This window comes from Corvus hawaiiensis, chromosome 7 (assembly GCF_020740725.1).
Source record: "Corvus hawaiiensis isolate bCorHaw1 chromosome 7, bCorHaw1.pri.cur, whole genome shotgun sequence".
In the NCBI taxonomy this organism is placed as follows: domain Eukaryota; kingdom Metazoa; phylum Chordata; class Aves; order Passeriformes; family Corvidae; genus Corvus; species Corvus hawaiiensis.
In genome coordinates, this window is record NC_063219.1 from 822,964 (window position 1) to 1,104,131 (window position 281,168).

Sequence of the window (281,168 nt, forward strand, 5' to 3'; positions counted from 1 at the left end):
GAGATGGATTCGTAGACAGTCAGTAACTGAGGCACCCCAAACTGATGGATGCTCTAGGAATTCAGCTTGGGAATATGTAAGAGATCTGCAGAGAACTTTCATGTTGGCACAGGAGTCCACCTTCCAAAATCCTCAGTCCTGTGGCAAGATCCCTGTGGCCAAGCATGGGGGAATGTATCACTGCAGATCCCTGCCACATCCAAACTAGATTCTGGTACCTGTGTTGGACACAGCTCCTTCCTCTGGTCTGGTAATTGGCAGTTCCATGAGTTTTCCAACCTTGGGAATCCTTCTTCTGTCATGTGAAGGCTACCCAGCTCCATTTTATTTTTGGCTGGCTGCAGAGCACCAGCATCCGAGCCAAAACTCGATGGTAAATCTGTGACAGTCTCTATCAGGAAAAAGGATAATGATGGCACCCAGGAGTTTTATCAGCCACAGCTGTTGCACTGTTTGCTGGAGAAACTGTTCTTTGAAATATATGACCAAAATAAAGAGCTGAGCATCTGTAGCACTGTGGATAATTTAACAAGTAAACTCCCATGAAAGAGCTGTCTGGGTTTACCGAAAGCAAGGTGATAAAAAGTGTTCTTGTGCCAGAGATGAGACAGGAGACAAGCTGGGAGTGTTCACCTTGGAGAAGGAAGAAGGCTCTGGAGAGAGCTTAGAGCCCATTTTAGTGTCTAAAGGGGCTCCAAGAGAGCGGGAGAGGGACTTTGGACAAAAGATGGAGGGACAGAACACAGGGAATGGCTTTCACTGAAGTAGGATAGGTTTGGATTAGACATGAGGAAGGAATCGTTCCCTGGGAGGGTGGGCAGGCCCTGGCACAGGGTGCCCAGAGCAGCTGGGGCTGCCCCTGGATCCCTGGCAGTGTCCCAGGCCAGGCTGGACATTGGGGTTTGGAGCAGCCTGGGATAGTGGAAAGTGTCCCTGCCCGTGGCAGGGGGTGGCACTGGATGGGCTTTAAGGTCTCTTCCAATCCAAACCATTTTGGGATTTACGATTCCCTTGACCAGAGAAGCAGGGGAAAAAAGCCCCAACACCTTCTGTCTCCCCAGTTCCACAGAAGCACATCCCAGTTTTGGAGCACTACACTTCCCACCACATGATCGCTGCTCCTTGGGCTCTGGGTATGAGCAGAACACCTCCTGCCCCTCGTCCCGATCCAAGACAAAGGCTCTGCTGATAACCGAGTCTTTAATGTGCAGCAGGCCACCCGATAAGAAGCTCCTGATAAGGATGAATCAAGGTCCATGTGCCTCATCTCCTCGGATCATAGTGTGAACATCCTAAACCAATCCCAGTGCAATGATGCACACACATCCCCTTGGATCTAGTCCAGGCTTCCATGGGTTTTCTGTGATCTGCTGTGTTTCAGAATGGGAAGTCTGCCTTTTTTCTTCCTTTTTTCCCTTGTGGAACCTCCTGGTCTTTCGCAGACCCGATCTTGCCTAGTGATCCTGGAGGAGGGAAGTAGCTCTCCTTTCTGCCCGTGTTTTACAGTCACACACACAGACATTTCCAGGGCTGCAGAGGTTTTGACTCCCCTGACCTCTCATCCCAATACATTCTAAACTTTATTTTTGTCAGTAGTGGGCCAGCACTCACTTCTTACATTTCTATTAAACAACGTATCTGCAAATGAGGGCCGGATTCCAGAGTCCCACCCAGCTCCTTGACAGGGTCTGAGTGCAACCCTTCAATGGCTTTTGAGACATTCCTCTCATGATTTCGATGCCACTGCTGCTATTCCGGACACTTCTGCTGGCACGTCCTGCTCTACTGTGATGCTTTTTAAGAACTCGGTGAAGGTGCTCGTAAGGAACGTGAGTTTTCAAGATACCACATTTAAGGAGCTTGCATTAGGAAAAAACTCCTTGCTCCTTGATGAGCAGACAGCGAAAATTTGAGGTATTTTAGTGCTTTCTAGTGGATTCCAGTCCAAAGCTGGCTAATTTTGGTTTTGCCATAGGAAAGGGAAAACAGGTCGGCTGAGGTTTTGCCAAATGCAAAGCACAGGTGCCTTTTAATAGATATTGGTATTCAGGAAATGCTGTGACCCACATGAAATGAGATTAAACAGCCCTTAGAGCAACAGAACAGAGGGGAGAAAAACTGGGAAATTGAAAGGTCTGTGCAATTCTGTCCCCACACATCATCTATCAGTGCAATTTCAGTCTCAAGTGCTCAAAACCGTGAGGTCATCTTGGTACCTTATCACGAAGGCAGCAATTCAGTGCTCTCCAGAGCTTGGCTTCTGGAGTGCCGAGCTCTAAACCACCTTGGTGCTCTGCTGCTGGCCCCCTCGAAACCTAAGCTCAGATCATGGGAAGATGATTTAGAAGGAAATTCTTTAGTATAAGGGTGGGCAGGCCCTGGCACAGGGTGCCCAGAGCAGCTGTGGCTGCCCTGGATCCCTGGCAGTGCCCAAGGCCAGGTTGGACAGGGCTCGGAGCAGCCTGGGACAGTGGAAGGTGTCCCCATGGCAGGGGGGTGGGACTGGCTGAGCTTTAGGGTCCCTTCCAACCCAAACCATTCCATGATTCTATGCTGATATTCCAGAACCCAAACATTCCTCAACCCTCTGTGTATCAGCTAAGCACGTTAACATCCTGCCTGCTCTGTCCTCTCGTGCACCCTGCCCACCCCGCTGCTCAGTGCTCCGTCTCTGCAGCAGGAGGGACACTGTCCTGCTCCACCATGGCCACGGTCCCTCGGGAGGAGGAACCTGTCAGGCAGAAGAGGGATCTTGGCGGGCTTGGGTCCCCCGTTCCGTGGTTGCGTGCTCTGAGCTTGAACGCGCTGCAAGGCCTGGGCATCTCCACAAACAGTGCAGGGACTCTAATTCGGCTCCTGAATAGGAGAGTGGGTGGTGGGTCCCTGGTGGAGGGCAGAACCTCCCCACCCGCAGGCCTTGGTGACAAGCTGTACTGAAGGCTTGCTCCCGTGCCCAGCGCTCCCTGCCTCCGGAACACCCCGAATCCAGGCTGCTCCCTGTGCTGGCCATTGTGGAGCCCATCCTGCCACATCCTGACCGTGCTTGCACGCTCTCCCAGAGAGCCCTGGGCTCCCTTCCGGGGGCTGCCATTGTCGGCTCGGCTTTTTATTCCAGCTTTGGCCCAAAGTAGATTGGACCCGAGACAGGAAAGACTCCAAGCACAAGCTCTGCCAGCTGCTCCTCGTCTGTAAAATCTAAAAGTTGCTGCTCCTTGAAACCAGGCATTTTTATTTGCATGAGAAAGCTGGAGCTGCGTGTAAGATAGTCTGTGATCTGATTTTAAAAGAAAAGGATAAAAATAAGTCTAATTGTGTTCTCGTTCTGCCTCAATTTAGCTGCTGGCCGTTCTCCTTTGTGCTCCCCGCATTTCTGGAGAGCTGGTTGACACTTATTTAGGTTGGCACAAACTAAATATAACCAAGTGTGTGTGAAAGAGCACGGACTGGGTCACAGCTTCCAGAGCAGCAGAAAGAAGCATTTTGCCTTAAAATACGAAAATCCAGCTCTTCCGAGACAGCTCAATGAAACACACACAACCTGAACAAAAAGTAAGCGTTCCATTCAACTCCTGTATGCTGCTGAAATTTTTTTTTTGAATTTTTTTTTTTTTTTGCCAGCTTTTACAGTCCACAGCCTTCTCATTCAGTCTTGAATAATAGCTTTGAATCGAGCTGTAAAAGCTTCCGAAGTTTGAAGTCTTTTGACAAGTTAATTTAGCTGTATGGTAAAAAGTTTTTCCCCCAGATAGAATAAAGCCATCATCTCATGAATGTAGTAGTCAGCCAAGGGAAAGAAAACACCATTAGGATTAGAAATGATGGGCTTTCTGGAGATAGTTTGTGGTTTAGTGTAATCTACTATCAATATTTCAGTAGAAAAATATCCTACTCGTCATTCAGCTGCAAGTCAGTATCTTCATGTAAAACCAACACCCAGGGGCCAGGCTGCAAATATTTTCATTTCTAGCTTGTTTTTTTTTTTTGGTCACGTTTTTCTTACACTTATTTAGATTTTAATTGGTTTTCACCCTGGATGATGTCTTTTTTGGTTGCTTTTTTTTTTTTCCTGGGTGAAAGAGACAGAATAGAAAAATGGATCAATATTTCCTCTAAGGTTCCCACTACAGAGAGACACACCCCACATTATTCTCCCAGCAGCTGCCATGGATGAAAATAAATATAATAAATTGATACCCATTTCCCTTGTTTTTACCATTAAGAATAAGAAAATGAGCACTGATAAACAAAGTGTATCCAACAGTTACCCTAGCCTTGACTTCACAAAGATTCCGTATTTATTTTAGACTTACTTCTGCTTTTTATCTAAATTTAAGCCTTAAGCGTGCTACTAAAATTGACTGAACCAAAAAAACAGTTGAGGGGGGAAAAGAGATTTCTGTCATACTCTTAATTCTTCAGTGTAATTTAGAGGGATGATGACACGGTAAGAACTTTTGGGCAGTGGTTTGTAATGGCCCCAGAATAATTTTTCTCTCTGCAGTAGGAATCCTTGTGGATCCCTTCCAAGTCAGGATGTTCCATAACACAGTCGAGAGCATAGCTGCTAAACAAATAGGAAGTTTATACAAATCCAGAAAAATATTAAAAACAAACTTCAGCAAGGAGTTTTATTTTAAAAGCGCATTGCAAAATGACCGCCGTAACAACCCAGTGTATCTCCATCAGCAAAAGTAAAGTGTAAATATGGAGAAGAAAGCAAACTTTACATTGTGACCTTCATTTTGAACTTCACTTGCTCTTTTTTTCCCCCCAAGTGGGGGACAGGGACTTGCTTTTGCCCAAAACAACAGCAAGAACTTGTTTCTGAGAGTCTGGCTCGTAGTGCTTCAGGATTCCAGCTCTTCAGGCCCTGAGTGCTGCAGACTTGATGAAGTGTCGGGTGTGCAGCCAAGCTGGGGAACGGCTCCTGCAGCCAAACACAGGCGTGGGGGGCTCGGGAGTGGAGGAGAACCCCCTCGTTCTGCCTCACAGCTCGCTCTGAGCCACACAGGGCTGCAGCAGGGTAAGGAAGAGGTGTGTATCTCTGAAAGAGTTGTGCAAGGAGAGGAGGAGGAGATCCAGCTGAAGCAAAATTCACCAGGATTAAAAAAAAACCCCAGTAACAACAGAACAAAACTCCACAACAAAAGGTATGTTGGGGCAGAACACAGGAGAGGGGCGATGTAAATGTAACACTGCTTGTCCCATCAGAGCTGCGTTGTGAGTTCGGGGGGCTTGATGGGGTTTTTACTCCAAAAAGGAGTAAAACAGTGTGCTGTGGGAAAGATGGAGAACAGGGAATGGGAGGTTAAGCACAGAAGGGTGATGGGCGGGGCAGGAAAACCAAGGGAGGTCAGTGATGGCATTTGAATGATCAGGAGGAAGAAGAGGAAGCCATCACCAGGCTGGAAATTGTGTCTAGGCTTGACTTTCTCCACAGAACCAAGTGGCACCGGCACTTCTTTGGTGTCTAGGCTCCAGAGGAAGTTCCTGCTGGCTCTCTTCTTAACTTTATCCTCCTTTTTTTTTAGGCTGTGGAGTGGCAGGATTGGAGTGGAAAGCTGAAGCACCCTATTTTACTTTCACCAGCTCCCTGTGACTAGCGAGGGAAATTAGCTGGAGTGTTGTGATGGCTGTTTCCTGCTTGAGAACAGAAAAAATGGAATCATTCCTGACAAACAAGGAGTTCAGCTAAAGATGAGGTGGAGGTAGGCGGGAAGTTCTGTAATTGCTTTTTATTTAAATCTTTATGAATTAGCTCTGCCAGGGTTGGATTTTTTTTTAGATTTTTATTTTCTGCTTCAACTGGCTTCTGAGTAAGTTCTTCAGCTACAATTACAGTAAAAACAGACTATATACAGCTATAGCCAATATGTTGGGTTTAACTTGTAGCAAGGAGCCTTTCCCTCGTGAATCTCTGAGGTCTAATTCACACGAGCAACGACAAAGGTTTAGTTTTCTGCCATTACGCACAGGTTAGCCTAGACTGGGTATTAACAGAGACATGTACTCACACCCACAGCCACAGGTACGGCATCAATCAAAACCTGAAGGTAAAACTCACACTCCATGGCAACTTTCAGGGCACAGCTTGCTCCTCTCGTTTCCTGTTTCCAAACTGCTCCAGCAGAGCAGAGAGGGAAGGCAGCTGGTGTGGCCAGGAGAGTGCTCTGCACCACAGCCCCCAGCTCGGCTGGGGACACAGGTGGGGCACACTTACAACCTGCAGTGACCACCGGGGCAAAAATACTGGTTGTAAGCCATGTTTAAAGGGTTTGGGACCAAATCACCCCCCAGCTGCAGCAGAAATGGGGACCACAAGGGAGGGCAGATGCTCACCTGGCTGCTGCAGGCGTGTCCTATGCCAACTTCCAGCAGCAGAGCTGTTGCTGTGGCAAATATTACCCTGCCTTGGTAACCTTCTAACCCCGAAGCCCTTCCACCCACAGGTCTCCTGACACTCAAAAATAATTTGGGAGGTTATTTATACATATATTCCCCCATCCCTCGGAGCACACAAGCTGGCCCCGAATAAAGAGGGCAGAACAACCATGCGAGGAAACCCAAAACCTCACCAGCCAAAGAACAACAAACAAGCCCACGAGCCCAAAGAAGCTGAAAATGAAACAGAAAGGGCTTCAGCTTTAGGCAGAAGTGGCGTTCTTAGTGCCAGTGGTGCTCTCAGGTGTGTATTCCAGGGAAAATAGCCCCAAACTCCTGGCCTGCTCCAGGGCAAGCCATGCTACGCGTGTGCTCAAGCCTAGACCTGTCAAAGTGTAATGGTGGGAAACTGGCGGGAATAAATTGTTATCTTAAAATTAAAGTAAGATGGAAAGCTGAAGTTAACGGGATGTTTTTGCTGACGGGACTGTCAGAGTCCACCCCCTGCCACGGGCAGGGACACCTTCCACTATTCCAGGTTGCTCCAAGCCCCAGCATCCAACCTGGCCTTGGACACTGCCAGGGATGGAGAAATTATTGATGGATCATCCTTGTCCAACCCCTGTCCCTGCACAGACAGCCCACCAATCCCACCCTGGGCATCCCTGAGAGCGGTGTCCAAGCGCTCCTGGAGCTCTGGCAGCCTCGGGGCTGTGCCCATTCCCTGGGGAGCCTGTTCACTGCATGAAAAAAAAAGCAATTTTAAGGGTTGGCTCAATATGCCAGGGATTTTTATAAGGGCAGCCCTTTCAAATGAAAATTTAAATGCTAAATATCTCAAAAAAGGTAAAAGAGAAGAGGAGCGGTGTATATACACTACCACATATATGCAGATTTTGAGAGAGGGACAAAGTTGTTAGCAATTCCCATCAGGTCCCGGAATTTATGTAAATCCAGATGGCTGAACGACACGAGTTCATTTTTTTTTTTTTTTCTTTAAGGAAAATCTGGAAGTTTTAAAAACAATTTAGCCAGAGCCAATTAATCAAGCCCACCAGAAGCGTGCTGGGATGGCTGCCTGCGAATAAGGAATGTCATGTTTCAGCTTGTCTTAGGCAAGGATGGGAAGAAACTCCTTGGAAGCTTAGCAGGAAAGTCTCCTTGCCATCATCCCAGGGTGCTCCAAGCCCCAGTGTCCAGCCTGGCCTCGGACGCTCCCAGGGATGCAGCTCTGGGGATAATGGGATAATGGGATAATGCATCCCAGGCGGGATGTTCCCATCGGATTGTGTCCCACAGGTCTCCCCAGATACACTTGGGCTTCCCCTCATCGGGAATGCTCGGAGCAGGACCCGGGGAGCTCTGGGCAGCGGGCGAATGGAAGGTGAAACAACGAAATATGAGTTTTATGAGACGAGGTGTGTCAGTTCGATGGGGTAATTCCACGTACGGCTGAAAAATCAATTCAATGTTCGATGGTCGCCGTGAAAACACGGCTAGTGGGAAGCGCGCCGGACAACTCCTTTTTGTTTTTATCTGTCTTTATTTATTCCCTCTCGGCAATTCAGGCAAAGACGTTGAGCCGTGCCCTGCCCTTTCTGTCCTTTATCCCTCGCTTCAGCTGTTTGCCGTTGCGGACGACACCTGAGGGATAAAACAAAACAGCCCACTCGGGAGCGGCATCGCGGCTGCGGAAAACCGGAGGGGGGGAAAAAAAAAAACCCGAAGTTTCACGTTTGGCTGCAATACCGTCGACACGGTATGGATCGCATTTGCTGTGGGCTCGCAGCCCGCCTCGGTGGGGCCGGGACCCCGCTCCTGCCACCCCGATCCTCAAGCCCGACCCCGGCGAGGCCGCGGGCTCGGCGCCAACATGGCGGCCCCCGGCCCGCCCCCCGGTCGCCATGGCGACGGGCCGCGCGCCACGGGGCGTGGCCGTGGGCGCGCGGGGCGGGGCCCGATTGGCTCCCTTCCCCCCGCGCGGCTATAAATAGCCCGCGCCCGCTGATTGGCCGCGGGGAAAAAATGGTTGCACCACGTGACTCCCCATCTAAAAAAATTTCCAAGATGGCGGAACCCGTCACGGGCTGAGTCCGTCGGTGGCGCGCTCCGCGCCGGGGGGGCCATCGCCGCGCAGCTTCCCCGCCTCGCCCGCCGCTCAGGTCAGTACGCGGCGCTCCGCTGCCCCCGAGCCGCGCCGTCCCCGCCGCCGTGCCCGGGCGGCCCGCGGCGCGGGCCCTTTAAGGCCGCTTGCCTCCCCGCCCGCCGGGCTCGCGGCGCGACGGGGCCGCTCCCGGGGGCCGCTGGTCCGCGCTGCGCCCCGGCCGTGGGAGGGGGCGGTGACGGGCAGCTCCCGCCGCCAATCGGAGGCGCCCGCGCGGCGGTGGCGGGCGGATTTGAGCCGCGCGGCGCCCCAGCCCGCGCGCTGATTGGGCGGCGCGCCGGGCGGGGCGGGGCCGCCGCGCGCCATCAGCCCGGCCCGGGCGTGGCGGGCGGGGTGGGCGGGGCGCGGGGGGCGTGACGGGCAGCGCCGCCGCCCACTCAGCGCGCGGGGCCCGGTTTTTGTGAATGGGGCGGGCGGGGCCGGCGCTGCTTCCAGCCCCGCCCCCTGCGCGCCCGCCCCGCCCCTCCCGGGCGGCCGCGGCTCCGCCTCGTCCCCCCCGGCGGCGGCGGCGGCGCTCGGTCCGTGCGGGGCTCGGCGGGGCGATGCGGGCAGCGGTGAGTGACCGGCGGAGCGAGCGAGCGCCCGGCCGCGGGCAGCGCCGCGCGGGGGCCCGGCCCCGCGGCTCGGCGGGGCGGGCGCGGCCCTGCGGCGGGGGCGACGCCCGCGGCGGGGCCCTGCGGCGCCGGGCGGGCCGCGGCCCGGGGTCGGTTCTTCCATCCTCTCTCCCCCCGTGCCTCCTTCCCTTGTCCTTATCCTGAGAATAACGCGGGACTTGGGGAAAGTTTGTGTCCTCTCGCCCCGCTCCCCGGGGCTGCCGGGCTCGGCCGAGGGCCCCGCGGGACCCATCGCCTCTTAAAAAAAAAAAAAAGCCCCAAAACGGCTTTTTTTTTTTTGTGCCTGGGAGGAGAAAACGGGGGGTGCTGCCCTCGGCAGCGCGGCGCTCTCGGGGAGCCCGGAGGTGGCGGTGACAGGTCCGAGGCCCAGGGCTGCAGCCTCGCCGCCAGAAGTCCGGTTTTGGGGGGCCGAGGGGGGACAAACCTCGTGTGCCGCCGCGAAACCTCAAGGCTTGGCTCGCACGGGGCGAAACGAAGCAGAAAAAGCTGAGGTTTGGGGCTGGCGGAGGAGCGCGGAGGGAGGTGTTGCCCGGCAGCCGCGTGTGGGTTTTGCTGCAGGGATTTATCAGGGAAGATGCTGCGCGATCCCGGCGCTGCCCCCAAAATGTTGCCCGCGCCCCAGATGTGGTGTGCGGGGTGTTGGCCGGCGCCCTGACAGCCCCGCGGAGCAGATGGATTTACATAACAATAATTTGGCGCTGTCAGAGCTCGGCGCTGGGCAGCGTCTGGAGGGGAAGGGAACCTGCCCTTCGCTCAAAGCACTTGCGTAATTGTGTTGTGCGCCCACTCCGCGGTAGTGGAAGGTGCTGCCTTCGCTGGGGTTTTTGCCTGTCAATAGGCTGTTTTGGCAGATTTGCATAAATTAGGCTCGTCACCGCTAACGCCCGTACGAGCGGATTTCATCTTCCAGCCTTGCCTCATATTCCAGGCTGGATTACAGCTCTGAAAACGCTCCCAAGGAGTGGGGATCTGTGTCGGGAAGGTGTGGGTGGATTCAGGGTGTGAAAATGCCTTGTAAAACCCTGGGATGGGGCGTGCGGCGAGGCATTGGCTCTCTCCCGTCTTCCCCACTTCTTTCCCACCAGGCAGCTCGGTGCCGTGCTCGTTTCCCACAGCTGCATCCCGTTGTCCTCATAGCGCTGATTTGAGGCCGGGGAGACGGAGCAAGCATTATTTTGGCCCTGGGAGCCACAGCGAGTGGATAATCCGCTGGCCAACGCGTTTTGATTTACTGGCATTATGCCCTGTCAATAAATGGGACTCGTGCTGCATTATTCCCTGCCCTCAAAGTGCTTCGCTCGGTGCCAAAGCTACCTGGAGTTAATTATCTGAATTGTGCTATTTTTTTTCTTGTTGTTGTTGTAACGGCAATATTTTTTAAAAGCTGAGGAGCTCTGAAGTTTATATAATAATCTGGTTCTTGGCAGGGTTTCGTGGTGGGGTTTTTTCTCTGTGTGTGTGTGTGTGTAATGCGGTCGGTCGCGGCACTGAGTTTTAATCGTTTCTGATGTTTCCAGCACCACTGTTCGGAGTTCTCAGCCTAAAAAGCTGCCGTCGCTGCTCCGCAGCCTCGCTGGAAGAGTTGAGGGCATTGAATTAAAGAAAGCTCAGCTGCTTGTATACAAATATACAGCAATTACAAGGCAACAAAGTTATTGCAGAACCCTGCTGTCGCCATGGCAACACGCTCACTCAATTACATTTGGAAATGTAAAATGCCACCCAGTTAGAAAGAGTAAGTTTTAGCGACTGCAGATTTTCTGGATAAAGTGAAATGTGGAAGATGCAGCTTTCCAGGATTCTCTGCTTTTTCCCTTCGTCCTTGGATGGCATGTTTTAGCATGTGCATCTGACAGATTCCTGGTGTTGATACTAAGCTGTGCTCTTGCTGGTCTAAACTTAGGGAAAAAATACATTTAAATTTTCAAAATTTTAACTTTGCCACCCTGGGGTTTTTTTTTTTGTTTGTTTGTTTGTTTGTTTTGCTTCAGGACTTAGCTTTAGAAAGGATTAGAAAAAGCATTTTGAAAATCAGCTCAGAAGGCCAGAAGAATTGGTCATTTGCTCAGCGGGATGGAGGCTTGTATTCCCTTGGGAGGAGATGTTTGTTGGGCAGTCTGTGTCTGTGTGCTGCCATCTCCTAAAATCTCCTAAACAGACTATCCTAAAGTAGAGGAACACTACCAGGTGTGAATTATCAAGTTCTTGAGAAGCCCAGGGAGTGTCCAGGGTAGGAGATAACAGTGGAGGATACCAAGATTCTGCTGTGGGATGCAGGTGAGCTCCTTAGTGTGGAAATTAGTTTCACTTTCTTGCTTGCCTTTTGATGGTGAATCACTAGGAAAATAGAAAAGGGCCAGGTTGGACAAGGCTTGGAGCAACCTGGGATAGGGGAAGGTGTCCCTGCCCATGGCAGGGGGGTGGAACAAGATGGGTTTTAAGGTCCCTTTTCACCCAAACCATTCTATGAGTAGATAAAACCAGTAAAAGTAGTTTCTTGCATAATCTTTGTGCTGGTGAAGATGCAACTCTCTGCTGTGCTTACGTTTCACAGGTAACGTCCTATTAATGCAGGAAAGATAAAAACCAACAGTGCAGTAACAGCAGGAAAAGGTAAATACAAGAAAAGGTAAATACAAGAATGAGGGACTTTTTAAACTAGCAAGGTGTTTGCCCAAATCTTCAGGGGCTTGAACTCCAGCCTGCCTCCTGAGCCTTGGAGCACCTGGCTGGGGAGGTTTGCAGGTCCCATGGACCTGTGTTAGCTGAGGGATGGTTTTGGGTGGAGGCTTTGCCCAACTGGTCAGGTTGTTCTGCTTGCAGCACCGGCCCGTGATGTGCCAGCCTTGTGGTTTGCCCCCTCCTCAAGAGCAGCAGCTTGAGCACGAGTAACTTCAGCCCCCATGGTCAGTGCCTGTTTTTCTCCCAGCCTTCTGCCATAAAATCATGGAATAGTTGGGGTTGGGAGGGACCTTAAAGCCCATCCAGTGCCACCCCCTGCCATGGGCAGGGACACCTCCCACTGTCCCAGGCTGCTCCCAGCCCCAATGTCCAGCCTGGCCTTGGGCACTGCCAGGGATCCAGAGGCAGCCCCAGCTGCTCTGGGCACCCTGTGCCAGGGCCTGCCCACCCTCCCAGGGAACGATTCCTTCCTCCCAGGGGCAGAGGTGGAAGCACAGGAGCTGCCTGTTTATAGCTTGCTGAAAAGCTGGAGTTGAGTCTTCAGCCTTAAGTCCCCTGTGGCACTGCAGGGGTGAGGAGTAGGGCTTGTTCAAGATAAAGGTTAAAACTGCCTGTGGGTTTAGCTGAGTTTGCCCTCTTTATCTCTCTTTCAAATGCTTTGTGCTTTCCAGGGAATAGACCTTTTAAAGCCAGCTTAAGGTGTATCTGTGATCCAGAAACTTGGTGCAGGGACTGAAACTTATCCTCAGGGTTCATTTGCAGGTTTGGAATCAGGGAAGCTGCAGACCAAACACATTGCAGATGAAGTGTTGAGATTAAAACTTGCCCTTAAATACGTAAGATGGGATAGAAGCAAATATTTCAGGACAGTTTTCCTTCATCTTCCAGCGTTCCTCCCATGCTGGTGTGCCACGCTGTACCTCTGTAAGGTCACTGGAACCCGTTGTCCCCACGTTTTGTCGAGGTCACCCTGGGTCTGTGTGGGTTAAGTGATGCTCCCTTCAAGGTTTGAGAACCTGAGTGCTCACTGCCCAGCTGTGCCAGCTTCATCTTGGGGTTAAAGCACTTCTTTGGTGTCCTCCTCCAGCTAAAGAAGTGTTTGTGCGCTCCTTGGCACTGTGTACGTTGTATTTATATATAAAAAATGCAAACCCCAGCCCTCGGGACTGTATTTCCCTCGTCTTGTACCCATGGTTGAGTACACACAGAGGAGTTCATTTGCTCAGTGGGATCTGTTGCTTGCCTGTTCCAAATGGCAGAGCTTGTCCCAAACCACAAGGAAATATTAATTGAAGATGTTATTGGGCCACTGGTAATGACATTTGTTAAATATTTGCCAAGTATTCTTGCTGGCTTCTTTAGCGGTGTCATATTCTACTTTCTTGCTCTGCCAGTTCACCTTTAGCTTGTTTCCAGTTACCCCATCGCTTTTCCGTCATCCTTTTCAGTCCTGCTACCTAGTGTACGTGGGTTTAGATTTTATCAGAGTCCTGCTGGAATCCCTTGAGTTTGTGCTTTTGTAAGGCTGTGTTTCACTGGGCAGAGAAGCTGATGGGATGTGTCTTGCCGCTGAATGGACAATTGCTTTTCAGTTTTGAGCCCCCTTCCCTCATGGATAGCTTCTGTCTTGCATGTACCTTTGCTTCCAGGTTCCCCAGCATGCCAATGCTCCAGAGCAGTGGAAGGAAACAGAGCAGTGCAAGGTTCCCCTCACTTGCTGAGCTTAGAGGTCTGGCTTGGGGGGGAAAAAAAACCCCATGAAAATATGTGTGTTTGCCACAAATAGCTGAAGCTGACAAACAGCAGAAACACGAAAGCTGTCTGCTTTAATAATTAGAAATGTGACAATATTGGAAACCAGTAAAAGGGGTAAATAGTCCTTTAAAATATTAAAGTAAAAGCTGTGTGTGGTGGGGGAGGAAATGGCTGTTAGCATTTTGGTTCGATTTACGTTGCCTCATATATATATATATATATATATATATATATATATATATATATATATATATAAAACTATATATGTATATATAGCCTATATTGAATCCTTGGATGAGGGAACTCCTCAGAGCCCTCCTGTAATTAATGCCACTTGCATTTTGATTGTGTTATGCACAGCCCCAAAGTGGGCCAGGTTTACTTTCTCCTGCAGTGGACCGTGTTGATAAGGCAATATATAACAGATGATTCATGAAGTGCTGCTTGTCATTGCCAGGGCTGCTTGAATAGCGAGCAGATTTTGGGCAATGCTTCTTCACCGGAAAGATTTGGGCAGTTTAAACTGAGAGGAGGAGGAGGAGGAGAGAAAAATCTGCACTGTATTTCTGGCTGTCTTAAAGGAGCTGCCTCACAGCATTTAGAAGAAGTTTGGGGGGGGGAGAATGGGTGAAATAAAGGGGGGTAGAGAAGCAGGAAAGCACACGGAGGTTGCATAATGATGTTGAAAAAGGGAACAATTAGAAAAAGACTGTAAAAATCTCTTGGAAAGCTTCCGTGGTTTTCCCTTTGCAAGGAATTACAGCTTGGCCTTCCCCTCTGAAAATTCAGGCCTTTTTCATGGCATTCAGTACTGGGCATGTCTTGATCAGCTTCATTTTTTGTAGTTCATTTTCATATTGGATATTACCTCAGAGAAGTTTGATTAAAATGTGCTTCAAAGAGCCATCTCCCAGTGCAGAGGAATGTGTGTTGGCTCATGGGCCTGGGCACACGCGGCCCTCTGCCCCTCTCCCCAATGGCTGAACCTTTGTTCCTCACATCAGAAGCATTTAAACCCCAAAAAGTTGCAGTTTGAAAACTGGATCTTTGGGTCACGAGAATCTTCTTTTTAGTTTGGCCAAGATTAGGTTGTCTTAATTTAGTTTGGTTTTCTAATAACAAGCCAGTTATATTATCTATCTATTTATCTATCTATCTGTCTGTATCTGCTGGGTGCAGAATTGTATTTTAAGGGTTTTATTTTCTGCCATCACAGGATAAAATAACGTGCAGAGGCTGAGCATCTCAGCCTGGCTTTTGGCAGCACAGCAGTGTGTTGTTTTAAATGTCTTTTTAAGCGTGTCACTCCTTCATTCCGGGGAGCACCGACATCCAGTTGAACTGAACTCCATGTATCTTTCATGAAGAGTGAAAAACCCCGATATTTCACACGTAGGAAATAATTCACTTTATTAATTTTTCTGGAGAAGTGGCGCTTTAATGAGGTGTCTGTCAGCGAGACTTAATTACAGTTAAATTCTGTGAACATTAGCACACTGTGTCTTGTTCCGTGTAAAATGAGCTTCCATTTGTCACGTGAGAGTGTTGGTTTGCTGGTAGAATTGGTGCTGCCTTCACTTTGAGGAATAGTGGTTACTCATAACTGGGCTCTCACCAGTCACTTCACCTCCTTCTCCTGCCTGGAGTTTCCTGATGTGCTGCAACAGCTTATGCTGCCTTTGCTCAGGGAAAATGATGCTCAGGTTAGTTCTGGGGTTCTGCTGGACAAAACTTTATCTCCAAGGGAAGGGTCCTCCTCAATGTGAGCCTGAAGCAAGGAATTCATCCTGGTGTGTGCTGTTCCCAGGAAGTTACATTTTTTTCCCCCGTGGGAGCTACAGTTATCTAGTTCTTGTTACTGTCCGTTGTGGATTCTGGTGAAATCCTCAACGCAGGTGGTTCTTCTGGAGAGCAAAAGTAATTGGGCTGCCTTTTGCTGCAGATTCATGTGCATGTGGAGTGGTGAGATTGGCTTCTCTGCTCAACTAACGTGCACAGAAGTGAAGAAGAATGGCATTATTCACAGCTTTATGGCAACGAGGATTCTGCAAACTGGAACAGTGTGTGAGTTTTAGCCTTGGGAGCTCAGGGCAGGGAGAAGGGAGAAGGAACACGGCGGCAGCGGGCAGGTGTTTGAGAACACTGGTTTGGAAGGGGGTGGGATGAGATGGGCTGTTGGTCCCACTTTGGATGCAGTGGGTCCAACTGCAGACAGATAGGGATGCAAAGATCATGGAGTTCCCAGGGAGCACTGGAAGGGGCAGAGCTGTATGCAGACTATCCCTCAGGAGGGGTCCTGAAGGAAGAATTTGGGAGTAAAACTGAGCTTTCCTGCAGGCTGGGTTATATTCTACAGCTCTGCGTATGTGCAACTCATTTGTTCAAATGAAGAGAGTCGTTTCTCCAGGCAGCAGAGACTTGCAATAAAATAAAATCACTGCCCCTAGTGCTGTGGGTGAGTCAGGAGAGGAGACCTCTCCAAGTCACGGCGTGACCAAGGTCACCAGGACGGTGACACGGAGCTCGGCCTCGTGTGGCACAGCGGGGTGTGCGTCCTGCTGGCAGGCCTGGCTCATTTCTTCAGGCTGCTTGGGGAAAAGGCAGCGCAGAATGCTTTGGAATAACTCAGAGGATACTGGATCATGTTTCTTGGGGAGGTCTTGCTGGAGGGGATGAAGGCTGGCAGCTTTTCTAAAGCTGGAGAGGGTGAGAACACAGTGAAGTGCAGTTTCCTGCTGCCTTCCCGGGGAGATGGCGCAGTCTGAGTGTGGGTTGTGCTGCTGGGGCATCTTCAGGGGCAGGGAAAGAAACAGCTCTGGCTGAGGTAATGGTTGGACTCGATGGTCCTAGAGGGCTTTTCCAACCTTAATGATTCCGTGAATGTGAGCAGGATCTCTGTTGGATTGTTGCAAAGCTCAGCCCTTCTTTGCTCCCCGTGCAAAGCAGAAAGCCTGGTCCGACCCTGCTCTTCCTGCTGTTGGTCAGCAAACCAGCCCCTGGATCCTGTGCTCCTGAGCCCTGCTGTGGGTGGGAATTGCTGCATGGATCATCCAAGTTCTCCAGTTTTAGGGCTGCTGCTGCTCCTACTCAGCAGGGCAACGAGGGCCCGGGTGTGTTGGGTGGTGAGAACGCTCAAACTTGGTGTCTTGTCCTTGCTGTGTGCTGAAGAGGAAGGCAAGGCAAGGGAAAGAGGCCACACAGAGTCAGGTGTGTTGGGATGTGGTGTTGGATGTCCTGCTGAGTGACCAGCCCTTCCAGTGGGCTGGGACAGGCACTGGCTACCGTGATCTGCGTTTGCCTCCCCGTTCTTCCTCACCACTTGATGCATGTGAACCTCCCAGAATAAATGACTCTGCATATGGATTCTGTTGTGCATTTCTCCTACCCAAGACAGATTTCCTATTTGAATCAAACAGCAGTGCTTTGGTTGGGAGGAAATGTTCTTTACTTATTTATTTCCACAACTGATACCTGCTGTCAGATCTTGGTGGGGGCTGAAGGGATACGTTTGAGTCAGGACTGCCTCTCACAAGATATTGACCTGGAAGCATGATCAAAGGAGGAGGGAGAGGACTAGAAAGGAGTATTTATTCTGATTGTACATGGTAGGTATCTAATGCTTCCTTGGGGGCTGTGTTTGCCTCTCGTTGTCAGGCTTTTCTTCATCCCCTTGTTCATCCCTGCTGCCTCATCTGCTCCCTGTGCCTCGGATGGAGCCTTCGAGGATGGGATTAATCATAACAGTGAATGAAATATTCAACATTAGGAAAAACACTTCCTGCTTGAAGCTTTGCAAAAACCACCAGCTCGTGACAGGGAAAAGTAATCTGAGTTTTTATGTTATAAATTATCCAACCTGCAGGAAAGCTGGAGACTTCTGGGTCAGTGGACAAAAAGGCTTGATGTGATTTCAGGGCAAAGTGTGGCTCTGTCCCTGGCTGCTTTATACCTCGGAGAAGATGGCCTTGTCACTGCAGTCTTGTTCACAAGGACATTCCGTGAGCTGTTGAGAGTAGAAAAAACTTTTACTGTGCAATTTTCTGAGCCATGCCTGCAGATTTTGGGTGGATTTGCACAGATTGCACGATCTTGTTCATCTCACTTGCTGTGTCTGGGTGTCTCTGCTGCTGTTGCCTCTACTAGGTTGTGTTGTGTCAACAGGAAAAGGTGGTGGTGGTACCTGGTGGAGCTGATTCTGTTATTCTATAATTGCACCGAAAACAACAAGCTGTAGTAAAAAGAAGGCAAATATTGGTATTTAGAACTTGAAAACCACCTCTGACCCCAGAAAGCTGACGATAAAGCTGGGCAGGAGCCTCGCTTTGTATATTGGGGCACTTCTCCTTGTCTGTGTTGGTGGTTAAGGGCTTGTTCCAGCACCTGGTAAAGCCAGCAGGGATCTCCCATTTGCCCTGAGGTGGCTGTGAGTGGTGACCCCAAATTATAAATTCACGTGGAGCCAAGGGGGAAGCTCTGGGCTCTCCTGGGCCAGCACAGTTCTCTGTCTGGACTTTCAGGGTGGACATCAGGAGGAATTTCTTCCTTGAAGCAGTTGTCAGGTGTTGGAAGGAGCTGCCCAGGGAGTGGCAGAGTCACCATCCCTGGTGGTGTTCAAGAAACACCTGGATGTGGCACTCGGTGCTCTGAGGTTGGAGTTGATGACCTTGGAGGTCTTTTCCAGCCTCAGTGGTTCTGTAATCTTGCCTGGTTTGTGGCACTGCCGGTGTGAAGAGAGGGGGGATCAGATCCTTCTCTGTGTAGAGGGCTGCACGCACACACAGGCAAAAACAGTTCCTTTGCTGGAGAGGGGACTGGTGTGGCAATACTGGGCTGAGCCTTGTGGCCACCCAGGGCCCGTGGTGCGTGCAGCTGGGAGAGCACTGCAGGAAAAGCCCAGGGGTCAGCAGTGGCCCTGGGTGGCAGCCACGGAGCCGCACCAATATTCTGTGGCCACCAAACCCGAGTGTCCTCCTGTCAGCTGACAGCATTAGAATCACAGCTGAATTCTGTTTGGCACCGAAAGTGTGCTGCTTCTGGGCTTTGCTCTAAAAATGCTGGTCTAAAAATAAACTGCTGTGCAGGGATGCTGGAAGCAGGGGAGCAAACGGAGAACTTGTGCACGGAACATAAGGCTTGGCTGACTGCAGGGATGGGATCATGGAGCAACACCAGCCCTGGCAGCAGCCAGGCCGAGGCAGGAAAGTTCTGCACGGGGTAGTCATTCCCTGGGAAGGGGAGGAGGAAGTAAGGGAACTGAGAGTGGCAGGTAGACATTGAACTCTTCCATCGGCCCGCCGGCGGCCGGGCTGCCCCACTTCAAAGGGAGCGGGCCATAAAAGCCCAAACAGCAGTTGGGTGAGGAAAATTGCACCTCAGATATGAGATCCTGGAGTGTAACAGCTCAGCCAGGCCGGCCTCGTGCTGGTCCTGGTAGAAATGGGAGTTTGGACTGCGCAGGCAGTGCAGCAGGAAAAAGCACTCATGCTGAATGAGGTGGCTACCTGGTCTGGAATGGCAGCAAACCCCAGCAGCCTGAGCCATGGTGGCTACCTGGTCTGGAATGGCAGCAAACCCAGCAGCCTGAGCCGTGCAGGAATGAGAGCATCTCCTTACCACCCTCCTCGGGACAGGGATATCCAGTCACTGTGCACTCTCCATTCCTCGATCTTCCCAAGTGCCAGTATGAATGACATTCTCCACATTCTTTCCTTAGCTGGAAGGAGCTGCTCAGGCCTGGAGGTTGGGAGTGCTGCTGGAAGCTCTGAGATAGCTCAGGCTTTAGCTGCTGGGCTTCCTCTTCCCTCTGCCGAGGGTATTCCCGGTGTGGGATGCCCCAGTCCAAGGAGTTGGATATGGACATCTGAGCCTCCTTGCTGCCTTTTTGCTCCAGTAAGAAAAATCTTCAGTGTCTGCTTTTGCTAGAGGAATGTCTAAGAGGAGCAACTTAGACTATATTTAAATAAATAAAAAAAAGCAGCATATTCTTGGCAATAATTTAGACTTTTGCTATAAACTGTCTACATTCCCTGGGGGATGAGGTCTCCTTTTGAGAAAATCTGTTCTGGATTCAGCATGTTTGACAATTTCTCTGTGTGACTACCTTCAGGTTTTTGTTTTGGTGGGGTAAATGAGCACAATAACGTGTGTGTGCTTCTAAGTGCTCAGCTTGGGGGTTTCTGTCTAATTTTTTTCTTTTAAATATCAAAACCCTCTCTTTAGGATACCAGGACTGACAAGGTTTGCGTTCCAGTATTGCAACACAAGGTGTTCTCTGTTTCAGACTGTAAATATTTATCTCTTGTCAAAGCAGAGCAGTTACTATTGGGAACTGATCTGGCATGTGAAAAGGTTTTCCTTAAGGAATTTGTTTCCTTTTATTTACAGTGTTATCGTATATTTAAATTCCAGGGCCTCAGCATATAGCTCTGAGGCTCCTTCCTAGCACTGGCAACAAAAATGGGAATTATCGCAGCCTCGGAACAGGGATAAGGGAATTCTGAGCATATGCTGGAGCCAGCCAGCGAGTGTGGCTGTGGATCTGAGGCACACACAGGGACAGCTCCTGGTGTTCTCCTGCCAGGGCGGTGCTGGGGCTGGCTGGGATGGAAGGAGCAGGGATTGAGCTCAGGTGAGCGCAGGTGTTTCCTGGGCTGGGTTATTCCCTCTTCCCGAGGCTCTTCTCTCCTGGAGCAGGCCCTCACAGCCCCTGTCCATGTCTGTGTCTCTCCTCCCTGCTGGCAAACCTGCTTTGTCAGAACCTTCCTGCAGCACTGGGAGCCTTCCCCAGCCATCTCCCATTGGATTGCTCTCTGCTGTGTTTGCCACAGGTTTGGGGATGGGTTCCTGCTCCTGGGAATCCCGGAGGCCTCCCTGCTCCTGGAGAGCTGGAGCCTGCTTTCATGTCCCTGCAGCGCCTGGCATTGCTGGGGAGATCGCTCCTGTTGTAGTGTGCTGCACGTGGGAGGCTTATTCAGCTCCCAGAGGTCTGGTTTTTGTTTTTTACATCTCCCTACCTTCGCTACATGCTTATTTTTTGATGCTGGTGGTTGCTTGAAGTCCTCGATGCTCTTCCCTGTGTGCTGGAATCTCAGAGGAGCGGCCAGGGGCTGTCGAGGAGGGTGCAGGTTGTACTGTTTTCCCTCTGCTAGGGAACAGCCTTGCTGAATGGAGTCAGTTGTGGAGGCCGAGTTCAGTCCCTGCCGTGGCAGGGGGAGAGCTGCTTTTGCTCTTGCTTAGCAGTGTGCAAAGTGTGTGTCTCAGACTGTAGCCAGCACTGGCCTTTGAGCTCATCTCGCTGATTCAGAGGTGGTAGGCAGATAAAATGGAGTGAAAATAAGAAATGCTTTCTTTGCCTCCGGTGCTTGAATATACATCTGTTTATTTCACACGTATATACTTCATATGTATGAAAACATGTCTATATTTAATATTTTCATCTCTCTCTCTCTCTCTCTCTATATATATATATATATATATATGTATATATATGTATTTCTGCCCAGTGCGTCTGTCCAAACCCCAGGGGCAACAGATGGATGTCCAGGGAATGCCTTTATCATCTCCTGAGTTTATCATCTGCTATCAGGTCACATCAACTTCAGTTCTTGCTCTGTAATCTCTGTCTCCGGGGATGCACATTCAATCCACCCTTTATTTTCTCCTCTCTGACATCTCGAGTGAAATTTGCTGCTTGTGGCTTCAGGGCAACAAGCCCTTTCCTGGTTTGGGGAAGGATTTGCGGCTGGTACTGGATGCAGCTTTTCCAGGGCGGTTTATGGCTTTGTGGAGAGTTTTTAGTAGTACTTGCAAATCAGACTACGAAAAGGTAAATGGCCAAAGTTATTCATAAACACTGTGATAGTCAGCGTGGAGACTCTTAGAATAGAAAGCTTTGTTCAGGATTCCCTGGAGTGAAAAGTAAAGCTGTCTTGGTCAAAGGGAGCTGCTCTGTGTGGATTCGGTGCTGGGCTTATCTCCCTTGTTTAATGCGATATATTTTAGCAGAATCAAAGTTGGTTCTGAGTGTTACTGGCAGAAATGGCAGCCCATTTGCATATTTACTGGCTTCTGGGAGTCTAGATATGTCAGCAGCCTCTGCTCCTTTTCACTCGATCTTATCTCTCCATTCCATTTCAGGAAAAAATTCCTGCAATCTCCTTCCCCCCCACCCCCCGCCCCAGCCTTGGAGTGTGCTTGGCATGCCGAGTGCTCTGAGGTAATGGGAGTCGCGTTTGCTTTGCAGTGGCCCCGCACTTTGCTTGAATGTAGAACGGGTGCTGAAATGTCAATTTTCAGCCGCCTGACATCCAGAGGAGGTGTCTGTCTGTCGGAGCGTGCCGTGGCTGTGCGTGGTTTCCTTCAGGAAGGGGCTGCACTGGCTGGAGGTGGCTGCAGGCATCGGCTGTCAGGCCATGTTTTTCCCCCTCTGCCATAATGTAACTCGTTCATCATTATGTTCGCAGAAACACAGGATCGTTTAGGTTGGAGAAGTTCTTTAAGATCATCAAATCCAACCGTTCCCCCAGCACTGCCACTGTCCCATGTCCCCAGGTGCCACCTCCACACGGCTTTGGAATCCCTCCATGGACGGGGTCTCCAGCACTGCCCAGGGACTCACAGCTCTCTCCATGCAGAACTTTTTCTAAATATCCGAAGTTAACCTCCCCTGGCACAGCCTGAGGCTGTTTCCTCCTGTCCCGTCACTTGTTACCAGGGGGAAAAGACCAACCCCCACCTCAGTACAGGCTCCTGTCAGGTACAAGATGTATCCAGATTAACGCTTACATGCAAAGCCTTTGGATTTGTTTTGTTTTCACCTTGTATCCTTTCCTGTTCGTTTATTTCAGAGTATCCCAAGCAGCAGGGGATCAGGTGAGAGGGGATTCTGCAGAGCAGAGCTTTGGTGGCTAATGGCAGCTTCTCTTGAAAGCCCAGCAATTCCTCCTGGAAGCTGGAGCTGTTAGCGAGAAGTTAAGGGAGGAGATTTAGGAGCATGCAAAGGTGCAAAATCCCAAGCGCCAGGAAAGTGAAAAAAAGACCCCCAAGATTGGGCTTTGATGTTTTAAAAGGCTGAAGAGGGACAAAAGCAGGTGTAAATTACTTTGCTTCATTCCCACCCTGAAAGGGGAGGGAGTTGCAGGGAGGACTATTCTGTCTGTGCTGTGTAGTGTGAAAAGCCATTAAGGGCTTGGAGGTGTTGGTGGATGAGAAGCTCAACATGACCCCAAAGAGCAAAGTGCTCTGCAGCCCAGAAATCCCAAACCCCGTATCCTGAGCTGCATCAAAACAAGTGTGACCAGCAAGGGAGAGGGGATTCTGCCCCTCTGTCCTGCTCAGGTGACATCCCCCTGCAGAGCTGCCCCAGCCCTGGGGCCAAAGCAGAAGGACCTGGAGCTGCTGGAGGGAGTCCAGAGGAGGCACACAGATGCTCCAAGGGCTGGAGCCCCTCTGGATCCAGGCTGGGAGAGCTGGGGAAGAGAAGAGAAGGCTCCAGGGAGAGCTCAGAGCCCCTTCCAGGGCCTAAAGGGGCTCCAGGAGAGCTGCAGAGGGACTTGGGGACAAGGGCTGGAGGGACAGGACACAGGGAATGGCTTCCCAGTGCCAGAGGGCAGGGCTGGATGGGATATTGGGAAGGAATTGTTCCCTGTGGCTGCCCCTGGATCCCTGGCAGTGCCCAAGGCCAGGCTGGACACTGGGGCTTGGTGCAGCCTGGGACAGTGGAAGGTGTCCCTGCCTGTGGCAGGGCTGGGATGGGATGGGCTTTGAGGTCCCTCCCAACTCAAACCCTAAGTTAGGGCTCTAAGGCTTCCTTGGGGACACAGAGCTGCAGTCCCTTTCCAGCTGGCGATGAACAGTACTGTAAAACACACCTTAAAAAGCCCCCGTGGCAGGTACTGCGTCAGTCCTTGAAATGTGTCCAGTGTTTTGTGTGGCTTTGCAGTCCAGTTTTCTTATTTCAAAGGACAGTTCCAGTTTGCCTTGCTGTGTTCACGTTGTGCAAACAGGCAGAATGGGCCACATAAAATATGGTGTAAATCCTAAAGTAAATGGAGCCCTTCCTTCTCACTGAGTTAAGGAACCACTGTGGTGTTGGGAGCAGCACCTGGAAAGGAAATTCCCAGAAGTTTGCTGGCATTGTCTATCAGGGTAACCTGCAATTACTTCTTTAAAGGGTTTTGTTCCTTTTTGGCTTTGGTGGTGTTATAAAACATAAATATGTAATAAACAACCTGAAACCCCCTGGAGTCTGAGTAGTTCCTTCCTCGCTTTTCTTGCTTGTCAGCTTTTAAGACTGAAATATTTGCCTGAAGATTCTAGATTTTATTAAAGGGTGATGCTGGTCATGAAAAATGTAACCCTGTTCAGAGGGGTACAACAGAGGGACTTAGAGGTTTGTGGTGACTGACTTGGTTTTCTATTCTTGCTGTGGATGTGGCTCAAAAGTGTTACTTGTGATTTAGAACTGGAAGTCGTGGAACTCCTGTGAATATACAGCCATCTCTTTTATTTCAGCTTCCCGGGGGAATTCCTGCCTGTTCAGTTTTCAGCAGTCTGGGGCTTGGAGTCCCAGCAGCTTTGGCAGAGGAGCTGGGACTGAGCAGGGTGCCTCGACTGCCGTGTGTGCTGAGGGATGATCCTGTGAGTGGGTACAGGTCAGCATGACTTTTTCACATGATGCTGGTGAGAGGAGAACAGGTTTTCCCAACAAATAAAAGCAAATTACGTTGCACTTTAAAGGTGAAGTTGTGATTTCTTGCTTTCTGCTTGGTGCATTATTTATGGTCATATGTAAAATTTGGATTTAGGCGGAGTTCCTTTGAGTAAGGTACACATGCACAATGCACCCACTGGCTGTAAGATATTTTTACTGGCTGTAGACCCTTTAAAAGGAGAAGTGGCAGAGTGGCACCACGCGTTGGGGCTGGAATGAGGTGCTCTTTCGGGTCCCTTCCAACCCAAACCATTGTGGTCCATCAGGGCCGGGGTCTGGCCGATGGGGTGGCTGTGGGAAGTGCAGTGTTTTGGTATCGTGACTCGCATGCAGCGCCAGACAGGAGAAATGAAACACACAGAAATGTAAACTTGGGAACCCATGATGGGATCCCAGAGCTTTTGTGGGTGAGGGTGTGCTGTGCCTGAGGAGCTGGGCAGCAGCCAAGGTCGAGGGCGCTCGAGTGAACCGCACATGTTCCTGCAGGGTGGGTTGGGAAGCAGGGCCTGGGTTTGGGGGCAGAGTTAGGGGATACTGGGGGACAGGAGTGACAGGGGATGCCCTCAAGCAAAATAGCTTCTTGGAGGTGGACAGTGAGTGAGCCAGTAAGCTCAGTGAGCATGAAGAAATGTAATAAATATCGAGTTCAAGTGGCTCCTCCAGGGAGAGTGGCTGGACCAGGCTCTGTGAGCAGGTGCAGAGAGGGACCCCTCTGCCTGGCAGGAAGGAGAGCTCATGCTGGGGCCAGGAGGTGATCTCAGTGAACCTCTGAAGCAGGGGGACAGTCCAGGGGCAAGTTGGCATTGCGCTGTGTGGCTCCTGAGTGGTTTTATGTGCTGGCAGCAGATCTGCTGCAGATGAGAACGCACAGACAGCTGTGATCTCTCTGTGTCACTGTTTTGCAGCCGGCAGCAGAGGGCTAAATGTCCACTCCACAGTGATGCAACGTGTTTGTGGAGACCTTGGGGCACGTTTCTTTCCCAGAGCATGGCAAAGGTCAGGACTTCCAGAGCCACGGGGGCAGTAGGTGGGAACGGCATCGTGGTGAGCACGGGGCTCTGGAGAGCAGCACGAAGCTTCTGGATCAAACCGGCCCTTCCAGAAAGGGATTTGGGGAAATGTCTCCTGCACCAGTTATGTGGCAGGGTTGCTTGAGTGTTCAGACTAAGTCATTTTCTCTTGGTAATCAGATAGCATTCAATTAAAAGGAAAAAAAAAAAAAAAAAGAACTAGACTGACCTTAAACAATGTTTGTTCTTTAAGAAAAAGTCAATATTCGTTTTCCAAGTTAATGAAGTAATTAACAGTGATTGATGACACATGTACTGAGCTATTTTATGCTGGGAGACCAGATGGGTTAGGCACAGCTAGTGACCAGTAATTCTGATTCTTTGTCAGAAGGAACAAGAAGTTCAGATGTGGCTGGAACAGCTCAAGTACATGAAGAGAAAAGGTAAATGTTTTTCTCTCTGCCTTTGCCTACCTGAGGAGCTGAAAAACAAGAATTGCTTTCAGCCAGTGAGGTGAGCTCCCCGTCTGCTGGCCACACAACCTCTTCCTGGCACTGGAAATGTCGTTGGGGGGATTCTGGATAAAAAGAATACGGAATTACAGGAGGGTTTGGGTCGGAAGGGACCTGAGAGACCATCTAGTCCCACCCCCCTGCCATGGGCAGGGCTGCCCCTCACTGGTTCAGGTTCCAACCCGGCCTCCAGTATTCCATTTTTAATGACTTCTCAGTCAAGCATTTAAAAGGAGTTTTGATTTTTGTGCTCCTGAGTGTGTGTAGCGAGGGTGATCCGCAAGGCAGGAATGAAGAATCGGGATAAACTCCCAGTCTGCATTCGCCTTCTGTCAGGCACTACTTTCAGCTATCTGATTTGGACTCCTTCGAATGTGGAAATAGTAGGATGGAGGAAAAACATGGAATCGGGAAAGAAGAGGGCTTCAGAAGAAGCCAAGGCAGTAGATTTTTATAGGTAGCTCTGCCCAATTTGTGCCGACTCCTGCAAGGCTCTGGTAGCAGCTGGAACAGGCTCCCGAGGCAGACTTTTATCCTTTCTCCCTCCCACGCGGATCCATCTGTGAGACTGCTTGTTCTTGCTGCTCTTGCTGAGAAACTGGATCGAGCTCAGAAGCATCTTGCTCTTTCAGACCCTCTGCCAGAGTCTTGCTAGTCAAGGAGGGCTCTGTATTCCTGCAGATTTGCACAGTCCCAGGTTTCAAACAGTCGCCCGTGTTTCTGAATCTGCAGCTCTTCCTGCTTGACTCTGAAAAAAATAATTTCCAAGCTGTTGGCCACTCTAAATCGGAGCTCCCACAGAGTGAGCACGAGGTGGTATTTCCAGATTTGCTTGGGATCTTTTGTTCAGAGTCTTGGGTGATGCACGGGAGGATTTGGGTTCACTCCTCATGCACTCGGTTGTTCCCAAAGTGTTTTTGCTTCTCTGTGTGTCTGGGATACCTGCAGTGGTTTCGACATCAGTACTTGTCGAGGTCTAAAAATGGATGAGAGATCTACCAGTGGTACTGCTGGGAAATCTGTGGAAGAAGAAATCGTGTGGATGCTCTCCTGTACTCCTAGCAAGGAAGGAGAAGGGGCACAAAACTTTCGGGGTTTTTGGTGTCCACCAGAAGATTTTTCTTTTTAGGCTGCGGAGGCATCTTCGGTTTTCAGAGCAGCTCTTGAGTGCTGGTCAGGGTGGTGATTTGCAAAAGTACAAGGTACCATGAGGGATTTCCTCGGTTTCAGACTTAGTGAGGAAAATACTGCCAGGGGCAAGCTCAATAATGTCAGTTTTGTGTTAATTTAACATGGAAATGGGCGTGGGGTGTCTTCACTTCTGCTGAGATACCACATCTTCAGTTTGGGCTGGTGTCTCAGTGCTTGGATTTCCAGAAGTACAGGACTGCCACCAGAGATCAGTGTGAGCACCTGGCTTTGAGACACAGCTGACAAGAGCCTGGGAAAAGCAGCTTTACTCAGGGAACCTGTGTGCCCTGGAAATCAGTTGCGGAGCGTTACTTGACAGTGAGAAGCAAAAGGATGGGAACCTGTAGAAGACGTTTGCCTTGAATTGTTTTTATGGAGGATTTCTGTTGCACGTAGTGAGATTAATAATTTCCATCTAGGTTTGCTGCCTTTAGACAGCTGCGGGTTAGTTCTGCGCTGATGAAGCAGCTCACAGTCAGCTAACAGCGTCCTGCCCTTTGTGGCTCTTGCTCGTTTGGGTTCCTCTGCGAGCCTGACGGTGCCTTCAGCGCAGGGGAAGCACTGCCTGCCCGGGGTACCAGCGGGATCGCTCCAGAGCAGCTCCCGGCGACGGCCCAGGAAGGCACCGCGGCTCCTGGGGGAGCTGTGCAAGTTCACAGCAGGTGCTGGTTACTCCTTGGTTTGGCACAGAGGACGGACATGGCTGGAGGTGCAGTTTGTGTGTGACTGTTCCACCACACAGAGCCTGGCACGGGGTCACAAGAGTGACACAAGCAGTCACTCTTCACCGTGTGTGTGTGCTGGAAGGTTCAGGGGGAGGCGGAAGCACCGTGTTTGCTCGGCTCTGGGCTGTCATGTGAGAGTCTCTTGTGATGGCTGGCAGGGAAATGTCAGCATTTGCTAAACAAATGCACCGGGGGCTGATTCCTTGAAGTGCTGGCTGAACCTTGCTGTGTTTCTGAGGTGCTTCGTGCGTTTGAATCACCGTGCTGAGCTTTTGATGTTGAAGGCAGGCACCCCTGGTTCTGGTGCTGCAGGGTTTGGCAAAGATGGGATGTCCTGGCAGAGAGGGCTGGACTGGTCAGTCTGGATCCTCCTCACCCGGGCATGTTTGTACCTGGTATTCCCCTGGAGAGGAGCTGTTGGTAACAGCTGGATTAGGGTGGGTTTCCTGTTTAGTTGTTACTTACACAGTTCTAACTGTGGTGAAGGCTTCGGTGCTCACACTGCTTGTGCTCCCTGCCCCTCTTCTGTGAGGATTCCTGAGTTTTGTGTCAGCACTTCCATCTGCCAGTATTTTCCTTTACTTCCTGAGTGCAGGTGTAGAAACTGTAAAGAATCTGATACGTGATTTCAGTGCAATATAGAAAGCTTTGCAGAGCAAACTTTGTGTTTGGTGAGATGGGGCTGTCACTTCTGTGTGGGACAAAGCAGAGCTGGGTTGGTTTGGTGACTGTAGGTTGGTGTCCAGGTGAGACTTGAAGGTTTTTCAAGGTCTTTAAAAGTACTTGATTGCCACGTTCTCCAGCAGCATCCAAGAGGGAGGCATTTCACAACAGGATATGCGCTGTCACTGAAGGTGACACTTCTCAAACATGCCTGAGAGCCAGTGACTTGTCCCATGGATTTCCTGGCCTTCCCTGCTGTGTCCACCCAGCTTCTCACCCAGCAAAAGCAGGGGAAAAACTTCTAGCTCTGAAAGAAATAGATGGAAAACAGAGCGATGAGTGATTTGTCTGTATTAATCATGACTCTGCATCACTGTGATATCTCTAAGTCACCTCCGTCTGGGCCGCAGGTTTATCATCACCTGCATGAGGAATTTGTGCCACACCTCTGGTGGTGTTTTTCTTGCCCTTTTGAAGCTCTTATACAGTGTACTTGGCAAAGGAGGGGGAATGTCCAGGTCTGCACAAAATCCGCGTGGGTTTGGAGGAACTGGGCTAACGCAGCAGCAAATTCGCTGCTCTATTTTTGTTTTCCATTATTCTGTGATATTCTGGTGGCTCTTCTGGCCCCAGCTGAGTGTGAAGCTGATAGTAGATTTTACAGTGTCTCCTGTTACTCTCACAGTGTGTGTTTAGAGACAGAAAACTGCTTAGAGACTCCGAACTCTTTGAGGGTCTGATGATATTTGAGGTTTGCAAACGTATTTCCTGGAAGAGGTCTGGTTATTGCTGAAACTGCAGGAAAAGCAGCATGTGTGGAAGTGGGCAGTGCTTGTGAAACCTGCTCTCCTGGGACAGATCCAGTAAAGCTGTATTCTGCTGCAGAGACAGGAGCTATGGGGATGTTGTCAGAGGGCTGTGGGGGTCCTGGGGATGGCTGCCACTCTTTTTGTCACCTTGCGAGGTGGTGGCTGGGAGATGTGGTCCCCGGAGGGGAGATCAGCTCGGGAGGCTGTTCCACCCTGGCTCTGCTCTAAACAAAGCGGCCTGGCCTAGTGGAAGGTGTCCCTGCCTGGGTTTGGAATGAGATGGGCTTTGAGGTCCCTTCCAGCCCAAGCCGTTTCATCATTCTAAATAAAGACGCAGTAAATCTTCCTGTGGTCACAGTGAATTGTTTTCAGGCACCTCTAAGCCTCTTCCTTCCCTCTTCTTTTCATGTATGGATCCTGTGCTGGCAGTATTTTATAAACGAACCCTGGAAAGCAAAGGCAGCTTTCCCCTGCTCCGGTTGAAGTGCAGGATCTGTTGTCAGAGAGAGAGTTAATCAATAAAGCTCTGAGAGAGGCTGTGCCCCCCTTCAGGCCGGCGAGTGCTGAGCACGTGTGTGCTGCAGCGCTGGGCTGTCTGCAGGCTGCCTGCTACGAGCAGGAATCCAAGGAAACATCAGGGTGATGCTGGCATCTTACGTGGAGCACGTGGGATCGAGCTTGGGGCTGTTTGCTTGTGAGTGCAGCGAGGAAGGTAATTTCGGGGGAAAAAATAATGATCTCGCCGTAATCAATCCGTGGCAGGCAGGAGGAGCGGCGCTGACGCCGTCTGGAAGGTGGTGGTGGTGTTTCCATGGCTTTTGGAGAGCAAGCGCCACGGTGCTGGAGTGCTGCTAAAGGAGTGCCAGGATGGGAAGCATCCCTTCTAGCATCGCTTCGTGTCACCCAGGGCTCCGAGGGATCCTGGCTGCTGTGTCTGAGAGAGCCGGGGCATCAGGGCTCCTGGTCCTGGAGCAGCCCGGCTGACTCAGCCCCGAAACCTCAGCCCCAGGCCAAGATTCTTATCTGGGCTGGAGAGCAATTAAAGCTCTGAAAAATGCAGCTCTGTGTAAATAAAGTTCTGTGGTAAGTGTCATTAGTGGTTCTGCACATCTGGGCTTGTGACTAGCACTGCCAAAGAATCACAGAACCGTGAGGGGGGTTGGAAGGGACCTTAAAGATCATCTTGTTCCACCCCTCTTCCCCTATAGCCAGGTTGCTCCAAGCCCCATCCAGCCTGGCCTTGGACACTTCCAGGGATGGGGCAGCCACAGCTTCTTGGGCAACCTGTGCCAGTGTCTCACCACCCTCACAGTAAAACATTTGTTCCTAATATATAACCTAAACTTCCACTCTTTTCAGTTTGAACCCATTATTCCTTGTCCCCTCACTGCAGTTCCTGGTGCAGAGTCCCTCTCCAGCTTCCTCATAGCCCCTTCAGGCAGTGGAATGTTGCTTTGAGGTCTCCACACAGCCTTCTCTTCTCCAGGCTGAACAGCCCCAGCTTTCTCAGCCTGTCTTTGTAGGAGAGCTGCTCCAGGCCTCCTGTCAACACACCATCCTTGTGGCAGAACTGTATGATTCTTATGTAAAAGAGAAAAAACCCAAGCTTTCTGTGGGGGTAAGAGGAGAGCTGAAATTACTTTTCATCCAGGGAAGGTGCCTGACAGGAGCTGGTGGTTTGCTGAGACACCAAACCAGTAAGAAACGAGGCGCTTTGGCAGAGGCTGCAGCCCCTCGGTCCTGCTCTGTGCTGGCTGCAGGTAGAGGCTCGCTTGGGGCGGGGACAGGGAGGTGCCAGCGTGCTCAGAGCACGGCCACCCTCTGCTCCAGGGATGTGGTGAGGATGCAGCTGCTGATGCACCAGCCCAGTGGTTTCAGGGAGCCTGCGCTCTCAGGTGTGCCCTGCCAGAAGCAGGCTGAAATAAACAGGTGGTTCCTTGTGCTCCTGTTGCTGAGTTTGTTAAAAATCCAGCAGTGACCAGACTCTGAAAATTCTCCTGCAAGGCAGGAGGCTTGATGATCCCAGTCCTGATCCAATAATGTTTTACACACCTGCTTGTTCGAGCCTGCAGTTGTGCTCGGCAGTGCCCCATGTCCGTGGATGCTCCCCCGAGCCCTCCCTTTGCCCTGTGCCCAGGCAAGTGCCAGCCCTGGCACGGCCACCGTGGCCCCGCGTGCCAGGACAATTCCCGTAGCCAGCAGTAATCCCGGGGCTCGCGGCGCGCTCCGGTGGCAGCGGCCGTCCGTGCCCGGCTCTGCTCCCAGCAAAGCCTGATGTGCCCCCGACCCCCCAAAACCCAGGGCTGAGCCTTGCTGAGACCCATCTGGCCAAGGCAGTGGGGTCTGAGGTTCCTCCTGCACGCTGGGATGGCAGCGGGCAGGCGGCCCTGAGCCGGTGCCGGAGGGGAACGTGCCTCTGGAATGATGCTTGGGGTGCACTCGCTGTTCCTCAGGCCAGAGGTGATCGTCCTTGTCCTGGGAGGCACTGGAGTAGAAGTTAAACAAACTCGGGTTTGTTTTTCTTTTTAATCTTTTTTTTTTTTTTTTTTTCCCTACGAGATAATTGGCTTGGAAAACCCTCCAGACCTCCAGAGAGCCGAGGCATAGGGACAGGCAGCGTTTCACTCCTTTCAGTTTAAGGAGTGTGTTCCTTGAGACAGTGGCAAAAGGACACATGTACACGGGAATTGTTGCAGGTGGAGGCCTGGCAGCGGCTCTTTGGTCTGCATTGAGGTCAGTGCAAGGGCTACCTGAAAATTAGAGTTTGGGAGGAGGTCACTTGGGACGTGACTGCTGTGTCCTGGAGAGAATTGTGGAATCACAGAGTGATTGGAAGGGACCTTAAAACCCATCTCATTCCATCTCCTGCCATGGGCAGGGGCATTTCCCACTATCCCAGGGTGCTCCAAGCCCCCGGCCTTGAACACTTCCAGGGATGGGGCAGCAGTGGGAATAGATGAAACCATTAAATGGTGCTGTTGAATGGATTTGGTGCTACTGATTGAGTCCATTTCCTTTGGGAAACTTCCCACTGTTCATGCTCACATTTTCATTCTTGTGCTGGGAAAATGAGGACATGGGGATCTGGTAACTCCACTCCAAATCCTTCTTGTCTGCAGCTGAGATGGCTTATGCTACAACAGTACCTGCTGGTTCTAATGGAAATAAATTATGTTAGTGTCTTGCTAATGCCTGGTCTAAGCTGACCCAGCTCTGTTTAGCAGGATGTGCTCATTAATGGGACTGGAACATCTTGAACATTTGGGATGGCAGAGACCTGCAGGGGTTAGAAATGACATTTAAGTGATTTCCTCTTGAATTTGACGCGTACCGTGGAACGCGTTCCAGGTCTCTAAGAATGCAAGATGGGCAGAGAGGAACTTGGAGAGTGGTGATGCTGAGACACTTGGGCTGCAGAGAAACAGCCAATTAAAGAGGGCTTTTAATGAAGCACAGCGAGGAAGGGACTGTGTTCAGCACTGCCTGCTGGGGCGCTTTCCTGCCCTGACCTCAGAAAGCCCATCCTGAGTGACTGTGCTGGTGCTGGAAGGCTCAGACCTGGTTTTGCTTCCTGGAAAGGAGCACACAAACCCGAGCGTGCTAAGAGCTCTTCCAGGAACAGCCAGCACTGCCTGAAACACTGTGGCACAGCCCTGCTGTGGACAGATGCTCCTTGTGCAAGGCAGGAGCAGCTCCCATCGCAGTTCCCATCGCAGTTCCCATCGCAGCCGTCCCCCGCCCCAGCGCTGCTGGAGGGCACCACTCCTTTTGGGATCTGCTGCCAGAGCAGTTTGGGGTGAGCAGAGTCAGCTGGATCCGTGGGGATGGGTTGGAGCTGGCTGCTGACAGCAGGGTGACCTCATCCCAGCGCTGGGTGATGCCTGGCCAGGCAGGAGGAGCTCACCCCGTGCCCCTGGTGCCCAGGAGGGCTGAGCTGCTGGTTCGATGGTGTTTTATGGTGCAAAGAAGGGAAATCACCTGTGGCTGTGGGGTGCTCTGCATGAAGGACACAGCTGGGTTTAAGCTAGGTCAGCTGGCTGGGAGCAGAATCCCTGAGATACTCTGCCTGTGAAACAGGGATGTCCAGGAATCCCAGAATGGTTTGGGTGGAAAGGGATCTCAAAGCCCATCCCACTCCACCCCCTGCCACGGGCAGGGACGCCTTCCACTCGACCAGGTTGCTCCCAGGCCCCTCCAGCCTGGCCTGGAACACTTCCTAGGATGGGGAATACTGGATGTAACTTGGTACAGTGCCAAAAAGCCCCTGACCCCACCCAAAACAGAGCTTGAGCAGGTTGTTTCGGTGCAAGGGTGGCTGGCTGGGTCAGCGTGGGTGCCTCAGGTGGGCTTTCTCCAAGCCAGGGTACCTACTGCTTCTACACTTCCAGTTTTTGGGGGGCAGGGGTCAGGGCTTGCTGACTCTGGGGGTTACTTCGCCTCTGTTCTCTCTCCCTCCCTTTAATATAGAGCTTCAAAATAATTGGGAATGGTGGATTTTTTTTCCCCTGGGGCAGTATGGAGCTGCTCCTCAGTAATCTGCTGGAGGCTTGGGTAGAGTGGGAGTGGAATTGATTGTGTGGGTTTTTTCCTTCCTGCTCCAAGACCACTTCTTGGCACTGAGGAATTTTTCTTTAGACTTCTTCGGGGAACAGATGCGTGAAGTACAGTTACCACTCATACATATGGCTTTTAAAATATGGAAGCTGTTGGACTGAAGTGGCTTCATATGGTGCTGTTGGAGGATGAGAATTAACATGGAATTTTGGGTTTCTGAGACTTGAATGTGTCGTTGGAAAGTGTTGGTTTTTTTTTAATTGTTTTTTTTTCCTAAATAATGTTAAGTATTAATCTGCATCTTTATGCTTATTAATCAAAATAACATTTACAACTCTGAAAATTACTCTCTCTGCAACCCTTAATGCCTAAAATAGCATTGTAGTTTAATCTAGGGGATAAACAGGTTACATAATGTACAATTTAAATGGTTGTTAATCTTAATTTGCTAACGCAGACATCTTTTTCTTTAATTGCAGGTTCCCATTTTAAAAGCCATTGGAAGATACTCTGCCACCCTCTTGGATTACTTCCCATACAACTCAGCATGTCACTGTGCCCTGGATTTTACAAGGTGGCCATGATTTAACCCCCCCCTTCCCATTCCTATGTATTGGTGAAGCACTGGAGCTCTTTCGAGCTGCTGTTACTCCCGCGGAAACTGATCCGTCTCGAATCCCTTCTCCCAAGGACTAGACATTGCCAGCAATGAGCTCCCAAAGCCATCCAGGTAAGGGCAGGGCCGCTTGGGATCCCAGCAGCGACCCCAAGGCACAGTTGGCTGCATGGACACGCCTTTTACCGTGCTGAGAGCATCATCCAGCCCCGCTGCCTTCGCTGCTTTTGGTGTGAGGCTGGAAAGCGCTGTTGCTGTTACCAGGAGTTAACAGGGAAGCTTTACCATGTCAGGTTTCTATAATCGTGCTAAAATTCGGCTCTCTAATTGTTGCATCAGTGCAACTTGTTGGTATTTTCTGAGTCATTAGCCAGATGTTTAATTTGTTAAATCAGCGTTAACGATGTGCAGTGTACCTCCCAGGAATGGGCATGGTTCTGCTGCTGCCTTTAGTGATACTTAAGAAAACCCTTTGACTTTTAAAGTACTTTTTAATAGGAAGGAATAGTTTTGCTGGAACAAAAGTCAATTGATCCACCTCAGTGCTGGCTGGGGGATTACCCCTAATGTGTCTTGCAATTGGAGGCGTGATTCATCACTACCAAATGGTGCATTGCTGTCTGTCAGCAGGCTCTGTAGCTACTCGGTTACCTGCTTTTGAGCTTAAAGGTGCCTCATACATTTGTTTTTGGGGAGTTTGGGGCAACTTTTGTGACAGGCAGAGCTTTGTAAGAGGAATTTTAATGGTGCTTGGGCTGTTTGAGTTTATGGTACAGAACTGGCTGCTGGGAAGCAAATAATCCAACAACAACGGGGCACGTGGAAGGACTTACTTAACTCTGCCTCTGAGAGATTACTCTGTGACTTCAGTTTAATCAGGGTTGGGTTAACAAGTAAAGCTGAAGTGCTAAAAGCCGGAGAACAGCTCCTAAGATTTAAGGAACTGCTTATTTGTGGGGGAAGAAATCCTGCAATAAATAGGGGTGCTGGAGTTCACCGGCAGCAGGGGTAGATCCGACCCTCTCCTCACGGCTGAAAGGAGTTTGTAAGTCTCTAAAATCATCACAATTATCAAAAAGAAAAAAAAGGTGGTCTCTGCTTCCATAATGTAGCAGCCTTAGGTTTTGCAACTTGTTGGCACTATGAGGAATTGGGAAACTGAAGTGTGTTTGCGTGAGTTCACCTGGGCCACAAATGCAGAGCGGTGTTTTTCAGGAGCTCTGCTCTTCAGATAGCAGATAATTGTTGTTTCAGTGTTTTCCTGCCTCTGCAGTGAGGCTGGGCAGCTGGGGCCGCCTGCTTTTCTCTCGCCGTGGCGGTGGGACGCCTGAAACATCCACCTGCAGTCCAAACCCAACCATGGCTATTGCTTGGCTCCTTGAGGAGCAGCTCTCCAGAGGTTTGGGAAGTGCTGATGTCCTTCCTGGCTGGGCTGTTACTCAGTGGAAGCCTGCTGCTGGTTTTTCTGGCTTTCCTTTATAATTCATTGCCGAACCCTTGTTTCTCCTGCCTCTTTCTGCTGGGTCTGCTGCTTCGGCTCAGCTCTAAAAACCAGTTTGAGCTTCGTTTTCCCAACAACCCTGTCTAGAATGGTGCTGAGAAGGGCGGTCTGACCATAACCCAGGGGTGCAGCAGCTGGGCAGGATGGTGTTGGACATCCGTGTGCCCTTCCTGAGTGCTGGGTTCTGACTCTGGTTGTATTTCCAAGGGCTGGGCTGGAGCTCCGCCGTGTTCCGTGGTGGCTTTTCACCCCTGGTGTTCCTGTCGCTCGTTTCTCTTTCAAGAGTCAGTTGCATAATGAGGAGCAGAAACATTTCCCAACCCTTGCCAAAGATGACATCTGGACTTCTCATGTCAGTTATCGTAGCCACGGTGATTATACAGCTACAGGTAATTATCCCTAATGATGGGCATTGTTTAAGGGAAGGCTCTGGCTTAACTCGAGAGCCTATTAAGCCTTGCTTCAGTGGGTTCAAGCTTTCTTCTCTAATCTTCTCCAAGCCCAGCACTAATGGGATGTTTTAGGAGCTGTGCCATAAAGTTGTTGCGGCGTAGATGAATGGAAGTGGTTTGGGTTGGGTTTCTTTCTGTGCTTTTTTGATTTTTCATTTCACTCTGCAAAGCTTGTGTGAGAAGTGTCGGGCACTGAGGGCTTCTCGCCCTCAGGTGAAAGAATTCGGAGGAGATTTAAGTTGGCTAAGAAAAGTGTGGCTTCTTCCCCCCTCACTGCCTCCTCTCTCGTTGTGGTTTGGAGTAAGATTCCTCAGGGAACAAGAAACAGCTTTTGGAGAAGAAGAATACCCAGGTGGGAGAAAACTTCCAGTGGCTAAATCAGTGTGAGCCCTGGACACAGGGTAAAGACCTCGAGCTTTGTTTTCTGGGCTCTCCCCACGGCCTCCTTCTTGAGTCTGGGCTTGGGACCAGCAGCTCTTGTGCACACGCGGAGCAGGAGAAGCCGGTGGGCTGCCCGTGCCCCTCGTGCCACGGGCACCGTGCTGGTGTGGTCCAGAGGAACAAGCAGCTCCCTGCAGCTGGCTGGAGGTGGGGAAAGGGGCTGGATCTGGCTTCTGCCCGCGGTGATGGGAGCAGGAGGCTGTGCAGATCCAGTCAGGACCGAGCTGGGAGGCGTCACGCGCCCTTTGGCTCCTGGCAGAGGAGTCGCCGCCTCTTCCAGCGCTGGAGCAAAGCTGGAGAAAAGCGCTGGGATTGTGCTGCGAAGGCTCAAGTTGCTGTGAAGTATAATTAAGAAAATTAGGCTAATTAAGATAACATTTAGGATTATGACAAAGCTTGGGGGGGCGGGGGAAAGCGTGTATAGTTTCACTCCTTAGCCTGGTAACGTTGGCCACAATTTAAACTTGCCTCACGTAACCCGTGGTGCTCACCTTACCCAGGCTGACTGCGTTGTGAGTAGTGTGGGGTTTTTTATAGGCGTTTTTTTGTGTTTTGGGTTTTTTCCCCTCTCTTATTGACCTTAAATGATTCCTTGCAGTCTCCTTCTACCTCCCTCCTTAATATTCAGTGGCTTGAGTTTCACTGTCGTTCGCTTCTTTAATCAGTAAAGATTGTTCTGCTGATACTAGTTATACATAAAGATTAGTTTTAAAAAACCAAAACACTTAAAGTTAATCACTCAACTGATTTGTATTTGTTTAAAGTTCACTTTCCTTTGTAAAAGCTGAAAACCTCCATGTTCAATGAAGCATTTTGTTTATGAAATGTTATCTTGCAGGAATTAACCAGTCTGAATGCAAATGCTCCATCCTTTCTTCAGAGCCACTCTTGCAGAGATGCAAATTTCAGCTACATTTTGCAGGGCTGAATGTTTGATAATTAGGAATATTGAAGTTTTAAGAATGAGCTGCCTGGCTGATAGGGGAAAATCTGCAGCAGGGATCATTAAGGCTGAGAGGAGCTCCTGGAGGAAGCAGAAAGCTCCAGGATCACATGGCACCGGGAGAACGAGTTAGGGAGTCACGTACTGTGATTTGCTGGGCAGATAAGGACTTTTGTACGGGGCTTTATCTGCACCCAGCCACTCTCCTCCCCTACTCCAGGGCTCGGTGAGGCATGGAAAGCCATTTCATGCAGCACACTGAAGAGCTCTCCCCGTGAGCGTCTCCCAGCGTTTTGCACCGCCCAATAAATATTTGATGCGTTCTCTTTTTAAAGATTAAGAAGTTTCTGTGGAGATGCATTTCAAGCCGGCTTTAAATGACACTGACCTACTTTCTGGCAGTAATGAGGCTGTCTGGGGAAGTTATCTGGGGGCAAGAGCATCATTTCAAATAAACACAGGGGCTGTGGGGGTAGATTCCAGCCCGCCTGCAGCAGGGCCAGGGTGGGTATTGGCTGTGGAAGAGCATCCGGACGTGGTGTATCACAGAGTCGTGGAGTGGTGTGGGTGGGAAGGGGCCTTAAAGCCCATCCCATCCCACCCCCTGCCATGGGCAGGGACACCTCCCACTATCCCAGGTTGGCCTGGAACATTTCCAAGGAGCCCTGCTTCCCCTTACCAGTCTGGTGCTCTGCTTTTACTGGATTATTCTAGACTGGGAATTCAGAGGCTGTTCCCCTGGGCAGTCTGGTCCCCCAGTTTTGGGGAGGCCTTCGGGGTTGTCTGTGGAGTAAACTCAGTTAGAAGAGCTGAGAACTCCAGCAGATGGGAACTGGCCATGCCTCCATTCCCTTTTCTTTCCCCAGCCCACAACAGAACACCTATTCCAGCTGCTTTCCTGTTCGTACCTACGTGGGAGCTGAGCCTGTCCTGGATTTCCTCTAGGAACAGTGTCATTCTGAGGTCCTTGAAAGTTTTCAGTCTGCTCACACTAAACCTGTGAAGTTTTTCCTTTCTGGAGCATCAAATAGCTGGGACTTTCTGTGCAAGGGTTTTACTGTACCCTCAAAAGAGAAGAATTGTTTTGTGCTTCAACTTGGGGTTCAAGTTGAAGTTCCTGCTAGGTCAGTGTCCCTGCCAAGTGCATTCCTCTCATTTCTGCTTTTTCTTTAAATGCAGTTCTCACACTTAGGAATTCTTTAAAAGCCTGTTTCTAAAGTAAGTTTTTTAGCCTGTGATGTTTCCTGCAGTGCGAAGATGAGAAGCAGGTACTTGTGATGAGAGGCAGAGAACTCTGGATTATTTTGAATGAAGTACAGGGTAGGAAAAGGATATATAAAAAGGTCGTACTTTTAAAGTCAGGAGATTCTGTAATAATGGTTGAGATAGTCCTTGGGATCTTGTGTCTCACTTGGAAAGGAGACAAACCTTTTTCTACGAGGTGTTACTACATTTTTGTTACTCACTTTTGGTCAACTCCTGTTTGCCCATACTTCCCCAAATTAAGTTAACAAGGAGTGTTTTCTCAGGGTTTGTTTTAAATTATTCAGCTTATCACCTTTGGGGCCAGGCTCTCACAGCAGTGAGGCTTGTTAGGGTGTCCTGGATGTGCATAACTGGGACAGAGCTGATGGCAAAGGACTGTCTCAGTCACCCCGCTGATTCTGAAAGTGATTTGAGAGCAGGGGCAGAAAATCCACTTATTCCCAGAGGGATGTCAGCCAGACAGGGCACTCTGCGTCCTTTAAGTCTAGGACTGGCTACCTGTGCTTGGCAGGTGCTGCTCACCCTTGCTGCAAAAGGGAAAACAGGGCTTTATTTTTGAGAGCTCTTGGTCAAACTCTTTTGGAGATTTATTTTTATTTGAAGATGTTTCCATATAGGACCCGAGGGAGTGGCTGGAGCTGGGCCAGGGCAGGCTCAGGCTGGAGAGCAGGGAAAGGCTCTTCCCCCCGAGGGTGCTGGGCACTGCCCAGGCTCCCCAGGGAATGGGCACGGCCCCGAGGCTGCCAGAGCTCCAGGAGCATTTGGACAGCGCTGCCAGGGATGCCCAGGCTGGGGTTGGTGGGGTGCAGGGCCTGGAGCTGGATCAGTGATCCCCGTGGGTCCCTTCCAGCTCTGGAGATTCTGTGGTTCTCTGATTCTGTGCTGCTGGGTCAGGAAGAAGAGTGGAGAGACAATTGCAATGACGTTTCTTATTTTAGTGTAGTTTTTAGCATGTTTTTTTCATCCCCTAACAGCTGTAGAAACTGCCTTCACAGTCAGAGGATAGCCAGGAGTGAGGGAACGTGGAGTAGCAGGTGCCTGGCTGGAGAATGAACAATTGTGGAGTTGGTAACTCTCCCATCCTTCAGGAAAGGCTTTGCAAGTCCCTTTCTCCCCGTAGCTTGCCATATACCAGGAATTTCCTCCCTCCCCCTCCCTCCCCTTTATTTATTCATTTTATTATTTCTATTTAGGCCATTAAGCAAGAAAGGCCTTGACACCTGCAAGGTTCGAGGTGCCAGGTGGGGTGGTCAAACTACAGGGAAATGGGGCACACAATTTATTCTTCCCTTAAGAAAGCTAAAATTAATACATCAGCAGGTCTTCTAAAGCTTTTGTTTCCATAACCAAAACCAAAATCCTGTTGTTTCATCAGTTCCTGGGAAAATCACTGCTTTACCTGCAGTGCCCTGGTTTGCTTTGAGATGCTCAGCAGCTCTTGGGGTTGCCCCTGGGGATTGCTGTCACCCTTTGGCTTGATGGACTGATTTGCTCAGGTGTGGGAGCAGATTTTTAGCCTCTCAGAAGGATGAGGCTGATATTAAATTTCAGCCCTATTGAAAGCTGAATTCCATGCAGGAATAACCCCAGGGGGGCTTTTCTGAGATCCTCCTCTCTCAGCTCAGTTCTTGCGGGAGTTTTCGGGAGCCCTGGAGTGTGTTTGGGGTTCAGTGGGGCACTGCTGATCCTGCTTTGAACCCTGTTGACCCGGGCTTTTCCAGGGAATCCGCAGGCCAGGCTTAATCAGTGTTTGTAGCTGTCCTGCTGCACTTTGATGTAGCAACATCAGCTTTGTTTTGAAGGCTGGAATTGCCAGGCGTGAGGAGGTTCTGCCAGGATGGCTGGGCAAGGTCAGCCTGGGGAGACGGGAGCCTGACCACAGCCACCTGTGGATGCCTGGGGAAGGGGGGAAGGACAGGCAGGATTGTGCCAACAGCCATTAGCACACCCTCTCAACCTCTGGTCGCGTGTGGTGTGGATTTTTGTGGGGGGGCTGATAAAGTGAATTTTACTTTTGTTAGTTGTTTTGTTGTTTTTTGTTGTTTTTTTTTTCCCCGTCATTTTGGTTGTACCAAGAGCTGAATAATCTCAGCACTGAAAAACAACTTCCTTTGTTGACTTGCCCGTGAACAAGTGGCATTTTGCCAGTGCCACCCTCTCCTCCAGGAGAAACCTCCAGCCATGGAGGCATGGAGCCATGGGCAAGGCAGAGTTGCTTGCAGTGGAGGGGACTGCTGGAAACCCCCTGTGCTCTGTGGCAAGGCTGGCATCAGGGTGCTGGAGAAATTACAGTCGAATTCAAAGAAATCACTTGTTTGGGAAAAAAAAAAAAAAAATCAATCCTGACCCTTTCACTATCCCGGAATCTGTGGACTCACGTTGTTTGTAGCTGCTGTGCTGCCAAACGGCATAAATAGCTTTATGGGGCAGACTGTAATGGGAGCGAGGTCTGCTGTGGGAGCTCTGAGCTGCCAGCCTTGGCTTCAGGTACCCTTTGTGCCCTCCAAGGCGCTGCTGTGGCTGTGTGACCCCACCAGGATCAGAGGCGCGGGGCGAGGGCCGTGGGCCCTGTGCTCGCCGTGCTGGGCCTTGGGACTTCTCCTTCCCCAGCTGCTGCTGTCCCTGAGCTCCTGCGTGGTGCCTTTGTGCCGCCAGGCTTCAGCCCGTGATCAATAGCCCCAGATCAATGGGGCTGCGGGGCTGCAGCCAGCCGGCAAATTGGGGGCAGCTGGGAGATGGGGAGCGCTCCCTCGGCTGGGTTATTTGCTCCGAGATCTGAGGGCAGGTGGTTTTTTTGTCTGCTGCTGGAAAAGGTGGCTTCAGTAGTTCTGATCAACGGACAATTCTTCAGGCAGGAAACCCTTAAAGCCTGCTGATGTTAAAATAATCCATTGGGAATTATATTTTGCTCTTCTGTTTCAGCATTCAAAACTTGCACTTTCTACTCAAACAGACTTAACCCCCTCTGTTAACTGTGACCTTTATTTTATGCTGCCTATAAAGAGAAACAGTTTTAAACTTTTTTTTCCACTCCTGATCTACAAAATGCTTGAGCTGCTCCTGTGGGAAGACATAAAAGCCTGAACTAGACCAACCATCCCTTCTCTGGTCATAAAATCATCCAAAACAGTAAAAAGACCATACACCAAACTCCACAAGTCCATCCAAGTACTGAATCCTTCACGTCTGTCACTTCAGGAAAAACCTCTGAAACTTCCAAGAACTCGCTTTATTCTAACTAAGGTGCCACTGGTCTCACAGAACCTCTGCCAGGGGGAAGCATGTGATCCTCACAGCTTACCAAACCCAGGAGAAGGGCTCTGGCATCTCTTCCCTGCCAGCAGCAAGAATCTGATTGGCATTAGATGGCTTTTTCCCTTCCTTTTTTTTTTCCTTTCCAGCAGGTGCAAGGCCTGTTCTGCAGGCTCGTAACTCTTGACAGGTTTATCGTGATGTCTTCTTGGCAGGTAGGGCTGATGCTGTTCCTTCAGTCTGCATTAAGGATTCTTTTCCTTTTTATTTTTTGCCTTCAAAGTGGAGCTCTGTGCAGCAGCTCTTTCAAGGAGGTGATGGGACTGTTGCCTCTGCTTTCCTTCTTTTTGTCCGGAATTGCAGCAGGTAGAGCCAACTCACAGGGTCATCCCACCTCCACCACCACCTCCACCTCCCCCAAATATACTTGAGACCCGTTGATCTGGACAAACACAGCCCCAGGTTGTGTTGACAGAGGTTTGGGAAAGCTCTGATTTATTCCTCTCATGTATTTTCTTTCTCACAAGGAAAGTTACGCAGGACAGTTCTGCTCAGGCACTGCCTGATTCCTGAGTCTTTCTAAAGAAGCTGCTGGGTGAAAGTTGCCCTTTTAATTTTTTTTTTTTTCTTTCTCTCTCTTTTTGATGGTGTTTGCCATGGGAGACCTCAGCCTGTTGTTTTTAGCAGCTCACCAAAGCGCTTAAAGAGAATTCCTCCTCCTCCACTGATTAATTTCTGGCATGGAGCACAAAATAGCTCTTGCGTCAATAAATCGTCACAACCTTTGCTTGTCTCTGTCAGCGTAAATACAGTTGGACTCTAACATGCCCCAAAGTAGGCCAGAGGTTGCCAATTTTGCAGCTGCAGAGTGGTCAAGTCCAAGAGTGCCTGCTTGGGGTGTCAGAGCTGCTGCAGTTTGTGTTGCAAGCCCCTCTGGCCCCCTCCTTAACCCCTTCTTTGGGCTCTGCTCAGGGACTCCCAGCCCTCCTTTCACCGCTTCACCTCCCGGCACCTGAGGGGCTCCTTTTCGAGCTGCTTGCTCAGACTCCTTTTATTTTTATTTTTTATTTTTTACTGGTAGTCCCAGTGTTTGCTTTTGTCGGGGAGACCGCGGATGGCAGTTGCACAAAAGAACGTGATGTTTTGGGAAGGATTGCCCAAACCGTTGGGCAACAGGGACTTGATCTTTAGATGTTCCAGCCGCCAGATGAAAGAAACTTTCTGCAAAAGCCATTTGCTGGAACAACTGTTGTGCAAAGCGGGTGCTGAATGCTGCTGGAAATGGTGGGGGGTGAGAAAACCTGGGAAATGGGTGATCCTTCTGCACTAGGATTCTTGCAGGGAAGCTTGAGGGAGCTGCTGGCGAGGCTGGGATGATCCACTGGCAGCTTCTGAGTCAGAGAGTGGGATGGAACCTGCTGGTTCTCCCAGGCTCCAGAGGTTTCTCCCTGGAGAATGCCCTGATGAAACTGCTCGTCTGGGCTTTCCTGGAGCACGTTCCTCCTCCCACTGGCATCGCTGCCCCCACAGCTGCCCTGCCTCTAAATGGAGCAGTTGAGCAGACTTGAGAATAAGAATGATTTAGAAATGTTTCTAAAATTTAGATTTTTTGTTGTTGTTGTTTATTATTCTCTCAATCTATATCTAAATACAAACACAAAACTGCTGGTGGAGGGGTGGGGGCAAATTCCTCCATATCCCACCCGTGGATGAAAGTAGCAGTTATTTTAGCCAGTTTTGAGAGACTGGCTGTAGCTGCTCTGAACCAAACTGTTTGTTTCGTCACAAACTTCTGCACGTATTCCTTCTGTCCCTGGAAAAACAGCCAGCCTGTGGATGCCAATGGGTCAACTCTGGAGGCCCCTGGAAGGGCAGGCCTCGATGTGATTTGGGTCTGGAAGTACTTCCAGAGGTAGAACACCTATTTTGACGAGGAAACTGTCTGCTCAGAGTTGACTTGCCTTGCCAGAAAGGAGAGCATGGCTTGCTCTCGTCCTGATGCGGGGATTTGATAAACTCTCTACTTTCTAGGGTTTTTCATCTTGTTCCCTTGGCCTTCCCCCTCCTCCTCTCTGGAGCTGCGAGCTGATATTCACTAATAGATGTACGTGTTTTGGCCAAAACGCAGAATGTGTGCAAAGAATACCCCCCCTGCCCTTTGTCCCCTCTCGAGCTCGAGGCTTAGAGTGAAAATACAGGTTTGGAAATGTTTCCCTGTCGGTGTGTTCCCTGCCCGTCCGCGATGCGTGGGGCGGTGCCGGAGGAGCGCGAGGCTGCAGGAAAGGCAGTGCTGGTTGTGTCACCGGGCCTTTCTGGCAGCTGCCTGCCCGTGCCTGTGTCGGGGTGCAGGCTGCGTGGGCTTTTCCCTCTTTTCCCTGCCAGGCAGGCGTTGCTGCTGATGCCAGGGCGGTGTTTTGGCTCTGCAGCGGGCGCACAGCAGCTCCCGCTCCCCTGACATGGCTGCGCTGCCGCTCAGCCGTGCGTCTGTCCAGGCTCCTCCTGTCTGAACTGGCCAGAGGTTATTCCTTAGGGCCGTGCTTTTCCCCAGCCTGGTGTGGGCTCGGGGTGTTGGAGCCTGCTGATCACACTCACACGCTCATTTCCCCGTCTCTCGGGTGTCTGTTGTGCAGGGAGTGATGTGGGGGTGAAGACAGACCTGCAGCTGCCGAGTGAAGCTGTGCCAGCTCAGGGTGTGCTTGGCTTCTCCTTTCCCCAGGACCTGGGCGCTGCAGAGCTGGAGATCCCCTACCCCCACTGATCCGGCTGGGGCATGGGGTGCTGAGGGCTGGTTTGGGGAGCTCTCTGGGCTGCCTGTCACACACTGAGGAGTCTTTGACTTCCTTTGTGCCTGAGGTCAAATATTTTCCATGTAAAGCACTGGAACAGGCTGCTCAGTGGAGTCGCCGTCCCTGGAAGTGTTTGAAGAAACGTGTGGACTCTAAAATTCCTAACTTCCTTCCCGTTTTGGTTTGTACTTGACTGTTGGAGCTGCTTTCCTCAGGAGAGGCAGGCAGGAGAATCCCTTCAGGAGCCACCAGTCCCTAAAGCTGCGTTCTGTAGTGGCAGCAGCCACTACTGGCTCTGCTGTGGGATGAGCCCTCCCTCCCAGGGAAGGTGAGCTGGGATAAAGGAGCGTGGCTGTGGTGTCTCGTTTGGCTTTTCAGGCTGCTGAAGCCAGGGAGCTCTGCAGAAGGAATTTGTTTTTATTCAGAAATAGTGATGTAGTGGCTGGTTTAGGCACATCAACATTTGTGGCTTGAGCAGGCAGAGGTATGAGACACACTTGTGCTGGGAGATTAGTCCCATCACGCTAGAAACTCCTTTTCCTCTTGCAAGAAACACCTGGGGGACTCTTTCTTTTGGGCTGCAGCGGGTTTTTCACCCCCCCCCCCCCCCCCCCCCCCAAACCTTCAACTGGTTTTATTTTGCAGTAAGAAGCAGTAGGTAGTGTTTAGAAACCGTTGTTGGTGAGATTGTATCTGGCAAAGATACCATCTCACCGACAGCTTTCAGAGATTCTGAAAGAGGCAGAATGCTCCGTATTCGCTCCTCTAATATTTTTTCTTGCTGTTTCCCACCAAGCCGGTGTTTTCATCGTGTCTGCGAGCTTCACTGCTTTTGTCACATTTGCAAGTTGTTAATAACATCTCGGTTTGTTAATATATTCTCGGTATTGGCAAATTCTCCGTGATTTGTCTGCTTAGATCCGCGTTATTTACCGCTCTGCCTCTTCCAAGTTAATGATTCCCCTGACTAAGGATACCTTTGTGCACAGGGGAGATGCAGGGAGGAAAAATTTGCCCGGGATATTTCTCCTCCCAAACCGAAACTAGGGGAGACTGCTGGCCACTTCCACTGAGTCCTTTAATTGGAACATTTCTGACTCGGAGCTTCCACATCTCCTGGCTCAGGCCTTGCATGCAGTCAGAGGCATTTGAGCTGCGCTGTCTCTGGTCTCCAAATCGTAATTTCAGCTCAAGCCCCCTTTTTAGATGCTGGGAAAATGGAATTGAGCTGTGTGAGGTGTTTTACCCCTCTGTCCTGGGCTCAGAAATGCTGCTGTGGGTGCAGGGTGACAAACGCTGCGACGCCTAATGACGGATCACCCCGAGCATGCCATGCCTTGATTCACTGTGCAGCTTCTTGGAGCTGCTGACCTCGGCCGAGTGCCCTTGGCCATGCCAGCCCAGCCTCGTGCTGGCAGCTGGGTGATGTTTTGTCTGGCAGAAGGGAAAACTTGGTGCTGGTGGGAAGAGCTGAGAGGGCAGAACGAGGGCGTGCGCTGAGTTTGGGATGGCCGGCGGTGCCTGGCGCGGCCGTGGCGGCTCGTCCCTGGTGGCAGCTCGTCCCTGGTGGCCAGAGGTGCCATCAGTGCCAAAAGCTCAGGGGGTGCAGCACACATGGCACTGGGGCTCGCTGGCCACGCGTGGCTCTGGATTGATTGGCCCGTGCTCTGAATGAGTGGTTGTACACGGAGCGGGCACGTGGCACGGCTCCGCTCTCAGCAGGTGAAGGCACGGCAGGAAAACACCTCCGGCTCGGGAAGACACAATGGCAGAGCGCAGGGAGCTGGGGTGAGGCATGTGAAGGATGTGGGATTTGTGATACCGGAGGCTCAAAGGCAAAAATAGCACCATTTATAATAGTAAAAGAGAAGGCTCCTGCGCTACGCCTTTGCATTCTGCCAGTCTGTAGTGAATGGAGGAGTAGTTTGCTTACAGATGACAAGCAGGGATGAATAAGCACTTAAAATTTTTTGGTGCTGGAGGAACAGCTTTTCCATCTTGGCCTCTGAGCGAGTCGGAGTCTTGCAGTCCCTTTCCTCGCAGTGTCGCTTGCTGCTCCAAAGACAGGTGTTGGGAAGCATGGAACTAAAACTCCTCTCCGCATCCCTTGGCCTCGCTGTGGGGTTCCCTCTTCTGCTCTTGGCATGCTCTGGGACCTGTTCTGACTGGGCTGTGTGCTGATTTTGGAGAGGACCCCTGTGCCACCCGGGTTGCCCCCCAGCAGCTGGAGGAGGTATCCGAAGCACAGTCCACGAACTCCTTCACCAGCTGTAAACATCCCGTCAGCACGGACTAGATAGATCCTGATGTGTTTCAGTGGATGGCCGCCTGAGGATCTCCTGGAGGTGAAATGGCAGAGCAAACACGTTAATTTGGATGCTTGAAGAAGAGCAGCAAAGTGTGGGTAGCTGTAAGGTTACGTCCTGGAGTAAGGAACTGCCCTCCCTTGAGGTGTCAGTGCTGGGGCTGTTGGCTACAGCAACTCTGCCTCTGCTCCTTGCTCTTGTCCTCTGTGCTTAGTTTCCGTGGGATTTCCTTGGGACACCCGAAGTATTTTAGTTGTTGGAGTTTTGTAATGGGAGGTGGCATTGTTTGGTTGGAGTTTTTTCCTTTATTTTTTTGCTTTTCCCTTCTTTCTTCCCCATAGCTGCTCCTTTGTGGGCTTTCTGGGAACCTAGTCCAGGGTGGAAACAGAGGGAAAACCACCTCCTGGTAAGGAAGGGAATGCATGTAGTGCTGTGTGTTCCTTCTAAGTTAATACTGTTAATTGCTTTCTTGGTGCTTAATTGTTAAGACGTGTCCAGAAGGGGTTCTCTGACCAGGAAAATGTCCTTTTTTTGCTGTTGTGTTCGCCCGAGCTGGCAGCAGAGAGACACGTGTAGTATCTGAGGAGCAGGCCTCCTGAAAACTGGTGTTTTGGAGCGTTCTTCCACTTGCCTGCCCGTGACTACCACCTGCACCACTTCTGGTGCCGTCCTCACACCACGGCGCGTGGCTGCGTGCAGATTTGTGTGGGGATAATGTGAGGAGAAAAGCCAGCCACCGGCCTTTGGATATCGGCAGGCATTGCAGCAATGTCCATCAGGGCTTTTATTATTTTCATATTTGGCTCCAGCTGAAATGTCAGTGACCTCCTGCTCGGAGAGGTCCCGTCCGCAGAGAGCCTTGGCAGCCGTTTCCCAAACACAGCACGGGGATCTTGCCCCCTCTTACAGGACACATTTTACACCCTTGAGGTGTAGCTGGGAGAGGGTCCCCTGTTTGCTTCCTTCAAAAATAACCTGCAGTGGTGAGGTTGGCAAGTCCCCGTGGGAATTGGTCTCTCCTGAAGGTATAAATCCAGTCCTAGACTGGGCTGTACCTGAGGAAGCTGAATGTTGACCTGGACCAGTGTCCTGCCTGACAGTGACGAGCACGAGGTGTTTATGGCCTCTAAGAAGCAAAACAGGGAGCCCAAAATGAGTATAGAATATAGAGTAATATGTGAGATGAGTTTATAATTCTGGGAGTTTTGGTGCTTGATAATCCCATGCTTTTGCTGGCCCAAGAAGTGAAGGTAAAGAAGGCCAAGCTGGCAATTAAAGGTGCAAGGAGAAGCTTGGGGGTGACTTAAAGTTTGGGGACACTTGCTGTTTGTGTGAACCATAGAAAATCCTTTGTGAATGAAATTTCCCGTTAATACTGGACTCCAGAATAATTCAGGATTATTCCAGATCGAACTGGAGAGAGAAGCGCCGGAGCATCATGGGCTCCACGATTTTCCAGCTCTTGCTGCGATCATTGCTGCGTGCCGGTGTTTCGGGGAGGGAAGAGGGATTCTGTGGCACCTGTGCTCAGCTGAGTCAGCTTTATTAGCACTGCACGGCTTCCTGAATTGCTGCCGAGGAAGGATGTGCTGTTGACTCAGAAGAAAGCCTGCGATGTCTGGGGACAGGGTCAGTGGAGTGGATGCCTGAGTTCCAGAGCTGGCCACGCACTCTCGAGGCTGTGAATCACCGTGACAGCACAAGTGAGTGAAAGGTGCCATTTTCTTCAGAAAAAAACCAAACCCCCGATGAGAAGGTGGAGGAAGGCCCCGGAGGTTGCACTCGGTTAGATAACAGGGCAGGGTGGAATTTGTGTTTGCATCATTAAATTTGGCACTGGCTTCACCCAAGCGTTTCGCCCGGCTGTAAGCTCGGTGTGTTCCCTGTGGCTCGCTCCTATAAACTCCGTCTGCACAGCTGCAAGTGCAGACTCAATTCCCGAACTGGATTGGGACAGCGGAGGATTTTCTGCACAGAATCTGCTCTGAAAAACACGCCCACACTCCCCAATCAGCCTCACTTTTCCTCTGCAGGCGCTCGTTTGTCTCCGAGCGCTCTGTCTGCCTCGAACATGCCCGTGTGTGTGGCATAGCTTGAATTTTTATGCCGAGGAATGTAAACACCAAATCCGCACAAGACTTGCCGAAGAACTCCGGGGCTCTGGTGCATCATCTGTTTGTTATGTAACCTGATAGAATGGGAGCGAAATAGAAACCAGATGTCAAGGCAGAGCAATTACAATTTTTCATCCGCGAGTGTTACAGTAAATGCACTTTGTGTTCCTTCTCCCCCTCCCCGAATGGGGTGTTTTATTTGGGAAAGTGCTGCGGGGGACCTCGGAGCGCTCAGCATGGCTCTTGCTTAAAGACTTTGTTATTCTGTACTTGTGTTCTTTTATGTAATTAGAGCCTGTGTGCTACTCCAGATCCACGAGCCAGCGTGTTCCCAACTTGAAATGAGCTGGACACAAGTGCCGAGTCCCGGGAGAGCCCCTCCGCGTGTCCGGCTCTGTGGGTTACACGGTCAAGCTGCACTAAATTTAGCATTCCAAGGGAAGCTGCTTTGCTTGTCATGTTTAAATTTGGCAAGAGAATCCCGTCAGGACAGGTTTGGTGCGGGCTCTGCCGGGGATTCCGGAGCTGGAGGAACATCTGGGAGGGGAGCAGATGGGAGCTGCAGTTAGCTCGTTTGCTCCAATTCGCCGTGCGACGAGGAGGATAAAAGGGAAAATGGATAATCATTGATTCTCTCTGGTGGGGAAATGGATTCTTCCACCGCTGGTTTATCCCGGAGGTTTATCTCTGCTGTATCCCATTAAATAAGGCAAGCCCTGGGTTGAGAGAGGGATCGATGCACATCTATCTTGGTCTTCATGTGCATCTTCACGAGTCGAGGCGTGTGTGTGATCTCACCGAGTGGGAGCTGACGGGAATTTTCCTCTTCCCTTCCCTCGTGTTTTTCATCCTCCTGCGCTCGTGTTTGTGCTTTTGCTGCTGAAGATGAATTTCCTTCTGTCTGGTGAAGCTCGGAAGCCCAGCAGAACCTTGCTGGTGGAGTTTGGGCTTGGATAAGGCTGCAGGGGCTGGAGATCCAGTTTTTCTGTGGGAGCAGAACCTGTTTCAGGCACCCCCTTGTTAAGTACAGATAACTTCAAGAAACTCTTAAATCAGTTGCACGTTCCAGATGAAGGAAGAATTAAAGATTCTTACTCCTCCTAAACAGCAAGTTTCTTCCTCTAAAACCAGCAAACATGTGGAAGAAATCAGTGTGAGCCCTTGCTGTCAGCCATTCCCAACAGCATCCAACCCGTGCCACCTCTCCTTTCACGGACAGCATGGAAAGAGGACTTGGGCTCATTGTATGTGGTCACTGCTCAGCTCTGCTGACACCCAGGAGTGACTTCTGCAAGTTCCCTGTGGAGTCTGAGCTTAAACTGAGGATTTAACTGTTGGAGGCACTTTTCCCCCCACATGAAGCATTTGTAGAATGCTTTACAACTGCAAGGAAGGAGCGGAGCCTCTTGCACCTCTGAAGTCCAGAATCGGGTGTTCCCAGTTGGAATTGCTTCCTTTTCAACTCCCATTCTGGAGAAGAAGAGGCTCAAGGGGGGACCTCATCGCTGTCTACAAGTACCTGACAAGAGGTTGTAGTGAAGTGGAGGTCAGGCTCTTCTGCTGTGCCTCAAGTGAAAGGATGAGAGGAGGTGGCCTCAAGTTGCACCAGGGGAGGTTCAGGTTGGATATTAGAAAAGAAAAAAAAACCACTGAAAGAGTAGTTAGGCACTGCAATAAGTTGCCCAGGGACGTGGTGGAGTCTCTGGAAGCATTCTGGAAACACTTGGGGATATCACTGGGGGGGATTAGGGTGGTGCTGTGTGGGTGTTTGGACTGGGTGATCTTGAAGGCCTCTTCCAACCTTGAGGATTCTGTGGTTTCTTTCTAAATGGAGACTGTGGAGAGCCCAGACATGGTCACCATGGAGAACATCTCCTCAGGCTGGTCATGGTAGATGTTTGACCAGCTCTCCTGCAAAGGTGTGGGCGCTCCTCTCTCCTCACTGAGCTCTGCAAGGCCTGAAGGTTGGAGCTCTGTGCTGAGCTCTGTGGGAACACTGCCGTGTTACTGACACCGGGCCCTGCTGCAGTGGGCCTTAAAGCCATGGGAATGCAGGACGGGAATGTTGGCCAGCGGGCAGGAATGACTCCTTTCAGTGTCAGTCACAGAGGACTGGTTTTGAGGAGGAAAACAGGTCCATCGAGGAAGTGCTGGGCTCGGCCTGTGTGCCGTGGCACTGCTGCCTTGGTCCTGAGCAGCCTCCGTGAGCCAGGGGATCCCAGCATGTGCTGGGACACAAATCCTGGCAATGGCAGTCATGTGTCGCTGGCAGCTCCTACTACAAAAACAGCAGCTCCGCCGAGAGCGACCTTCAGCATGGCTCCCAACGTTCCCCGTGTTATTTTTAACCTGTCTGGGTAAATTTCCAATACAAAGGCCAGTGCCAATCTGATGTGTTCGCTTTCCCAAATCCTTATCTTCTGCTTTCTAGTGCACTGACGCATCAGATGGAACAGCGAGTTTCGGGCTCGGGTCAAGCTTCGCTTGTATGGCCACAGCACGGGAGAGAAAGAAATATTTCAGCTCTGTTTTAGTGCTAAATACATTTATTTTTCAAGGGGGTTTTTTGTTTCTTTTTTTTTTTTCTAAGATGGGTTTTAACAATATTTCTTTTTTTTTTTTTTCTCTTTTTAAAGAAAAATACTTTAACTGGGGTTTAAAAATAGCTGAAGGCTGTACTTTGATTAGGTTGCTGTGGCACTGACGTCAGCGGGTGACATTTATCTCTGTACGGATTTGTCGCCCTGTTGACTAAGGCTGTATTTACACAAATGGGGATATTTCTGTCCCCTGTGGGGGGAACCAGCAGCAGCTCTGCCCCAGCCATGTCCTTGCCCTCAGTATTCCTGAACTCTGCCTCTCTCCCATGCAGCAGCAGCAGCAGCAGGGGTTTTTTTGAAGTGTTGGAGAGGCCTTTTAGGTATTTACGTTGCCGTGATGGTCCAGGCATGATGATGATGGTGATGGCTCGGTGGAGAAGGACGCTGGCAGAGAGATGCTGAACTTGACTTGGACTTGGGAAAGCATCAGGTACGAGCCTGGGTGGGTCCTGGCTGGATGGCTTCGTGAATAGACAGGTAATGGATGTTCCCCAACCAGGAATTATAGAAAATAGGCCCTAAACAAGTGAAATAAATGGGAAAAAGGAAGGAAGAGCAGTGAGCAGTTTCAGACCAGCATGGCTTTGAGAGCAGTGTATTTCTCTGTCACTTATCTAATGTTTTCATCCAGCATAGCTGCTGTAATTCACTTTTTTTTTAAGCTTTAATTATTGCTCTTGGGGTTTCCCTGGCCCCAAATCCCACTGTTCCAACAGCAGCAGAGAGCAGTGATAGCTTCCTACAAGCACTCTTGTCTAAAATCCGATTCCTGGAGCATAAGGTTTCCCAAAAGGAGGTTTCCACAGATTCCCAGAATGGTTTGGGCTCCAAAGGACCTCAAAGCCCATCGAGTTCCATGGGCAGGGACACCTTCCGCTATCCCAGAGTGCTCCAGGCCCTGTCCAGCCTGGCCTTGGACACTGCCAGGGATCCAGGGGCAGCCCCAGCTGCTCTGGGCAAGTGCTCTCAAAGCTGTGCCTGTTATTAGGGGGATGCACTTGGAATAACTTTCAAGTTATCCTTGACACCGAGACAGCAAGAAAGGGAAACCTCCAGAAAGGAGCGTAATTAAAGGCTGATACAAATGAACTTGCAGACCTTTTCAATTTATCATACTATTCCAGTCTGCTTTGCAAGGAATCGTGGGTTTCAGTCCTGAGCCTTGTCAGCTCTGCGGGGAGGAGGCAGCTGATGCCGGCTGGCTTCAGGAAGGCATGAAATGTGTTTGTGTCTTCTGGAGCTGTGAATTAACTGTGTGACTCCTCTGTGATGGGCAGCCAATCACAGATTTGGCAGGTTAATCACAGTGACTTGTGCAGAGCTTTTAGCTGGCCCTCATCCCGTGGCAGGAGGGAAAGGAGCACTAATTAACATCCTGGACACAGAGCCTGCTGGCCCAGGAGGAAATTTTGGTGCTGGTTTCAGGCAGCAGGTAGTGTACGTGTGGAATATATTTTCCCCAGATTTCACAGTGGATGAGACCTGCGGAGTGAAATGCCATTATCTCCTCTGCTAAGCCGTCTGTATTTGGGGGCTTTTTTCCCAAACAGCAATTCTTTGGGCTGCACTCACCTGCAGGCTCGCTGCCACTGCTGCAAATGATGTTTTCTCTGCGAGCCGGAGCATGGCACGGAGTCAAGCTGGTTGTTTCACATCTCACCCCAAGGCAGCTGCTGCTTTCTAAACCTTCGTAATCTTCCCTTAAAAAGACAAGGGAGCTCGGGGGAGCTGCTGTCTGGTGGCATCCATGCTGGGAGGGAGGGCTTGCTTCCACCCCCTTGCCACCTTCCCCCCACATTCCAGCTTTTCCAGCGTCTTGCCTTGTAAGTGTCCGGATGCAGACTGCAAGGTCAGTGCAGCATTTTGTGGGCATGAGGAGAATTAGCACCGGGTAAATCTTTACCCTGTTGAAGAAGGGGTTGGGTCCACACATTCCAGACGGCTGTTAAGGATACCAGGCTTCCCATACTGTGGACGGGACCTTAGAGCTCATCCCATCCCACCCCTGCCATGGGCAGGGACACCTTCCACTGTCCCAGGCTGCTCCAAGGCCCAATGTCCAGCCTGGCCTTGGGCACTGCCAGGGATCCAGGGGCAGCCCCAGCTGCTCTGGGCACCCTGTGCCAGGGCCTGCCCACCCTCCCAGGGAACAATTCCTTCCCAAGAGCCCATCCATCCCTGCCCTCTGGCAGTGGGAAGCCTTTCCCCCTTATCCCAGCTCTCCAGGGAGCTGGGATAAGCACAGGGATCTGTCTGAGTGGAAGCAGCAGCGGTGGCTAATGGGGTTTCCATGATAAATGGGAATTTCTGCTGGGGTGAGATATGCTTGTACGTGCAAAGCACACTTTGGATATGGATACATGCACATCTGTAGCGATGCATATGAGCATCTCCCGTGCAGAAACCAGCATCTGGGTGACGTCCCTGTCCACGGCAGGAGGGTTGGAATGAGGTGATCCTAAAGGTCCCTTCCAACCCAAACCATTCTATGATTCCATGATCTTGTTTCCATCCCCAGAGAGGGGCAGCAGCCATCAGGGAGGACAACACTGGTTAAACACAACATTTTGCATTCGTTCGGCCAGGGCTGACTTGAGCTTGCCTTTTTAGTGTCTAAAGGAACGAAGAAAGGTCTTCTGGGCCCTTCTTGTTAAGGTGTGAGGAGGGAAATGCCTTCTCACCTGCTGAGGCTGCAGCAGAACGTGTGTGGGGTGTGTTAGCCTGGAGGCCAAAGGGTTTCTGACTCTTTGGGAAGGCTCTTCCAGGCTCGGAGGGTGTAGGAATGGGTGTTTAGGGATTTCTGTCGGGGTGGGTCTGCTGTTTTGGTGCTGGCTGGTCAGCTGAGCTCCTCTGGGTTTCAAAGCAGCTGCTCAGGTGCAACCTTGGGATCCCTAATGTGATGCACTGCTGCCTCAGCTGGAGGAGATGGATTTTCTCCAGCAGGGCTCAGAATTAACTTCTGCAGTTGCGACAGAGGTCGGAGAGCGTTGCTCAACAGCCCGGCAGCCCTTCAGGTGAGCGCTGCTTTTGCAATGCACAGCCAGCAGAGTTAACCTGGGCACATCACTGAGGGGAAAACGAAGGCTTGCTGGTGGTTTTTCGCCTCTTTTCCAGTGGCTTCTGCCGTAGATGAAAGCGAGTTTCAGGGCCCCGAGCTCTGAGTGTACAGTAACCAGGCTGCAGCCTTGGCTCTCTGCTCCAGTTTGTCATTAAATTTTAAAATGGAGAAGCGATAAGGAATCTCTGTGCAGGGAACATTCCTCATACCGTGGAGTTAAACTGCAGCTTTTGGGCCCTGCTCTGAAAATCTGATTAACCTGAAAGAGATGAGGTGTGTCCCGGATGATGCCAGATAAAGCAGAGCGCTCACACGGGTGGTCATTGCTTCTCTACCTGTTTATAGCAGCTCCCCAGCCTTTATTTGCTCTGATAGAATCATTGGAGAGTGCTGTGGGGCAGGAGCAAATAACTATTGAAGTAGAAGGAATAGCCTTCAAAGGAATTGGACTGGCTTTCCCCAAAACAGAAGCTGGATGCGGAGCTTCCCATCGACATCGTCCAAAAGACTTGTGCAGATAGGCTTAAATGAGGATTTATGGTGAGTGAAACGGAGAAAATTGGCTTTGGGGGTTTTTAAACAGCAGCAGAATCGCGTGGAAGGAGATGATGGCTCTCCTCTGCCTGCATCCAGCTTGTGACGTGACGGCTTCGCAGCTGTATTTTTGGAACATCTTTCCCGAACTCACCTAGAGCTCCCAGCTCGAGGCACCGCAGCTGCTGCCAGCTCTGCTGCCTGCGAGCAGCTGCTGTATTGACAGGCACGTTTTTACCCCGGGAGATGCCGGCGGTGTGGAAATGAGCAAGAAACAACTGTTTATATAATCCGCCCGTGCAGATCAATTCCTGGGAAAACAAGCTGCTCCCTGTCTGCAGCAGCGGCGGCAGCACACACCTTGAGCTGCTATAAATAGCTCCAGAGCCTCTTCCCAGGGCCAGCTCCGGGCCCTTTGTGTTCTTCCCGGGCTGGAAAACTGCTCAGCAAACCGGCAGTGATTCCCACCGCGGGCAAGGCAAAGCAGGGCCTGAGAGTCTCCCTGCTCCTCGGGGGATTCTTTGGGAAAGTGCTCCTTCCTCACCTGCATCTCTGCTCTACTGAATTTCAGGGAATTATGGAATAGCCTGGGTGGGAAGGGACATTGAACCCATCCCATTCCTCACCCTGCTGTGGGCAGGGACACCTCCCACTGTCCCAGGCTGCTCCCAGCCCCAGTGTCCAGCCCGGCCTTGGGCACTGCCAGGGATCCAGGGGCAGCCCCAGCTGCTCTGGGCACCCTGTGCCAGGGCCTGCCCACCCTCCCAGGGAACAATTCCTTCCCAATACCCCATCTAAACCTACCCTCTTTCAGCTTAAAGCCATTCCCTGTGTCCTGTCCCTCCATGCCTTGTCCCCAGTCCCTCTCCAGCTCTCCTGGAGCCCCTTTAGGCCCTGGAAGGGGCTCTGAGCTCTCCCTGGATTGTTCTCTTCTCCCTGTGAGCACCCCCAGCTCTCCCTCCTTCCCCTAAATGCCAAATTGGTACCCAAGTGATGTAAATGACTGATCAGCCAAAGCTCTTCAGGAATCATGTCCCTGACGTGTCTAGAAAATTCTTTGCAGTTTTACAGTAAATATTTGGAGTTGGTGGTTCTTTGAGTGGCAGTCAAAGCCCCACGTGTCAGGAACATCACTGGGGTCAGCTCTGCAGACAGTTCCTGCTCGCTGGTGGCAATATTTGCTTTATTTGGGTGACTGACACATTTTTAATCAGCCAGAGCAGGCACAAAACAAACAAACCAGTACCGAGGGTTTCAGCCACACGAAGCAGAGCAGAGTCGAGGAACCGCAGCCTTGAGCCACGGCACTTGTGGTGATCTCTGGCTTCTAATGGCTTCACCCCGTGTTCGCCTCGTGGGCTGGTCGCTCACTACACGGGCAGGGGAGTCCTGTTCCTCGATCGTGCCCTGAGCTGGACTTCCAGGAGAAGCTCCTTGGAGCCAGGGGAAAACGCTGCTGACCACGGCAGGGACTCTGCTCTTGCTGACCTCCTGTAAATTAGGATTTGGGTTTTTTACCATAATGGGGTTTTTTCTTTGAGTGTTTCAGCTGGAGGTGGACTGGGGAGTCCTGGGCGGGGTTTGCTGTGCTGCAGGATCACTTCCTTGGGTAACTTCTCTGTGCAGCAGGGCTCTGACAGCTTAGCAAAACCAAATTTTCTTTCCACAATTATAATTCCTTACCCTTTCTCTCTTCCCTCTCCTTTCTCTTCTCTAATGCTGGACAGAGGGGCTCAAGCAAAATCTTTTTGGTTTGTTTTTTTTCTTTTTTTCTGAAGCTTTTCAACCATTGCTCCTGCTTAAAATTTCTAAAAGAAAGCAAAATCCAACCCATATTTCTGCTGCAGATTGGATTATTATTGGAAATTACCCACGTGACAAGAATGATAAAAACCAGATATGGCAATCCCAGACTGGGTTGGGTGGGAAGGGATCCTAAAGCCCATCCCATTCCACCCTTTCTGTGGGCAGGGACACCTTCCACTATCCCAGGGTGCTCCAAATCCCATCCAGCCTGGCCTTGGATGCTTCCAGGGATGGAGCAGCCACGGTTTCCCTGGGAAGCCTCTGACAGTGCCTCACCACCCAATCCCATTGGGCAACACAGAGCCTGAATTGGCTCAGTATTTTTAGGATTTCACACAGTCCCAAGTCCTATCATTAGAAGAAGCTTCTGAATAGATGAAAGATTCTTGTAAGAACATTTTTTTAGGGAACATTGTGTGCAGGAAGATTTTAAAAGCCACACGAGGTTTAAGGGATGCCTGGCAGGATGAAGCCTTTGGGAGCTGCTGCTTCCACTTGGAAAATCGTGGAAGGATTATTGGGTACCAAACAGCAAACTGGTTCAGTGGCCTAAAACTGCTTAACTTTTAAAACCTTTGCTTTTTTAAAATTCTTTTTAAGTGACTTGATTCTTTTATAACAGAATGTAATTTGAGGTGATTCCTCACGGATTTGAAGTTTTTGAACGCTGTCATCACAAGGTTTAACACAGTAGAAGAATACAGGATACGTAAAATATTGATAGGAAAGGGGTAAGGATTTAAGCTAAAAGAGGATTGATTCAGATCAGATTTTAAAAAAGCAGGGTTTTTTACATTGAGGGTGGGCAGGCCCTGGCACAGGGTGCCCAGGGAAGCTGTGGCTGCCTCTGGATCCCTGGCAGTGTCCAAGGCCAGGCTGGACAGGGCTGGGAGCAGCCTGGGATAGTGGAAGGTGTCCCTGCCCATGGAACAAGAGGAACTTTGAGGTCCCTTCCAACCCAAACGGTTCTGGGATTCCATGAAAACCAGTTGGACAGTGGTTATTCTTGATGATGAAAAGTCTATGGTTGTGGTTGTGCAAAGTGCAAAACTTCTGATGTAAAGTACCAGGAAAAGCTGGAGTATAAAAAGGTGATGGAATTGCTTTGAAATAATTTTTTTGGTCTCTTTTCTTGAGGTGTCAGTGTGTGCATTAAGCATTCTGTGCAGCTGGGAAAAATGTTTTGTTTTTAATTTTAGCCCTGCTAACAAAGTCTTGTCATGTATGTCAATGAAGCAGAAAGAAAATTACTCCAGAGCTAACTGTAGGTTGTCATTAAAGCTGATTTCCTGCTTTAAGCCAAAAACAAGGCAAGATTTCATTTCTGGACTTCCTAAAGATGTTAGTCACGCTGACGGCTTCCTAAGCCCCAAACCCTGAGAGCTATAGAAATTTATCCTATAAATGAAAGTGTTTGCTCTTGTGTGTCACCTTGTCCTGTTCTTCACATGTTGATCTCCTGCTGCCCTCTCTATTTTTAAAATAATTTGCCTCAGCTTCCAGCTGTTGACTCTTGCAGGCAGCTGCTTGTAGGGTCCTGCCTGCAGAATCCCTTCCTCTCCCCGTTTGGCTGGTGGAACAAGAAGTGAACTGTTGTTGGGAGAGCACAGCTGAAGGCACATCCTGCCAGATTCCTGGGCAGCAGTGCCGGGGGAGAAACTCCTGCCATGACTGCCAGGGCACTGCTAAACTTCGGGAGGGTTTTGAGTCGTGTTTGGGTTTGTTTTCAACGATGACTAAGCCGGAACCTGAGGAGCGGTGACAACTGCAGTGCTGAGGGATTAAACTTCGTGTACTTCACTCTTCCATGGTAATATGTTTCTGAGAAATCTCTCCTGGTGTTCTGCTCCCTCTCTCTCTATTTTCACCCTCAGGAGTTAGTTCTGATATGCTGGAGCTGTTGGAATGACTTCTCCTTAGGCTGCTCCAGCTGCAGCAGTGCAGAGGTGCTGAAGCAATTTTTGACTTCTCTTTGGAAGCTCAGGTGCAAACATGAGCTTGTTCTGGCAAAGCCAGCTCAGGATCCAGAGGCTTTGGCATGGATTGCTGTGCTAGCAGAGCTGAAGGCTGAGGAGCAGAGGTTTGGTGCAGGCCACTGGGCAGATCCTGACACTTTTCTCCAGCCCCGATCCACTGAAAGCCACTTTTCCACCCCAAGGTGCTCCTTGGATTGATGAGTGACCTCAGAAGTCATGGCTGTTGGAATTTTCTTACCTACAGTCACGTTTGTCTTGAAATGGTTTATGAGAAAATTAGTATGAAACAATGTCTTCAGTTTATTTTGTGGTGTTGGCAGGATCTTTGTACATTCTCTTTTGTCTCCTAATTGTTTGCAGGAACATAATGGTGGCATTTTCATGAGTTAATTATGGTAGAAGTTTGTTTGCTCTCTTTGTGTGTGGTGGGAGAGCTGCAGCAGCACAGCACCAGCCTGCTGCTGGTGGCAGGGACCCTCCTGTGACCCAGCAGCTCTTTCCCTAATTCCCACTCCTTTCCAGCTAGGAGAACTAGGTATTTGTGATCTGTGCTGACAAATTCTGACAAATTTGCAGGTCTTTAATTAAGTTGGACTGAGATCCACGGGGAGCATGGAAGGATCCTTGTGCAGCATGCTCCAGGATGATCCTGCTTTCCAGCCTGACCCACTCTGTGATCCCAGCTTTATCTACATCCGTGACTACCCTGTGCAGAGCTTCCTGCAGTGCAAGGAAAGTGGGATCAGTTCAGGGTCAGCACAAGAGCCGCGGTTTGGGGCTCTTTCCGAAGGCTCCCCTCATGGAATGGGGGAAGACATTTGTGTCTCAGCCCCAAACCAGCCTGGCCCTGCTCTCGAGAAGCTCGTGGTATAGGAAAAGAGGAGGGAAAGCGTCTTTAGTGTGGAGAGAGAGGGAGTAGGCTGGGGTTGGGCACAGAAAGGTCAGAACACGTCCGTCAAACAGCAGGAATTCGGTGGGGTGCGGCCATGGGTTATCCCTCAGCTCCGCTGGGATTACGCCTTCACTTTATTTGACACACTGATCCTCCCTGCCAAGCTGCGGGGAGGTGCAGCAAGCTGCTAATTACACATTCGTGTCCCGAGACTTATTACAACCTGGGAAAATCCAGAATGTCTTTGGGAGGGGGGCAGAGAGGGGGGAACGAGCGCTCCCCTCCCGCTGAGGGGGCCCTGTGTTTGTGCCGGCCGCGCTGCCCATGGCGCCGGGTGTTGGAGCGCATCGGCAGCTCCGTCCCCGCGCTGGTTCTGCGCGAGTGCTGCGCTCTGACAGCGATGAATCACCCGCTCAGCTCTTGATTTGCGTCAATCAAACCACATTTAAGGGCGCCTTTGTTCGCAGCTTGGAACGCCAGGCCCGGGCGGGTGCGCGAGCGCTGCTCCCAGCGGCTCCTCTCCGAGCCGGGTCCGGCAGTCCGCGCTCCAGCTCTGGGGGGAGAGCCTGTGGTTTGAGGGAGAGGTGGGAAGTTGCTGCTCTGTTCCTTCCAGCCCTCTCCCGCTGGATGCTGGGTGTATAAATTCATCTCGGAATGCACAGCATTGGGCTTGTCTTCGAGGGACTGATCTGTGAGGTTTCGGCGTGGCAGCATGGGGTTTCTGCCCAGGGTTGCTGTGGATAAGTGTTCCTATGTGAAGGGACGCGGGCTTATCTTTGCATTTAATTATTTGTGAGTTTTAGTTTCTTGTTTTTTCTTAGTAAGAATTTCAGTCGAATTAAAATTTCTCCAGGAGCGTTCAGGGATGCACGGGGTGGGATTCTTGGGGTTGTCCTGTGCAGGGCCAGGTGCCGGACTGGATGATCCTTGTGGGTGTCTTCCAACTCGATAAATCCTGTGATTGTTACAGAAGCCTCTTTCTGACCTAGAAACTGTGACTGCCGTGGGATCACGAGCCAGGCAAAGGCAGTGCCGAAACGCAACTCCCAGCTCGAGGGGGATTGCAAGCCCAGAAATAAATCCTGTTGGCAAACCCAGCCCTGGGGCGGGACACAACTTGCTGCTCCTGCTGCTGTGCAGGAAGGCTTTTGGAGAGGTGTTAAAAAACCCAAAGAACAGCCAAACCCCACAAGTCTTGTCTGCTCTTCACTTCAAGTCTCTGGTGCCTTAGAGAGGTCTCCAAGCTGGATACAGAGCTGGTCCTGGGAGCTGGCTGAGGTTTGTGGGTTCCCTTTGAGCCGTCCTGGTAAGGGCTACCTTGGGCAGATGGTGCTTCTCGTGTTGTGTGCAAAGTCCACTGTAAATCCTTCTCCTTTCCTCCTCTAAGAACCCTCCTTTCACTTGTAGGTGAGAGCCACTACATTCCCTCCTCTCATCTTTCCTCCCAGCCTTCAGGGCTGGTGGCTGAGGTCCCACCAGCTCCCATGTCCCTGTCCAGGCATTCCCTGCTCTCCCTTGTCCTAAACGCACCCCTGACCTAATTCATTCCCAAACCACTTCCCTGCCTCTTTCTCTCTCCATGCTTTCAGCCCATTGAAGTCTCCTCTCCTGCTTCCCGTCCCCCTCTGGCACAAGTCCTTGTGCTCATCAAAACATTGATCTCATGGGCTGTAGCCTTGCCAGCTTAATAAGGCCGCTGCTCGTCCAAGCAGTTCTCCCCCCCTCCCCCCCTTTTACAAATGCAGAAACAATTTTTATTTTTATTTTCTTCGTTGGGCTTGCTCTCACTATTTTTCAGGCTGAAATGAGAGGATTAATTCCTGCTTTCCTGCTGACAGTTGTGAAAACGAGCTAATTTCCAAGTGTCAGGATGCTGTTCCTTCTCCCATTCAGTTCCCAAAGAAGGTAATAAAAGAACTATAAGAATAAATCTCTGTAGCAGATGCAGCATGTGGGCATGTGGTGGTCTATTAATTCCCTGTGTTCCACCCAGCTTTTAAAATAAATCAATAAATGTTGATAAAACACTAGAGAGCATGCAGGGTTTTCCCCCTCCACCCATCTTTTCCTGCTCTGGACTCTCCGATCGTTAATTTTGGCGGGTTTCGGACGACCTCAGAGTTTCCCCATGGAAATGAACACTCCCAGGTCTGCCTGCCTCCTTCTCCACACTTGGGGATTGTGTTTTCCTCCTCGGAGGCAGACTAGCCGGGAGGGAGCTGTTTCCATAGAGTATCCTGAGTTGGGAGGGACCCACAGGGATCATCCAGTCCAACCCCTGTCCCTGCCCAGGACACCCCAACAATCCCACCCTGGGCATCCCTGAGAGCGGTGTCCAGACTCTCCCTGGACTCTGGCAGCCTTGGGGCTGTGACCATTCCCTGGGGAGCCTCTTCCAGTGCCTGACCACCCTCAGGGGGAAGAACCTTTTCCTTTTTGTCAGTTCATTGCATCACCTGTTTGCAGGGTGGGAGTTCATGGCAGACCCGAAACAACTGGGAGCTGGAGAGCAACCAGCCTTCCTGAACGCTGCAGAGGACCCTCATGTGCCCAGCTGGCTTTTATTCCTCACACAGATCCCTTTTTCTGAGTTGTTCCAGCAGTTAATCCCCAGCTCTTCCACAGATGGGCTCCTCTTGGATTCAGGTTGCACAGGGTGGGTTTAGGTTGGGTATTAGGGAAAATTTCTTCATGGAAAAGGTGGTCAATCCCTGGCACAGCTGTCCAGGGCGGTGGTGGAATGCCCATCCCTGGAGGGATTTAAAAGACGAGTGGATGTGGCACCTGGGGACATGATTTAGTGGCAGCCTTGGCAGTGCTGGGGGAACAGTTGGATCTGATGATGGCAGAGGGCTGTTTTTGATTTTGTGGTTCTATCAAAAAGGTCTTTTCTTTGGAATCTTGTGCTGATCCCTTGTCCCCGTTTGCAGGTGTGTCAGAGGAGGTGTTTGGGGTGTGTGTAGAAACTGCACCTGCCCTTTCTTGGGGCTTGTAGGAGACAGCATCTTGTTCTCCCTGGCTTAAAGAAAGGACCTGTTCTCTCGTCGTGTTTTGTCACCCACACCCCCCTGCACACGTGGCTTTTGTGCGAGGCAAAAGAAGCTCTTTGCAAGCTGCAATGTTACTCCCACCTCCGTGTTCAGGAGCCCCTCAGGGAGCTGCCCTTCCTCAGCCTGGCTGGGGTGGGAGACAGGACAGAGGAGTCCTCTGGAATCAGGTGGATCCCTGTGGCACCTTTGTGGGTTATTTAACAAGTTCTAATTGCTTAATGAAGCACCCAAGTGGATTTCTAGCATCTTCTGGCTCACCTTGTCGTGCAGGACAAGTGGCTGCTTAATCCCCCAGTGCTTTCATGGATCCTTGGCCACCTAACCCTGCTTCTCCAGGCTACCCAACCCTCAGGAATACAGCCTGAAGCCAGAGAGGAGCTGAGGACCTGCTCAGACTGATGCTGCTGCTCCCCTGCCCAGAGTTCCAGAGCTGTAAAGCTCAATGGCCACAGCTACAGGGAGAGGATTGTTGTGGAGGCCCTGCTGACCTTTGGTTTGTGAACAAGTGCATTTCGAAATTGGGTATGGCTGCAGTTAAGGCTCAGGAGTGAGGAAAAGAGCAGCCTGTCACAAAAAGGCAGGGACACCTCCCACTGTCCCAGGCTGCTCCAAGCCCCAATGTCCAGCCTGGCCTTGGGCACTGCCCGGGATCCAGGGGCAGCCACAGCTGCTCTGGGCACCCTGTGCCAGGGCCTGCCCACGCTCACAGCCAGGAGTTCCTTCCTAATATCCCATCTGACCCTGCCCTCCTTCAGCTTAAGGCCATTCCTGTTGTCCTGTCGCTCCATGCCCTTGTGCAGATCTCCTTTCCTTGCTGTCTATCCTGAACAAGCTGAAAAAGCAGGAGGGAGAATGCTTTTTCCATCCTCAACTAAAGGAAAGCTTTTGGCAGTAATTCAGTGGAAATTAAAGTTCAATCTTTCTATTAGCTTGACTTAAGTGGAAATTGTTAAATGCTCCAGGATGCTGTCATTCTGGAACCTAAGACTGCACTTACAAGTTTTTTTGGGATTTTTCTGCTTTTTTCACCATTTTCTGACTCTTTGATTTACTCCTCAACTTTTTCGAGCTCTTCACAACAAAAAGTCTTCATGTTGGGTTTTTCTTTATTCTTTCACTCTTCTCAGTGATACTTCTGAGCTCCAGCCTGTCAATATTAACACAGAATCCATAGGCCAGGGCCTCCTGTTTTGTGCTGGTTTAGTGAGTGACGTTCCCTTTGATTGGAGAACTGCAGATGCTTCAAGAACCCTTTTACCCTTTGGCAGCAGAGCTGCTGGAGTGCTCTTGGAGTGCAGGCTGGAGCCTGGCTCCTTACACTTCCCAGGGTTAGGCAGACAGAAACTGGCGAAAAATTGAATCATGAAATCTCAGAATCTCCTGAGCTGGAAGGAACCCACAGGGATCATCCAGTCCAGCTCCTGGCCCTTCACAGGACTCCCCAACAACTCCACCCTGGGCATCCCTGAGAGTGTTTCCCAAATGCTCCTTGAACTCTGGGTAGTGTGTGTACAACCAGAATTTCTAGCTGGGACTTTGACTTGAAATGAAGATGGTTTATTTCTGAGAAGTTGTACAAAGGCTCTCTGTCCTTTGGAAATATAAACTTAGCTTTGATTGACTTTAAAGTGTGGGTCTTAATTTGTATTAAGAGGCTATTATGTGGAGGGGGGTTGTTTATTATTACTTTGTTTTAATTAATCCTCTTGCTGGTCTGCAAGCACAGTTGTTTTGCTTCAGTCAAAAAGTTATGGCAGAGGCAGAAATGAGATGCAGGAGCAAGATGGGGAAAGGAAGGATTCTCACAAGAAAGCTGGAGAGGGATTTTCACAAAGCCGTAGACTGATGGGATGAGGGGGATTGGCCTTAAGCTGGAGCAGGGCAGGTTTTGATGAGATACTGGGGAGCAATTGTTCCCTGGGAGGGTGGGGAGGCCCCTGGATCCCTGGCAGTGTCCAAGGCCAGGCTGGACATTGGGGCTTGGAGCAGCCTGGGACAGTGGAAGGTGTCCCTGCCCATGGCAGGGGGTGGAACACCAGCACCACACTGAGATCCCTAAACCGTGGGCAAACAAGAGCCCTGTGGGTCTGTGTGTTTCCAAACTGCACGTTCAAAGTCCTTTCTGGTGGTTTCCATACAGAGCATCTACTTGTGAGGACAGAAGATAATTCCGTGTGTGCAGAATAAAACCCACCAGCTTGTGTTTCCAGTGGAGCCCGTGAAGTAAAACCAGCTTTGCCTCAGGGGGTCTGTGCCCCCATCCTGGTGTGTTTTTGTTTTTCCTGGTGTGTTTTTCCCCTGTTAGCTGGGGCAAAGTGCAGGGCTGGTGTCTCCAGCACTCGTGGCTGTGGAGCTGCCTGTGTGGTCACAGCTTTGTATCCTGTGAAGCTGATCCTACCCGTGAACAGTTGGGGTTTGTTTGAGTGGAACTGAACTGAATCAAGGACAGACCAGGCTGGAGGACACCAAACAAACTCAAAAAAGCCACCCCAAACTCCCGTCTCTTCCACATCTCCTTCCAAGCGTGGAGGGAATAATTCCAACTGTCTGAACTAATCTCTGATCCCACATATCTCTTTGGAGCTCCACTTAGCCCCAGATGATGGAATTGGTGGTGGTAATCACGAGTTAAGAAGGAGTAAAACAACCTGGCAGCCTGTTGATAATTTGCTCTCTTCTTGGCGCACTACAGCTTTTAATTTCTTGGGGTGAAAAAATCAGCCACCCTTTGGAGACTTCGAGGAGCTGCTTCTGCCTACTGTGGTGTTTGTTGAGCACATGGCACTGGGATGGAGAGAACTGTGTGCCCAGCATAGCCCAAACTGCCAGAGAAACCCCCACCCAGGCCCTGCCCTGCTGCCTGGTTTTTGGAAGGGCAGGGGTGTGTAGGACCAGCAGGTCCCGGGGTGATCTCCCCTGCTTGGGACAAAGCTCTGTTGAGGCTCTCACTCCTTCGGCTGCTTTGCTCAAAAGCTTGTGGATGCTGTGAAGTCTCCCTTTCACAGGCAGAGCTTCCCAAGCAATGCTGAAATGCAGCTCTTAGCCCCAAGCAGGACTAGGTGTTGTTTTAACCACCTGTGTCCTATTTTCCTACTTCTTTTCCCCTTTCCTAGAGTTCGTGCTGCCCATCTCCCTTCTGACAGTAATCCTCTGCCCCGGGAGCTGCCTTCTTTGCAGTGAGCTCTCAATTCCTCATCCTCTCTTTACCTTTCTGCTGGGTTTTGGTGGCTGACACTGATCAATGGATCTTATTGATGGTGGACAAGATGGATAGAGTGTGCACAGCAGGAGTATTACAGGGAAAAAATTGCTGAAAGCAGAGGCAGATGCTCCTGGTCTGTAACAGTGTTGTACAAGCACACTGGTGTCTTGTGCTGGAAATACTCACAGGTGGTGAAATAGAAAATGTTCTGGGTCTCACCCATTCATTGTAAATGGCAGATGAATTTGTTCTGAGGTTATTGGAGACTCTGGGTGTGGCACTTGGGGACACAGTTTAGTGGTGGAGCTGGCAGTGCTGGGGGAATACTTGGGCGTGGTCTGAGAGGTCTTTTCCAGCTGTAAGGATTCCATGATTTGGTAGGAGACCAGTGACTGGCAGGGTGGTGGGTCTGGGGTAGGGCATCTGGAAAAGTGGCTTGGGGAATGCTGCCATTCCTTGAGCTTAGCCTTTCCTCTTCGTGCCCTTGATTTTCCCTGTTAAAAAATGAGACACATCAAAAGGCTTTATTGGGCACGGTGTTTTGTGGCACTGAAGGGCATTTAGGGCTGGGGAAGCCAAAGTTTGTGGTACCTTTACAAGCCAAGCCCAGGAATTGGTGTGTCTGAGGAGGACCGTGGTTATCCAGAGCTGATCGTCCTTATCCAAGAGCCTGTTTCTGCTCTCATGTGGTCTCATAGCATGGGAGTGCTGGAAAATCACAGAATCATGGAATAGTTTGGGTTGGAAGGGACCTTAAAGCCCATCCAGTGCCACCCCTGCCATGGGCAGGGACACCTCCCACTGTCCCAGGCTGCTCCAAGCCCCAATGTCCAGCCTGGCCTTGGGCACTGCCAGGGATCCAGGGGCAGCCCCAGCTGCTCTGGGCACCCTGTGCCAGGGCCTGCCCACGCTCACAATTTCCTCCCAACATCCCATCCAGCCCTGCCCTCTGTCAGAGGGAAGCCATTCCCTGTGTTCTGTCCCTCCAAGCCTTGTTAAAATCCAGAGCTTTGGGGTTTGTGTGTGTGTTGTGAGTGATGGATGCGTTAGGAAAAGCGTGCCTGCCTCCCTCTGGGGGCTGGATGGGAGAGGAAGCTCTGCTCCAGGCTGGGGGAACACACTGAGGCTCTGTGTGGTGCAGAGACAGCTGGGTGGAAGGGATCCACATAAATTAGGGACACCAGGAAAACAAGCATGGCATCTGCAGCACAAAGGGAAGGGAGAAGCGGGAGGCTGGGTGCGTGGTGGGACACTTTTGGAAGTGCCTGGCTTTCCTTCCTTCGGTTGGAAATCCAGCTGCTGGGCTGCATTTTTTTGTTCCTGCCGCATTCTTCATTTGGAGCATTGTTTGTGCTACCCTTGAACAGTGACTGCCGAAGCGTCTTCGCTTGTGTGGGCAGCCCTGGAAGTCTGTTTTCCATCTTTCAGAAGATTCCAGCTAGTTAGGGTTCCTTTGTCATTCAATTTTCTCTTGTTTACCAGGATATTAGGAAGCTGGAATCGAAGCAGTGTGTGTTTTGCCTTAGGAAACATCAGCAGTCCAGTCACCATTCCAGAAATTCCTCTCAATTCATTTTTTTTCCTGTCTGTAGCGAAGCTCACAAGGATTGTGAACGCTGTAAATGTAAATCTGAAAAGGTCAAACCTCATGTATGCCAGAGACAGGAGTACAGGATGACAGCAATGCAGGGCCACAGTGAATTTTAAACCGTGGCTCGAGAACAATATGTTCAAAAAAACCTGTCCAAGGACATGCCTTGGGTATTGAGGAGGAGTTTGAGGGAAAGCAGCGAGGATTTACTTGCATTACTCGATGGCTTAACGTGCAGCAGAGAGGGATCAAACCACAGGGTGAGGCTGGAGAGCAGGGAAAGGTGCTTCCCCCAGAGGCTGCTGGGCACTGCCCAGGCTCCCCAGGGAATGGGCACAGCCCCGAGGCTGCCAGAGCTCCAGGAGCATTTGGACAGCGCTGCCAGGGATGCCCAGGGTGGGATTGGTGGGGGGTCTGTGCAGGGCCAGGGGTTGGACTCCATGGTCCTGGTGGGTTCCTTTCAGGATATGCTCTGGTTTTGGGTTGGATGAGTCCTTGTGCAGAGCTGCAGTGATGCCGGGATCAGCTCTGCCCTGCTGCATTTCCAATTCCAGGAGCGAGCACCCCTACCCAGCGCCGAGGGAACCTCATCCAGATTGACACATGTCAAGTGTTTTCAGCTGCTCCTTTGCTCATGGTGCACAAAGGATCAACAATTCCTGCTGGCTGGGTGCTGGGGGGGATTGAAATGTGGGCCAGGATTGATTTTTTTGGGGAGGCCATTGATTGGCGCTGCTGGCTGGACGGGATTGTCAGCAGGGCCAGCAAAAGGCAGCACTGCAGTGTGTGATTCCACGGACAGCGATGGATTCTCCATCAGTGGCTGGGGCAAGGCAACCCCGAAGTAGCTGTTGGTGTAAAGCACTGGAGGATGCAGCCAAAACTGATGGAGGTGTTTGCTGTTTAGCAGATTTGTAGTCACTGTGGTTTGTTATTGTAAATAACATCCAGGTGGGATAATAGGTTCAGGCTCGCCGTGTGCACTGGTTCTGGGGAATGGGGAACTAAGCCTCCTGTTCTCCAGGCCCAGCACATTCTGATTTATTATGTGGGGCCCACTCCCCCATTTGCTGATCACCTTGTTTGCCATGTTTTCCCCCTCCCATGATAAGCAGGGACCTCTTGGCTGCAGAAGCTCTAAAGGAATTCTGATGGATTTCTGGGAGGTGGCAGCTGGTTTTCAGTTGGGGCACACAGAAGGCTAGGGGAGGAATGGCTTTAAGTGAGAAATGGGAGAGAAATAACTCCAGGTTAAGAAAAAACCCATAGAAACAATAAGAAAGCAAAACCTGAAATCATCCCTTTTTTGTCTGACTACTTCTGAGTAAATGGTGCCTTAAGGAGCAACTTAAGTAGTAAACCCAAGTGTCTTAATTTACGCTTTTCTACTTGCAGTGATGAAGCAAAAACCAACATAATGACACAGAAATGAGTTAAAATGAAAAATCAAGGCTTTTTCTTTGTTGTTTCCCATCTATTTTTTGCTTACCAAGAACAGTGGCACTTCTTGGCACTGCTGTTGGTACAGGTGCGCTGGTGGTGCTGCCTATAACTCTCAGCCTTCGCTGTGTTTACCTGTGGGGTTTAATTCCCTGCTTGTGCTGGGGTATGGGATTGTCAAGTGCTCCCAGGGCTGGAGCCCCCCTGCCCTGGAGCCAGGCTGGGAGAGCTGGGGGTGCTCACCTGGAGAAGGGAAGGCTCCAGGGAGAGCTCAGAGCCCCTTGCAGGGCCTAAAGGGGCTCCAGGAGAGCTGCAGAGGGACTGGGGACAAGGCATGGAGGGACAGGACACAGGGAATGGCTTCCCAGTGCCAGAGGGCAGGGCTGGATGGGATCTTGGGAAGGAATTGCTCCCTGTGAGGGTGGGAAAGGGCTGGGATGGATTTCCCAGCTGTGGCTGCCCCTGGATCCCTGGCAGTGTCCAAGGCCAGGTTGGACATTGGGGCTTGGAGTGATCTGGGATAGTGGAAGGTGTCCCTGCCCGTGGCAAGTGGTGGGATGGGATGAGCTCTAAGGTCCCTTCCCACCCAAATCACCTATTCACAATTCCATCGGGAGACCTCTGCCCAGTACTTTCTAGAACATTTGTTTCCTTTTGTAACACACAAAAAGTATTTCATCATGCTGATGGTTCACTCAGGGAGATCCTCAGGGACTCCGAGTTCCCCCGGGTGTTGCAGCTCCTGAGATTCCTGATTCCCTGTGAAGGCTGTCTCCAGACAGACCCGGAGCAATCCGGGCAGCCATGCCATTATCAAAGTGCAGCCCATGAGGTGTTGGGTGCTGCTTAGCCCGCTGTGAAGGCTGCACCTTGTGGATAAAAGTTCTGTGCCCTAAAGGAGCAGGCAATAATACTCATTAAAATGCTTTTCAGTTTCTTTTCTCCTCTTTGTCACATTATTTCGAACATACACAAAGTCCAGCGTTGGGGCTGCGCCTTGGATCCAGTGGGTTCAGTTTTGGTCCCTCACAAAAAGAGGGACCCTGAGGGGCTGGAGCGGGGCCAGGGCAGGGAACGGAGCTGGGGAGGGGCTGGAGCCCCAGGAGCGGCTGAGGGAGCTGGAAAGGGGCTCAGCCTGGAGCAAAGGAGGCTCAGGGGGAACCTTGTGGCTCTGCACAAGTCCCTGACAGGAGGGGGCAGCTGGGGGGGGAAATCGGGCTCTGCTGCCAGGAACAGGGACAGGAGGAGAGGGAACGGCCTCAGGCTGGGCCAGGGGAGGGGCAGGGTGGATATTGGGGAAAATGTCTTGCCTGAAATGAAGGCATCATGCCCAGGGCACCATCCCTGGAAGAGTGCAAACGCACGTGGGATGCAGCACTTGGGATGCAGCACTCGGGGACGAGGTTTAGCGGCGCTGCTGAGCTGATGGTGGGACTCTGTGATCTTGGAGGGCCTCTCCAGCCTTTTCTGTGATTCCATGATTTTGGATCAGCCTCGTGGTAAGACAGACTTGCTTCTCCTTGGCTTGGAAACAGGAGCGGCTCCTCTACACACCGGGAATTAGAAATATCCGTTTCAAAACGTGCCATTCTCGTGTTGCTGTGTTTAATGCAATTTCAAATGCTTTTACTAAAGCAAATCCATATTACTGGTATTATCTACTATTACTGTATTAGATTGCCATGCAATAATGATCCATTGTGGTAAGGAAAACCCATTATGCGTTGCATGAGCATTTCAGCTTGTGTTAACCCCTTATGTGCCACAGAACTGGAATAAAGGGGATTTTTGAGCGCGAGGGAGTTGTGGATTGTGCCTTTCCAGTGGCATTGGTGAGATTCTCTTCTCTTGGAGCTTTCTGCTGTCTTCCATCATCAGGATGAAACAGAGAAGGTGCTGAGGGTAGGTGTTGGGAGCTGTCCTTTGGGTTGGGATTTGGTGGTCTCCATCCAGAGTTCTCTGTAGGAAGTGTCCAACTTCTTCATGGCTTTAATTTAAGGGCAGTAATTCCCACAGAAATACTTAGTGTGAGTATTTTAAAGCAAAACAGTCTTTTTGATGAATGACTTCACGTTCTTATCTTCAGTTAAAAGTAACCTCTGGTGCTTGACACTTTTGGGGGGTTTGTTTCTTTTGAGGGTGAAGAGCCAGTGTTGGAAGTTTGGAATATGGGCACTCTGGACATGACTAGTTTTAATTGCGTGATTGGTTTAATTGCTGTTTGTTTGTGTGCTTCCAGGATTGTTGAACTGATGATTTTGGTTTTGACCAAGCACTATCTCCAGTTTTGTTTTGAGCACCCTGAATTAGCGTGTTGGGACAGGATCTGCATTTCTGGGTGCCAGCAATTTCTGGTCCAAGCTTTGTACACAAACTTACTCAATTTTTACCTGCGCCTGCTTGAAATCTGGGCAAAGCAAGGAGAAACCTTGTCCTCCTCCCTGTCTGAGGGTGAGGGTGGCACTCAAACATGTTGTTGTCACCTTCAACAGGCGTAGGGTGACTTGCAGTTCAGGCTGCTTGCAAGCACGGTCAGCTGGCCTGTGGTCCTTAAAATGTTAGACCAAAAGGCTTTTTCCCTGATGAGCCACAGATTTGCTGCTGTTACAGGCTTGGATGTGGTATTGCATGTGAGGATGAGTTTTCCACCCTGAGACATGGGGAGTGTAGCAGAAAGGATGATGGGGCACTGGGAAGGGTTGGGGCTGGAAGCCTTTGGAGCCTGGCAGGCACCTGGGACCCGCAGCCCCATCAAACCCAAGGCCTGATCTGTTTGCTGACCCTCCTGTCTCCATGTCTCCGTATTTATTTCCCTCGATGAAAAATTCCCCCTTTTTTCCCCTCTGCTCTTTCCAGTTCTGCCATGTGCTCAGGGAGCTCCTAAGGCCAGCAGGCATCTGCTTACTCGGCTCCAAGCCTCAGTTTCCTTTGCCTCTGTTCTCCCTGCCCTCTGCTGCATCCAGGAGTTTCTTCTGGGTTAGTGTGAGTGTAATGGGTTGCTGAGTAAGTGTCCTCGCTTCCCTTTCCTGCACTGGAAAGGATTGGAACCTTTGGATGCAGCCTGCATTGGAAATAGTTCATAGAATCATGGAATCTCCAGAGCTGGAAGGGACCCACAAGGATCGCAAAGTCCTGCTGCTGGCCCTGCACAGACACCCCACCAGTCCCACCCTGGGCATCCCTGGCAGCGCTGTCCAAACGCTCCTGGAGCTCTGGCAGCCTCGGGGCTGTGCCCATTCCCTGGGGAGCCTGGGCAGTGCCCAGCAGCCTCTGGGGGAAGAACCTTTCCCTGCTCTCCAGCCTGATACCCAACCTGACCCTGCCCAGAATCATCACTTGTGTGGATCAGTCTCATTTAGCACGTGTGCTAGCCGGCCACGGGGCTGGAAGGCAATCCATGCTCTTTGCTTCCCATCACAGACAGTTTGTTCCCTCCTGGAAGGAAGGAAGCCTCTTTTTCCCGTGGCATCTCGTTAGCTCGAACATCGCGTCCTGTGAGTGCGTGGGCAGGAGCTGGAGCCTCGTTCGAAGCTGTGGAAGAGCCAGGCTATCTTTCAGCTGGATTTCTTCCTGACAGTTTATTCATCCGGAGAGAAGGGAAAATTAAGCAGGTTATTGACCCTTCTCTCCTGCCTCGAAGATGTGCTTCGCCTCCCTCCTGCTGCTGACAATCGCAGATAATTTCAAGGTGCTTCTTTCCCCCCCCCCCCCCATTCCCTTGCTTCGTTCTTGTACCAGCAATCAGTTTTGAAGAACCTGCTGGAATATTGCTTTGGATCCAAGGGGCGCTCTGTCTGCGGATTCGTGGCGCTGCAGTGGGGATTCACGTGCTGTGAATAGCAGGTGATTGGGGAATGGCCGGCTGCCAGCAGCACCTCTCCCGCTCAACGCCCAGGCAGTCCTGGGGAGTTGGCTTTTTTTACTGTGCTCAAGTTCACGGGACCTGTCTCAGCAGATTGAACACCTCACTTTGATAACGCCGATCTCTGTTAAAAGGCTGCGTTAAAACTTAAAAAAACCCCCAAACCCAGCACCGTGCAGGGAGCAGGAACATTCTGCAGAATGGCTCTGGAAAGAGCCTGTTGGTTGAACATAATATTCCAGAGCGAAGTTAAATGCTTGGACTATGCTAATTTCTTGAGGACAGTCACCTTTTCAGATGGATTGCACCCTGCAGATGGTGGCAGATTGTGCCCTCCTCCACTCCTGCCAGGAGCGTGTGCTCACTGACAGAATCAAAGCAGCAAAAGGATGAAGCTCTCCAGAAGAGTTGATGAATCTCTTGCCTTTAAAATTGAAGTGCTTTGTGCCAGGGAAAATATCTATGAATATATTTATAGTCATGAGCAGCGGAGTCTCGGCTCCTTCGTCGCAAGTGGGGAAATTGCTGTTCCACCAAGTCTGTGAAAGTGGAATCTACTTTTAGATGCTTTGAAATGGGAGTCTGTTTTTTTTTTTATCTGAGATTTAAAAATATCTGAAGTCCAAATTTTAGAAATCTGTACATAATTGACACGAAGATGATGTATACAGACAGCCTAAAGCTGGCGGGTAGCGGCAGGTATTATGGAATCACAGACTCCCAGGGTGGGTTGGGTTGGGAGGGACCTTAAATCTCATCCCATTCCACCCCCTGCCATGGGCAGGGACACCTCCCACTATCCCAGGCTGCTCCAAGCCCTGTTTAACCTGGCCTTGGGCACTGCCAGGGATCCAGGGGCAGCCCCAGCTGCTCTGGGCACCCTGTGCCAGGGCCTGCCTACCCTCCCAGGGAACAATTCCTTCCCAATATCCCATCCATCCCTGCCCTCTGGCAGTGGGAAGCCATTCCTGTTGTCCTGTCCCTCCATGTCTTGTCCCCAGTCCCTCTGCAGCTCTCCTGGAGCCCCTTTAGGCCCTCCCTGGAGCTCTCCTTGGAGCCTTCCCTTCTCTTCCCCAGCTCTCCCAGCCTGGCTCCAGGGCAGAGGGGCTCCAGCCTTGTGATAAGGAAATTATGTCAGGAACAGGTAGACAGGGGTGCTTTTCCTGCTGCCTGGTGTTGATCCCGGCTGGCTCTCTATGGGATAAGGCTGGGATAGCGGGGAGGTGCTGTGCAGAGTGCCAGGCTGATCCTGCAGCATCTATCACCGGGGACCGATGGTGCATCCTGCAGATCCCACCCCGAGTCTCCCAGCGCCCTGGGAACACCGGGAATGCTGGCAGCAGAAGCCCTGAGCTGTGCGTTGGGGTTTGCTTTGCGCTGGCCAGCGGGAGGGGTGGGGTGGCCACCAGCAGAGGACTTCTGGCCTTGGCCACAGCAGAGACACTGCGGGACACGGCTCGGCCTGAAACAGAGCCGGGTCCGGGACAGGGCTCCGTGCCTGGGAATGTCACTCCGTGGGCGGCGCCTGCGAGGGGAAAGCAGAGCTCAGCCTTTCCTGACAGCGGAGAGGCCGGCCGGGCTGAGGCTGGCCGGCAGCAGAGCGCCCGGGGCCGGGATCCCGCTGCTGTGGGAATGGTCGGGACGCCGCTGCTCCCCGGGCCCGCGCAGCTCTGTGGGAGGCTGTGCCTGCCAGGTGCGTGTGAGGGCTGCGCGGGGACACGCGGCTGCCTGGGCCCTTCGTGTTTCCTGGGCCCTCCTCAGGGTCCGGGTGCCACGGGTGAGCAGGGTGGTGTTGCTTCAGGTGTGTGCTTGAGCTCAGCCCTAATATTACCCGACTCTCCGTGGTTGTTTCCGAATGAGCTGGTTTTGAAACCAGTTACAGAAAAATGGACTGAAAACCAGCATGAAATACGTGAGTTTTTTTCGCTTGGAAGGGAAAATAGACATGAAATGTGTAGTGCACATTCTCTCCCTTTAACGTGTTTTATTCCTCCTCCCCTGCGTGCTTTGTTGGGGGGCAGTGGGAAGGCTGGCTGGGGGGAGGTTTCTGGCTTTCCTTGTCCACAGGGGAAGGGAATCAAATATCCTGGAATGGGCAGCTCCTCCTTCTGGCTGTCTCCGATGGAGTGGATGGGTTACTCCCAGCCTCTGCTCACTCGCGTTTAGACGTAAAGGATTATTTTGTTCCCGTGGATCTCCAGAGTGACACATCTCCTCAGCTGTGTGCGGATGAAGTCATCGGAGTCTGCTGAGGAGGCTGAAGATTGTCATGTTTGGTGGGAGTTGCTTCGTCCTCCCACCGCAGGGAATTAAGGAAAATAATGGCATAGGAAGTGGAACACAATGCTTCCAGGGAAAAGTGGTGTCTTGTCATTTGGATATCAGCCTGTCAACACCTTGAGGACCGCAGCTTCCTGTTTAAATGCTTCTTAGGTATTTTGGCTTCTAGGATCACTTCCTAGTAATAAATTAAGTGTTGCTTTTTGTGTTAGCAGCTGCTGAGCATTAGAAGCCCAGGAGGGTTTGGGTTGGAAGGGACCTTGAAGACCATCCAGTTCCAAGCCCCTGCCGTGGCCAGGGGTGCCTCTCACTGGATTGGGTTGCTCAGAGCTCCATCCAACCCAGCCTCGAACTTTTTTATGTTTCCTTTAATGCTTTTACCTTGATGTTAACCAAACTGTGACCTGCAGGATTTACCTTTACAGGGTCCAGGGTAGGAGAGCAGTACCAAGCTCTTGTAAATGTTATACCTGAGTACCTTCAGATTCTTGTGAGGTATTTGTGTGGATTCTAATGCAAAAGAAAGCTTGGGCCCCATCCTGGTTCTCACTAGTGAGGTGCTGAGTGCTGGGGTGGGCTCCTGGCTTCAGTGGAACTGACATCTGGATATCTGGACTCTGGAATGTCTCTGGAGCAGTCAGGATTGTCAAGGGCACGAGGGGGTTTGCTATTCCAGGTGTGCCAGCCTCCTCCAGAGCTGAGGAAGCCACCAGCCTGACCTACTTTCTACTGCATCCACAGCAAGCAGTCAGAATGAAGGCAAATTAGATACATATATATATATATATATATATATATATACACCAGGCCATCCTGGTGATGGTGATCCGATGTCACTCCCGGCAAGGCGAGGTGGCTCACTTCAGTATTAGCTGTAGTTGTAGTTAAAAAATTCCCCCAAAGAACCCCACACGGACGGGGTTGGGTTAACTCTCCTCTAAACGGGCGTTCTGGTAACTCCAACAGACCCATCTCTTTTTCACTTGTCTCCCCTCCTCCCGTGCCCCGTTCTGCCCGTGCGTGGCTGCAGCGCTTTTATTTTTACCATCCACCTTTAAGGGATGAGTAAACAGTGCTTAAATCCCGGGTTTGTCTGCACGGAGTTCCGCGGGCCGGGGCGGCGCGCTGGGTTTTTATAGCAGTCGCAGTCGGTTCCAGCCGAAGCCATAATTGGTATTTGGGCTTGATGACTGCTGTAAATCTCCGAGAAGGGAAGGGAAAGGATGCTCTCATTTTGTTAGGCTGCTTCTCTTTCGGATGCAGAGTGCATCTTCCAGCTCTCTGGGCTAATTAAAATGCCATTACAGTACATGTGGTGCTACAATACAGTCTAGGGAGACTTCCAAAAATAGCTCCTTGAGTGCAGACAAATTAGAGAGGAAATATGCACTGAGCATTTTCTCATAGGTTTAAAGAGAAATAATCCATTTGCTGCCCTAATTGCTTTCTTGTAAACGTTGAAGGATTTTTTTCGTCTTTTTTTCTCCCCCCTCTGTAAATTTCGCATGAGCAGACAAATAAATAACGCGCCCATGGTAATTAGCGTTCTCATTGCTAATATTGTAACTTGTCACACACGCTTGATATGCAAGTCAGGGTGTTCCAGTGGCCTGTGCTTAACGGTCAGGGGTGGAGGCTTTTTAATTCCTCAGCCAGCCTGTTTTAGCTGCCTGGCATCCCAAGGCTCCAAGGGTAGTTAGTGCATGATCTGGTTTTTAAATTCAGCCAAATCGAGCAGAGCCACCCACGGACCCTCCCCAGATCCTGCCCGGAAGGAACGCAGAGAAACCTTCTGTGTGCACGTTGTGCCCCCCGGCCCGGCTCGGGGACAGAATGCAAGGTGCTTTTTATAGCCTGGCTCTGGTGCGTGGATACTGATAGCAGGGAGAAGGACACCCCACGTTCCTGTGCCTGGAGGAGATCCATGGAATTGCTGTGGGCTGACACGTGTAATGGAGACAGCACGGAGCTGCTGGGCACTGCCAGGGCTCTCGTGTGGCACAGCCTGGGCCTCTCTGTGAACAGCCTGGTGACAAGGGATGAGGCTTGTGCTGGCTTGTGGAGCACTGGGCAGCCTTGCTTAGGGGCAAGGAGCATGATCTGGGGCCTCAAAGCTCATCTGCTTCCCCCCCTGCCATGGGCAGGGACACTTCCCACTGTCCCAGGCTGCTCCAAGCCCCAGTGTCCAGCCTGGCCGTGGACACCGCCAGGGATCCAGGGGCAGCCCCAGCTGCTCTGGGCACCCTGTGCCAGGGCCTCAGCACCCTCACAGTGAATTCCCTGCCTGCTCAGAGGCCCCTGATTGCTGTTGTGCGGTGAGGTGCTGTCCAGAAGATTTATGAGCAAAGGAGACAGAAGTTGGTCAAGTGGTCTCAAACTCGCAGCGTTAGCAGAAAACTGCTCCTCCTGAAAATGCCTCTGGACCACTCTGTTGCCTTCCCTCAATGGAGAACCAGGCTGATGCTGGCAAAACTGAGTTCTGCAGCGCCTCTGTCCCATTTAATAAAAAATCTTCTCTCTGAGGTTTCTCTCTTGGTTGCCCATAATTCATCTTCAGGTGTTGAACCTGAAGCCGTGGCCGCCGAGGCTGCCGCGTCCCCGAGGGGTGACCTTGCACGTGCCCCTGTTCATGCGTCCAGGAGGGAGCTTGGATCCTCTGCATCACTGCTGAGTGGGGACTGCTTGGTTTGGGGAAATCCTTTGGCTTTTCCTTCTTCTGGCCTTGCTTGGCCAGCTATTTCCTGTTGGTAGTTGTACTTTTTTCTGTCGCCATCACCGTGGGAAGGTTTTACTCTTCTGTCACTGCATCTCCCATCCATCTGTTTTTCAGCTTGGATTCTGCATTTCAAGCTCCAAAGGGAGCAAATCCGAGTCACTAATGCTGATTTTCTCTACCCTTTGCTCCTGCCTTTCTCCCTGTCTTCCCTAAAGTTTTACTTTGGCACCTCTGTAGAATTTTTCCTCTACTGCAGGTATCCTTTAAAGATAATTTTTAGTTGCTCATCACTTCCCTCCAGGAATTCAGGTAGGCCAGGGTGATTTGCATCAGGTCGAAAGATCTGAATACATGGAAAACTATTTAAATAACCTCTTCGTTCCCAGTTCTGCCCTACATTTTGAAGCTCATCAGAGTTAATTATAGTCAGGCTGCTTGCAGTTTTCTTTAAGACCTCATTGAATGTTTCAGCCTTCTATTCCTCTTCATTTCTTGTCTTTTTTAAGCGGTGAAGTTGTATTTCCTTGTCCTCATCTGGTTTGGTTTTGCCCTGGATGGACTTGATGATCTCAGAGGTCTTTTCCAACCTTGACAATTCTCTGATTCTGTGAAATCGTTCATTTTGCTGCTTCATCTTTTCTGAGGGTTTTTATCTCTCATGTTTCTGGTTTGTTCTGGAGTGAACTCGTAAATATTTTGCCTTTGTTTTGCTATTTTCAACATCTTTAAATCCTGCAAGCTCAGCTACTTCCAAACCTGTCCTGGCTATATTTTCTGAATAACTTAAACAACTCTTTGGAACAGATTAAGATTAAAAACAACGTGTTCGAGTTTCCATCAATGAATTATGGCTTCATTTTGTTAATTAATGAGTAGAAATACCCATCTGGAAATTAAGCTCCACTAAATGTTCCCTGACTCGAGCCATGAATCAGACAGGCTGGTGTCTGCCTCCCTCCAGGCTCGGTGGACAGAGCACTTTGTTGCAGAGTTTTGGGGAAATCATCAGCCTGATTCACACAGAGCCAATTTGGGAGGATGTTTTCTGGCCAGTTCTTTTTAGTAGCTTAGGACCAATTTGGCCAGCAGAGAGCTGGGGAATATTTCGTAGCTTGTCTGGGTTGTCTCAGTATTCAAACCAGGGTCTGTGGCTTGTAAGAAGAGTCAAACCCTGATTATGTGGCTTGACCTCTCTGCACTGCTCCAGCAGCTCCACATCCTTGTGCTGAGGGAGGACTCCAGAGATTCAGAGCTTTATTTCTTATTTTATACTTAATATTTTATTTTATAGAGCATTATTTGGACGGCAAAGACAGAACCTCAGTCTCGCATCGCTCGGTTTTGCTTCGAGTCTTTCGGGTGTCAGTGCTTTAAAAGATGTTCCTAAATGTTCTGCTGTGATTAATCTAATCCTCGTTTTGAAACAAGGTGGCAAAGCGTTGGTTTTTGGGTTTGGGTTTTTATAAATGAGTGGAAAGGAATTCTTTTTTTTAATCAGTGGAAAAAAATCTTTATTTCTTAGAATTAAACAGGTCTTAAAAGTCCCTGAAATTGACCTGGATTTGTCTCACAGAGCACCTGGGTGCTGCTGCAGGGCTCTGCTTTGTCCATGGGTTCTTCTCCTCTGAAGGCTCGTCTTCGTCTGAAACTGCCCAGCAGAGAAGCTGAAAATACTCTGCTCCCCAGGAAAACTGGGAATTTTCCTGGGCTGTGCTCTCCACTGACTCTGATGGCTCAATTGTATTTGAAATAGTGATGTTTTGCTCTTCCCCTTCAATCCGTGGTCAGTGGAGGTGAACCCAGGCAAGACATGGAGAAATCCCCGACTGTGCCTTCTCTCCAGAAAAATGGAGAAAACAGGGAGAAGAAAACAAATCTTAACGTTTTTCTAGCACTGTCCTTTGCCTGAGAGAGATGGAGTGGCTTCTTTGATGTCTCCAGACAGGGTTTGGCTTGATCCTATCAGAGCTGCAGCACAGAAAGGGGTTGGAGGGGAAAAGTGAGACAGACTGGCAGAGGTGGAACAAATGGGTTTGAGATAAATTTTCTGTATCCCAGTGTTCATAATTGCACTGAAAACATAATTTAGCATTTTTTGCTTCAGCTTTCCTGGGAGGGGAATGGGTGACTAGAAACTCAGGTGTGGCAGTCTCCAACACTGGTTGTTCTGTTTAACTCTACCTGGATGCAAGATACGATCTTGGAAATATTTTAAATAGGGAACTGCTTCAGCAAGATGGATTTGTGCATCTCATTTACAAAGTATGTTTTTAATGCCTTTCTGAGATCCAAACTTATGCAAAATGGGGCTTGTTATGCATGTCTCTGCATTTTAATCTCCTGCAGTGATTTGTCAGTTTTCCTTAACATCTCCCTGGCATATTCCAGCCATTCCTCAACTTTGCTCTGTGGGGCTGCGTCTCTGTCTTAACTCAGTTCTCCCAGCAAGGAAGGAGTGGCAGTTTAGCTGTTCTCTGGTAAGGTTTGTGAGCTGACGTCCCCATTTCCTCAGGTTGGGTTCAGCACCAGCTGCGGGCTTAAAGACCAGGAAAACCTGGGCGTAATTCGGGGTAGAGCCTCCTTTATTTCCTGCTTTAGCCGTCCTGGGAATGTTCTTGTTTCCATTGATTCATGCTACTTGTGTTTCTGCTCTGCATCGATAATTGGTTGCTGATTATTTTTTCTGCTTGGAATGGCTAAAAATAGCTCAGCTACCCAAAGTGTTGATGTGATTTTACTTTTTTTTTTCCCTCCCCTCTTTCCAGATGGGCTTTCTGGCAGAGACCAGCCAGTGGAGCTGTTGAATCCACCTCGAGTGAACCACATGCCCAGCTCTGGTAAGGAAAAAGCTTCCTATTAAGCCTCGTTCCTGTGCTGGGGGTGCAGGAAAACGCTCTGCAGCTCTGCCTTGCGAGTGGGAGAGCAGAATGCAAATGCAGAGTGCTGGAACAAAGTCTGTTAGGACTTGCACACCTCTGCTTTCCCAGGCTGGGAGAGTGGGATTTGGGAATGGAGCACAGCAGCCCTGGGAGTCTTGCAGGGTGCTGAGGGGAGCCCAGCCTGGTGGGGGGTGCTTGGTTTGCCTTGGAAAGGAGAGGATGGGAGCACAAAGCAGCATCTGAACGAGTCCTTCCCCAGCCCAGAAGGAGCACTGGGGAGCCGAGGAGGTTTTGGAGCTGCTGCTCTCGTTAGGGAGAAGGGACAGGGAGCCAAGGCCGGGCTGATCAAAGTGTGTCACGCCGGGCTCCGGGCTGTTTGCTGTTCTCCCTCTCATAATGATCCTGCCACAGCATCTCCTGGGGCTTGTCCTCCTGCTCCTCGTCCTGGCTGCTCCTCACCGGGCTGGGGGAGCTCTTAAAGGCTCGTGGCTGCAGCTCTGTGAGTGATGGAGACCAAAGTTCTGCTCCCAGCACATGGAATTCTGTGGGAAACAATCTGCTGCTGGCTGTTGTGTTTCCCCCTTCTGTCTTCCAGGTACAAGCAGATATTTGTACTAGGGGTGATAGGATACAGGAGACTTTATCTGCTCTGCAGGGAGCAGCTCAGATCTTCCAAACCTCCAACTTTCCCTTCTCTGTTGCCTCCCAAAATTCCCTCAGGCCCTTTTCTCTTAAGGATGAGATCTCGCAGAAGATCTGAGCACTTCTGGTAGTGCCAGTTGGAAAGATGTAAACGAAGTTTATTCAAAACAACTTCGCTACATTGGGAGGGGGAGAAGAAAGTGGGCTGTAACCTAACCTAGATTTTTGTGGCCTCAAATGCATATCTGGGGAAGGAAACTTTCAAGGAGGTAGAGTTGTAGCATTGGGGGGAAAAAGGAAGAGATGGTTGTTCACTAGGCACGGGCGTTTGGCTTCGGACTGTGAGAAATCCCTGTCCCCTCCGCGTGCTCCCAGACGTGTCCGTCAGGTAAGGGAGGTTCTGTTGTCCTAACCCTCACAGGCATTCTCCTTTTAACATCCCTGTGGTAGCACAGGTCAACTTACAGGTTTTACTGCCCTCACCTCGCTCGTGAGCCGGGGTGGATTTTGTGGCTCTGTGGATCATCGGCCAGGATTGGGAAAGGGATGGGTTGGAATCTTCAATCCCCTTTATTTTGGTATTGGTTTTGATTGCTGGCTAAATTTAATGTTTCTTTCTGAGGTTGAGAGCTTGGGGAGCCTGATGGTAGAGTCTGTTCTGGCTGGTTTTGCCCAGGTGAAGTGAGGCTGTTTAATGGAGCCATGCAGGATTTGGGGAGTTCTTGCTGTTTGGACTCCATTTTGACAATTTCTAATAGCTCACCTCTGTGCTTTTGGAAGAACATCGATGCAGGGATCCCTGGGGAGCTGTGCTGGTGCGAAGTGGGTGGAGTGAGAGGTGGGAAGCCCCATCTCTTTGGCAGATGGTTCTCCCAGTATTTGGGCTGTGGGAATGGAACTTAGGCTGGGAGAGCTGGGGGTGCTCACCTGGAGAAGGGAAGGCTCCAGGGAGACCTCAGAGCCCCTGGCAGGGCCTAAAGGGGCTCCAGGAGAGCTGCAGAGGGACTGGGGACAAGGCATGGAGGGACAGGACACAGGGAATGGCTTCCCAGTGCCAGAGGGCAGGGCTGGATGGGATCTTGGGAAGGAATTGCTCCCTGGGAGGGTGGGCAGGCCCTGGCACAGGGTGCCCAGAGCAGCTGGGGCTGCCCCTGGATCCCTGGCAGTGCCCAAGGCCAGGCTGGACATTGGGGCTTGGAGCAACCTGGAACAGTGGGAGGTGTCCCTGCCTGTGGCAGGGGTGGGATGGGATGGGCTTTAAGGTCCTTCCCAACCCAAACCATCCTGGGATTGCCGTATCTGGTTTTTATCATTCTTGTCTTTAGGAGTTTGCTGCAGATCTTTGTGAGAGAAGAAAGGAGAAGCAACACCAAGCATTGCTCTGGAAAAACGAGTTGTGTGTGGGATTGTGGGGTGGTGTTCCAAGTCTCAGGCATGACTGAAATAATGGTGTTAAAAAACAGCTTAAGGAGGAAAAAAAAAGGCTTGATTGTGTCCTGGGATATTTTGATTAAAACATTCTCCTGCCCAGGTCAGGGTAAGGTTGAATGAACTTGAGTGGTCCTTGAGCTTTTATGCTGCATTTCTATTTCAGATAAAATCACTGTGGTGTGCTTGTAGGAAACCAAAATGTTTTTCTCTTCACCACGAACCAAGTGAAGGAGAGGTTTGACCCTTGTTAGTTGTTTTTCTCTGATGTGAAATGGTGAGAAAGTTCTAAAAATCCTCCATCCTGCAGGGCATTTCAGCTACAAACCGAGAAATATTTACAGCAATTTTATGAGATGGTTTTTAGGAGCGAATTTGGTTGAGTAGAACCGAGTTCAGTCATCAGCAGTGAAAATTATTTCTATCTTCTTTTCTGTATAAATTAAGGATTAATTGGAGGAAGGGAAACATTTTCCCTTTTCAAAGGCGCATCAGCCGTAATTGGTGCTTCTGAATTTCTGAGGTGCTCGCAGAAGTACAACAAGACAAAGCCCCCACAGCCCACATCCTGCTCAGGAGTGCAATCATCATCTGTCTGATAGCGCTGCCTCTCTGCCTCGGGCTCCGAGGATCGCTGCGCCTTTGGCCCGGGGGAGGAAAAGGAATAAATTAACTTTATTCAGCAACGTTGCTTCCCTTCATTCTTTTTTTTTTAAGTCAGAGGCTGGTGAGGCCCTGGTACATATTTCCCAGAGCAGCTGTGGCTGCCTCTGCATCCCTGGAAATGTCCAAGGCCAGGCTGGACATTGGGGCTTGGAGCAGCCTGGGATAGTGGGAGGTGTCCCTGCCTGTGGAAAGGGATGAGGTCCCTTCCAGTGCAGAGCATTAAGTGGGAGATTTCAGCTCCCTGCTGCTTTTTTCTCCTTGCTAGATCTAATTATCCACTCTCACTTCCACAGCCATTCGCAAAAATAATGTTGATGTATGTGGGAATAAATGGTTGCTACGAGCCTCTGGACTGATGTTGTCGCCTGGTTTTGCAGCCAGAGATGAATCCCTGTCTGTGAGGGGAAGGAGGGGTGTTCCAGCTGCTCCGGGCTGTTGTTAATTCCCCCTCTCAGAGGAACGGGATGCCCTCACAGCTCCCCACCTCCAGACTCTCCTTCAGCACCTCCTCCAGAAAGGCACCAAACAGCTCTGAAGCAGGTCCAGGGAGCTGCCCAGGCAGCAGGGACTTGGGCTCCTGGCAGGATCCCGTCCTGGTTCACACTGGGACGTGTCAGCTCGGGAGAAACATGAGCATTTGTTGTGCCCCAGAAGTAGCTCCCCCTCAGAAAGGCTTTCCTTCAGTGTTCAAAATATCCTGATGTATAGTATGGATATACACATGAAGCCCAGGATGGGGGACAAACCCATCCAAACCTCCCAAATTATCGTCAAAAGTGAGTTCTAGGAAGAATCATTTTAATGTCACGCCCGGACACTAAGCAGTTTCAACCCTGTCCTCTCGTTGGGTTATTGAAAAGCTGCAGTTCCTTTTGGCAGCAGCCTTGGTCTGGTAATTTTGCCACCACTTTAGATGCTCTGGTGTAAGATAAGATTCCCAGAGAGGCTGTGGCTGCCCCTGGATCCCTGGAAGTGTCCAAGGCCAGGCTTGGAGCAGCCTGGGACGGTGGAAGGTGTCCCTGCCCGTGGCAGGGGGTGGCACTGGATGGGCTTTAAGGTCCCTTCCCACCCAAACCATTCTGGGATTCCAAGGAAGCAGAGAAACTGCAGGTTAGTGCAGCTTAAAGCCTTGAGAGTTAAAATCAGCTCAGCACTACATTTCCTGCGATACTTACGATTTATTAATATTTGTCTTTCATTTCTAGCCCTAAGCCAAATGGACAAACCACAGCCCCTGCAATGAGAAAAGGAGTGTTCCACCTGCTAGAGGCTCTCCTGAAGTGTGCCCAGCTTCAGAGCCATTCCTCAGCAAGGAAGGCCCTGCACAGCCCTTCAGCCAGCTCCCAGGTTTCCACAGGGGATTTGCTGAACTGCTGTGCTTCTATTAAAAGCCCTTTGCATTCAGTGAATTTGGGGTTATTTGTGCAGGAGAGGGGAGGGAACTGCCACATCCAGAGGCCCTGGGCAGCTCCCTGCAGAGGAGCAGGGAAGTTCAAGCTTCAGAACCTCTTTTCTGGACTATTACTGTCCCCAAACTCATATTTTGTTGGTCACAGGATAATTTAAGGACCCTCTAACTCTGCCTCAGTGCTTTGTGCATGTGCAGGGCTGTATGGAAGAGGGATGAACTTTTTGGCCACCTCTGCCTCAACTTCAGTGTCCATGTTCCACATGGAATGAAACCACTCCTCTGGCCAGGCTGGAAATCGGAGAATCACAGACTGGTTTGGGTTGGGATGGACCTTGGAGCCCATCTTGTCCCGTGGGCAGGGACACCTTCCACTATCCCAGGCTGCTCCAAGCCCTGTCCAGCCTGGCCTTGGACACTGCCAGGGATGGGCAGTCCTGAACTGATCTTACTTCTGGAGCCCAGAAAGTGCATATCCTGATCCCCGTGGGTTGGGAAGAGCAGGAGCCCACAGCTCCTCAGCTCTGGTTTTGTTGTCTTTTGTCTCAGAAAACGTATTTATCTGTCATGATTTATCTGTCTCCTTTTCTTACCCACGAGGAAATGGTTATCAGTTGGAGGAGCTGGGATGAATTATTAATGATTATCCCTCTTTTAACAGCTGAAAGCAGCACTTAAATGTGAAGCTCGTGAATGCAGTGCTGCTTTCCTGGATGAAAGGCAGGAAAGTTTGCTCTGCTGCAAGCCCCAACTTGCTATTTTTCTTTCTTCTTCCCTCACCTTGCTTAGTTCATGAATTCACACTGAGCAGCTCCGGAATTCACTGGGTTCTCTCAGTCCTGACTCTCCACCAAGTGTAATTTTCAAAAATAAGAATTCTCACCGATTCCCTGCCACAGGAAAGGCTGTTTTGTGCTTTTGATTTATATAAAAGCAGGTGGTGAAGGGAAGAGCCTTTGAATGCTAAAACTTTGTGGCCTCTTCGGGAAGGAGGAGATGGCAGGATACGAGCAGGCAGGCGTGGAAAGGCTCCCTTGAATGGTTATTCAGGAATTTGTTCCCGTTGCCTCTGGCTTTGCTAAAAATAACAGCACTGTGAGGTGAAAGAGGAGTGATAAATGTTTCATGGAAATCGATCATGGGTTGAGGCGTTTCTTGGGGAAGAATTTCCGTGTCTCAGACGGGATCCTGGAGGCGACGCTGCCATGGCTTGTGTGCCGTGTGTGTTTGCACCCCGGCTGTTCCACCTGGATTTGCAAGCTCAAGGAGGTAATCGGGGTGAAACCTTTGTAGTGCTGGTTTTATTTCATTTTTAGTCCCTTCTGTTTTTCGAGGTAACGCTTGTCCTGGGGCTGTAGTGGTCCCACACAGCGGTGCTCGATTCCTCTTTTCCATCAGCTTCTCCTGACAGATGGATGCCAGCATTGGCTGGAGGATGAGGATGGGCTGTTCTTTATTTCCAGGGGTTGTGTTTCCTTTGTCTGCCTGCCCTTTTCGTGGCTGTGCCCTGTACTGCAGAGCTCCCCAGGGTGCTTTCTGCCAAAATTAACTGGGGGTACTTTATTGCAGGGGGGGGAAGTGCAGCCACCTGCGTTCCCAGGATTTTAGGAATTCCTCCTCTAGCATGACACGCATTTATCAAGATCCTGGAGGCTCTTCCCCAGCGTATATTGATTTTCAGGGCTATATTTGGCTCTGCTTTGTCTTCGGGCAGTGGAGGGAATATCAGGTGAATGCTTTGTGCAGCAATGCCTAAAATACAGCAGCAGTCTCCAGATGCTTCCCTGGGGAATTGCTGATGGTTCATTAAAGAGACCTTTCCTTGTTGCCCAGAGAAGCTGTGGATTCCCCATCCCTGGAAGTGCCCAGGGTCAGGTTGGATGGGGCTTGGAGCACCCTGGGATAGTGGGAGGTGTCCTTGCCCATGGCAGGGTTGGAATGGGATGAGCTGTAAGGTCCCTTCCAACCCAAACCATTCCATGATTCTGTGATTAAATATCTCCTCCTTTGGCTTAACTAATATCTTGTGATCTAAACCACTTAATCATCACTACTTTTCCATCTGTTTCTCATTCAAGGAATTGTGTCATATCAGATGATTCATTCATATTTGATTAGGGATTTCATTATAAGCTGGCCTGAAGTTTTTTATGATCTAATGAAAGGCTTTGGATCACTGATTTGGAACTGCAGTTGTAATATGCAGAATAAATGTACTGCACATTCTAATGATACTTTTCCTAGGTGTTTTTTAAAGCTCTGGCAGTTCTTGCCAGTGAATTGTGTACATTGAATTTTTTTAAAAGTTTCTGATGAAATGCAGTGATCTTTTCCATTGCAGAGAGGAACTCCCAAGCTACTACCGGACTTCTTCAGGTTGCACTGATTGACCAAACAGAGAAATTTAGATCAAAACTTGCTTTTTTTGACCCATTTGTAGTCCTACTCATAGACAGTCACACTGTAATGATACTAACGATCTTGAGGATCCTGAGTTGTCAGGGCACTGCTTAAGTGACACATGGGAGGATTTTTATTTTCACTGTGGAGTCATCTGCCACCTGTGTGCAAATTACTCCTCAGATTAAGGAAATTACTGCAATTTTTTTTCATTTTTTTTCTAAAGCCAGATGAAATGGTTGCAATAATGTGTTTTTTAAAATATTAATGGGGCAGAGTTGGAGGCGTTTGCCCAGGGGGTGCTGGGCCTCCAACGATACGGATCAGGCCAGGCTCAGCTGGGGTTTTGTCCCTGTGTCTCTGAAGCCCTTCTCTGACGAGCAGTGGGATTCTCTGTTTGTTTTCTGCTGGCAGAAGGGGCTGAGAAGATGAGCTCTGGGGCTCAGCAGCAGCTTTGGGAAGGTGTTTGTGACGCACTGAGAGGGGGCAGGGAGCGCAGCCAATTCCTGCCCTTCCGCAGGGATCCCGGGAGCTGCTGTGCCTGTCACTTAAATGGGGACTTTCTGAGGGTGCCATCAGACCTGCCCTGTGCCTCAGCCCGGCGTGGGTCGCAGGGGTTTTGCTGAACTGAGCAGCAGAGTTTCGCTGGTAGAGCTCAGCTCAGAGAGCAGCAGGAATTCCCTTCACGGAATGTGCTGAGCCCTCGGACAGGTTCCCCTCACAGACGTGGCTGGCTGAGTCCTGGGCTCCAGCAGCACATGGGCTGGATACCTCCAACTCCTCAGCAGTCATGGAATCCCAGCATGGCTTGGGTTGGGAGGGACCTCAAACCCATCCATCCCATCCCACCCTCTGCCATGGGCAGGGATACCTTCCACTGTCCCAGGCTGCTCCAAGCCCCAGTGTCCAGCCTGGCCTTGGGCACTGCCAGGGATCCAGGGGCAGCCCCAGCTGCTCTGGGCACCCTGTGCCAGGGCCTGCCCTCCCTCACTGGTAACAATTCCTTCCCAGTATCCCATCTAACCCTGCCCCTCCTTCTGCTTAATGGCTTTATAGTGGGAGCAGGATCTTGGGAGCAGCACCCAGCTCTGTCCCTGGAACTCAGCCAGACCATGGTGTCCAGGTTGCCTCTCCAGTGGAATTTTGTGTGTGTGTGAGGGCATTTAACCTCACAAATCATGTTTAGGGCTGTAAATCCAGTTCAGATGTTCCAGAGGGAACGGCTCCTTGTCTCCCTGTCCTGCCTTTGATAGTCCATAGGGTCTAAAAAGCTGCCAGCTTTTCCTGGTGGGAAACACCAGGCTCGACCTTCGACCAAATGTTGTGCTGGCACACTACAAGTGGAATATTATCAAAAAAATACCCCTAACCACGGTATCAAATGTCTGATACCGTGCTTGGAGGTGTCAAACGTTTTTATAGATGGAAAAAATGAAATTCCTTTCACGTTCTGTGTAAATCCCTGATCCAGGGATTTGTGTGTACTTGTATATGTACATATATGTGTATATATTTGTATTACGCCTGTATAATCCCTGTCCCAGGGATTTATCATGTCTTGAACTAGTGCTCAGCAGAACTCAGATCCCTCTCCTCCATCCCTGGCTGTGCCTGTAACAAAGTCTCTAAAGCCTCAGGAGTTCAAAGCCCATCGGAGCTGCTGGGTTAGGAGATAACACTGTGGAAAAGGCAGAAGGAAAGGCTGTTGCTAACAAATAAGTAAATAGATGTAAAAAAAAAAAAAAAAAAAAATCCCTTTGGGGACCTTGAGGACTTTACCTTGGTGTCCCCACGCTGGCATGGAATAATCCTTAAAACTGCAGAGAAGGAAACTCTAGAATTCTCTGGCGTTTTGTTTCCAGCGTGGCAACACAGGGGAAGGTTAAACTCCTGTGCAGAGCCTCGATACACGATCTGGCCGTGTCCCACCGCTGATGAGGGATGGGAATGACACGGCAGGGAAGGTGCTGGCTGTGTTGACACGAGTGTCAGGTGTCCTGGGTGAGCAGCCAAGAGACTTCATCTGCTTGCACGTGCAGCCACACGTGCAGCGTGTCCGTAAGGAGCCGCTGCACCTCCATCCGTACGCCGGCCATTAGGGGAACCACCCCCAAAACTGGCACTTTTTCTGGGTCTGGGAACACGTGGATGAATCCACCCTGCTTTTAACCATCCTCTGCTGTCCCAGGCTGCTCCAAGCCCCAGTGTCCAGCCTGGCCTTGGGCACTGCCAGGGATCCAGGGGCAGCCCCAGCTGCTCTGGGCACCCTGTGCCAGGGCCTGCCCACCCTCCCAGGGAACAATTCCTTCCCAATATCCCACCTAACCCTTCCCTTTATTTCAGGAAGGCACAGGCAGGTGAAGCTGCTCTTCTGCCCTAATCTGAAGGGGATTTTGGTCATTCAAGACACCATTCCCCCCTGCCTTTCCCAAATATTCCCTCGCAGGTGCCAGCCGTACACTGTCAGGGTCAGTGACATGGGGTTTACTCATATCCCGAGCCCCCCCATTTGTTGGATAATCTCTGTTTTCCCTTTAGTTTCAGCAGGAATTGTGTTCCTTGGTACAGAGGGGCAGCTTTGGAGTTGGGCTGCTGTTTGCTGGGTTGGAAAAGGCTCGTTGCAGCAGAGAAGAAGAAAATGCAGTTCCTTGGCAACTTCTCTGCACATCATTGAACCCCCAACAAGTTCCTGCAGCTTGTAAATACTCATATACTCAAATATTCATGGACTTTTGCCGAGCAAAAGGGTTTTTTTGCACTGTTTCTTCAAGCAATACATTCAAGCAATACATTCAAGCAGTACATTCAAGCAATGTATACTTTTCCTTGTTGCTTTGGTTTTTTTTTTTTCATTTTTAATTTTATTATTTCTTTATTATTATTTTGAAATCATTTGGGCTTCAATGTAGAGATCTGGCTATGTGTTCTAACAAAGTTACTGCTGCTGGGCAGGATGCTGGTGCAGGAACTGCACCACGGTTCTGTTCCACAAGAGAAAAATGACTTTTTAAGTGAGGTGCATGAGGTGACAAGTAAGTATTAACAGGTGATTTAAAAATCACCATAACATCAAGACAAATTCTAGTCCTTTCAAAGCAGCTTTAACAGGGGTTTCAGACAGTCCTGGAGCACGGTGGATATTAAGTTTCTGTGCAGTTTAGAATGTGCTTTACTCTTTATCCCACAAAAGAAGTTCTTGCACAGGATGGGAATTTCAGCCTCTGAGGAGCTGTTCCATAATGCAGGGTGCTGTTTACATCTTGGAATTAAGTACTAACTGCTGGTTGCTATCCAAATGCTGCTTTACACCCGAAATCCCCAGCTGTGCATCTCTGAGTGGATATGGCAGGTATTGAGGACAGGTTTCTGACTTGGAATGAGCAGGTTAAACCCAGCTTAAAGGTGTCAGCTGCTTCATGGATTCAGCACCATCAACACCAGCATGGGTTCCAAGTGCCCAAGGCCATTTTGGACACGGCTGGAGCAGCCTGGGATAGTGGGAGGTGTCCCTGGGGGTGGAATGGGATGGGCTTTAAGGTCCCTTCCAAGCCAAACCATTCCAGGATCCTTTGCAGTCCATCGCTCCAGGTTCTCCTTTAGCTGTAAACAGATTTAGCCTCCCTGGGCACAGCAGTCTGAAGGAGTGCAGCATTTTAGGGGAAGCTGAACTTGATTGTTCTTTGAGCCACTGCAAACGCTGATTTTTGAGACGCTGATCTCCACAAGCAGCAGATGCTTTGTCTTACACGCGCTGGCGTCGCTCGTGAGATTATGGTCAAGACAAGGACAAGTCCGCTACAAAATTCCAAGACCTTACTGAAGAATTTCGTGTTTGCCTTCCCAAGGATCAGCTAGTTGTCACAGTGCTTTCTTTTGTCGCTGTCAGGGTGGCTGGTAAAGCTTCTTCAGGCATCTGAGATGGGCTGGCAGTGAGGGGAGAAGCCTTGCAGTGAAGGATCTCTCCCAGCCCAGGTTTCATTTCCTAATAAACTTCACATTCTTTTTATATTTACTAAGGTCATTGTAGAATATTGCCAAACTTTTGGGCCTGCAGGAGAGCTGGAGAGGGACTTTTTACAAGGACACTGAGTGGCAGGACAAGGGGGAATGGCTTCTCACTGAGCACCCCCAAGATTTTGCTGCACCCTTTTTCATGATCCAGGAGTATCCCACGCTTCCACTGGGGTGATACAAACCCAAGCTGCTGCTGGTTCCGACGTCTTCCAGCGCGTGTAGGGCCCCGGGGATTTCAGAGACAGCACTTTCCTTAAGCAGAAATCAAGGCAGATGGTAGAACCGAGTGACCTACAAAATATAACCGGTTTTCTCACCACGAATGTACAGTACAAACAAGTGTACTGTCACCTAAAAATACCGAGATGGCGTTTCTGACAGAGTGATGATCGTACGGGGAAGTCAAAGTTTGGGTGAGGTCAGGAATGAATCCTGCATCCTCCAAGAACACACTGCTGATCAAACTGACTGCAGCGAGCTTCAGCCTTTTGTTTCTTCCTCCTTGGGGCTTGGTTTGCTCGGGTTTGTCTGGTTCTGTTGGATCTGTGAATTCAGTTATTGCCTAAAGCTGCCTGTGCTGATGTGAACACCTCACTGTCTTGTGGCCAACAGCACTGGCTGGGACAGTTTGTGTTCTTTTCCTCTGAAAATGTGGCCCAACTTCCTTTCTAAATAACGCTCTTCATCTGCCAGCCGTGGGCTTTTCTATCTGTCCCTCATGGATCCATCCTCATAAAGGACAGAATCATGGAATCAGCTAGACTGGGAAAGACCTCCTGAGTCCAGGAGGTCCAGCACTGCCACCACTAAGCCGTGGCCCCAAGTGCCACATCCACACAGCTCTGGAACGCTTCCAGGGGTGGTGGCTCCACCACTGCCCTGGGCAGCCCATTCCAAGGCCTGACCATCCTTTCAGGGAAGAAATTTCTCCTAATTCCTCCCCTGAAGGCCGTTCCCTCTCCTCCTGTCCCTGTTCCCTGGGAGCAGAGCCCGATTTCCCCCCCCAGCTGCCCCCTCCTGTCAGGGACTTGTGCAGAGCCACAAGGTCCCCCCTGAGCCTCCTTTGCTCCAGGCTGAGCCCCTTCCCAGCTCCCTCAGGAATTCTCCAGCCCCTTCCCAGCTCCGTTCCCTGCCCTGGCCATGCTCCAGCCCCTCATGGTCCAGCTCCTGCAGCTTCATCTCTCCCTCATTTTTCAAGCATCGCTTCTGGACCCTGAATCCTTATGAAATCTCCCAGGGCTTGGGATCAGTGGCCAGGAGCTGGTGCTGTCTCACGGTCCCCGCCAAAGCCGGGCTCTCTGCAGCTGAAGGCCACTGCCATGAGCGAAGCAAACTTGAGGCGAATGGGCTGTGAAGTGGAAACATGGGAACGAAACCAGGCGAAATCAGGGGAGGATTAGGCTGCGGTGGTTTAAGGCAGCTTTATTTCGGGATGGAAACACTGACGCAGGATTTAACGCACTTGGAGTTTGGCTCGTTATCTCCCTCGTTCAGAGGGCTGGTCTGACACAGGCGTGTGCAGGAATCCATCTCCCTGCAGACCTTTCTATATGCAAAAAAATGGTAATAATGGCATTTTGGAAATGCTGTTCCCCGTGTTGGCTCCTTGGGCTGACCAGCTGGGAGAGCAGGGGGGCTCTCGTAGGCGTCGCGTCCCGTGGGCTTCTGGAATGTTGGGAGATGCTCTGGCATTCATGTAACATGGATACAGCAATTTGGGCTAGTGCAAGGTGTCCCTGCCCACGGGACAAGCCCCATCCAACCCTGGACACTGCCAGTGATCCAGGGGCAGCCACAGCTGCTCTCTGGGCAGCATTGTCACTCATGGTGTTCTGTTCTACGTGTGTTTCAGCTGGTCTGGCTTTCCCTGCAAGGACTTGTTTCTGGAACCTTTAGGAGGAATGGGCTCCCAAACTTGAGGGATGAACCTGTAGAGCGCAGAGCTTCATTAAAGTGGCCTGAAAATCAAATGCAGTTAATGCTGTTAAGATGCAGTTAAGATGTGGTTTGCTCGGTGGAGGAGGGATTATCTGTGTGTTGGGATCAAGCAGGAGTTTTGTCTAAAGAAGGTTTTGGTAGTGATTATGTGTTTTCTTTGGCGCCTCTTTACACAGTGTCTTAGCCAGGAATGTTGAAGCGAATCTGAATGTCCCATTTCCATCACTTATTGCTAATACCCAGGGTGTGCGGTTGCTTCAGGGAGGCAGCAGATAAGCCACTGCCATCTCTGCTTGCCTCCAGATACCACTGAACCAGATTTAACCTCCTTAGACTTGCTTTCAGACGCCTTCCTCTCCAGCTTGCCTCCTGCAGTTGTCCCTCAGCTGCTGCCTGGATGTCCTTTTTATCTCTTCCTTCCAACCTTCCGAATGCCTTTTGTCCGGGGCATCCTCCTAAGCCTGGCTTGGCTGAGTCCCTGAACCCTCTTCAGCTCCTTCCCCGAGTCGTTTCTCTTTTTCCGAGTGCTCTGAAAAGTGAGTCACTGTTATTTTGGGTACGTATAGGAGCTCCGTCCTTATATAGATATTTTATGTCTCTCACCTTTGGGCTTCTCACAGCATCCTGTTTCTTTTTGTGGAAGGACCAGGCTGCAGTCAGCTCCTTGGCAGGGGAGTTTGGTGCCTGAACGTAGCTGGAGCAGAGTTGTAGCCTCCCACTGAAAGAGGCAGGCACCATTTAATTTGCCAGCATCCCTAAACCCTGTATTAGGTCCAAGTTTCACAGCTGAAATGGCATTTTTAAGCCAGATAATCCAGAATTTATCGGAATTTCTGAGGGAGGACTTGCTCCCCTCTTGCTGTGGTTGTAGTAGACGCAGTGTAGGTGTATTGTGGTTTGGGAAGCTGCTTGACACTCTCAGCAGGCGACCACCCAGCTCAGAGCTTTTAGTGAAAGAAACGAGAGCTTTGAGTCCAGAAGCTTCTGGGGACAAAAGGAAGCTTTTTGTCCATTCACAGAGGTGTTCATCGCTGCGCTGTTCCTTCCTTGGGAAGGCCAGTTTAAAATGAGTTGGAAAACAGCATTCAGAGAGGCATGGGATCATGGAATGGGCTGGGTTGGAACGGACCTTAAAGAGCATCTGGTGCCTCTCCCTTGCCACGGGCAGGGACACCTTCCACTGTCCCAGGCTGCTCCAAGCCCCAATGTCCAGCCTGGCCTTGGACACTGCCAGGGATCCAGGGACAGCCCCAGCTGCTCTGGGCACCCTGTGCCAGGGCCTGCCACCCTCCCAGGGGAGAATTCCTTCCCAATGTCCCATCCAGCCCTGCCCTCTGGCAGTGGGAAGCCATTCCCTGTGTCCTGTCCCTCCATGCCTTGTCCCCAGTCCCTCTGCAGCTCTCCTGGAGCCCCTTTAGGCCCTGCCAGGGGCTCTGAGGTCTCCCTGGAGCCTTCCCTTCTCCAGGTGAGCACCCCCAGCTCTCCCAGCCTGGCTCCAGGGCATCCTCTGCACTTGTTCCAGCAGCTTCACATCCTTCTTATGCTGGGGTTTCCAGGGCTGGAGGCAGCTCTGCAGGTGGGCTCTCGCCAGAGCAGGGTAGAGATGGAGAATCCCTGTGAGATTCCTTGTGAGAAACACCTAAATCTCTTTACAACCACACCTGGATTTAACCTGTTGTCATGTTAAAACTCACCTTAAAGCCGATCCCTGGGTGGCTCTGGCTCTGTTGGAGGAGCAGCACCTGGCTGGCTCTGCTGAAGGAAAATGCAGTTCCCTGGCCACAGGCTGGGCAGACACTCAGCAGAAGCAGCACTGGGGCTTTGTGCCGTGTCTAAAAGGCCACCTGATGTCAGTGGTTTGGGCACGAATGCCAAGGGAGAGCTCGGTTTGAGGAGAGCCGTGACGTGGGGAAGCCTTGTCACGCGTGGATCACTGCTGGCACGGGGAATGCAGGGAACATCTGCCCTGTCCTTCAGGATTTGGGTAGCAGGATTGTGGGTTTTCATGTGCTCAGTTCCTCTGGTGGGTCTTGGGAAAAAATAAAGGAAAATTTTTTAAGGAAAAAGGGAAGTTTTTAAAGAGAAGTCTTAACTCAGCTGTGTGTTTTGGTGTGTGCATCCAGGCACGGCAAGCCCTGCCTGTTCCTCCAGAATAAAAAGGTGCTTTAGTGCCATTTCTCTGTGCTGTCCTGGGGTTTGAGTGGCTGGAGGTTACTTGAATTTCTCTGGGAAGCTGCCTGTGTTTGACAGTCTCTTAAAAGACTTTTTTTTGTATTTTCATGTGTGTCTTCATTGCACTGAATGGACACCAAGTAGCATCCTGGTCCTAGCACAGCTGATACCTGAGAACACCCATTATCTGGAAGTAAAGCCCTTCCAGAGGGGGCTACAGGAAGCTGTGGGCTACTTGCCCATGTGGATGGGCTTCTCTTTCACCAGTCTGGATTTCTACTCAACACTGCAGCCTTTGAGCAATCTACGAGTTCTCAAGAGCTGTGGAATAGCTTTCCTGTTACAATTTGCTGTTTAGCTGCTCCTTTTGCTGCTTTTACTTTATTTCTGCCGTGATGGAGGATGTGGCATTGCACATTTTGGGGCTTCTTGGACAGCTGGGAGTCCCTTGGCTGGTGACAGAAGGTAGCTCACTGTCCTGGCAGTAATAACCATTTATTTGCTGTATTTGAAATACAGTGGGACAGGTAATTCCTCAGAATTTTGTTTCACCTTCTCTTTTGACAAAGGGGAATGGCCTTAACCTGAGGGAGGGCAGGGGTGGGTGGGATATTGGGCAGGAATTGTTCCCTGGGAGGGTGGGCAGGCCCTGGCACAGGGTGCCCAGAGCAGCTGGGGCTGCCCCTGGATCCCTGGCAGTGCCCAAGGCCAGGCTGGACATTGGGGCTGGGAGCAGCCTGGGATAGTGGAAGGTGTCCCGTGGCGGGGGGTTGGAATAGGATGAGCTTTAAGAACCCAAACCATGCTGTGCCACTGGCTCATCAGTGGCTTTATTCCTGCTATTGCAGGGGTCACCCCTTTGGAGGCTCCAGGGAAAACTCCTGAAGACTTGGTGAGAATGTCCAGGTGTTTGTCCAACCCCACCTTCCCTGGGCATCCCTCAACTCCCTCATGCTGATCCAACACGGTGGATTATTTGTTTTTCTCATGGGAGGTTTTTCATGTATAATCTTGGGATGAGACTTTCTGGCTCCTGCTGGATCTCTTCCATGTTTAATTCTCTTCTCCAAAGCGTCATTTTCCCTTGAAGGAAGCTCAGAGTGAGTTTAGAGAGAGGCATGTGGGAAGTCCACGTGGATTTGGCTCTACAGAAGTGCAGCTGAGCTTCCTTCAACTCTGCTTTTTGTCCTGGGGATGTGCTGAGGGGAGAAGTTTCCTGTTCTGAAACCAAGACAGATCCATCAAAGAGGTTCAGTTGCTGGGTAATGCCTGAGGCAAAGAGGCAGGTGAAATCACATTCCCAGGAATCACAGAATCCCGGGATGGTTGGGGTTGGAAGGAACTTTAAACATCATCCAGTGCCACCTGTGCCGTGGGCAGGGACACCTCCCACTGTCCCAGGCTGCTCCAAGCCCCAATGTCCCACCTGGCCTTGGACACTGCCAGGGATCCAGGGGCAGCCACAGCTTCCTGAGCCTTTTGAGAAGAGCTATACATTTATTTTTGTTGTTTTCTGGTTTATTATTTATTATTTATTTAGCACCTTTTTTTTTTTAATGGAAACTCAAGTGGGTTTTGCTTACTCACTCCGTGCAAGGAAACTGTGGCAGGAGAGGTTTCCCACAATTGTATGAAGTTTGAAATGAGAAATAGTCCGAGCCGACTCCTTCCATTCCATTATCTTTAATTTCACAGAAAGCTCTGGCTCCATCCAAGACACTCATTTGTTAGAGATGTCACTGATGAAACTAGCAAGGAGATGAAGTGGGATAATGGTTGAAAAGGAGGTGGAGAAGCTGGTGTGTCTCCTTTGGAGCTGCTCTGTCCTGCACAGGCTCATCTGCTGGAGACATCTCTGTTGGAGGCGTCTGTGCCATCAAGGGTTTGGAGCTGGCCTTGAACTCTCCACATTCTCATTAAGGAAATACCCCTGGATATTTGTCCATGGAAGTTTATAATTTTCCAAACTCTGATGTCCTGCTCTGAGGCGAGAGGGGCTGGAACGAGATCCCTTCCAGCCCAAACCGTTCTGGGATTCCTTGCAAACTCTGGAAAATGTGGTTTTCTGTCTGTTGTGTTTGTAGCTTGGTGGGTGTTCTTTTTCTTCAAGAGAAGAGACTTTTTTTTTAATGCTTCAGATCTAAGATGGAGACAGTAGGATAAGTGGTCTGCTCTTCAAGTTTTGGCTTCCTTGTCATCATGACCAAAATCTCCATGCAGGTTCCTGATAAACTCTAATGAGGTCCGTTCAGGGGAGGAATTGGGCTCGGAAAAGCCGGGGACGATGGAAATCCCGAATCTCTGCGCCCTTATTGTGTCTGCAGGTCTCGGTAGTAATCAGGGAGAAGTTTTCCTTGCGATGAATGAGAGAGTGACATTTAAAGCTCCATCTGTTGCCTGCGGAGCGCTGCCTCGCGACGTGTTTCCATGGCTGATGGGATGATTAATTTCGGTTCCCATTCACAGAGCAGGGAACACTCCCCGAGCAGGGAGTGACTCCAGCTCGCTGAACTTCAGCGTGCGTGGAGCTCGTAGGAAACCTCCGCTGCTGTTTACTCCCAGTCTGTGCTCCCAGACAGGATCCAGGCTGCCTTCGCAGCCACCCACCTGGGCTGTCCAAACATTCCTAGGGTGCTGACCTGCCTTTGGCTCTAGCTGGGCTGCGATGCTCAAGCTTGTTGGCTGATTCCAGCCCAGAATACCCTCCCCTGGTCCTTGGAAATGGCATAACAGAGGTAGGAATTCAGTGGGACAGAAGTAACCACTTCCTCCTGCTGTCCCACCTGGCAGGGGTTTGGAACCGGGTGATTTTAAGGTTCCTTCCAACCCAGGCCATCCCATAATTCTGTGACAGTCCTTTAGTTTGCCCTGGCGTGGTGTGGATCCGCGGAGGAGCAGGGCAGGAGTCTGCCCTCATCCTGGCCCTGCATGGTGCTCGGGATGTGCTCCAGAGGATGTTGGTGTCCTGCCGTGACCTGCTCCCACCACCTGCTCTGGGACAAGCCCAGCTTGGCACAATCTTGTCCGGAGAATAAATGGAGTGAAGCTGGTAATGCCTTGTTTCCCCCCTCCTGTATTAATTTCTCCCTGTGTGTGGGACATGCCCCGTGCTGGAGATGGAACCAGCTCCGGGGGTGCTGTGCCGCGGCTTCATTCTGCTTCCCCACCGAGGCTGCTGCTTTCATCCCGGCGCTGCAGTCACATACTGCAGTAGCTCCGTGCTATTTATAGCTCTGATCTCACCGTCTCACAGTGTTTTGGGGAGTTTTGACAATTTGGGAAAGGGGAGCCCCGCTGGAAAAGGATCCCTGGGTCGGCCGGGTGGCGGAGGGGATCCCGGTGTTCCGGCCACTGCCGGGGGGGATGGATTTAATTCACAGTAATCCAGTGATGCTCGACTGACACACATCTTCCTGCCAGAATAAACCACCTCAAGTGCTCCCTTGGCTGTGCTCGGAGTCAGCAGTAGCCGCTCGCCTCCCTTTCCAGGCTGATTCCGAGCAAAACTGGGGTGGTGGGTTATAGGAACGGTGTTCCGAGGATTCGGAGCCAGCGTCACTCTCCCCACATGCCCAAGTCACTCCTGCAGGTAGCAGCTTGGTGTTTAAATGTCTTTAAACTGTTGCTGGACACCAAGGACAGTCCTGAAGAATAAAGTCAGGGAATAAACACACGATTTTCTTGCTTTTCCCCGGGGATGGAAGAGCTGGGAATAATGCTGAGAGGGGGAGATCTGTGCACATGTTTCCCCAGCGTCCCGCTGGGTGGTTCAGTGGGATGGGCATGATCCGATGGCAGCAGCCAAGAGTTTGGGATACTGAGCACATCCTCTGGCTTTGTGTTTGCTTTCTGTGGGTGCCCAAAGGCTGACGTGCTGCTCCTGGCAGAGCCTGGCCTGAGGGCACGGCTGGCACAGCAGTAATTAAGCAGCAAACTCATTAGCTGGGAATAAAGCCCCGGCCTGGAAAGGATGGGAAAGGTGGAGAAACTGAGTCCACGGGCTCTGGAAAGCCCTGGCTGGGGAAGGTCAGCCACAGCCAGCCCCAGGAACATCTCATTCCTGGTGGGCAGCAATCTGGGAGGGCACCAGGCACTGGAGAGTCACCAGAGGAGCTGGAATGCTCTTTCCTTGGGATTTTGGGAATCTCCCAGGCTCGCTCTGTCATGGGCAGGTGGGATGTGTCCTGGAGAGGGAGCTGCTTTCTTCCTCCAGCCTTGCTCTAACTCTCATCCCCAGGGTTTTGCAGCAGATTTGGGGAGGTTGATGGGATTTTTTCCCTTCTCCAAAGGGAATTGCCAGAGGAAGAAGAGCTGGGAAGGAGCTGTTTGTGTTCAGCGGGACTCGCTCTGTGCCGGAGGGAGGGAGAGCTCAGGGAAAGCATTTCCTGCACTTTCCCTTTGAAGGTGATGTTGGGTTTCAAATGTGAGAGGCAGTTTTCTGTGCTGCTTAAATTTAAATTATTAAAAAAAAAAAATAGAAGAACAAGTTAAAAAAAAAAGGAAAGGAAAGAGTAATTTTGGCAACGGCATTTGGTTTAAAAAAACTCCAGTTTGATGTCTAGTGGAAAGTGTCCCTGCCCATGGCAGGGGGCTGGAATGTGATGGTCTCTAAGGTCCCTTCCAACAAAACCCCTCTGTGGTTCTGTGATTCTGTGAATATTTTTTGGATTAACCTTAAGTGAAAGTTATGCTGAAACAAGGTTTGAATTTAAACACTCGTTTGGTGCCTCTCATACTGAATTTTTGGTTTAACATTTTAGTGTATTCCAGGACTCAGTCCTGTATTTCCATCCTTTAAAGACCAGCATGAAAAGGCTGTATCAGAGAAGGGGAAGGAAATTCAATTATAGATGTTAGTTTTATTGAAAAGTCTATTCACAGGTTTAGTGTCACCTTCCCCTAATCCCTTCCAAAACACTCAAGATTTACGGAGAAGTTTATTTCCATTTTGGAGCGTGGAAGAATCTCAAGGTACAACTTCCCTGATAATGTCTTATCTACAGCCTTCGTGTGAAACGTTTTTGATTTTTCCAGTGGAGCCAGGCTGAGACAGCTGGGAATGTTCACCAGGAGAGGAGAAGGGAGAGCTCAGAGCCCCTTCCATGGCCTAAAGGGGCTCCAAGAGAGCTGCAGAGGGACTGGGGACAAGGCATGGAGGGACAGGACACAGGGAATGGCTTCCCAGTGCCAGAGGGCAGGGCTGGATGGGATATTGGGAATTGGGAATTGTTCCCTGGGAGGGTGGGCAGGCCCTGGCACAGGGTGCCCAGAGCAGCTGGGGCTGCCCCTGGATCCCTGGCAGTGCCCAAGGCCAGGCTGGACACTGGGGCTTGGAGCAGCCTGGGACAGTGGAACCCCCATGGCAGGGGTGGCACTGGAGGGGCTTTAAGATCCCTTCCAGCCCAGACCATTCTGATTCCATGATTAAATACTTTTGTGGGACGTGCACTTTGCTTGCAGGTCGGGGATTGTCGCTTCATTTCCCCATTTTGGGTTATTCCCCTCAGTGTGTCACAGACAAGCTGGGAGGTGTCGAATTTCCGAGGGGGACTGAAGTGCTTTAGGTCTTAATTAACGTGCAGCATGCAAGCAGGCTTTGATGTACAGCCATGTTTTATTTATTTGGGAAGGGAAACACCAGCAGAGTGGTTCCAACTCAGTATAAAAAATCATCGTAACATGACTGTGGAATCAAAATCAGGCTAACTTGACCACGGGGAAGAAATAATTCCCTATATGCCAAGGGTGGCGGGGGGAAAAAAAATTAAAAAATTAACGTTTCTCTGTTCCTGCAGGGAAGAAAAAGAAGCAGGGAGAGACCGTGAGATAGTTTATTATTCATAATCGGGATCTTGTCTCCTAATTCCTGGCTTTGGCATTTCTCGTCCCGGCCCTGAATGTCGTCTTTGTGCCCTGGCTCGCGTCACGGCTGTGATTGTGCTGGTGCAGAGCCTGGAGCAGCGATTCCGAGTGTCCCGGCAAGCGCTGCCCGCAGCCCAGGCCGTGTTTGTTGTGGGGCACGGAGGGCTGGCTGCTCCCGGCGGGCCAAAGAGGGGCTTGTTTGAGCCTGAAATAGTCGGGAATCAGGGATGACGCAGCTCTGCCGGAACCCTGAATGGGAATTGTGCTCCCCGTCCCTGCGGCTGTGGGGGGATGAGTCCCTTTGGATGGGAAATGGGAGGTTGGTCAAGTTCTCTCAGGAGTGTTTTCTGGCGGGGTACAGCAACTTCAGGCTCTTCTTAGGGAGTAAAGCAGGAGGAATGGATCTCAGGGCACGCTCACGAGCGGCAGGGTGTTCCTTCTGCCTGAAACTGGACTGATTTTTGCACGCTTGGGAGGGTTGGGGGTGTTCACTTGGAGAAGAGAAGGATTCGGGGACACCTTAGAGCCTCTTCCAGGGCCTAAAGGGGCTCCAGGAGAGCTGGAGAGGGACTGGGGACGAGGCATGGAGGGACAGGACAAGGGGAACACATGGGGTCCCAGAATGGTTTGGGTTGGAAGGGACCTTAAATCTCATCCCATCCCACCCCTGCCAAGGGCAGGGACACTTTCCACTATCCCAGGCTGCTCCAAGCCCCAGTGTCCAGCCTGGCCTTGGGCACTGCCAGGGATCCAGGGGCAGCCCCAGCTGCTCTGGGCACCCTGTGCCAGGGCCTGCCCACCCTCCCAGGGAACAATTCCTTCCCAATATCCCATCCATCCTTACCCTCTGGCAGTGGGAAGCCATTCCCTGTGTCCTGTCCCTCCATGCCTTGTCCCCAGTCCCTCTGCAGCTCTCCTGGAGCCCCTTTAGGCCCTGCCAGGGGCTCTGAGGTCTCCCTGGAGCCCTCAAACACACTGTTGAGGTGAGTTAGAGCAGTTATCTGTAGGTGAGAGTGTGCTGCTCTGCCCAGAATCCCTGGCTGTGGCTCGGGAATCCATGGCAAGGAATCCTTGCTCTGGTCCTGCGGGGGAGAGAGGGGAGCAGAGAAAAGGCCACAGGAAGGAAAACAATAGGGAAGTGGAGGGAAGAGCTTGTGAGTTGAAAAATAGCAACACTTCCAGTAATGTGACCTTTTGCTGAAAATGTTTCCATCAAAAAAAGAAAGTCTCCTCCTCCTCCTCCTCCTTGGCCGAGCCGGGTGCAGGGAGGGGTGAACACGCTCCTGGACCTCTGCTCCACGAGAGTGTTTGGGAAAAACCCTATGAAAACTCTTTCCCCTGGGATGGGTAAGATTAATGTCCTGACGGAGGATGTGGAGAAAAAAAACCCCCACCTTTATTTTCCAGTTGTGCTGAAGCCCAGCGTTTCTGAGGGATTAGCCTCTGTTACCCTGTAACTGGTGTTCATTCAGAGCTCTCAGCAGAGTTATTGAGGGATTGCCCCGGAGAGAGACAGCAAATGTTGCAAATACAGAATACCTGTGAAAGGCAGAACTGTGATGCAGGTGAAATTTAGAAGATTTTTAGTCATTCATGGGGTAGGAGTAATTTCATTTTTTAGGAGATACAAGCTGAGTTCAAGTTGTTGCAAAGGGGGAATGGCTTCCCACTGCCAGAGGGCAGGGTTACATTGGGTATTGGGATTGGGAGGGAATTCTTCCCTGTGAGGGAGGGCAGGCCCTGGCACAGGGTGCCCAGAGCAGCTGGGGCTGCCCCTGGATCCCTGGCAGTGCCCAAGGCCAGGCTGGACACTGGGGCTTGGAGCAGCCTGGGGCAGTGGGAGGTGTCCCTGCCCATGGCAGGAGTGGGATGGGATGGGCTTTAAGATCCTTCCCAAGCTAAACCAGTTTGGGATTTATCACCCAACACATCGTGGTTTTCTGCATAAATTTCTTGAAGTGAGAGCCTCATGTTCCTGACCAGGGAAGTCCATCAGCTCATCCATCATGAGTCAAGATGAATCCTTTCTGTGAAGTCTTGGAATAATCTTCATCCTCCTTATTTCCAGTGGTGCTGGACGGGTGGAACGGAGGTGTGTGTGTGTTTTGAAGGCACAGATGGGTCACACGCGATGCTCTTTGCTTGTAGCAAACACACGGGTTTGTGGGAGGTGGTGCCTGGAGGAAAACTCGTTGATCCCTGAATTCCTGTAGGCCTTGGCTACCAGTAAAGGAGCGGTGTGAGTTTCATGGTGCTGCCCTTGGTTCAGTCCATGGTTCCTCGGGGCTGGGTGAGGACCCCACTGAGCCGTGCCCTTGTTTCCCCCGTAGCTGACGTGAGCACAGCGCTGTCCTTGGTTCAGCCCATGGTTCCTCAAGGTTCCTTTGCTGGATGAGGACCCCACTGAGCCCTGCCCTTGTGTTCTCCCCGCAGTTGACGTGAGCACAGCGCTGCCCTTGCAAGTGGCGCCGAGCTCGGTGCCCATGGACCTGCGGCTGGACCACCAGTTCTCCATGCCGGTGACGGAGCCCACGCTGCGCGAGCAGCAGCTGCAGCAGGAGCTGCTGGCCCTCAAGCAGAAGCAGCAGATCCAGAGGCAGATCCTGATCGCCGAGTTCCAGCGGCAGCACGAGCAGCTCTCCCGGCAGCACGAGGCGCAGCTGCACGAGCACATCAAGGTAAGGGCGGCCGGGGACCAGGATGCTGTGGGATTGTTGAGGTTGGAAAAGTGCTCCAAGATCGTGGAGCCCAGCCACCACCCCAGCACCACCACCACGCTGCATCCCGCACACCTTCGGAGCAATTCCAGGTGGTGACTCCACCACTGCCCTGAGGAACCTGTTCCAATGCCTGGCCACCGTTTCAGGGAAGATGTTTTCCCTGATCTCCAACCTGAACTTTCCCCGGCACAGCTCGACGCCGTTTCCTCTTGTCCTGTCCCTTGCTCTCCACCCTCCTGTCAGGGAGTTGTGCAGAGCCACAAGGTCCCCCCTGAGCCTTCTTTTCTCCAGGCTGAGGCCCTTTCCCTGCTCAGCTGCTCCTGGTGCTCCAGACCCTTCCCCAGCTCCGTTCCCTTCCCTGGACACAAAAAAATGCCCCAAGCTGGGAAGTTCCAGCGGAACTGAGCCCTGCAGGAGGTTACCTGTTCCTGTGGCCACACATTTGGGAGTGGAGTGGCACGGGAACTCCTCGCTGCACATTTGCCATCAGCACAAGGTGCACAGCGAGCGTGTGGACCGTGGTGGGAGTGCGGGAGCAGGGAATGCAGAGGCAGTGCCTGAGGGTGGGTCTGCACGCACAGAGTTAGGCACCAAGCAGGTGCTGTGCCCAGCGTGGGACAGGGAGGGAACACCAGGCAGGGTCAGCAGGCAGTCCAGTTTGGAAGATGGCTGTGGCAGAGCGAAAACAGGAGACATTATATAAATATTTCCCAGTGCTGGACTATTGCTATGGCAACGTAAGCTTTCCGAATTGCTAATAGGCTCCTTTTTTCAAAGGGGGATTAGTGCTGCACATGGTAAATAGCCTTAATGTAATATTGAAAAGCAACCTCGATTCAACCTTATATAACTTTCATTTTAATACAAAAAGCATGTCAGAGTGGGGAAGATGGGATTAAAAGTTAATGGGGTGTTATTTACAGACTTCTCAGTACAGAGAGGAGCTGGGGTTTGTCAGAGGTGCCCCTGTTTGAGGCTGGATTAGCAGCAAACGCCCCTGTCCCTGGGTGAGTCCTCTGTGCTGTCACCAGGGCAGAGGTGAGGAGGTGCCTGGGTGTAGCTGTATTTATACATGGATGCATAATGTGGGCATCTCTGGGGGCATGTGTGGAATGTTGGTGTATCCCCACGTTCATCCACAGCTGGTGCAAGCACTCGGGGTGGGGGGGGGAAGGATGGGGAACTCCTGTGGCAAATATTTGCATTCTTCCCTTCTAATTGCCCGTGCCTGTAGTTATTTGTCTATGAAAAATCAGGCCGGCCCGTTCCCATTTAATGGCCAGGTTCAAAGCTGATAGGAACATATTTACCCTCATTTGTGGTAAAGCTCTGACTGCCTCTGCTCAAAATCTGTGTTAGGAGGAAGCTGGGCTCTAATTTTGAGAGGCCACAGTGTATCCAGCCCATTAGGTAATGAAGCTCTTCATCTCGTGTGTAAGCCTGGCTAAACGAGAGCCTTAAAATAGGGATGATATAATTCTGTGCAGAAGGGTGGCCTGCAAGGTGATCTCTGAGAGTAGGAAGTGTGTCCGTGGGACCCGAGTTGCTTTAAAAATCAAACAGCCCCTTGCTGAAATAAACACTGCGATGCCTCACAGAGGAAATAACCCCACGCCCTGCCCCAGCGTGTGGCTGTGGTGTGTTTTCTCTGGGGAAACGTCTTGCCTGTCTCCGTGTGAAGAAGCCAACCCACATTTAGGTGACTCTTACAACTGGCAGCTGTGTTAAGTCCAGTGGCTCTGAGTGCAGGGAAGCGATTATTGTGCCCAGAGAATTAAAATATATAACTTTAAATTTGGGCTCGGAGCTGCCAAGCTCCTTTATGGCTCATGAAGAAAGCAGGGTGGGGATGTTAAAGCAAATAAAACCCATTTATCTTCTTCAGAAGAAGCTCTTGAGCTGTGAAACCTGGTATAGAAATAGTCCTGAGTGAAGATGCAGAGCTCTTTTTGGAGAAATTTAGTCGGTTTTTTGGGGTTTTTTAATCGCATGTCCACACAGGCGTGAACACCCCCATGGCAGGGGTTGGGAATGGGATGAGCTTTAGGCTCCCTCCCAGTCCAAACCATTCTGTGATTCTATGGTAATGTTAAACCTGCAATTGCTTTGGAAACTGCTTCTGTGAAGGAGGAAGAATTTCTGCATTTTACTCTGTTCTGTGTATCTGCTGCTGTCTAGAATTGATTAATTTGGCTTTTTCCATTCCAGCCTAGCATCCACCATTTTACTCAACAAGTGCAAAGCTTTCATGAAATCCCCAAATGCTTTGGGTTGGAAAGGACCCTGAGGATCATCTAATTCCCACCCCTGCCATTGGCAGGGACACCTCCCACTGTCCCAGGCTGCTCCCAGCCCCAGTGTCCAGCCTGGCCTTGGACACTGCCAGGGATCCAGGGACAGCCCCAGCTGCTCTGGGCACCCTGTGCCAGGGCCTGCCCACCCTCCCAGGGAACAATTCCTTCCCAAGATCCCATCCAGCCCTGCCCTCTGGCACTGGGAAGCCATTCCCTGTGTCCTGTCCCTCCATGCCTTGTCCCCAGTCCCTCTGCAGCTCTCCTGGAGCCCCTTTAGGCCCTGCAAGGGGCTCTGAGGTCTCCCTGGAGCCTTCCCTTCTCCAGGTGAGCACCCCCAGCTCTCCCAGGTGGTGAAGCTTTCAAACAGCTCCTTTGTTTCCAGTGCTGATTCCTGTGCTGGTACAGGAGAAATCGTGGTTTGGGGTCTTTTTATTTCCTTTTATTGCTGTGGTGTTGGTGGGAACAGAGGAACTGGTCTGACTTGACAGGAAGTGAGAAGGGGGGAACATCCCTCCATCCCACCCCCCAAACAAAGCAGGAGTGTGAGGAACGCTTAAGTGAGCGAAGTTTGGCCTGGAAAATGCTGGCATGACTTGCCTGTTTTTCTATCCCAGTAGATAACTTTTTCCTATTGAGAGCTGAAGTTTTGGCTTTTTCCAGAGCTTGGAATCGCTTCCATCAGCTCAGTTTTAATCATCTGACCTAGTGCAGGAGGAGAAGACGATGACTGCCTGAGCATGTGATCAGGCAGTCCTGATCCTGGTGTGTCCCAGTGCTTGCTGTTAGAGATGCTGTGTTTTGGCCTTCACATGAAAGTGCCAAATTCTCCAAGGTGGTGCAATTTGGAGAGAGCCAGGAAACGAGTGAAAAAATATTTGTGGAAGGGCTCTATAATGGACACAGAGCTTGGCACAGGAGGGTTAGGAGAAAACAGGGTCGTGTAGAGAGAGATGGGAGAAGGGGGAATGGCTTTAAACTGAAAGAGAGGTAAGTTTAGATTGGATCTTCAGAAGAAATTAGTGAGGAGGGATGGGGCTTGGAGCAAACTGGTCTAGTGGGAGGTGTCCCTGCCACAGCAGGGGGTTGGAGTGGGATGAGCTTTAAGGTCCCTTCCAACCCAAACCGTTCTGTGGCGATTCTGTGAAAAGCCTGACGTGTTTAGGGAAAGTAAGCGGAGCCTTTTGAAGGCTTCACACCATACGGAGCAGGGCAGGCTGCTTCTTCCACAGCTCCAGAGCAGCTCTGCGGATTGCCCAGGCCTGACTCCAGAGAGCGCCGGGGGCTGGAGGCACCAGCAGTGGCTGCTCTCTCCTGTAGCCACTCACCTTCAGCCAGATGGATTTTCCACTCCTCTCTGCCTCGCCAGATGTGGGACAGACAATATTTATGGCCTTCAAATCTGCCTTCCTAAACAAAACCAAGGATGGAACAAGGAGCCTGGCTCTCGGGTGAGATGGTGGAAAGCCTCTCCGCAGGTCCCGCTGTGAGCTCTGCCTGACCTTTGGTTGTGGAGGAACCGGCGAGGAATTTTTTCCTTTGTGAGTCACTCATTCCCAGCCAAGATCAGCTGGAAGTTACCAAAAGCTTTTCCGTTCGCCCTTCTGGTCAAGGGCTGGAGCGGGGCGATGGAAGAGGGGCAGGATGGGCGCTTTGGCAGGGCCAGAGGCACCTCGGGCACTGTGAGCTCAGCGGGAAGGGAAGGACGTCGTGGGGAATGTGGTTCATCTCCTCTGTCCGAGCTTGGAGCAGGGCTCTTCCCAGCTCTGGCTGTTTTATAGCCACAGCCGGAAACTTCTGGGGGATGCTGACGCACGTCGGCGGGAGGGATAACAGCGCAGGGAAGCAGCTGAGCCTCCCAGCTCCTCGTGGGCCTGAAATCCTCACCCGCGGGTGTGCAACCCCATTCCCAGTTTCCCCACCATTGGAGAAAGGACTGTGTGCAGAGGGAGTGCTGGGCTGTGCATCCAGCATGGACGGGATGGGCAGGGAAGCAGCAGCAGGGAAAGGAGCTTTGAGAGGACGTTTGCTGTGCGGTGATCCTGAAATTGTTCTCTTTCCCTTGACAGAATGAATTCCTGCATTGAGTGAGGGGTGGTAACACCTCCGAGGGATCAGCCTCTTGTTCAGAGACACGGGTTGAAACTCTCGAGCCATTCCTTTGGTTACAGAGAGAGAAAATCTTGCAGGGAATCTTCCAGACGGATTTTGCTGTGCTGTAAAGAAATGTAATTCTTCCCCAAAGATGTCTAGACTTGATAGTTGTCATGCTGATGCTGAGGGGAGAAACTGCTCCTTGCTTTCATGTGGAGCCACCTGCCCGTGGAATGGCAGGTTTGCCTGCAGGATACCCCTGGAGCTGCTCAAGGCCAGGCTGGATGGGGTTGTGGTGGAAGGTGTCCCTGCCCCGGGCAGGGTGTGGAACTGGATCATCTCTAAGGTCCCTCCCAACCCACCCCAACGCATTCCATGATTCCGTGGTAGCTCACCGGGCCCAAATAACATTGTCCTTTAGTGGGGCTGCTCTCAGCGTAGCCCTGACGGTGCCCAGAGCTTCTCTTTGGTGGCCTCTCCATGTTGATTCCCGCTCAGCAGGGAAGGCTGGGCATGTTCCAGTTCTGCTGCTGGGACCGGTGTCACCTGCTGATCCCCTGTGGCACCTCCCCCGTGTCCCCAGCAGGGACGGTGCCAGCAGCACCGTGGCTCCCACAAAGCACCCGCTTCCCTCGGACTCCAGAAGGGCAGGCTCCCGTCTCACCCCCCGATATCCCAGCTCCCGATCCCGGGCCTGTCTGCTTCGTGCTCTCTTCCTGCAGCAGCCAGCGTGGAGGGGCTCCCTCTGCTCATTTTTGCGCGGCTCTTCCGCAGTGCGCCCGTTGCTCGCGGCCTGCGTCCTTTTCAAGAGGAACTTTAAAAGCCTGGAGATACCAGGTGTCTGCCTCTGTCTGGATTCCGGGATGATAGGATTATTCATCTTAGGAAGCTGCAGCTGGGTACAGTCGGTGGTAAAAGACCAGACTGAACATTTTGTGCCTCGTTACCACTCGAGCGCCTTGGAACTCACGCTATTTCCAGACGGCTTCCTGTTCTTTCTCAGTAACCTTGCCTCGCTTTTCTGGCACACCGAGCCGGCTCCAAAACTTACACCTTAGATCCTGCAAAACTTAACTTCTGATGGAAGCAACCCTGGGGAAGACCTTTGGAAGATCAGAGCGTTTGCTGCCTTTGAAGGGGGTGGGTGGTGACTTCTCCTCAGCCTCAAAGTCGGAATCTTTTCTGAGAGCGGTGAGGACAAAGCTGCACAGGGAGAGCTGGGTTCTGTCAACAAATCCATGGAGCAGCTTGGACACCTTTTACCCCATCTCTCGGCTGAAGGATTCCTGCGGCAGGCTGGGATAACTCAGGCATCTTGCTGCCATCCAGGCACTGTTGGTGGTGTCAGGAGTGAAGCTGGAGTGCTCATCCAGGGGAGTTTGTCTGCTCTGGTCCTTACAGAGCCACTGGAAATCGATGAAAGAAACGTTTCCTGGTGGTTTCTTCTGAGATGGGCCACGGTTGCTTGGCTGGAAGGAGCACAAGGAGAACTTCAGCCCTGCCTGGAGTAAAATACGTGAGGGGCACCTTGATTGTTTCTTTGCCAGCTTGGAATTCCAAAGTAAATGGCAGCAGAAGGGATATTCTGGCAGTTCCCACACCTGAATGTTGGACTCCAGTTTTATCTTATTTTTGAACTTACAAAACATTTGGAAGTAGTCAAAGACAACACAAAGAATCAGGGCAGGGATGAGGAAATATGCCACTGGATCCTGCTGTTATGCCAGGAATACTGACCTGTTAATGTAGACCACTGCTGATCCAGAAACGTGGAGTTCCTGTAATACCCAAAATACCCCAAAACAATTCACAGAGGATGTAACTGCTCCTCCAAGGACCCAGGTCTCATCTCTTATTTAGCATTAAACATCTGGGGCTCCTCCTTTACGTGGTTTTTTTATGTGGTCCTTTGGTTTGCAGGGCTTTGGTCTAAGTCGAATTTTCTGATTTACTTATTGCCATCCATGCTGGGATGGGCATTCCCTGCTCCTGATTGCCTCCCCTTCAACAATAACCACGTAAAGCCCAGCAGAGGCAGACTCAAAGGAGTTTTCCTCACCTTTCAAGGGGAAAGTTGGAGAAGGAGCTGAATGTGCTGGATACTACAAACGGAGCTTGCTGCTTTCTGAAAAGGCTGTTGGATATTCTGCTTCCGGAGAGAGGGAAAAGTTAGGCTGGAATGGGAATCAGGGAGCAAGAGGCTCATACAAAAGCATTCCCAGTGCTGAACCTTTGCAGGTATTCAGGACCCAGAGGGCTTCCGGCCTTTTAGGAGAGGTAATGGCACGGGAAGGAGTCTGGGATACAAGATTCCATATCCACATATGAGCTGCCAAAGTAAAAGCACGGGATCTTATCACCGTCATTCCTGGTCCTGGAGACGGTTTAGCCTCATAAACCTGAACACCAGACGTTCTCAGTAGGACGTGTCTGACCGAGATCAGCCTCTTGCCCAGGGAGCTGTCGGCCGGGAGGGATCGTTTCCCTGTGGAAAATTCCCTGCCCATGGGAATTTCTGGCACGGGACCGCCGGCTGTCAGCTGCCCGATGGCGGGAAGGGGGCACGCGGGATGCGTGTCCCGGAAAAGAGATGAGAGGTGCTCGCTCTCCCAGATCTTTGTGTCCTGGCTGCTGCTGGAAGCCACAATGATCCCCCCTCCCCGTGTCCCAGCACAGCTGATTTGTTCTGCCCGGCCTCTGGTGCTCCAGGAGATATCCCAAACACGCCGCCACGGAGCCAAGAGAGCGGATCCTGAAACCGGAGCCACAGCCCGAGGCTTCAGTAAACAGGATGGGGGAACACGAAGCAGAGAGTCCAGCCAGCGCTGGGATCGCTGTAAAACAACCCAGCAGAGCAGTGCTCCCAGAAATCCACCTCCCAGAAATCCCAGTGTCTGTGCTTTGCTTCCACCCGTAACCACGGATTTTTTGGGGGGTGGTTTGATGTGTACGTTCTTGGCCAGTTTTTCTTCATCCTCACCTACGACTTGACTTTATTTTTAAAGAACCTGAGCTCAAGATCCCTTTAAATACCCGATTTAAGCTCCCCAAACTGTAGAATTTGGCCAGAACCGGTGGCAGAAGATCCCTTCCCTGGTATCCCCCCGTGCTGGAGCTGATCTCAGGTGTGGGTTGAGGCGCACGTTGGGAGCTGGACACAGCAACTTTGGGTGCCAGGGAATATTTGTCAGCCAGAAGTGTTCCAGCTGCCGTTCACCCAGGCTCGTGCTTATCTCCACAAGCTGTCTGGGCACGGATTATTTTGCTCTCCCTTCCACTAATTGCTGCTATTCAAAATAATCTCTTATAAACACCCAGGAGCCAGTCTGAGCTCGGGGGGGGGCAGGAAGGATCTCTGTGCTTGGCTTCTTGTTTGGCAGCTGGAGGAGTGGTTGTGAAAGTCTCCATGAAATGCATCCCGGTTCTCTCTGGGAAATGGGATCTTGGTGTCAGCACCCCACTCTTCCTGGGAGGGCACTGCCTGGCTGCTGGAGGATTTTGGAACATGACCTTTTCACCTCTGATGACTGAAGGGAGCCATTTTAGCTGCGTTTCCCTTAAAAAGAGGTTTCTCTGTGACAGTTTCCCCACTGATAAGGTGTCGGTCCCCCTCCCAGGGTGACAAGCTGGAGCACTGAAGACAATTGAGGAGTGTGATGGCAAAATCCTCTGGATCGCTGAGTGCTCACGGCAGGCCGGCAGTTGATAAATACCTGGAAATGCTCTGCATTCTCCCTGTTACCTCTATTAATATTAATATATGCTAAAGGAGCACCAGCAGCACTAACTGCAGGTACAGTTGAACATTTGTGCAGTTTTCAGAAATAGTGGGAGCAGTGACATTAAACATATGCAGGAATCCCCATAGTTATGAATATTTACAAATATTGATTTTGGCAGGAGCACCTAATTCAGATGTTCTGAGCTCCCTGATGCAGCGTGTGCGTCTGTCACACGGTGCTCCTCAAACTCAGGGCTGAGTTAGTCTCAGATCCTGAGGGATTTCCCTCAGTGAATGAACTTTGTGATGACATTTCAGTGTTTGGGAAATACAGTTGGGGAATAAACCCCCTGCCCCAGCTGCCTGCGATGAACACACAGGGTCCGAGTGGGCAGTGCCTGTTCAAATTGGCCTCGGTTGCTTTAAATGAACCAGAAACTGATGTTTTTCTGATGCTTTTTTCTGACACCCTGTCACTCCTGGAGCTCTGGCAGCCTCGGGGCCGTGCCCATTCCCTGGGGAGCCTGGGCAGTGCCCAGCACCCTCTGGGGGAAGAACCTTTCCCTGATACCCAACCTAAATTTCTGTTTCCCCATAACATTCTTGGTAAGCGTGGAGAAATATTCATGCTCTGAGAAGACACCCGGATGGGTTTTCTTCTCTCGTTTTCCCAGGCTACAGCAGACACCAACAGTGATTTCTTCTCATTTTTCATGGATACAATCGGAGACATGGCTTCATTATTTTATTTTTTAAATTTTTTCTTTTTTCAACTTTGAAATGATTCGAAAAACTATATTAAGAATAGGCTTTGTGGAAACTGGGGTCAAAACGAGCAGAGACAATACATCCCTAATGAAACTTCCCTAAACCATCCAGCTACAAATTGGGCTTTTCATTCTCATTTCGCTCCAGATGTCAGTGAAAGCACAGCTCCTCCTAAAGCAGCCTAATGTATGTAAACCATCGCAGGAAGCAGAGCCTGCGGAGCCTAGGAGACTGCAGATGGAGAGAAAAGGCTCCTGATTCCATAAAAATAACAAAACCTGTTTTACCATATTGTGCATTAAATATTGTTCATTTGCATACTTTCCATGGCGAGGTTCTCAAAGCCCACCATGTGGTGGACTTGTTGGAAGTCGGAAAAGAGACTCTTTCCCCAAATGGAGACGTGTTAGTAGAAGCTGCTGCTTAATTAGAAAACAAAAATAGCTGGTTTCCTCTATTTTTTTCCTCCTTTTCTAGGTTTTTTTTTGAGTGTGGATTTTCGGTTGTTTACACATAATTCAATAGAATTAGGAGGGGAGGCATAGGTGCAGTGGCTGCAAATAACTGGATTTTCGGTGTTTTACAACAGCCTGCCTGCTTGGAACAGGCAGCAGCAGGGATTCCTCCATGGAGAGTTTCCAGCAGATAGCCAGGCAGATTGTAAATACTTCTTAGATTGTGGTTTTTTGCATCTTTATATAGAATGGTGTGATTTTATTTGTATCTGTGGTGCATCCGTGGCTCAAGCATTGAGTGGGGCAAGTGTGCAATGCCACAAGTTATTCAGAGGATCCTAGAATATCCACAGCTGGAAGGGACTCACAAGGGTCATCAAGTCCAGCTCCTGGCCCTGCACAGGATGCCCCAAGAATCACAATTAAAGGGATGAAAAGGAAGATGAGCTCAAGGAGAAGGAAAACCTGTGGGGTAGGAGTCTCGTGTCTGCAGGAGCTGGCAGGGTCTGGAGAAGGATGGATTGAGAGAGCTTGGAGAGAGCAGGTTCCCTGTCCCAGCAGCCGTGGCTTGGACCCTGCCCACAGCAGGGGCTTGGAACGAGGTGATCCTTCAGGCCCCTTCCAACCCAAACCATTCCACAATTCCGTGCTCCCGATCCCTCTCCGCCGCGGGGATTTCTCGGGAGCGGTGGGTGGTATCCGAGCACAGGCCCCCATTAAGTGCAGCCCTGGAGAGCTCGGGGCTCTGAGGCTGGAGGCTGCCAGCTCCCAGTCAATCCCTCGGTTTATAAGCTGCCAACGTAAAGAGTGCCGGGTGGGCGCCGTGCTCCGGAGGGCTCCGGAGGGCTCCGGCATTCCGGCCCTTGGCGGGAGGCCGAGGAGCGGCCCACACGCTTGGCTGCGGCCTGCGCCTTGCCAGGGAGGGTGCAAATCAAGCGGGCAGCTGCGGACTCCAACGGAGCAAAGCTCCAGCTCGGCTTTTGTAGGGAAAAGCAGTTTTAGATCCCCACGGAGATCCCTCCACAGCTCTGCAGGCCGCCGGGCCGCGCCGCTCGTCACCTGCCTTTCCACAGCCTCGCGCGCTCCCGGCCGGCGCTCGGGACACGGGGCGCTCCCTCACACACCCGGGACACGGGGCGCTCCCTCACGCCATCCCGGGGCACAGCACACCCTCACCCTCACCCACCCGGGACACGGGGCGCTCCCTCACACACCCGGGACACGGGGCGCTCCCTCACACACCTGGGACACGGGGTGCTCCCTCACACCATCCCGGGGCACAGCACACCCTCACCCTCACCCACCCGGGACACGGGGCGCTCCCTCACCCATCCGGGACACGGGGCGCTCCCTCACCCACCCGGGACACGGGGCGCTCCCTCACCCACCCGGGACACGGGGCGCTCCCTCACCCACCCGGGACACGGGGCGCTCCCTCACGCCATCCGGGGCACAGCACATCCACCTGCTGCCCTCCGTCCCGTGGGAATGGCCTCTGCGCCCAAACAGGGGGCATGCACCCCAAATTGCCCAGGAGCCTGGTGGGGACGCTGACGCCTTCCAGCTGCTGGGACTTGGGGACCCATGGCGGGACTTGCGCTAGGGTAGGAGCCTCTGGTGCTTCTAGCCTTGAAGGTCCCGTTTGATGGGAGCTTTGCAAATAATTACCTTAATTAGACATCATGTCTCCTGATTATTCCCATGGATGTGGGCGAATCAAGAGGCTCAGGGTAAATCCTTCCTGGAGAAGTTATTGGAGGACTTATTTTTTTTATATATTGAGGAAATCATTTTATAATTAATCACAGAATCTCAGCGTGGTTGGAGTTAGGTGGGACATTAAATTCCACCTTGTTCCACACCTTCCACTATCCCAGGTTGCTCCAAGCCCCATCCAGCCTGGCTTGAAACACTTCCAGGGATCCAGGGGCAGCCACAATTTCCACAACTTCCCCGTACAACAAATAATACTGAAGGTGCCCTAGTGGGTATTTATCTAAAACAGGTGATGGAGATAAAAGGAAGGCCCGTGCTTGTCCTTATTTCCATGAATTAAGCCCTGTCCTTGTCACCTGCCTGCAGCCTCTGCTTTGGCCCTGGGAAGGCTGATGGTGTTAATTTGGTCCTTTTCCCCGTTCCCTTCTCCGCAGCAGCAGCAGGAGATGCTGGCCATGAAGCATCAGCAGGAGCTGCTGGAGCACCAGAGGAAGCTGGAGCAGCACCGACAGGAGCAGGAGCTGGAGAAGCAGCACCGGGAGCAGAAACTGCAGCAGCTGAAAAACAAAGAGAAAGGGAAAGAGAGTAAGTGGCCAAAGCTCCCTCGTTTGGGTGGTGACAGGTGGATGGGAGCCATGGAGGAGCCTCAGAAAGCTGGAGGAACCTCCTTGAGGGCACGGGGAGCTTGTGAGGGGACTCATCAGGGGGATTGAGGGGAAGAGAGAAATGTATTTCTCTGCTTTATCTTCATTTTCGTCTCGCTAAATGCCATTTTAGCGTTTTTCAAAAGGAAGCGTATCCTCTCTTCCCTTGATTTTACATTTTTTGAAGTATTTTTGGCAGCATTCCTAATGGAGGCAGAATATTAAGCCCATGAAATACACCAGATGCACGCTGCACTCCTTTTCTCTTTCTGCTGCTCTGAATTCCACTCCTTTTAAGACGTAGCCTGAGTTCTCAGCTCTCCCCTTTTTGAAGCATTTCCATTCAGCAGGAGCTTTTTTTTCAGGAGGTGACAGCTTGTGGGTGCCTTCCCCACTATGTGTCATTATGCACTTGAGGAGATCATTGTGGCCTCACAATGTCCCTTATCAGAGACGATCGGGGCTGCTTGTTAGGGCTTCTTTTGCAAGTGAATGGGGGGAAAAAAATACCTCCCCGAGTTGTGCCATCAACTCCTCGGGTCTGGTTTCGTGATGGGAGGAGTGGTGGAAGGAGGATGGGATGCTGGCTGGAAACTGGGAATAAGATAAAGCTCCGAGAACTTTTTTAGTAGGGAAAGACTGGGGTCTGGGAGACCTTTCTAAATCCTAGAAAGACCAGAGGTCCAGAATCCCTAAGTGTTTCCCCTTCCCCCTGCTGCTCCCATCAGCTGTTGATGTTTGATCCATGTTTTGCTGGGCCTCTCCTCAGAATTGATACCTGCCCATCCTCATTAAAGTAATCTGGAAAGGAATTTAAATGCCCGAATCTCTGGAAAATAGGAGCAAAGCAGCTTTTGGGTGAAACACAGAGGTGTGGAGGAAAAAACCCCGAATTTGGGGATGTGAAGTTGAAGATTCTGTTCCCATGGCTACAGGTTTATTTTTAAATTACTTTTTGTTTAAGAAGTGCTGTGGTGTAGAATCATTATCGCACCTCGGCTCTTAAGGACACTTAAGTTATTTTTCTCACATCACAGAATTTGGTGAAGAGAAGCTAAAATTGTCCTGATCTGAAATATGAAGAGAGTGTGAGAGAGGTAGAGTTTGTTCTTCCTCCTTATTAACACCTCTGCTCTGGAGCCAGGCTGGGAGAGCTGGGGGTGTTCACCTGGAGAAGAGAGCAATCCAGGGAGAGCTCAGAGCCCCTGGCAGGGCCTAAAGGGGCTCCAGGAGAGCTGCAGAGGGACTGGGGACAAGGCATGGAGGGACAGGACACAGGGAATGGCTTCCCAGTGCCAGAGGGCAGGGCTGGATGGGATATTGGGAATTGGGAATTGTTCCCTGGGAGGGTGGGCAGGCCCTGAATGACCCCAGCTGCCCCTGGATCCCTGGCAGTGTCCCAGGCCAGGCTGGATGGGGCTTGGAGCAGCCTGGGATAGTGGAAGGTGTCCCTGCCCGTGGCAGGGAGTTGGAATTAGAGGATCCTCAGGGTCCCTCCCAACCCAAAGCACTCTGAGGTTCCATGGTATCTTTCAGCTTCCAGTAAAGGAGGAGGACCTTCCAGGGGAGCCTTCATAAACCTTCCAGTCCAAAAATGTTGTGCTTCAAGTCTTCGAAGCACCGGGTTTATCCCAAACTGCCAGAACACAGCCAGGTTTGGTTGTTGTGAGGATGCTAATGGATTAAGGGTGACACATTCTGCAGAGAGAAGGCTTTTAAGCATGCATTTGTCACCTCTTCTGCCCCTCAGGGGTTTATCTCCAGCTCTTTGCTTGAACTTTCCGCCAAGCCTGTGTTTGTAGAGCTGGTGAGAAATGCAGGGCTCCAAAAAAAGGGAATTTTCTCGCTTTGGTGTTGGAGCAATTTTACACCTTCAGGCAGTGCCTTGTGGGAATGCTGCAGCCCCCTGCTCCCGGGGAGAGCCCAGGGCTTGTTCCCCCAGCGTGTCAGATGTCACCACGTCGTCGTAGAGCATGGTGCGGGAGACGAGAACTCGGCGGGGTGATCTTTTAGTTCTCATTCCCAGCAGAGCAGGCAGCTTCCCTGCCCTTTTCTTTTCGTCCCAGCCCGGATATTTTCCGTTGGAGCTCCTGCCTTACGCCACGGTGTGGATGAACCATCATTTTCCACGTGTCCCCTGCCAAACTTCGGCTGCATCGCTCCGTCAGGAGCCCTGCCTGGGAGCCTGGGCTGTCAACCTGATGATCACTGGGATCCATCATGGCAGGGAAGCAGCCTGCTCTCCATTGTGCAGGGAATCATGAGCGGGGATTACGCAGTTGACATTTTAGCTCTGCAGAATCACTGACTCCCTTATTTTTTGTTTTATTTTTTGTTCAGCGTTAGGTTTTCCATTTGCAGCGAGAGATTTGCGCGCCCGTAAACGAAGCGAAATCCTGCGTCGGTCGGGGTGTACACAGAGACTTGGGAACAAAGAGGTCCCTGTTTACAGGAGTTTGCAAGACAAAACCTACATATGAGCCATTGGGCTCATTCCCCTCCTGCTTTCAGATGTGACATTTAACAACTTGAGGGTGCACAAGACCCCTTTTCTTAAATAACTGTGGTTCAAAGAGAGCTGGGATACCCCGGACAAGTGCTTTATTCTGAGCGTGCTTCTATGCAAGTGTAACATCCTCTTCTAGTGAAATAAACGCGATTTCATCTGTGTTTTCAAGCATAACTTGTGAATATATGCCAAGCTAAAGGGATGAAAAGGGAGAGCTCCTTTCTGGAGGCACTTTGTTCTTCTCTCTTTGAAAGCAAAGTTCCTTTTTTTCAGGCTGGCAATGAAAGATTTGATTCGGAATCTTTTTTAGAAATCTAAAATTCCTTCAAATGCGTGAGCTGGTTTAATAGCCTTTCTAATGCATTTCTTTTTTTTTAATCCCAGGTGCAGTGGCAAGCACAGAAGTGAAGATGAAGCTGCAGGAATTTGTGTTAAACAAGAAGAAGGCTCTGGCCCACCGGAATCTCAACCACTGCATATCCAGCGACCCTCGCTTCTGGTACGGGTAAGTGGTGCTGGGCTTCCTGCAGGGTTCAGCCAGTGCCACCTTTGTCCCCCATTCCCTGAGGGAACAGACCTGGTGTGCTTGTGGGATGAGCCAGAGCGGTGACAGGAGTGCTGTGCATTCCCAAAATGCATTTTCCAGAGGGTCCCAGTGCGAGTGGTTTTTGTGTCCGCTGTGATGGTCACGGTGCTCTGCGTGTACAGAGAGGTCTTTGCTGTCATCCTGAATCCACAATGATTCAAGCTCACAAGTTCTACAGTCAGAGATCAGTTTTTGTAAGTCCTCCAGCTTTTCACCCAGGATTTGATCCTGCCTGGTGTTACAAAACTCGAACTTGAGTCAAATGAGGAGTCATTTTTTCTGTTCAGGAGTTGGAATTCGATGATTCTTGTGAGTCCCTTCCAGCTCAGGATGTTCTGTGATTCAGTGAATTCCTGCAACTCAGGATGGTCAAGCTTTGCATTTTAAAGCCTTTAACACTCATTGCTCTTCAGAATCTCTCAAAGTTGGAAGTGTTGTTTTCTTGGCTCTTACTGGAAACATCCAGTGGGTCCAGTCTGCACTTCCAATCACAACTGTCCCAACATCTCTGTTTTCAACTGAAAATATTCAACTGCTGGTCTCCAGTTTCAATTTCAGAAATTAACTTCTTCATTGTACAAAAGACAGTCAGAAAATTTGATGTGCCTTGAAAGTTTCCGCTGCTATGGCTTTGTCACTGTCTACGTTAAATAAAAAACCAAAGTGCTTTGGATGTTGGCTTTAGTGACCTTAAAATTCGTGAGATTTTGAGCTGCAAAAGTCATTTCATTTTGCCATGAAACTTGTGTTCAAGCTGAGGCACTGACAGTGTTTTAAGTCTTAAGAAATGAACGTGTGTACAGGGAGGATGAGGTCATAGCCAGAAGATGTTTCCAAATTCCAGAAACTAAGCTGAAATGAAATTTGAAAGCTGTCCCAGCTCTGAGCCAGGACAGAAATGCTGAAGGGGAGTTGGCAGAAGAATTCAGATGTTACTGGAGGCAAAGTGAGATTGAGCAGTTTTAATACATCTCTGAAAATCTAATCTGAGGCTTGGGGATTTCATTAAAGGTGGTTGCAGGCTCTGAGGCCCCATTTCTTTAAAAGTTGGTTAAAATAGCAGTTAATGCAGGAGTGGTACAAGGTCAGTTAGAATTCAGGTTGCCCAGAGCAGCTGGGGCTGCCCCTGGATCCCTGGCAGTGCCCAAGGCCAGGCTGGACATTGGGGCTGGGAGCAACCTGGGACAGTGGAAGGTGTCCTGCCCTTGGCAGGGGTGGAATGGGATGGGATTTAAGGACCAAATCCCACCCAAACCATCTGGGATCCTGCGATGCAAGGCCAGGGGTGCTGCAGGTTTTTGGCCACGTTGTGTTTGGGGTTTCAGGATGGTCTGGGTTTGTTGTGGCACTTAATAATCCAAGCACCCCTTTCCTGTGATGCTGCGGGGTGCCAGCAGGCAGAGACAGCGCCCAAAGCATCACACAAGGGCTTAAGGTCATGCCATCCCTTCATTTTCCATCCGTTTTGGGGTGGGGTGAGGGTTGGTATTCTGGATTCCAACCTGAGATGGACAAAGCCTTGGGGCCTCACACAGATCTTTCTCGCTGCTGAGTTGTCCTGCTGAGCCCTCAAAGGAGGGCAGCAGTGCAGGATTTTTTAAATGCACCCTTCACTTGTTAAAGCAGAAGTTGAGGATTTTTCTCTTTCCATCCTATTATTAAAAAAAAAAAAAAATCTTTTTTCTTTTTTTTTTTCCCCTCAAGAAGAGAAACAACCTTAAAATTCCCGACATGTTAGTATTTATTTATATGGCATCTCATAGGTTACCAGCTGAGCTCTGGAGGCATTCCTGTCCCCACATAGCTGTGATGTGATGCAGTTGGGTGGTGGTTGGGTTGAGCACACGCGAGCGGGGCTTGCAGGAGATCCACTCCACGCTCCCACTGTGAGCAGGCGAGGCAATTAAGTGGGAACAGATGCTGGAAGAGCCTCTCGAAGCACCACGCCTGCTTTTAAGCACTTCCCTCGGTCTTAGTAAGGTTTGTGAATTCCTTTTTTTTAAAAAAAAAATGGAAAGCATTGCTTGGAAAAAAAAAAAACCCAAAAACGTCTCCTGAGGGTATTGAACACCATGATGGTCTGACGTCAGTGGCTGTGGCAGCAAAAATGTTGTGCTGACATGGAATCACAGAGGTGTTAGAGTTGGAAAAGACCTCTAGGATGGTGTCCCATCCCTGGAAATGCTCAAGGCCGGGTTGGACAGGGCTTGGAGCAACCTGGGAGAGTGGAAGGGGGTGAGCAAGGTGGTCTTTAATGTCCCTTCCAGCCCAAACCACTCTGGGATTTTGTGCTAGGCAACAGCAGAAGAGGTTCTCTGGAGCTGCATTGTCAGACTGTGCCTCCCATGGGTCCTGATCCCACTGGGCAGCGCAGCTCCCAGGAATTTCTGCTCCCTGTGATTTCCCTGGGCAGTTGTCAGCAGTGCTTGGGAAGCAGCCGCTCCGTGTGCAAACAGCCGTGAGTGGAGTTCCGCTGTTTGCGTGGTGAGGAGGTAGAGAGGTACAATTACACTTGGAATTACACATCCAGTTACCCACTGAACGGTCCCAGCATCCACAGGTGCGGGCACAGAGCATCCCAGCACGGGTACACGTGTCTGCGTGTGTGTCCAGTGCACCTTGGTGAACACGTTGGAGGGAGGGTCTAGCAAGTCATGGAATCATCAAGGTTGGAAGAGACCTCCAAGATCATCCCTCCAACCTTTCTGTCTGTGCACGTGGGTGTCTGAAGGAGCTCAGGGGACAGGGCATGCCTCGAATGAAGGGATGTGCTTTCAGGAATGCCTGCAAGCTCCGTGGAGTGTCCAATTTCCTCTTGTTCCAGAGCTCTGAAATTCCTGAAGGGGCACGCAGAGCAGTGCATGCTGCTGGGAGCAGCGTCAGCTCCCAGTCTTGGAGCCAGGGAATGTGTTCCTGTTTGCAGAGCTCAATATCTGTCATTCAGCAGTCCCGGAGCACATCTAAACAGGCCCTTTGAATTCCTGCACATTCCCTAACAAAGTGGTGAAAATAGCTTCAATGTACTTGATTGTGCTGCTTAGGTCATGGTTTGAAAAAAAAAAAAGAAAGAAAAAGGAAGGGGGGGGGGGGGGGGAAAAAAAAGGTCTGTTGCTCATAAAGAGCCAAAAATGTCATTGTGTGGCTCGATGGGGCTCAGGGCTCTTGGATCACAGCGTCCAGGATTCCTGGGAGTGAAACATCTCCGCGTGCTGCCTTCCCACAGAATGAGCGGATCCCGGCAGGAAAAGCCACGTCTCCCTCCAGGAGGGACTCAAACATTTTTCTGTTTGGGGCTGTTTTGATTGCAGGTGAAGATTGAAGTGCGAGTGGGGGCATTCAGGGGCGGGTGTGGGTGGCAGTGGGAAACACAGCCCTGCAAGAGCCCCAAAAGTCATTTATGTTCAGAGAAATCTGGGATATGAACGGGGAGCGTTGGGGAACCATGGTCATTCATACTTCCAGAGAATCCCAGAATGGTTTGGGTTGACGGGACCCTAAAGCCCATCCCCTTCCAAGCCCTGCCATGGGCAGGGACACCTCCCACAAGAAGGTCTGTGGGAGTAGAAAATGTTGAAGTAGGTGTTGGAATAAAGATTTCAGAGGTTTTTTTTCTTTTTGTAGTAAAATTATGTAGAAAATTCAATGCGTTTTCCTGGTATTTCATTAGCCCCTTATTTTTTGAAGGCTTTGACTTGCAGTGGAATTGATGCTCTGGATCTCAGCAAAGAGCCAACTTGTGAGCTGAGCTTGCACTCCAGGGGTTGGTACTGCTCGAGAAGTCGCAGGAACTTGTGCAATTTTCAGCTGCGAATGGCTCATTTTGGTTCCTTGAAGAGCCTTTTGTAGGAGAACATTTTCAGCTTGATTTTTACGCAATATAAAATTGCAAATATTCACCTTTATTTTCTTTTTTTTTTCTCCACAAAATGCTTGCTTTCTGTTTTCCCAAATCCTTCAGTTTTTAGAAGAAATACAGGGTTGAAATTCTGTTTATTTAAAGTTAAGTTGAGAGAGCCCAGTGAGTGCCACCTGCACGGCTAAATCAGTCATTCTGCTGATGGAGCTGCTCTGCTGACTGGAGACTTCTCCCAGGCTGGTGGAGCTCCTGAGAAACAGCAAAGCTGGGCACAAGTCATTAAGCAGGAAAGATGAAGCCAACAAACTGGTAGGAGGCTGAGAAAACTCATTCATTATTTAATATCCTCAGCAAACAGACTGTAATTTACTTCCAGCAGCCTGCTCAAACAAAGCCATAAATTATCAGCTCGGTGAAGTTCAGCTGGAAAGGTGCTGAGTGCTTTGGCCCCGTCTCTGCTGAGCTCCTGGGATGGGAGGACAGGCAGGAGGAGAGGCAGGAGCCACCTGTGTGGCCTTGGACTTTGTCTGCTAAGCCTGGAGTTTATTTTAGGGAGGGAAGTGGTTCACTCGCTCTGGAGTTGAGGGGGGTAACACCACCTGTGCTGAGATTCAGGGACATGACTTAGCAAAACCCAGCCCAGGTTACAGGCTTAGAATTTGTACTCGTGGTTCAGTACCTGCATGAGCTGAGCCAAGGTGGAGCCTTACACTGAAAACTAAGTTGATTCCTTCCCGTAGATTGGATTTTAGTGGGGTTTTTTGTAGGAGCACCAGGAGGAGAAAGCCTTTGCCTTTGCCTGTGCCCCGTTCCCCGCTCCCTGAGGCGGCAGGCACTGTGCTCATCCCCTCTGTGTGTCACCGGTGTAAAGCTTGTCCCTTCTCTTTCCTTCCGTGCAGGAAGACCCAGCACAGCTCTCTGGACCAGAGCTCCCCACCCCAAAGCGGCGTCTCCGGCACCTACAACCACCCAGTCCTGGGGATGTACGATTCCAAAGACGACTTCCCACTCAGAAAAACAGGTAGGGCTGCCCTTCCCTCGCCGTGCCGCTGCTCTCCCCGCCCTCACGCTCAGCCCGCTGATCTGATTTTCCTGAAAAACAAGGGCTGTTGCCAAAAACCCGGATTCCAGGCCACGCTTCATTTACCAAGCCCCCTCTCCATCTGCTCCCCCTTCACCTGCCCCTGCGCTCCCAGGGTTCCAGGGAGCCTGGGGCTGCTGCGGGCTGTGCAAGGAGCGCGGGAGACAGCGGAGCCGTGTGTCTAAGCTTGGGATGTTTTCCCAGCTCCAAAGCTCGCACAGAGATCCGCGTGTCTCCAGCCCAAGCGTGTTCTGCTGAGTGAGAAAAAGTGCATTTCTTGGGGGATTTGCGTTTTATGTACGAGTTTGTACCTGAGGTAAATAAAGAGGTTTGTGCCAGGGCGAGCGCCGGGGCTTCCTGCGAGGGTTTGGTTCACACCTAGACAGTTCTCTCTCAGTTTGGCTTCTCCCTGCACGGTGGCCGAGCAGGTCAGTCACTCCTTAAGCCTGCATTATGTAAACCAGGTTGTTTGGGTTGGCTGTGCTCCTCAGCTCCGTATCCATGCCTGAGCCAGCGCAGCCTGGGCTCCCGACCCGGCCAGCTCGGGGCTGCTGCCTTCGGGGAATGGCTCAGCTCGGAGAGCTCAGCCTCTCCCAGGGAGCAGTTCTGCTGGGAATCGCTTCAGGACAGCAAAAAAAGCTGCTCTGGAAAGATCACCCAATCATTAAGGTTGGAAAAGCCCTCTAAGATCATCCAGCCTTTAACCAGCACTGCCAAGGCCACTGCTAACCCATGGCCCCAAGTGCCACATCCACAGGTGTTTTAAACACTTCCGGTGATGGTGACTCCAGCACTGCCCTGGGCAGCCTGTTCCAGTGCCTGACCATCCCTTCTTGGGAGCTTCTCATTATGGACCATAGCACCTGGCCTGCTGGTTGGATTCCCTCAGTGCAGTTGTCTCTGTTCCCCCTTGGGCTGACGAGTAACAAACACTTCAGCTGCACCCAGGAACCCAGCCAAAAACTGGCTCCAAGATGTGGGTTTCCCCTGGGAAAGGTGCCCCTGTGGCTCTGGGGATGGTACTTCTGATTGTGCCCTTTCGGGAGGACTCCAAAAGCCTGGATTTGCTGAAGGACAGGGCATCCTCTCCTCTGTGCTTCCAGATAATGGAAGAGCTTCCAGGCTGCCCTGGGGAACCACAGCGTTTCCACGCAGGGAAGCATCCCTTGGCACCAAACCCATCGCTCAGGGCCTGTGGGCAGCCTGATTCCAAGAGATTTTTAGCTCTTTCCTATGCCTTGTGATGCCAGGTGATCCGTTCCTACCCTGTTAGTGTTCCCACAGTAGAAATGGGCTTTGCCATGCTCCCAAACCCGCCTGGCTCATCACCTCGAGGCACCTTGTCAGAGTGGCTTGGAGGAGCGGTCGCCCTTCCTGCTCCCAGTGTCCTGGAAGGGAATTTCTGCAGGGGAAGGAAGACATCTGCACATCTCACCCTGCGCCGCTTCCCAAACTGGGATCTCACCAAGGCTCCTGCTGAACAGGCTCCTGCTGTCAGACAGGGAGAATTAAGGATGATAAATGGAGATAATCACGTTATTAAAGAGTGGAAGCAACCAAAGGCATTGTTGTTTTCCAACAGGAGGACGTTCAGCTGATTTGGGTTTTCCAGAACGCTGGCGCTCGTTCTTTTTGGGCGCCAGCATTAATCTCCTGGGCGCTGCTGTGGGATACAAACGAGTTCACTTCTGTAAGGTTCAGGGGAGAAATTTTTTTTTTCTTTTTCTTTTCATTGTTTTCTTTTATTTTCCTTTCAACGCAACAGCATGTCAGGCTCTGGCACAGCAATATCCTGCAGAATTCCCAGTGCCAAGAATGTTAAGTTGCTTGGAGAGGAAAGGCTCCTGAACAGTCTGGTGTAAACAAAAGGCAGGGAAGGCTGGAGCCCATCCTAAATAAAGTTCTTTATTACGGGTGAGCTTTTCAGATTTTTGGCACCAGGCAGCGCTCTGGCTTTGTGCTGGTAATTTAAAACCGCCATATCGTGTAGTCCAATTTTATTAAATTTGATTAAATATTTGCAGCTCAAATAACAGAGCCCATCACAATACAGCTCTGATTACCAGGGCTGGAATCCAACCAGCACCGTTGCTGGGGAGAGGGCGGCTCAGGGGGCGGTGGGAAGGCAGTTGGAATGATCATCTCTCCCAGTTTGCAGAGCTGGGAGCATGTCCCACAGGTTGAGACATTTTTGGGAAGAATAAATATTCCCCTGGATCCCTGGAAGTGTTCCAGGCCAGGTTGAACAGGGCTTGGAGCAGCCTGGGCTAGTGGAAGGTGTCCCTGCCCATGGCAGGGGGTTGGAACAAGGTGAGCTCTAAGGTCCCTCCCAGCCCAAACCATTCTGGGATTCCACGGAATTTGTCATTTCACTGCATTTTACCAATACTCCGTGTTTTTACTCTGATTTCAAGCATCCTGCTGGTCACAGGTTGTGGTGGAGGGAGGATGTGCAGGAATGATCTCGTAGGAGTGCTTGAAAGCCTTCAGCAGGGGGAACAGTCAGCTCTGCAGCGTGCTCCTGATGCCTCCCGTGCCCCGAAATCCAACTCCCTCTGATTTGTTTTCCTAAATTATGTTCCAGTTTCTTGGCTGTTCGGTTTCAGCGTGAAATTGTTTTCCTGGTGCAGTTACTAATTGCTTGAATCCTGTTCTTAGCCTGGCTGGGGGATTAATTTCACTCTGTTCCCTCTCTCCAAGCACTTTGGGCTCTTCCTTTTTTTTTTTTCGCTGAACTAAGACTGGTTTGGTTGGTGCTGCTCCTGCCTTTGCTGTTAAATACCTGGATTAGCACAAGGATTTTTATTTCCCCTTTTGGGGAGTTTCCTTTGTTCTGTTTAGGATTTAGTGTCAGAGTTTTATTGACAGCTTTTGAGAGGGGAGATTCTAAGTGACCTTTTCTGCTCCCAGATCAGGGTTGGTGCCTCCCAAATTTAATAACATTTGTTAAGTGCTGCACCAGGGTCCTCTAAGGAGAATCTCTGGAGAATCCTTACGGAGTGATTTTAGACTCTGCATTGGGACAGCCTGTTTAGATAACCCCAAGAGTTGTTTGTCAACACCTTGCCTGGAGCTGCTGAAGTGGGTTTTAGCAGAGCTTGTCAGTTTTGCATTTCTAAGGAATCCTGTCCTGGTTTTCTCCCTGGGAACAAGGTTGTTGGTGGCATTCCCTGCTCTCTGAAGCTCGAGTGGTGGATGCATTAAAACATGCTGTTCCTTGGAAAGCTGACACTGCCACCATCATGTAGATCACTTCTTGACATGCTTTTCCTCTTGGGGTTTTTGGCTGTTTTGGGGTTGTTTTAAATCCAGTGGAGAGCTGGACCGTGTCGCAGAATCCTGGAATGGTTTGGGTTGGAAGGGACCTCAAAGCTCATCTGCTTCCACCCCCTGCCCTGGGCAGGGACACACACCTTCCACTGTCCCAGGCTGCTCAGGGCCCTGTTTTGTGAAGCATTACTGTGGCTCTGGATCCTGGCTTTTCCTTCCCTTCCAGTAGCACAGCTGGGTGGAACTGGATGAGCTTTAACGTTCCTTCCAGCCCAACTTGTTCTGGGATTCTCCACTAATGCCAGAGTGGGAGCTTACAGGGACACCTTCGGCCGGTGCATCTCTGGATTTCCTGCCTAGACAGTCACTGTGGATGTGCCTGTGGGATGTTTTTGGGGGAGAAATGGGTTCATGGTGAGTTTGGCAGTGCTGGGTTAATGACTGCACTCAATCTTAGAGGGCTTTTCCAACCTAAACGATTCTGTGACTCCATGATTATTTTTCCGTGCAAAAGAGAGGAGCCTGAGAGAGGAAAGCATCCTGTGATGATGTTGTTATTGCAGAAACCTGGAGCTGTTTGGGTATTGTTTGCAGCTAAGCAGGTGAAACTGGTGTGTTTAAAAAGAAATAAAAGGGAAAATGAAAGGATTTGTCAACAATTACAGCACTGCATTTGTCAAGGAAAGTGTAATATCCCTCTGAGCTGGTTCTGATTACTGGAGTGTTTGGAGCGGTTTGTTTTAGGACAAAAGGTTGTTTGGAGGAAAATAGACCAGTGAGAAACCCTGGTGTAACGTGGGAGTGTAATCCAGAGGAAACCTCGGAGCTCTGTGTGGCATGGAGTGTCACTGTGGTTCGAGGCAGCACGGTTGGAAGCCTGGCTTCCCACAGACCCACGCATGCAGAGGAGGCCCTGACCCGCCAGAGAAATCCCTGCTGGAAATACCCTGTCCTGCTCCAAGTGGAGGACGTCAGTCTGTCTGATCCAAAAATAACATTTCGCTTGGCTATTTGGGAAAATTTCTTCGCTGGAAGGGTGGTCAGGTGCTGGCACAGGCTGCCGGGGGCAGAGGTGGAGTCTCCATCCCTGGAAGTGATCAGAAAACGGGATGTGGCACTGGGGGACACGGTTTGTGGTGGTGCTGGACTGATGGTTGCACTCGGTCATCTCAGAGGTCTCCTCCAGCCTGAACAGTTGTGGGATCATGAAGACACTTCTTGAGGGGTGCTGTCAGTGGTGCTCCAAGAGAGAAACCCCTTCCAGTAGGAGACCAAACAAAATCTTGTGGTTTAGTGTCACCTCTGGGGGACCTCAGTCACTCAGGGAACCCCACCCTCCTCCTCCTCGGTCCTCCCAGCTCCATCTCTGCTTCCCAGGGGCCTGCACTGCTCATAGAGTCCCAGGACTGGGCTGGAGGGGACCTCAAAGCCCATCCCATCCCAGCCCTGCCATGGACAGGGACACCTCCCACTGTCCCAGGCTGCTCCAAGCCCCAGTGTCCAGCCTGGCCTTGGGCACTGCCAGGGATCCAGGGGCAGCCCCAGCTGCTCTGGGCACCCTGTGCCAGGGCCTGCCCACCCTCACAGGGAATATATCCCATTTCACCTTTCCCTCCTTCAGCTTAAGCTCCCTCTGCTCATGGGGTTTTCTCATGGATGTTAGAAGGGAGACAAGAGAATTCTGTTGGCTTTTGCCTGACTGGTAAAGCTTAGTCTGAAGCTTAATAATAACAACAACGACGATAATAATAATAAAAATAATAACATCCCTTAATAATAATAATAAATGAATGGAGTCCCCACCTGCCGAAATCAAGGTGTTCAAGGACTGGGGGCAGGGCTTTCATGCTGCATTGTTTGCTTTTATCCCCCAAATGTGGACAGGCAGTGGGAACAGGGCAAACTCTGCCCAGGACGTGGTGGGGTTTTGACTTGCACAGGCTTAATGTCCGATTAGTTCAGCAGCTCAGGGGCTGCAGTTCTAGGAAAAAAAACAATGGGAATGACAAAAATGTTGGAAGAATTGGATTACATGGGTCCTGCTGCACTCAGTGACGTATGAGAGGGGTAAGTTGGGCTGGAGCCTGTGAAAATGAGGGAAGCTTTTGGCTTATGTTCTGGTTATTAATTTACTTGGAGGAAAACAAAATATTCTTTGTATAAATCCTTGTTATAGGCCAAATTAAGTATGGCAGTGCTTAAGAAATCCCACTGGCTTTGTGGGAGCTGACTCACATTTGGACATGGGCTTCTTGTGTTTGCTGGAGGGGAATTTAGATAATTTCACGGCATTAGTTTTAAATGTTTCACCTGGAGACGTAGAGGAGCAGTAATTTTTTAACTTAGGTTTTGTAATTTAGTCTCCAGTTTTTAGATTTACTCTAGTTAGCAAGGCTTTGTTTGGGCATACTGCCTGGCAGGGTGAATTTGGGGAGATTTCCAGTGGAATCGGTGTTCCTAGAACAGCACTGAACCTGCACTGACTGCCAGGTATTGATGCTTCTGTGTTGTTTAAATTCCTGTTTTACACTTGTGAAAGACAGCTCTCCTCAGCATAAAAATATTTTCATTATATAATCGTTTAAAAACCATCTGAATAAGCCCAAATTCCTGGTCGGAGCTTTGGAAATGCCTCTGCTGGAAGCTCCCATCTTTTACTATAAAGTAGGTTTTATGTAAATTCTGTGAGTCTGAGGCTGTGCTGCGCTGCCCGTGCTGAATTTTAATTCCCCTGCTTTGGGCTCCGGAGCACCCAATTAAATCCGTGGAGGGATTATGCTCTCGGGGGTCCTGATGCCATGTTAGATTTGGGATTATATCTGAGGGATAAAGAGCAAAATCAGAGCGGGGCTTTAAATAGACCTTTTGGTGCTTCGAGACTCCACCCCCCAGCTGAGGGAGCAGAAGGGGAAAACACGGAGTGATTTTGCCTTAAAATAGTTTAATCTGACAAATTCCAATGCGTTGCTTTGGCAATCACTTGTGCTGGAGGTATTTTCTCTTTTAAGGCTGTCATTTTCTATGTTTGTTCACCTCTTGTTATATGGAAGGAGGTTTTTATTGTGGCTTTAAATATGGGATGTGTTGGGTGATCTGTGACCCCAAATCTTTCGTTTCCCTGCCCATTTTTAAGGTGTTTCAAACCCATTCCTTCTCTGTGTTTGAAAGCTACCTAATTATTTGTGTGTTCCCAACAGAAGCCATCCTTCAGCTGAACACCAAGAATGAAACTTGGGCTGAAGTACAGTTTTTATTGCCATGTTTTCCTCTGTCAGAGGACAGATCCTTCCAAGAGCTGTGGCACAGGCTTGGATTTCCTTGATTTAAAATGGATATATCAGCATCCAGCTGTGACACCTTCCCCTTCCACAGAATCCCAGAGTGGTTTTGTTGGAAGGGACCTTGAAGATCGTCTCGTTCCAGCCATGAGTGTGGCATCCAGGCAGCTACTAACGCTCAGAAATTGGGAGGAATGAAAGCTGTGAATGTAAGGATGTGGGAGGAGGTGTGTACCCAAAGACTGCTCTTAAAATCGTACGTCAGCTGCTGTTTCGAAGAGAACTTGGACAAGTTGCTGCTTGGAGCCTGGGCTTGTATTTGAACTGGTCCACTCTTCAGTACTGCCCTGGGAGCAGATTTGCATTCAGTCCCCTGCCATTTTATATGCAAATTCTCTCTCTCTAAGATAATTCTCCCCTTGCTAATGCACTTCATTCAGCATTTGAAGCATCATCTTGAGGAAGCACTTTTTTTTTTAAGTGCGCCCTTTATCTCTTGCTGGCGTTTTTCTGTCCAAAGCATTCATGAAAAAGCTCTTTCCTTTCTTTTTTTTTCCTCCTCCCAAAAATTCCATCAAAGCACTGTTTTGATGGCTTAACTTCAAGCATTTGATCTTGAATTCATCAGCCTTCTGATTTTTTGAGCACTGCAATTAACGTCGACAGGCTTGATCTTTGATGTGACCCGATGGTCAAAGCCAACTGTAGGGAAATACAGCTGCAGCCAGACTGAGTTAATTCAAATCAGTTTGTAAACCCTGCTGTAATTCTTCTGGAGAAGCGTAGATTATTGGCCCTGGAGTGTGTTGGTTGGTAACGGACTGAGCACTGCTGGTTCAGAGGGATGGAGCGGCGGAGTTGTTGGGAGGTTGGGGAAGGGAAAGGATGGGGCTGGTTTATGCATCTCGGCTCTGTTGGGAGCCCTCAAACCCCAGAGCAGCTGTTTCTCTCAGGACTCAGAAGGTCAGAAAGCATCCAGAGGAAGTCACCTCACAGGAGGAGTCTTGAATTAAAGCTTCATGACTCTATGGAGACTCGATAATGCGTGCGCTGTCACTGGCTGTCCTGGCCCCAGGGGCGCTGGGGCTTCCCAGGAGCTCTGCCTTGCTTTCTGGGATCTCAGGATTTGGGATCTGGAGGGAGTCTCTCGAAAGCGTGCTGTACACAAGGCTGTGGTCACAGGAGATGCATCCACACCTGCCCTGGGCAGCCCGGACCTTCCCAAGTGTCTGATGTGCTCTTCGATAGGGTTGAGCTGTGGGGCTGTGATGATGTAACCCAGGTTGCTTCCCAAATAAACAAACAAACCTCCTCCTCCTCCCTGGCCTTGGCTTTCCTTGGCCACGCTCTCATGCCCTTTCCCTTGAGTTGACACTGGCTCCAGCTGCAAGTTGGAGGTGACCCAGCAGGGAGACAATCACCTGCTTTGCTTGTGGGGTTTGATTTTGGCGTTTTCTTTCCCCCTGCCCTGGCGTCCCTCCCTCAGCCAGCTCTCCCTGGGGTTGGATGACTCCAAGGGTGTGGAGCTGCCCGTTCTGGCCGCACGTCAGAGATAACCAACAGCAGCCTCTCAGCTGGCTCACCCATTCCTCTGCTGATTCCCTGGATCCCATCGGTTGGGTTTGCCGCTGGCTTGGGAGCAGGTCGGGCAGAGGTGGGAAGCCCTGCACTAATCCTGGTGAGCTGTCAGCAGTTTGTGCCTCTGTGTCCTCGTTCAGGGCAGACTTTGCAGGATGATTATTACATTGTCAATTCAAATGCCTGCCGTTGTTGTTGAGTTCAGATGTTGCATGGGCTGGGACCTGGTTGTTACGTTAAAAAGTCTGCATTCCAAATATTTGTTAGCAAATGGCCTCACTTAATTTAGCCTCCTGCAAATGCTCGGCTGCAGCCAACTCAACTCAGCTCAGCTGCAGTCTGAGTAAAACACTGCTGAGACACTCTTAACCCAAACACTGTTTCCTTGTCCTGCCCAGCCTCTGAGCCCAACCTGAAGCTGCGCTCCAGACTAAAGCAGAAGGTTGCTGAGAGGAGGAGCAGCCCCCTCCTGCGCAGGAAGGACGGGCCCGTGGTGACGGCGCTCAAGAAGCGCCCGCTGGACGTCACAGGTACGGCGGGTAAGCGACATTTCCTCAGTTCCTCACCCCCTTCTCCTCTTCCAGAATGCATTCCTGGCTCCTTCGTGTGCCTCAGTGGAACCAAGCTGAGGGCACTGGGCTTGTCCAGCCTGGGGGAGGCTGAGGTCAGGCCTCGTCCGGATCCGCAGCTTCCTCACGAGGGGCAGCTCTGATCTCTGCCCCTGTGACTCGACACACACCTGGAGCTGTGTCAGCTAGGATGGAAAACAGGAAGAGGTTCTTGACACAAGGGGTCTAAACATGCAGCTGATACTTTGACTACTCACTTGGTAGTTTCTTGTTGAAAAGTCCTGTTCTTTCAGGAATAAAGTTTGTAAGTGAGATCAGAGTAGAGAACATGAGGAGATTACCATAAAGTTAATTCTTAGCACCATCTAGGGATGTCTCTGGGTAAGTACCACCCAGGGACAGCTTTGCCAGGCTTGTCTCGCTCCGAGGCACACGTTCATCACTTCATCAAACTCAAAGGGAGCTCCCTTTAGACAGCGGAGTGGGATTGGGAGACCCTGGGGTGGCTCAGCGCTTCTCTGTGTCAGAGCCTCTCTGTTTGCAGAGGGGAAGGATGATTTCAAGAGCTAAGAATGGTGGAATCATAGAACATCCTGAGTTGGAAGGCAGCCACAAGGATAATCCAGTCCAAACCCTAGCCCTGCACAGGACACCCCAACAATCCCAGCCTGTGCCTGAGAGCGTTGTCCAAACCCTCCATGAGTTCTGGCAGGCTTTCAGACCCGAAAATCCAATTTCCTTCACTCACACAATGCTATGTGGCACGTGGCTCCTGGGATAAGTCAGCCTCTGCTGGCTGACCATTTCTCTCAGCAATGCCTTCTGAAATGGCAGTGGAAGCTCCCATTTCTCACTTGGCATGGACATGGTTCAAGAAGCCAGCCTGGAGCCTGCTAGAAAAGTGTCTGAGTTCTCATGGTAAGAGGGGACTTCTAAATGGAAAATAGGTTTTTAAAACAGTCCCACTTGAGGGAGTAGAAATTATGTTTAATCCCTGAAGAATGCAGGGGGTTCTGGTGAGACACCTTCCACTTGACCAGGTTGTTCCAGCCTGGCCTTGGACACTGCCAGGGATCCAGGGGCAGCCCCAGCTGCTCTGGGCACCCTGTGCCAGGGCCTGCCCACCCTCCCAGGGAACAATTCCTTCCCAAGATCCCATCCAATCCTGCCCTCTGGCAGTGGGAAGCCATTCCCTGTGTCCTGTCCCTCCAGGCCCTTGTAATAATTAGCTTTTATTCCTCCTGGAGCAAGGAGGAGCCTGCTGCAGCCTGAGCCACTGCAGCTGCTGGGAGATTCTCCTGCTGCAAATGCTTGGGGACAGGGAAAGCTCAAAAGAAAAGGTTTTAATCTTATTAACCTTCCCAAAGAAAAGGAGGAGCACTGGCAGCTGTGCCATACAGCAGGTGAGAGACCTTCTGAGGGAAGTCTGATGCAAGGAGGTGTCTTTAGGATTAGAGGGAAAGAGGGTGAGAGAGGCACTTCTAGAAAAATGAAGCAGAACAGCTCCTGCGTCCTCCAGTCTGACCTCTTCAAACCTTCCATGTCTTATATCATCTTTCAATCATATTTCAAGTTATTAATACACTCTAAGAGAAATCCCCGTGGGGAGAAGACTTAAATAAGCTGAGTAGGTACTTGGATGAACCATCTGAAAGTGTTTGTTGGTATTTTAAGAGCCCTGGGAAGATTTAGGGGGAAGAAGGGGAGGAGGAGGAGGGCTGCTTTCATCCAAAACGAAACTTGAGGGGTTGTTATCTGTCTAAATCCCATCAGAGAGATGGTTTCTAATGTTCAGAGTTGGTTTTGGATGTGTTTTTCAGACTCGGCATGCAACAGTGCTCCTGGATCTGGTCCCAGCTCTCCGAACAACAGCTCCAACAACATCAGCACCGAGAACGGAATTGCAGGATCAGTCACGAGTATCCAAGCAGAGGTACAGAGCCCTCCTTCCCTCTGCTTTTTAACACTCATCAGCTTCGGGAGAGTTTCAGGGCTAAACCACACGAAAGGAAAACCCTGGCTTGTGACTTGGAGCAGACTTTGGGAATTACCTCTCAGCCTGGGCTGACAGGATGCCTTATCTGTTTATTAAATCTGGCTTGAACCAGCTCACAGGCAGCTTGTGGTAACTTGCAGTGGTTTTGTAGTGAGGAGAAAGTAAAAATACAGGGATCCAGCAAGGTCAGATGCAAGTATTTTAATGTTTGGGGAATTTTTTCTTGTATATGGGGTGGATTTATTGTGTGCAGTAGGCTGGTCTAAATATGACCAAACCAGAACTGGATTAAAGGGAATGGGTTTAAACTTTTCCTCCCCAGCTGGGGATCTGAAAGCTTGGTGCCATGTGCTGGTTTATAATCCCATAAACTTTCACCATCGCTCCAGGCATCGATGGATGTCCAGGGCAGGGTGTTGGACTGGGTGAGTGGGGTTGGATTGAGCACAGCAGCTCCTGTGTTCAGGAATCCTGGATCCCTGCTTTTCCAAGGGGTCTGGGCCATGTGAGCTGGCTCCCACTATGAACTGTGCCTGTAGAAAACCCGTGTGGTTGTCTGATGTTACTGGTGCATTTCTTGTTATCCAGTAGCTGTTCTCTCCATGAATATAGAGTCTGTCTGAACACCAGGGCTCCACAAACAGGCTTGGGCTTGTTCTCCACAAATATTCCTTTAGGGTTGAAAAGGCCTTCTGATGGTGGAAATGTCAGCCCTTATTGCTTTCTAGTTTTGTACAGATTCTCACTTTATTTTTATTTCTAATGTGGTGTAACAGTATTTAATATGGGGGACCATGCCTCCTTCTCCACCCTCTGCCCTGCCAAATTATCCAGCACACATTCCAGCCCCTCTAGTCCGTGGTAAACCTTACAGATTCGGGTAATTGGTGTGAAGATAAAGATGGTGTGAGGTGGAGGCTTCACTTGCCCCAGGAGGACGAGCACTGAGTTTTGGTTTTGCTGATCCAGGAGCTGTCAGTCTTGTCTGTCCTTAGCAAATTGCAAATCCCCATTTTCCATCATGCTGCTGATGGAAAAACTAGTGGATTTGACAGCTTTTTGTGACATAAACAGAGCAGGCAGCTTCCCACAAGTCCCTGTCCAGGGCAGGGGGGTGGAACCTGTTGGTCTTTAAGGTCCCTTCCAGCCCAAACCGTTCCATGAAGTCGGAGTGAGCTCCTGCAGGTGAATGTGAAGCTGGAGCATTCTCCTCCTCCATTTGACTTTTCAGCTAAATAACTGGAGCTGATCATCTGGGACTAGACCACCAACACCTAATCAAATGGACACTGACCACAAGAAAAAGCCTTTCCATCAACTGCTTGTAGTGCTGCAGTTTTGTGACTTAGGCTGAGGCACGAGCACCACAAATGATTTGGAAAAAAACACCCTGTCTTGCCCAAGCCTTTCCCTTTCCCAAAGAAAAATAACTCTGCATTTTATTTCAACATTCATGTCATGTGATCCCAGCTGATCCGTTGGTCTGCATTTGGGAAAAAATCAGTGGGGTTTGGTGTCTTTAAAACCTTCTTCTTCAGTAGGAGCTGTATGACCTGGGAGCTCAAGTGCTGGAGGTTTCTTTAATACCAGTTGACCAGGATTTCCCATGTTCCCACCATTAAATGTTTAGAAACGTTTGAATGTTCCTGAAAAGATGAAGCTGTGTTTCGTTCTTGGCTTCATGTTTTGTTTCAAGTGAGAAATATATCTCGCTGCTGCTCAGTTCGCTGCCTCAGCCCTTGGAGCAGGTATGTGGGGAGATGGTGTCCACGGTCCTCATCTGAGTGCCTTCAGTGGGGAAAGGCTGCAGCCCTGCCTCCTTCAAAACAGGCCCTTTCTGTTCAGAAATGCTGCTTTTAAAGGCTTTTCCCTCTCTGAAAGGCACACAGCATTCACTGCCAGTGCAGTTGGTACAAGCCTCTAGAAACTGCTTGAGTACAGCTGCAAATTGTGCATTCAGCAATGGCTGTGTGCAATTCAGGCCCATTTGTGCACAGCCCAGAGACGGGAGCTGGGTGTTTAAAGTGATGATAATGCTGCCAAATCCCATATGCTGAGAGCATCAAGCTGCTGTGTTCTTCTCTCCTCTGTTTTCTGTATCAAATCCCCAGGAGAGGCTTTGAGGCACAACTCCAGAGTATTGATTGTTCAAAGGGAAAATGGATGTAGTTTTGTTTCATTTATGGTATCAGTAAAATATTTCATTCCTCTGCTGACAATAAGTATCTTATTTTCAATGGCACACTGACATTGTGTAACTTAAATTAAAGCAAAATTGCCAGGAGTGCTCAAAAATCACTTGGAAGGAGAAGTGTGTGGGTACAAATAATCACATGGAGAGTCACTTTAGATTAGAGAGAAAAATGAAGATTTTTTTTTTTTACAACAAGGCTGTTAAAAAAAATGGCACAGGCTGCCCAGAGAAGCTGTGGCTGCCTCATCCCTGGAAGTGCCCGTGGTGAGGCTGGATTTTGGGTTTGGAGCACCCTGGGATAGTGGAAGGTGTCCCTGCCCATGGCAGGGGGTGGAACAACCTGGCCATGAACAATCCCAGGGATGGGACAGCCACGACTTAGGTACAGATTGCCCCATAATAGAATATTGAGTCAAACAAAATCCCCTTTTTCACAACAGCACCTGAGTTTAACAGACTTCTGCAGAAGTCTTCTTGAAGTCTAAATTCTATTTACGTTGGAAAATCACCCGCAGAGACTTCAGGATGATCAGAACGCTGCTTTCCTAACAGGAAAATCAGGCACTTTATTGTAATTTTTATAATGGGTTTTCTCGTGCGTATTTCAAATCAGTCTTGTTTGGAAATTAAAGGTATTTTTGCTAAAGTGTTCTTGCTTCAAATGCCCGTTAAGACAACTGAGCAAGTCTTGCATTTCACCCTGAAAATCAGGAAATAGCTCTGTAAATGCAACCTTAAGGGTTTTGGATGAGATCTTGAAGTCTGATTTGTGCTAACACACGCTAGTAAATAACATAAATTGTCTGTTATTTGCTGAAGAGAAAAACACCAATTGTAAAGCTTTTTTTTTTTAAGATAACCTGTTTTACCTTTAAAAAAGGGCAAGTGCTTGGAGGAGGACAAGTACCAAGGGAACAGCACGTAGCTGTTCCAGGGGAGGGTTAGATTGGATGCTAGGAGAAGATTCTTCCTCCAGAGGCTGCTGGGCACTGCCCAGGCTCCCCAGGGAATGGGCACGGCCCCGAGGCTGCCAGAGCTCCAGGAGCGTTTGGACAGCGCTGCCAGGGATGCCCAGGGTGGGATTGGTGGGGGGGTCTGTGCAGGGCCTGGGGCTGGATTTGATGATCCTCATGGGTCCTCTCCGGCTCTGGAGACTCTGTGTCTCCTCCTGTTGTGTTGTCCTGGTGATTGTGCCGTGTCCTGGTGGGCTCTGGGGATGGGGTCTCACCAGGGCCCCGTTCTCGCTCTCCTTTCCAGACCAGCCTGGCTCACAGACTCGTGAACCGCGAGGGCTCCGTGACGCAGCTCCCGCTCTACACCTCGCCCTCCCTGCCCAACATCACGCTAGGACTGCCTGCCACCGGCCCTTCCAGCGTAAGTGGAGTTGGGCCCAGCCTCTGGGATGTCAGTGGGGTTGGGATCAGCCTCTGGGATGTCAGTGGGGTGGGGACCAGCCTCTGGGATGTCCCTTAACCCCCTGTGCCGTGGTGCGTTTGCAGGCGGGACAAGCCCAGCAGGATGCGGAGAGGCTCGCAATCCCAGCCTTACAGCAGCGGATCTCCTTATTCCCTGGCACTCACCTCACTCCCTACCTGAGCACTACAACGTTGGAGAGGGATGGGGGAACTGCACATAACCCTCTCCTGCAGCACATGGTCTTACTGGAACAGCCAACTGCACAAACGCCCCTGGTCACAGGTGAGCGCTCTGGGGGCAGCACTCGGGCACCTGGGAAAGAGAGGGAACCAGCTGGGATCTGTTGGGTTGTTGTCAAGGCAGCCTCTAGGTCCTGCATCCCCTCTACCCCCTGCAGGTAGAACATAAAACCTTTGGGATGTGTTTGCTGATTCATTGATTAGTGGTGGTTTTTCCAAAACCAGATCTCCCACCTCATTTTGGTGAGATGAAAATAAATGCTGTTATTCCATCAGGACAGCAAAAGTTGGTAGGTAAAAGTTGAAAACTCTTGTTTTTTGGAGTTCTGACCAGTTCAGATCAAAGCGAGGGCAAAAACATTGCATCTTAACAATTCCTGTTTTCCATGGACACTTTCTATTCCATGAGGGTAGGAAAGGCACGCACTTAGAAAATGACGGATCAAAGCACTTCCTCTCCACCATTAATATAAATAGCAAAACCGTGGCAGAATCAGCTGCCTCCCAGCAGATTGGGTTTGTTTGTGTGCGTTCCCTCTCCAGGACATTAATTGCCGTGAGTCACTCCTGGTGCTGGAGTTTCAGAATGAGCTACCTGTGGGAAGGCCTGTGGCAATGAATAGGCTGGATTCAAAGCAATAATTCCCACTGGGATGCGTTCCTGGTTTCCTGTGTGTGGTGCTGGGACAAAGGATGTTCTGCCTCAGTTACAGGCGTGTTGGTTTTCCTTCCCTTCCTTCCATTTCTAATGGAAGTTCTCGGGAGGTGTCAGCCCCTGAAGCATTGCAGCTCGTGGCTGGTTGTGCATCCAGATCCCAGGAGCACCCACGGGGTTGGGATAAGCTTAGGAGCACGTAGATGTGGGGAAGCCGAAGCAGAGAAGTGTGTTCGCTTCCCTCGGTTTCCAGTGTGCCGTGTTGGTTTCCAAGTGAATTCCTTCTACTCCACCTGCTCCGTGCGGTGTTTCCCGAGTGAGTACAACGTGTTACAGCCCTACACTCAGGAGAAGGAGTCAGGACACAGCAACAAGGAGAAACACACGTTCCAGAGGCAGCAGCTGAGAGGCAGCGAGCTCACACGTGCTCCCCAAAGCCTTGAGTGCACCGGCTGCCAAGCTGCAGTTAATACTTGGCAATTCCTTGGAAACAAAGTGGAGTTTATTAGGATTCTGCTGGAGAGCCTTGAGCTCTGGAGATGGTCCCCTGACAGCTGCAGAATTATCCAGCTGTGATGGCTCTCTCTGTGCTGGAGGGTAGACACGGCCAGCTTGGGAAGCTAGACCAGAATTCCTTAGTTGTGGCATTCCTTTTGGGACCGGTTACTCCGGGTAGTATCCTTCGTGTTGTGGCACATGTCCTGATGTTCCATAGTCCTCATGGAACGTATTCAGGGCTTGGAGCAACCTGAGATAATGGAAGGTGTCCCTGCCTGTGGCAGGGGGTGGGATGAGATGAGTTTTAAGGTCCCTCCCAAGCCCAGCCATTCCAGGATTCCATGAACTTGGTGTCTCCTGGAAAGCTTTCCCAGGAGCACCTTGGCCATTGCCTTGGAGGAAGGTAGTCTTCCATAATATCCTGTGCAAGCTCTGCTGTCTGATTCGAGCTTTTGGGAGGAGGAGCTGTGCTCTCAGGGAAAAGGAGCACATCTCTGCCGATGATCCGTGTGTTGGTGCGCAGACCCGTGTGTGTACACACCGACATCTGTGGAGACACGCATTTATAAAATCAAATACCCTTTCACATGATTGCTTTCAGAAAAAAGCAGAGAGTGGGAGAAACTCCTTAAGTCTTCCGGGAAAAGAGGCTTCCACATGAGTCAGCTCCTTCCACGTAGGGCAGTTCTGTGAATTGGTGGGAAAGGAGGTCACATCCTGAGACACAAATGTCAAGGTGTTTCTAATCCTCAGCATAGAGCTGGCTGCAGACTTCTGGCAGCTTGACTCTGTCCTAAAACAAAGCCTGAGGAGAGCAGAGGGCTTCTTGCTCAAAAAAAAGTGACTGCAGCCCTACCCCTGTTAGCGAGGCAGCAGTTCCCAGCCATGCCTTTTTATCCCAAGGTGTAACCAAAGTAAACGTGTATCCTCAGCTCCTCCCGCCTTGGGCTGGGCTTTGGTGGGCGTAGCTGGTGTCCCAGCTTTCTCAGAAGAGTGGGAAGGAGTGTTTTCCGAGAGCTGGGCAGGAACTGGCTCACCCCAAGAACTGCTGAGGAAAGAGGACACTTCTTAAAGATGTGTCCTTCCCAGAGCTCAGGGGGTATTTCACACGGCAGCCATCAGTGACACCCAAATCTCCAAGGGCGTGTCAGTAACCCCAATTATCCCAAAATAACCTTTTGAGTTTTGTTAACTCACTGGCATGTCTGCACAGGACAGTGATGGAAACAATTCCAGCTCTTTGTCACCTTGGCCTCTAACTTACCTTCTTGCTGCAGAAGCTCTGAGGCCTGACAGCTCCCATGTTCCTGAAACAGTCCCTTTCCCAGCTCAGAGCCGGCCAGGGGCTTATCACAGGGATTTTCCATCCCTGTGTGTGGAGCAGAGCACAGCCAAGGGCAGCCGTGCACTCCTTGATCGTCATCAAGGGAGTATCCAGGGAGCCCCCATGAGGGATAACTGCTGGTTCCTGCAGCTTGAACCTGGGATCAGTCCCTGGACCGAGGCAAGCTGTGAGGTTTAAACTCCTCCAGAATTCTGTGGTCTCGGAAGGGTCTGTGAGGTGTTGCTGGTTTCAAGAAATTAAATGTTTCCAGAGGGTCTCTGAGTCACCAGGCAGACACAGAGCTCAAACCAAGCAAAGCATCGCTCCGTGCAGTGGTAATTAATTTATCTGCTCTCTCTTAAGGCAGCTCCAGCTGTAGGTGGCGAGGTGGCTGGGTTTGACATGGTATCACTGTCACCATCAGCGTTACTCAACAGCCGTTTTCTCCCTTCCTTTCTTCTTCCTCTTGTTTCTCCTCTGCTGTTTTTTCCTCCATATTATCTTCAGACTGGTATCTTTCAGGACTGCCCCTGCACGCACAGCCCCTGGTGGGTGGAGAGAGGGTCTCCCCTTCGATCCACAAGCTGCGGCAGCACCGCCCGCTCGGGCGCACCCAGTCTGCTCCCCTGCCCCAGAACGCCCAGGCCCTCCAGCAGCTGGTGATCCAGCAGCAGCACCAGCAGTTCCTGGAGAAACACAAACAGCAATTCCAGCAGCAGCAGCTGCACATCAACAAGGTAGGCACGAAGCTTGCAATGCCTTTCTTCCTCCCTAGCAGCTCCAAGCGCGCGATTTTGGGGTCCCTAGTGCGGGTGTGTGTGTGGGCTCCACCTCCAGCATCCCTGGGCCTCTCATCCCTGGACCTCTCACCCTTGGACCTCTCTAAGGCATGACAACACCAGGAAGTATTTGTGAGGGAAGTTACTCAGATTTATTGAAGTGTTTGCTGGAAGGCTGAGAGACTTAAGGGAGTTCAGCCTGGAGGAGAGAAGGCTCCAGGGAGAGCTCAGAGCCTCTTGCAGGCCCTAAAGGGGCTCCAGGAGAGCTGCAGAGGGACTGGGGACAAGGCATGGAGGGACAGGACACAGGGAATGGCTTCCCAGTGCCAGAGGGCAGGGCTGGATGGGATCTTGGGAAGGAATTGTTCCCTGGGAGGGTGGGCAGGCCCTGGCACAGGGTGCCCAGAGCAGCTGGGGCTGTCCCTGGATCCCTGGCAGTGTCCAAGGCCAGGCTGGACACTGGGGCTGGGAGCAGCCTGGGACAGTGGAAGGTGTCCTGTCCATGGCAGGAGGGTGGAACTGCATCATCTTTAAGGTCCCTTCCCACCCAACCCATTCTGGGATTTGTCCTGCTTTGAGGCTTTCAGAACACTCCTCCCAAGGAGTCCCAGGGAAAGCAGCAATTCCAGGAGCAGGAAGTTTGGGGCTCAGGACCAGCCCATGGCAGGCGGCCGTTCGGATCGCGGCGGTTTCATTTACAGCAGAGCTTCCTCCAAATGTTTCCACTGTTCCAGTCCTGTGAGAAAACACAACCACCGAGGGCTGGATCAAAGAGTGGAAGAAGCCGCAACCCCCCCCACACACAACCACCCCCAAAGCCTCGTTTATGGGCTGGGCTGAGGCAGGATGGTTACACAAGCCACTGACGTCAATGCTGTCCTCCTGGAGAGCTGCCACCGCGGGTGCCAGCCCTGGCCCTGGGTCAGCCCCGCACACGGGGCCCTGGGGAGCCGCTGCTCCAGAGGGATCCCATTTCCTCCCCCCTCCACACACTCCTCAGGACCAGGGCCGTGGGATGCGGGGCAGTGAGTTGGGGTTCTTTGTTCAGGCCAGTGTCAGCTGGAGGGATTTGTCGCATCAAGGTTTTTAAAGCTTTTCCAAAGCCTCGGCCGTGACGTATCAGCTGAGCTCATTCAGACTTTCTCCCGGACCTCCCAGGAGCTGGAGAGCCACTGGAGCACTCTGAATTCCAGCTTTGTCAGAGCTGGGACCCATCGCTCTCCACAGCAGAAGCAGAGAGGGTTTAATTGAACTGATGGCAGAGGGGCAGCTTCCCAGAGTTTGATTTATAGGAGTCACGAGTTAAAATCACTTTGGTGCTAGTGCTGCATGCGTGTGGCGGATTTATCCCGTGGGACAGCATCCAAGTGCTGACATGGAAGAAGACTTTTCCCAGATGTGGGGATATTTTAGGACCCTCGTGTGTAGGAGAGTTAAGGGCACGGCTAAAAATAAAAGAAAAGAATATTTAATTATTAACAGGACCAATGGCAGTGCCTGTTAATTTTTTTATTTGTGGATTTCCCGTAAATAATACTCCTGAAGTCTTTTATATATTTATATACTCTGAAATAAGGCTCTTCTTAATTCCATATGATTTTTCCAAACTTTGAGATTTTGGCCCTAAATGTTCCCTGTTAGGTGTCTGCAGCAGATGAAATTTTTGAGGGGACTGCAGCCAAAACAAAGTCTTGCTGTTTCCAGGAAGGCAACCGAGAAAAAATACACTGTTTTACTTTAAAATAGTAAGAATAATCATCAGAGAAGCTGTGGCTGCCCCTGGATCCCTGGAAGTGTCCAAGGCCAGGTTGGACTGAGCTTGGAGCACCCTGGGATAGTGGAAGGTGTCCCTGCCCATGGTAGGGAGGGAATGGGATGAGCTTTAAGATCCCTTCTAGCCTAAACCATTCTGTTTTTCTCAGTGAGCTGAAATTCCACCGTCACCCTGTGCTTCTATATCCCACCTCTTTTGCAGGTTTAATGTTCAAACCTGGGAGGTTTAGGTTGGATTATCAGGAAATATTTCTCCACTGAAAGGGTGGTCAGGCACTGGCACAGGCTGCTGGGGGCAGTGGTGGAGTCTCCATCCCTGGAAGTGATCAGACAACGTGTGGATGTGGCACTGGGAGACACGGTTTGGGGGTGGGTTTGGCAGTGCTGGGGGAATGGTTGGACTTGATGGTCTGAGAGGGCTTTTCCAGCCTTAAGGATTCTGTGATTTGTAACATCAGAAGAGTTTTCTCTCCAAGCCCCATCCAGCCTTGCCAGGTGGGTTGTTCCCTCCACGCACAGCAGCTCCACAGTCTCCTGGTCCTTCCAGCAGCAGGACTGAGGCTGCCTCAGACAGTTGTTTTTCCCCTGCTGTCTCATCACTTCAGGGGGAAAAAAAACCAGATCAAGAGATTTCTGTAGGCTTTGGCTGCTGCAGAAGGCTCTGCCAGCTCCCTACATGGCTGGTGCCCAAGTCAGCCTCTCCCCGTCATCCCTTATCATCTCTCGTTTCCCCTTAGTCTGGAAAAGTTAAAAATTAGAACCCAAAGGGAACGTGGGAAGAGTGATGTCGAGTTAAATGAGTTCAGCCTTTATAATCTCTTTTTTTTTCTGTTTTTTCCTCATTTTCATCAAAGCTGTGTCTCCAGCTGTCCAGAGTTGTTCTGTTTCTTCCTTGAGTTTGTCCTTTGACTCCAGAGGGAGGAAAAGGAGGTTTCTACTGCCTTCTGCACATCATGGCATGGCCGGGGCTGAGCTAGTGTGACATCCTCCTTTGCTTCCTGCCTCCTCTCTTCCTCTGGTTTTCCTCCTGTGCCACTCACCAGTGGGGATCAGAGTCCCATCCAGCCCAAGCCATTCTGGGATTCCATGATTTTTGTGCTGGGGGCTCCTCATTGGTCTCTGATGTGTAAATAGCTGTCCCTAACCTGTTTAGTAGGACCTTCAAGGTCTTCAGTGTCCCAGGAACTTGCCACTGTAGAGAAAGGTGTCCCCTGGAGCAGCTGGTATGGATTGATGGGCCTGGTGGTACTCAGAGGCTGGGTTTGGTGGTCTTGGAGGTCTTTTCCAACCTTAATGAATCTGTGAGTCTATTTATCACATCTGCTGGACAAATCCAGTGGCAGCTGAAATGTCACTAGCAAAAAATGCAGCTTTTTCCCCCTCATGAAACATTCCACAGAAAAATGACGAACTCTTTGGTTTTCCCTGTATTTATGACGTGGCTTTGCTATGTGGTGTTTCTTTGTTGTTTTGTGGGTTTTGTTTAATTTCTGTTCTTTGTATCTCGAAGCTGTGGAGGAGAACTCTTGCCAGCTGCGTGGAGCCTTTTAAAAATGCTTGTGACTAGAGAGCTGTAATTTATTCCGGAGTGAAGTCGTTCTCTGCCCGAGGCTGGAGAGGCAGTGCCTTTACCAGAGGCTCATGGTGGTGGCACTTTGTGACAGCCAGAGGCCACTGGATATGAAAACAGAGGAGTAACCTCGTGGCAGAGGAAGCCAGAGAGCTAATTAAGGGAGGGAGGAGTTATTTACGGTGCTCTGTGTTTACTATTCCAGAAACATTTACAAGCAGCTTCAGTGCTACCTTTACAGCCAGCCCCTTGCACTTTGATTCCCTCCAGTTTTCAACTGCACGAGCACGTGCTCGTAAAACTGCACAAATGGAAGATTTTTAGGGAGTTTTAATGGGCCTGGGATGCAGATAGTCAGTGCATTATGTGGAATGTGTTGGGAACAAAGTGTCTTCTCTGCAAAATCGTCCTCTGAGGGCAGGGTTGCTGCAGCTGGAGCTGGTGACAGACCAGGAGATTCCCTCTGCAAAGGGAGAGCAGATGGAATGTCTGAAATGTCCTTGTCATTGACCACTTGGTCTTTTCAACCTTCACTGTGCTTTTCAATTAATTCTCACATTTTTAAGGAGCAGGAATAATTTAAAACTTCTAGGGGCTTACATGGCCTCTCATTCCCATTGGGTATGACAGTGGCATTGTGAGTTATTTTTCCCAGCAATTACCTTGTGCAGTTCAGAAGTTCAAAAGGTATTAAGTTCAAAAGCTTGAGACCTTCGATCCAAGCAGGGAAAAAAAACCACAAGTAGCAGATGGTTTGTGATGATTTAATTATCTTTAAAACAGATTATATTCATCAAGCCTAAGAGGGCTTAAAGAAAATTGGTGGAAGAAGTTTTAGCTTAATGTGGTTTGGATATTCAGTGTGTGTTGTAAGGAATGAAACTGGGGGGGCAGGGGGACCCTCACAAAAATCCTTGAGGGGTTTTGATCCCTGAATCTTTGCAGGGACCTCCTGAGGTCACTGAGGGCAGTGTCCCTGCGTGAGCAGGTTGCCCGAGGATCTCCAAGGATGGACACTCTAGAACTTGTCTGAAAAACTTGTTCAAGTGTTTGACCACCCTCACAGGAAAAAAAAAGTGTTTTATTGTGTTCAGAAGGAATTTCAAGGGTTTGAATTTGTGCCCATGGCCTCTTGTCCCATCACCTGTGAGTGCAGCCCATAAGAGTCCATGGACTTAAGTATATCCAAGTTTTCTTAAGTGTTGCCTAAACCTGGTAGTTCCTGCAGCGAGGGAAGTTTTCCTTGTTCCAGACTTTTCCTCTGGTGTCAGAGTCCTGGGATTCCTGAAGGATGGTCTTAAATAGGGCATTAAGTGCTGTGGCCTTTTCTGTGCCACGTGCCACCGAGTGCCTTCCCTCATTCAGCAGTGGGACCAGGATCTCTCTGGTCTTCCTCTTTTCTTTCTTCATGCCCTTCATGTCCCTTGCCAGATTTAACTCCATTCCTGCCCCTCTGCCTTGCTTAAGTTGTATGGCAGAACCTTCCTTCCTACTTTTGGGGAGGAAAAAAGGCTTAATTCCAGGTTGCAGCCACTGTTCTTCAAAGAGCAAGTTACTGACAAACAGTCCCTCCTCCTGCATGTGTTCAATAACCATGTTTTGATTTAGCTTTATTAGATTTAAAATCAATATTGCTTTCCATACCAATGACCTAATCCTCATTAAACCTTGCCCTGACAACTTTCAAAGTGCAGCAGTTTCTTTTTAAGCCTGTGGAGCAGGGGCAGCCTGAGCTCTTTGAAAGGGAGGAAATGGATTGGTTTTCCCATGCTGGTGTTAAAAACAGGTCACATTTGGGGTTTTTATTTTATATCCCAAATAAAAATCATAAGCAGTCTGAGACAGAGGACCGTGAATTTTATCTTGCCAATGAACTTAAAAAAGTCTGAGTGAATTACAGTGAAAATTAAATTGTTCCTTTTGGTTTAGGAGCAGCTCTCAGAGGAGTTTACTGAGTCTGGTTAGGGAGGTCAGGTTAGAACAGTGCTGCTTTGAGGTTTGCTCTCAGCTGTGTGTCCTGAGTTTCCTCTTAAGAGTGCAGGTTTTCAAGTAATCTTTATTTCAGCCTCACAGATGAAATGCAGGGGGTGATTCGAGGTGAGATTGGACAAACAGGCAGCAAAACCCCGCTCGGAGGCTTTGTGTCCCTCGTATTCTTTCAGAATTTAATTGCCAAACATCTCGATGGCTGCTCTGCGGGTTTGTGAATGGAGCAGTATCTGGAGGCGCGCAGGAACAAGAGGCCCTTACTCCTTCAGAGGGAAAGTTGAGTGGAAAATGAGGGGGTGTCATTACCTGGGCCACGGGATTTCAGAGCCCTTCATGCCGAGGTTGCCCTGACCTTTCCCTGGATTGTTCCGGGCCTGGATTGTGAGGCGGAACCACCCAGAAGTGCTCTTTCCCGTGAGTCTGGAGGACAGGGCGAGCTTCCCCTGTGGTGAGTTGCGCTTCACTGATGGGCTCTCTGCTTTCAGATCATATCCAAACCCACGGAGCCGGCGCGGCAGCACGAGAGCCACCCCGAGGAGACGGAGGAGGAGCTGCGCGAGCACCAGGCCCTGCTGGAGGAGCCCTATGGCGACAGGGCCGCGGGCCAGAAGGAGGCCCCAGCGCTGGCCAGCGTGGTGCAGGTGAAGCAGGAGCCCATCGAGAGCGACGAGGAGGAGGCAGAGCCGCAGCAGGAGCTGGAGTCCGGGCAGAGGCAGGCGGAGCAGGAGCTGCTCTTCCGCCAGGTGAGCTCACGGAGCGCCGAGTCCGGCGCTTGGGTTGTGGTGTAGAACGTGGATTTGAGCTTGGAAGTCACCTTGTGCTGCTCCGAGGGGGAGGCTCCGAGGGGAACCAGCTCCTGAGGGTTGGCTGGGTAGAGGAACCCGGTGTAAAATCAGTGATTCCTTCCCTGGGAGGAGAGTCTGGCTCACCTGCACAAAACACAGTCACTGTGTTAACGGGCACTGAGCCACTCCTGTGGCTGTTTCTTTGGGAAGACAAAGTGTATCCTAACATTCCGGAGCACTAGCCACCAGCAGAGGATTTTATTTTGGTTTAATGATTTAAAATTAATTTCTCCAGAAAAAGACTGTGCAAGGAAGCAGGGGACAAGCGGAGGGTGTTCCTGCTTCAGAATTAGAGATCCTAGAGCCTCCAGCCAGGCTCATTTCTGGGGGAAGACACCGGAGGCTTGTGGATTGCAGGTGATAAATCCAGTAACAAGGTAGCACAGTGTAATGGAGCTCATCCATGTCCTCCAGGAATGTCAGGAACTACATTTGCCCAGAGCAGCTGTGGCTGCCCCTGGATCCTTGGAAGTGTCCAAGGCCAGGCTGGATGGGATGGTGGAAGGTGTCCCTGCCCACGGGGCTGGGGCTCCGTGTGCTGTGCCTGCCTGACTTGGCCCTAGAAACACCACATTCATTTGCTGCATGTGAGGAAAAGGAGTCCAAGCCCACCAGCCTTGAGAAACCCTTTTGGGAAGGCCCTTTCAGCAGCTGCCTGCTTCTTTTCCCCACAGCAAGCCCTGCTCCTGGAGCAGCAGCGGATCCACCAGCTGAGGAACTACCAGGCATCGCTGGAAGCGGCCGGCATGCCCGTGTCCTTCGGGGGACACCGGCCCCTGTCCCGGGCACAGTCCTCCCCCGCCTCGGCCACCTTCCCCATGTCCGTGCAGGAGCCACCCACTAAGCCAAGGTTCACAACAGGTGAGGTTTGGGGGGGCTGGGGATGACTGGTGTGCCTTCCACTGAGCTTTTCTGCAAGGGCATGGAGTGACAGGAAAAGGAGGAATAGCTTTAGACTGGGAGGAGGGTTAGATGGGTTGTTGGAAGGAAGTCCTTCCCTGTGAGGGTGATAAGGTTGCCCAGAGCAGCTGTGGCTGCCCCTGGATCCCTGGAAGTGTCCAAGGCCAGGTTGGATGGGGCTTGAAGCAGCCTGGGGAAGTGGAAGGTGTCCCAGCCCTGCCCACAAGATGAGCTTTAAGGTCCTTTCCTACCCAAACCATTCCATGATGACGATGCTAAGATTTTCTTCCCCGTCCCTGCCAATCCATAAGCGTGGGCTCCGCGTCTCATCCCCGTTTGGGTGCTCCGTAACGTCCTGCCTTCTTCAAGGAGCAGACTGAGTCATCCCTGTTGTCCTGCATGTCCCTTCCCCGGAGCAAAAACAACCTGCCCACACCAGCAGCAGCACAGCCCTGGAGTTCTGTGTCTCCAGGCAGACAGAGCGAGTCCCAGGCTGTGGCAGAGCTGATTTAGAGGCAAGGCAGGGAGGGCCAGTGCCCCTGAGGGACAGAGTGCAATGCTGGCTCTGCTTCCTCCACCTTCTCCAGCCCCTCCATAATCTCGTGCCATAAGTTATCCACTCCGGGCTCCCTGCCAGCCTTGCCTCCTCCTGTAACACAGGAGTCCGTGCCCGCAGGTCAGGAAAAATGAGGTGAGCTGGTGATTTCGTGTTGTCTTGAAGAGACAGAGACCAAAGAGTGTTTGCTTACCTGTGAAGGAAAACAGTAAGTGCAGTCCTGCATTTGTCTGGTGGAAAGCATGAGTGCAAAATAAGTGTTGATCCCCATCCCGGGAAGTGTTCACAGCCAGCTTGGAGCACCCTGGGACAGTGGAAGGTGTCCCTGCCCATGGCAGGGGGTGGAACAAGATGGGCTTTGAGGTCCCATCCAACCGAAACCTTCCTGGGATTCTGTGAGCTCCCCACCAAGATTAAAAGCAAAAAGCAAATTGTTTTTCCTGTATCCTGACAACCAGCTTTTCTCCCCAAAATCCTTTCTGCCTCTTCAGTACCCTTAGCAACTGCTGGAAGTTGCTTTCCCGTGCGACTTCTCAAGCCCCGTGCTGGGTGATGGGGACTGATTTCAAAGTCCGCCTTCTCCCCCAAATGTCAGGCTCTTATTTTGTGAATGAACAGTTTGCAACGTGATGTGTTCCCTGGGAAAAGGAAAAGGAGGGGGGAGAAAAATCCACAACGCCCAAATAAGAGCGACTCATGATGTTGTTTCCCTTTCACTTCTGCTTTTATTCCATTTTTAACCTACACTTCTTGCATCACTCAGCTCAGTGCTGTGAATCGGGTTTATTTTCAGGCCCTGCTGGTGTAGTAATAGTGGCATGTTCAGTGTGACTTTGTTCCTCAGCTCCTGGCTGCAGGCAGGCTGGGAAGCGTGTGCTGTCAGCTCTGGAAAAACCCAGGGAACGGCTCCGTTTTTCCCTTTAAAGTCTCTTATTCATTGTTGTTGATGTTGAACCCCAGAATTTCAGCAGAGCTGCATTTCTAACGCCGTCATTTCTCACAAAATTAATAGATTTTGGCTTTTGCCAAGGGTGCAAGGAAAAGTCCCCTGGCTCAGGGTCAGAACAGATGAAATTTGAGCTCCTAATACACTTAACCCCAAACCTTGGGGCTTTCAAAACAAGGAAGCCTGGCCCTGCTTGAAAGGATTATTCATTCCTTCCCTTTCTTCCCTCCTCCTCCACCAGTGTTGAAGCTGCCCAATCAATCACATGCAAGAGTCTGGACGTACAATAAATAACATTTCCTACCAGAGGATCTATGTTTGACTCAGATCCGTGACCCTGAATTTCATTTAAAATTGCAGGCAACAGTAAGAGTGCAGGTTTGAGAGCTGTGCTGCTTGGAAAAGGTGCTGTTCCAGTGTCAGGGTTTATTTTCCTCGGAGGCAGGGTTTGAAAAACTAAAAAAGTGGCTGGAAATAAGAGGTGGAATATCACACTGCTTCTATCCAGCACTGCACACAGTGATGAGGTGCAGAATGCTTTGGGTAGTTCACCTGTAAAATACCATTTTCATGGCGTTTACCCAGGTTAAGATTCCAAGGGCTTGACTTTTCTTTTCCCTTCCATCTCTGCATTTATGCTGGGTGAGTGGAGGAGGAAGCACAATAAAATCAGGCATTCACTGTCACTAATTAAGGTGCAAAGCATAAAGACCTCTGTGCTGGACCTAAAGCTAGTCCTAGGTCTCATAAGAGGTGCAGGACTGGTTTAATTAACCAGCACTGTCTGCTTAAGAGAGGCTGGGAAGAACACCCACTGCCATGGGCATGGAAGCAGGAGAAAGGGAAGGAAAGGCATTTCAGCTGCTGAGCATGTGTGTGAGTGAAATTGCCTCATGTTTTGCTGGAGTTGTCCACGGCGGCGTGTCGGAGATTGTGTTTCTGGAGGTGGATGCTGAAGCTTAATCACCAGGATTGAGCTGTTCTTTGGAAGGCAGGAAATGAAAGTCTTGGGTATTTTTCAAAAGCAAGCAGTGCTGAAGTGCATCAGGCTTCTTTTTCCTGAGGAAAATCCATCTGGCTGATAAGCGGCTGCTTTGGAGACTGATCCTAAGGCAGAGGACTGAGGGTTGGAATTGGTGTGATGGGTTGGTGAGAGGGCTGCAGGGAGCAAAGCTCGCTGAATGGCCCTAATCAGGCCAACCGTGATCACTCTGGATGTGGATGTGGCCCTTAAGAGATCAGTCCTTGTCCAACAGACAGGGGAATTGTTCCTCCCTTTCATGTGTGGGATATTATATAGAAATAACACAGAAAGCTGATGCTTCCCCTGGACCGAGTTAGCTGCAGACAGCTGGAAGTTCTGGGGCTGATGTATATTTTATTTTCCTGTCTCTCTCGGTGACCAACACCTGAGACTTCAAAGGTGCAGGGGAAAGAGCCACATACTGCAGCTCTCAAACATGATGTCCATTACTCCACATCAAAGTGAAAGCCGTGCCTTTCCTGAATCCTTCCAGCAATCAGTTTGATGTCCCGAAGCATGACATTTAATTTTCCTTCCTCCCAGAAAGCCAGTCCTTGAACTTGCCCTCTCTAGCTCGAGCAGCCCTCGTGACTTTAATGAATACTTGTGCTTGCCCTGTTCTACACACTTGAATAAGGATCTTCAGGTTAGGCCATTAATTTGCATAGCTCCAATTATCCAGTCTCTGATCTCCTGCAAAAATGGGTCCACAAATTATTCTGATGTTCTGCATTAAAGGGTTTTTCCTTTCTGATGAAGGCATTTATTCTCTCCCGTGCAGAGCAATATAATTATCTGAACCTCAGATCATATGTTTGTTCTGCCAAGAAAAGCCAGTTGGTTTTGCTTTAGTGCTGACCTTTAAAAATGATTGTTCTTATGTCTGAAGAGAGTCTTGCTTCCAGCACCACTTCAATTAACTTGTGACAGCCAGTGTAGTTTTGTATTTTAAGCTTAAATTGCCGAGCTTCCCTCTGTGTGTGTGTGTGTGAGTGTGCATGTGTGTCCCCAGCCACAGGAAGGAACTGGGAACAGCTCCCTTTTCCACTGGGCTGGTTTCTAGGAAAGAGAAATGATGAGTGACGTGTGGTTGCAGCACAGAAGGACTTCGCTGAGACACTGCTGTTATCACTGAACCCTTGGGAGAGGAGAACCAGTGATGAACCAGATTCTGCAAACGCCAGGTTTGGAGTGGGAGAGAATCCTTGAGTGGTTTGAGTTGGAAGGGACCTTGAAGGTGATCCAGTTCCATGGGCAGGGACACCTTCCACTATCCCAGGTTGCTCCAAGCCCTGTCCAACCTGACCCTGGACATTTCCAGGGATGGGACAGCCAGGGCCTCACCACCCTCACAGCCGAGAATTTCCTCCGTAAATCCAATCTAAATTTCTTCTAGTTTAAGACCTTGCACTCGTTCAGTTAAACTCAGGCTGGGGTGAAAGCTTCTCCTCAGGTGAATTCCGAGCTTGCCTTGGCCCAGCAGCTCCTGGTGGTGTTTGATGCTGTGCATCAAACATGGGAGACCTCGAGAGAGCTTTGCAGCACAGCCTCCTCCGAGTGAACTTTGGCTGACCCGAGGGCAGCCAATTACCAGGGCTCTGTTCTCTCCCTTGAACCCAGCGTGGTTTGGCTTTTGGGGGGTGTTTTTTCCCTCTACACTCACCTACAGCAGAGCGAGGAGCTGCCAGACACCTCCCCTGACGCTGGAGACCTGCGGGTGCCGGGGCCAGGGCAGGGAGCCAAGATTCCCGGTGGCACAACGTGCCCCCACCCAGCCAGGAGGTGGGACTGCAGCTGGAGCCAGGCTTGGGAGCGTGCAGGGGCACAGCCTCAGCTCCAGCTGCGTGTCCAGGGCTGCTCCTAGATCCCTGCAAGCCCCTTGGAGCTCCCAGATTGAGCTGGGACCGGCTCCTGCCGCTGCTGCCTTCAGAGGCTTTGGATTCTCGTCAAGACCTTTGGAGTCCATAGAAATCATGGAAAACCTTGGGTTGGAAAGGACCTGAAAGATTATCTGGTTTTAAATCTCTGCCATGGGCAGGGACACCTCCCACTATCCCAGGCTGCTCCAAGCCCTGATGTCCAGCCTGGCCTTGGACACTTGCAGGGATCCAGGGGCAGCCCCAGCTGCTCTGGGCACCCTGTGCCAGGGCCTGCCCACCCTCCCAGCCAGGAATTCCTGCCCAATATTCCATCCATCCCTGCCCTCTGGCAGTGGGAAGCCATTCCCTGTGTCCTGTCCCTCCATGCCTTGTCCCCAGTCCCTCTGCAGCTCTCCTGGAGCCCCTTTAGGCCCTGCAAGGGGCTCTGAGGTCTCCCTGGAGCCTTCCCTTCTCCAGGTGAGCACCCCCAGCTCTCCCAGCAGAGGGGCTCCAGCCCTTGGACCAACTTTCATACAGACATTTCCTGCAAGAAACCTTTCTCTTGGGAAAAAAAGCCCCAAACTGACCACTTTTCTTCTGTTTTCTGGAGTCTCATATCCCTTGAGGATTTCCACAGGAAGGGCTGGATGCAGGTTTGGATTTTCAGTTCTCTGTGGCTCCTGCTCGAACACGCAATTCTGGCCTAGAGCCGTTGACTCCAAAGTGCAAAATACGCCCTTTTTTGCCCTGAAAGTGGCAGTTTTTTGGTGTTTGTTTTAAGCTGAGAGCAACTGTGTCCCCTGTGCCGCAGGCCTCGTGTACGACACGTTGATGCTGAAGCACCAGTGCACCTGTGGAAACACCAACAGCCACCCCGAGCACGCGGGCAGGATCCAGAGCATCTGGTCCAGGCTCCAGGAGACGGGGCTGCGGGGCAAGTGTGAGGTGAGGAAAACACCAGCAAAGGCCACATGATGGCTTTTAGGATTACTAATAATGTTATTATTGCTTTATTATTGTTGTTGCTATTTTTAATTATTATTATTATTACTATATTATTATTGCTGTTATATTATTATTATGCCAAAGAAAAGAGCAAGACATGATGTAACCCTCTCATTTGTTATCCTTCCAATGATTCCAGCAAAAGCAACAACTTTTCTGTGGTTTAATAACTTTTTTGTGCTCTGTAATGAGTAATGGTCAATGCTGTAAAAGGAATGGGGGTAGGAGGATGGCACTGAGCACCACTCCATCACAAGAGGTTAAATTAGATTTATTTGATACATTTTTAAGAGCAAGCAGACGAAGGGAAAAGCTTAGATATGAAATGGAAAGAATGGAGATTAATAATCAAAATTAACGAGTAATTGTTAGATGTAACTAACAGCAGTGGTGATAAATGGGAGTGTAAGTGTGTGTTCATCAATTCTTGGAGCATCTGAGGGGGCTGAATCCCAGAGCATAAATATTCCAGCAGTGTCAGGATCTGGCTGGGAATGTTCCCGAGCCATCAGATAAGACATCCACGTGGTGGCAGCATTGCCATTGCCTAAATGTCCCTGTCCTGCCCTCATTTATCCCTTTCAAACCTGGTTCTGTCTGTGGATACCCATTTAATCGAATTTTGGGATTATTTGGGACCAAAAGAACCTCATTGCTAATTGCCTGGCCTCCTCAATGGGTGTTACAGATGTTCTCTAATGTCTGAGTTCCTCGCTGTAGGATCCCAGGGAACTACTACTGTCCTTAATTCCCTGCTGATTTCCTTAAGGAACATTTATTTTCCTTGATTTCCGTGCTTAACTTGGCAGTTTTGGTTGCTCTCACGACAGGAGCTGTTGTTGATCTTCACCTGCTTTCCTGCTGTGTTTCCCTCCTGGCCACCGGTGACTTTCAGCCTCGCCAGACTCTTCTTTTTGTCCAAAAATGCTAAATTTCGGCCTTAATTCCCTGCTGGCTTGCTTCAAGCTCTGCCCTGCCATTGCAGGGTGTACTCCCTTATCTCTCTGGCCACCTTTCCTTCATCCCCACCAGCTCCTGCCAGCACCTGTCTCAAAGTTTCCTTCTTTATCTTGAACGAGTCTGAGGATGACTTTCTATGTCGAGCAAATAAATGTTGTGAGTCAGGAATTAACCCAAAACCCAAATTTTTCCACCTGAGGGGCTGTTTCAGTGTTGTCCATCTGGCTGGCTTGCTAAGGAAGCAGGAAAGCTCTTTGATGAGAGCTGAGCAGTTCAGCAGTGATTTCACCACCCTTCTCCTTCCCCTTCCAGTGCATCCGTGGCAGGAAGGCGACGCTGGAGGAGCTGCAGACGGTTCACTCGGAAGCCCACACGCTGCTCTACGGCACAAACCCTCTGAACAGGCAGAAACTGGACAGCAAGAAGCTCCTAGGTATCATTCCCTGAGGGGAAATCCCCCTTCCTGACCCCTGGCACCCACAGTGCTGACTGAGCAGCGTGGAGGGTTGAGATGCTGGGCCTCCCTCCATCCTTCGCCCTGTGCAGCTCCAAGAGGATTGTTCCCAGCTCCATCTGTCTCCACAAAATCCATCTCCCTCTCTTCAGGCAGATCCCTAAACCCTGGATAGCTTAAACCTCCTTCCTTTGATGTCTTCAGAACCTAAAAGGATGTTTTCCTGAGGAGGAAAGATAGTTCAGGCAGTTTGTTTTATCCTTGGACACTCTGTGTGTTAGGAAGTTATCCATGGCTGAGGAGGAGCTGGAACTCCCTCCCAAGGGTTTGGATCTGCAGCCCCCCAGCCAGCTGCACAGGCACCAACAAATCCCTGTCAGGTTTATATGGACAGTCAGCAAGAGAGATGCAGGGGCCTCTGCATTTGTTTAATCTGGGGTGGGATTGTTTATCCTTTTCACTGGAGACTGAATCTTCCTGAAACAGGGCCGTGTCTGTGGTAAAATACAGACAAAAATATCCAAAAAATGGTATTTTCCCAGCAAAAATCCTAAAGGGTGGATTTTGAGATAACCAACCCCCCCAAAGCAACCAAACCACACGGATTTTAGCACCTCCGTGGAGTCATCATCACCTCCCTTTACTTCCTGCCTTTTTGCAGCAGTAGGCTGGAGGGGCAGTTTGGGAAGTTCTCACGTGGGGATCAGCAGGAAAAAAAAAAATAAAAAAAGAGACAGTTCAGGAGCCTAGACGTTGAGAAAGTTTATTTTGGGATTAGCCTGAGTTTGGATGATATAAAAAGAGGATTAACTCCATGGCCTGCATGATGTAGTGGCCACAGCAAAGGAGCTGGATGGAAACATTTTGCTCAGTGTGTCCATGAGCTCCCAGAGAGGGAAGCCATTAGCCAGTAGTTAAACACGCAGTTAGCACCGTATTTATAGCTCACTTCCCACCTCTTTAAAGCCAGAGAACCCAAAAGTAGACACCTCCAGCTGAATGATAGCTCCATCAGGACGTAAACTTCCAGGAATTTATGATGTCATGTGCTTGGGAGTGGAAAACCGTCAGCCCGAAGGAAGGCACGGTAAATCTTCCCTGGGGGATCTGAGAAGATTCTCTTGGGATACTTTTCCACTCCCTCCTTGGCTCTGGGCACGATATGTCTCAACAGTTCCACAGATGCCTTTGGAGATACCGTGTCTTTGGGGGGACACCCAAATTGCTGGACCATTCCTCACGGTTTGTGTAGAGAACCTGTGGGGGAAGCAGCTCTTGCTCTGCCTCTGCTCCTGTAGCTCTGTGCCCCCCATGGCTTTAATCACTCATTTTAAAGTGCCTGTAGAGATCAAGTTTAATCCTGTAGAGAGGAGAAATTCTAACACCTGAGGGCTTTCCAGGACAGAACATTCCCTGTTTGGATATAACTTCCAGAAAAGCCCTGGAGCTGCGAGTCTGCTCCCCAAGGATCTCCAGTAGAAGGGGATGTCCAGTAGCTCTTAACTGGGCTTTCCTAAGCCCATGTGGCACCGTTTTAGCCTCGAGATGGTGACAGTGGCACTGGCTGCCAGCCCACATGACCCCCTTCTTTCCTGATGGCTTCCACAGGGCAGGACCTGAGCGAGGATATCAGGGAAAAGCTCCGTGGGGAGAGGGGAAACTCCTCCTTCAGCCATCCTCTCCCGCTGGGGGGTTTAAAAGGCTTCCAAATTTACAAACCAGCTCTTTAAACGTTAGAGGGTGGATTAAGGGCAGGTTTGAAGGCTGGGGGCAAAGCTTTGTGTGAGGTTTAGGGATGCAAATGGGAGTTTGTTAGGGCTGAGTGTCTTGGCAGGTGCCTGATGGCTCCGTGTAAACTCTTCCCCTTTGATAGGTCTGTGAGGAGGAAAAAAGCCTGAGAAACCTCAGCCTAAAAGGGAAAAAGCTTGTAAGGCTTTTCAAGACACAGGATGTTTCCTGTTAAGCTTCTGCAAATGAAAAGGGGCGTGTGCCTTCATGGAATCACAGAATCCCAGGACGGTTTGGGTTGGAGGGACCTTAAAGCCCATCCCATCCCACCCCTGCCATGGCAGGGACACCTCCCACTGCCCCAGGCTGCTCCAAGCCCCAGTGTCCAGCCTGGCCTTGGGCACTGCCAGGGATCCAGGGGCAGCCCCAGCTGCTCTGGGCACCCTGTGCCAGGGCCTGCCCACCCTCCCAGGGAACAATTCCCAATTCCCAGTCTCCCATCCATCCCTGCCCTCTTTCAGTTTAAAGCCATTCACCCTTGTCCTCTCAAGGATACAAGATACAAACCCATCTTTCCTTGGACAGTGGAAAGACTTGGAACCTGCTGGACAAGTCGAAACTTAGGCAAATAAGGCTGCTTTTAATTTGTGGGGAGCAATCCTAAATTGTTGTCAAGAAGGTAAATATGGAAATAACGGGTGGATTATCAGTGAGAGATGTGACAGGAGGTCCGAGGCAGGATGATCCAGCAACTTCCATGTGGGTCTGATCAAAGAATGGATCTCACTTGGAGCTCAGATGAGTCCAGATGCATTAATTCCTCTTCCAGCAACAGAATCCCAAATGGTTTGGGTGGGAATGGACCTTAGAGGCCATCCCGTTCCACCTCCTGCATGAGCAGGGACACCTCCCACCAGACCAGGTTGCTCAGGGGCCCCGCAGAACTTTGAATGGGGTGTTTTTATGGTTTCCTGTCCTGCCTCGGTGGGAAGGGGTTAAAGTGCTCCTCTGAGAAGACACGCTGAGCGATCGTTGGCGGCATCTTCATCATGTATAGTCTTGAAACATCAGACGGCACCCAAACTTTGCATAAAGATGAGTGAATTACAGACAGCTTTTGCAGGAGCCCAGGCGTGCGCATTGTGTGTGTGTGTGTGTGTGTGTGTCTGTCTGTCTGTCTGTCTGTCTGCTGTAACAGGGCTGGCTGAAAACTGGAAGCAAACCCCCAGTCTGTTGTTTCTGTGCTCACAAAGACGGCGGCATGGCCACAAAATTGGCCCCAGAATCTGGTGACCTCTGACTTTTTGACTCACGGGGTGCGTTCTTTTGTCCCCCCCGCAGGTTCCCTAACGTCGATGTTTGTCAGGCTGCCTTGCGGTGGTGTCGGGGTGAGTAACTCCCTTTAATGTGTAAATAATGTCCTGTTTGTTCTCCCGGTCCCCTCAGCAACAGGAATTGTTGCTTTGCATTCCATCGAGTGGGTAATTGCAGCCAGATGCTGCCCACAAACAGGGGCTGCCTGGGGCGCGGGGTGCCTCGGCCTCACGTGCCTTCCTTCAAAAGCAGCGTGAGGCTTTCGGAGCCCTTTCGGAGAGCCCGAGCGTGTGTGTGACATCCAGAGGTGTGTTTGGGCTCTGCCTTTGGGGAGGAAAAACCTCATTTCCCAGGCAGGGATGTTTGATGGAGTAGGGGTTGCCGCGTTTGGAAGCAGCCCTTGCATCCCAAAGTGCTTTTCTCTGTGGAAAGCAAGGCGTGCTCGTGCTGTGGAGGTGTTTTGTCTTCAGTCCTGGGACTTCAGAGCTGCCTGCCTCCCACGGCAGGTGGAAAACGTGGCCATGAAGTAGTGATGGTGAAGGACGTATTGCTGTAAACAGCAAGCTTGCTACGTCGCTGCCCTGGAACGAAACAGCACTTGGCATCTTTTACTCTCCAGCTCCAGGATAATCCACGTGGATTCTCCAGGAGGTGACTGAAATACCCCTCCATCCCTCGTGGAAAAGCTGAATGTTACTTTTCAGCTGTTACATTTCTATATAATCAGACTTTATGTTGTTGTTTGTTCCCATAAAGCCAAAAAACCCCAAATACCTTGTTTTGAAGGTTCTCTTTTTTTCCCTTTGAAGCCTGAGAGCTTAAAAGTTTCCCTTTCAAGTCAGACTTTCTGCTCCAGAGTTTCTGTGGAGGGTGACAGAACAGAAAATCGTGGAGAACAGGAAGGGGAAAAGAATGAGAAGAGACAATAAAAGGCATTGTGTTTGAAAATTCACAGTGGTAGTTCTGCTGCATAATTGTAGCTCGTGAGGTTGAATTTTCAAGGTCTGGATTCTGTTATGGAAATGAAACAAAATTGTTTTCTTCCTGAGTCTTTGCAAAATCGTTGCTTTGAAAATTACCCGTCAGAAAAAAAAAAAAAAAAGAGAAGGGAAAAAAAAAAAAAAGAGAATAATCGTCGTTTATTCGTACCGCCACTCGTGGAGATATTTTATTTTGTATTGTAAATATGCTGCAGTCGCCTAATTCATGGCAAATTTTTGGCTAGAGCTTAAAAGGTTTGGATTTACTCTGCCCTGCAGTCAGGCATGCCATTCAAAGCAAAAAAGAAAAAAAAAAATTATCATTTGCAAATGAAGACTGAATGGTAACAAGTAGAGACGGTGTCTGAGCCCAGCACGGGCTCAGAAGTCTTGCATTAAATCCCAAATCAGGGCAGGAAGCGCCTCAGTGCTGGTATTCCTGATACGCTCCCAATAAAGATGGTGCTGGCAGCGAATTGCTGCTTGGTTGTCTCCACAGACCCTTGGTACTGAGTATTTGCTGACTTTGGTGCAGTGTTTTAGCAATCCTATCAGCAAAACCTGTGCCAGGGCCTCTCTACCCTCACAGGGGTGAATTCCTTCCCAGTATCCCACCTTGCCCTGCCCTCTCTCCATGGGAAGCCATTCCCCCCTGCTTCACCCCCCCCCCCCCCCCCCAGATATTTTTCAGGGGGCAAACATGATGCCATAAAGTCAAAAGGAAAGGGAAAAAAAAGCCCCAAACAAATTAAAAGATCAGTAGAGTAATGTGGGACAGGTCCTGTCCTGGATTTATACTGGAGCAGGATAAAGCTGAATGATGGCTGATGGTTGGAATTCGGGAGCTGAGGGTGTCATATTTGAAATGAGGGGCTGGAAAGCTTTGAAACCAGGTTCTTTCCCTGCAAGCAGTCAAGTGTGGTTCTCTTCCTTAGGGGATGTGGTGTAGATGAGAAGGAAGGATGGGTCTGGAGGGGGGTGCAGGGCAGTTTGGGGGGGGGAGAAGCTGTTTTGCCTCAGGATGGAGGATGGAGCTTGGGCAGCCATGAGTTCTCCTCAACAACGAGCGAGGTGAAGGACAGGCAGGAGAGTGAATCACAGAATATCCAGAGCTGGAAGAAACCCACAAGGATCATTGATCCAACCCCTGGCCCTGCACAGACAGCCCAACAATCCCACCCTGTCCCTGAGAGTGTTGTCCGCACACTCCTGGAGCTCTTGGAGTGAAGCAGCAGGAAAACAGCTTAGAGCAAATGCCTTCATCTTATAACACCTTTCAAACTCTCTCTTTCAATTAAAAATTCATTGACAGTGACTTGAAATCAAGGAGAAGAAGGCTAAATGTGTTCCCAGGTGCTTCCTCGTCGGTTTATCCCAAGAAGCCTTCCCAAGGCTGACAAACCTCCTCCCTTCCGCAGCTGTCTGGTCCTAGCAGGAAAGGAAGAAAGAAAGCACAGAAGCACTGAAATCAACAGATGTGAGCTCTGATTGAAACACCACTCATTTATTTCTGCTGATCACTTGGGAATTTTGCTCAGCTTCACTCCTCTGCAGCTCACACCCCTTTCCGACATCCAACTTCCACGCACCACGGCCTTGCCTAATCCAGGATAATCAGAAGAAGGTTTTGGAGAAAGGAGTTTAAGCTTTGAAAATCTGCAAGACCATCCCAGCACACTTGCATCCAGATTCTTCAAAGCACTCCAAAGCTTGATTTTGGGATAGCTGATAAAACGTGTTTTCTTTCCTGTGTAGCATTTTGCTGCACGCATTCTAAAAATATCCGAAGATCTGCCTCATTTTTCTGCACGAGTTCTAAAAATATCTAAAGATCTCCATCTCTAAGAGGTGTTTGTGTTGTTGATCTTCTCCGGAGTGGGTGATTCTATTTTTGGGTGCAAGGGCTTTGATGAGAGTGTATCAACGATTTTAAACTGTGCCAGCAGAGTAAGTTCTTGCAGAGCAGAGACCACGGGAAGGACTTCCGTGGAATGGAGATGAGGAGGAGCTAATTAGCAAGTCAGAGGGAACAGAATGTGAGGATTATTTAATTGAGAGCAGGAGGAGACACGGTGGGGTGTCTTCCACTGTGAGGGAAGAGCAGAATTCCTTCACTTCGCAGGGTCTGGAGCTCTGGTACAACCTGTGTCAGCCTGTCCTGGTGCTCAATTTCTTACCTGTGTAGTTTTTCAGCTAAATTAAATAGTAGAATAATGGAAATCTTTTGTAAGGTGCTCATTTAATTCTGAGATAGCGGCACATTAGTGGATAGGAGAGTTTACAGTGTGAGTAGGAGGAATTTACAGTGTGAGTAGGAGGAATTTACACTGTGAGTAGGAGCCTCATCGTGGATATTAATTAAAAAAACCCTCGAGTTTTTGTTAAAGGAAGGAAATAATTGTAAGGAAATTGTAATTTTTTATTATGAGGAAGGAAAAACTCTTTGGGTTTCGTTGTGGACATTCCTTGTAGAAGGCTTTTTTCCTAAGTACTCAATTTCTTCCTGCAGAAATAATAGCACTGCAAATCCTCTCTGCCTTGCTCTCCTTGTTCTTCCTGGAATGCTGCTGGCATAAGCCTGCTTTCTGCAGGGGCCTGAACGTGGCAGTGCTTGGCTCTGGCACTGCTGAATCCTGTCTGTTTTGTGGGAAAACCTGTCCCCAGCAGCCATCTGAGGGCCTGCTGGCCCCTTAGGACTCGTGAATTTGGGTGTTTTGTATTTCCGTTCCCCTGGTGCCTCACAGGGAGCGAAGAGAGCCCTCAGCAATCCTGCATGCATGGAAGGAGCCCTGAACTCGCTGCGCCCAGGCAAGAAGGGGAGCTCTTCCCTGCTGGTGTCCTGAGGCATTTTCTTCCAAAGACCAAGAAGAATGGGTTGGATTTGCTCGAAGATGGGTTAGATGTGCCCAAAGATGGGGTAGATACACTCGTGGATGGTCAGATCCAGTGACAGGAGCCCAAAGATGGACCCTCACAGAGCTTTATCGCGCTGGTCAGTGGGGAGGAGAAGCAGCTTGGTCTTCTTGCCACTTTTTGAGAGCTTTTGGAGAGACCTGCTCAGGTCGGTCCCCTCCCCTGCACGTGTGCAGTCCTGATCCAGGATTCCTGGAGCTGGCGTGTGTAACTCAAACTCCATCGTGCTTCTGTTCCCCTGTTACTGCCCAAACTTAGAGGGGTCCAGAGGAGCCCTGGGGCCACCAGTAGTCACTGTAGGGCTTTCCCACAACGCAGTGGCATTCCCCAGAGGCGTTTTGGTGTTCTCCAAGTGCTTTCTTAGGTTATTGTGGCTTCCGAAGCATCCTCAGGGTGGATGCTCCCAGAAACCATCCATGATCACAGAGCTGGAATCATTTCCAGTCATGGCTTCAGCCTGGCTGGGAAGGAGGTGGATCAGTCCTCTGTGGGGCCACTTGTGTCTCCTCACGGCTCAGTGAGCCAGACACAACAAACAATCCCTTTCTTCCCATCTCTTCCTTTTGCCATTGTTTTCACAAGTACACTCAGGGCAGACTAAAATGTGAAGAACAGCTGGTGATCCTTCCCGGTGAGGAATGTCCCATTTATCTGGGACATGGTCTGCAATAACAACAGCACGGGCATGCCTGCAGGGTGCCTTGCCTTGCCCATGGCCTGTCTGCACATTTTCGGGGGGGAAATAGGGTGGTTCTGTCAGCTATTCGGCGTTGAAGCAAATCTGTGTAGTCAGCACTGGTACTGAAGGTTGGGTGAGCTTGTGGTTGCCCTGGGAAGCTGCTGTCAGTCCTGGGCTGTTGTCTTTTAAATGCCCATCACTGAACATCCTTCTTTATTTTTCTTAGTTTTAAAGAATCGCTGAATTATTTCGTAGACCTTTCCATTTCGTCTGGGATTGGTTTCTTGCAGAAGTTAAAGAGAAGTGCTGGTCCCATGGTCACAGAGCCGTAGAATCACGGAATGGTTTGGTTGGAAGGGATCTGAGAGAACATCTCATTCCATCCCCTGCTGTGGGCAGGGACACCTTCCACTGTCCCAGGCTGCTCCAGCCTGGCCTTGGGCACTTCTGGGGATCCAGGGGCAGCCCCAGCTGCTCTGGGCACCCTGTGCCAGGGCCTGCCCACCCTCACAGGGAGGAATTCCTTCCCAATATCCGAAATAAACCCATTCCCTTTCAGTTTAAATCCATTCCCCTTGTGCTGTTGCTCCATGTGAGCGATGTCTTTATCAAACAGGGGTTAACCTCTCGGTTCCTGGCTGCCCTCCCTGCTCCTCACCTGGTTCCTGTGTGTCCCCCCCAGGTCGACAGTGACACCATTTGGAACGAGGTGCACTCGTCCGGCGCTGCTCGCCTGGCTGTGGGCTGTGTCATCGAGCTGGTGTTCAAGGTGGCCACGGGGGAACTGAAGGTATGAAAACAACCCTCAGCTGTGCTCTGTGCAGGGCTCTGCTCGGGGCTGTGCCGTGTCCAGCACCTTTTCCCCCCCTCCACAACGAGGGAAAGCATCACCCAGCGCCATGGCCTTGTGAGGAATCCATCAGCAGCAACTCCAGAGTTCCCAAGCAGGATTAAGGCTTCTGGCTGCAATCCCTGCATCCATCCTTGTCCCTCTGACCTTTTCCTTCCCTTATTTTTTGTGTGCAGAATGGGTTTGCTGTTGTCCGGCCCCCGGGTCACCACGCGGAGGAGAGCACACCCATGTGAGTATCTCTGCTCCAGTGCTCCTTCCATGGGGGATCCGGAGCTGGAAATTCCAAAGGAGTTCCGTTTGGTTATGGCTATGCAATTGCTGTTTGTTGCTTGATGAGATGTATGGTACTCAAAGCTTCCCAAATTCTCTGGAGCAGGGTAAGATCCTGCTCAGTGCTTTCAGGGGGATGTTTTCTAGCAGGAATCAGCATTGCAGCCTCTTCTTGCAGTGGGTTTGGGCAAGAGTGGGGCATTCCCTGTTTCCCTAGAGCCTGCTGCTGGAATTCAGCACTTCCAGTGGGAAATGGATCTGCTGGAAGCTGTCCCTGCCCGTGGTAGGGGGTTGGAACGAGATGAGCTTTAAGGTCCCTTCCAACCCAAACCATTTCATGATTCCAGGGAGGAAAGAAGAGTGAGAGCAGAAGGAATTCCTTCCTCCTGCGTTCCAGCTAGGTGATGGATGCACTGGGACCATGGGAATCTGTAATTAACACCTCTCTTTTCCTCTTGTCTCCCCTCTCCAGGGGTTTCTGCTATTTTAACTCGGTGGCAATCGCAGCCAAGCTGCTCCAGCAAAGGCTCAACGTGAGCAAGATCCTCATAGTGGACTGGGTGAGTCAATGCCCCTTTCTTTCCCTTTGGGAGAGCAGGTGGAAATTGTTCTGGGTGGGTTTCTTCTAGCAAGGGCAAACATTGTAAGTCAGTGAAGAACTTGTTGCCTGTGGTCTGCAAGCCAAAATTTTGGGGTTTAACTGAGTAAAAGTGTTTTAATCAGAGAAAAAGTTCTTAAGGGGACCACGATTTTCAAATAAAAAGAAAGGGCTTCTTTGGGATTCTGCTGTGGCAATGTATAGATGTTTATTTTTTAATAGATTTGTGTGGCTGGAAAGGCATTGGAGCGACTGAATATCAGCCAAGAGTTTTGGTTCTGTTGCCACGAATCGCCCACAGGTTAAACTCACAAGTTAAAATGGATTTATTTTTCCTTTTGGACCTACTGGGTGGACATTTTCTTCCTCACTTCCCACCTGTTTTTCACGTCAAGGAGGGGCATTTTGAATACCTGTCCTGTCACAGGCTGTGTCTGTGCACCACACAGCAGCTCAATAGGGGATCTCTCATGGGTCGTGCTGTTTAACCTGGGCCCAGCAGAGCTTTATTTGTACCAGTGCTCACCCCACAGACTGACTAAAGATTGGGGCACCAAATATCCCACTATCCTGGTGTCTCCATCCCCCAAGACTGGTGTGAATCCAGTTCTTTCCATCCAGGTGAATTGCTCCTGTCTCAGTTTGGCAGACACTTAGGACTGTGTTCATAAACAAGGAGTGTAACCTGAAGCCGGGTGTGCAAAGCGGGTTATTCCCATTCCCCAGAAACTGCTTCAGCCGGGTTGGAGAAAACCAAGCACAACAGCAAGGAAAACCCCTCCAAATCCCAAACTGCTGCCTTTAATCCATGTTTTACTGAGGGATTAACCTCCCTCCTGTGATCCTCCCGTCCCTGCAGGATGTCCACCACGGGAATGGTACTCAGCAGGCCTTCTACAACGATCCCAATGTTCTTTATATCTCACTACATCGCTACGACGACGGCAACTTCTTCCCAGGCAGCGGTGCTCCCGACGAGGTGAGCACATGGGTCCCAGAATCCTGGGGAACCCCTGCCAGACTTGGAGAGAGCTCTTCCCACCTCATAGGGGTCCTCTGGGTTTGTGTGTTGCCATCCAAGGCCGCGCCACGTCCGTGTGATCCAACAGCCGCGGGCACTGTGTCCCGGCCAGAGCTGGCAGGACAGCTTGGCTAACGAGCAGCAAATGAGTCACTGCAATTAAGCTCTCCAGCCCTTGTGGGACAACCTGTTCCAGCTGTCCCAGCACTCCGTGTCCCGTTCAGGATTTCCCCTCCCTCGGCAGAAGTTGTTTCTTAGATGCAGAAGGAACAGATTGTCCATGGCTGCACCGCCCGCAGTCGGTTTTTCTGGCACAGCCATGGAGCCTGTCCACCCCCCCTTCTCCACCTCCCCTTCTCCACCTCCCCTTCTCCACCTCCCCTTCTCCACCTCCCCTTCTTTCTCCTGGCCCTGCCCAGGCATCATTCACCACCACCACCCGGCTGCACCTCCACCCCAGGTTTGTGGGATTTGAGGACCGGTCATGGATGCTGCTGGAGCAAATCCACCTTTCCTGGTGGTGTCCTCAGAGCCTACAGCAGGAGGGCTGGGCCACTGAAGCCGGGAGCTGAGCTCTGGATGGATGCATCCTTCCTCTCCCTCTGGGCTGGCAGGAAATGTGGTCCTTCAGAGTGATTTAGCAAAGGGAAATTTTATGGAATACACAGAGTGCTCTGAGACACTCCAGGTGACACCTGAGAACTTCTTCCCCTGTCAATTTTGCATTTTCTGTTTGAGAAAACCTCAGTGTTTCCATTTCAACCTCTAAAGAAACTTAAATGTGACGTGGTGCCACTCCATCATTGTTGTAGTGAAGGAACAGCCCTTTGTATCAGCCTTAATTCCTGCTTTTTAGTAATCTGGTTTACTAAAAGAGTAAGATGTGTTTTTAGATGTGTTGTTTTAGACCAAATAAAAGAAAGGATACAAAATAAGTTTGATTTGAGCCAACAGTGAATAAATAACCCACTGTGGACAGATGAACACCCACTCCTGTGCTTTCCTAGCAAAAATATTTGCACCAGTACAAGGAATAATTTCCAATGAAAGCCATGCAGTTTTATCCAGCTGTGCAACACATTCATTTTCACTTCTTAATTCTCTATTTTCATATGCAAAGACCTTCTTGGCAAAAAAACAAAAAAAAAAAATCGCTGGAAACTTCTGGTTTATTTTTCAGTTTTCCCTCCCTCTCAGGTGGTTGCAGGCAGGGCAGATGGGGACATTTGCAGTACAAGCAAGGAGAGGGATATATTTACATCTCCCACCCACGTGTCCCTCAAGCAGCCAAAATCCCTTCTCTGTGAATTCTATTTTCCTCCAGCAGAGGGGGAGCTCACTCTGATTAAAATATGCTTTTTCCCTCAGTTGCAACTGTAGTGAAATATAAGATGTGCCCCTGAATCAAGCTGAAAATGAATTATGGAAAGGTATTACATGCAGCACTCCGCTGCAAAAATATCAAGAGGGTCCAGTTGATGATGGGGGTTTTTTTTGGGTGAGCAGCAGTCAAACACCACTGGTCCTCAGCTCCCATAAAGCTCTGAGCGTGGAGGAGCTTTGTTCTCCCTCTTGTTTCGGGGACCAGGGAAAAATCGACCTCATTACCACCTCACTACTGAATCCAAATCCAAATTCAACTGGGGGAACATCAAGACAGCAAAGATGTGTTGCCAGAATTTGCTCATTAAGAGTCCCATTTCCCTTTTCCAGGTGGGCACAGGAGCAGGAGTTGGTTTCAATGTGAACATGGCATTTACTGGTGGCCTGGATCCGCCCATGGGAGACACGGAATATTTAACTGCTTTCAGGTACTATTGAATTTCCCCTCTCACAAATGTATTTTTCACCTCAGCTGGGTTTCTTTCTCCTCATGCCATCCTCCTTAATTTGGCTTTTGGTAAGCTTTAGATTTTAGTATTATTCACCCAAGAGAGGCCCTGGCACAGGGTGCCCAGAGCAGCTGGGGCTGCCCCTGGATCCCTGGCAGTGCCCAAGGCCAGGCTGGACATTGGGGCTTGGAGCAGCCTGGGACAGTGGGAGGTGTCCCTGCCCCTGGCAGGGGGTGGGATGGGATGGGATGGGCTTTAAGCCTCCTTCCAGCCCAAAGCATTCCATGACTTTTCTTAGACACTGTCCTGTCCCATTGTCTGCCTCCCCTGTGCCATGGCTCCAGCTGGCCTCTCCTTTAACAACCTGAGGTGCTTTTCTGTCCTCACACCAGGTTCAGTGCACCTCTGGTGCCCTAAATTCAGGCAGACACACACTTGCCAGAACATGGGGTGTGAATTTCTGGAATATCCCCTTCATGGAACAGCCCTAAATCCGGGAGCACTATTTCCTGCTCTTCCCTGTTACATCGCGTTACACTGAGCAGAAAGAGCCTTTCCTCCCTCTTCGTTCTGCCATTAAAAAGCCCTCACACGATTCAAAATGCCATCAAATCACTGCCATTTGTGTCACTGCTGGCCCAGGAAGGCAGCACTTTGCTCCAGAGTGGAGCCTGGCTGTCCCAGCAGCCGCCAGGATGGATCTCTCCAACAGCCGGAGCGCCCGGAGCTGGGGGAAGCAGGGACATTTATTAAATACTGAGTTTCCAGCTCCTGGGAAAGGCACAGGGCTGCACGGTGAGGCCTTTGCCAGCCATTCCTGGGGTCTGCTTGCCTGGACACTGCAGCTATTTGGGTCACAGCCCTTATTTTGGGGAGTTTTTGGGAAGCTGAGGGATGCTCCTCCCGGAGCCTGCCCCATGTGCACACCTTCAGTTTAACCATAAGTTAAACGAGAAGCTTTTTTTTCATCCCATGCCAAGTTTGGCCATGATAATACATTATCAAGTGACCTTTTTAAATCTTAACCAGCTCCTTTGAAAAACAATTTCCCCACCCCCCCCCACCCCCCGAATCTTTCTATTGATTTTAATGTAAAATAACTCTTTGAAGTTTGCAATTTATGGTCCCCCGAGAGTTAGAAAGTGAAGGGAATGGGTCATATATCCTATTTTTTCCCCCCTTCTTTTCTTGCTTTAGCCCCTTGAGACAATACATGCCTTCAAGGCAGCACCTTGTTATTCCACCCCGTCGAATGCCACGTTGCATTTGCTGGGGATCAAACCGAAGATGAAGAAAAGATAAGAAAATTGGCCATAATGAACTCCAGAAGCAGGAGGCATTTTCACCATGAACTTGGAAACTCGCAGTGGAGAACTGAGCTTTAATTCAAACCAGTCCGAATGCCAAACTGTGAGGCTTTGAAGTCTGGAGAGGAATCAGTGGAAATCCTTTGAGCTAGGCAAAGATACTGATAGACTTTTTCTTTTTTTTTTTTTTTTTTTTTTTAAGCCTTAACTCTTCACACACCCGCCTGTTTTAAGGGAGAAAAGTCCTTTTTCTGTGTAAAAGGAGCAGATTTAAATAAGCAACGTGCTCCTCGATTTTTGTTGTTGCATTTCAGGATGAGCCAGTGTGTGGATTTGAGAAATGAAAATAACTGGGATAATTTCCTTCTAAAGGAGAGAAATGAGGGAATAAATAAATCCCAGTGAAACCACTCATCCCCACGCTGAAAACCTGTCTCGGTGTGGGTTTGCTCCATCCAAAAACCAGAAGGGAACTCACATCAGTGCTTTTCATCCTGTCTCCAGATACTACCTCCCCAGTCTTGCAGGCCAGTGTTGGGGTGCCCAGGCTCTCCTGACCTCTGGATGGTCCATGATACCAGCGAGATGTATCAGAAGTGAGAGCAAGAGTTAAAAATGTGCCTTTCCCCACACTTTGTCCCTCATTACCTTCCTGACCTGGGGCTGAAATCACTGGCTGCCCTGGCTCCAGGGCTTTGGGGAGTTTTCTGGGAGCCTGGAGCTCCTGCACCCTGTGCTAGCAGCGGCTGTGTCGGGTCAGCTCCACATCCCAGCTCAGGCGAGCGGGTGCGGATCCCGTGCCTGAGCTCACCCCCCGAGCGTGTGGGCAATCCCAGATTTCCCAGCTCCACCAGAAATGTGTTCAGTGTAATGGGAAGAATGCAGGGCACGTCGTTCCCAAAGTCCTGAACTCCGCAGAACGTTCCTGGTGTCTCCGCTGTTGTTCCGTCGTTACAGAAACAAACACTGTAAAATTCGGAGGGGTTTTTTTGGACCACGATGTGTCCTTCCCTAGTGTTTTACACGAGCAGAAATCCCATTTGCCTCTCTCAGTCCTCCTGCTCCGGGTGCAAACCCGGCTAAGAGACCTGCAGGAAAAACGGGAAGGCTCCGCTGGTTCCTTGTTACACAGGAACAGCAATTAGTGAAATTAAAATGTTTTACCCACAGGAGTTTCCCTCCGAATTTACTGCAAGGAAGTTTTCCTGATGATTCCAGCAGTTGTGTGGTGTCTGAGAAATTTTTCCCCTGTCCCGAGGTCTCCTCTACAGCCAGAATTCCACGTGCAGCTCGATGCCACGCTCGTTTTTATTGAAAACACCTCAACCAGAAGGAGAAGCCGGGGCTGTGCTTCCCCCTCCTCCTGCCGCTTTCAAAAAAGTTCAGGAACCAGTTTTGAGGGGATTTGGATTTTTTCCCTCGATCCATAAACCATTTCAGGAGCGGGGAGGAGGAGGAGGAGGGGGAAGAGATGATGATGTTTTGCCTGGAATGGTTGTTGCTGTATTTTCAATTTCATGCTCTCCCCATGCCGATTTCATCCCCAAATTCCTAATCCCTTCTGACACGGTAAATGACCATGGAGAAGCAAAGACCAGAATTTTCGGGAAGCTGGTTAGCCTGAAGAGCAGTGAACAACATTTTTAGTTTCTATATATAAAATATATAATGTGTATGAAACCATATATACATAACACATATAGAAATATATACCTGATAGATACAAAATGTAAAATAAATCAGTATGTATAAACATATGCATAATATAAATATATCCACTTAACATACATAAATACATGCATAGCATATATAAAAATACATACAAAACATAGACATGGCCAAGAGTGGGGAAAATGTCTCTGAAAAAGTGCTCAGCCTTTTAAGTTTCACCAATTTACTCGCTGCAATTGAGCATTTAAAGCCCAAAATAATCCTCTGTAGGATTGTTTCATGTGCCTGCGGTTTATTAGGCATTTAATTGGGGAATTGGCTAATGCCAGGCTAAAAATTGTTCATTCAGCCTTCTGGAAAATAGATCTAAAATTGCATTTATTTTTTTTTCCTCTCTCCCAAGCGATTGCAGAACACAATGGGGAGGTTTTGCTGGTTGCAGCCATCAGTTTGCTCTTGTGTAGAGCTGTTCAGCTCAGCTGTAACCAGGCAAATAAAAGGATTCAATTTGTTTTAAGCACGCAAAACAAGCCTCTGAAATTTGGGAAATTTCAGTTTCCTTGGTTTTTTTTTTAAAAACTGTGCATGGATTGAATGAACATTCAGTGTCAGGAATATTCATCCTTCAGTGAATGACTTTACAGCCACCTCAGCCATTCCTTAAAAGACCCAGTTCCAGGCAGAGCTGCTTATCTCCTGGGTAATAACTTGAATTTCTGGCTTTTTTATAGTCTCATCAGCAGGGCAAAGCCACGGGGTTGTTTGCAGTTTAATCCTCGTTTCCTCTGGAGGGTTTGGCTTTACTGGGATGGATCTGAGCGACGGGGCTGGCTTTATCTGTGGACAAGGGAAAATTAAAAAGCAGAAAGCTGGATGAGATGTGTCCAAAATGTTGTCCACAGATGGAATCTCGGAAACACACCGGATTTCTGTCCTTTTTTTTTTTTTAACAATTAAAAAGGCAAAATGAGGGAGTGCTGGCTTTGATCCTTCTGGCTCAAGTTTTACATCCATGGAGAGCATCAAACAGAGCTGGGGCTGTGGCTTTGGAATGCCGGTGTTACTGGATTTAGGAGCAGGGCAGAAGCAGGAGCAGCCCTCGAGAGGTTGGGTGGGAGCCATGGGGAAAAGAAAAGTATTCAAGTCCGGGCTGGGATTTGGGATTTGTTTGGGTGGTCAAGGTCCCGAAAGCCTCACGGACACAGGCTGGGCCTCTTGGAGAGGGAGCCAGGGGATGTGGAACTCCTTCCTTAAACCTCTGAGGGAGCTGACAGCCACACCCAGCACATACAGCACTGCTTGTCACTGCTCCCAGCTGGAGATTGGTGCTGGAGTCACCAGTGGTGGCTGTGGGGTCACCCTGGCCTGCACAGGGAAACTCTGGACGTCCTCACAGCAGCTCCTCCTGACTCCTGTCAAGGAGCGACGGATTTACCTGTGGCCAGCAGCTGCTGCTTTTTCTCTCCTCAAACTCCCCCTGACAGCGTTCGGGGTTAGCCCTGGGGCCGTGTGGCTGGGCAGCAGGAGGCCACCTCTGAGCCACTGTCACCCACAGCCACCTCCGGCCGAGGCTCACCAGCTGCCCCGCTCCTCAGGAGCCTCTGTGCTTGGCATCACTGGACACCCCTGCCAGGAGCTGGAACCAGATGCTCTTCAGGGTCCTTCCCAACCACTCTGTGCTTCCATGAGCTGTTCCATGGCCGAGAATCCCTACGGATCCCTGATCCCATGGGTTGCTCAGTGCTGATGGACCATGCCCACATGACACTGAACCGTGCCACAAATCAAGTCCTGCCGGATGGGAGAGAATTTTCTGAAAGTCCTTGCAAGGAGTTTCAAAGATAAACAGAGACTTTTCCTGGAGTTTCAGTGCTTCCAGATAGTTGTTTATTAAGTCTTATCAGAGGAACAGAGCCACTAGCGTGACCCAGGTACAGCATAGAGCACAGAAAGCAGGAGTGAAGCCTCTCTATCAAGATTTACACACCCTTTTAAAGATATTTTAACCAATAGTTACTAAAAACGTGCATTATTTTCACTTTCCTACCAATTGTTCAGTAACACGGGCAGGAACTGCGGAGTTCTCTATCCAATCAATCCAAACTACTTTTACTGCAGAATGTGGAGTAGTAGAAGAAGGAGAAGAAGGTTTAGAGAACAGCAACAATCCTCCATTTTGATCTTTTTTACTCTTACCTATTTACTACAAAGAGAAGCCCAAAACCTCTAAATTTTTCACCCTGTGACAATCTTACTCTGGGTTCCTACACCCACACCTTGGGGGTGCAGGTTTGGTGATGCCACACTTCCATTGAGATCCTAGCAGCTCCCATGGCATCATAACTTGGGGAGGGGAGGAAATAAATCTGATGATTTGGGCAGTTTTCCTTGGGTTACGAATGAAAGAGCTCGGCAGCACTTCAAAGCTCAGGGAAAATAAACCCTCGGCCGCTGCACTTGCTCTGGAATTGCTGCTTCAGGTCTTGCTGAGGGAGGTGGTTTCTCCTAAAAATGCCTGTGGGTTCCACCAAACTGTAAAGTCACCAGCCAGAACTGTGCCCTTTTGTCTTCCTGACGGAATCATCCCCCAGGGACAACATGGAGAGGGCAGTCACGTCGTTAGAGGAGAGAATTCAGATTCCTTGTTGGGATTTTGTGTGGATTAAGGGAAAATCAGATCCCTTTTTTCTCGCAGAGCTTTCTGCGTCTGCGCGCGGAGACCAGCAGCAGGGAGGCTCTGGGGTTGCTGTGGCAAACAGTTGGGGAAATAATAACACTGGGAGGTGTGAGGGGGTTTGTTTTTGGTGTCTGGGTGCCTGTCCCTGCTCCGTGGTGGCAGTGGAACGTCGGGGATGGGTTTGCTCAGTGCCTGGCAGGGGTTAATGCCCCGTTAAAAATAAACTCTGCGGAGGGCGGTGGCACGAGCTCAGCGGGATGTCACAAGCTGCTGACTCTGGCAGATGCCTCGTGGCTGTTTAATATCCTTGTGGCAAAAACTGGGAGCTTTTATGAGCGCCCCGAGAGCACTTGAGCTGTCTCAGCACGGAACAGGTCCCCCTGGGCTCTGTTTTTAGAGCATCACATAAAGACTCGACTCAATAAAGGGAGGTTCTCGTGTGTGCAAAGATATTTACAGGTCTGTGCTTTGGGATGTGGGTAAAATAACCTCAGTTCCTGCTGCAGAAAGTTATCCTGGCTGGGGGCTGTTCCTAGGATGGGGAAGTGGGAAAATTAGAGGTCAGGTTGCCCTGGGGATACGTCCAGCATTCAGTAGGTGCAGCTGCAATGGAAAAAAGCTGATTTGGGAAGTGCGTCTTGACGTGGGGAATGGGGTGTTTGCAAATGGCGGAGTTCGGAGAGAGAGAAACCAGAGGGCAAAAAGGTCTTTCAGTGAGCAACCAGAGGAACAGACCCCTTGTTTCACTTAAATGCAACTTTAACAATCAACAGCATACAGATGCTGAGCAATTCATCCATTTTTCGGTGTCAGAGGAGGAGGACCTGGCATTGGGAGAGGTGGATTTGTGTGGGATATTTGCATTTAAAGCTGTTTTGCCCCATGGGACACTCCCAGCCTTTCACTGTGGGAAATGAGAAGTGCAGCAAGGGAGAAACGAATCACTTTGCAAACCTAAAGGAGATGTTTTGAAGGGGGGGCATGGAGATAATGCCTTGGAGTGCGGTTTCCCAGGTGGTTTTGCAGCCTGTGCCAGCTGCCCTCTTATTTTACCCATATTCCCATGTATATAAAGCAGGATTTGATCCCAAATGGGAAACACAAGGTGTGACAGCTCATTTCCCTGCTCCAAACACGAGGGTGTTGGTGGAGGAAATCACAGAGAGTGCGAGTGAGGAGTTCTTCCAGCCAGGCTCTCACCTTGTGGGGAAATAGATGGGCTTTGCTGCCATGGAATAAGGGTTTGGTGAGAGGGTTTAAACGTCCCTGCCTGTGTTCAGGAGGCGCCCTAACGTGTGTGCCGTGGATATTCTGTGTTGCAGGACAGTAGTGATGCCCATTGCCAACGAGTTTGCCCCCGATGTTGTGCTGGTGTCATCCGGTTTTGATGCTGTGGAAGGGCACCCCACACCTCTCGGAGGATATAATCTGTCAGCAAAATGTAAGTGGGGGCTTTGCTGCTGCTGCTGCTGTCCTCAGGATTAAAGGACGGCATTCCCAGATTTCACTTTCCATGGCATTTCACTTTCCTATTTCAGATTTTCATTTCAATGGCAAAGCTTCCGTCCTTTTCCTTTGAATTCTCATGGCATTTATCTCTTCATAATGCATATTCTGGCCTGGCTGAAGCCTTAATAACTTTTCTTTTTTTGAAGCGTTGCTTATTTCAACTTTGAAATATTCAATATGGAATATTGTGTAATTTATTTGTAGCCACACATCTGCTGAATTAGAGAGTTCTACTGGCTTTAATATAAAATTGCAGAAAAAGGCAATACCAGCTGTAAACACTCTCATTGCTACCAAAAGTCCATTTCTTCCTCCAGGATGCCTTATTAAAATTTTGAGCTGAATATTTTTGCTCTCCACCTTTGAATTAATTACAGAGACCCACAAAAATCTCCTTTTTGCTTTGGGTCTGGGATGTTTTTGGGAGATGCACTGAAATCACCCTCCCCCCCACCAAGGTTATGTGGAGTTTACCTGGCTCTGTTTCATTCAAATTCATCCAGAGGACAGTTTTTCTTGCAAAAAAAGGTTTTATTACTATTTTTTAAGAGTTTGCTCCAGCCAGGAAAGTTGTTCTCTACAGTGAACTTTAAAACCTCGTAAGGGAGCTGAACCTATAAACTTTATATAAGAATAAAGCGCAGTAGATTTACAAGAGACAAGTTCCTTGAGATATCCAGAAACACTTGGGAAAGGGAAGGTCTTGTTTACCTGCTGGTTGAATTTGCTATGCTCTGCTTCTCTCACAAAACCACTTGTGGGATCAGCAGTGCGTGTTTCTCTCTGCCTGTTAATTTGTTAATTTGCCGACTCGCAAAGGGGTTCGCTCCAAAGCGGGGAGCGGGGATGGAGGGTAGAAATTCCCTGGCTTTTCCTTGGTTGGCTCTTCTTTTATTTTTTATTTAATTCTTCCTAGAGGGGGGAAGGTTGCTTTGAGGACACGTTTTTTAAATCCTGCCCGCTCGGTTCTGTTTTGTTTAAAGGGGGCAGAAATGTATTGTGTGTCATCTGATCAAAGTGCCGGGTGCCCCTGGAATTTTTATAGCGTATTATAGCCGGGAAGAGCCATCTGCTGAGAACGAGATGTCAAACCTAAATCTCTCTGGGGCACTGCACTGCTGCTCTCCCAACCCAAACTGTGCCGACTGCCCTTCCTCCCCCGCCGCAGCTCCCAAAGCAGCGCAGAAATCCGCCCCTTTCCCTGCTTCCAAAGGGAACCTTGGCTGCTGGGTTTAATTTGGGGTGCCGAGGGAGGGGTGGCAAGGGGAGGATGGTGGTGCTCTCACTGGGGAGAGCACCCCACAGCTCCATCTCAGGGCAGCCACGGCTGGAGTCGAGCGGCGAGCGCGTCGAAGCCCAACCTGGCTCGTGTTATGCGCTGAGCCCTTTCAAATCCCCGGTGGGTTTTTAATATGATGTAATTCCTCTCCCTAATTCTTTGATCCTTCGCCAGGAGCCCGATTCCAGCCACCACCTTTGCCCTTCTCCTGCATTTCCTCTGTTCCCTCGTTGCAGGCTTCGGGTACCTGACGAAGCAGCTGATGGGCCTGGCCGGGGGCCGCGTCGTGCTGGCCCTCGAGGGTGGCCACGACCTCACTGCCATCTGTGACGCCTCGGAGGCTTGTGTGTCTGCCCTGCTGGGAAACGAGGTACAGGCACCCCCAAAACCTCCTCCCCCCTGGGGTTTGGGCGTCTCATCCTCCCGTCTGCCAGGGTTCTGTCATTGTTTTGTGTCCTTCGGACACGTGGTGCTTTAAAGAGTGTTTGTTTTGTGCTTAAAAACCACCTGTGCTTTGCAGTCCCTGCGATGAGTGAAACAGCTAGGAATGGTTTTTTTGGGTTTGTTCTTGCTCCAAGTAATTTGCTTTGTGCTCTTTGAAAAACAAGCCTTTTAATTAATTTCTGAACTCGTTGTGCAAGCCTTCCCTTCTCTTTGCTCCCCTCTCTCGTCCTACAGCCCATGCCTGCTGCATGGGGCAGCTTGCTTGGCATGGTTTGCAGTTGGATTTTTTTCCCTGCAGTTACATTTTCTGTTTTCTGCACGTTGCTGTGTGGGAAAAGCTTCGGCTGTGTCAGAGGAATTGGCCAGAAAGGTTAGGGGGGGTGGTTGCAAGATGAGAGCAAGACAGAGAAGTACAGCAAGATTTTGGGTTCTGGAGAGCTCAGGGTATTTTCCTACAGAGAAAACTTTGGATACTCCATCTTTTCCGCCTTTTCCCCCCACTTTTAGTGTCAGTGGGATGAAAGATGCTACGTCTACACATCTTTGAAATCCTTGCAGGGATGGTGACTCCACCACTGCCCTGAGCAGCCTGATTCAATGCCTGAGCACACTTCCAGTGCAGGAGTTTTCCCTAATATCCAACCTAAACCTCCTCTGGTGCAACTTGAAACCACGTTTGTGGGTACGGTTAGTTTGGGCCAAGGTGCAGCACCAGAGAAGCTGGGTCTGTCTCCAGTGGGAGCTGGTTTCTGGGGAGGGTTGTAGTTCAGTGACCACCAGGTGTCTGGGAAGATGGAGAGGGAGCTCGGATCTGCGTGGACGTGTGGAGCAGTTTGACTTCCAGCCTGTTGGAGAAGTGCTCTGAAAGGGGAGGCCGGAGTAGCCAGGCCAAGAGAGAAACCAGCTGGGATTCATCAGAAGCATCTGCTTCCATCATCCAGCATCCCAGCTCCCCGTGTCCAGGGAGCATCCTGCTCCTTGTGCTTGGCCAGGCAGCTCTCCTAAGGCTCTGGGCACGGGGAATGGCTCCAGCCTGCACTCAGCCCTCGGGAGGCAGCATGGAGACAGGGGGGTTCCAGTGGTGGGGCACTGGCACAGGTTTCATAGAGAATCTGTGGCTGCCCCTGGATCCCTGGAAGTGTCCGAGGCCAGTTTGGATGAGATTTGGTTCAACCCAGGGTAGTGGAAAGTGTCCTTGCCCATGGCAGGGGGTGGGACTGGATGAGCTCTAAGGTCCCTTCCAACCCAAACCATGCTGGGATTCTGTGAGGTGTTTATTGCAGCAGCCATCTGCTTTAAGCTGTCACCACAGACAATTCCTCTGGCTCCATCCACTTCTGGGTGCAGGACGCACTTTGAAAGGGAAGCAGTGGGAATTACACCTGGAGGATGTCATTCCTCCTGCTCAACGTGCTCCTAGGTAAATAAGTGCTTGATCCAAGCCATGGATGTGTTTGGGAGTGTGAGGGTGTGGGGAGAGCTCAACACTCAGGGTACCTTGGGTGTTGTGAGCTGCCCGAGTGGTTTCATTGAGCAGAGGGAATATTGATACTTAAAGGTAAAACCCACTGATTATTTCAATCACAGCTACAAGGCACTTTAGGACACCTGAACCCAGACCTGTTCTCACTTGTCCTAGGTGGGCTGTGCAGATAGGATTTGATTCCCTGGCTTACCCACACATCAGAAAGCAGGAAGCACTCGTTTTATCCAGGTCTTTCCTCGAACCTTTTGAAGGCAGGGAAGTCGGGGGGCACGGCCGCAGCTCTGTGCCGCGGCCCTTTGATGCGGTTTGATGTACGGCGTGCCGGAGGATCCCGCCTGCACACACATGGACAGGCAGCTGCGGCCAGGGCGGCCTGCAGGGAGCTGGGCTGGCTCGGGAGCCGCCCGGAGCTGCACCGGGGCTGGTAGGAAATGAGGGGAACGGTGCCAGTCCCCCGAGCGTCGGCGCAGATCAAACCTCGCACGAGCGCAGGAGCCGCCTCCTTTCCTTTCCGACTGCCGGGAAATTGCCCCAGAGCTGGGCTGTGCAGCCGGTGGCTGCGCTGGGGAGGGGCTCAGGGCTGCCTGCACTGCTGTGGTGGCAGAACGGTGCAAAGCTCACGGGGCTTCAGTGGAAATCAGAGCTGGGTTTGGTGCAGGGAGAGACGCTCCTCTGCAGTCTGAGAGAGTTTGGGTTGTCCAGCCTGGAGAAGGCTCCAGGGAGAAGTCATCCAGTGCCCAAAGGGGCTTCAAGAGAGCTGGACAGGAACTTTGGACAAGGTCCTGAAGGGACAGGAAAAGGGGGAATGGTTTTAATCCATTTTAACCACAGAGGGCAGCATCAGGTGGGATACTGGGCAGGAATTGTTCCCTGGGGGGGTGGGCAGGCCCTGGCACAGGGTGCCCAGAGCAGCTGGGGCTGCCCCTGGATCCCGGGCAGTGTCCCAGGCCAGGTTGGACAGGGCTTGGAGCAACCTGGGATAGTGGAAAGTGTCCCTGCCATGGCAGGGGTGGAATGGGATCTAAGATCCCTTCCAACCCCCAGCATTCCATGACTCCATGATTCTGAGGCCTGCTGATGGCAGTCCAGACCAGTAAGCCACCATTCCTCTCCCATTACCCTGCAGAGCTGCTCAGTCCATCGTGGGCATCACCAGCCTCTGCCCTTCAAACAAGAAGGGAATAACAACCAGGTGCCTCATGCCCAGAGGGTTTTGCTCCCTTTTCCGCAGGCTGAGGCTGTTTGGGAGTGTTGTTTCAGGAGGAGGAGTGTGCTCTGGAATCAGGAACGTGCTTTGTCTCAGTGTCGACCAAGAGGCCTTGGAAAGCTTTTGCTTAAAGGCTCATCCAGGAATTGCTTTTGCCTTCACTTAATGTCATGCAGAAACCAGTTTGGAGCAGAACTATTTTTAGAGCGGAGAATTAATAAGAAGTGCAATCCATAATTACTAAATCTGGAATGCAGCATCCCGTGAAGTACCTATGGAATGGCTACCATGTGCTCATAAGAGCAGTCTTGGCTGCAGCTTCTCTTGGCTTTGAGCAGAAGTTAAACTTTGCCATAGATATTTTTAACTATTGAACTCTGGCTGTTCTTTGCTGGGGAACATCCCTGGTTGGGCCTTGAGTGCTGTTTTCAGCACAGTTAACAGCAGTGGACATCTCTTGTTCTGGACAGCCCACCTTGGAGGTTTGGGATGAATTCATTCACTCGTGGAGAACCTGGGAGGGCAGAGGTGTCTCCTCTTCTTGGCTTTTTCTAAAGGAAATCAAATAAATCCTAGAACATCCCTCCAGCAGTGCTGTCAGGCCTTTCCCTGGGATGGCACAGGCACGTTCCCACTGCAAAACTGACCCGTGGAAGATGGAATGGGATGAGCTTTAATGTCCCTTCCCACCCAAACCATTCTGGGATTCAATGGTAACATTTCTCTGGTGTTCCTCTCTCTCTCCCCCCAGCTTGACCCTCTTCCAGAGAAGGTTTTCCAGCAGAGAGCAAATGCTAACGCGGTGCATTCCATGGAGAAAGTCATCGAGATCCACAGTGAGTGCAGCCCCACCGACCCAGCTGGTTCCCTGGGGGGCACCCCGTGGGCTTCTCCATCGCTCTGCCAGCTCCATGTTCCCGTTCCCTGGCAGTCACTGCACCCTGAACTGGGTTTGTGCAGCCACAAACTGGTGTTGCTGGGGATGGAGCCATGCCCAGCAAGGCTTTAGTCCTTGAGGGGGAATTACAGAATGAGAGCACGGCTTAGGTTGGGAAAGACCTTCAGGATGGTCCAGTCCAACTGTTAACCCAACACTGATTAAAGCTCTCCAATCTCTGCTAAGGACAGACCGTGCTGTCATTAGAGGGTGTATTCTTTCTTCAAAAGCAATTACGTATCTCTGAATAACGCCAGTCTCATTGGGTGTTGTGGCACCCATTAATTAAGAGTAGATAGGCATGGAAGTGAAACAGGCTCTCAGGCACAGGCTGGGATTCTTGGCACGTCCTGAGCAGGGCCAGGAGCTGGACTCGATGATCCCTTTAGGTCCCTTCCAAGGATATTCTATGAACATTGCTGGAAGTTGTTGATATTTTAGGTTTATTTAGCCAAGAAAGTTAAAATCATTGTATCGAAACTTCTTTAGGAAATTCTTTCCTCTGGAGCCTTCCCTGTGGTCTTCCCCAAGCAAAAGGGTGTCAAACTGCTGACATAAAAAATACATTGGAGGTTGAAGCTTGGAGGTGATCTTGGAGGTCTTTTCCAACCTTAATGCTTCTAAATACACCTTGGACTTCTTTAGTCTTCGGTGATTTGCTCACTGAAAGCACGTGGCAGGATCCACGTGATCAGTAGCTGGATCCAGATCTGGACTGCATCCTTCCCTGTCCCACAGTTTTGGTAGAGAGACACTTCCAGGCACATTTGTCCTTAGGTCTGGAAGTTTCTGAGGGATTCGAGGTGGGAAAGGAGTTACTTTGTGAGCACCTAAGGCCCTTGGAGTGAGAGTCGGGATCAGACGAGTCTTCCCTGGGCAGTTCTGAGCCGGCGGCTGGGTTTGGGAAAGCAGGAGCAGTCATGGTGCCCTGATGGCCCTGTTGTCACCTCTCCCCCAGGCAAGTACTGGCATTCCCTGCAGCGTTTCGCCTCCACGGTGGGATATTCCCTGGTGGAGGCCCAGAAGTGTGAGAACGAGGAGGCGGAGACGGTGACGGCCATGGCATCGCTGTCGGTGGGCGTGAAGCCAGCGGAGAAGAGGTCAGTGGTTTTCCATCCATCTGTCCATCCTCACATTTCCGGCTCCGCTCAGGCACGAGGAGCCGCCTTCCTGGTTAATCCCGTCCCTTCAGCTACTGCTGCTGCGTTCCCCACATCCCCTGGCCTCTGTGGATTCCCAGAAGTCCTCCCGGGCTGCAGGAGAGCAGCAGAGCCATGAGCTCTGTGGCTGAGCCTTCTGCTCCGAGCGTGGCTTTGGACCACGAGAGGGAATTTATTTTGCTGTGGAAAATGTTAACGTTGCCCAAGTGCAAACAGATTGTCCAGAACCCCTTTGTGGTGGCAAGTTTAATTCCAGGTGAGCCAGCTGATCCGAGCTGGCGGGGTGGGAAGGTGATGGGAACATGAGGAGTGAGACTTGGCACCACACATTGTCCAACTATGTCATGCCCAACCCTCTTTTCTCTCTCCCCACCCTCTCCGACCCTGCCTGGCTGTGCAATCCCTCAGACCTGAGGACGAGCCCATGGAAGAGGAGCCTCCCCTGTAGCATCCACCTTCGAGCTGGAGTTCTCCTGTCTGTTCGTCTTCGTCTTGAAGCTCTGCCAAGAAGCTTTCTCTTGTTACTCCTGCGTCCTGTCGCGGTTATTTCCCGAACACGGAAGGACAGCCAGGTGTAAAGCAAAGCAAGCGACACAAAAATCAAATCTCTCCGCATCTTTGAGTCTCTTTTTGCCGAAAAACCGCTGGTGAAGAGCAGCAAAGGACTGACACGTTGGGCACTCTTCCTCTGGTCCTCACCGGGAGCGGAAAGAGGAACGACGCCCGGGAAGTCTTTGGCAGAGTTGCCAAACAAAAACAAACAAACAAACAAACAAAACACAAGAATAATAAAGAAATCAAAGATTCAGCAACACAAATCAAACAAACCTTAACGTAAAACTGGTGCTTACAAAGTTGATCACCCACAACTGAGCAATCTCCGCTTGAACCACTCGACCCATCGTGTACTTTCATTTCTTGGATATTTGGAAATGGCTCTTGCCTGCCTGTGAGTCAACGACAGCTCTTGTCGGAACGGGAACGTTGGGAGATGATGGTGAATTTTTAACGGGGAGGGACAGGGAACAAGGGACTCATCTGACACCTAAAGGAAAGGGAAGGAGAAGGGGGGGGAACGGTAGCCCGGATGGAGTCGGCTTTATTGTCTCCAAAGCCATCTGAAGATGAGTTTGTGCCTTTTTTTTTAATTGATGGATTTGGTGCAGCTGGATTTTCTGAAGTTTGAGGAACAATGCCTTAAGTAAAAATTAATTTAAAAAAAAAAAACAACAAAACACACACACACACAAAAAAAAAAAAAAAAAGGAAAAAAAAAGAAAAAAAAAAAAGAAAAAGAAACCACAAAGAACACAGCAGTTCCTGAATATTTTTCCTCTGGTTGGGAAAGCCAAGGACTGCCATCAGGAAGGAAGACTTTTTGGCTTGTGCTGGCATGATGGTGGGAAGCAGGCATCAGCTGAACAGAGCGTCTCCAAAAACTGTCGACAAGTTTGGATTTGTTTTGTTTTCTTTCATTGCTGTTTCAGAGAAAAAAAAAAAAAGGAAAAAAGGAAAAAAAAAAAAAAGGAAAAAAAAAAATTAAGGTAGTTGCCAAAAAAAGTGGCAAATACTGTTGGGTCTTTGAAATTCAACCATTTTTAACAACCAATTTTCAAATGTTTTCTCTCTCTTCTACATTATCTAGTAATTGAACTTATCAATTTGGTTGTCGAAGCATGTATTAGACACAAATGCAGGTTTTAAGACTGGAATGCTTTTTATGAAAAGCAACTAGCATGAGATATTGCTTAAATTGTTAGGTATAAATATATATGTGTGTATAATGTATATTCCAAATGTATTCCAAGCTTAGAAACCGGATTCCTATGAATTATTGAGAAAAATATTTATGATGCATTTATAGAAAACCAGAAAAAACTATATGTAATAAATGCATACTCTTAACAGTAGCCATTGGAAGCTCCCTAGGGACAGATTTGGGAATTGGAACGTCAAAGGTGCTTTTGGAAAAGGATCCAGGTTGAAACTCGAGGACTTTTCAGGCGACAGGTTGGGAAGTTTTTCAGAAAGCCAACACTTTAGCCACTGGGCAACTACCCTAAACATTTGTATTTTAATTTAAGGTTTTTAGTTGTGATCCTTTTCTAACAAAAACGAGAAAAAAAAGAGTTTTTTATAGCAAAGACGCTGAATTTGCTGTTAATTTTTATATGGATATTTCCTGAAACCCTCCGGAAGCCTTGTTTGTGTGACTCTGACATTTCTTTTCCATTTGGCAGGTTTCCTTTCCGAACGGCAATAGCATCTAAACCTTTCTTCCTCCCTCTTTTCTTGCTTGTACATGGATTTTCCTTTTTTTTTTTTTATTTTCCTTAATTTTTTTTTTTTTTTTAATTTTTTAATTTTCCCTATGATTTTCTCTCCTTTTTCCTCAACTCTTTTGTACAGTGAGCAGCTTTCTGCAGGTGTAAGGAACTGTGGGCAGACCGACAGAGTTTATTTTTTTCTGGGAAAGGGGGCGGTTTTTTACCGAGGAGGAGGAGGAGGGACCGTGATGGGCTCTTTTGTGTGCCGATTCCGACTGTATATTTCCTCAGCTCTCTTGTCGTAGCTCTGTAAAGAAAATAAGGAATTTTCTTACCTGGTAGCACTCGGTGGGCGATGCCTTTGTCCGGCCGTGGCTCCTGGCGCTGCCTGCCCTCGGCAAGGCCCGTTGGACACTCCGGGACCACTGGCGTTTTCTCTCCGCCGGACACGCCCGCAAACTCCCCACCTCCTCTCTCCCTCTTTTTCTCTCCTCTTCTTCTTCTTCTTCCCGGCGCTGGGAGGGGTTTTAGAGGTCTTTTTTTTCTGCCCCCCACCCCGAGGAGGTCGTTGCCTCCCGGGAAGGCCGCGAGCCCTGCCACGGAGAGCGGAGCGTCTTGGGTGCCCGCTCCCAGCAGTGTAGGACAGCACATCCCTCTTCCCAGCGCAGCTTCCCCCTAACCACCCTGCTTCCATCCTCTTCCCACGGTGACTGGCGGGGCCGCTTCCAGTAACTTCTGTTCTTTCCAGTTCTCGAAGCAGCTGCTTTCATTCCGTTCAGGACTCGCTGGCGGGAGGAATCGGGAGCGTAACCCCACGCGTGAGCGAATGCAGGAGGCTTTTGTTTCCTTCCTCGATTTCTAGCGCAGTTTCAAAACCAGACACTACAGTATTTGAGTTGTGCAGACCCAAGTACATCCTAGAACCCCAAAAGCCCCGGTTGCAAGGCTCGTCCTCAGCATATCCTAACCCTCCCCCCCCCCCCATCCTGGGGATATTGTGGTTTGGGGTCTTTGTCCATCCGACCACGCTGCTGCTGTGATCCCAAATCCATCCGGCTGCCGAACCTGGTGACTGGCGTGGGGTTTTGCTCCCTGTGCCGTGGGCAGTGCCCCTGTTTACACCTCCCTTTGTGTTGTCAGCTCTTCTCCGGAAGGTTTTTGACATTTCTCCTCCCGGTTCGTGGCAAAGCTTTTTCCTTCCTTTTTGCGTTCCCGGGAGCCACCGGCCGACCGTGCTGAGCTGGTTCCTTTGGAAAATCCGGAGGAGCTTGTCGGGATGCCACCTTCCTTCCTTCCTTCCTTCCTTCCCTTCCATCCTTGACCTCAGCTTTTTTGCCGGGGTGGAAAGATTTTTCCCGAGCCGTCAGAGCTCGTCTCCTCCAGACTCCCGGCGACGTGGATTTTGTTTCGCAGCATCCCCCTCTTCCCTGGGAACGCTCTGCCCTGGGGCGTGACCTTCCCTGGGGATGCTCTTCCCCGGGGATGCTTTCTGGGGCCGGCGCAGGCACAGAGAGAGGGGAGGGAGCCGTCGTTTTGAGGCTCTCCAGGGTTTTTTTCACCTTTTTGAGCCATTAAAGCTTCTTCATTTCAGATGACTTTGCCACGGGGCGGCCGTGCCAGTGGGGCGGGAGCCCGGGATGCTCCCGCACCCAGCACGTGCTGCCCAGGGCATCCTTTGTACCTGCTTGGGAAGAACAGGAACATCTTTCAGTCCTCTTTACAGTGAAGTGAGGCCCAGTTTGCAGTACACAAGTAACCATTGGGGGGGGGGGGGTTGTTGGGGTTTTTTTTTTGGGGGGGGGGTTTTTGTTGGTTTGGTTTTTTTTTTTTGTTGTTACTTTCGATACAAAACATTCCTTTTTTTATTAGTGACGGTCATGTATTCATTCCATTCTTCCTTTTGTAAACTTTTTTGGGCCCACGTTCTTTTACGGGCATTGATATATATAAATATATATATATAAATATATATGAATATATTTTTTTAAGTTTCCTACACCTTGAGGTTGCATGGTCTGTAAGGTTGGCATGTCTTTATATTGTATACAGATTTTGCACGCCAAACTGGCAGCTTTGAAAACGATAACAAGAAAAAAAACAAAAACAAAAACAAACAAAAAAAATTATAAGAGGTGGTTTGGGGGTTTTTTTGGGTTGGTTTTTGTTTTGTTTTGTTTTTATATTGGTTTTTTTTTTCCTCTCGTGGCATTTGCGGAGACTAAAGGTTGGGATGTTGTTGTCACACACACACACACTCACCCACGCAGCAACACACAAAGGAAGGAGAGTGGGAATTCTTTTTTTTTTTTTTTTGGAGTCTTACTGAACTTAATAAGAAGAAATTGTGCTTTTTATTGTTAAAAAGAGTAAATAAAGGAAAAAAAAAAAAAGGACTACTTAAACATTTCTCATTTTAAGAAGAAAAGAAAAAAACTAAGACGTTTATCTAGCACTTGTGACTTACCAATAATAGAGTTTATTGTATTTATGTGGAAACAGTGTTTTTAGGGAAACTACGCCGAACACACCAAGTAAACTGCCTGTGTCATTATTATTATTATTATTATTGTTATTATTATTATTATTTCCCTTTGGGTTGGTGTTTTTGCTTTGATTTCTCGGCTGGGTGGGGAGGTTGGATGCATCCCTTGTGTCAACACACGGAGTCGTTCATTCCGAGGAGCCGGACGGACGGACGGACGGGGAGGACTTTAAGGAGTTAACTCTTCAGCACAGCTGCGTTAACTTTTTTAAGAAATTACTTTTACATGATGTATTATTGCTCGGTTTCACTTTAAGCAGTCGTGTACTGTGCAACACTGTGGTTTAAAAACGAGACTTTACAGCGAAAGGCAAAACGTGTTTCTTCATTGTCACGAAGTTGGGCTCGTTCTCAGCTCATCTTCACTTTGTCTTTGATATTGATGATGAAAAAAGAAAAAAAAAAGGTATCCTATTGAAAGAAAATAAATTAACACTTTTTCTGTGCTCCATAGTGGAGGCGCTATTTTCCAATTTATGAGGATGACAAACTTATATATATAATATATATATAAAAGTGGGGGCGGGGAGGGGGGGGGGAAGGGGTTGAAACATTATTCACCCGAGAGCTTATTACAGATATGTAGTATCAAAAAGTTGTAACTATATTATATTCTACTTTATACCTATACATGCTCAGTATGACGTCACCATTGGTAGCAGCTACCGGTTTACGCTGTAATTTAGACACAATTTCACTCTTATTGTATGGACCCTACTTTCAGTGATGGTAGCATTCTTTGTGCTCGATTTCCCGATGGTCCTTTCTTTTAAATCGGTGGAGTTGGAATATTTTTTCTCATTCTTGTTTTTTCTTTCTTTGGTTTTCTTTTGTTTTTATTTCATTTTCCTCTTTTTATTTCGTTTTACCTTTTTTTCTTTTTTTTTTTTTTACTGGCCAATGGTGTCTTTCTCTGACAGTACCGACTTCAATTTCAACTTTATTAGGAGTCCAGTATTTTGTACCACATTATGACAACTTGTTATTCTTGTGGTGTAAATAAAAGAAAAAAGTTAATTATAGTACCACCCAGGTTTCTGCTGCTGATCTTCTTTCCTTCCTTTTCTGGAATGGGACGTTTCATCTGCTGGGTTCTTGGTGTCCTGGAGGGGGGTCTCGGTGCCAGAGTGGCTTTTTTGAGAAAAATACACCCGTGTCTACCTCGGGGTGTTCATGGAAAAGTTCCCAGAGCTTCCCAGTTCCTTGTGGCTCCCAGGTGCGTGTTGAAAAGTGCCTGCAAAACAAAAATTGAGTTTCCAGGTGAAGCAGCTCCACCTTTATACCTTTCATGGCCTTTTTCAGAGTGTTTTCCCTCTAATTGGCTTCCTGGTTGTTCCTGGAGCCCCCTGAACCCTCCAAAATCCAGCTGCCCCATGTGCATCGCCTGGAATTGTCCTCTGCTCGCGGGGGAAGAGGCCACACTCCAGTTCTGGGCTCCTTCCAGTGACTCCCAGGAGAAGCAGCCAGGTTGGTGTTCACGGGCTCTGCAGGGCTCCTCGTGGGAGGGGCAGGGGGGAACTCACAGGGAGAACTTGGGATCATCACAATTCCCTCAGCAGTGAAGCTGCTTCAGCACGATTCATGGGAATCATGGAATGGTTTGGGTTGGAAGGATCCAGGATGTCCCATCCCATCCCATCCCATCCCATCCCATCCCATCCCATCCCATCCCATCCCATCCCATCCCACCCCCTGCCATGGGCAGGGACACCTCCCACTATCCCAGGCTGCTCCAAGCCCCAGTGTCCAGCCTGGCCTTGGGCACTGCCAGGGATCCAGGGGCACCCACAGCTGCTCTGGGCACCCTGTGCCAGGGCCTGCCCACCCTCCCAGGGAACGATTCCTTCCCAATATCCCATCCAGCCCTGCCCTCTGGCACTGGGAAGCCATTCCCTGTGTCCTGTCCTTCCATCCCAAGTCCCTCTGCAGCTCTCCTGGAGCCCCCTTAGGCTCTGAGGTCTCCCTGGAGCCTGTATTTGTGGCAGATGTGGGTGTGGTGATTGTTTTAGGACCATGATCTGGGGCTTCCTCCAAGCCTGGCTGGGAGGGCACCTGCAGCTCCCTTGAGCAGAGCCAGGGGGGCTCCTCTGGGCAGAAGGCTGGGAAGGGGCTCGCAGGAGCTGGGGGAGCTCCTTTCTGGGAGTGAAATCCCACTGCTGGGCGATCCAGCTGAGGCAGAGGCCTGGTTTTGGGGGGTGGGGGCTGTTTCAGACATGATCCCAGTCCCTGTGCCAGGCATAATCTCACCTGGAATGCTCTGAGCTCACTGTGGGCACAGGGACACAAACCTGAGGGGAGGGAGGGTTGAACTCGAAGCTATGGCACCTGCTGCTTTAGCCATGGGGATTTTTACAGCCAGAAATCTGTTAATCCCAAGGAAAACAGCATCGTCCTGCAATGAATGTGATCCAACACCATTCTGAGGTGGTTCCCTCTTGGCTCCTCCGATGTGTGCCCGTGGCTGGGTGTGAGGGATGGATGCCTGGCCTGGCACTGGGGTGAGTGATGCCCCACACCCTTCCCAGGGTTCTCCCAGGGTTTCATTTTCTTCATTTCACTTGTTTTCCTAATATTTTTGAAGGAGGAAGAGGCAGCTTCTCCCTCTGGGCAGCAAGTCAAGGCTCTGTGCTTTAGATGGATGTCTGTGGCAGTGGGAGCCCTGCAGGGGGAAGAGCAGGGTCCAATATTAAATGTACAACCTGAGCACACGGTGGGCAGGAGTTCAGTCTGTGCCAGCAAAATGTCCTGGATTTATGATGGGGTTTGGATCTGTGTGGAGTGGAAACTTTTTCCTAAAAAGTGCTGGTGCAGGGTTCATCTCTTAGGGGGTTCTCTGAAGCTCTCTGAGGGACCTGGGAACTCATTTGTTTCCCCTGCCTGGATCTGATGTGTCGGTGTCACTGCAACTTTGTCTCTGCAAAGTTGTCCTGGGATAGAGAAAATGCTTGGAAAAATAGCATGTGGGGTGAAATTCCAGGGGATGTCAAAGGGACTGGGAGTTCCTGGCAGGGAGAGGCTGGGAAGTGCTTCCCACTGCTTCCCTGGAGGAAAAACCTGTGATAATTGATGGAAAGGTGCAGTAACAGGGTCACGTCCAGGAATTTAAGAGCTTTCTGTCTGGGTATGGGAGGAAAAGCCAAAGCTGGCCCAAGGAAGGAGAAAGTTCATGACAAGAGGGACACGGAGGGGCTGGAGCGTGTCCAGAGAAGGGAACAGAGCTGGAAAGGGGCTCAGCCTGGAGCAAAGGAGGCTCAGGGGGAACCTTGTGGCTCTGCACAAGTCCCTGACAGGAGGGGGCAGCTGGGGGGGGAAATCGGGCTCTGCTGCCAGGGAACAGGGACAGGAGGAGAGGGAACGGCCTCAAATTGCACCAGGCGAGGAATTAGGGAAAATGTCTTCCCTGAAATGGTGGCCAGACCTTGGAATGGGCTGTCCAGGGCAGCCACCACCCCTGGAAGGGTTCCAAAAGCGGGCAGGTTGTAGCCAGGCCCTCACTCACTCCCTGCAGCAGGATGGGAGAGGAAAGGAGAGGAGAGGGAGAAGTGGGAAAGCTTGTGGGTCAGATGAGGACGGGTTAGAAAGTGCAAGGGCCGGGGGGTCGAGCAGGAAGAAAAATCCAAGGGAAGGGCTGGCAAACCATCCCTGAATGGAAAGCGGCTGCTGCAGGAGCTGCTCAGGGAACAAACCTCTGGAGGCGCCTGAAATCCAGGGCTCCCCAGCAGGGCTGTTTGCAGAGCAGGAGAGGATGAGTTTTAAGGACTGTGGGAGTGCTAAAAACGCAGCTCCCCGGGGTGTGGGGAAGGCACAGTCTGCCTTTTTTCCAGCAGCACAAGCTGGCAAAGCCAATTCCTGCTGAGGATGGGGAATAGATTCCCGTTTCACAGCTGTGCTAATGGAAGGCCTCAGCAGGAACAGAGCAAATGCCGCACTAATTACGGGCTCTGAGGGAAAGGATCCTGCCTGGGGGACACACAGAGGTGTCTTCTGGATGGCCACGAGGGAAGAGCAAACCTCTGCCCACGTTTACAGCAAATGGAATGATTCAGTGGCAGAGGGAAATGTTTTGGGCCAGGCCTTGAGGGAAGGTGGTGGCGCAGGCTGCTCTCTCCAGGGCTTCTCTGCCTGGCCAAGCTGCTGCTCCTTGGAAGGGAGTGTAGGAGGTTGAAACAAAAGCACCCCAAAATCTCACTCCTGCACAGCAAAAGTGGGGAAAACACTTCCTGTGTAGGTTGGATCGCACAGCCGGAGCATCAGTGTGCACCAGCCACAGACAGGTGCCCTTTATCTGATTTATTACCCGTCTTTTGAGCCTTTTGCATCTATTTTTTTTATCAATTCATTCCCCTGCCCCAAGGAGGAAGGTTTGGAATCACAGAATCACAGAAAGGGACTTTAAAGATCATCTTGTTCCACCCCCCGCCATGGCCAGGGACTCCAAATTCAGTGCAATTAAAGAGGGGAAAAAAAAGGCTTTTTACTGTATTTAGGAGGATGAGGGTGCAGACAGAACTGTGCATTTGTGCTGTATCAAGGCACAATTATCCAATGGTCACCAGCTTCAGAGCGCCTGCAGGAACAAGAAACCTGTTTTCCATTAAATCAGGCAGGGGACGGGGAGCAATTCCTGGGCTTTAAAGGTGATTAAATACCCAGAGTCCTCGAGCGAGCTTTCAGAATTTCACTCTTCAATTACAGGTTCGAGTTTGAAAGGGGGGGGAAAAAAAAAATTAAAGAAAAAAGAAGAATTCCCTCCTTCCCCACCAGCACAGAGCAATTCCTGCAATCCTCCCCCAATCCCCGTGGATAACGCAGCCAGCCCAGGCTTAGCAGCTGCCTTTGAGCCGGCTGGGTTCAGCCGCTGGTGAGCGGCAGGAATTTCTGGAGCCCGTTTATCCAGGAGGAGGTCCCGGCCCCCAGCCCAGCCCAGCCCAGCCCAGCCCAGCCCAGCCCTGCCCTGCCCAGCCCAGCCCAGCCCAGCCCAGCCCAGCCCAGCCCTGCCCTGCCCAGCCCAGCCCAGCCCAGCCCAGCCCTGCCCTGCCCTGCCCTGCCCAGCCCAGCCCAGCCCAGCCCAGCCCAGCCCTGCCCTGCCCTGCCCAGCCCAGCCCAGCCCAGCCCAGCCCAGCCCTGCCCTGCCCTGCCCTGCCCTGCCCAGCCCAGCCCAGCCCAGCCCAGCCCAGCCCTGCCCTGCCCTGCCCTGCCCTGCCCAGCCCAGCCCAGCCCAGCCCAGCCCAGCCCAGCCCAGCCCAGCCCTGCCCTGCCCTGCCCTGCCCAGCCCAGCCCATCCCTGGCAGTGCTGCCCCGGGGCTGCTCCCGAATCGTTCTGTGCTGCAGCAGGAGGAACAGCGGGAGCGAAAGGGATGGGAAAAGTGGCTTTGGGAAAGGTGGAGAGAACTCCGTCTGGGAAAGGGAGGGAAGCTGAAGCGGAGACGGGGTGGGGGAAAACTCCGCTGGGAGCATCCCGAGCACATCCCGAACCCTGCCAAGCCTGGGGAGCAGAGGGAAGAGGGGCTGCATCCCCCAGCTGTTTTTAGGGGATGTCTGCAGGATGGGGCAGCCAGGTGCCCAATCGCAGCTCCGAGGGATGCAGCCTGGGAGGAGGATGAGGAGGAGGAGGCTGTGGAATACCTGCACACCCAAGCCACAGAGCGGCTTCCTGTAGCTCTGGCTGGAAGCTCAGCCAGGCCTGCCTGGTTCCCCCTGGGCTGGTGGATGGTGGCCCCTGACTCGCTGGGACACTTTCCCTGGTTCCAGGGGACAGGGGATGCTCAGCCTGTGGCTGGTGAGGCGGCTCCGTGATGGGGATAACAAATTGCCTTGGCCAGGTGGATCTGCTGGGCTCCAGCAGGGCCCTGTGCTGTGCCAGATCCCGGGAGTGCTGAAAACGAGACTGGAATTGAGTTATTCCGGGCGAGCTGCAGGCTAATTCCTCTTTCATCTAAAGCCTTCTTGTGTTTGACCTCTCTGCCCTTTATCTGCGACGGGAAATTTGATTTGCACTGTTATTCCAAAACAATTCCTCTCGCTCCCCTTTGTGAGGCAAGAAAGGCAGGACTTAGGGCTTAAGTATCCAGGGCTGCTTCCCAGCTCTGTGGTGGGGAGGCTTGGAGGGGGATGGAAGGGAGAGGAATCCAAGCAGGGCAGGGAAGTGTCTGCAGGTTCCACCTGGGCTCCTCCAGAGCGCATCTCGGATCCGCTCTGGAGACAGCTGGAGCGGGCCCTCATTCCCAAGGATCCTGGCTCCCCGTGCTGGTGCTGCCGGGCCGCTCAGCCCGTCCTTCCCGGGGCAGGGCCATGCAGCTCCCCGAGCTGAACCCTGCTGGCCTTCTGTCTGGAGGCGGGGAAGTCACTCAGGAACACGGAACTTGGCGGCTCCCAGCAGTCGGAAGACATGGTACCTTGGATTTATCGTGGAATCATAAAGGTTGGAAAAGCCCTCTGAGAGGCCTGAGTCCAAGCATTCCCCCAGCACTGCCAAGCCCACCACTGACCCGTCCCCACGTGCCACATCCACGTGGCTTTTAAATCCCTCCAGGGATGGGGACTCCACCACTGCCCTGGGCAGCTGCGCCAGTGCCTGGCCTCCCTTTTTAGGGAAGAGATTTTTCCCAATATCCAACCTAAGCCTTCCCTGAGGGACTGACGTGGCAGTGGCCTGTGTCAACCATGGGTGCAGGACAAGCAGAGGTCATGCCAAAACCCTGAGGGCTTGCAGGAGAGGTGGAGATGGATTTTATTCCTGCCATGTGGAGCCCCATCCTTCTTCCCTGTGAGGGTGGGCAGGCCCTGGCACAGGGTGCCCAGAGCAGCTGGGGCTGCCCCTGGATTCCTGGCAGTGTCCAAGGCCAGGCTGGACATTGGGGCTTGGAGCAGCCTGGGACAGTGGGAGGTGTCCTTGCCCATGGCAGGGGGTGGGATGGGATGGGCTTTGAGGTCCCTTCCAACCCAGACCTTTCTGGGATTCTCTGATCCTCCTGGGCAAAGCTGAACCATGTGGACAACCTGGATTAAGGTACCTCTGGAGATGTCCAGGTGAGTTTTTGCTCTTCCCCCTTCTCCTACTGCAGGACAGGTTTCTCCTCCTCCCTTGCCCTATCTGAAAGAGGTTTTGCCTCGCTCATCCTCAGCTCTGGGATTTTGGGGAATTGGGAGATTCACAGCAGAGCAACTTCCAAAACAAGGAAATGAGAAGTTGTGGCAGAAATGCTCTGAAAGATGCCTTGGCTGGCAGTGCTCAGGGGCAGCTCTCAAAGCAACATCTTTCTAAAGAAGCTTAAAAATAATCTCCCAGCTGTGCTTTGGGTTGGGTTTTTTTTAATTCTCTTGCCCCTTGGGCACGATCAAAGCTGTGAGCTCAAAGGAACATGTCGTATTTTGGCTGGTTGCTGGAAAAGCCAAGAGGAGCAGGAGGAGACACCCTGGCTGCCACCAAACCCATCTGTTGGCTGAGCAGCACCACACTCGTCCTGCTGGGTGCCTGGGGAGAGCCAGCTGGAGGCTCAAGTGCTTTCCCAATTTTTAGCTGGATTTTCTTCCTTTCCAGACAACTCGGACTGTGCTTGGAACCTGTCTGGCAGCGTTTGGCTTCCTGCCTGCTTGGAGCCAGGGCCTGTGGAGATTAATGACATGGAAAATGAGGAATGCTGGCCGTAAAACTCTGTGGGGAAAAGGCAGCTTAGGGAGGCAGCCTCTGGTGAGGTGTGTGGCTGCTTCAGGGCTGGGGTTTGGGGAGGCCAAGGCTCTGGCAGCTCTTCTAACAGGATTATTGTCCCCATCCCTGGCAGTGCCCAAGGCCAGGCTGGACATTGGGGCTTGGAGCAGCCTGGGACAGTGGAAGGTGTCCCTACCCATGGCAGGGGGTGGAATGGGATGGGCTTTAAGGTCCCTTCCAACCCAAACCATTGTGGGATTCTGGGATCTTTAAAAAAAAAAAAATCAACTCATGAAGGGGCTGGAGCGCCTTGGGTACAGCAAATCCTTCCCTTCCCCTCCCCTCCTGAAGGAAATGATCCGGGTTTCTGCAGGTGAGGACCTGTTTGGGATATCTGAAGGGGCGGGCTGTGGCCTGGCTGTGTTCAATCAGCTGGAGAGCAGGGGTGCTGGGTGAGGCAGCCCCTCCAGACTGGCCCCACCAGCTCTCCCAGCGAGGAAAGGGAGTCCCATTCCTGGCACAGCAGGAAGGCTCAGCTCCAAATCACCTCGTGCAGTGCTGACAGGGCAGGGTGATCAGGCTGGGAAGGGCCGCTCTCACACCAGTGAGAAACCAGCGCCTCGGGAAGCTGCAGCCACGATGTCAGCGCTGCTTCTCCTCGAGGCTGAAAGAGGAGAGCTGCTGAAATGCAGCTTCCCAGGCCTGTTTGTGCCCAGACAAACCTCCTCTCCAAGGGGAAAATCCCCTGGGTGCAGGGGCATCCCTCCAGCAGGCAGCTACGGTTCATTCCCAGCAGGGGAGAGGAAACCCGTGAGGATTGTATCCGGAATTTTCCGTGAGCTCTGTTCCCATGAGGGTCCCCCTGGACCTCCCTGCACCCTGGGACACCCCCCTTCACGTGTGCATGGGCTTCACCTCCTCCTGGATTCTGCCTGCAATCCGTGCAGCACGGGAATTCTGGGTCATGAAAAGGGGTGGCCTATGGGAAGGATCCCTAAATCACGCTGGAACTGGCATCCTAAAGCCTTCAGGCAGCAGGGGCAATGCCAGCACCCCCTGACTCCTGCCAGAGCTCTGGCTAAAGAAGAGGAGAGAGCCCTTCAAGAGTGGCCGTGCCAGGAGCCTTTATTCATTACAAAATTCACCTAGGAACGTTCTATTCATTACAGAATTCACCTAGGAACGCTCTATTCATTACGAAATTCACCTAGGAACACATTTGAGGCCTTGTTGTCCTAAAAGAAGGGGCCTGGTTGCCTCTTGCTGGAGCAGGGCAGCTTGGCCATGGCCAGGGAAGGAGGATTTGAGGCGGGGCAGCAAAGCTGGAGGAGGGATCCATGGTTTGGACAAGGGAAGAGGGAAAAGGGGATTTCCAGCTGTTTGTGCTGCCTCTCTCCAGCGGGATGGGTGAAACGGGGCTGCAAAGCCACGTGTCTGATCTGGAGGGGAAGGAGCAGCAGTGCCACAGCTCAGGGTGGGGCCAGCTGGGTTCTCCTGGTGTTCCCACCCCCCTTTATCCAAAGGGAGAGACAAACACTGCCTTCCCCCCTTTCTCCCTGTCTTAGGCACAGCTCCCAGCCTGTGCAGCGGTGGCAGGCAGCAGGCCCAGCCCCTGGCTCAGAAGAAAAGGTTTTCCACGTTCCTCCTGCAGTTTTACCTCTCTGCTGGTCCCTAAAGGCTGTCCCTGCGCAGCTCCAGCCCGGAGCATCCCTCGGAGTAGGGGCAGGTACGTGATTTTGGGGACCCTCCACACCTCCTGCCTGTGCTTCCCAGCATCCTGCTGGGGCGGTGGATACAGGGATGAGCCGCAGCAGCGCTGGAGGAGCTCGGGGGGCAGGGATTTAGGATGCTGGGGCACTTTCTGATCGTGACCCTGTGAAGGTGTGGGAGGAGGGACGGGGCTGTTTGAAGTCCCAGCCGCCTATCTTCCCTTTCCAGCCCCTTGAGCCGAGGCTGAGCTTGATGAAATCAGCATTTCCTGGCTGGAAGCGGGGTGAGGACAGGCTCGGTGCTCCTGTGGCACCCACGGCAAGCAGCAGCGTGCAGCATCCCCACCCTGCAGGGCATGGATGTGGGCTTTGGCCTTCGGATTATTTCCTTCAACCCAGCCCAGGGCAACAGGACAAAACCCGGTGGGGAGGGAAGATGAGGCTGAATGAGTCTTTAGGTGGGGAAAGGTGGCAATCACCTGGAAAGAAGGAAAATAGACACGTGTATTTATAAATGTATGTATTTAATATACATAAATATAAATAAAATCTGACCCAGCCCTGAATTTTTCTGGCAGGGAAGCAAAATTCGTGAGGAAATACAGCCCAGGCTGCAATTCCTCATTATATCAGTGAGAGCCACGTTGCTGGGGCCAGTAAATCTGCCAGATGGCAACGAGGGGGGATTAGGTGGGAAGGTGGGGCCCTCAGGAGGGTGCTGTGCGTGCCCTCCCCCAGCCCCTGGGCACCCCACCTTCCTCATTAAGGAATGTTAATCACCCCAAAGTGCTCCCAGAGGTTTGTTTATAATAAAACCTTTACGGTGCTCAGAGGTTTGGGGTTTATTTTTCCTTTCCCTGTTGCATGGGAAGGGTTGGGAGGGATGGCAGCTCCAAGGAATGTGGCTGCCCCATCCCAGACAGGCTGGATGGGGCTTGGAGCAACCTGGGGTAGTGGAAGGTGTCCCTGCCCCTTTTCCAGGGATGTTCAGAAATTTGATCTTTCCGGGATCGCTGCCCTTGCCGAGCAGGGTGGGCAGGGAATGGGCTCAGGAGTTATCTGGGACCCAGACAGATCCATGCCTCTTTAATCCCCGAAATCTCGTTTGCTTGAGTAACCAGCCAGAGGCTGCCAGGCCAGGCTCAGTCCCAGCTGGGTGTTGGCTGCCCCGTGCTCTGCAGAACTCGTGACACATCAAGGAAAGGCCTTTTCAACGAGCAGAGCTAAATAGAAGACTGAAAAAAAAAAAAAAGAAAAAAAATCAAGTGACTGGCAGAGAACGCAGCTGGCTCCTTCCTCCTCCCCAGGTTTGTTTGTTTTCCGTAGTCACCGAGGTCATCCTGGAAAAGCCATGGGGTGCTTCTCCATCCCCAGCCTGTGCTTCCTCCTCTCCCTCCCCGGAGTCCTGCGTGAAGGAAGAAGGATGAGCTACGAAGGATGAAGGATGAAGGACGAAGGATGAAGGATGAAGGATGGGCTGTTTCTCCGGAGAGGAGGAGGAGGAGAGAAGTGCTTTTCCCTCGGGAGCCCTGCAGTTCCTGGTGAGTGTTGACAGGACCCATGCTGGCAGCAGGCAAGCAGGCAGGGGCTGTGCCAATGGATGATATCACGGGGCTGACGGACTCCAGAGCTGCTTGGACAGATCCGGGAGAGATAAAAGGGGGAACTGTCTGCCCAGGACAGAGCCCAGCCCATCACCTTCGGGAGATAAACGGAGCCGTTTTCATTTGGGAGGGGGAAGGAGATAATAAATGAAATGCTGCAGTGACCTCAGGGGGATCCCAGAATTGTTTGGGTGGGAAGGGACCTTAAATCTCCTCCCATTGCACCCCCTCCCTGCCATGGGCAGGGACACCTTCCACTATCCCAGGCTGCTCTGAGCCCCACCCAGCCTTAAACGGATGCATGGATGGATGGACACAAGCGAAATGTTGACCTGTTTCCTAGTGGAGAAAAGAAGATGCCCCAGGGAGAACTCCCCACATTTCCCATTGCCACAAAAATACCAAATTAATGGGATAACTCTCCCTGCCCACCACCTTTCTGCAAAGGGAACGGTTAAATTTGCTTTATATGTTAATGTTATAGCTCTTTAATAATGGCCTCGTCGTGGGCTGGGGACTCAGGGCAGTAAAATGTAAAATGTGGGTTTTCCCAATGGCAAAGCCAGAAATATCCCTGGTGTCCCAGGCCTGGCACTGAATTCCCTGTACACAATGTCCATCTCCGCCATCCCCAGCATCTCCTGATGACTGGAGCTCGGGCTGGCTCAGACACACTGAGACACACACAAAATTGTTTGGAGAGGAGAAATAAAAACACCTCAAGGGCTTCCAGACTGCAGGAAAAAAGAGTGCTCAGCCTTTTCTCCGTGTTTCCTCCACATGGGAATTGGCTCCAATCAGCACAAGCCCTGGAACCCTTTTACTGATTTATTTCTCCGATGCCAACAGGACAAGGAGCCCAAGCTCTGCCTCGGGGAATACACTGGGCAAAACCTCGCTCGGTGAACCCCACGGTCAGAGGAGTTCTTGGGTGGCCCCGTGGCTTTCTGTCCCCTCTGATGAGGGACCTGGGACCCTGAAGAAGCCAAGGCTGACCACAGTGAACTCTGTGGTGCCTGTGCCATTGGACAGCACCAGGGAAAAGGTGAGCTAAGGGACTGGAAAAGGGGGAGATGGCCTCTCACAGCTCCTGAGTAACCCTTTCCCTGTTGGGGGAAAGACCCATTCTCTCCTGGGGTTGTGGTGCTTTCCTCTTGCCTGGAGGATCGTTTGCTCCCATCCAGGGGTTGCTCCACGTGCATGGCCTCCTGGAAAACAGGAGTTTTGAGGGGCAGCTTGATGCTTATCTCCAGGAGATGCCTGGGCCTGCAGCTCGTGGGGTGTTGCCAGCTCCCTTCCCTGGAAGGGCGCCGAGGCACGGGAGTCAGACACAGCTTGGATCGGGATGCCTTCAGCCCCAGTGACCACACACAGCTGGATTGGGCTGCCTTTAACCCCTTCCCTGGCTGTGCTGTCCCACCTTCGCATCTCGGAGCCGTTCCTGCAGCTCTCCAGACTTGCCTTGGTGCATTTTCCCTCCGCAAGGGGGAGGGGAATAAAGGAATGAATGAAAGAACGAACAAACGAACCCCAAGGGGTTCTGTTCCCCACCCAGCATCCCAAAGCTCTCTCTGGACAGCAATTTTCACCTCCCACCTGGCTCCTCCATGCTGAAGGTTGCTCCAGCATCCTGCTGGTGCTGTGGGGTTATGGGGAAAACCTTCTCGTGTGGATGCTGTGAACTTTGGGTGTGGTGGACACCCAGAGCTGCAGAACCTCCCAAGCCACCGATGTTGTGCTTCCCTGGAGGACACAACCATCTCCTCAACTCGTTACCTTCCACTCCCCTCTAGTGGTTATGGAGCCAGGGAGGCAGAGAGGAGCACGGTGGTGCAGGGAAGTGGCTTTTTAATCATCACTGATGCCATCTGAAGGGCTCAGATGGGTTCCTGCTTAGGGCCAGAGAGGCGTGCGCCTGTGTGACACACCCCAGGCTGAGCCAGGGTGGTGGAGATGGGGGTCTCACCCTGCACCTCACTTTCTTTAAAAAAAATAGAAATAAATTAAAGACCAAAAAAATTAGTTCCTCTCCCTAAAAAGAGAAACTAAAAAAAAAAAGTAACTACAAGTGGCCACAGGGCATTAATCCTGCTGTCCCCATCTCCCCCACCTCTGTCTCCAGCCCGTGAGATTCCGGGGTGTCGGTCCCGTTCGCGGGCTGAGCCAGCCCAAACACGTGGCCAAGAGCCTGGAGAAGAAAGATGTTGTGAATCTGATGCTCTGGCCTCAGTTGCTGGTGCTGTCAGCTACCCGGAGAGTTAAAAATGAGCAGATGAGAAGGGAGCTGAGATGGGATGATAAAGATCAGGCGAGGACCCCCCTCACTTTCTCCGCTGCCATCCCAAGGGGTTTTCTCGGAGCTGGCGCTGATCCTTGCTGAGCAAACATCTCTGGGTGTGCATCTCCTCCTGGCTGAGCACTCCCCAAGCACAGGGGAGGCAGCAGAGCACCTGGGGCTCGGCTCTGCCTTCGTTTGTCCCTCTGTGATCCAGCAGACTGGCCTGTGAGGCACCCCGGAGCTGGGAGGCTCCAGCCAAGAGCCAGACCGTGGTGCCAGCCCTCCAGCTGGTTCAGGTGGGTGCTGACAGGGCGGTGGTGGAGGGACACAGAGTGACCCCACAGCTCCTGCCCTCCTGTTTCTCCGCCTGGCAGCAGGTTTTTGGTGTATTCCCAAGGGCATCTCTGCTGGGATGGCAGATCCCTGCCTGCAGGGATGGGAAAACAGCTGGCCTGCCTGCACAAGGAGGTGCTGGGACAAACCCAGCCCTGGAGACGGAACCCCCGTCTCTCTCCACGCCCCTCACCCCCTCTCGGGATGGCTCCTCTGCCAGCCCTCCTTGGGACCATCCCCTCCAAGGCACCTTCCGTGCCACCACGCCGGCCCCGACCTTTCTCCCAGCACGGGGCCGGGGACCTTCGTGTTTGCTTGAGAACTGAAATTCCTCTTCTTTCTTTTCCCTTTTCCCCCTTTGGAAGTCGGGAAGTTTCCAGCATGAGTCACTGCCCGCCTCTCCTCCGTAATTAGCGCGCTGGGAGTTGCGAGGATGACTTGGGGGTAGTCTCCTCGAATTAATCAAAGTGTGTCTTCCACACTGCAGTGCAGTAAAACCATCATCCGGCCAAATCCCTCCTGACTGGCACAGCCCTATCCCAGTCCTTTCTCCCTCTGCTCTTTCCTCCTCTTTTTTTTTTTTTTTTTTTTTGTTCTTGATCTCTTTTATCCTTCCCCTCTTCGCGGCGTTTCCCACAAGTGCTCATAACCTCTCTTCCCCTTGAATTTGGCAGAGCCCTTCTCAGGGAGGTTTGTTTGTTTTGTGCTCGCAGCCCTTTTCCTGGTGTCCATCAATGTGTCGCTGTGGTCGGATGTTGGGAAGTTTGGGCTTTGTTTGTTTGGTTCACAGGCTTTTGACATGTTAAATAGCAGGATGGCTTCGCCTCTTGACAATAGGAACAAACCCCGAGTGACCCTACTGCTGCTTTCAGCTCCCCATTAAAACCTCCCCAGTTTTAATTGTTTTCAGGATTAAACGAACTTTTTAAGGATCAAAAAAAAAAAAAAAAGTGATTTTGAGCATTTTCCCCCTCTCTGTTGGTCACCTTGCTCTGTGAGAGCCGTGTGGGTGGAAGAGCTCTGGTTGCTTTGTCAGTGTGAGCTCTGTGCATGGAATCCCAAATGGTTTGGGTTGGAAGAGACCTTAAAGCTCAACCCAGGTGGGCAGGGACACCTTTCACTAATCCAGGTTGCTCCAAGCCCTGTCCAGCCTGGCCTTGGACACTTCCAAGGATGGGGCAGGAGAGAGGGAATGAGACAGATCTGATGGGGGAGGTTCACCAAATTAATTTGTTTGACCCTTGCCTTGCTGAGCTAAAACCTTTAGGTTTAATTCCCATGAAATCCAGCACCGCCTTTCCTCTGGAATTTGCATTTGAGGGCAGTGCTTGTCCAGGGAGAGGGAGCCGGAGCTGCGGCCACGACGGAGTGGTTCTGGTGCTGCCTGTCTCCTGTGACAGCAAATAACCAGGAGCACAATCTGGCAAACCCGGGGGGAATGTGCCATGGGAATTTCGGCTTAGAGGGATGGGACAGAGGATAAAGCCCGGACTAGAGCCCGGGAGGCTGGGATGGGGGAAGCTGCTAGAGCAGAACACAGGTTTTCCTCCACACTGAGAGCCGTGCTGCTGAGATAAAAGGCACGCTGCAGAAAAGGCTGGATTTGGGGATTTAGCAGTGCAGGCAGGAATGCTGAAAGCTCCGAGGGGGCTAGTTGCCATCCGGTATTTTTCCTTGTCATCGTGGAATGTTTCTTTCCTGGAACTGGAGCACAGATTCCCGTGTCCTTTGATACCCGTGGTATCTTGAATTCCTCCTGGGTGACTGGCAAGTCCTTAAAGACAAACTTGGGAGCCGGAATTTTGCATTGCCTCTTCATTTATCCAGCTCTGTTTTCAGTTCTCGGGGTATATTTAGATATACAGGCCTTAACTTTTCCAGCAGCAAAGCTCCAAAGACTTGAAATAATGATTTGGGGTGAAAAATGAAACGATGGAAATTTCTGGCAAACCAAAATTGGAAAAAAAAAAAAAAAAAAGAAAGAAAAGGAAAGAAAGAAGACACATTCTTTGGAAAGAGGTGTTTGCGTCAGCTTGAAGTTAGAGATTTTACTTGAGCCATGGTTTATACTGTAAAATTTTTTTTAAATCAGAGTTTTCATTTATAAGCAGTTGAAATATGCCTTCCTAATTTTTTTCCCTGATTTTGCTGTTGTTAATCACTCCATGAAATTTCTGCAATTCGCTGTGATTTTAGAAACATGCTTTTAAAAAAAGCATCACCCACCTCTACTTCCTCAGGCTTTCCCACATCTTCCCAAAGCTGCAGGCAGCACTCCCCAAACAACGAGCGGCTCCCTGCAATCCAGGAGCTGCACATCTGCCAGCCAAATTTCACCTGTAGCTGAGCAAAGCCGAGGACAGAATCGGAGAGTTGATGAAGAGGAAGATGATTTTTGGCACCAGTTTGGGCAAACAGCAGGCCTGTAAGATGTGCTCAGACACGAGTGTGCGCCTAAGTCCTACTTGGCATGTGCTGGGAGCGCTTTCCTGAGCTGAGGCCTCGAATTTTAACCTCCTAAAAAGCCTTGGCAAGCCATGAAATGTGCTTAAAGACCAGAAATGAAAACACGTCGTTGCTGGCAATAACCTTTCGGTTCTGAGGGATGCTCGTTTTATAGGTCGAAGACATATGGGAAAAATTCATACGTTTCCCAAAGAACAATGGGAACCACTTAATCTGAAACAGCACCGTGGGGCTGTGTCGCTCGTGGGGTTTGGATGCAGATGCTGCCAAACCTGGCTGGGACAGGGCGCCGGCTCGCTGAGAGCGGCTGTGCCCTGATGGATCACCAAAGGAGATCCAGGGGGATCCCACCGGCACCTGCAGGTGCTCCAATCCCGTGACTGCCAGCACAGAGCCGCTGAGGGCTCGTGATCGAGCCCTGTGACCGCCTGGTGCATCCCTTGTGCCACTTCCAGAGCTGCTCCAGAGCCATCCTGGCAGAGCCAGCGGGACTTTGAGGGGGAAGTCACTCTGCAAGGGCTCTGCAAAGGCCTTGGCAGTGGGAATTCGGGGGGAGCCAAAACCGTGGCGGGGGTGGGGAGGCCTGCAGTGCGTGTGGGAGGCACAAGGGTCGGAGAGAGGGAGGCTGGGCAGTGCCTGGACAGGGCCCTCAAGGAATTCCTGCCCTTCCCGTGGGAGCCAAGCTCATCCCCCCCGTCCACGTGTCCGAAGGAGTTGGGGCAGGTTGCTCTCCATCGCAGCCGAGGGGGTTTGGGAAGGAGCCCATGAGAGTCCGCCCTGCAGGATAATGGGAACATCCCAGCCAGCAGGGCTTGGCTTGGGATTTTGACTGCCCAAAGGAAACCCCGGGCTCCTGATCCGTTGTTCCCCCTGCTTGTCATGTGGCTCCTGTTCAGCTCCAGGCTGTAAAAGGCAGTGGAAAAATGACACGAAGGAACTTGACTGCACTGTGTCAGCTGGTCCCCGAGTGGCAGGGCCCTGTGGACCCTTTATTTTTATCCCGGGCTGGGTTTGCTCCTCAGTTTTGCAAGAGAGTTGGAGGCTGGGGGCTCTGTGACTTCCAGGACAGGATGCAAGCCCAGAGTGGAGAACCCACCCTCTGCCAGCAGCCAAAATCCACAGCCTGATTCTCCTCCAGGTTCAAGACTGTGTTTGTGTTGGTCGAGCAGACAGTGCTGGAGATCCTGGAGGGGATGACACATGCACGGGTTGTGTTCCAGCCCCGTTTCCAGCAGGAAAGCAGAGCAAGGTACAGTGGTTTCAGCTTCTGAGCCTTTGGCAGGGATCTAAATCTCAACCACTGCTGCTTTCCTTAGGGAAAACTCCCTCTGGGGATCTGCTGTGGCACCAGGAGATGCTGTAGGGTACGAGTGGTGCAGGTGGTGCGTCCTTGTGCTGTTCTATTTCTTCACCTGCTGGAGGAAGCAGCACTTAAGCCCACCGGTTTCTCTAGGAGGGAACCGGGTTCAGACCCTGACTTGGACAATGCCGGATTTGTCCTTTTCCCAGCATTCTGCCTCCCACCTCTCCTCCTCCTCCTCCTCCTCCTCCTCCTCTTCATTGCAGCTGTATCCACACGATGGCACCAGCCCCCAGGCACCGTCCTTCATGCTGAGCTGGGATGGGGAGGTGGGGATGACCCCGTGTGGGGGGAAATTTTCCTTGACAGCAATCCAAGAGGGCTGGAAAAGCAGAGCCAAAGCAACCCTGGCCAGGCTGATGCAGGAAGATCACCAAATGGTTTGGGTTTGGGTTGGAAGGGACCTTAAAGCCCATCTCATTCCAGCCCCTGCCACGGGCAGGGACACCTTCCACTATCCCATGTTGCTCCAAGCCCCGTCCAACCTGGCCTTGGACATGAACCTCACAGCTCAGGAATCACCCACTGGCAGGATTTGAGCAGCCAAATCTCTTAACCTGCTCTGAGGTGATCTAAATCACCAAATTCTTTCCCCATGCCAGCTGAGCTCTGAGACTTCCCTGGAAAGAGGAGAGGAGGGCAGAGCCCTGAGAACCGCTGCTGGAAAAGTTCTGGAAGAGATTTCAGGATCAGTGAAACAGTATCAGGGCTGAACTTTTTGGTAGTGTCGGGGATGTCCACAGAAACAGAGGGCTCCAGGACAAGGAGAAACACAGATGATGCTTTGCATTTTGTCTCGCGCATTTTGGGTTGCTCTTCCCTAGGACATGAATGAGTGCAGGCAGCCAGCCTGGAAGCCAGCTGCATCTCCTGCTTTTTTCCCCTTGTTTTCTCTCCAAAGCAAAGCAACCACATGTGTTTCAGACAGTGGGGTTTGGTTTGGCACTTCCCAGCCTCTGGCACGTCAAACAGGGCCCTGATCCTGTGGGAACACAGGTGGCAGAGCCATTAAAACCAGGGGCAGTGGGACCAAGAGACAACTGTGGGGTTTCCCATCTCTGCCACCTTTATTTTTCCAGCAGTCCTGACTGGCACTTGGTAAGTTGAGGCATGGGGCAGGATCCTGGCCAAAGCTTCCCAAAAACCTTGGGACTCGGGGTAAGAAGGAGCTGGTTTTGGGGAATGAAATACCCCTCTTGTTAAAGAGAATGTAAAGCCGAGGGGAAGTCATCCAGGTGGTACTAAATGAAAATTTATGGGCCAAGCCCTTTGAGGAGGGAGGTGGAGGAGGCGGAGGTTTTGTTTAGAAGCGAAATCATCGGCTCCGAGCCTGACCTTTGGCTCCCCCGACCCCAGCACCAGTGAAGGGGAAAGGGTCTGGCTGTGTAAACATGTCACAGCACGAGGTTCAGGGGGCTGAGGTCTGCTTACAGAGCTGTGCCAGGGTTGGCTGCTCCCAGCCCGTGCTGGGGCTGGACGTGCCCATCCTGCCGCTGACAGGGCTGGGGTGTGTCCTGCAGGCACCTCTCACATCCGAGCTGCTGCCTTGGTGCTCCGCTCGTCCCAGAAGGTTGCGGAGTGCGTGGAGTGAGGGCTCTGCAGATCTGATGGACATTTTCAGGAATGTTGAGGAGTTTGCCCAGAGCAGCTGTGGCTGCCCCATGCCTGGCAGTGCCCAAGGCCAGGCTGGGCACTGGGGCTTGGAGCAGCCTGGGATAGTGGAAGGTGTCCCTGCCCGTGGCAGGGGTGGGATGAGATGAGTTTTAAAGTCCCTTCCTGCCTGAACTGTGCCGTGATTGTAAGAATTTCTAGCAGGAAAGAGCAGCTTTTAATAACATAAAATACCTTCTCGCCAGCATGGTGCTCCTGCAGTGTGTGCAACCGAAATGTTGCCCTCATTGATTTAATTCTGTTTTAATGCAGCGCTAACAAACAGGGCCTTAGCAAGGCACTGCTGAAGTCCCGGCGCAGAGCAGCAGAGTCCAGCAGGAATGAAACGACCACCTGACACACGGATACGTGGAAAATGACTCGGAGCCTGTAGGAGCCACCCGTCTCCAGCCTGAGGTCCGCATGTGTGGTCTGGAAGAGGCAGGTCCTTGCCTCCCTTCCTGTCTGTGCTTCATGCTAATCCCCTTCTTCCCCTGCACCTCTCTCTTCCTTCACACTCCTGCTTCTTCTGCTTCTTTATTTTTTTTTTTTTGTGGTGTGACTCCAGGAGGGACAAACCTCACCTCATCTCAGCCCTTATGTGAGAAGGTTTGGGGCTCGAGATTTGATGGGTATTTATTTTTCTGCTCGCTTTTACCTGGCCCAGGTTGCCCCAGCAGCTCTGTCTCCTCAGGCCAGGATGCTCTGTGGTGGCAACTGGTGAATGAAGCACAAGACCAAACCCTGGCAGGAGGGGCCCATGGGCCACCAGGCATCCCCAGAGATGATGGGGGCACACAGGAAGCTTGGACGTCTCTGATGGTGATGATGATGACGATGCCTGCAGGGACAGTGGCCCAGGCAATAACTCATGGGAACACGCTCATGCTCCAGCCAGCCCCTCTGACTTCCTGTATCCCAGGGAAAAAAAAAAAAAAAGGAGAAATAGAAATCAGTTGACAGAATCCCACATCGGGGGCTTGAGACCACCTTGGATGGATCTAAAGGGCAGCCAAGGTTGGCCTGTGTGCCGCTCACCCTGGGTGTGGTGGGTGCATCTCTGGCCCCATGCGGGGGCTCTGCCAGCTTTGGGACATGGTGTGGTGTCCCAGGACAGTCCCTGTGACTGCCCCTGGATCCCTGGCAGTGTCCAAGGCCAGGCTGGACACTGGGGCTCGGAGCAGCCTGGGATAGTGGAAGGTGCCCATGGCAGGGGTGGCACTGGATGAGCTCTAAGGCCACTTCCAGCCCAAACCATTCCATGCTTTTATGGCAAGAAGAACTGCGGCCACGGAGGTCCCTGCCCAGCATTTTGGGTCCATCACCCCCCCAGGACTGCCCTGCCTGACTCGTGGATGGACATTCCCCACCTGCCGTGAGCCACTGTCCCGCGCGGCACCGGGGCTGTGCCAGCTGGTCCCTGGCCCAGTTCCTGCTGCGTTCCCACCCCATCACTGATTTGGGAAAGCAAGCCACGGGCGGGCAGGGCCCCTCCTGAACGAGGGTTTCTGCAATGAGGGATGTTAGGAAATCCCATTACGGATCTCCCGGCCATGTGTGAAGCAGGGATGGTTTTTTTCCAGCGAAGTGCCCAGACAACTCCAAAGACGTGATGAACTGCGAATGACCCACGGAGCCCATTGTCTCTAGGAGCTGGTGAAAAAGCCACAGCGACCAGGCAGGGGTGTCACACCCGGCTGCAAAACAATGATGCTTGAAGTGGTGGCGTGAAGCCGGGAATGGGGACAGTCCCCTTCCGGAGCGCGGAGCCGGGAGAACACGCCGGTGACAATGAGGGACACCCAGAGTGAGCCACGCACGTCCCCAGCCTCAAACCACCTTTGCATGGGAGCAAATCCACTGGTGAGCCGCAGCCCTCAACTGGAAGCACATGCTCTGGCTGTATCCATCGTCCAGGCTGGAGCAGGGATGAGGGAGGCGAACCCTTTTGTAAGTGTTGGCCGGGAGAAATGTGGCTTATCTTCGAGAAATGAATCACGTTTCAGCAAATGCTTCCTGCAGAAATATTTTTCTCACAGCCTTTGTTCGGGGTTTTGGCAGATCTGGAGTTGCTGGCGTTAGCAAAAGCCGTCCCTCCCGCCCACTGTTCCTGGGGCTGGAGTAGGAAGTCAGGAATCAAGGCAGAGGGGACGTGGAAGGCTAAATCCATCAGCGCTCCTGCTCCGCGCTGCAGCAGGATGTGGAGCTTAGAGGAGAATTTCAGAGGAGAGCCCCGGATAAAGTCCAGGAGAGCTGAGTGCTTGGCTGCTCTTGCAGAGGTACCTGTGCTGGGCAGTCAGCTTGGAATTCTGACACCGGGACAAATCCCTGGCAGGTGCTGCGGCCCGGTGGAAGCCAGCCCTTAGCTCCTCCTTCCTCTCCTGGAAACCAGCATTTTAGGAGGGGGAAAGGGCAATATCTCCCGTTCCCATGTGTGGTTGGGCCCAGAACATGGAAAGAAAATGAAAGAAAAATCCGTGCTATGACACGCGAATCAATGCCGAGCTCCTCGTCTGCCTCTCCAAAGGCTTTGACAGGGATCCTGTCTGCCTTCCCACCAGTCACAAACATTGCTCTGGGTCTCAGCTCAGGAGGGCAGGGAGGAAAAATGTGCATCTTGGTTCTGGAGAACTTCAAGGATTTTTCTTCCCAGTGGCAGGGAATTTTTCCTGGGAAGGCAATTTCGTTCCTGGGCCTGGTAGGCTCCCTGATCATTTTAAAGCAGACCCCTGGGGGGAATAAGGCCTTTAAAAGCTCCATTTGCTCCCAGTCATTTTACACAGTAACCCAACCTGAAGTGAAGGATCTTTATTTAAATATGAATTAAGCCCCAGCCTTCTCCTTTACTGTGTTATTTTCCTTTGAGGTTTACTTTGATATTATTTCAAAGTCTTGAAGCTAACAAAACGCTGGCCCATATTTAAAGTGACAGGAGAGTTCTGGAAAAAGATTTAGGAGGCAACTGAAGTCTTTCAGTGCAGGGCTCCGAAACAGGACAGGAAATCATAAAAGGGCTGAGTGCACTTTACCATGCTCCAAACAAATTCTGAGACTACAAAGGCGAGGGGAATGGCGTCAAAACCACAAAAAGCATCAAGGTGCAGCTGGAAAACCTGGAATTATTCTGTTAAAACACGGGCAAAATGCTGGCAGTGATGGAATCACTGAACCATGGAACGGTTCGGGTTGGAAGGGTGGTTGAAGATCATCTCATCCCACCCCCTGCCATGGGCAGGGACACCTCCCACTATCCCAGGCTGCTCCAAACCCTGTGCAACCTGGCCCTGGACACTGCCAGGGATTCCAGCCACAGCTTCTCTGGGCACCCAGTGCCAGCGCCTCAGTCTGAGGTGTTTGCTTCTTCTTGGGGCTTAGCTGAGCAGCTTATGCCCAGCTTTGGTGCTCCAAGGCTTAAAGATGAGACATAAATTCGTGATACTTTGATGTAAAGCAGAGAGAACACGTCTGAGTGATAGAGGATGGGCTGTGTCTCCTGCTGGGACTGGCCTCTCCTTTTGCTTTCCATCGCTTTCCAGCCACCCACCTGCTGCTGGAGCAGCTGCTGGGAGAGGTTTTGTCTGTTTTCTATCCTTCAGGCTGGAGAAGCCCTCTAAGGTCAGAGTCCAACCATTCCCCCAGCACTGCCAAGGCCACCACCAACCCTTGTCCCCAGGCACCACATCCAAGAGGGTTTTACATCCACATCACTTCTGCTTTCAGTTTTTGTCTTTCTGCCTCACCCTGATTCAGGTGCCATTGCCACTGTGCTTCACAAGAGCAGGAAACAGAGGATTTATCCTCGTCCTGCCCATGCAGCTGCACGTGGGTCGTCCCCTGGCTCGCAGGCTCCCTCCTCTCCCAGGTTTGTGTGGGATGCAGCTTCCCCTAGCCAAGATCTCCGTGCTGAGGTGACACCGACCTCTCTTTGCTGTCACCCTGCGAGGGGAGGCTGAGTTTGCCATCCCAGAAACGGTGCCTGGGTGGTCCCAGCCAAACCAGAGCTTCCAAGTTTACAAGGATCCCTGGGGAAAATGGTCAGCGCTGCCCCCTTTCCCGATCCCTCCTTGCTGTCAGCACGCCTTGGCTGTGTGAAAACGGGGTGGCCTTGGGGGAAGCCAGGAGAACAGAGATCCCGAGGGGTGGGACTTGGGGGTTGGATTTGTTTGGGGTTTTTTTATCATGATTATTATTTTTTCATGTGGACTTTGGCTGAAAATGCAAAAGCCTTTTTATCCCCCCTTTTGAAAATGGAGGGGTTGGAGGTGCTAAGCTGAGCTGTGACTGAGTAAAAAATTATTTTAAAAAAACCCCCCAAATCAGTGCATTTTACATCCTCACCTCAGTGCTTGGCCTCTTTCCAGCAGATATTTCACTTTGTGGTTTTCTGGAATAGTTTGTGCTGAGGTTTTTATTTTTTTTGTAGCCTTTCAGGCTCACAGAGACCAAGCAATCCAGGACCAATATTTAGCCAGGCTCCCACGTGTGTGCGTGCGCTGCCACGGAGGAGAAATCCCATTGTTGGGACCCATCTGATCCTGCTGCTTTTAGGGATTTCTTGCTTTCATCCTCTTCTGCACAAGGAGGAGAAATCCCATTGTTGGGACCCACCTGATCCTGCTGCTTTTAGAGATTTCTTGCTTTCATCCTCTTCTGCACAAGCCACCCTGTCCCTGCCCTTGGTGACATCCCTTAATCTCTCACAGGGCGTTGTGGTATCAGAGGTGGGATTGGGAAGGACAAATCCAATCCCCTTGGGAATGAGAGGTGATAAATGCCATGGGAAAAGACTCCCATGTATGGAAAAGAAAACACAGAAATATATTCATGTGCTGCCCATGAGGACACAGCCGCAGTTTTTGGGGGTTTTTTGGGTTTCCTGACTGCCCAGCTCACGCCAGACGAACTCCAAGCACACAAAAAGCCTTCCCAGCAGCTGATGGAATTGTCTGCCTGCCTGTTCATGGAGCCAGAGGTGTTTGCTGTTAAACATCTGTCACCTGGAGAGTTCACAGCTCCCAAACTTTTTGGAGCATTTTAAGGCCTCGGTTCTCCCCTCAGGAGCTGAATCCACCCATCCGAACCCCACGGCACGGCTCTTTCCTGACCATTTGAACACTTACTACTTTTTCTGTCTAAAAATAAATGTTGTATCCTAATTCCAGGCTCCAAATTGACCTTTCCAAGGCCACCTACCCACAGGAGCCTCGGCTGACCCCCCAGAATTCATGGAAGAGGTTCCAAAGGTGCTTGTGGGCAGTGATTTTTGTTAGGAGTGGCAGGGGGAGGTCAAATGCTTTGATCTACCATGATAGACCCTTAAATCCCTGACACTGGAGGATGGAGGGAGCAGCCCTGACCCTCTGCAGCAGTGGGGAAGGCACAGGGCACAGATCCTGGGGAAAATCCAACCGTGTCCTCCTGCTCCTGGGCACCTCATGGCACAGCAGAGCAGCACCACCAGCTCTCTGACAAGCCCTCAAAAGAAAGCTGGGTTTGGATTGCAGTGGAAAAACATCACTGCTTGTGGTGAGAGCACAACCTGGAGCACCCTCATGCATTTCATGGATGAAATGGCAGCAACTGATGCAGAAGCAGGCATTCCTGGGAGCGGGGGAAGCCATTCCGTGCGCCGCATCGCCTGGCACCTGCTAAATGCACCTTCTCAAGGTGGCTGTGGCTCTGCTGGCACCCAGAGCCCGCACTGAGATGTCATTTTCTTTCAAGCAAGAGCTTCTAATGGATGTGATGGGTTTTCCTCCACGCAGCCAGGCTTGTTTTGACATAAACACTCGACATCGGGGCTCGGAAACCTAGCAGGGAATTCATGCATCCGATGCACACATGGAGGGTTGGGATTTGGCGTCTTAAAATTTTTTTCCCCCCAAGCTGCTTTGGATGGAATGACATGATTTATTTTTTAATGGCCCTGGACATGACAGCAGGGAGCTTTTTCCCTACAAATTTTTTGGGTTTTTTTTTTAATTCCCGTAGTGGATGGGGAGAAAAGGTCATTTGGGATAATTTAGCCCCATGTTTCCAGATCCCGGTCTAGTGGAAGGTGTTGGGTTTTAAGGTCCATTCCAAGCCAAATCGTCCTGCAGGACATCAGCCCGGACAAGTGAGGCTCACACCCACCACCCACTCCCTGGGAAAGAAATTTTTAGCCAAAATTCTGAGTGTCAAAACATTGTGGGGTGCAAGGAAGAGTCTCAGCCTCTGCTGGGGGCCATGGAGTCGAGAATATAAATCTCAAAGCCCCGGTAGCTGCATGACATCTTTATTTTTATTGGCAAGAGAAGCAGTATACACAGCGACATTGCAGTCTCTTAGCTCGTTAAAAATATCTCAATAAATAAAACAAATAAGCAACATATACACTGGAACAGAAAATGAAAACAAAAAAAAAATTAAAAAAAAAGGGGGGGGAAGGGGATGAGCGGTAGCAAATCATGGAGCAATAAGGGAGAGGTGGCAGAGTGTGGAGGGCAGTCTGTAACCCAGGCTGTACTTGAAACAAATCATGCAGGGAGCTGGGGGCATGGTGGGCTTTTCTCCTCCTTGTCCTGTTTTTTTCTGAGAGCCTTGGTCCAGTTTTGCCATGACTGTACAAGAAATCAGGTTTGGAACTTAAAAAAAAAAAAAAAAAAAAAAAGAGAAGAATACAGCTAAGGGGAAGTAAAACTCGAACCCAAAGATGCCTCATAAATGTGTTTCCTGAATTAAGGTTTTTTCCTCAGAAATAAAAATAAAAACCAAAAAAATCAGCGATAAAAACACCAAACGCACAGACAGACAGACACAAAATCCCAACAACAATGAACAACCAGGAATGTTGCTTCTCCTTCTCTCTTTGGTCAGTCGTTCTGGGGAGAGATGCTGCGAAGTCTCAGCCCCTTCTCTTCGGTGCCATTTTGCTGCTCAGTCTAAAATGCTCCGCAAGAGTTCAGAGCGAGAGAGGTCAAGAGGGGTCTTTTGGAGCAGTTTTCTTGAGGTTTTTAAGGTTTCAGAAGCTACAAACTTGGATAAATCCCAATTCCACTTCAGTTACAGACACTGGGTAGTCTGGAGAGAAGGAGGGAAAAAAAAAAAAAGAGAAGAAAAATAAATACACCGAATCCAGGACATCTTTGTGAGACAGGTTGTGTGGGAAGGGCTTTTTCCCTACAAATCCAGGCTGTGGTCTGAAACCATGTGTTGGATCCTGCCCCTGGTTCCAGCAGTGTGGAGTTAATCCAGGCACAGGGCAAGATCCAGTCTGCCAGGAGCAAGTGGAAGCACAATTCCTTAGACTTTTGGACAGATAGCCTAAATTCAGAGTCTGGCAGGGACAGACAGGGACACCTCCCACTATCCCAGGTCGCTCCAACGTGGCCCCGAACACCTCCAGGAACAGGGAACATTTTGTGGGACAAACTCCATGACCCCGCAGTGCCCACAGGATCCCCCATCCTGCTCGGGGCAGGACGAGATGCTGCTCCTGCCTTCAGCAAAGCCACCTCAGCTCAGATATCAAAAAGCAGATATAATTATTTCCTCCCACCGAGGAAAGCTTCCATTTAGCTGATTTCCTTTCCTTTCCCTCTCCAAGTTATTAATTATCTAATTACAACCACATTCTGCAGGCGAGCTCAGGGACTTGTCAGGCTGCCCAGGACCACTTAGGAAAGCTCCACCTCTCCCAGTGGTTTGGGGATGCCCACGTCTGACAGATGACAGGCTGGTCCTTTCCCTGTCCAGGGAGGGCTCCAGGAAAGAAAAATGAAGTCCAGGGAGGAGGAAGATACCACGGAGCAATTTTCTGGGTTTTTTTTAATTATTATTTTTTCCAGCGAGCAGGAGAAGGGGGTGGAGGATGGTCACAAGGTTTCGCTGTGCCCTGCTCTTCTCTGAATGTGGCTGACAGGAAAACAAGGTAAAACCAGATAAAAAGCTAGTTCCAGGGATTTTTAAAATCCCACCCAAGAGTGGAGAGCTCAGCACAAAGCTGCTCCCAGGGCAGAGCTGACGTCTTCAACCCCGGCTGAGACCCCCTGCTCTGGCTGCTGCTGCCCTGAGGCACCTCATTCCCGCTGGCTCTTTCTGGTTTCCAGCACCAGCTGGAGAACTGGGAATTTCACAGCAGCTCGGTGCTAACGGGGTGATTTTCTTCCCTGTGGATCGTAGATGTTCCAGAGCTCTGGAATGGCTCTGCCACATCCCATCCTGTGCTCCCGAGGGATTGGAACTAGACTGGCTTTGAGGCGCCTTCCAGCCCAAACCGTGCTGTGATTCTGTGAAATCAGACTTTGATACCAGACTCTGAATCTGGCTTGTGATCCTCATGTCAGCAACCTGGCCCCTGCTTGCTGCAGTATGAATCTTGCAGGGGGAAGGAAGGGCTGAGGAAGAGGGAAAATGCCCCCCAAAACCTCAGCAGGCTGCTCTTTTCTCCCCTCCTACCTGGTGTGTGGAGGCTGCCCTTGGCATCCAGTGCCACCCCAGCCGTGGCCAGGGACACCTTCCACCAGACCAGCTTGCTCAGAGCTCCATCCAAGCTGGCCTTGAGCACTTCCAGGGATGGCAACTGCTTTCTCCTGGGATTTCCAAGCTTTTCTCAGGCATTTCCAAGCTTTTCTCAGGCATTTCCAAGCGTTTCTCTTACCCTGACACAGAGCACAGCTGTGATGCGCTGCCCCAGTGCAGACCCAGCGCAGCTTCCTCTGGCTGAGGCCTTGCTGATCCGCTTTTCCCTGCTTTAGGAGCATTTCCCAGCCCATCATGGAAATCACAGGAGCAGAGAGCTGCTGGCCTGATGGAAGGTGGCAGCAAGAGCACGGCCCAGCTTGCAGGAAATTTCGCAACAGGTCCCCCAGGCCTTTGCTTATATAGGATTGGGGCGGGTTTGGTTACAAAAGGATTGAAATCATTTCCATGGCATGGCCAAGAGTGCAAATGAAATGGGAAATGCAGGAAAACCGTTGGGAGTTTGTTTGGTTTTGCTGGGTTTTGCTGTTTTTTTTTTTTTAAAGGCAGCTTTTCCAACTTCTTTTAAAGCTGAGGATGTAGAAAAAAGGCTCTGCCTCCAGAGCCCAGCCTCTCTCTCCCTCCATGTGGGCTTCTGCCAGCCTGAGTCCCTGCCAGGAAGGTGCTGCCCCACCTTCCTGCCCTGCGTTTGGCACTGGGAAGGGGGTGAGAGGGGTGAGAGGGGTGAGGGGTGCAGCTCACACCAGCTGCCCCCGATTTTGCCCATCACCAGGAATTTTATGGGTTGTTTTCTCCCCACTTTCCCTTCAGCCTGGGGAAGTAAAAAGCAGCGTGGGTCCAAGCTGAGAGCCCAGCACTGCTCAGTGCTGCCTTTGGGTTCCGACCAAGCATCCTTTGCTGGAAGGAGCTGGAATTGCAACAACCGTTGAGATCACTGCTCCTCATCCACGCTGTTAATTAAGGATTTAATGCTCAGGTGCTGCACCATAGCTGGGAAGATGTCCCAGGCACATTTCAGGGTGCTTCTGCTTGGAGGTAAGGCCTGAATGAGATGGGACAGAGCAAACACGGCAAGGTGAGGAAGATGTGGCATTCATAGAATCCCAGCGCGGTTTGGGTTGGGAGGGAACCTCAAAGCTCATCCTGTTCCACCCTTGCCACAGGCAGGGACACCTCTCACTAGACCAGGTTGCTCCAAGCCCCACCCTTAAACGCTTCCAGGGATGGGGCAGCTACAGCTTCTTTGGGTAACCTGTGCCAGGACCTCCCCACCCTCAGAGTGAGGAATTTCTTCCTCCCTTAATCTCCTCTTTTTAGTGTAAAAAATTACTCTGGAATAGCCCCACCAGTGGCTTCAAGCAACGCTGGGTTACAGCACAAAAGGCGACGCTCCTGCTTTAGAAAATCACTAAAATCCCATTCCTGAGCTCAGGGACCATCATTCCCAGCTGTTTTGGGAATAATCCCTCTAAAAAGCCCTATGGCACAGATCAATCAGAGCATCCATGGTCAGGTCTGGACACTTTGCCTCCCAGCATCCCATCTGCTCGAAAACCTCCCGAAATTTAGACTTCTTGAGCTGAAAATTTTCCACACCCGACGGTGATTCCTCTTTCTCGCCGCTGTTTTTGTTTTCTGGGCAAGAAAAATGGCCCAGCTGTTTCAGGCTACAGGGGGAGTGGAAAACAGCCGTGCTCCAAAAATGCTTCCCCATGCCTGGGAGGTGTTGCAGGCTGGAAAAGCTGGAAGGCAACACGCAAACTGCCCAGCTTGCAGAGCTCCATCCCACCTGGAGCTGGGGGACACGGGGCTCGTTTGGCCCCAGCTCCAAGCCTCCCCACATCACCTTCCCAGCCGTGCCTGGGGCTGAGTGCTCCTGCGAGACCAAAGGCAGGGAGCACACGGAGATATTTTGGAGATATTTTGGCTCGGGTTCATCTCTGTTGCCGGGCTGGAGGCACGGTGGTGGCTGGCAGGAGCTGGACTCGGAATCACGGACTCACGGAATCATGGAGTCACAGGATGGTTTGAGACCGTAAGGATCATCCAGTTTCAACCCCCCCTGGCAAAAACCAAGCTACAACACACGGAGAGCTTCAGCTGGGTGGGAATTCAGGTGGGGTGACGGGAACATCACACGGGGCTCTGCTGTGGCTGAGCATGGGGAAAGCTCTCTCCCCATGTGTTTCGTCCCTGTTTTTGCACGGTTTAATACATTCTCTGGTATTTTTAGAGCAAAGCTGATGGAAGAAGGGCAGCACCGGCCAATGGATTGCCTACACAAAGCTACACTCGCTGCAGGATCACTGCTGAAGGGATCTTCCCAAATTATTTCAGGGAGTTGTCAACTGTCCCTGGATGTAAAAGTGATGGTAGCCACTTCACAGAGTGGTTTGGACTGGAAGGGAGCTTAAAGCTCATCTCATTCCATGGGCAGGGACGCCTTCCACCAGACCAGGTTGCTCAGAGCTTCATCCAACCTGGCCTTGTTTAAATTCAAATTGTTCAAAATTAATTTAAATTTATTTTCATCTAAGCATCATTTAAATTTAAGTTTATTCATTTAAATTTAAGCCTGTTTAATTTAAGGGTTTTTTTTCACCTCACAGGTGAACAAGGACCACGCAGAGCCCTTGGAAAGGTTGATTCCCATCCCTCTGGATCTCCGTGCCCCAGATTCTGCATGGAAAAACCCCATTTTATCATCTTAGAATTATAAATCATTATTTTATAATCATTTATAAAAATTTAAATTTAAGCTGGTTGAATTTAAATATAAACCTGTTTCAACTTAAGCCCGTCCTTGTTTAAATATAAAACCTTTCCAGGATTTGGATGGTGCAGAAAAAAATGCACCTTAAACCAGCAGAATTCCCTTGTGTTTTGGGTTTAGCCTTTCCTGGTGGGAAAGGCTAAACCCAGCAGAAATCCCTTGATTTTGGGGGTGTTTCTCACCAGGGAAGGCTACAAAAGATGGGGTTGGGGATAAATTTCCAGCCTCGTGGTTGTTTTCCGCTGTCTGGGGGGTGCCGGTCCCCGTGGCCCTGGCACAGACCCCTCCACAGGCCAGGAAAGGAGGGAGCCCCGGAAAAGGCAGCAGGGCCAGGCTGCGGGGCTTCAGAGGGGAGGAAGCAGCGGAGAAAGGAATTCAGATAATTGTGTCCGTGCGAGGGGGCGGAGAGAGGGCCAAAATCAGATCTAATGCTGCGGGTATGGACAGACTGAAACCAGATCCCCTGGCTCGGGCTGCTCTGCCTTTGCTGCTCTGAACCCTTATCACCCATCTGCTCTTGAAGTCTCCCAGATGAAGGGAAAGCCACAGTTATGTGCATCTCACAGCTGGGAAAATGTTTCAAAACACATCCCCAGCAGAGAGGTTCATTCCTGAGCCGCGGGGCCCCCCTCGGACCCTTCCTCAGCCAGGGAGAAGCCTCTCCTCTCTCTGATTCACCTTTTCAGAGCTTGGGGCATTTATCTGCCCGTGGCTGGCTGGAGGTGAAACATCCTCCTTGTGCTCTGCAGCCCCCAGTTTGTTATCAGGAGCAGTTTGATGGGGGTGTGGCATGAGGAAATGGAGATTGAAGCCTTTTCTCCTCCCCCTGAGGCTGTTTCTCCCTTTCCAGACCCTCTTGTGCATCACCGAGGAATGCCCATGGTTTGCTAACACCTCGCTGTCTGGGGAAAGCTGAGGATCCTAAAGGGATGATGCCACAAGAAGAAGCCCTGGTCTCTCCTGCCTGGGTCTGCTCCCAGCCATTGGAGCAGGATGGAGCACGGCCACGAGGCTGGGACTGGCTAAAAAGCTCCTCACCCATGGTTGAAAGAAATTTGGGGCAGTTGTGAGTGCTGCTCTCGCATATTGCCAGAAATTACTCCATAATTTTGCTTAAAATATTTTTTCTCCCCTCACGCTGCTGCAGGAAAGGTTATTGGTCTCCACAGAATCCCAGAACGGTCTGGGATGGAAGGGAGCTTAAAGCCCATCTTGTTCCACCCCCTGCCATGGGCAGGGACACCTTCCACAATCCCAGGTTGCTCCAAGCCCCGTCCAGCCTGGCCTTGAATGGAATGAACCCCTCAAGAAGAAGAGAGGGATGCTCACCAAGGAGAGGAATTCAGTGGCTGCTACCTGTGGGCTCAACAACTCCCCGTGGAAAAAGCTGTCCTTTGGGGCCCGAAACACCTCGAAAAAGCCAATTCTTCAGCATTTCAGGTTGTAGCCCAGCTGAAATCAGTCTCCTGGGCTGTGCTCACCACAGGGAGGAGAAGGGAATGCTGAACAACGAAGCATTTTGCTGCTGGGATGCTCAAAGTTGCTATGTTATGTCCTTCCTCCCTGCAGCAACCTCTGGGCATTCAGGAATGTGTTGCCCCAAGGTGCCGTGTCCCTCCCTGGCCAGAAAATTAAAACAAATATAAAAACAGCTTTAAACCAACAACAACAACAACAAAAAGGAGCTTTAAACAGGAAGAACCCCCCTTGCCAAAGGCCTGCACTCCTCCACAGGCTGAGTGGGGCTGGTGGCAGCTGGAGGAGGAGGAGGAGGCAGGTTTGTGGGAGCCCCTCGTTAAAACCTTGGCAGCCCATCACTGGAATGGCAGCTCGGAGCTGCCGAGGGGCGGAAGCTGCTAATGAGCAGCCGGAGCAGGGAAAAGCAGAGCTGCCCCGGCGTTTGGGAGAACCATCGGAGCTGCCTCGTGGGTGGCTCAGAGGAACAAGCACTGAGGGACACCAGAGGCATCTCCCAAGGCAGGGAAGGGTGTGTGGGCAGGGATGGGGGACAAAGAGGGGCAGGAGATGGCCCCCACCAGCCCTCCTGGCTAGCAGAGCTCACCAGGGCTTGCTGCGGCTTGGATCTACTGCCCCGAGTCCCTCACTCACAAGCCACAGGAGAAAGGTGTGGAACCAAGTGGGGAAAAGGCAGGGAAGGAGGTGTTCTCCCGGTGCAGCTCTAGGGAAATACCCAGGGCTGGGGAGGAGAACCTGCACAGACACCGACGTGTCCCGAAGGAGCAGCTCCGAGGCTCACGCCAAGGCTGAGAGCAGCCACATCCCACCTTCCTCTGCTGCCTGAGTCCCACATCCTGCGGCCTTCTCGGGTCCGGATGGGCTCCAGCTGCCCGAGCACCGGCAATCCTGGGCAGACACTGCCTCAAATGCCCACCCAAAACGGGGCCAAAGCGGTGGGAACGGGCGGAAATCAGGGAAGGAGGGTGGAGTTGCCAGAGGTGGCCCGTCCGCTTTTGCTGAGACACATCCCACCCTGCACAGACACAACTCGCAGGCTAAGGGGGAATTTAATTTAGGACCAAGCTCCCTGGGACATGGTCTCTGGACCCAGGGATAAACACAACTGAGATACCAACGGGGCTGTGAGAACACCCTTCTGCCTCCACCCCGTTTTAGGAGAGCAGATATTATTGGCCAAAGGGAAACCTTTCCTCCTCCCCCTCGGTGTTCCTGCCAAAATAATACAGATCCTAGGAAAAACACCTTCTCTAAAAATAAACATATACATCTGTGGCTTTCTTCTTTTTCCAAGGGAACTCTCTGGGTCTGGCCCGCTCAGCCAGCAGCTCCTCTGCTCTCACAGTTTTCCTGCGTGCAGCTGCAGTTCCCAAACCTCAGGAGCGGCAGCATCCCTGTGGGATGCTCTGGGATTTTCCTACCCCATGGACGAGACTTTTCCTACCCGTTTCCCCACTTTACCTGCCCTTGCATAGATTAAATATTTTGGGAGTGAGTCTGGCTCTATCTGTGGCTGAGCACAAGGAGGAACAGCCTCAGTTTTTTTCATCAGTGCAGCACAAAGGCTCTGTAGTAACATCTACTCCTAGGAGTAAATCAGGGAAAGGATGATAAACATCCACTGTGACTGACTCAGCTGCGTGGATTGATGCCAGTGGAATTAATAACAACAAACCCCCCCTGTTTTAAAAGCATCTAGGGTTTAAACTCCTTCTTTTAAATAAAACAGTAACGGGAAAACAAGCAAAAAAAAAAAAAATTTGGGGCCACCCACTGAAAGGCAGAGACATGAAATCCACGGAATCCTGGGGACTTCTGGGAACAATCCACGGGACAGGTACGATTGCCCCGGGAACTCGGGGTGCTTTTTCATGGCCCTGACAAAGAGCAGCTGAGACACCTGCGGGCCAGATGTGCACAGCTGTACGTGTGCTGCTGCCCATCAATCCTCGGGTTCCGTCCTGCTCCAGACGCCGGCCCTCACAAACACGGCTCGGAAGGCCGGGCTGGAGCAGGGGAACGGCGAGCCCAGGCATTTCCCTCTTCCCAGCCGTGCTGCCGAGTCTCCTCCGCACGCAGAGCCCAGCCCTCGGAGCCCGCCTGGCCTGCACGATGCAAACGTGGGGCAGAGACCCTCAAGGGAAATCTGGGGAGAGACACTGGCATCCTATAGCCAGGAGTTTTTAATGCCCCTGCATGAGGGACCTGGCGGGGTAGGTGCCACCCACACTGCGTTTCAGACCCAAGAACCCATCAACACCCGCCCTGGAACTGGTTTGTCCTGGTGTTTATCGCCACGTGGCACAGTTTTGCCACCTCTCCACGGGCACATGTGTAAAGGATTTTAGTTTTTCCTGCAGAAAGTATGGCACTCATGCCCACAACTCTGGGAAGAGAAACCTCGCCTGTCCTGAGTTAGCCTTGGAGGCGATTGCTGAAAAAAGAGCTGAAAAAAGACCCTTTTCCTTGGCATCTGGAGCAGGAATGAAGCTGTGTTTGCTCCTCAAAACTGCCAAAGAGATGCTGGGGCAGCTTCCCTGAAGCGTGGATGGATTTAATCCTGGTTTTACTCTTACGGATCCTTACAGAGCACCACAAAAAGCCCTTGGTGGGAAGGAGACAAGGAAGATTCCCCATCTCCTTGCCCGCTGTGCTCAGTGCCCAGGTTTTGGCCTCCCATCCCAGGTGCCATTCCCAGATGTTTGCAGGAGAAAGGTTGCTACTCTGGCATCTTCCCCGCCGCTACAAGGCACATGCCGAAGGTCCCTGAATTCCTCAATCCCAACTCCCTGGCCCTATCCTCAATGTTTCCCTCATGGCAGGTGCTGTTCCTCGTTCCTTGATAACCACCCAGGCTCTGAGCAACGGAGGTGATTCAGTCCCAGGACTTTGGGAAGGGATTGTACCCGGCCAGGTCTGCATCTGGGATTAATCAGCACGGCTTCCTTGAAGTCAAGGGGCCAAATTCTCACTCGGAATAAAGCGGCTTAACCCTGCTGCAGTCAATAAAGCCTCTCTGATCTTTTTTTTATGTCAAGAATCGCTCAGCTCTTTAAAATACCTGGGGTTACAGGGCGCTGCCCTCTTGAAGGGGGAGCTATATTTTTATATGACAAACAATCCTGCCGGGGGAAGGAGTCTTTGGCACGGCATGAGGCGCTCTGGATTTTGTGGGGCTGGGGTGAGTCATTGGGATTGGCATTTTGGGCACCCTGGGAATGGTGACAGTGACTTGGAATTTGAATAGGTGTCATAAGCTCGGCATTCCTTATCTCCTACTGCCCCGGGGCTCTTTCTGTCCCTTCTCCTTGGCCTGGCAGCTGCATCAGCAGGGCACAAGCCTGGCAAAAGCCACCCTTGGTCCTGCATCTCTCCTCGGTCCCACCGTTTCTCCCAGCCCTTAAATGCAAGCACCACGCAGTGCACTCGTTTTCCTAAACTTTACAGCTGCTGCCTTCCATGCAGATGGCGTTGCCCATGCTTGGAATCACAGAATATCCCGTTAAACCAGGTTTAAAACCCTTAGACCAGGCTTCTTAAACCAAGCCCTCTAGATTGCAGCCCGCTTAAGTACCGTTCGAGGTACGGAGCCCGTTCCCTGCCCTGGTGTTGACAATCCCCTCTACCCCTCTCTTTCCTCTTCCTCCTCCTCTCCTTGCCAGCCTCTTCCCACGGCTGCCTCTGCTTCCCGGGGCTGCCCAGCTCCTTGGGGTGTCTTGTGCAGGGCCAGCAGTTGGACTCGATGATCCCCGTGGGTCCCTTCCAGCTCTGGAGATGTCCTGGACGCAGCATTGCATGAGGGCCAGGTAAGGCTGCTGCTGTGGCCTGAAGGGGTTTGGGGGTGTGCAGAGGACTGACTTTTGTTGTTGTTTTGTCGGAATATGCTGCACTTCAGCGTGGTTTTGTCTGGCTCTGCCTGAACGAGGGGTCGGATGTTGTTTGCCAGCTCCGGTTGGGCACCCGGGGCTGTGGTGGCTCCTGAGGGGACAGGGCTTTCTGCAGGCAACGGCAGAGTGGCTGTGAGTCTCCCTCGGGGCTGCTCGGGGGGGATATTTTATCTCTAACTCTGCGGGTTTGGATGCTGCCATCCTCCTTCAGCAGCGTGGGCAGCGCATTCCCCCGCGCCCTGTCCGGGCTCTGAGCACCCATGAATCATTTTTCCAAGGCTCTCAGGAGCAGCATCACTCCTCGCACAGGGCGTGGGGCTGGTCCCTGCTTTATGGGCTTCCCTGAAACTGCTCGGCGGGCCGGGCCAGGCAGGCAAACCACGGGAAGGGGACGGGGAGCCAGATCTTACTCACAGCCTCTTTAGCAACGCGCTTCCAGGCCGGATAGCGCCGGGAGCTTCCCAACCCCCTGCTCTGCTCCCAGAGCCTCCAGTCCCACAAAAGAACACCCCGAGGGATTTAATTCTCGGTGCCACGACTGACTAATCATTTCTAAAATCTTGCTTTATTCTGCTCGCTCTCTGCGCCGCTGCTTCGTGTTTCTTTCCTATCAATAAATTATCCGCTTCAGAACTCTCGGGTCGCCTTTTCACCGCACTTCTGGGTTTTATGGCTTCGCGAGAGGTAAAGCGAAGTTATCGCTCCCTTGCTGCTGTTTCTCAAAGGGGAACAAACAGTCTCGTTCAAATTTTTGGGGGAAGGAGCGGGCAGAGATGGAACCTCTCTGCTCGAGGAGCAAACAAGTCGGCTTGTCTGTGTCTGGTGGAGGATTTAATCACATGTTTAATATTGAAATGCGTGCTGTTCGCCCCGATGGCTGGGGTGGGGTGTAGCACATGCCCTGCTGACTCAGAGCAGCCCGGCTCCCAGCAACATGATTTGTGTGCAGCACGCACTCCGCAGCCTAGGAAAAAAAGCCCTGGAAAATCGGTTTCCACGGTCTCTCCTAGCCGGTCGTGCTGCAAAAGGCAGATGTGCGTTTCGCTGTCTGCAGTTGTCAGGTTTTTGGGGTTTGGGTGATTAAGTGAACGGGTTAAGTGGACGCTTTCAGGCGGACGAGTGCGGCTGACTCAGCTCGGCAGCAGCTGGCTGGTCTTGTTTAGGTTTGCCAGCTGCAAAAGCTGGACTTGTTTGAACCTCGGAGAGTGACCCCTGCGAGGTTCCCGCTGGGATAATAACCTGTGTCACCGCGGCTCTGATGCAATCCCCACTCTGGGGGGGAGCAGGACGAGCTCCCCGCAGCATCTGCTCCGAACAAAGGCTCCGTGCTCCGGCTCTGGCAGTGCCGCTCCCCTCTGGGTTTCACGAGTGGTCTGGGATGGGCAGGGACACCTTCCACTAGACCAGGTTGTTCCAAGCGCCCCATCCAAGCTGGCCTTGGATGTTCCCAGGGGTGATGGGAGCCTCTGGTTGATGCTGAACAGCTTTTCTGCTCTGTACAACCGAGTTTTACCCACGATTTGTGTTTGCAGTACAAGATGTTTCTTTAAGTTTCGTATTCTCCAGGTGAAATCTGCATGTGATGCTTGTGAAGCGGGAGGGAGGCTGGGTGCTACCTTCGGTGATTGAAATGAGGGTTCAGAGGCTTATGAGGGAATCAGATTGAATGCAGGGAGAGAAGAGGGAAGCTTGGATCTGCCTCTGTCTGGAGAAATGTGCTCGTGCTTCTGCACACAACACACAGATCATCTGTGAGCCCGGATTTAATTAACTACGCCGTGGGTGTGGAGGATGGCTGGGGTGACTTAATTTAAGAACTTTTCACTCCTCTGTGTGCTTTTTGCCTGTTAAAAATGCTTTGGGTCTCCTTTTGAAATTTCTCTTTGCCATTCTTCTACAGGCACAGATGGGCCTCGTCGTATCATAAAATCACAGAATGGTTTTGGCTGGAAGGGACCTTAAAGCTCATCCCATGGGCAGGAACACCTCCCACTGTCCCAGGCTGCTCCAAGCCCCGTCCAGCCTGGCCTTGGACACTTCCAGGGATGGGGAAGATCCGTGTCTGTCTGTGCACTGCACATTTCACCTCGAATGCAGCACTTCCCCATCAGTAAATGTCGGTGTGAATGTACATTCCAATTAAAGGCTCCCTAAAAGCAGCGGGGATTGAAATCAACACCAATAAACGAGTGAAATGAAGCTTTTTTTCAGGGAGACTGGCTGGTTCCCGTGGCACACGGTTTTCCCTGGAGATGGCAGAAGAAATGCAAATGCTGGGCCACGCTCCCCTCCTGGAAGTGCACGGATGCACCCGACAGGAAACTTAACCTGACATCCCACACGGTTTGGCTGAGCAAAGTGATCTCTGCCCTTTCCATACTTATTTATATTTTCAGTTGACTGCATAATCTGGCCCTCTAGAAAGTCCCTTCAGGAGGTCACGCAGCTGAAATAATAGCTAATGAATTTGTAACAAATTATTTCAGACTTATTAAACACTTTCTTCCTTCCCTTCCAAGTGTTTGCATGCTGCTCCCAAACTAGGTAGGGCTGGAATAAGGAGGCTGGCAGGACCGTGCCAGCTCCAGAGACTTAAGGAGAACTGCTGGCATCGTTTTTCCTTCCAGAGATAGCCTCATTCTGCTCCCATCACCTCATTTGGCTGTTCCACCTCTGCTTTTGGGAAGGTTTTAAGGCCAGGGGATGAGGCTCTTGGACTTCTCCAGTGTTGCACCATCCAACTGATTTCCATCTCTGCTCCATTAATCAGGGATTGGTTTGGGTTGGAAGGGACCTTAAAGATCTTTGAGCGTGAAAGGACCTGGGTTTATTCTTTCCAGTGCTTGGTTACACAAGCCAGGCCCTGACAGCAGGAATTGGTGATTGGTATCTGCTCTGAGGGGATCTGCTCCCCTTTTCCACGGATGCAAAGATCCTCCTGCGTGCATGGGCTGGGGCCGAATTTTTGGGGACTCACTGCCTGGCCCCCTGATGAGATCCAGCCAAGTCATCCTGTTGGCTGAGCAAGGGAATGCCTGTGGGCTGCCTTCCCAGGACAAGGAGCTGTCTGGTCCAGGGACCAGACACATCTGTGGAGACAGCCCAGGACATGTAGGGACAGCTCTGAACCAACTTGTGCCTTCACCTGGACTTGAGCTGTGTACTCTAAACCTGACAGTGCTGCTTTATCCTTACTTAGGTTGGTCTTGTGTGTTAGGGGTTTTAGTTTTCCCAAGAGATCCAAGGAGTAACTAAATGATAAAGGCTGTTGGATACAAGTTTAGGCTGGAATTCTCAAATGGATGAAGGAAGCTTTCAAGAAAACTTGGTATCTATCAAAAAACTCGCAGCTCTGGAAGGGCCCTAAATCTCTTTGGCTTCAGTCTGCTCGTCAGCCCCTGTCCCTTCCCCAAAAATGAGTCAGAGGAAGGTGGCCCTGGCTGTTTGAAGCTGTGCTGGGGAGCGGGCAGTGCCACAGAGAGGGTTCAATCATTTTGTGATGCTTCAGCTCTGGGGTTTGACCCTGTTAGTGCTGCTCAGACAGAGCATCCTGGCTGGGTGGGCAGCTCTGAGACCACCAGGAGGAATTTTAACCTCCCACATCCCTCGGCTTTGTGCTGTGCCTTCCCCTGGTTTGGGGCTCCTCGCTGTGTGCCAGGCTCGGCTCAGTGCCAGCAAGGACAGGCTGACCTGTGTGAGCACTCCTGGAAGCTCCCAAAATATCCCTTATCTCACTGATTAAGGCTCCGCCCTCACACAAGGCCCCAACAGATTATGTAATGTCTTCATTTAGCAATTAATGTAGAAGTTTTAGTGGGGTAAAGTTCCAGCCTTTGGGTTTTAGGTGGAAAAGCTTGAGCACGTAATCTTTGAAGAGTTCAAAACTAGCAAAAAAGAGCTTAAAGTAAAATGCATTTTCTGGAATCCTGTCCCAATTCACGTCTGATTAGGGCTGGAAATTGCCTTTGGAATGGGGAGGAAAATTACTCCAAGAGGTATTTGGGTCTGAATTATCCATCAGCACTACTCAGGCAGTTTTCCCTGCCCTGAGTTTTGCATCTGTGTGCTGACCAGAATGGTGACTTGTATTTTTATTTAAAGCATCCCCATCCCTACAGAAACCTCTGGTGGTTTGTGAACCACAGCGCTGCCGACTTCAATCATGCCTAAATATCGAAGGCGAGCCTGATTTGTGCTGGAAGTGCTTGCTCATCAGCTTTCCCTTTAATCAGTGGGGTTGTTGGGACTCTCCAGCCCCCCTTGGCTGCCCTGGTCGCTTTGCAGGATCCTGCTCGAACCGGAGGCCTCGGGATGGCTCCGACCCAAGTGACCTCCTCAGGATCCTGGTGCAGAATTCTCCTGGTGGTACCCTGAGATCAGCAGATGCTGGCCTTTCTCTCAACTCCCACTCAGTGCCTCAAATCCCAGGGAAAGCTCTCCTTCCGCTGCTACACCCTCTGCTTTGAAGACAAAAGATGATTCAACAAGATATTGGAGGGGGGTGTGGGGGTGTTGGATGGTTCAGTTGCCTTCCAAAACTCACAGGGCTTTCCAAAGCTGGAACTAGGACATTTCCAAAGCTGGAATTAGGATGTTTCCATGCACAGCCTGCCCTCTCCAGAGCTTCCCTGGCACTGATGCACAGCAAGACCTGCAGCAAAGCTAATTCTCCTACTCGCAATTCTTCTCCCAGCCCTTCCCCAGTTACCCAGCTGAGATGTCCTTTGCCTCCCAGCCCCAAAAAAGCAGCCTGTGGATAAATGATTTGGGATCATAAGGGATATGACGAGTCTTTGCAGCTCCAAGGAGAGTCTGGGTGCACCCAGTGGGTGCCTGTGGAACCAGAGTCCTGCTATTGGTTTGAGCTGTATTTTATTTTATTCATGGCACAGCCTCTCTCTGCTTGTTTGGGAAGTTATTCCCTGCCTTTGCTGCCTGGAGCAGATCCCAGAGAGCAGCACAGCCTGCTCTTTTTATTATCTGCCCCACTAATGCCTCTTTTTTATTTTTTATTTTTGCCCTCCCTCCTTAGGTCGCTTGTTTTGGGTCACTTTATTCTCAGTACTGACCCCACGGCAGGGTTTTCCAGCTCTGTTGCTTCTGTGACTCAGGAGGGATGTTTTGCTCTCATTTATTAGTTTTTCTGTCCAGAATACAAGAGGTTAAACACTTTGGAGAAGCTTATTCTGTATTTACGGCCGAGGTAGGTTTCTAAATCAACAGTAGGTCGTGTATTGGAGTGACTCACAGAGCTGCTTAACCTTTTTCCTTCCGTTTTTGTCCCTCTCCAAATCCGAGGAACATCTGCAGTTTAGATCTCTTCGATGAGGAGCTGCGAAACGAATAGAAACTGGCCGAATGTAAATCCAGCCTGGTGGCACGTGAATGCCTTCTGTGCTGGCAAGGTCCTGCCTGCTGGGGACGTGCCAAGGTGGGCACTGCAAGTGTTGACATCTGCTTTTTGGGGGGGAAATGGAGGCAAAATTGCAGGGCAAGGTGGGCGTGGGCTGGGAGTACTTTCAGCCTGGCCCCTCCAGTTTAGAGAGATGAGCCCAGGGTGGGCTGTGGGTGCAAGGAGAGCAAAACCCACCGGTGCCATCCCATCAAATGGTCACGAAAGAGGTGTCACCCTCTCACCTAGCCCAGAGGCTCTGGTGGAAAGTGTCCATCAGAGGAAAGGGCCCCAAAATCCCGCGGCACTTTTGCTCCCTGCCAGAAACAGTGGGAAACGGGCTGGAGGTGGACAGAGCAGATGGGAGCAAGCTGGGGGCTCCTTCCTCAGCCATCACCTCTGCAGTTTGCTGTGCTTCAAACCCCCTTTTCCCATGGATATTTACAGACCCCCCCTTTTTCCTGAGCATCAGAGCAGGTCTGAGACATTTTCACTCCCAAATCGCAGCCAAACCCCTGCCCAGCAGCATTCAGTGACTCTCTTCTAAGGAATGTGTGGAATCTCTCAGATTTTGGGGTTCGTCCCTCTCCTCTCCCTGCCCCAGGAGCTTTCAGGATGGTCCTGCCAGCTCTGTGTGCAGTTTTTGGGGGTCTCTGCTGGGTCTAGGCCTGTGCAGGAGCCCTGTGGGCACAGCATCTCTCTGGGGTCCAGATGCTCCTCATGCACCCCAATCTTTAAAGGAATTCAGTCCCTCAGGGAAGGGCAGATGCTTTCTGTGGGTACCAGCAGCTCTGGGGGATGCTTGTCCTGCAGGATTTGGGCTGACCTGGGAGGCCTGAGAGGTTTCTTTTCTTGCGTTTAGACCACAAATTGCCTTGCTCTCAATGCCTGCCAGCTCTCTGGGGTTTTCCCCCATGAAAGGACTGTGCTACCCAACCCTCTTGGAGTCATCTTTTAAAATTTGGGTTGTTTATTGAAGTGGCTGTTGGTAAAGGAATGGAGTAGACCTGTGCTTGTTGTGTTTGGAGCTAATTTAAAATCTCCTGTTAAGAGGAGGACAGGGCAGGTTTAATCACATTCTCAGGAAAACAGAGCAGAGAAATGGGATTTTTTTATAAAAAAGAATTTTTCTATCAGAAAGGCAGCTGTGGCTGCAAGGTGGAAGCGCCTCTGATGCCGCACTCTGACCCTAAATTAAATAACCTGGGAGTCTGTTCTCCTGATGATCTGATGCGGGATGTGCCCAGTGCAAAATTTGGTTCCTCCTTTTCTTGGGCAGTGAGACAGCTCCTGGCTGCTCCCAGGTATTCCATGTGCTCCCTGTTAGGCACACAGGGGATGTTCCCCTTGGTTGCAACCCCAACCCCACCTTATTCTTCATTTAATGCCGTTTATCCTGCCCTCTAGTGCCAGCAGGTGCTGAGTCAGCAGCTGCTGCGGTTTTCCACCTTTTCCATCTCCCAGCCTGGGAATCTGCTGCTGCTGCTGCTGGGGCTGCCAGGGCGGGGAGAGCTGCCAGAAATGTTTGTGCACCGCTGGGATGTGTTGGGAATGGGTACCTCAGAGCAGCTTTGGAGCGAGCACGGTTGCTTGGAAGGACCTTTTGGAGATGTTTGCAAGGAAAATGAGCCTTGTGAGGGAAATGGGAATACACGTGGCAGGCTGTGTGAAGGGAGCCTTTGGAGTTCAGGAGGTTGTTTCAGTGATGAGCTTAAAATGAAATCTTCAAGCCTGGGAAGTGCTTGGAGATGCTGGGGACAGGCAGGGCTGGGATAACACCTGGAAACGGATGTCTTGCTTTTCTCTTGAAGAAAAGGGGGAATAATTTCCTGTTCGAGGAGACATCTGAGAGCCTTTTGTCACCCACTCTGCTGGGAGGGGAGGAGAGGGGAGGCTCCCCCAGCCACATCCTGGGGTCTGCAGGCACATCAGTGCTCCCCAGATCTCCCCCAAGCCCATCACACACCTCCCTCCCTCCTACTGCTGCGACCCTCCTGCTGTTTTGAAGACCCCAGCAGACAGAAGCTTTAGGGTTTAGAGTGCAGGGACACCAAGGCTGCCGAGCTGGGTGTCCATGCAGCCGGGCAGGATGGGACCCGCCGCAGCTTTTGCACAATTTCCTGGGTTATTTCAAGCTGTGGGGAAGGTCCAGCCGTGCATGGGAGGGGCAGGCAGGGCTGTGGTACGCAAGCAAGGCTGCAGAAAATGGAAAAACAGCCTTGGATAAGTCTCCTCCTCCCCTGTCCCCTGGTCTTGGATCTGAAACTGGGGAAAGGCGGGGGGGGGGGGAACACCACAACAACACCCCAAGCCTGTGAGGTGACCCCTGGTTTTGCTGTGCTGACGCTGGCGGAGCTGTTAGGGTGGGTTTGTTTCTTTAAGGTGTCTCCCAGAGGGAGGATCAGCCAAATGCGATGTGGCAGCTCTGGTAACTCCTCTTGGCTCTCAGCACGGCCCTCGCTGATCACACAACTTGCTAGTGAAGAAGGTACAGCTGTCCAGGCCTTGGCAGGCGTCCCCACCCTCTGCTTGCTGCCAAATCCTCGCTCGCTTTTTTATAAAAATTCTTAGTTTCCTCAGAGAATGGAAATGGAGCAGCCTCATCTGCCTCCCAGCCCCTTCCAATGCCTCCTGGACCTGCTGGAGTAAAGCCTGGTGTCCCTGCATCCCTCCGTGGTGCTGGGATGTTGGCAGCCAGGGAGAGCCCCGGTTCCAGGGCTCCTGCCCTGCTCTGAGGGGCTGGGGGGGACCAGGGTGAAAGGTTGGGGTCCCAGCAGTGCCTGCACATGGCTGGAGCTGTGCTGGGGGTGGTTTGGCATTCCTGGCATGGGCATTCCCAGCTCTCATAGACACCTGGGAGAAGGGAACCAGTGGGAGGTGGGGGTAAGAGCAAGCTCACCACGGGGCCAGCAACTCTCCTGAGTCCCTTCCCTGGCTGTGCCACACCTGCAGAGCTGGAAGTGCCTCATTATCCCTGTTTGCACCTCGATGGAGCAGCTCCAATCACCCAGGTCCCGAATTGTCCCAGCAGCCAGACCCCCTGAAAAGCTTCAGGCATTGATTCCTGGCCTGGGCTCCCTGCAAGAGCTCCAGGAAACCTTCACCTCCTCCTCTCCCTCCTTCAGAAATGACCCAAACCCCCCTGGTTTTGGAACATTTTAGCAATTTTAAGGATGTGCCTGATCTACAGAAGAGCTGCAAGGCAGCCTGAGCAGTGCAGCGGATGAATAATTCAAGGCGGGGGGGGAGCCTATGGATTTCCTCTCCAGAAAGCGCTTTTGGATCTTCAAACAACGCAAATGTGGCTGGAGCCGTCGAGAGGCTGTGCAGTAGCATTTTAGAGAAAGATTAAGGAAAAACAGCACTGGGGAACAAAAGGACATTTCACAGCTGGTGAGATGATGGCATTAGGAAGCTCCCAACATGCCCTGAACAGGAGGTTTATTTTCTGGAGGAGCAGGGATGAGTGGGCAGATCTAAGAATTGTCCTTGGGACTTGTACATGTGCCTCGGGCTCTGCAGTGGGCATGAAAACCTTGCTAATTGCAGCAGAAAATGAGCCGGTAATGGCAAATACGAGAACAATAAACCAGTATGAAAAAGGGGGAACGGATTTGCAAGTACTGCTGTATTTAAGGCCAGGTGTTCTTCTCTCTGGTTCTGACACGATAATCCTGAAAAATCATATGATTCCATGAATTGATTCTGGCATGATTAGCCTGAAAAATAATATGATTCTGTGAATTGATACTGACATTTTTAGCCTGAAAAATCTTACGATTCTATGAATATGCACAGCTAAAGAATAGCTACAATTTTCAGAGCCGGGTCTGTGTCCCTCGACAGCTTTAAAATATTTACCTTTTGCCACTCATCGAGAGTGAAAGTATTGCCCGGTTTACAAAATAACGGCGCTTAGGAGGAAAGCTTTCGGATTAACTCGGTCCTGTTGAAAATCGGCATGTTTTGAGCTCCCAGTTCCGTATCCTCAGCCCTCTGGGCACATGGCAAAGCCCTGGGGGTGCCTGGAATTATATTTTTGGTGTGACAGGGTCTTTTTGGAGGTGCTTTCCACTACCAATTTCCCTGGCATGAACAGGGAAAGCAGCGGTGAGTTACTCCTTTGCGCGCGTTATAACGAGAAATATTGATCATTAGGCTGTTTGATTTTAAAGTTTCCAAGGGGATCACTTGAAAAGGATCTCTGATCTCCGCTGTTCTTGAGGTACAAGCTGATTTAAACATTTCAAAAGCCTGAGCCTCTTCTCTGTCCCAAAACCCAAGTGCAAACTCATCACATCGCGATGGAGGTGAGAGCGCTGCGCTCCAGCTCCCTTCCAACAGCAAAGATTTCAGGCCCAGCTGGTATAAAACAGATTATTTAGTGCTGGCAATCCCTGGAATCTATTAAACAGCCCCTTTCGTGGCCAGGGATGAAAAAGCCCTTGTAAAATGCTGGGTTGTTCCGTGCACAAACCCCCACGGAGCTGGGAGGGAGCTTTGGAGATTGCGGGGCCGTGCCTGGAGCGTCGCGCTCGCAACCAGTGCAGCAAAAAGGGCTTGGTGCTAGGAGAAATTTCCTGGGCTCATCAGGCAAAATAATTAAGCAAAACAAATTAAAATATGCAGGATAGCCATCCTATCTAATGTGTAAGAATACAGGTTAATATGCTGTGTGCAGAGTGCTTGTGTAAAAGCCGATATTACCTCATCCGGCCTGTTTTTATCATGTGGTTTTATGCCCTGGTTTCTCACTGGGAAATTTCCATGGGGACAATTCCCAGATGTTCCTGCACAGGCTCAATTCCTGCCACCCATCCCATGCTCTGGAGCCCACTGAGGCAAGCTCACCTGTGTGTTTGGGGGAAGAAAGTCTCAAACTCATAAGAATCGGCAAAAAAGTGCCTGTGGCATGAATTTTGTGGGGTTGTGGCATGGAGGTGGTGCTGGGCATCCCAGTGGGACACATGAAAAGGACAGAGGGAGGCAGCTGCTCAGCTGGAGCAAATTGGAAACCTATTTTCCCCATCCAAACCCCTTTAATTAATGGGTTGTTAATAAATTTCGTTGCGTCTCTGTCCTGGCCATATTCAGGGTGGGATTTTTTGTGCTGCAAGCGTGGTCCTGACAGAATCCATAGGGCCATGGCACCGGGATTTCTGGTGGGCCCAGGTGGGTTTTGCACAGCTGGACTAAACTGTAAACTCCTTTCTTGTCCTCAGCAAGGTGGTTTATCTGCAGTTTCCAATGCCAAGCTGTTTTCTGGGAAGTATCCCCCTGTTCACCTTCCTCCTGGGTCCACAATTCTATTTGGTTTTTTCCTCACCTTTCTCAGCTTCCCCTCCCAGACAGGAATTCTGCCTAAGGAGCCACATCACACAGAGAAGTTCCACCGTGATGTGCATAAAATTTGCCAAAAGGGTCAGCCACGAATGTGCATTTTTGTGTCTCTGGCAGGTTAATTTTGTTGAGGAGATTGGTTTTGGGGACACTGAGTGTGGATGCTGTGGGGAACCCCCCCAGCCACCCAAAATACTGGTTTTTCTATGAAAGCCTCTCCCTGGCTCCATCCCACCCTAGTGAAATTTCCAAGCTGGATTAACTAATTTTTTTTAATAGGAAGCTCAGCACAGCCGTGATTCCCCCATTTCAGCAGAGCAATTGGGTTTATTTACATTTAAGCACAAACATATGACTTTTAAAGGAGGCCCAAACAGCTAAAACCGAGGGCATAATCAGATAAATGACTGCATGAGGATTTCTGGTGGCTAAACTCACCCCAAACCCACTTCATACATTTTAAAGCACGACTTTGGCAGGTCTAATATCTCTTAAGGAAATGCTTCTTGGGGGTGGCAGCTAACAAGGCAAAACTCTCTTATTAGGAATTCAATTAAAGCTAGGCCAGGCTTACTGGACCTCTTCCAGTAAATATACATCAAGCTGAACCCGTAGACATCTGTCTCTTCTCTCGCCCCCAGCTCCTCCTTTTGCTGTTTTCCAAGCTGTGGTTAAAAGGTGGGGAGGAGATGGGAGGAAGAGGAGGGACTGTCGCTCGCCCTAGAGTGCAGGGCACAAGAATTATTTTCTGGTTTGGTGTCCGACCACTTTTGTGATCTGGGGGAGAACGGATCTGCCTCAATCCCATCCCTTGCCGAAACACAGGTGTAAAAAAAAAAAACCAATTAAAAATCCTAAATCACATAATTATAACAAAGAGAGGTTGGATCCAGGTGGATCCCGGCCCCCGGGTGCTGGTTTGGCAATGAAGAATCCACGCTGCCTTTCCTGGGCTCGTTTTGGAGTAGTAGAGCAAAACACCTTTTCCACCCAAAAGGCTCAGAGCTCGGGAGAGGCGCCCGGAGAAGTCGGGGATCTAATCCGGAGAATTCAGGGATCTAATCCGGAGAATTCAGGGATCTAATCCGGAGAATTCAGGGGTCCAATGGCCACTCTGAGCCCGCTGTTACCAGCAGGGTTTAGGAGTTGTTGCCGCTTATTTAACGTTTTTATGGCAGTGGTAACCAAACCTCCCTGTCCCGTTTGCACCCTCCTCCTGCAAGGAACCTGTCTCCAAATTCCTGCTGCTGCTTCCCTTGGTGGGATAGAGAAAGACTGGTTTATTTTTTCCCCTCCTTCCCGAGGGAAAACCCTCCTTACTGCTGAACAGTGAAAACCTTGGGCTCTAAGGGTGACAGAACACGAATAAAATTCAGAGAGGGACCCTCTATTTTACCCCCCCAATCCCCGCTCTAAGGCAGGAGGAGAAATACATCCCAAAGGGTCCCGGAGCCCTGATTCCCGTGTTTTGCTGCACAGCTGCCAGGAGAAGGATGAGGGCACTGGGGTTGGGGGGACTGGCTGGGGCTGGCGTGGAAATGGTTAAAGGGATGGGTCTGAGGGCAAGGGCTGCCTCGCCTTGATTTATGGGCTGGCTGAGTTAATTTGCTCTTTTGTGTGTGATTAGTTGTTGTTGCTGAGTGGTCATCTTCCACAACTACAAATCTAATTAATGCCGGGGTGCCAAGTGTTGGTTTGGTGTTTTGTTTTGGGGTCTTTTTAAATCCCTGGCAAATACTGCTACTGTTTCAATTCTTGAGAACTGATCATTAATTAGTATGAGTCTGCTAATACCCAGCTAGAGGGTTGCTTGGCTTTCCTCACTTCCAAATTTGCCTGAAGAAGGAAATCGGGAGCTGTGGTGACTCTCCGAGCAACCCACCGAGGTGTCTGGTGGGATCGGCAGCTTGCAAGGAGCGATCTGCTTTTTTTCCCCCTTCCCAATTTTCTGCAAAACCTGGGAAGAGGGGTGAAAAAGCTCCCCGAAATGTCTGCTTTCCCCAAGCAGCTCTAAGTGCCTGGCGGCATTTCGAGCTCGCTCTGTGCTTCGGGCTTGTGGTGCCGTCCCTTTCCATGTTCGTGGCCTCGTCAAACCATTCCTGCAGTTCTCCAGCAAGACATAAATTCTGGAGGGCTTGGGCTCGGAGATTTCAAAGTCGTGCTGAAGCACATGGAAATGATTCTCAGGGCTGCGGCTATAAAAATAATTATATTGCCGGGGGAAAGAGTGACATGAAATGTCCCCAAAAGAGATCTCAGCGGTGGTTACAGGATCTGTCCCGGCTCTGTAAGAGCCCGCTGTGATCTCCAAGGCTCATTTATCACTGCTACCTACAACTGCAGGAAATATGCCCCCAAAAAGCACCGAAGGAAGGAATGCGAGGGGAGAAGCGTTTCGGTCTCCCCCTTTGTTTTAATGAGGATGCTTTGAAAATTAGCGCTGCTCTGCCGAGCTGCGCGGTGTGAGGATGACTAATTTGGAGACAAATTAGGTCTACTTAGCCGAAATGTCTGCCTCGATTGTTCCCTTAATGACCCTTCAACGCACATCTCTCCCGATAGGACTTTTACCGCAGCTCTGCCTCCAGCAGATTAAGTAATAACATGTTTTTACCACTTTTCTAAGCGCTCCTTCGGACCCGATCCAACATTTCCCCTCCGCCATGCGTGTCCCCAGCTCTTTCTGATGGGTAATTCATTTATTTGCGTCTAGCCCCTGGCAGATTTGTCTCTTCGCATGTCTCCTTCTCCGGAGCGTTTCCCTCGCACCCTCTTTTTCAAAGCTCCCTGAGCCTGAGCGTTTTTTGGCTGACTGCAGCGTGTTTGGTGTCTGCTGGGTAACAGATTTATCCTTTCCCAAGGAAAGACACGAACGTAAACAGAGGATCCAAAATGCATTTTGCTGGGCTTTTTAAATGCGCTGAGATGAAACCCCCGCCCCTCCCCGCCGCTACAAGGCTATTAATGTAAATACCAAACTTTACAATCCTTCCTGTCAAGGAAACTTATTTACATTTTTTGAAGGATGCGTATAAAAAAAATGGGGCTTTTGGGACAAAAAGGGCTTCGTTCCAGTGTCGCTACACCCCCAGTTCACTGTGCTGCTCTCATACACTATAGAATTAGGTTTTGTTCCCAGGGCCAGCAGAGATAACATCTGTTTGCTTCTTTAAGGAGAAAATGAAATAGGATGCTGGTGTTTTATACTGGGAACAGCCCTGCGAGTCTGAAGGGGCGATGGAATGAGGGCTGTGGATCGAACACACGCGTTAAACGGGGCTTCTCCAGCATGAGAAAGGTGGGGAAGGGGTTACCAGCGCCAGTGCCAGCCCAGGGGAGGCAAAGGGCTCGTCCCCAGTGAGTGGGAAGAAGGGGCAGACTGGTCTTACTGGTGCGGGGCTCAAGGCTGTGTTGTCCTTTACACTTTGTGCTGGTCCTGCCATCCCGGCTGGACAGGTTTTTTCCCTGCTAAAAGGCATATCAGCAAACATACTGCCTTTTTCCCCCGATTTATTCTTTTCAGTGTAGAGCCTGTGGAACATTCCGAAAGCAAAAGGGAAAGGCGGCTGCAAGGGAAGGGGCGCAGGTGGCGGCAGTGAGGATGGGGAGATGTAGGGGGGAGGAAGGCTCGGCTGAAACATCCCATTGCAGCCCTAGAGGTGCACAAACTGCGCCTGTTTCTCCTGAAACTCCCAGAGTCAGTTGTCTGGAATTCCGTGGAGCTGAACAGGAAAAGCTCTCGTGGCCAGGGGAGCGAGCAGCAGTGACCTGCTGGCGTTCGCAGGGGCCAGGTGGCATTTTCCCAGTTCCCAAGGCTCTGATTTTCTAATCAGACTGCTCCTCCGATTTCTATTTTGCTTGCAGCCAGAGGGGAACGAACGTCCCTCCAAGAAGAAAGCCTTTCCTTGCTTCTTTCTCCCCAAAACCTGGGGAAAAAGGAGGACGGCAGCCCAGCCTGAGCGGCGCTCACCCCACGCCTGCAGCTCCTACTCCCTAAGAAAGGCAGGAGCTGATCCCAAATCCACACAGCTATTTCTTGGGGATTGTTTTGTCCATTGAGGCAGCACAGGCTGCTCCCCACTCATCCATAAAATGTCCCACCACCCAACTGTATTTGCCCGTTTTCGAGGGTTTCTTGAGGATCTTGGTGTAGTTTCTTTTCTATTTTCTGGCAGCTGTAATTTCTGTCGCCATAAACGATCGAATTTGACACCGCACCGCACCAGGCCATTTGTCAACAACCTTTTCAACAGTCCAACCACACGCATGTTCCTGCACACACAGGCACAGGGAAAGGGGGGAAGGTTTGGGATCTTCCTCTGCAAGAGCCGCCCCAGAGCACCGGGTTGGAAGTTGGGTTACGGCGAAGGCGCCGGATTCCGATTCATTCCCAATCAAACCAAAACGTGACGGGGTTTGGTTCTGCATCGTGGTTTTTCTGTAATGTCCTCACAATTTTTTGGGGGGTAGGGACAATCTGAGCACCTACCTATAAAATCTGCCTCATCAGAGCAACGTTAATAATAATTTAATCAACGTGGGGTTTAAAACGTGGTTTTAAAAAGGCAGGTTTTGCCCCGTACCGTGTGCTAGGAGTGGTTGTGTGTTAGATAACAGATTCCCAACCATCCTTGGCTAATGGCAACACATCATTTGGGAAACAACAGAATCAATGCATTGTTCCAACCCAGCACTTTCCTATTCGGCCAATCTAAACTGCTGAAGAAATATGTGTTCGGGACATTTTACATCTGGTTTTGACAAGAAGCCTGGGGTTTTTTGTGCGTGGGGCTTTTTTTTTTTTTTAATCTGTTTGCTGCAGTTTTTTAGCCAGATTAGCATGGGAAAAGGCTCTCTGTTTTATAAACGGAAGGTTAATCTTTTGAAAAACCCACTCAGCTTTGGATTTTTGCAGTTGAAATCAGGGCAAGGCGTGCAAAAAATAGGAATGCCAGCGATGGCCATAAACCCCACAACAACAGTGTTACCTATTTAAATAAAGCTAAACAACAGGCAGCTTGTGCAATCGGTAGAATAACCAATTTTGGGACATTTTTCATACTTCGGGGACTCACTAGAAGAGCGCGTGGACACGTTAATTGCAGCAAATTCCAAACTATTTCAGGATGCAAGTGAAACATTTACATCTGAAATGGTTTTAAGTCTGTTTTACACTGCTAGTAAGTCCCGGTTTCACATTTTTTAGCTTTTTGAAACGAGGCACTGCAGTTGCATCACGTTTTTGCCTGGTTCTGTATTTTATTTATTCCAACGGGCTGCTCGTTGCTGCCCGAACAAAGATGGATTTGCCTCTTTAAACAAACCCGGCCAATGGGCTGGGATAAACTTTCCTCTTCAGTCCTGCACATGATGAAATTATTTCATTTTTACATCACAGGGGTGGCGGGGAAAATGTCCCTTCAGTGTGTTTGCCTGGTGAAACGGGTTCATGGGCTCTGTTTTATGTACGGAGCCCCAGACAGCGCCCAGCCAGACCCAAACTCCGGCTGACACAATGCAGAGCTGCTCTGCTTAATTAGCTGGAGATGAGGGTGTTATTAAAAGCCTTTTTCCCCCTCCTTTCTGACTGTTTATTCCTCCCTCCCTGAATATTACAAATGCAGCTGAAGAGGAAGTAGTTTCCTGCTAATGGAAAGCGATGAGGAAGGGTTTAGTGAGGAGAGTAAATAAGAAACTGCGCCCAACGCCAGCCGCTGCTTCACCGGCTCTTTGGGGAAGGGAAACTGGACAAACCCCCCAAAATTCAGCAGAGTTTCTCCTGTCTCTGTTTGCTTTTTGCTGTGTGAGGGGGAAGGGGCACAGCCCGGGACTGCAGCCGACATCTGCTGCTCGTTTCTTTTAAGAGAAACACAACCTGGGGCGAACCCGTCGCCGAGCCCCGCGTGGGTCCTGCCGACCCCCTGGCCCCCAGCTGGGAGGGGATGTGGCCATCACGGGGCTCAGCGCTGGGGTTTTTGGGGTGCAGACGCCCAGGGAGTGGGGCAGCAGCTGGTTTGGATCCCCTTGTCAGCCTGTTGTGGCCATCACCTTTTCCTCTCCGAGCCCTTCTCCGGAGCGGCGCTTTCTGGCAAATCTCAGGCGGTGACGGTTTCCCCTCTGTCCCTCATCATCCAGCTCTCAACACCAACCCCCTCTTTCTCTCCCCCGTTCCCACAGAGCAGAAGCATGCTGATTATTACTTTTCCCCCCCCAAAATTTGGGGCACATCTCATTTTTGCCTTCCTGGAAGCTCCATGTATTTGAATTTCTGCCGGCGCGGGGGGAGCGGGAGGAACTGGACATGCCTACGCTGCCCTCCGCGTCAGTGACCCCAAACCCATCAGCGTCCCTGGCATTCCACACCACCTCTCCCCGGGCAAAGGGAAGCAAACAGACCCGGAGCATCGTCCAGGAGAAGAGAAATGGGTACCTACCCCTTGGGCTGGCCTGGCCTGGGCGGTGGCTAGTGGGAGGCCGACATGGACCACGCTCCCTCCATCCTCCACACGGAGAAGGCATAACTGAGCCTCTCGTGAGCCACGTAACTGCAGCTCGTCATCTTACTGTCCATCTCGTCGCTCTGTAGCACCTGGTAGAGGAAGTCTATGTACCGCGCCGCCAGCTTGAGTGTCTGGATTTTACTCAGTTTGTCAGAGGGCAGCGTGGGGATGATTTTCCTCAGGGCGGCAAAAGCTTCGTTGAGCGACTGAGTCCTCTGCCTCTCTCTGACATTGGCCAGGATCCTCTGGCTCTGCAGTTCTTCGTAAGATTGGGAGCTGGGACTGGACTTTTTCCCCCTCTTCCCTGGGTTGGGGCTGCCATCTTCGCTGGACTTCTTACTGTATCTTCTCTTCCTGCCAAATCTCTTTGGCTGCCTTTCCAGCTCCTCTTCACTGGTCCCCAAGCTATCCACAGGGGAAACAGGAGAACTGGAGCTTTCTTCCATGCTTTCTGCAAGAAGGGGAGGGGAAGAGCCTTTCCCCCCCTCCTTATGTTATGTGAGTGTGTGTGTCTTAAATGTGCTTTAAATTCCTGAGACAGATCCTTTGGAAAAACAGGAGGACTCCTTTTTTCTTTTTTTTTCCTTTTTTTTTTTTTTTTTGCTGACCAAACGTTTTCCAGGTTGCTTGAAGGGCTCTTATTTCAAGGACCGAGGTTGTGTAAAAAAATTGAGGTCTTGGAGAGAGGAAGTTATTCTAACTTTTTGGAAACTTTAGCTGAGCTCAGTTGCTAAATAGTTGTCAGAAGTGAGGGAGGTGCGGGGCTCCCTCCTGATTGGCCGGCCAGGTCGGTGGGAGGAAGGCTTTTCCCCTGCTAAACTTTCACAGTTTTATGTTACACTTAACTAAAATCTTGGGAATGCACCTCGAATCAAAGATAGCTGGCGAACGCCACCCCCTGCCCCCGGGGATGCTGCGTTTGCAGCACCCCTCCAGGATAACCCCCCGCACCCACCCCGGGGGTTTTTGGGGTGCTGCCTGGGGTCCCGTCCCCAGCTCCGTGGCCAGGCTGCAGAGGTTCCGTGCCCAGACCAGGGGGAGAAGGAGCGAGCCCCATTTTTATGGAATGGGGCCCTATTTTGCAGCCCCCAGTGCTGGGGGTCTTGCGAACCCCCTGTCCTGCAGGGATGGGGTGGGGACCTGCCTCCCCATCCCACAGGGTGACCTCGGAGCGGCAGAAGTTCCCTGGGGCACGCTGAGCTATAGGAATGGTGGAGATTTGGGGGCAGAGGGGCTAAACCCCTACTTGTGGGGGGCATGCAGAAAACGGTCCTGGACAAACCCAAAATACGGATGAGATGGGAAGCAGTTTGTGGAAAACCCCATGGAAATGACCCCGGAGAGGCAACACTGGGCATGCACTGCCATTTTCTCGCCGCTTTCCCCCCTTCCATGAAATGCTAAGCAGTACATTTAAGGGAATCTGCAGCCAAGGTAGGTAGGAGGACATTTTTTCCTCCTCCAGAATACGCTCCTGCTGAATTTGTGGTATCCCAGCACACAAAAACTGTGATAACAGGATTTTTGATCTAGCCAGCAGAAGACAACAGGTCTCTTTTTCTCTCTCCATCACACCGTGGGGGAAAATGTGGGAAAACTCCGCGTGCTTCTGTGCAGCTAAGGCAGGGAAAAATCAGATTTGGACCTCTGATGTCAGTCACAGCCCAAATTGCAGGAACAGATGCATTCCTGAGCAGCAAAGATCATGTTTTCAATACGGAGCAGGGAAATAAAATAGAACAATGATAATAACAAAAAGAAATAAGACAAAAGCAACTCGTAAAACGCCGATGTTGTATCAGAAGAATTAGTTTGGAGTGGATTTCTTTGCAAAGTTTTCCAGTAGGCATCAACACTCATTAATGGAAAAAATAATGTCTGGTTTGATTGGAAAGTGTTCCTTGGTAGGAGAAGGAATTTTTGGCTGGCCTGGGGCTGGCTGCACTGCTGGTAGGTAATGTTTATAGTGGAAAGCCTTCCCCAGGCAGCCCCTGGGGACAGCCTGTGTTTGCTTTCCAAAGGAAAGGTTCTCAGGTGCAGCACAGAAGTCGGAAAGCGAGGCCGTTCTGCAAATAGATTTTTAATCCAATTTAAGACGTCGGTGAGCTCCCGCTCACACCCCAAATCCAGGTTTCCAGAAGGGTTCGGGGCTGGATCGGAGAGTTGATCCAGCATCTGAAACCTGGAGTTCCACAAGTGCAATGGGATGGTGCCCACCAGCCCCACGGACCTCAAAGCAGATGCCACCCCTTGTGAGGGATATTTGGTTCGTGCTGGGGTTATTTAGGAGTCTCCTGAGTGCCTGGAATTGCTTCCAAGTATTGAGGGAAGCCATAATGGAAGGCTGGAGAGGCACCATTCCTGGTATTCCCAGCAAACAGGTTCCCGGCTCACGGCACCGCATTTGTGGGGTGAGATGCTGGGGGTTTGCAGGGATTCCTGGAGCATGGGAGGACAGGTGGGATGCAGGGATTCAGGGAGCACGGGAGGACAGGTAGGATGCAGGGATTCCTGGAGCACGGGAGGACAGGTAGGATGCAGGGATTCCTGGAGCACGGGAGGACAGGTGGGATGCAGGGATTCAGGGAGCACGGGAGGACAGGTAGGATGCAGGGATTCCTGGAGCATGGGAGGACAGGTGGGATGCAGGCCTGAGCTCTCAGAGTGCCCTGCCCAAAAGGGCTGCAGGTGCCTGTGAAAAGCTGCTCGAGGAGGGAGCGGGGATGTTTTGGGCTGTATTTGAGAGCGCCAGGAGCAAGATCCCAGCTTGTGAGGGTGAGTGGAGCTGCTGGTTGTGCCTCTCCTCTCCCCCTGCCCTGCCAATATTTATTTCCCAGCTTTTTATGGCCCTGCCATCACCACCGAAAGCAGGGCTTGATCTTCCAGAGTGTGAGGGGTTTCCATGGAGTGAGACTTGATCCGAGGGGTTCTCGGGGTGGACTGTGTGGGTGGATCTCAACATGCCCCGTTCTCAGCTGGCACAGGGAGTTTGCCTTCAGGGTAATCCCGCACAAGCATGGCCACAGCTCCTGGGCATCCCACTGGGAAAAAGCTGCGGCCACGTGGCGTGATCCCGGCCCAGCCGAGCGGCTGCTGCTCCTGGCACTGTGGGATGCGCCTCTCCGGCTGCACGGCGGCAGCAGCAGAGCGGCCCCGCGCTCCTCCGGATTAAAGAGCTAATATTAAGTAAATAAATTAAATAAAAACCCGCCTCGCTTCAGCAAACGAGAGCGAAGGAGTGTTTGCAGGATCGGGGCACGATTTCTCCCTAAGGGAATGGCTGCTGTGCATAACCTCTAAACGTGCAAAGCCTTTTAGTATCAGGCAGGCTTCATTAGGGGAAATTTATGGTGGGATTTGGCCGTGGGATAATTACGGAGTCTCTGAGCCGGGCTCCAGCGATCATCGCTCCGGAGCTGCCGTGAGTTGTGTGGACCCTCCACTGCTGCAGTATTTGGTGCCAGGGCTGAGGCCGGTGGTGACAATCCTGCAAATATCTGCCCTGGAGCACACCAAAGGCACGGGACCAGCCCCGGCTGAAACGTGATCCGGCTCTCCTGGAGGAAAAGGGGAGTTTGGGGAGGTTTGTGGGGGAAGCAGCGCGAAGGTGCCGCTGGCAAGGCGGGCTGGGCTGGATCCGTCCTTCCTGCTGCCCCGGCAGGGTGGGAGGCAGGTTAGGAAACAAAACCTGTCACATTAAAAAAGTAGTTTTGGTGGAAGTTGAACGCCCTGTTTGAATGTGACGCTCACGATGGTGCTGCTCCTCTGCCTTTACCAGGCTCCTTGACTTTTTTGTTAGAGGGCAATGATGAATGTGGATTGGGATTTGGGGTCAGTGCTTGCTCTCCGTAGGAAGCCTGTGGGCCAGTTGTCCCCTTGGAAGGGTTTGGCCAGAAAATCTAACCCCTCTGTGCTGAAGAGGAGAAGGTTTGGATTTCTGTGTCCTGCCGCCCCTCCCTCTGCTTGTCGTGGGAAGCGGGAAAAGACTGTGCAGGTAACATCCTTTCAGTGCATCCAGGCTGCTCTTCCAGCTCTCTTCTGCCGGGGGAGCTGCCAGGGATGCCAATTTTCGGAGCAAACTGGAGGAAAACCAGACGCTGTTGTTCTTTTTGCCTTCCTCCTCCTTGCTACCTCCTGCTACAGAGGAGAGCATCACTTCTCCTTCAGAGACATCCCGCTCCCAAACTGCACCCAGCATCGAACCACCTCCACTACAGCCAGTAATTAAGCTGATTCCTTTTTTTCCCTCCCTTTTTAAGGGGTAGTTCCTTAGTGCTTGTGCAGCACCCACCGGGAGCGATCCTTTGTGGGCACCTTCCCCGTGCTGCCGGGTTTGTCCCTGCTCCTCCTGCTGCCTGGGCTTTGTTCCCCCATCCCTCGTGTGGCAGGCGGACGTCCCCCAGAGCACTCCCCCTGCGGTGACAAGTTCATAATCAAAAGCAAAGGAGCGGCGCAGATAAGGGGCGGGAGGTGCGGGGAGCGGGGCTTTAGGGATGAGACGCTTGGAGCGGAGCGCGCTTCCAAAGTAATTGGATACGCTCGGGCCGGAGTTCTGCGCAGGAATGTACATCTGTTTCTGAACTGTTACCAGCTGATGTGCCCGCTCTTCCTGTCTGCTTCCTCCCCTTCCAAACCCCCGGAGCAGCGCGACCAGCAAGGAGAGGCTGACCCGGGGCAGCGGTTCCCACTGCGGGATGATCCCGGCCATAAGTGCAGCAAGGTGTGCTTTGGATGTCCCCGTGAGGAGCGAGGTGGTGGCAGCTCTCTCCTTGTTCTGGTGGATTCACCTGGAGCCCTCGGCTTGGTGCTTGAGGAGGCTGGAAATAGGGATCCTTCTAGGCAAGACTTTGCAGGAGGCTGACAGGAAAAAAAAGATAAGGGAAGGACTTTGAGATTTTCCAAGTGGATGTCCCTTTCTCCCAGGATTATGCCCACAGGCCCTTTGTCCATCTCCTTTATGAACGTGGCAGTTCCATCCAAGCTTTGACCAAGCAAGGCAGGAATTTCAAGGGTCATCCTGTTGTTCATCCTGGAGGAGAAAAGGCTCCAGGGAGACGTCAGAGGCCCTTCCAGTGCCTAAGGGGGCTCCAGGAGAGCTGCAGAGGGACTGGGGACAAGGCATGGAGGGACAGGACACAGGGAATGGCTTTAAGCTGAAAGAGGGTAGTTTTAGATGGGGTATTGGGAAGGAATTGTTCCCTGGGAGGGTGGGGAGGCCCAGAGAAGCCATGGCTGCCCCACTGGAGCACGTCTTGGAGAGGAGAGGTGCTTCTGAGGCCTTTTAACTCCTGTAGGACATGGACAGGTGTTTAAGGTGATGGATGTGTTAAAATCAGGCCTGAATTTCTTCCCCTCTGGAATAAGAAGGGAGATCTTTAGTGGCTTCAACAGGTTTTGGGTTGGGATCTCAAGCGTGAAGCTGTTGAGGACCCATTCACATCTGCACCACAGTCAGTCGGACAAGGATTATTTAGGCCAGACCCAGTTCTGCCTCAAACATCGTGTGCAGTATTTCAGATCTGATCACTGATTTGTGGCAGGATGAGAACTCCATGTAATTTCTCCTGTTGGCAGCGCTGGAATGGCAGAGGAGGAAAGGAGCCCAAAGGCAGCGGCGTCGCAGTTGTGGGTTCTATTTTTAACGACAGCAGAAGGAACGGGTGTTCTGGGGAGTAAAAACTGGTGGCTATCGTGGTTCCAAAAATAACATTTCTATTTTAGATCACTTGCTTGAGGCCACCACTAATTGCAGATCCGGGTGGAATGTCTCCCTGGGAATCCACGGGCAAGAAATTGTTTCTTCTTTTCCCCTCTTTTCTGGAAGGTGGAATATTAATTGTGGCTGCAGCAGTAGCAACTGTAGCTTAAAAACCTGGGCTAGGAGAAATGAAAATATTGTTTCATGAACTGGAAAATCAAAGCATGGGAAATATTTTGTTCTCCTCACCTTTTCCTGCCTCGTTTCCGGCCTTGTTAAATTGGGAAAGAAGGGCTTCCCACTAATGTAAAGGTGAATCCAAAGCCAGCCTGGGTGTTCCAACAGCATCCAGGCATGGCTGCAAGGGTCAGGCTTCTCTTAAATTCTTTGGGATTGCAGCGCCAGCTTACAAGGGGTTGTTGCACCTTTGACTAGACCAGGTTGCTCCAAGTCTGTTGTTCGTATTCCTGCATTCCAGTATTTTTGAGGATTAACCAGAATCCTGGAGGTGGAGCAGCCTTTTAGCTGACAGCGCTGGGAGGTGAAAATATGGAAACGAGGTATTGGGAGAAACAAAGCAAAGCCCTGGAGTCATTTCGCTGCCGTTGCAATAAGTGGTTTTCCTCATGGGTCCAGGGAAGGACCTCTCTCCAAGCAAAGTTTTAATTGCTGGGGATGGAACGGAACCATTGCCTCTGGAATTTAAGCATGGAAGTGCAGCATTTGGCAGGTCAGATGGGGAGAGGGGAGCCAAAACAATGAACCTGACACGGTAACTCTGCCTGCAGAGGGAAAACTGCTCCCAGGAGCTGGGCACACCTGCTGGAGCACACCGGGATTTTGGGAATTGTCACGATTTGGAAAAGTCGCAATTTTGAACGCCAGGGTAAAACAAGGAAAAATTTGTTAGGGCTTCTCAGGTGAGAAAAACGGAGTTTTCCAGGAGGAGAGGATGGGGTCAGTTAAAATCAGTCGTTTGCAGGTTCTTTGGCCAGCTCTGAAGCTCCCCTTGGCTTTTGGATACTGGAGCTACTCACGGTTTGCAAACCCTGGAGCTCTCCTTTGCCTGGATAACACCAGGCAACCTCTGTCCTCGTTTCTCATCCCACAGCACTGCAATTCCCCTATGATTTCATCCTTCCCTTGCCTTTGGAGCATTCCCATGCCCAGCAGCCGGGCTGTGAGATCACAGAGACAGGACCTTGGAAAGGAAGAGTTCTGCTGGTTTGGCAGTTGGGTTCATCCTCCCTGAGTATTCATCTGCTTGAACGGGGGAGCTCCACCTTCTGCCTCAAGGTTTGGGTCCTTTGGGCCTTGCTTTCCTGGATTTAAGTGGCCTGGAAGAGGGAAGGGATAATGAAGAACCCCCTGGGTGACTGGTGAGTTTCTCTCCAAGGAGACAAAGGAGAACCTGTTACTGAGGGGAAAAAATGTTCGTTTTCTAAATAGAACAACATTTTGTGAAATGTGCCAGCATTCCTAGGGAAATATGATTTATTTTGGAAAACCAGGCACCCTGAGTCCTTCACCTCCATGTGTTGCAGTTTAGGTATCTGCTGCAGCAATGGGCTGGTGCCTTCTGATCAAATTTCTTGGCTACCAGCTGATTTGGTTTCACTTTGGTGTTTAATTTGATGCTGAAAGGTTGAAATCTTCCATTTAATGAAGAAAAAAATAATAATTACTGAGTAAACTACACTCACAACATCAGAAGGGAGAGCCAGCTCTGCTCAGCTGAGAGAGGAAATTATTTTTCTTAGACTGATTAAAACTTCTGCTTTTTTCTTTGTCTTTACCAACACCTGTTTAACTCAGGCACCTGAATAAACTTTGAAGAGAAAAGATAGTTTTGTTAAAGGCTCAACCAGACCCCCAAAAGCTCGAGTTCCACTTCTGGGACCCTCAACAAGTCCAGGGGAAACCAGGCTTGACATTCCTAGCGAGATCGGGGGAGGAAAAAGCAGGAAAGGCCCATTACTTCTTTCAAAAACAATTAGGTGGAAAAGCCCCGAGCCAAACAAACAAGTCCTCAAAACTGAAGGCTGGTTGAATTTAAAAGAGGCAGCCATAAAAATTCATAAATGAGTGTAATTGGGTTCGGGCTGTTGTTGCAGAAGTGTTGAGTGGACTGGCTGTTTTCTCAGGAGCAACAGCCCTGTTTGGTGGGACGTCATGAGCACAAAGACTCCCGGATGAAGCTGTGGCTGTAGACACACGGCCTATGGCCACCACCCTGCCATGAAGGAACGTGTGTGCAGTAGCCCAAGTGCTGGAAATGAAACAATCAGGGAAACAGCTGCACCCCTCAGAGGCACAGGAAGAGCATTCCTGCAAAACATCTGTGGATTTGCATGTGTAGAGTCAGGGAAGATGTTTGGATGAGGCAGCAGGTATGAACCTGCAGGCCTGCTGCTCCTGGGGTCCTGGGCATCCTTCACCCTTTCCATGGCATCCCTGCTGTGCTTGGCTGGGCAAGGGTGACCTGCTCATTATTGTCATTGAATCCCAGAATGGTTTGGCTTGGAAGGATCTTGGAGGTCCCATCCCACACCTTCCACTGTCCCAGGCTGCTCCAAGCCCCAATGTCCAGCCTGGCCTTGGACACTGCCAGGGATCCAGGGGCAGCCCCAGCTGCTCTGGGCACCCTGTGCCAGGCCCTCTCCACCCTCCCAGGGAACAATTCATTCCCAATATCCTATCTATGCCTTTCCTGTCTCAGTGGGAAGCCATTCCCCCTGTCCTGTCACACCAGGCCCTTGTCCAAATTTCCTCTCCAGATTTCTTACTGGTCTCCTTCAGGTATCCTGAGCCTCAGTGGGATTGGCCAGTGGGGAGCAGTGCTCCAGCAGAATTCCTGGGCTCTTAACTCCTGTCCCAGCTGCCCACACCTTGCCTTGCAGCATCTCCCAGTAGAGGTGGCCTTGAGAAACATTCCTTTGGCTGAAGCCACAAGGTGCATTCTTGTGCTTGGATGTATCCTCGTGGCAGGGCAGGTTTTGGTCTCAGCGGGAGAGAAGAACACCCTGTATGGGCATCTTCAAGTGTAAAAATTATTGCACGAAGTTAAGGGGGCGATGCACGTGCTCAGACCTTCTCCAGGAGGTGACCTGGGCGGCAGCTGCGGCCTGTGCATACGGCCCAGCCTCCACGTTATCCAACCCTGGAATTAAATACCGCTGCCTCTCTGCCAGGAGGACGAGCAGCACAACCTGTGGCGGATTGCAATGCCCTGCATTTTTGTGTCTTTTAGCTCAAAACGCCTTTTAAGTCGCTGCTGGAGGAGGAGGAGAGCTGTAAAACATACCTGTCCTCGGCCTGAACCTCCCCCAGCTTTTTCATTATCAGTTGAGCTTTGTGATTTGTTTTTTTTCTGGCATCAATACGGCTGTGAGGTTTCATTTCCTCCTCCTTGGCGCTTTTGGCAAAGCTCGAGTTTGCTGTCGGTTCCACTCGAGGCCCTGTCAGGTGACTCGGAGTCTGATCCACAACTTGCAGCGTCAGCACAAAACTTTATGTTGCTCTCAGCAGGCTTTGCAGCGACCTTTAATAATTCCCTCCTCCCAAGGGGGCTGGAGCAGGGATCCAGTAGGCATTTGTCGTGCCTCGCTCTCCTCAAGGGCCAATAATTTCGTGCAATATTTTCGTAGGCCTTTGATCCATCACTGTTGCTCGATGGTGCTTTGAAGCCTTAATAGCGCCCCATATCCCGCACTTATTAAATTCAAATTCTCCCGTCGCATTTCCCTGGAAGATACATAAAAATAACACATGGAGGAAATAGAGCTGGAAGATCCTTTGTGTGAGCTGGCTTACGTCTCCTGTGTGGGGAAGACACCGAGAGCGTTGCCTCAGCACTCGTGACAGAGCCATCTGCACAGTTTTGACGAAATGGGGAGTATCTGAAAAAGCAATAATAGGGCCGGGGAGCTGCGAGCCGGCTTCAAAGCCTGATTTTCAGGATGCTGCTGGGCAGCCTTTCATTTAGAGGGAATTAGTGTTGGAGGCACCTCGCTGCACAGGATGCCCTGGGCTCTGGAAATGGATATGTCTGGTGGGCTTTAACTAGGCTCCTCTGGAGTTCTTCGTGGCAGATATTTTGGGGTTGGGATAAAGGTGCCATTGAGGGGCCTGGATGATCTTGAGGCCTTTTCCAAGTTACATGGTTCTGTCTCATTGGGGAGGGAAGGGTAAAGCAGTGGGATGAGCCATTTGCCTGAGGGTGGTAGAGAATGGAGTGGGAGATGCAAGAGATTTTGGGTGGAAGCTCAGGTCCAAACAGGAGGAGAGACCATCCATTAACTACTGGAAGGACTGGGGGGTAAAAACAGGAGTGTCTCAAGGATCCACAGTTTACAAGATCCCTTTACCATCCTGCTCAAGAGTCACACCCTGGGAACAGCACAAGTCCACAGTGAATCAGGGAAACACTTGTCCCTCTCGATTTTTTGGGGTCTCACCAGTGGAGCAGGGGGAAATTTCTGCTGAATTCCAGCAGAACCACCCAATTTCCATGCAAAGGCCTTCATGGGGACCAAGAGACCCGCAGGCACGTGGGCAGCCACTTCCTCAGAGCTCACCTCCATAAAACCATGTTTTCCCTGGAAAAATCTTCTCCCTGCCTAAGCAGGGAAAGCAGCCTGAGGAGAACAGAGAGAACTTGGCTGCACCAAAAATAAAAAGGGGGATGAGCAGCTTTGGACAGGGTGTGGCGCTTCCTTCGACTCCGGTGTATCCCAGGCTGGCATCGCCTCGGGAGCTGCGAGATTTGGGTGGCTGATGAAGATTCAGGGCCTCCAGTTCATCGCCACGCAGGCACGAACAGCACTTCCCAAACCTTTGGTGTGGCTGGTGGGACAAATACCTTCTGGCTTACGAGGCAAAGCCCAAATTAACAGCCAGAAACGTCAGCGTCTCACGGCATGTTGTGCAACTGGGGCTCTGATATTTTGAAATTAGTGTTGCTCCCTGGCTTTTTTTCCCTTTTCTTAAAGCAGGATCTGATTTTTTCCCTGGGAGCATACGCTGAAAAACTGGTTCAGAAAGCAAGTAGTAAAACAAAAAAAATATTGGTTGCAAAGAGACACCTTGTTTTCAAGGAAGCTGAGAACTTCCTAAAGGAAGTTTTCACAAGCGCGGAAATTTCTCTTTGGTGGAAAGCAGAAGTTTGATGTGGCAGGGCTGCTGCAAGTGTTACAAAAGATCAATCTTCAGCCTGACCTTGCTGACACGAGAGTTTTGAAAGCCCCAAAGTGTGACTGCTCTTCTTTGTGCAGAAACACTACTGGGGATGAGGACTGAGGGAGTTTTAACCCGAAATCCTTGCGAGGTTGGTGGTGCCTTAGCAAACACAGGAACATAACGTGCGTTTGAGGATGTGTGGGCCGCTGGGGGAGATGGCTTTCATGTGCTGTCTTGTGATGACGTGAGCCTGCTGGTGGAAAAATGGGCTTTTAAGTGGCAATTCTGGGTCAGCCAGCCAGATGTGCTCAGTGTGTGGGTGCTGAACCCCGACACCCCCAGACCTTGGGCACATCTCAGCGCCGGCACCTTTGTCCTGCTGTGTGACAGTGAATGCAGAAGATTGAGATCAGATGGGGTTTTTTCAATCCTGGTGTGCGCTCCCAGCGTAGTTCCTATTCCCATTCCCATGGGTGCTGCTCCCCACGAGGAGTGGGGCAACACTAGCTCCCGGTGAGGGCGGCAGGAGCAAGGCGAGGCCGGTGCAGAGCGATTTGCAAGCAAACATCTGCCGGGCACTGAGCACAGATGAATCCCCAAATCGGAGTGGAGCAGACATGTGATGAAATCCTTCCAGGCGGAGGGCGGGGGGGAGGGGGCCAGCAATCCAACGTGTCCTAATATTTTCATTATAAAACTCAGCGTATCAGTAACACGCACACGTGAAGCTATGGAAATGCCGAGCCCGTCGTCGTGCCATATGTTTTAAATATCATCAAGTAGGCCGGTTTCGGGGTATATTTGATATTCTGGCTGTTGTCACTAGGACTGGACCAACCGATTCATATGGAATATGAATTGGCCTTGAGCTCGGTCTAATCGCTGACCCAAGGAGAGTTTTGCAAAAGGCATTTCTAACCTGAGGAACCATAGGCTCGGTCTTGCGCTGGGGGAGGAGGGCGGGCGGACTCTTGACCTAGATACAAATCTCTGGGGTTAAAAATCAAGAGGCTGTTGGATAGCAGGGACCAAAACATGCCACTGATAAGATTTGTTCTCTCGCTCTCTCTTTTTGTTTTTTTTATCTTTTTCTTTAAATGTTTTTGCTGGAAAACACACCTCGCACAAAAATCATGATTGCTGTTTCTTGCACGTTGCTGTTTTCAGTATTTTCCCTTCAGTGTTTCTCACCACGAGGAAGTAATGAACTATGCTTTTAATTTGGAAACTAGTGTCAAACTCACAGATCCTTTCAGATCCCCCACATTTTTTTCAGGCAACAATTAAATATGGAAGAAATCTTACTTCTTGTATTCTTATGTCTTCTTAAAAAGAGGGGAACCCCATCCAAATCTTCATTTTGAAATATTCACATGAAAGACTCCCCTGTTCAGTAGAAAAGCAGAGAAATATTTCTGGGGACAAATTCTTTCATTCCTTTACTTAATTCCCTTTTGCTTTTCCTTTGGGAGAGTCTCCCTGTCAGCAGAAAGGGGATAAAGCAGAGAAAATCAGGGAGTGCAAAAAAATAAAGATACTTTAATTATATTATCGAGCAATTCCCAGTTCTCTCCCTTTTTCCTTTTTGAGGAAAAGAAGGATGAATGATCTTGTGAGAGGGGTAGTGCATGACAGATCCTTTCCCCTCTTACCCCCACTCTTGGCAAGGAAATGGAGTTCATGGCAAGTTGCAAAGGAAAGCACCGTTCTAGGGGAATTTTTGGGGTGGGAAAATTTGGCTCCCTTGTCTGGGCAGCCCTGGTGTCTCTTTGCAAGACGTGGGCTGGGACCCGAACATCTCGCAGGGCTCCTTCCTGTTCCCACGTCCGTGCCAGGAATCGGACTCGGCGGGAGGATTTCGGATAACGTGTCCTGGGAAGAAGGGAACCGGGGGGGATGGAGCTCCCTCTCGCAGAGCCGGCCTGGATCTGCAGCTCCAGCACAAATCCAGGCTGATTTTGCTGCTGGAGTTGGCAGATTTGTGTGTGAGGAACAGCCAAGGACTCGCAAGGTGCTGTTTTTACACTTTGCTGGCTACGAAACCACTTGGAGAGTTCGGGTTCACCCTGCAAATCCTGGATGTTAAAAACGTTGTTTCCCCCCGTTTGCTCTCAGGTTTGCTTTGCTTTGGTGCCATTGGGACAGGCAGGATTCTCTCATGGTTGAAGTCTAACACAGATGTGAAGATTTGCTGTTTCCCTGAGCCTTTCCTTCCTTTCTTATCAGCTTCTGCTCAGGGGAATCAGTGCAAGGAAGTGGATGGGGTGGATTTGTGTGACTGTAGCTCAGTCTGCAGAAATTGGTGTTGCCAGTGATGCAGAACCAAAAGGGAGAAAAAAATCACCCCTCACCTGGATTTTTAACCTCTGTATTGATCAGTTGTGGTCATTTGCTGCCAGCTCTCTCTGCTGTCACATCTTGCATTTCATTTCAACAGGTTCCTGTTGGGTGCAGGGGCAGAATCTGTGGGCACTTCTCTGTACAGCTGAGGGAATCTGGGATTGGCCAAACCGTGCTGATCTGGTGAAAATTCAGGCTTGGCCTGCTGGGAGCCATTAGAGCTCCTCACTGATTTAATCAAGAAGTTTAATGCCAAAAGGGACAGTTTGATCTCTTGGACCGGGGCTGGAGACACCTGGGTAGAGTTCGCTGAGGTGTTTGCCTAAAATTTTCTCTCCCTACCTCTTCCTTTTCATCTTTACCTGCTTTCTTTTATTTCCCCCTGTGTTATTTTTCCTTTCAATCCTTTAAACAAGGTCCCTGGCAAATGACACCATCCCTGCCACAATGGACGTGTCTCACCCAGCCCCATCTCGAGCCACTCAGTCCGTGACAGCCTTTCAGTCCACTTCTCCAATGTGACAAGAGCAATCCTGGCTCCTTCCCTGCAGTGACTCATAAGGACAAGTTATTAAGATATTAAGTCCCAGGATGGGGGCCAAGAGGGTTCAGACACAGCCTGCACCACTGTTGCTGTCTCCATCCTTCTCCAGGGCGTGTTTACAGATCAGCTGGAAATTTCCTAAATAAGTTGATTCTATCCATCAACAAATCCCCTTCGGGTAATGCACATTTCATGGCAGTTCCCAGTGTTCTGCCTACAGGAGGATATAAAAACTCCTTTTGTTATAATATAGCCTCCTTGGCAGCTTGTAACTCAGTGGGAAAGGCTCTGGATTCCTGGAGGAGCGCACTGTGTCAGCGATTTTGGGGATTTCAGGGAGAGGGAGGGAGGCCTCACCGGGGAAAAAAAAGGAAAGCCCGAGCAAAACTGTGCTCTCCTTTTAAGAAGAATGGGTAAAAATTAGTTTGAAGATAAAAAGAGTGCGAGTAAGGGGTGTGAAAAGATGATCTTATCTCGGCAATGGAGGTGGGATTTTGCGGGAAGAGGGAGCACTGGGTGTGTGTTGGTCAGATTTCACTCCAAAATGAAAATTTGAGGGAGCTTCCATGCACACTTTTCCCAGGGATTTTGTCACCTTAGCAAGGCGGTGGCAGAGGTTCCTCCATCCCTGAGTGGGTGCATCCCAAAGGGGGATGCTGAGGAGCCTCCAGAACTTGGGGTGTGAGGACACTTTGGAGACTTCCACAGTCTCCTCCTCTCTGCCACACACTTAAAGGTGTCCCCAGCCAGGATTTCTTCCATCCAGGGGTTTTCCATTCTTCATTTTCCTGAAGAACATTTACATTTCCAATGGAGGAGTTTTCTCTGAATTCAGCTGATCCCACCCAATGGAACGTTCAAATAGGGATAAGTCTCCTGGTGAAGTTAATTCCCCTCATCCCACTGATTGTTTTTTTGCATTATCCCAAGTGTTATTTCTTGAAGGGGCCTCTTTTCCTTATAAATTTGGGTTCACCTGGAAAAATACCTCCAAAGGTGGGCAGAGGAGGTTAAAACTTAAAAAATTTAAAACCTTTCCTTGCCAATTCATAATTTTCAATGGAAATCTAACCCTCACAAACTGTGGGTTTGGGGAAGAAAATTTTGACTGGGGGCAGTTCTGTGGCTTTCCATTTTTCTTTTTCTTTTTTTCTTTTTCTTTTTCTTTTTCTTTTTCTTTTTCTTTTTCTTTTTCTTTTTCTTTTTCTTTTTCTTTTCTTTTTCTTTTTCTTTTCTTTTTCTTTCTCTTTTTCTTTCTCTCTTTCTTTCTCTTTCTCTTTCTCTTTCTCTTTCTCTTTTCATTTTCCTTTTTCTTTTCCTTTTCTCTTTCTCTTTTCCTTTCTCTTTCTCTTTTCATTTTCCTTTTTCTTTTCCTTTTCTCTTTCTCTTTTCCTTTCTCTTTCTCTTTCTCTTTCTCTTTCTCTTTCTCTTTCTCTTTTCATTTTCCTTTTTCTTTTCTCTTTCCCTTTTCCTTTCTCTTTTTCATTTTCCTTTTTCTTTTCCTTTTCTCTTTCTCTTTTCCTTTCTCTTTCTCTTTCTCTTTCTCTTTCTCTTTCTCTTTCTCTTTCTCTTTTCATTTTCCTTTTTCTTTTCTCTTTCTCTTTTCCTTTCTCTTTTTCTTTCTTTCATTTTCCTTTTTCTTTTCCTTTTCTCTTTCTCTTTCCCTTTCTTCTTTCCTTTCTCTTTATTTTTTTCAATTTGAAATTTTAAATCCACACAGAGCCCTGCTCTCCGCCTTCTTCTCTCTGCCCACCTCCCTAAAAACCCAGAGAGTTCATGCAACCATCCATAACTTGCATTGCATCCTTTTCCTATTGATTTTTCAAAGGAATGGCCTAAATTTTAGTACCTCAAGGGAAAAAAAGAAATTAAAACACAATGATGCAATGATTTCTTCATCTTCCTCCTTTTTCCCTCTGCTGATCCGCACACAAAAAGGATCTTTTCAGACCAATGCTGGAGGTGTTGTGAGTGCCCACCAAAGAAAATACTGCCGAAGTAGGAGAACTTCCATAAACATTGAATCTGGCAATGTTTTATTTTTTAATGTCTTTTGTGTTTTTCTTGAGCCTGTGGCTTGTGGGATGGGTGAACCTTGGATGCTCTCAGATGTTTAGTAGCTCTTCCCTGTGATGCTTTTAAGTGTGAAAGGGGCAGGTGATCCCTGCTCTGAATATCAACTTGACAAGGAACTTGAAATGGCATTAAAAGGTGGGAGAAAACACTGGGAGATGAATTTTGGATGGGCCTTCCCAGCCTCCTGCTCAGGGAAGCACTGCAAAAAGCGGAACTCCTTGGGAAAGTGTTCTTACAAGTGGTTGTTGGTTTTTAGCTGCCATATTAACAATGAAAGAGAAAGATCCTCCAAAATATTTCTTTTCCATGAAGGGCCTTCTGTCAACAACAAAAAAAGATAATTCAAAGGAATATTTCAAGCAGCTGCTTTTAATTAGCTCACATGACTGGCTGGTGGAAAAATTCAATTAGAGTTGGTCGATTTTCTTCTGGACCAACAAAGGTGAGAGGCAGAGCGGGGCCTGATCCAGGCGTGGGGAGCCTCTCTCGGACTCCCAGCATCTCCCAACTGGTCCCACTGGTCGTTTGCCATCTGCCTCGCCATTGATCAGCCCCATACCTTGAGCTGGGTTTTCTCTACACGGATTTACTTCCAGCCTTGGTGCGCTGGGCCGCCTGGCAGAGGAGCTTTACGGCCCCACCGCGAGTGCTTTTTTGGGGAGATAATTGCCCAAGTTCAAAGCCCTCTCAGCCAATCGTGTTCTGCTATTCATGCAAGCTGTTTCATAATGCTGTTTTGAACCCTGTTGGTGGCATAATTAAGATTTAATTAAATACAGGAATAGAAACATGTTGTTCATTTGACCATCTGTGAGGCAATGGCTGCGGTGGTTTTCGGAGTTTCTACGCTACATGCTGTTAGTGAGTGTTTCATATTATTTTCCATCTCCCCAACCATACTTGCACGTTTTCAGAGCCACCGAAGAGCCAGAGCAGATATTACGATGTTGTTATAGCCTTGTGTGGGTGATCATCTCTTTCTGCTGCTCTTTGCTATTGATCCTATCCCTCAAACCAGGCCCCAAGTGTAGCCGGAGCTGCTGGGACCATGGGGAATGGGGATGCCAAAGGAAAGATGGCTCAATCCAAAGATAAAAAGGAAAAGGAGAGGGATTTTGTTGATTTGTTTTGTTGGTGAAATGTTCAAACCAGAAGCACACTAGTAATAATAATAACAATAACAACAACAATAATAATAATATTAAATAAATAAATTTCTTAGTGTCTTCTACAGCACCTGGCACAAAAGCAGCCTAGGACAGACAGACCTGGCAATAATCAAGTACCCAAAGTGCACGTCAGGGCCACAGAGTGGCTCCTCCTCCAAGCAAAGCCCAGGAAATATTGAGCTGATGTGCCCAAATTGCACATTTTTTTTCATATGACAAAAACTCTTTGTGAGCTGGTGTTGAATATAAGTTACATCTAAATGAAAAGGGTGGGGTTTCCCCTAATTAAAACTGCTTTATTTCTGAAACTTTAGACGGGAAATATTTTGATTTCAACAAGATATTATGAGGCTAAATTTGGTTAAATGTTGTGTTTTTAAATAGTGTAAAATTCACCCCCAAGCCAAAACTGAAACATTTTGTCTCAGCTACAATGAAATGTCATGTTTGATCGGAACATTTCTTTCCCTACTGTTTGGTGGCCTAAGGGTTGAAAGAACAAGAAGTTTGACTCAGACAACATTAATGCCTTCTTGGATTTTTCTTGGGGAGGAAGAAAGAGGTGGGGTCAACCACCCAACCCCAAAATAAATGCTTTACAAAGCTCTTGCTGAAGCACCTAGGAAAGCATGGATGAATTTTGCCTTTGCTCCTGCTGGCTCCCTGATTTACACTGCCAAAATAAACTACACTTTTTTTTTGGTGACAATAGTGCTTTAAAAATCAGAATTTTAATAAATTCAATGGATCCTTTTTCTGCTTTTTGTTTCGTTTCGTTCTGGTTTTGTTTTCACTCACTTTTTTTGGGTTTCTGCTTCGGGGCGCAGATGAGGGTGACCAGTCAGGTTAGCAGCAGTAATAGTTTACTTCCAAAAACTTGAAAAAAGTGTTTTGGAAAATGACCATTTTCTGGAATTGGGAGGGAAATAAGTGGGGAAAATACTGGTGGTTTATTTCAGCCTCCACGGGAGTGGGTCCATGTTCTCTCTTCACAGAGAAGCTTGGTTTGATGTTTTATGGTGATGTTCTTCCTAACGACGCTCCGTGAGCACGTAAAGCACAGAATGTGACATCTCCTCTGCCTCTTAATTTATCTCAGTTCCGTGAATTCCCAGAGCTCCAGGAATCGTTGTTAGTTGCCATCTTCCTCCACCTTATTCCAGCCTCTTCCTACATGGGAAGTGGAGAGGGATCCTGGTGTTCCAAAGGGATATTTTGGCCCCCACCATCACCGAGTGGCAACAACTGCCCGGTGATCCCAACTTCCAAACCAATCCTCCTTCTCTCCCGCTGCAATATGTCCCAACCATCTCTGGCTCTGCTGCTGTTCTTTGTGCCTTTCTCAACACCCAGGACATATCATGGATGGCTTGTGGCTTCCAGGGCATCAGCAGGTTTTGGGAAAAGATGATAGGATGTTCCAGGGAGCTGCGGGAAGGGACTGAGAGAAGGCTCTAATGCAGCAAGGAATTGGTTTCATTCTTGTAGATCATCTCATCCCAATTTTAATGGTGTTTGGAAGTCCCTGCTGGGTTCGGCCTCACTCTGTGGCAAGCCCTGAGATTTGGCAGGTGTCGGGACAGCAGGAGTTTCAAAATGTTTTGCAATCTGTCTCTGCTCCTGTCAAAATCACTGCCTTGGAAAAATCCCACTTTTGTTTCAACTGGTTGCCCTAAAAATGAGCAGAAAGGGCTCGTTTTGCCCCCATTGAGTGGCCCTGGCCGATGGGAGGATGATGGGACCATGATGGGACATTGCTCCTCTCCAACCTTGATTTCCAACAGCCGGGAATTTGGCTCGGCACCGGAGCCGAATGGAGCCACTGGCCCCATGCTGGGACTGGGATGGACATCATCCAAGGGGCTGTGACCTTCCCAGCCCCACAGGCCTTTTCTCTGCTCCAAAACACCCCAGGAATGAGCCAGACTCTGGGAAATGCAGAAGAAGCCCATAAACACCTGAAATCCTCTTCAAAGGGCACAGAGAGAAATTTATCGCTCAGTGAGAGCTGTAATTTATTCCAAGTGCTCAGCCTATGATTTGAATATTATTTGACTTTGGAATAGCTTTCCTTTCAAAAAAAAAGCAAACCCACTCAGTGCATGGGTGTTTCTTGTCCTCAAAGTGGAGCTGAGCTGCGTCTGGTTCTTGCCATCCCTTTAACTCATCCCTGACACGATGCATTTGCAACAAGAAACACACACCCAGCACGTGTGGCTGTGAAACAGAATTCCCTCTGGAAGAATTCGCCTCTGGACAGATGTGGCTCAGGTCACCTTTCCGTCTGGCAGAGCAGATGAGCTCCGGGAGTCAGACTTCCATAGGCAAGGAATGGTGAGAGGCAGAAACGGGACCTGCGTTGTTCAGATTTTCTCCCCGTTGCTCTTAGAAATGGCCATTTTTAAAGATTTCTATTCTTCCCAACAAAACAAAATTTTCTGTGTAAAAGGCCATTTGCTCAGGTCTTTTCCCTGCATTTTGATTCCAGAATTAGGATGGGAAAATCATAAAAACACCGTTGCTTAGAAGCAGAAGTCGGCTCAGTTTTTATGGAACATTTTTAGCGTGCTGTAAAATCAGTGTTTGGCTTCTAAAAACACCGATATTGTGGAGGAAAACTTTGCATTAATATTGGGATGAGTCTATCTAATTTTATTTTTCAGAGGCAGGATTAGAAATCTAATTAGACTTAAAAGAAGAATTCACAACTAGGCTTAGAATTATAATTAGACTTAGAATTATCATTAGGCTTGGGCATAGAGTTTTAAGTGTATTCGGACTTATAATTAGAATTATGATAAGACTTGGACTTAGAATTACAATTGTACTTGGACCCAGATTTGGAGTTCTAATTAGACTTAAAATTCTGATTAGGCTTGGACATAGAATTATATTTATACTTGGACTTACAGTTCTGATTAGACTTGGACTTAGGATTGTAATTAGATTCAGAATTCTGATTAGACTTGGACGTAGAATTATAATTATAATTGGACTCACAATTCTGATTAGACTTGGACGTAGAATTATAATTATAATTGGACTCACAATTCTGATTAGACTAGGACTTAGAATTCTGATTAGGCCTGGACTTTGAATTAACATTCTAACCAGCCACTGGAATAGGAAAGCTGCTGGACATTTCCCTTGCAAAAGCTGCAGTTTTGAAGCATTTCTGAAGTTGTGACTTCATGTCTGACCTAGTGGAGGGAAGTGTTTGAGCCTGGCTTTATTTAGGGTCCCGCTTAATCCCTCTCTGAGCGTGGAGGGTGTAAAGACCCCGTGAGCTCCGTTTCTGAGGTGGCAGGGACCTCGCTGAGGTTTTTCTCTCTCTGCACTGAGATTCCCTGAGCTCGGGGAGCTGCTCAGAGGGAATAAAATGGTGCATTATCAAATAATCCCTGGGAATTGGGCTCAGTCGCAGCAGTAACGCTTCCCAGGCTCGTGTCTCAACTACCACCTATCCACAGAGCATCTTCTGAACCTGCTTTGGCTCCTGCACTGCTTCCAAAATGCAGGATTTGGGGAGGAATATTCCCTTGCCGATGTTTTTCTCCTCCCTAAGTGGAAATGTCGGTGTTTATTTGTGAGCGGGTGAAGAATGCTGTGGGGTTATCGCTTGTCTGTTTTCCCTCAGGTGTTTTTTTGGCACAGCTATGATGTGATTTAAGATAAATAAATTAAATAAAAAAAAAATAGCCACAACTGTTGGAAAGCCCGGCGATGTGATTGTCAGGGGGACCCCTCCCGACTGCACCCCCGCTCTGCTCCGTTACCGTGACGCTCTCCCAATTTCCCTCACTCCACGCTCCAGGAGACTGGCACAAAAAGTGCCTTTATTCCGAGGGGAGGCCGGTGGGTCAGGTAGCTCCCATCCTGGATCGATAAAGATGCCGGCAGGGCCGGCTGCCCCTGCCCCGGCATCGCTGCGGGGTCTGGTGTTAGAGGTCGACGCAGGATCCCGAGGGCTGCTTTGCGGTGGAGGTAGGAAAGCAGCGAGGGAGCCTTGGCCGTCCGTGGTGTGTGCAAGGAGATGTGTGCAAGGAGATGTGTGCAAGGAGATGTGCTCCCATCCCAGCAGGTTTGGAGCCACGTGCCTGTGTTTATCCAGGCTTTCTCCTGCGAATGTGAAACTTGGGGGTCGCAGCGAGCTGCGCGTTAAAGCCTCCTGCCGCTATCTCTGCTGATAAGAGCGTTTCCTGTGTTTAGGCACGGTTTGAACGGAGCTTCCCGGGTGGAATAAAGGGTTATTTCGTGGGGGAACGAGCCCTGGGTGTTATGCTGAAGCTCATTTTCAGAATATCCCGTCCCATGTCCAAGCGGGCAAACGCCAGTTCCAGATTCGGGCGTTTTCTGGGATCGAAGCAGGTCCAGCCGCGCTCATTACAACAATGCACGGACTGAACATTTGGGAACACCGATTGCTGTGCTTGAAACCTGGTTTTATACCTAACATCTCGTTTGGGATAAATGTCAGAGCAGCAGGTGTGTTAGTCCAAGCCTATCTTTAATTTGATGCTCAGTTAAACATTTTCAAGCGCTCGGATGTCCTGTAGGGAAAGATGCCATGAGAGAGCAAAGTGCTTGCATCGGATAGGAAATCTGAATAAAGGGGGTTTTATTTTGCCTCTGTCTTAGGGAAGCAGGGAAAGGAGAGGTCTCCTCCCAAGGCAAGTATTTTTATGTTAAAAATAATTTGCCACGCAGAAGTAAAATGATGCTCCGCAGCAGCGGAACAAAACAGAATTCCTCGGTGAGCTTCCCAGTAGAATATATATTTTTTTAACTTAAGGGAGTTAATCCTTGTTTGTTTACCTTCTTGATTATATTAACCAGCAAGGTAGTGATTAAAGGCAGGAGTGTAGCTCATACTAATTATATTTAAAGCCCCTGAACGTGTTTCTTTTTAGTCAGAGATGATTACAATAAACACACCTGCACTATTTTATGAGCAGGCTCGGCCCTGGCTTGGGGTGCCAGGAAAGGCCAGGATTTAACCCTGCTTGGGGGTGCCTTGATACAAAGTGGGGTTTTTTCCCAAGGAATTCCGGAGTTGCAACGTGGAGGGACTGGAGCAAACAGCTGGGCAGGTCTTGGTTGAAAATAGAAATGGATGAAACACTGACTAAATTCATTGTATCCCTCAGCAGGTAAAGCAAAGGCTAAATGTGCTCCTGTGTGAAGGTTCGTGGCTGTGCTGGTCAACAGCCAGTGGCTCTGCACGACCCGTTCTGGTCTTAGCCCAAACCAGTACAAACCATTGCCCCTACTGGTTTATACAGGAGCTGGCTGCCTTCATCGTGGAGCACAGAAATATTCTCACAGAGAGTGAATTTCCCCTTTAGAGTGCCGGCTTTGGGTTGATACGTGGGGGTTTCAAGAAAAAATAAGACTCGCAGAAGTTAATTCGCCGCGGCAGAGCGGTTTGGGGAGATAACATCTTCTCGTCCTGCTGTTTAATTAAACCCAGATTTTTATTTGCTATACCTTTTAATTAAAGAGGAATAAGATATTTGCCCTCCTAAGGCATCTGGTTGATTTTATGAAATGTGGGGTTTGGGGTTTTTTTGTTGTTTTACTTTCTAGTTTGAGATTGAAATGCACCACTCTGCTCCAGCACATTTTTTATTGAAGGGAGGTTAGGCAGCTTTTCCTCAGCTCTGGAGGCTCGGAGACAGCCACAACCATGAAATTCCCCTCCGGATTCGAGCTGATCTGCTCACAAAGCACGGAGGAATAAAAAAAAAGCCCTCCCTGCAGCTGTGAACTTGAGCTAGGAATAAGTAGCAAGGTAACAGATATCACAAAGCAAAAGAAGTGGAAAAAAAAATTCAAGTAAGGCAAAAAAACCACTTGCCTTGCTATTTATTCAGGGGCTTAAATTTATTTAAGCAGTGAGAGTATTTCCAAAAGTACTTATTTTGCATTCATATGGTAGTGAGGAATTAAAACAAATTCCCTGAATGCTTTCTTAATGTGGTTTTTTAACTGCTTTTTGCTGCTTGGAAAAGATCAGTATTTATATTGTTACGAATTTGATCTCGCTGTTTGTGCTAAGCACCTTTAGAAGAGAGGCTGCTCGGCTCTTCCATGTTTAGTTTTATGAAATCTCCCAAAAGTTAAGGGCAGCACGTTTCAACCTCAAAATAAGATCAGATCTCTTCAGATTCCCCTTGAATGTTCCAGGCTATTTTTGTAGGGTGCAATTCTTCCTCCACATTATTTAAGATACCTTGAAAGTCGATAATTTCTGATTATTTTTTTTTTTTCCCAAGGCTTTGCCAGCTTCTTCCACTGAATTAATTTCGCAGTTTTGTGGGATTGCTAAGTTATTATTGATTTTTAACACAGGGAATTCACTGGGAAGGTACCAACCCCATATTACTTTCATTTTGCAGAGCGGTTGAGTTCCAGCCCTGGCTCGGAGTCGCGTGTTTTCCCGATGTTTTACCCCAAGGAGAACGGCTTGGCTGCGGAAGAGCAGCGCCGGGAACGCTTCACAAAGATGTAAGAGCTGGGAGAAAAATATAACGTGGAAAAAGGAAAATCGAGTTATCGAAAGGGCTTTTTCTTTTTCCTGGTTTTTGTTTGGCTCGGGGGCTTTTCACCCCCTGGAAGCAGATCCGTCACTCTGCTGGGGCCGTGTAATGTTTCTGAGCCTGAAATTCCTGTCACGACGCGGCAGAAATCCTACCCCGTGGTGTGAGAAGGAGAGTTGGATAGTGTCTGTTGGAAACATACTGATAATATGGAATTACCTTCCTGGGAAAGGCTGATTTCAGGGAGCAGCATGTAGTCCAGAAAGGAAAACTGAGAAGCTGCTCCGTGTAAGGTGTTGATCCATCCCAACACAGGAGTTTATCCTCTGTGCTAATTGCACCCTCATGTCAGCTCGGCCTAATTTAAATGTAAGCCAGGCTTATATTTAAACATGGGCTTTGGTGTTTCCCTGGCCTGATAAAGTGGGATTAAAGGCTGCAAATCTGCCTGCTGGATGTGCAAAAATCAGTGCAAGGGCCCCTTCCAGCTGGGAAATACTGCCTTGTCTTGCTGCGTCACCCAAAATGCTTGAATACGGCGGTGGCTCGGGGTGGGTTGGTGTGCACCTCCTCAGGAGGGGGAAATCCTGGGATGGGGGGAATAAACACAGTACTAGAGGGGTCTGTGGTGCTTCAAACAGCACCAGGAGAGAGGCACTCGCCACAGGGGGCCTGGGAGCCAAAAACCTTGGGAGCGCGGGCCCGAATTCCCGGTACCCAAACAACGGGAAAGTTTGATGCTTGTTGGAAAGCAGCTCTGGGATTAACTCCCTGGCTGGCCCCGGTGCTGTAACCTCCAACAATGGCTGTTCCAGTTCATCCACGTTTATTGTCCCCCAGGGAGCCGCGGGACCGCGGGCTGGGGAAGCCTCTCCCGCACACTCCACGGGATGCGCGCGGCCCAGCGCGGGGGGATTAGGAACACGCTCCCTTCTGAGCAGCTCTGTGGGCTGCTATTTAGCAAAATGCCCTCTCTGGGACTGCCAGCTGCATCCCTGAGCTGGGAAACAGGGTTTTGATAAGCCTCATCTGCGACTGGGGCTTGTCGCTGGGAAAGCGGGAGCCAGGGAAACCCGCCGGGCAGCGGAGCGCTGTGGAGAGGCTGCAAGGAAAGGCCCACGAGGCTGATGTCTCTTCATGACTGATAATAATTCCTGATCTCCGTGTGGGAGGTTTTATTACCCCCTCTTTTCCTACCCCACATTTCCAGGAGACAGGGACGCAGAGGTGAGCGTGCCCAGATAGCCAAAACCTGGGATCGCCCTCCCCATTGCTCCGTTTCCATCTGTGCTCAGCAGTGTCTGATGGCAATGGCCTGGGCTAAAACTTTCCATGCTCGGTGTCTGCCTCAGCCTCAGATTATTTTTGGAAAGGGCTTTTGGAGGAGACGGCGTAGCCGTGCCCGGGACTGGGATCAGAGAAAGAGGCATCTCGCCGCGGCGTGGGTGCTTCCAGGATGAGAGCAGGATGCAGAGGGAATGCTGTGCTGCTTCCTGAGGGTGTTCGGGATCAGTGGATGCTCTGCCTGGAGGTTTTTGTGCCAGCTCATGTCGTCTTGGCTCCTCAGGGAAGTATTTCCCTGGTATTTCAGAGCATTCAGGTGCTGCAGAGGCAGGCACTGGAAGGGTAAATTATATTTCAGGCTCTTTCTCTATGCAAGGTGTGTAAACAGGACATGGAAAGCTGCATAAAAATGGCTTCAGGAGGATAAAACCCAAGGATTTGGGGTGAAGAGGCATAAAACATGATCTAAGTGCAGGGATGGAGAGCTGTGCGTACCCTTTACATGCAGTGTTCGCAGCAGATGTTTCTGCTCGCTCTGCTCCCCGAGGTGATGATCAGCTTTCCCGGGGCTGGGCTGGAGCAGGGATGCTGGCAGGAGTCATCCTCCGCTTTGGGAAAAGCGAGATTTTAATCGCGCACCACGAGAGGGCAGTGCCTGCAGCTGGATTCCCCTCAGCTCAAACACCCTCCTGCTAACGCGCTTGGACTGCGAATCCAAAACAACATTATCTGCTTTTATTCCCGTCCCCCTCTCCCCCTTTCCTGGCAAGGGATTCTTTCTGAGATTGGAATCGCTTTGGCGCTGGAGTTTCCCTGTTCAGATGCACTCGGACTTCAGCAAGCAGACTGGGTGGGAGTCATCTAAAATTAGCCATCGTGGTGGAAATTACACTTTTTTCCCACAGAAGGAGCTGATGTGGCTTGGAAGGCTCATCCCAGGGTCGGGGCTTGCGGGTCACCCCCACGGCAACACCCTGGTTGCCCACGCATGGATTTATTGAGGGGCTGCAGTTGGAAAGCAGAGCTGGCTTGTTGCAAGGAGACTCCTACAAGGCATTCAGGGTGCTGGAGCAGCTCTGGAAAGCCACCAGTGCCTGTTTGCCTCTTTTCCCACCTGTGCAAAGGGGCTGTCCTGTTCGGGGTGCAGTTTTGAGTACAGAGATGGCCAGATACACGCAGGGACAGCAGCCCTCAGGCTGCTTCGAGCTCCTCCTGCTGATTGATTCCCTGGGCAAGCTTCCTGGGATGTATCCCGTGCCCATGGAGAGCATGGCCCACAGCCCAGGAAATCCTGACCAAAGTCTGTCACTGGGTTTGATGGCGAATGCAGGTCTGCTGAAGTCCCAGCCATCCCACCTGAGGGCACACCATGGTGGTAGCCCTCTCCAGGCGAGGGATGTGGGGCATGAGAGGTACAGAGAAATGTCATTCTTTTCTGCAGGAAGGAAACGGAGGAAAGAATACCTGGGAGCTGCAATTTTCCCAAGTTTTCCCATTCCATCCCTTCCCTGGGAGGGTGCTGAGGCCCTGGCACAGGGTGCCCAGAGAAGTTGTGGCTGCCCCTGGATCCCTGGCAGTGCCCAAGGCCAGGCTGGACACTGGGGCTTGGAGCAGCCTGGGACAGTGGGAGGTGTCCCTGCCCATGGCAGAGGGTGGCACTGGATGGGCTTTAACCCAACCCCCTGCCATGGGCAGGGACACCTCCCACTACCCCAGGTGGCTCAGGAATGAAAACTTGCTGCTGTGGGTCTGTGGCCAAAAAAAATAAATTAAAAAACCAAATTGTCCTTTCACCCCCAAATTGTCCTTGAAACTACCAACACCTTCTCAAAAGAAGTGCTCACAGTGGGGATGGGATTCCTTTTGTTCCAGGGTTTCCATGCTGATGGAGGAGCACAGAGCGTTGTTCCAGAAAGGGTTAGCAGTTTACTTGTGGAAGAAGGAAGGTGTAACAAGTAATTCTCACTTCTCTTGGCAGGGCGAGCGGCGGGCTGGAAGCAGGGGCTGTGTTTGGAATGAGCAATTCTCCTGCTGCTCTTGGGCCTCTGAGCTGCCCCCTCAGGGGCTGGAGCACAAGAGTACCACTGCTCAGCACCTCCTGGCACCCTTCCATGGGAGGTAGGGCCGTGGGACTCCTGGTGAGAGGATCCTGCTGCTTTGTGAGGTGACGAGGAAAAGCAGAGCTGATCTGTGCCCTGCTGCTGAGGGAGACCAGGAAGGTGGAGCCTGAGCCTCGAACCAGGCATTGGGATTCCCTCTTTGGGCATGTGCTGCTGGACTGAGGAGCCTTGGATAGGTCTTCACAAAGCCAGCTTGGGGTCTTGGTCTGCACAAGGGTGTATGGGCTGCTGTACAAGCAGGCTGTGTGTGTGCATCATAGGGTCTGTGTAACTTAATCCTGGAATAAAATGTCAGGGTTCAGGACGCGAGATGAAGAAACCGAAAAATGAGGGGAGCTATCAGTTCCCTGCCAGAGAGTCTCACTGTGCTGCCAGGCAAGCCTGCTGACAGGAGAGCACAAATCTGCTATCAGCTGTGACCCAGGGAATGAGCGTGAGCTGCCAGGGGAGAGGAGCGGTGGGCACGGAGCATGTCCACAAAATCCACACTCAGCACTTGCCCTGCATTGGCACGGAGTGCAAATGTCCTGCACAGAGATCATTTCCCCCTCATCTTTCTGCCTCCTAGCCCACATCCAGGAGCTGAAGTTCAGTCAGAAAAAGGCAGGGTTGTTCAAGAACAAACGTGTGCCCAGCCCTGGAGCTATTCAGGAATGGCTTTCCTGGAAAAAATCCCTGAAGAGCCAATTTGCTTTTGCTCTGTTTAGCAGGAAGAGAGCCACAGCACCAACTTGGCTTCCCTTAGCCACAGAGAGTGATTGCCCTCTTAATTTGCTTTTATTTACATGAAGTTAATGGGACCATCAGAGGCTGACCTGACTCTGTGACACCTTCACCATTTCAGCAGCCAGTTGCCTCCAAAGGATTTAACAACACACCACCCACAAGGCATCCTTTGCTTTAGCAGCTTTGGCTGGAGCATCAGCTGGAAGGGCCTGGCAGACTCCAGGTAGCCTGGGGAGGGCAGGCAGAGGTGGACTGTCCCCTGCAGGCAGCATCAATCAGCAGAAATCAAGCTGAAGGTGGTGGAATGACACCGGTGTCAATCAGGAGAAACAGCTTCATCAATTCTAGTGGTGGCAATAAATGCATCGACTCCTACTCATTGATTCAAGAGCCCAAGATCGGGGTTTCAGCTCCCAAAAGGAACATTTTATTCCTGGCTTTGTCTCCAACCCAAACCCCAGTCCTTACATATCCTGCTGCGTTTTTTCCTAGCTCAGAGTCACCATCAAATTCTAAGACACCATCAAATTCCAGCCTTGAGTCTCTCAGAGTCCTGCCTTGTGTGACGATTCCTTGACAGCAGCAGGGACAGGTGGCAGTGACCCCACAGCAGGCAGAGCTTGCCAGCCTGCAGACCCCAGCCCAGCTGGCAAATCCCATAGGAATGGTGCTGCTGGTGGAACTGGGCTGCGGGAAGCTCAGCAGATATTTCTGCCTGTCCTGGCGTTGCTGTTTGAGCGTGGAGCAGCAGCGGTGGGTGTTTGCATCTCAGGAGAACTTCAGCTTTACCTTCCTCCCTTCAGCTTTATCTTCCTCCCTTCAGCTTTATCTTCCTCCCTCAGCTGGAGGAAAAGCTTTGTCCCAGGACAACTCTTCCTGCTCTGTCATTGCAATGCTCTTGATACCAGTGGCGTCTCCAGGTTTGTTGTCCATCCAAAACCAGCAAAATGCCTGAACCTGGGAGATGCCCCCAAATCACCTTCCTATGGATGTGCTTTCCTGCTGCTCCTGCACACACCCAGCTTGCTCCCAAAGCCATTATCCAGGATTTCTGGGCTGGAGCAAAAGGCAAACAAAGAGATTTCTGATTGTGACCAGGTGCCTGCAGCAAATATGTGTTTCGGGACGTGGCATTATTGTCCCGTGTCCAGCACAAAGCTCTGCTGCAGGGTAGAGAAAAGCAAGGCAGACATTCAAATCTTTGAAATGAGGGGTTTATGGAGAGAGGGATTCTGGATGCCCAAAATTAGCTTGGGATGAAGGACTTTATAGCCCTGGGTGGAGGTGATTCCCCCACCAGCCATGACAACCCTGGAGAGGCATTTTCTGTACCCTGATGATTGTGGGGGGTGACCTGAGGGCTCTGGCTGGGAGCAGCTTGGAGGGATGAATCCCAAATCCCTGTTGCCGTCAGTGGGAGCTTGGAGAAATAAAGATCCTGACGAAAACCCATGGAAAGCCCTACTGGGATTATTTGGGCACTATTTGGACCACTGAGATAGGTGTGGAACTCTCAGCCCTGGCTCTGGTCCCACTGAGCCCTCATCTCCCCAGGAGGGTGATGATGTGACAGCTGCTCCAGGGGTGCTGCAGAGCTTGGGGCTGAGGGGCTGGATGGTTCCATGTCCTTTAGGATGCACTTGGGCATCCTGGACCAAGCCCCAAGGCATCCCTGTGCACCCTTTTGTGCTAATCTGTGGCACTTTGATGACATGGAGGACCAGCATTTCCAGAGTAGAAAAGCAGGCAAAAGTACAAGAATGCATTTTCAGGTGGTTTTTTTTTAAATATTTTCACCTTTTCAGGTGCTGTTTCCTGTAAAAATTCATCCAAGAGTCAAAATTTGAGACTGAATGTTTTATTCTAAATTGACTGAAATACATTGTTGAATTCAATATGAAATTCCCCTTTTTGTTTCGACAGAAAGATTGAAAAGGTAAAAAGGTTCTTCACAGTTTCCCCCTCCAAGGCCCCTCTTCACCTTCACTTTCCCCACAACAATCAACCAGAGCAAAAGCTCTGTCCCTGACGTGTTTTGGCTTCTCAGAGATGGGAGCGGTGAGATGAACTGATGAGAATGTTAAATAATAAATACATTTTCTTTTCTTCAGCCCAAACATCCTTCCTGCTACAAAAGGCCACCATAAAGAACATTAAGGCAGAATGGTTTCAGATTGAGGGTGGGCAGGCCCTGGCACAGGGTGCCCAGAGCAGCTGGGGCTGCCCTTGGATCCCTGGCAGTGCCCAAGGCCAGGCTGGACATTGGGGCTTGGAGCAGCCTGGGACAGTGGGAGGTGTCCCTGCCCATGGCAGGGGGTAGGACTGGATTAGATTTAAGGTCCCTTCCCACCCAAACCTTTCTGGGATTCTGTGAAGACGTGAGAAATTTTGGGTATCTACAGAGCCATGTCTCACCTCCTGGAATTTCATGGTCTCTGTGCTCTGGATCACTGGTGACTTTTGCAATCACCACCCTGGACATCTTAAGCCAAGCAGTGGATTCCCACCGGTGTTGCTTAGTTTTTTTCTCATGATCTCGTTTCTCACGTACTGGACGTGGGATTTGGACATAATCCTCATCCAGTGGAAGAGAAAATGTTGGGGCTGTGGTTGTTTTTTAATGCTTTGCTTTTTCCAAGTGAGGGCAGCTCTATCAGCAGTGAGAAACTGGGAGAAAGAGAAGCTGAAGGGCCTAAAGAGCGATGAATCAACAGAGAAAGGGGCTGGGTGCTGGAGATGGGGAGAGGAAGCGCTCTGGGACGGTGAGCGAGGTCGTTCGTGCCGTGTTCTCCCTTGCAGGGCTGGGAATGCAGCAGCTGGTGCCCAGCACTCCAGGCCTCAGGTTTCGCCGCCTTCAAAGGCCTTTCCTTAATCCCACTTCACCCAGGACAGGCGGGCTGTCAGATCTGCACGAGGGAGAGAGGAAAACACGGTCATTTAAACATTTCAATCAACCCTCAACAAGTCAGCTATCCAGCCTCTCCAGAACGGGAGCCTCACTCACTTGGATCTTTCCAAGTGGAGTTCTTCACACCTGGAAGCCTGGCAAAAGGGGGTGATCCCAATGAGAACAAACACTTGTGTTGTTTGAAAGAAGTTAAAAACGGGGGAATCTGGCCACTAAAACATAATTTTTTTCTGTAGTCAAGGGAGTTATGTATGAGCAGTGGTATATCAGGAGTCATTTTCCCAGTCATCCAGACAATGGAAATTGATAGGAAAGGAGAAAAAACTCAATAAAAAACTCAATTAACTTTCCCTTTCAAGTAAACTGATTGCTTTTCCCCAGCAGACTCTGTCTCTTTGGCACTTGCCCGTAATATGAAAGAGGAATATTTTTATTAACTGACTTTTCTCTTCCCTTACTTGTGCTGCACTTTTTGAAGGCTCGTTTTGAAGTCCCCTTTCCAAGATCCAAAGGAACTTATATAGCAAAGGAACAGAGTTGGAAAGGGGATTAATTAACTTAAAATCCAAAGTACCACGAACTGCTGAACCCCCCCCCACCCTGCTCCTCCCTGCTCTAAATCACCCAAAACCTGTTGCTTTCTGAGGTTGAAGCCCTGTGTTGGGCATTTTGGGCCATTTCCCATCTTCACCACACAGTGGCTCGATGAAAAATCTATTCTGGAGGAAGAAAGGCTGAAATTCATCCCACCTAAGTCAGGGATTAAGTACAAACCGAATAGAAAACAGAATAACAGCCCTTCGCTTCAAAATAGATATAATTATATAAGATTATAAATTGCAAATAGGCATTTACTTCCCCATATTTTGAAAATAGCTTGAAATTTGAATGCTCTGTCTTGTGTGTCCTGGTTCATGTGTTGAACCATAACCTCTGAGAAACTCTGAGTTACTGGAACATCTGTATTTTAAGAAATTACATGCTGTTTGTGTCCAAAACCAGGTGTTTTTCTCAGCTGAACATCAGCTAAGGAAAACTTCTGAAGAAAACGTGGAAAATCTCTACAGGCTCCATCAGAAAAGAACAATTTCGCACAGGATTAAGCAAAAAAGTCTAAAAATATATTCTGAAAATAAAAATCTTTCATCTTCCTAAAAGGAACCATTCCCTTAGCAAGTTGCTTTGGGGGGGGGGGGTGGGGGGGTGGGTAAGGGGAGCGTTATTTGTTCAGTTTTTTAAAGACAAAGATCCTCCTCAAAAGAAAGTTAAGAGGGTGAATTATGATTTTCTGCTGCCACTTTATTTTGGATTTCCCCTTTTGGAAGGTCATTTCTGTGCTGTTCCAGAGCTATTTGGATGGGGCACGTGGCTGCCCAAAGGAAACTTGCCCCGTGCATGCCCAGGCGTCGCTCTGCTCCCCTAAACACCGCCCATCCCTCGCTCACCGCTCGTATTCCAGGCCGCCCGCTGGGGGCTTTGGAGGCCGCCCCTCAGGCACTGCTCCACGTAGGCCTTGGGGTCAGAGCCGGACACGAGGATGTCCCCGAGGAGGGCGATGTAGGCGATGGCCAAGCGGAGAGTGTCGATCTTGGACAGGCGCTTCTCGTAGGGGAAGGTGGGCACGTGGCAGCGGAGCTCGTCGAAGGCCGAGTTGATGCTGAGCATCCTCCTGCGCTCGCGGAGGTTGGCAGCGCGGCGCTGCCGGGGCCTCCCGGGGGACCCTGTTGGGACAGGGGACTTGCCCAGCTCAGCACCCCCTGAGTGCTCTGCCAGGCACTCCAGGAGGAAGTTCTCCAGCTGGATATCGGGATCTGCCGGCTCCCAGAGGAGAAATTCCGGAGTGGGGTCCCCCTGCTCGAAGCTGTAGCAAAGTTCCTCCATGCCCTGGCCCACCAAGCTCGAGGAATTCTCACAACTTCAGGTTAAACTGGTTTATCAAGAATATGGGACTCTAATTTCAAACGTGGGCAGGGAGTTCTGGTTGTGTCCTTGAGGAAGATTATGGGAAAATTTTGCACGGTTGCAAATCCAGGTGGGAGTCGGGATTTAAATACTTTGTGTCTTCTCAGCAGGAAATACTTCATGGCTCCTCTTCTCCTCTCAAAACTAATTAGTACACGTGCCTCCCTTTTTATTAGCTGTCCACTACAAAACATTATGAATGAATCCAAGACAGAATGAGATTCCTATTGACTTTCTCCTGGAAAATCCATTGAAGCAGTTATTGAGCCCTTCCACAGGTCCAGTCTCTCCCCTTGCTGTTTAGAGGAGGTTCACAGAGGGATTTTGTTTGGTGAGGAGTGGTTGGAGGAAGGAACAAAATAGTCCTTTATCTTTTTGGTGAAGTGTTAATAGCCCCACAGTCTCCTGCGGCCGCGCAAACAAAATCCTATTATATCGCTGTCACAAACACATGGTTCTGTGTTTGACAGCACGAGCCAGTGGCATCTTCTGCTCCTCTGGAGAGGGAAGGTGCGGGATGCACTGCTGTGGAAAACCGGGACACAGTGGTACCTCATTAAGTGAGCCAGCAGCACCTCCTTTGCTTGCTGCGTTTCCCATTTACACTTGAGTCACACGTTTGCTCTGTGGACATTCCGTGCTCTGTCCCACACCAGGAAACAACAGCAGCTGTAAAACCACACTGGGTGCAGTCCAGGAGTGGTGCAGCTGGTGGGAGAGCTGGAAACTGGGAGAGCAGCGGGTATCCAGCAGCACAGGGATGGGGTGGAAGGTGTCAAGCACCACCAGAGCTTTAGGGCAGGTACATAACGTAAGTGTGCGCTTCATTCTCTTCTATTTCCACAATGCTTCAGCCAATGTCTAAATTAATTCAGAAATAGTTTGAGTCGTATTTTTAAAGACTTGAGTGAATGGAAAGGAATCATGTTTAAAGTTAGAGCAAGCCTAAATGCTTTTCCTGAAACTTGTCATAAAGAACTTTTATAAAGGCACTTAATCACGTGCTTGACTTTGTGCACAGACTCCCGTCCTGCTGCTGTGTGGTGAAGTTTCAAGAGACATCTGTGAAGTTTGTGAGCCACAGGCAGGGATTCCCGATGGGACAAAGCTCAACAGCTTCAGGTAAAGAGCCAGAGAGCAGAAAACGACCTGCGTTTTCCATGGATCCCAAAGGATTCTCTGGTTCTCAATCTGAGAGCGCCTTAGGGTGCTAGAGGGATTGACTTTAGGGTAAGGCACAGGCTATTAAGGTCTCTTCTTAGCAACCTGGCATTCTCCCTTGTGGCAATTCTACCTGTCCCAGAACGCTTAAGGCAGCAGAAAACAGGCTGCAGGAGAGGTTTTTGCAGAGTAGCTGTGAGAAGGTGACAGTTTAGGAAGCATTAGGACTGCCTTTGTTCTCCTTGTTGTGCAAGTTAAACAGGAAATCCATTGACTGTAAATCTGCGTGAGAAAGGAAAATGCCGAGTGTGACAATCGCAGAATCGTTAAGGTTCGACAACAGAGGACAAATAGCTGTTAAATAATTAGAGTTTGTCTCGCTTCCTCTGGTCAGCTCAGGGCGTGCATTTTGTGCTGGTCTTGTACAAAGTAAATAATTCGTTCTGACGCCAGCGTGCCAAAGAACGGAATTTTGGTGTAGTGAAAGTTCACAGTGACTGACAGCTTCTGCTCCAGCTGAATCCCAACAAAGAACAGGGAAGGAGGGGATGGATGCACGAATGGCCACAGTCAGAGGTGGCAGAGCTGAGGCTTGAACTCGGAGTGATCAATGAGGAGCTCATTCTGCAGTGGTTTCTTTGAAGTCATTAAGGCTGGAAAAGACCTTTGAGTTCATCAAGTCCAGCCGTCATCCCAGCTGTATTTCCTAGCGTCCTGTCCAAGCAGTGCTCCCAAAAGAAACCACTCACTCCAGGTTCTCTTCCAGATGCTTCTCCAGCTCCCCAGTCGCTGTGGAACTCAGCACTTGGTGGTGCTCATTTGGCACAAGCAGAAGACGTTCGAAAACACCAAACTGGGAAGAGAACAGCAGCTCTGCTCCCGGAAAGTGCTCTGGAGGAGCCAATTGTCCACTGGGAACAAGGGGCACAGACCAGGAGGCTCAGCAGATAACTCGGTGGGTTTTATGTGCTGGGTTCCTCTCTCTGAGCAGATGCTTCTCCAGCGCTCCACGTTCCCTCCCAGATCCATCACCGCTAACAGTGTTGCCTGGGGATATGTCTGGCTCCACAGATGCCGAGCAGATGTTCCAGCAAGCCTACTTTTAGCATGTTCAAGGGGAATTTGGCTCTCTTGGAGAGACTCTGGACAAAGCAGGAGGAGGAAGGGGAGGGGAAGAAAGAGAAAACAAGAAAAGGTTTCCCCTTGGAAAGCCGGCTGTGAAAGAGGTCAGGTCTCCGGAGAGAAGACGAGGTTCCTATCCACAGGAGCAACCCTCACCACAACTCCAGACCTGCTGCACTGCCAGGGTTTCTGCAGCTCTGCTCACCAGAGAGGGAGGGAATGTGCAGATAATTGGGCTAATTTTTCACCTGTCTGGAAGTTGTTGGTGAAGGAATGTCCCAAAGGGATTGGGGGAGCAGGGGTACCACCCTGAGCAGGGATGCTGTTGCTTAAGGTGTGTTGTTACAATTTCAAGGGCTGCTCAGCTGTTGTTGTCTTCCAAACCCCTTCAGCTCCAGAGGGATCCAGAAATAGCATTTGACTGCTGGTCATTTTTAATCAGCAGGGTCTGATGAAAGCAAATTCCTGAGTCAGAAACCCTGCCCTGTCTGTGGTAGGCAACGGAGCCATCATTGTTTGGGTTTGGATTTTCCAGGTCTGGATATCCACATCTGCCTTTAAGAATTTTAATATTCATGCTGGAAATGCCTTCCTCAGCCTTGTCCCCCTTCCTCTGCCATCTACACAAGTCCACACACAGCAAACTCTGTGATTTCATGGAATTTTGGGTACAAACCTGCTTTCAGGGAATATTTCCGCTGCAGGCTTTTTTCTTTCCTGTGCCTTAGGAGCTGTCAGCTGCTACCCTGTACCTGGATCTCGAAGATAAATGGATCACCTGAGCTTATTTTGGAAGTAGATTTTTCTCTCCCCTTCTTGTCCCATTTGCCTGATTTTGGACTCAGCTTGGGGAACCTTCCCAATGACAAAACTGATAATTATTATTAATATTTTCTGCTTTATATATATATATATATATTTTTTTTTTTTTTCTGGGAATTTAGCTTGAATACGTTTCCATCATCTTTAATTGCTTAATAAAGGAGTCAGCCCTTGGCCTCGACAAAGAACAGATGGAGAAGGGACCAGATGCTTCACTTTCAAGTGGGATGACTCCAAAGCACAATCCATCATGTCATAGCTGCTAATCCAACGTTACACTGTGCAGCTCATCCTCAGAGCTGGGAACTGGGGCCCAGATGAGCAGGGAAGAGCAGATGAAAGATGCCAAAAAATCCTGGGGAACGCTTTACCCAGGTGGAACAGAGCAGGTCGTGGTGGTGTGGCTCCCTCAGCACGTGGGAGTGAAGGCAAAAATGCAGCTGCAGAGGGATCTCCAGGAACTGGCTGGTGGAGATCCCAGCCAGAGGGTGGACACCAAGCTCCTGGAGCTCCTCTGGAGCTACATGCCAGGCCTGGGACACCTGAATCGCTGGGCATGTGGTTTCAGAAGAGCTGGGGGGCAAGAAAAGTGCAGGTATTATCATTTAACAGTGGAATGTGTTGCTCTTTAACCTGAAACGATTGCAAATGTGAGGGCATAATGAGAAGCAGAGCAAAGATTTCCAGGGCAAGAAGATTTCAAAGGGCTGATGGCTATTTCTGGGATGCTCCAAGAATTGCGAGGTGAAACTTTGCAGGATGTTGATTTAAGTGAAGAAGGTAACAGGACCTTTATTATTCGCAGGGTAGAAAGCTCAGATGTCAGAGAACGAGGAGGAAGACACTGGTGAGTGGTTGTTAATATAACGTTGATTTATTTCAAATTTAGTATAAACTAGTCAAGGTAGTCTCTGCTTTAAATGCCTTTGGTGTTTAAAAGTGAACACAGTCCCTTTAACCTTTCTGCAGGGCGTTTGCAGAGCTGCAGAAAATTAAGCCCAGTCTCCAGGAGAGGGAAGGTATTTTCTCTCATAAAAGCACTCACTGGTGGTTTCCCCTTTCTCCCAGAGCCTTTTATGAGTCGGGGGATGACCTCTGGGCTCCTGCTGCCAAGTGATTCCTTATCCAAGTCACTGCTCTGTGACTGCTTCTGTGAGGGAATGGCCATTTTTGGGACACATCAGCCTCTGCTTTGATCTCAAGGGGCGTGGAAGTGCTCATGGAGCTCCTGGAGGGAAGTGGTGTTCCTTGCGGAATGGCCTTGGCAAAGCTGCTTGCCCACAGAAGCTGTGGCTGCCCCTGGATCCCTGGAAGTGTCCAGGGCCAGGCTGGATGAGGCTTGGAGCCACCTGGGATAGTGGAAGGTGTCCCTGCCCATGGCAGGGGAGTGGAATGAGATGAGCTTTCAGGTCCCTTCCAACCCAAACCCTTCCATGATCCTGTAATTCTTGAACCATCTGAAACATCCCTCCAGCAAGGTGAACATGGGGCTGGGATTGCAGACAATTCCCACGAATAACCCTGTCTCCACATCCAATGAGAAATACCTCTAGGGAGAGGAAAATTTGTCATTCATGTGACATTTGATGCCGTTCTTAGTGGGTTTATTTGGATATGTCTGGGTGGTGGCTTTAGGTACCTCCCTCCCAGAAGGTTTGGGTTGCCTCTGCAAAACCACTGGAGAAAATATGTTTTCTGCAAGGTACTTGTACAGTTTTTATGGAGGTGGGTTACCCGTCCCTGGAGCCCTTTCTTTGGGTACAAGAAATCCTAAGTATCTGTGGGTTTTGGCATCATTACTTAAGGAAAAATAAAATTACAGGGAAAACCCCCCAACCCACTGTCTCCCACACCTGTTCCAGGGCTTTTTTCCTAAGGAGAGAGCCGATGAGGAGGAGACACAGCTGGGAACAGCCAAAAGGATGAGACAGAGACCTGTGCAAGCTCCAGCTTGCAGCCCTGTCACAAATCTGGTGATCTTTCTCACTAATGTGCCACTTTTGTGGGATTTTGGAGCCTGAGGCTCCCGCTGTGCACCCAGAGAGCAGAGCCTGAAGCCCAGGCTGCGGCTGGGCTGGGACCCATTCCCCAGCTCCCCCATCCCTGCTGGCTGCACCTGCACAGCCGTCCCTGAGAATTGTAAATCCCGCAGGTGGCACCTCATAAACCTGCCTGGAGACCCCGGCTTTGCAAGCAGAGTCCCCCGGGCAGCTTTACAGAGTGATGGCTGCTTGACTGGCAGCTGCTGCAGCTTTATGGGAAGCCAGCACATGTTCCCACTAAAAACTGGGAACAACGGCTTGGGAAAAGCTCCCTGCCTGCGTGAGAGGCCTCAGGCCCACTCTCCATCTGGAAGGTGGCTCTTCCTGGCTTTTTCCAGCCACCTTGGAAGTGCTTTGGATGCGATTCCATGCCGTGGTTGGCTCTGTGGGCGCGGGGGCAGGACGGAGCACACCCCAAGCCTGTTTTTCATGGAGAGCTGTCACACCGGGTTATGGTGATGCTGTGCTGGGCACAGAGGGGAAGGTTGGGTTGCTTTGGGATTTTTGTTTTGTGTTGCAGAGAAGTCTTTTTAAAATGAGGAGACAAAAATCAGAAATCTGGGAACGGGCTCAGGTGCCAGCCATGACGACAAACTAGTCTGGAAGAGAAAATCGCATCCCAAATCTGGACAAAGAAAGGAGCAGATAGGGGCAGCTGAAGGACTGTGAGGGGCCTGCTGTACCCTATGGAAAATGCAAAGATTCAGTCTTAAAGCAATTTTGGAACCACTTGGATGGGCTATTTATTGAATATAGTTGGTGAGGACACCACTCTGGAGCTGGACCCCACTCCACCGTGCCCTGCCTGGGAAGTTTGGGGTGACACACATCATGGGATGCTCAGGGATGAAGATCCCACTGTATTTTTCAGTGTTTTCTCCTTTTTCCAGCTGGCAGGTCACTGCTGGATCAAAGAGGAGCCAGTGCTCTCTGACAGACATGTGTCACATCCATGAGGGGGCAACCAGAGCCTTGGGGACAAGCACCAAAGGATCTGGAGGTGTGGCAGGCACTGTTCTCCTGACTTTATTCAACAAGAACCTAAGTACATTTTTTTACTAAGGTTTTGGGCATGAGAGTACCTGCAAATGCCTGATTCTTTCTCCACCCCTGTGCATGCCTCCTTTGTTGCCTGGGTTTATCCATGTGGAAAGAAGACCTGGCATTTCAAAGAGAGTCAGGGAATCTTAAAGGTTGGAAAAGCCCTCCGAGATTATCAAGTCCAACCTTTGACTGAACACCCCATGCTCACTAAACCATATCACAAAGTGCCATGTTTCCCTGTTTTCTGAACACTTCCACGGATGGTGACTCCACCACTTCCCTGGGCAGCCTGTTCCAATGCCTGGCCACTCCTTCAGTGAAGAAGCTTTTCCTCCTATGCAACCTGAACTTCCCCTGCCATAACTTGAGGGTGTTTTCCCTTGTCCTATCGATATTTCCCTGGGAAAAGAGGCCAACCTCACCTCTCCATGATCAATAGTTGCAACCGCAGCATGAAGTGGCCACAGCTCCAGAAATCCCTAAATTGTTGGTAGAGGCTGAAGGAATATGCCAGGGAAATTATCAGCAGATTCCTGTGCTGGGAGAGTGTGGAATTCCTGGCCAGGCACAGTATGGCTGCTCCTGTGAAATTCGTAGAGAAGTATCTTTTAATGCTGAGCAGAACTGGTCGATTAGGTGATGATGTTAGCTTGAAAAAGCTTCCTCTCTTTTCCATCTGAGTGCATTTGGGGAAGGCTGCTTGTCTTTAGGGTTATGTGCTCTGGTTTTCCCACCAAAAAAAAAGAGGGAAAAAAAACCAACCAGAAACCTGAGCTTTTCATGCAATCTTCTGCTTCAAAACTTGGCACTCGGAGAGACCCATCAAAAACTATTAGTCTGGCACTGACATTTGAGTCAGTCTTCAAGGAATTTGAGATTTCTAGAGGTAGAGAGGAAGGCTTATACGGGAAATCTCAGGAGGAACCCGTGTGCTCTGGGGAGTTCTGGGTGAACCATGATGAGAGCAGCTTTTGGAAACTGGAGCTGCGAGCTGCACGAGCCAGTGACAGGAATAACAGAGCATGGGGAGATGTTGTGCAACACTTCCAGACCTCAAAGGCTCAGCGCCTCCTGGCATTCCTGGGAAAAGCTTGGCTCCATTTCATTCCTCATCTTTGCTGGAGAGATGCACTGAACGTGGCTGGGGTATTGCTGGTGAGAGGGTCATGGACTGGTGTCACTGGCCCAGAGGGGCCATGGGACACCCTGATCTTAGGGAGAACCCCTGAAATGCAGAATACTATTTAAAAAGTGCTGCATTGAAAATCTCATTCCCAGATGGAGAAACTGAGGCACCACCAGCCTGTGGAGGAAGGATTGAATCCCACCAGGCTCGCCCCAGCTCCAGAGCTGAGCTCTTGGTAAGTGCCCAGAAGGTCCTGGCTGCTTTGTGTCTTGGTGTAGTGCTCTCTGTGTGATATGTCCTTCCAGAAAAATGCTGCTTGTTTAAAAGAGTGAGCCCCTTTTCCAGGCATGATTTGTGTTTTTGAGTGTAGGTCAAATAGCAGACACTTCTGATTAATGCAACGTCGAGAGATGGCAAAAAAAAAAAAAAAAAAAATCAAAAAAAATCACATGCCTCGGTGGGAAAAAGTATAAAGCACAAACATCCAGTGCTGTTCAGCATTTTGGGAGGTGGGGAAATGAGCAGGAAAGATCATACCTAAATAGAAAGCCAAAGGCAGTGCTTGCACTTGCCAAGACATCAGCCAAAAGGAAAACACAACTGTGATGGCAGTAAAATCATGCATGAGTCATGATGGGCCAAGAACAAGTTTGCTTTCTTTTCCCCCCTCATTGAGCAGATGATGATTAAAAGATAAATCATGCTTGGAGTCAAATCAAGTGATTGGATTAAAGTTTAGTTGAGTATTTAGAGACTGTTTGGGACACAATGGAAAGCTAATTGAAAACTTACATTTGTGAGACCCTTGAACTCTCCAGCTCTTAATAAAATACTACTGCAAAGTACACAAGGGTTCCCTGTGGGAGAGATTCCTCTCCACAAGTGCTTTTGCTCCTCAGGTATGCAGAGAAATGGAATTCATTTTCTCGACAAGTTCACCAAAGAAAGGCATGTTCGTGATCCTAACTCAGCTGTTGCTCATGGTGCAGTAACTTAATCTGTTCAGCTCACTGAAATGCAGCGAAGCAAGACAAAGGAAAGTCACTTCTCGGGGGGGGAAAAACAATGAGGATTTACACACTTCATTCTTTTAACCAGCTTTTGTTCTTCTGAGCAGCTGGTATTCCAGAGCGACTGGCTGCCTGCACTGGGCTGAAGTGACTCTGGAGTCTTAAGAAGGATGTAAAAATTCCTTCTAGATGTGCTGTAGCAGGACATGTCATGCTTTATTTGGACTAATAATGTAATTGCACTCTGGAATCACCCCCAGTTCTTAAGGAACATACCCAGCCTCCAAAGCATTGTCCTTTCTGGTGGAAATACCAGCAAAACCCACAAATGAAGAGAATAAACTTCCCCATGTCCTCACACACATGAGCAGGCAGAAATGGAAAACCTGGCTCTTCGCGTGACCTCTGCGTGACCAAGCACGAGCCTTCCTTGGGAACCCTGAGGGGAGGCTGCAGACATCCTGTGGCCAGGCTCATGTGCCCCCTTTGCACCGTGGTTTTCATGGGCCAAAAGATGGGCGATGAATGGGTTCTAAGAAGAGCATGGCAGAACTACCTCATCCACATGTGCAAGGATTTCTACTTCTCTAACTACTCTGACCCTTAGGGCGGTTGTTTGGGGCTTTTTTTTTGCAGAAGAATGTGTTTGTGCAGAGCCCACAGGTGGTAGAGAAGGTTTGGGGGGCAGAATGGGAAGAAATTATTATGCTGATTTTAGCTGACGAATATAGCAAGCCCCGCAGAGTTCTTTCCTATCCTTAC

The 281,168-nt window shown here is 50.6% G+C and overlaps 3 protein-coding genes, 2 long non-coding RNA genes and 1 pseudogene across 14 annotated transcripts; 4 read left to right on the top strand and 2 right to left on the bottom strand.

The window, feature by feature from the left end:
* Positions 1-2,519: 2,519 nt before the first annotated feature.
* Positions 2,520-6,841, top strand: LOC125328712. Its single transcript, XR_007204813.1, has 2 exons — positions 2,520-5,708; positions 6,450-6,841. It is a non-coding gene; the product is annotated as an uncharacterized LOC125328712 (long non-coding RNA).
* Positions 6,842-8,434: 1,593 nt separating this feature from the next.
* HDAC4 (histone deacetylase 4) lies at positions 8,435-185,165 on the top strand. 10 transcript variants are annotated; one of them, XM_048308840.1, is made up of 27 exons: positions 8,435-8,543; positions 34,251-34,501; positions 81,221-81,292; positions 104,298-104,542; positions 116,064-116,214; positions 119,167-119,287; positions 124,124-124,245; positions 132,830-132,970; positions 134,821-134,933; positions 138,448-138,564; positions 138,690-138,888; positions 141,830-142,059; positions 147,919-148,176; positions 148,953-149,139; positions 154,375-154,508; positions 155,841-155,961; positions 159,052-159,098; positions 164,279-164,386; positions 164,623-164,678; positions 165,192-165,279; positions 166,177-166,296; positions 168,052-168,149; positions 175,148-175,266; positions 176,850-176,983; positions 180,502-180,586; positions 181,646-181,787; positions 182,256-185,165. In XM_048308840.1, exons 2-27 carry the CDS (start codon positions 34,480-34,482, stop codon positions 182,293-182,295), a joined length of 3,270 nt encoding a protein of 1,089 aa, XP_048164797.1. In that variant the 5' UTR covers positions 8,435-8,543; positions 34,251-34,479; the 3' UTR covers positions 182,296-185,165. The 10 variants fall into 10 exon arrangements, with proteins under 10 accessions (XP_048164797.1, XP_048164798.1, XP_048164790.1 ...); XM_048308841.1 differs by lacking the exon at positions 8,435-8,543 and adding an exon at positions 9,059-9,099; XM_048308833.1 differs by lacking the exons at positions 8,435-8,543; positions 34,251-34,501 and adding an exon at positions 75,005-75,152.
* Positions 184,470-194,306, top strand: LOC125328542 (annotated as a pseudogene).
* A 2,943-nt stretch (positions 194,307-197,249) lies between these two features.
* LOC125328822 lies at positions 197,250-208,941 on the top strand. The gene is made up of 3 exons (XR_007204883.1): positions 197,250-197,554; positions 198,467-198,662; positions 205,978-208,941. It is a non-coding gene; the product is annotated as an uncharacterized LOC125328822 (long non-coding RNA).
* A 3,024-nt stretch (positions 208,942-211,965) lies between these two features.
* Positions 211,966-240,229, bottom strand: TWIST2 (twist family bHLH transcription factor 2). Its single transcript, XM_048309958.1, has 2 exons — positions 239,470-240,229; positions 211,966-212,766 (listed from the first exon to the last, which is right to left on the bottom strand). Exon 1 carries the CDS (start codon positions 239,979-239,981, stop codon positions 239,499-239,501), a length of 483 nt encoding a protein of 160 aa, XP_048165915.1. The 5' UTR covers positions 239,982-240,229; the 3' UTR covers positions 211,966-212,766; positions 239,470-239,498.
* Positions 240,230-269,518: 29,289 nt separating this feature from the next.
* On the bottom strand, positions 269,519-272,143 carry LOC125329005 (helix-loop-helix protein 13-like). The gene is made up of 2 exons (XM_048310368.1): positions 271,563-272,143; positions 269,519-270,115 (listed from the first exon to the last, which is right to left on the bottom strand). Exons 1-2 carry the CDS (start codon positions 271,996-271,998, stop codon positions 270,078-270,080), a joined length of 474 nt encoding a protein of 157 aa, XP_048166325.1. The 5' UTR covers positions 271,999-272,143; the 3' UTR covers positions 269,519-270,077.
* Positions 272,144-281,168: the final 9,025 nt, after the last annotated feature.

Coding starts and splice junctions, on each gene's coding strand:
- HDAC4 (XM_048308833.1), top strand. CDS start 75,092: ATGGTCGGGACGCCGCTGCTCCCCGGGCCCGCGCAGCTCTGTGGGAGG. Junction 75,153..81,220: donor TGGGAGGCTGTGCCTGCCAG/GTGCGTGTGAGG, acceptor CCCTCTTTCCAG/ATGGGCTTTCTGGCAGAGAC. Junction 165,280..166,176: donor AGATCCTCATAGTGGACTGG/GTGAGTCAATGC, acceptor CCGTCCCTGCAG/GATGTCCACCACGGGAATGG.
- TWIST2 (XM_048309958.1), bottom strand. CDS start 239,981: ATGGAAGAAAGCTCCAGTTCTCCTGTTTCCCCTGTGGATAGCTTGGGG.
- LOC125329005 (XM_048310368.1), bottom strand. CDS start 271,998: ATGGAGGAACTTTGCTACAGCTTCGAGCAGGGGGACCCCACTCCGGAA. Junction 270,116..271,562: donor GGCGGCCTGGAATACGAGCG/GTGAGCGAGGGA, acceptor TCCCTCGTGCAG/ATCTGACAGCCCGCCTGTCC.